The sequence below is a fragment of the Bufo bufo genome, chromosome 1 (genome assembly GCF_905171765.1).
Source record: "Bufo bufo chromosome 1, aBufBuf1.1, whole genome shotgun sequence".
NCBI classification, from domain to species: domain Eukaryota; kingdom Metazoa; phylum Chordata; class Amphibia; order Anura; family Bufonidae; genus Bufo; species Bufo bufo.
Window position 1 is genome coordinate 493,506,331 of NC_053389.1, and position 288,358 is coordinate 493,794,688.

A 288,358-nucleotide genomic window follows, 5' to 3' on the forward strand; every position below is an offset into this window, starting at 1 on the left:
CCCTCTGTATGTTTGGAAAGACCAGGCTAGAGCCTGACTTGCTAACTAGATTTGCTAGGGTATGCAAGTCAGGGAAACGGACACCAGTATCAGTGTGAGCGGATACAGAGTGTGTGTATACCCATAAATTGGTGGACTGTATCTAAGGGCAATTTCGGGTAAATACCCACTAGTCTAATTCTCAATACACTAAGTCTCACTACCTCTAACTAAATAGAGGTGTAGTTGGATTTGAGACCACTAAATATAGAGTTTAGGTATATATATGGCCTATGGTCAGGACCTAACGTCGCAACTCTATGCCCACAGCCAATCCTGGCATACAGTCACTCAGAGCTAGTATGTTTTAGCTCCATACACACAACAGCCAGTATATTTTGGCTCATCCATACATCACATACATACTCTCAGGCTGACTAAAAAGTTTGCATCTAGTGCAGTCCTGCCTAGAGAGCTGTGTCCTAGTTCATTTACAGCAGCTCTACGCGTTTCCACGTGATCTACACTTTGTCACGCTTCTTCAGGAGCTTATTTTAAATGTATATGGCAAGACAGTTGGAGCCGCACTGTAGTGTGCTATGGCTCATGGCGCTGTAATGGCCGCATGCGGCCGACAGAACGCCGAGTTCATATGGACGAGGCCCCGCCCATCAGAGAAGGTGTGCAGGTAGCACCTCCAATCAGAAGTATGGGCGGGCACAATGGCTCCGCCCTCCGACCGGCCGATGCCGAAAGTGAAACTGGCACCTTCTAGCGCATATAGCGCTTATTACAGTAACAGGGGCAATGAAGATCGCGGCCCGCACAATGCCATTAGATCCAGAGCAGATCAGCTGGACGGGGTACCATAAGGATACATAAACCGAACCATCAGGTACCGCTCACCATCCATGTCATGTGACATCCAAAGGGAGGGATTATATCAGTCAAAACACTGCTTACTACACATCACAGCACAGATGCAGTATACAGATTCTATCCACATCATGCATAGATCTAGATAAGCATATATGCTGGATGCAGCAAATAGAAAAATGGAAAAAGGAACAATTGCATTTCCATGTTTGTAATAAAAGGCGGTATGAAAAATAGAAATCTATGCACCACTATAATACCAGACTTGCTGTTCTAATATGAAATAACACTTGCCCTTCCGTATATATAACAGGCCGTGTTTAAATAAAGCTGGCAAAGGATATGGACTCATTAAGCCCAAGTGGTTGAACTGTCTGCAGCTTGTATGTCCACATTGCTTCTTTTCGTAGTAGGGGTATATCAATATCCCCTCCACGAATTGACATTTTCACTTGGTCAATCCCCTGTACCTTTAACACATCAGGGTTTCCGTCATGCATGTCGCATACATGACGTGCCACTGATGTGTCACGCTTATTGCGGATGTCAGATAAATGTTCCCCAAATCTGCGTCTCAATTCACGTCTTGTTTTTCCGACGTATTTAGACCCACAACGGCAGCTGATTTGCCCTTAGATACAGTCCACCAATTTATGGGTATACACACACTCTGTATCCGCTCACACTGATACTGGTGTCCGTTTCCCTGACTTGCATACCCTAGCAAATCTAGTTAGCAAGTCAGGCTCTAGCCTGGTCTTTCCAAACATACAGAGGGGCTATTTATTCTCCCCCCTTTGTGTGTTATGTGAAGACTAGTTGCCTGATGGTCACAGACTGTGACATATGGGTTTCCCTACCCCATTTTTAAACAGATTCTAATAAAGGTTTTGTTTTTTATTTTTAAACGTTCATCAGGCTGTTATCTTTCGATAATTATAGGAACGTCTACCGATTTAATTCTCCCAAGTGTGTTATTCATTGAAGTAATATTCCAAGTCTGGGGAATGGCAGGCTTTTTGTCCCATGATCTGAGCTCTGAATGCTGGTTAGGGGATCCTAAGGTGGTGTTCTCCGAAAAAGAATTACCTACTCAGTCAATCCAGACTAGTATCACTGCCTCGTTCAAAAATCTGAATAGGGTTTACAAAAATCATGTCAAATGTTGGTGGGAAGTACAGACACTTGACACTTATTTGAAAAATAATATAGTGCCAAGAGGTCTGAGGAACACCATTCTCCCGGTCACAAGATTGCGCTCCCCTGATTTTCTCAAGAGGTGGGAGCAGGAGTCTATTGCGGGCTCCCTTCGCTTGATGAAACTGTTGGCTGAGGAAGAGCGCAAGCAGCTATCCAGTAGTGAAGTTGAATTGAAGGAGGCTGTTGCACAGGCTCAGAAATTCAAGGATCACACTGACTTCATTAAGAAGGAGTCTCTATTACAGCAGAATATTGAACGGTTTACCTGTCAAGTAAAAGAGAAGAAACATAATCTGTTTAATAGAGACATTAGTGACTTTAGGGAGGGCCGTATTTTTGAATTTGGACCTAGACGTCCGGTTGCGGCTGAGGTGGACACAGAAGTGTCATCCTCAGAATGTGACACGGACGCCGAACAGGGTAGTGGATCCACTAGAGGACGAGGTGGCTACAGACGAGGGAATCGTAGAGCGCGTGGCTCCCAACAGGGAGGTAGATCTGGGAGAGGACCCCGGGGGGGTTTTTTAGATTTTCCTCCGGTATCCGACTACCTACTACGCCAAAAGAAGGCACCCTAGGTCCCCAAGTGGATGAACTACAGGTTGTCAACATGTCCAAACGTGTACTTTCCACCACAGAGATGAGTCTGTTGAAGAAGGGACTCTCTTTTGTACCCCTACAGAAATTTAACCTATTTAATTGGGTTAAAGACTTGCAACTTTTTGCACGTAGATTAAAATGGAAAAAGTTTTTTAAAATGCACGACAGGAGAAGATGTCATGAACTTGGTATAGAGGCGGAGGAGTTGCAGGACGTTCTGCTACTAGCAGGTCTATCGGAAGAGGGTGACAGAATGATAGGGGATGGTCCATTTACGGAGTTAAGGAATCCCTCAAAAATATTTCCCCCGGTTAGTGATACCACTCCGATTGATACTTTCCTGTATGTTGTTACACAGGACCTCCAAAGATTAGAGGGCATACCTCTGGGAAGGGACAACCTTACATCGGCCGAAAGACGGTCTTTGGAAGCATTAGAGACGGATACATCTATTGTCATTAAGCCCTCCGACAAAGGAGGCAATATTGTCGTGATGGAGCAGGAGGATTATCGCTTAATGTGTCTCCGTTTGCTGGAGGATCCTGAAACATACAGACGTCTCTCAACAAATCCTACCCCTGTATTCAGGCAAGAACTCGCGTATTTGCTGAATAATGCTTTCGAAAATAAGCTGATCAGCAAAAGCGAATTGGATTTCTTGCTTCCCAAATCCCCGGTTGTGGCAACATTTTATAGTCTGCCTAAACTGCATAAAGCAGGACCAGTACTGAAAGGCAGGCCCATTGTCTCGGGCATAGGTGGCCTTACTGCCAATGTAAGCACGTATTTGGACATCATTTTACGTCCATTTGTGGCATCTTTGCCATCCTATGCCCGAGATACGATGGATGTGCTACAACGTCTTGATGGGATTCAGTGTGAGGAAGGCGTCCTCCTCACTAGTTTGGATGTTGAGGCCTTGTACAGTTCTATACCCCATAAATCTGGGTGTAGAGCTGTCGAGGCCTTCATCCAACAGAGAGGTGAACAATGTCGCCGGCATAACATCTTCCTGTTGCAGTTACTGGATTTTGTCCTCACCCACAACGTCTTCCTGTTTGACCAACACTTCTACCACCAGCTCAGGGGCGTCGCGATGGGCAGTCCCTGTGCCCCGACGTTTGCCAAATTGTACCTGGGCTGGTGGGAGAAGGAGGTTGTATTCAGTGATGAGATGGAACAGCACACGTCGAATGTACAATTATGGATTAGGTACATCGACGACGTGCTGATATTGTGGAAGGGGACGAAAGAACAATTTACGTCATTTGTGGCGGCATTGAATGTAAATCAGATGGGGCTATTTTTTACCTCTGAAGTACAAGAGCAACAGATAGCGTTTTTGGATTTGATGATCACCATAGGTACTGACAGAAAAATCACCACTAACCTGTTTAGGAAAAAGACCTCGACTAACAATTTGCTGCATTGGCAAAGTGGTCATCCCCTGGCCCTGAAAAGAGGTATCCCAAAGGGACAGTACCTCAGGGCCAGGAGGAATTGTTCAGGCCTAGGTGATTTCAGAGCTGCGGCATCTGACCTTAGAGACCGATTTTTTAATCGGGGATATCCAGAATATACTTTGAAACAAGCGTTCCATCACTCTATGAGTACAGATCGCACGCAGCTCTTGATTCCGAAACCCAGAAGCACTGCGGATTCTACGCCCAGAATTGTCGCAACCTTTGATAAGGCTCATAAAAATGTTCGCAACATTTTACTTAATCACTGGTCCATTTTGAAATCTGACCCAGATATTGGGGAGCTTTTTCCGGATATTCCCTCAATCACGTACCGCCGCAGTCTGAATTTACGTGACCACCTGGTGCATAGTCTATATACGCAACCCAAATCCGAGACCTGGTTGAGAAATACCCTTAAAGGTACCTTTCCCTGTGGCTCATGCATCATCTGCAGAAACATCCTGAGAGGGGAATTTTTTATTAGCCATACAACGGGCAAGAGGTATATGATACGTTCTTTTATCAGATGTACTTCTGTGGGTATTGTATATTTAATCAGCTGCCGTTGTGGGTCTCAATACGTCGGAAAAACAAGACGTGAATTGAGACGCAGATTTGGGGAACATTTATCTGACATCCGCAATAAGCGTGACACATCAGTGGCACGTCATGTATGCGACATGCATGACGGAAACCCTGATGTGTTAAAGGTACAGGGGATTGACCAAGTGAAAATGTCAATTCGTGGAGGGGATATTGATATACCCCTACTACGAAAAGAAGCGATGTGGACATACAAGCTGCAGACAGTTCAACCACTTGGGCTTAATGAGTCCATATCCTTTGCCAGCTTTATTTAAACACGGCCTGTTATATATACGGAAGGGCAAGTGTTATTTCATATTAGAACAGCAAGTCTGGTATTATAGTGGTGCATAGATTTCTATTTTTCATACCGCCTTTTATTACAAACATGGAAATGCAATTGTTCCTTTTTCCATTTTTCTATTTGCTGCATCCAGCATATATGCTTATCTAGATCTATGCATGATGTGGATAGAATCTGTATACTGCATCTGTGCTGTGATGTGTAGTAAGCAGTGTTTTGACTGATATAATCCCTCCCTTTGGATGTCACATGACATGGATGGTGAGCGGTACCTGATGGTTCGGTTTATGTATCCTTATGGTACCCCGTCCAGCTGATCTGCTCTGGATCTAATGGCATTGTGCGGGCCGCGATCTTCATTGCCCCTGTTACTGTAATAAGCGCTATATGCGCTAGAAGGTGCCAGTTTCACTTTCGGCATCGGCCGGTCGGAGGGCGGAGCCATTGTGCCCGCCCATACTTCTGATTGGAGGTGCTACCTGCACACCTTCTCTGATGGGCGGGGCCTCGTCCATATGAACTCGGCGTTCTGTCGGCCGCATGCGGCCATTACAGCGCCATGAGCCATAGCACACTACAGTGCGGCTCCAACTGTCTTGCCATATACATTTAAAATAAGCTCCTGAAGAAGCGTGACAAAGTGTAGATCACGTGGAAACGCGTAGAGCTGCTGTAAATGAACTAGGACACAGCTCTCTAGGCAGGACTGCACTAGATGCAAACTTTTTAGTCAGCCTGAGAGTATGTATGTGATGTATGGATGAGCCAAAATATACTGGCTGTTGTGTGTATGGAGCTAAAACATACTAGCTCTGAGTGACTGTATGCCAGGATTGGCTGTGGGCATAGAGTTGCGACGTTAGGTCCTGACCATAGGCCATATATATACCTAAACTCTATATTTAGTGGTCTCAAATCCAACTACACCTCTATTTAGTTAGAGGTAGTGAGACTTAGTGTATTGAGAATTAGACTAGTGGGTATTTACCTGAAATTGCCCTTAGATACAGTCCACCAATTTATGGGTATACACACACTCTGTATCCGCTCACACTGATACTGGTGTCCGTTTCCCTGACTTGCATACCCTAGCAAATCTAGTTAGCAAGTCAGGCTCTAGCCTGGTCTTTCCAAACATACAGAGGGGCTATTTATTCTCCCCCCTTTGTGTGTTATGTGAAGACTAGTTGCCTGATGGTCATAGACTGTGACATATGGGTTTCCCTACCCCATTTTTAAACAGATTCTAATAAAGGTTTTGTTTTTTATTTTTAAACGTTCATCAGGCTGTTATCTTTCGAATATTATAGGAACGTCTACCGATTTAATTCTCCCAAGTGTGTTAAACATTTACTAAGACCAGCGTTTCAGACGCCGGTCTTAATAAAGCCCTAAGCTGGCAGTGGTTCTGCCGAAGTTATGAAGAGGTGCAGACTTCTGCACAGGGGTGGATTGGCCATAGACCCTACAGGGAAATTTCCTGGTGGGCCGATGCCTCAGGGGGCCACCCAAGTCCTTCTCTCTGTCACTGATCAGGTAGATAATGAGCTCTCAACAGTAATTAACGCTGTGAGAACCAGGTACTCATGTACCCAGCCAGTAACCGCACATGCCCTCCTGAATTCAACAGCTGCTCCATAGACAACTGGAGGATGAGGACAGAAGATGGTAGATATTGATGGCCACCATAGAGGGACAGCTTTTGGGGCAGTATATTGTGCTACACTGTGTTATTCTGTTCTGCTGGTATGGTATTTTGCACTATGGTATTGTTGACCTTCTTGTGTTGCCCCGCCTTCTGTTAATTTGGACCTGCCTACAAAATGGGGCCACTTTTAGTTTTTTTTCAAGGGCCACTTTAAGTTCCCAGTCCGCCCCTGCCTCTTTGTAACTTTAGTGGATCCTCCACCAGTTCTAATTATAAGACAGCTTCCTAGCTGTCTTAAATTTAGACCTTTTTGTATGCCTAAAACAGGAATAGAAATTAGTAAATGAGACGGGCCTATTCTCGCCTATGCCTCCCACAATTTTAGACCTGGTGAGAGCGGGTAGAAGTTGCAGATTGCAGCGAAAACCATTGCGTTGCAATCTGTGCCTGAAATACACCTAATTTAAGTGTATTTTAGATTTATAAATTACCCCCATAGTGTCTTGCACCCACTGTCAAATTTGGTATAGGATCGGTTATAATGTGGGGGTATTTCAGCAAGGCTGGAATTGGGCAAATTTGTGTTTGTGAAGGACATATGAATCAATCCACATACAAAGTTATCCCTGAAGAATAATTGCTTATTTCTGCTCTGACAATGTTCACCTGGTCAATTAAGGTGTGAATGAAGGACCACCATATCAACATCCTATCAACGCCAGCCTAATCTCTAAACCTGAACCCAATTGAAAACCTCGAGAATGTGACCAAGAGGACTGCTTGAATTTCTGCTCCAGGAGCAGGGCCGTCTTTGCCACAGGGCAAAAGGGGCAGCTGCCCCGGGCCCGGTTGCTCCTGGGGGCCCAAGGGAGCTCTGTTTCCCGACTCCCATTCATTAGTGACTGCGTCGCTAGGTTAAAACATTCAGGGCCTGGGCCCCTGATGTTTTGTCCCAGGCCCCAAATGTCCTGCCTGCCTGCTAGACTCTAATACACTGGGTGTAGAGGTGAAGGACCTGTGGTGACATCACAGGTCATGTGATCAGCAAAGCAGGCTGTGATAGGATGACCTGGATGATGTCACCATCATGTGACCAGTGCAGGGTTGGACCGGAGTGAAGAGGAGGAGGAGCCTAATGCTGATGTCTGATGGGGACTGGAGAGGTAAGTGAAGGGACAGGGAGAGGCAGAGCAATGCTGGGAGTTGTAGTTATTTAACTGGGATGTATGTTAGGGCTGAAGGGAGGGATGTTATTGACATGGAACTGTGTGCTTGAGGTGGCTGGGGGAGGGAGTGATGTTATTTACATGGGACTGTATGTTGAAAGTGGATGGTGGGGGGAATGATGTTTATGTACATGGGACTTAATGTTTAGGCTACGTTCACACTTGCGTTTGGGGATCCGCTTGTGAGATCCGTTTCAAGGCTCTCACAAGCAGCCCCAAATGCATCAGTTTAACCCCAATGCATTCTGAATGGATGCGGATCCATTCAGAATGCATTCGTTCGGCTCCGTACAGCCCCCTGTTCCGTTTTGGAGGCGGACCCCAAAATGCTGCAAGCAGCGTTTTTGTGTCCGCATGGCCTTGCGGAGCCAAACGGATCCGTCCTGACAATGTAAGTAAATGGGGACGGATCCCTTTGCATTGACTCAAAATGGTGCAATTGTAAACGGATGCGTCCCCTATTGACTTTCAATGTAAGTCAGGACGGATCCGTATTGGGACTTAGAAATTCAAATCTAATACAAACGAATCGGTCCAGAACGGATGCATTCGTTTGTATTATCGGTGCGGATCCGTCCTGTACAAGTACAGGACAGATCCGCACGAACGCAAGTGTGAAAGTAGCCTTAGGGGGTGATGCTTACATGGGACTGTGCGTTGGAGGCGGCTGGGGAGGAGGTGATGTTATTTACATGGGACTGTATGGTGGAGGGAGGATTATAACTGCAGGGGCACTGCAGATCCAGGGGACATTATAGGCGGTCTTATTACTACTGGGGGCTCTATAGGAGGGTCTTATAGATCCGCCTTATTTCTACTAAGCGCACTATGGGGGCCTTATTACTACTGAGGGGTCTGTAGGGAGCTTTATTACCACTGGGGGAACAATAGGGGGCCTTATTTCTACTGGGGACTCTGTGAGGGTATTATTAATATGGGAGGGCTCTTCTAATAATGGGGGCATTGTTGAGGAGCATTATCACGGTTGGGGCAGTGTTACTAATGAGGGCATTCTAGAAGGGAATTACTATTGGTGGGACTATGAGGAGCACTATTACTATGGGGGGCAGTAATTTTTCTTCAGGATAGTATTGGGGGGGGGGGGGGGGGGAAGGGGCAGGGGCGTAACTAAAGGCTCATGGGCTCCGGTGCAAGAGTTCAGATTGGGCCCCCCTTCCCTCAGTGCTTTGTGTGTCTTCTTATGCGGCACAAGTGTCTTTGGGCCCCTTCATGCTCCTGGGCCCGGTAGCGACTGCTACCTCTGCACCCCCTATAGCTACACCCCTGGGGGGGCACAGCAAGCAGCAGGATAACACTGTGGGGACTCCAGTTGGGGGATAATGATAGAATGTGAGGAAGCTAAGATGTCTGTGTGTCACACTCTGCAGAGACGAGGCGGCTGAGAGAAGTTGTCCAGACCGAGTGGAGAAGATGATGAGAGAGAAGATCTACAGAGAAGATGATGACAGAGAGGAGATGTCACCTGGAGGCCCTGGACGTGACAGGTGTGTCCTGCTGTATAGCAAGTACAGCAAAGTGCGGGGGGGGGGGGCGGGATCCAGGAGGCTCAAGTAAATTCTTGCCCAGGGTCCAATCAATATTAAAGACGGCCCTGTCCAGGAGTAGCAGAAAGTTACCCAACAGCAATGTGAAAGATTGGTAGAAAGCATGCCAAGACATACACTACTCACAAAAAGTTAGGGAAATTTGGCTTTCAGGGGAAATTTATGGAAAATGCAAAAAGTTCACGCTACAGAGATATTATATCATGAAAGTAGGGCATTTAGGTAGATGCACGCAATGGTGATTTCCTCATCTCAAAAATTTATTGAAACAAACGCCAACAACAGTGGTGGGTATACCCCCACAAAAAATGTCAATGTCTCAGAAAATTGTCATGTGGCCTTAAGCATCAATTACAGCTTGACAACGACATCTTATGCTGTTCACAAGTCCACTTATTGTCTGCTGAGGCATGGCATCCCACTCTTCTTGAAGGGCGGCCCTCAGGTCATTAAGGTTCTGCGGTACAGAGTTGAGCACTAGTGTTGATCGAACACCAAAGTGCTCGGGTGTTCGGGTCGAACACCTCGGGATGCTCGGGTGCTCTACCGAGCACCCAAGCACAATGGAAGTCATTGGGAGATCCCGAGTATTAAACCAGGCACCCCCTGCTCTGAAGAGGGGAGGGTGTCTGGTTCATAAGAAAAGGTCAGAAATTGATGGAAACACCACCAAAATGGTTTGGGAACAGCATGGGGAGGATGTCTGGATGCATCTTGAACTCCCAAGTCGCTGCTGGGAACGATGTTGTCCGAGTAGTACAGACTGACAATAATACGCACCAAATCGAAGATAAAATCGATTTTAGAGAAAAAATTGTTAGGAAACATTCCTTCCTGTATATTCACTTGTACATAAATCACATAATGGAGGGCCTTATTCACACTGTGGTACAATTGTTCAGGTAGTGGTACTCCTACACTCATAAAGCCTATGCACTAAGTGAAAGGGCTTCCAAAAATTACAATTAACCGGAACTCCAATACACCCTTTATTACACATAAAGGAGGGCATCATACACCCTTGAAAAATTATGATTGATGGCTTGCTGGTGACCCTCAAAAACATTAGGAGCAAGGGCCTGCTGGTGACCCTCTAAAGCATTACAAGCGAGGGCCTGCTGCCGAGCTGACCATCTAAAACATTAGGGATGAGGGTTTGCTGCAGAGCTGACTCTCTAAAACATTAGGGGCGAGTGCCTGCTACTGAGCTGACCACTGAAAAAATTATGGGCGAGTTCCTGCTGCTTAGCTAACCATTGAAAAAATTATGGGTGAGGGCCTGCTGGAAAGCTGACCCTGTAAAACATTATAGGCGAGGACCTGCAGGTGAGCTGACTTTCTAAAAGATTGTAGGTGAGGGCCTGCTGGTGAGCTGGCCCTCTAAAGATTGTAGGTGAGGGCCTGCTTGTGAGCTGACCCTCTAAAACATTATATGTGAGGGCCTACAGGTGAGCTGACCCTCTAAAACATTATATGCGAGGGCCTACTGGTGAGCTGACCCTCTAAAACATTATATGCGAGGGCCTACTGGTGAGCTGACCCTCTAAAAGATTGTAGGTGAGGGCCTGCTGGTGAGCTGACCCTCTAAAACATTATATGCAAGGGCCTGCAGGGGAACTGACCCTCTAAAAGATTGTAGGTAAGGGCCTGCTGGTGAGCTGACCCTCTAAAACATTACATGCGAGGGCCTATAGGTGAGCTGACCCTCTAAAAGATTGTAGGTGAGGGCCTGCTGGTGAGCTGACCCTCTAAAAAATTATATGCAAGGGCCTGCTGGTGAGCTGACCCTCTAAAACATTACATGTGAGGGCCTGCAGGTGAGCTGGCCCTCTAAAACATTATGGTTGAGGGCCTGCTGGTGAGCTGACCCTCTAACACATTACATGCGAGGGCCTGCAGGTGAGTTGGCCCTCTAAAAGATTGTAGGTGAGAGCCTGCTGGTGAGCTGACCCTCTAAAACATTATATGTGAGGGCCTGCAGGTGATCTGACCCTCTAAAAGATTGTAGGTGAGGGCCTGCTGGTGAGCTTATCCTGTAAAACATTATAGTTGACGTCCTGCTGGTAAGCTGACCCTCTATAACATTACAAGCGAGGGCCTGCAGGTGAGCTGACCCTCTAAAAGATTGTAGGTGAGGGCCTGCTGGTGAGCTGACCCTCTAAAAACATTATATGCGAGGGCCTACAGGTGAGCTGACCCTCTAAAAGATTGTAGGTGAGGGCCTGCTGGTGAGCTGACCCTCTAAAACATTATTTGCAAGGGCCTGCAGGTGAGCTGACCCTCTCAAAGATTGTAGGTGAGGGCCTGCTGGTGAGCTGACCCTATAAAACATTACATGCGAGGACCTGCTGGTGAGCTGACCCATTAAAACATTATATGCAAGGGCCTGCAGGTGAGCTGACCCTCTACAACATTAGGAGCGAGGGCAGACTAATAAGCATGTTGATATGATGGAAGAGGAGGAGGACGAGAAAAGGAAAATTTAACCATATACCCTTTATTGTGGTGGAAGGGGTGCATGGGAATACAGAATATTCAGTACATTATAAAAAACACATTTAAAGTGCCTTTATGTTCAGCCGCTTCCTCTGGTGGAGTAGAGAAGTCAGGGGCAATCCATCATTTTTATTAGAGTCAACCTGTCAGCATTTTCAGTTGACAGTCAGATGCACTTATCAGTTATTATGCCCCCAGCAGCACTAAATACACGCTCTGACAAAACGCTGGTGGTAAGGCAGGCCAGCACCTCCAAGGCGTACAGCGCCAGTTCGTGCCACGTGTCCAGCTTTGACACCCAGTAGTTGTAAGGCACAGAGGGATCATTGAAGACGCTGACAAGGTCTGCTACGTACTCCTTCACCATCTTCCAAAATTTTTCCCTCCTTGTGACACTAGGCCGCGCATCAGGGTGAGGGTGCTGGCGGGGTGTCATGAAACTGTCCCAGGCTTTGGAGAGCGTTGCCCTACCTCTGTTGGAACTGCTATGTGTTCCCCTCGTCTCCCCTCCTCAGTTGCCCAAGGAACTACGTACTCTGCCGCCAGCGTTGTCAGCGGGAAATTTTTGGAGCAATTTTTCCTCAAGGACTTTCTGGCATTGCACCACTTTGCTCATCCTCTCCACCACAGGAATGAGAGATGAGAAGTTCTGTTTGTAGCGGGGGTCGAGAAGGGTGAACAACCAGTAATCGGTGTTGTCCAAAATGCGTTAAACGCGTAGGTCACGGGAAAGGCAGCCTAACATAAAGTCAGCCATGTGTGCCAGAGTCCCAACAGGCAAGACTTCGCTGTCGTCATCAGGAGGATGACTCTCAATCTCCTCATCCTCTTATGCCCATCCATGCTGAACATATGGAATTAAACTTCCATGGGTACTAGCCTCTGTAGCGGAGGCAACCATCTCCTGCTCCTCCTCCTCCTCATCATCCAATTTGCGCTGAGAAGATGAACTGAGGGTGGTCTGGCTATCACCCTGTGTAATGTCTTCCCCCATTTTCACCTCTTCCACATGCAAAGCTTCGGCCTTAAAGGGCTTCTGTCACCCCCAAAACTCATTTTTCATTTTTGGGCATATTAAAATCCTTATTGGACGACTATTCCCTATATAGGGCTCTTACCTTGTTCTGTGGCTTCGTTTCCTTAAAAATCGAGCTTTTAAAATATGCAAATGACTTCACTACCAGCAAGTAGGTACTACTTGCTGGTAGCCGCCGCATCCTCCTTTTAAAAAAACGCCCCCTCCTCCTGTTGATTGACAGGGCCAGCGAGCGCTCTCCACCTCCGGCTGGCCCTGTCAGCTTTTATCTTTCAATATATCTTTATTGAGAGTTTTTTCATAAATCCAAAGAATACAGTGATCAAAGGAATTGTACATATCACCCGTACAACGGGTTATATTACATTAATATGCGTTGTTCGCATGTACCATGTGGTATCATGTACTCCAGAGATTGCATCTGTACATCAGGTTGGTATAACATCAGTACAATCCAATAACCATGTCTTACAAAATAAACATGGAAAAATGAACAGAGAAACGAGAAAAGAAATAAAGAAAAGGTAAGGCAAGGAGGCAGACTTTGTGTAAAAGACCAAGGCTTCCGAGTGTACATCATAAGCATTAGTTAATACAAGCAAATTATTGACTATGTAAACACCATTTGTATATAAAGGTTATTAGTGACAATCTATTGATCATTGGAATTATCACTCCACTGAGCCCACTCACTCTCTTTCAAATTTGCATACCGCAAAGTTTTTGTGTGCTAACATTTTTTCAAAAGACCTAGTAGTGTCTACTGAATTGATGATTTCCTGTATGGTCGGAATTGTTGAACTTTTCCAGTTCCTAGTTATAGCCAACTTTGTGGCTAGGAATAGATGCATAGCAATGGTCCTAAAATTATATGGGATCTCCGTAATATTAACAAAGAGTAAGGCCAAAGCCGGGTCACTGTTTAGCTCACGGCCCGTTAGCTTTGCAACAAGTTGAAAAATACTAGACCATAAATCTTTTAGCAGAGGGCAGCTCCATAGTATGTGTATAAGGGACCCTCTACCCCCACATCCCCTCCAGCACAGTGGCTCCAAGCCAGGATAAATGCAGCTCAGTTTCAAGAGGGGTAAAATACCATCTGAGTAAAGTTTTCGAGTATGCTTCAAGGTGAGATACACATTTCAGTCGTTTAGTTGCATATGTGATAGCTATAGACCACTGCGCTGGGGGGATATCGCGGCCCAGATCTTGCTCCCAGGAGATAATGGGGGTTGTTTTTACAAAGGAGTTTTTGTTGCCTAAGAATGTATATAGAGGACGGATTCCCTTCCACTTGGATTGAGTCAAGTTCCATTGGCTCAGGAGTTCCGCATGTGAATGAACCATTAGCATAGGGTTAGAAGCTATAAGGTGGCGAACTCTCAAATATTTATAAAAGTCGTTTTTATGTAATTTGAACCGTTTTTGCAAATTCTCAAAGGAATTAAGATCCTTCATGTTGAGCAAATCAGCAACCGTTTCCACTCCTTCCTTTTTCCATCCCTCTAGAGAGAGATCAGGAATAAGGTATTGCAACGCCTCTATTGGAGTGATTTTTGCTATGGAAACGGTCGTTCCACGATCGCCTCCATGATATCTTTTCCAGGCTTTCAAAGAGGTGGAAAGTAAGTACGGGAGGGATTGTGATGATATTTCCTTGAAGAGAGAGGCTAACAGTATAGCCTTTAAGTTATGGGTTGGGGCAAGTGTCTGTTCAATGTGGACCCAGTGTTTGGGGTTATCAGCGGACCACCATTCCTTGAGTTGGTGCACTCTAGTGGCGAGATAATAATCATAAATATTTGGAAGATTTAGGCCTCCCACCCTCCTAAACTTGGACTTTATTGATTTAGCGATGCGAGGTGGACCCTTCTTCCAAATAAACTTGTTCAGTAATTTGTTAACAGTATTAAAGAAGGAGCTAGGAAGGTCCAATGGGAGAATTCTGACTAAATAAAGAAGCTTAGGGAGCACATGCTGCTGGAAGGCTGCCACTCTACCCAACCATGAAAGCTCCGTTTCCATTATGTTATCCAGTTCTTTCTGGAGATCTAGGAGGAAACTAGGAAAATTTGCTTTATACAATTTTGGGATAGTGGGGGTAAGTTGAACCCCAAGGTATTGAACTCCTGATGTCTGCCAATCCCAAGAGTAGGACTGTTTTAACTGGTTCAGGGTATAATCGGATATAAAAAGGGGGAGGGCTTGAGATTTGCTCTCATTCAACTTATAAAATGACAGAGAGCCATATGTGTGTATGACTTTTTTTAACTCATAAAGGGACACGGCCGGGTTGGTTAGGGAAAGAATTATGTCATCCGCATATAATGAAAGGGTGTGATGCCTATCACCTATCCGGATTCCTGAGATATTCGCATTTTGTCTGATGGCCTGCGCTAACGGCTCTAAGGATAAGATAAAGATGAGGGGGGGACAGGGGGCACCCCTGCCTTGTTCCATTTGAAAGGTTAAAGGGGTCTGACAGTTCCCCATTGGTTAAAACTCGGGCAGCAGGGCCCCTATATAATGCTCCTATAGCTTTGATGACAGCAGCAGGGAATCCCATCTTATGGAGCACCGAGAAGGCAAACGACCAATTAACTCGGTCGAATGCCTTCTCGGCATCCAGCGTAAGGAACACCGTGGGTATTCGCAATTTGTTGACTCTATCAAGTAAGTTTAATACTCTTCTAGAGTTGTCAGTGATTTGTCTACCCACAACAAAACCCACTTGGTCAGGGGCAATCAGGGCCGGGATAATCTCCGCTAACCTGTTCGCTAGTAATTTGGCATAGATTTTCAGGTCAGTATTGAGGAGGGAAATAGGCCGAAAATTTTCGGGGGACAGTTGGCTCCTTGCCAGGCTTTGGCAGAGTGACAATAGTGGCCTCTAGCATCTCTCTAGGCATAAGACCCTCCGACATAGTTCTCACTAGGGATGAGTGTAGGTGTGGACCTAGGATCTCCGAGAAGAGTTTATAATAGGAGTTAGACAGGCCATCCGGGCCAGGACTCTTATTATGGGGTAATTGCTTGATAATACGCAGTATTTCCTCTAGTGTGATGGGTAGACAAATTTTAGTTTTTTGTTCTTCAGATATGCAAGGCAATGAGAGGGAGTCAAGGAATTTATCTATGTCCTGATCAGAAGGTTGAACCACCTCCTTGTTGTCAGCGAAGTTATATAATTGTGAGTAAAAGGACATGAAACTGTTTGCAATTCCTTTCGGGTCATATATTTTATGGGTTTTTGAGGGGTTCCAGAGAAAGGCGATCCGGGAATTTTGGGACTTACATTTGATTCTATTGGCTAGTAATTTCCCAGCCTTATTTGCTTGTGAATAATACATAGCTTTCACTTTTTTCAGAGACATTTCATATTTATGCAGCATGTGCTCCCCAAGCTGAGCCCTAAGAGAGCAAAGCTCCTCCGAGTGTCTAAGGTTGGGTGATGCTTTATTCAGAATCTCAAGTGCTCGAATTTTGTTCAGTAGATAAGTAGTGAGGTGCTCTCTTTTCTTTTTAGCTCTGTGCCCGAGCTTAATAAAAATGCCCCTAATATAGGCCTTGTGTGCTATCCAGGTGATAGATGGATTGTCTACTGAATTAACATTATTCTGGAAATATTCAGACAGTGCGGTTTTTACCTCTAGCTGGCAATCTAGGTCAGCCAGTAAATATTCATTTATTCTCCAAGTCGGGTTCGGTGGGCGGTTATATTGTTCTAAGATTTTCACTGAAACGGGTGCATGGTCTGACCATGATATAGTTCCTATCTCGGAACTTGTGATAGACAGGAGTGAAGCTCTGTCTACCAGCACAAGATCTATGCGGGAATACGACAAATGTGAGGGAGAGAAATAGGTATAATCACGTTCCAGAGCGTGATGTAGGCGCCAAATATCGTATAAGGCCATTTTAGAGAGTATGCCCATTAGTGTATTAGAGTTCCTTCTTGTGAGGGAGGATGAGTCTACAGATATATCTGGGACTACATTAAAATCTCCGCAAATAAGGACCCTTCCTTGTTGAATGGATTGGACCTTATTCAGGAGCTTTTGAAGGCAGCGTTGAGGGTGCGTGTTGGGTGCATAGAGACTTACCAAGGTGTATAAGACGTTATTCAGATAACATATGTGGATAATATACCGCCCACCAGAGTCGACAATAGAGGATACCGCAGAATACGCCACCGTGTTTTTGATTGCTAGCAGCACTCCTCTTTTCTTCTTGGTGCAGTGAGCCTGGAGAATAACTGGGAAACATCTATGTTTAATGCGGTCAGCATCAGCAGCTAATATATGTGTCTCCTGGGCACAGAAAATGTCACACTGCAGGGAGAGGGCCTCCCTCCACATCAGGTTGCGCTTGTAAGGGCTATTTAGCCCCCTAACGTTTAAAGTGCTAAGTTTTAGTACCATTTATAATCAACAAAGCTTTTGGCGCAAAAAATATATCCCGATGCGGAGGGAGGCACAACCCCAGCAGCCAAGGATGCACACCAGTAAGTATAACATAACATAGGATTCTGCCTAGAACATAAAAAAGGGTGAAAAACAAAAAGTAAGACAAGAACAGTGACTGGGAGGTCACAACATACAATAAGGCACTGATTTGCGCCTTAGCACTTGTTGGGGAAAAAGTCCTGCCAAAAGCCAGAACAGAGGCTAATAGGACTGCTGCTCCATAACATTAGAAGCAGAAAGGATGTCCCCTTTAATGCGTTTTCTTGCGTCGTCTATTCTCCACCACTTGCCAATCCCCATAACTATGGTGATGCCTAGGAACATCAGGATTATGTGTAGGTTCCACTGTAATGTTCCATGAAGCGAGAGTTGCTTTTCCCTCAGCTACTGAACGGATCACTACCATTGAGCCCTCTTTATGAATTAGAAGCTTAACTGGAAAGCCCCATCTATAAGCGATGGAGTGTGCTCTCAGGGCAGAAGTGATAGGGGCCAGGTTTCTCCTGAGCTGTAGCGTTGCTGCTGAGAGGTCCATGAATAGTTTCACCCCCTCATATGGGGCCGGGAGAGTCCCAATTTTTCTTGCGGCCATAAGGAGTTGCTCCTTAATATGGAAAAAGTGCACCCTTGCTAGCACATCTCTTGGAACATCATCCGGCAGGTGCTTAGGCTTGACAATCCTGTGCGCCCTGTCGATTATCAAATCACTTTCAGAGCTATTAGGCAGGAGCAAGCGGATTAGCTTCTGAATATATTCTGCTAATTCAGACACGGTTATATCTTCTGGAACCCCCGCATTTTGAGGTTGTTCCGGCGGGAACGGTCCTCTAAGTCCGCAATCTTGGCTTTAAGTTGAGTGACTTCATCAGAGAGGAGCTCATGAGAATCAATTAAAGTGTTATGGGAAGAGGCAAATTCGCCCATCTTCGTCTCCACATGTACCATCTTATCCCCCAGCTCTGTTACTGTAGCCTGGATCGGGACTAATGATTTAGCTATTTGTGCAGTGATAGAATGGTGAAATGCTAAAAGCATGTCCTTTAGTAAAGTCCCAGAGGCTGGTTGGTCTGATGTCTGCAGACTCTGTAGTGCCTCATGTATAGATGGAGAACCCGTCGGACCCCCAGATGGAGAGGTACACTCACCGGAGTTGCTGGGGCCTCGATATCGTGGCCGCTGTTTGTCAGGGCTGGCCGTCGGTGAGGTCTGAGTGATGGCGTTCTCAGGATGCGCGGGAAGGTCTTCCCCCATCATTCTTTGCCCTCCGTGTGAGGCTACTGCTGAAGGGGATTCCACAGGAGAGGTGTTGGAGGGAATGTGCTGTTGCTGGAGACCGGACGGAGAGCGCGATTCTGATGAAGAGGAAGGGCTGGAGCCCGGTGTGCTGCGCGCTTCTTCTCCTCCGGCGCCATCTTTGATCTTCTCCTGGGTAAAGAAAAAGTTTAATTTGCCCTGTTGTTTCAGGCTCTTCTTGCCTCTGGTCATCATGGAGGCATACAGGAGCTTGGAGAGAGAAACGGGCGGCACTTTGGTGGATGTGGCTAGGGTTTAGCAGGTCTGTAACGCTGTAATGGAGCAGGAGCTCAAGTTCATGCGTCCATCTCCTTCGGCTGCTTGGCCACGCCCCCGCCCTGTCAGCTTTTAAATCCCGCACCTGCGCCTTATGTGTCTTCATTCGGCGCAGGCGCACTGAGAAAAGGACGCCCGCTTCCTCAGCACTCCCTCAGTGCGCCTGCGCCGAAGATGTCTTCTCTTTCGGGTTTAGAGGTGACGTCATCGGCGCACTGAGGGAGTGCTGAGGAAGCGAGCGTCCTTCTCTCAGAGCGCCTGCGCTGAATGAAGACACGTAAGGCGCAGGCGCGGGATTTTAAAGCTGACAGGGCCAGCCGGAGGAGGAGAGCGCTCGCTGGCCCTGTCAATCAACAGGAGGAGGGGCGTTTTTTTAAAAGGAGGATGCGGCAGCTACCAGCAAGTATAACGCCCTACTTGCTGGTAGTGAAGTCATTTGCATATTTTAAAAGCTCGATTTTTAAGGAAACGAAGCCACAGAACAAGGTAAGAGCCCTATATAGGGAATAGTCGTCCAATAAGGATTTTAATTTGCCCGAAAATGAAAAATGAGTTTTAGGGGTGACAGAAGCCCTTTAATTGTGAGCAGCGAGCGTTTGAGTAGACACAGACGTGGGATGGTGACGCTGATAATAGCGTTATCGCTGCTCACCATCTGTGTTGATTCCTCAAAGTTTCTTAAAACCTCACAGAGGTCAGACATCCATGCCCACTCCTCGTTTGTGAAGAGCGGAAGCTGATTGGAAAGGCAACGACCATGTTGCAGCTGGTATTCTACTACTGCCCTCTGCTGCCCACAAAGCCTGGCCAACGTGTGGAATGTGTTCTAGTGCGTGCTCACGTCGTACAACAGTCGGTGAGCTGGCAATTGTAAATGCTGCTGCAGTGTTGACAGACCGACTGAAGCTGTCGATGACTTACGGAAATGGGCACACACGCGGCACACCTTCACCAGTAGCTGAGGCAAATTGGGGTAGGTTTTGAGAAACCGCTGAACCACTAAGTTAAAGACGTGGGCTAGGCATGGGATGTGTGTGAGCTTGCCGAGCTCCAAAGCCGTCACTAAGTTACGGCCATTATCAGACACAACCATGCCTGGTTCTAGGTTGAGTGGCGAGAGCCACAGCTCAGTCTGGTCTCCTATCCCCTGCCACAGCTCTGCGGCGGTGTGCTATTTGTCACCTAAGCAGATCAGCATAGGCTCAGCCTGTTGACACTTCCCCACTGCAGTGCTACACTGCTTCCAGCTACCGACTGATGGCTGACTGGTGCTGCAAGAGGATAATTCTGAGGTGTAAGTGGAGGAGGAGGCGGAAGAGGAGAAGTGGGGGTTGGAGCCACTAACATAGGTGGTGGCGTAAACCCTGATGGAAGTAGGGCCCACAATCCTTAGCGTGGGTAGCACCTGTACTATCCCAGGGTACGACTCGCTTCCGGCCTCCACAGCGTTCGCCCAGTGTGCCGTTAGGGAAATGTAGCGTCCCTGGCCGAAAGCACTTGTCCATGTGTCAGTGGTTAAGTGGACCTTCCCAGTAAATGCGTTGGTCAGGGCACAGGTGATGTTACAGGACACATGCTGGTGTAAGGCGAGCACAGCACACCGTGAAAAATAGTGGCGGATGGGGACTGAGTAACAAGGGACGGCCGCCGCCATCAGGCTGCGGAAAGCATCAGTGTCCACAAGCCTAAATGGCAACATTTCCAGTGCCAGTAATTTGGAAAGTTGAGCATTTAGTGCTATGGCCTGTGGGTGGGTGGCTGAGTATTTGCGCTTGCGTTTAAATGCCTGGGGTAAGGACATTTGTATGCTGCACTCGGACACAGAAGTGGATGTGGTTGCTGACGGTGCTTGCGAAGGTCCAGGTTCAGGGTGGGAGGCATCCGGGCTGCGCCTTCGACAGGGGTGTGACCCGCAGACACAGATTGTGATCATTCGGCCCACCTATTACGGTGCTTTGATGCCATGTGGTGTATCATGCTGGTGGTTGTGAAGTTGCTAGTGTTCAAAACCCCTGCTCATTTTTGTATGGCACAGGTTGCAAATTACAATTCTTTTGTCGTCCGCACTTTCCTCAAAAAAGCGCCAGACTGCGGAACACCTACCCCTTGGCAAGGGAGATTTCCGCAAGGGTGTGCCCTAGAGAACAGTTGCGGGCCTGTTTGGTGTGGCCTGCCCTCTCCCCTTTGCCACCCCACTGCCTCTTCCAGCCTGTTGCGGTGCAGCGGATCCCTCCCCCCTCTGTCCTGCTGTCCTCGCTTGGTTTGCCACCTTCCCAGGTTAGGTCAGTGATTCATTGTCCACCAATCCTCTTTCACTTCCTCACTTTTCTCATCCTCCTGACTTGTTGACCTAACAACAACCTCAGTTATTGACAACTGTGTCTCATCCTCATCATCAACCTCTTGAGACACTAATTGCCGTTGACTTATTGGCAACTGTGTCTTATCATTATCATCATCCACCTCATGAAACACTAATTGCCGTTCCCAACCGTCATCTTCTTGTGACTGTGGATGCTCAACAGTTTGGAAATCAGGGCACAAGATCTCATAAACCTCTTCAAGCGGGCTTGTCGAGAGACCCAAATGAAGGATTGGTGCTGAAAAAAGCTCCTCAGAATATCTGAATGTTGGATCACTTGTTTGGCAAGACTCTCCATGGTGGGAGGATCAGGGTGAGGATTGTGTTGACCAGACTCTTGGCTACTGAGACTGGACTTGGTGGACAACAGGGTGGTGCTTAACCGACTGGAAGCATTATCTGCTGCAATCCAACTGATCACCTGGTCGCACTGGTCTGACATCAAGAGCATTGTCCTGCGCCGCCCTGCAAACTGGGACATGAAGCTAGGTATCGTGGATGATTGTTTTTCTTGTGCTCTGGCAGCAGGCACAGTTTAAGCGCGCCCAGGGCCATGGCCTCTGCGTGCACCATCAGCATCACGGCCACTTCCCTGTCCCTTACTTCTCGCCTTCTTCATATTAAATGTTATATATGCTTGAAAGTATGTCACACGTACAGTAGTGTAGGATTAAATAAATTAAAAAAGTTATTTGGGATGTGGAACTGTCACACAGGAGATATACCGCAGATAATTTCGCTGATAGCAGTGGCTAATATAAAATTACAGGGAATGTCACAGGTATTTTGGATGTGGAAACATTACACATGAGATGTACCCCAGTTAATGTCACTGTCCGCAGCGGACACCGTCTATGGAAAAAGTACACTGGATGTCACATATCTTTGGGATGCGCACACGTTACTCAGGAGATGTAGCGCAGATAATGTCGCTGTCTGCAGTGGCTAACTATTGCTGATGTCTGCAGCGGCGAATATAAAATTACAGGGAATTTCACAGGTATTTTGGATGTGGAAACATTACACAGGAGATGTACCCCAGTTAATGTCACTGTCCGCAGCGGACACTGTCTATGGGAAAAGTACACTGGATGTCACAGATATTTTTGGGATGCGCACATGTTACACAGGAGAAATACTGCAGATAATGTCACTGATGTCAGCAGCGGCTAATATAAAATTACAGGGAATGTCACAGGTATTTTGGATGTGCACACGTTACACGGGAGATGTAGCGCAGCGAATGTCACTGTCCGCAGCGGACACCGTCTACGGAAAAAGTACACTGGATGTTACAGATATTTTTGGGATGCGCACACGTTACATAGTAGATGTAGCGCAGATAATGTCGCTGTCTACAGCGGCCTATTGCACGCTATATAGAGCAGGATGCGCTAAAAATACATATTGCTGCCACACACAACAGTCCTTAAAAGGACTTTTGGGTCTGTAAAGTTTTAGCAATTTAGCGCAGGTTGTGCTAAAAATATATATTGCTGCTGCCATACACAACAATAGTCCTTAAAAGTACTTTTGGGTCTCTGACAAGTTTTTCTAATGAAAAAAAGAAAATTTCACTCCCTACACTATCTTTCCCTTTTTCAGCACAGCTCTCCCTGACACTGAGCCGAACACGTGTCATCGGGTGCTATATAGCACCCAATGACGCGTTCCGGCCAGCCAATCATTGTAATGACAGTAACCAACATGGCTACAGCATTACAGTGAAGGGCAGTACTTACCTGCACGAATACCGCCATGTGCCGAGCATCAAGATGCTCGAGCCGAACTAGTGTTTGGCCGAGCATGCTTGATCAACACTATTGAGCACCTCTACACGGCGACTCAGCTGATCCCATAGATTTTCTATGGGATTCAGGTCTTGAGAAAGTGCAGGCCACTCCATTTGAGGTACCCCAGTCTCCGGCAGACATTCCCTAATGATGTGACCTCGATGAGCTGGCGCATTGTCGTTCATGAAGATAAAATTAAGCCTATGTCGTTCATGCAGAGGCACAATGACTGGATTAATGATGTTTTTCATGCAGTATAAGCTTGTCACTTTACCATTCACAAAATGTAGGACAGTTCTGTATTGACTAGACACACCTGTCCACCACCACCAAAGGCAAACAGTGGCTGATGTATAGAGCTCTCCTTGACGTCTCCAACATCATTGGCAGCCATCATTTCTGCTCAGCGTGAATCGACTTTAATCAGTGAACAGCACTGAGGCCTACTGGTCCCTCGTCCAGCATAGATGCTTCCTGGCCCATGAAAGACGATGACACCTGTGGTCAGGTACCCTTGCAGGTCGTCTAGCACGCAGACCACACTGATGTAAAAGGTTTTGAATGGTCTGACGTGACACTTGGGTGCCTCTCACCTCCGTTAAATGTGTCTGGAGTTGTGTGGCATTCATCATCTGGACTTTTAAAGTCTTTCTATATCTCTGTTGCCACCTACTAATGACACTCTGTGACACTCTAAGCTCAGTGGCCACTTCCGTCTGAGAACATCCTGCTTGAAGCCTCTCAATGGCAAGGTACTGTTGATCAATCGTTAGGTGTCGTCTTGGTCTCATGATGTCAAAATGCGAACAGCATGATGAGGAGGACTGTTTAAATACCAATTCTAATTGAACCAGGAAATTTATTGGTCGATTTATGGATCACCTGTTGTGACTTTTGCCATTAAGCTCCTTGCTAGAGAACAGCAAGTTGTGTAAAAAAAATGGGATATTTGGCTTGTGGATGAAATTTCAGGATAAACCTAAAATACATTTTGTGTATGGGGTATGTAAGCTGTGACTCCACCTAAGTTGAAATATCAGTACTGTGTTGTTTAAAAATGAATATGAACTTGTTTTCTAAGGCTCCCTTCACATATATGAATAGTGTCTGGCCAAGTATTTTAGGACAGGTGCATAGATCCAGTGTCTGTACACTGGTAGCGCCTAGCCGAAAAACTGAGCATGCAGCATTTTTCTTTCTGGTGATTTTTAACATCCAGCATCACCACTTATACGCCAGATATACAGTGGATATAAAAAGTCTACACACCCCTATTAAAATGACAGGTTTCTGTGATGTAAAAAAATGAGACAAAGATAAATCATTTCAGAACCTTTTTCCACCTTTAATTAACTTATAAACTGTACAACTCAATTGAAAAACAAACTGAAATCTTTTACGTAGAGGGAAGAAAAAATATAAAAAGAAAATAATATGGTTGCATAAGTGTGCACACCCGTAAACTAATCACCCCACAGATTTTCAAACGGATTCAGGTCTGGGCTGGCTGGGCCATTCCAAAACTTAAATCTTCTTCTGGTGAAGCCATTCCTTTGTTGATTTGGATGTATGCTTTGGGTAGTTGTCATGTTGAAAGATGAAGTTCCTCATCATGATCAGCTTTCTAGCAGAAGCCTGAAGGTTTTGTGCCAATATTGACTGGTATTTGGAACTGTTCATAATTCCCTCTAGCTTAACTAAGGCCCCAGTTCCAGCTGAAGAAAAACAGCCCCAAAGCATGATGCTGCCACCACCATGCTTTGCTGTGGGGGGTATGGTGTTCTTTTGGTGATGTGCAGTGTTGTTTTTGCGCCAAACATATCTTTTGGAATTATGGCCAAAAAGTTCAACCTTGGTTGCATCAGACCATAACACCTTTTCCTACATGCTTTTGGGAGACTTCAGAAGTGTTTTTGCAAAATGTAGCCTGGCTTGGTTGTTTTTCTTCGTAAGAAAAGGCTTTCGTCTTGCCACTCTACCCCATAGCCCAGACATATGAAGAATACAAATTGTTGTCACATGTACCACACAGCCAGTACTTGCCAGATATTCCTGCAGCTCCTTTAATGTTGCTGTAGGCCTCTTGGTAGCCTCCCAGACCAGTTTTCTTCTCGTCTTTTCATCAATTTTGGAGGGACATCCAGTTCTTGGTAATGTTACCGTTGTGCCATATTTTCTCACCTGATGATGACTGTCTTCACTGTGTTCCATGGTATATCTAATGCCTTGGAAATTCTTATGTACCCTTCTCCTGACTGATACCTTTTAACAATGAGATCCCTCTGATGCTTTGGAAGCTCTCTGTGGACCATGGCTTTTGCTGTGGGATGCAACTAAGAAAATTTCAAAAAAGACCAACTAGAGCAGCTGAACTTTATTTGAGGTTAATCAGAGGCACTTTAAATGATGGCAGGTGTATGCTGACTCCCATTTAACATGATTTTGAATGTGATTGCTTAATTCTGAACACAGCTACATCCCCAGTTATAAGAGGGTGTGCACACTTATGCAACCACATTATTTTATTTTTGTTTTAGTTTTCTTCCCTCTACCTAAAGGATTTCAGCTTGCTTTTCAATTGAGTTGTACAGTTTATAGGTCACATTAAAGGTGGAAAAAGTTCTGAAATGATTTATCTTTGTTTAACCCCTTAGGGACACAGCATTATTTCACCTTAAGGACCAGGCCATTTTTTGCAAATCTGACCATTGTCACTTTAAGTGGTGATAACTTTAAAACGCTTTGACTTATCCAGGCCATTCTGAGATTGTTATTTCGTCACATATTGAACTTCATGACACTGGTAAAATAAAGTAAAAAAATAATAATTTTTATTTATAAAAAAAATACAAAATTTACCAAAAATTTGTAAAAAATTTAAAATTTCAAAGTTTCAATTTCTCTACTTCTATAATGCATAGTAATACCTCAAAATATAGTTATTACTTTACATTCCCTATATGTCTACTTCATGTTTGGGTAATTTTGGGAATGATATTTTATTTTTTGGGGATGTTACAAGGCTTAGAAGTTTAGAAGCAAATCTTGAAATTTTCCAGAAATTTACAAAAACCCAATTTTTAGGGACCAGTTCAGGTCTGAAGTCACTTTGCGAGGCTTACATAATAGAAACCACCCAAAAATGACGCCATTCTATAAACTACACCCCTCTAGGTATTCAAAACTGATTTTACAAAATGTGTTAACCCTTTAGGTGTTCCACAAGAGTTATTGGCAAATGGAGATGAAATTTCAGAATTTCAATTTTTTGGCAAATTTTCCATTTTAATCCATTTTTCCCAGTAACAAAGCAAGGATTAACAGCCAAACCAAACTCAATATTTATGGCCATGATTCTGTAGTTTACAGAAACACCCCATATGTGGTCGTAAACTACTGTACAGGCACACGCCAGGGCGCAGAAGGAAAGGAATGCCATACGGTTTTTGGAAGGCAGATTTTGCTGGACTGTTTTTTTTGACACCATGTCCCAATTGAAGCCCCCCTGATGCACCCCTAGAGTAGAAACTCCATAAAAATGACCCCATCTAAGAAACTAAACCCCTCAAGGTATTCAAAACAGATTTTACAAACGTCGTTAACCCTTTAGGTGTTCCACAAGAATTAATGGAAAATAGAGATACAATTAAAAAATTTCACTTTTTTGGCAGATTTTCCATTTTAATATTTTTTTTTACTTTTACAAAGCAAGGGTTAAAAGCCAAACAAAACTCAATATTTATGGCCCTGATTCTGTAGTTTACAGAAACACCCCATATGTGGTCGTAAACTACTGTACGGGCACACGGCAGGGCGCAGAAGGAAAGGAATGGCATACGGTTTTTGGAAGGCAGATTTTGCTGGACAGTTTTTTTTGACACCATGTCCCATTTGAAGCCCCCCTGATGCACCCCTAGAGTAGAAACTCCATAAAAGTGACCCTATCTAAGAAACTACACCCCTCAAGGTATTCAAAACAGATTTTACAAACGTTGTTAACCCTTTAGGTGTTCCACAAGAGTTATTGGCAAATGGAGATGAAATTTCAGAATTTAAATTTTTGGGCAAATTTTCCATTTTAATCAATTTTTCCCAGTAACAAAGCAAGGATTAACAGCCAAACAAAACTCAATATTTATGGCCTTGATCCTGTAGTTTACAGAAACACCCCATATGTGGTCGTAAACAGCTGTACGGGCACACGGCAGGGCGCAGAAGGAAAGGGATGCCATACGGTTTTTGGAAGGCAGATTTTGCTGGACTGTTTTTTTTGACACCATGTCCCATTTGAAGCCCCCCTGATGCACCCCTAGAGTAGAAACTCCAAAAAAGTGGCCCCATTTTAGAAACTACAGGATAAGGTGGCAGTATTGTTGGTACTAGTTTAGGGTACATATGATTTTTGGTTGCTCATTATTACACTTTTTGTGAGGCAAGATAACAAGAAATAGCTGTTTTGGCACCGTTTTTATTTTTTATTTACAACATTCATCTGACAGGTTAGATCATGTGATATTTTTATAGACCAGGTTGTCACGGATGCGGCGATACCTAATATGTATACTTTTTATTTTTTATTTATGTAAGTTTTACACAATGATTTCTTTTTAGAAGCAAAAACAATCATGTTTTAGTGTTTCCATAGTCTGAGCCATAATTTTTTCAGTTTTTGGGCGATTACCTTGGGTAGGGTATGATTTTTTTCAGGATGAGATTACGGTTTTATTGGCACTATTTTGGGGTGCATGTGACTTTTTGATCACTTGCTATTACACTTTTTGTGGTGTAAGGTGACAAAAAATGGTTTATTTAGCACAGTTTTATTTTAATTTTTTCACGGTGTTCATCTGAGGGGTTAGGTCATGTGATATTTTTATAGAGCTGGTCGATACGAATGCGGCGATACCAAATATGTATACTTTTTTTTATTTATGTAGGTTTTACACAATAACAGCTTTTTTTAAAACAAAAAAAATTATGTTTTAGTGTCTCCATATTCTGAGCCATAGTTTTTTTTATTTTTTGGGCAATTGTCTCAGGTAGGGGCTCATTTTTTGCGGGATGAGGTGACTGTCAGATTGGTACTATTTTGGTGGGCAAACGCCTTTTTGATCGCTTGCTGTTGTATTTTTTGTGATGTAAGGTGACAAAAAAATTGTTTATTTAGCACAGTTTTTATTATTTATTTTTTATGGTGTTCATCTGAGGGGTTAGGTCATGTGATATGTTTATATAGCCAGTCGATACGGACGCGGCGATACCTAATATGTATACTTTTTCCCCCCCCTATCTTTTACCAATTTTTTTAAACTTTATTTGGGGAAAATGAAGTTTTTGTTTATTTTTACTTGAAACTTTAAATTTTTTGGGGGAAAACTTTATTCTTTCAACTTTTTTTCACTTTATTTTTTGTCCCACTTTCGGACTTGAACTTTTGGGGGTCTAATCCTTTACAATGCATTCCAATACTTCTGTATTGGAATGCATTGGCTGTATGAGTAATACAGTGAGTATTACTCATACAGCTTCCGGCCTGTGAGATCCAGGGGGCTGGATCTCATAGGCTCGTCACCGGAAGGCATCGCGATCATTTCCATGCCATCGGGTCCCCCCTACAGCCGCATGGGGACCCGATGGCACCGCCACACGCCGCCGCAAACCGCAGGTAAAGCCGCAAACCGCAGGCCTGAATTGACATCGCCGACACGGGTCCGGGCGGCGGTGATCGGAAATACACATGACGTACCGGTACGTCATGGGTCCTTAAGGGGTTAATTTTTTTTACAGCACAGAAACCTGACATTTTAACATAGGTGTGTAAGACTTTTTATATCCACTGTATGTGCATGATCCTCTAGGAAACAGTTCTGGCTCAGTTCCCCTTCTGCATTTTCTGGCTAGCCAGACGTAGGGGGCCTAAGCATTATTGGAGGTCTGATATTACTGTAAATGCTTTGCAGTTTTGATCCACTGCTTTTGTGTCCTGGGGAACCCATGAACAGGGTCTGAAGAATGCCAGGGTTCCAAGAAACCCTGGTTGGGAAGCACAGTGACTGCACATTTTCTTGATAACCTTACACAACTGAAAGACGCACAAAATAAAGAAGGAGATTGCACCACAGCTTTTGCCTCCAAACAGACTCATGAATGTTATCCATCCAGTTCTACTGCCTTTGTAGTTTTCACATTTCCAAATTAATCACCGGTTTCCTTGTTTTGCTGCAAGCATAATTCCATTTTTATGTATACTTTACATACTGTACATATACAGAAACTGTCTTGACCTGTTGAAGTAGCACTTGAACCCTTGGTGCCACGTGCCATACATTTCTGGCGCTGGCACTATGTAGTTAGCGTAGAGCACAATAATTGTATGGGGATGTGTCGGCACAGGAGCTGTACTCACATCATCCACAGCTGACACTGAAGTAGTCAAGAACTAATCAATATGTCCTATGCTCCAAAATGGTACCAATGTAAGGCTACTTTCATACCTGCGTTTAGGTCGGATCCGTCTGGTATGTGCCCAGACGGATCCGCACCTATAATGCAAACACTTAGATCCGTTCAGAACGGATCCGTTTTCATTACCATGAACAAAAAAAAATAAAAATAAAAAAAAAATTTTTTTTTTTTGTTCATGATAATGCAAACGGATCCGTTTTGACTTTACATTGAAAGTCAATGGGAGACGGATCCGTTTGAAAATTGAGCCATACTGTGTCAACTTCAAACGGATCTGTCCCCATTGACTTAGGGCTCTTTCACACTTGCGTTATTGTCTTCCGGCATAGAGTTCCGTCGTCGGGGCTCTATGCCGGAAGAATACTGATCAGGATTATCCTAATGCATTCTGAATGGAGAGTAATCCGTTCAGGATGCATCAGGATGTCTTCAGTTCCGGTACGGAACGTTTTTTGGCCGGAGAAAATACCGCAGCATGCTGCGCTTTTTGCTCCGGCCAAAAATCCTGAAGACTTGCCGCAAGGCCGGATCCGGGATCAATGCCCATTGAAAGGCATTGATCCGGATCCGGCCTTAAGCTAAACGTCGTTTCGGCGCATTGCCGGACCCGACGTTTAGCTTTTTCTGAATAGTTACCATGGCTGCCGGGACGCTAAAGTCCTGACAGCCATGGTAAAGTGTAGCGGGGAGCGGGGGAGCAGTATACTTACCGTCCGTGCGGCTCCCGGGGCGCTCCAGAGTGACGTCAGGGCGCCCCAAGCGCATGGATCACGTGATCACATGGATCACGTCATCCATGCGCATGGGGCGCTCTGACGTCATTCTGGAGCGCCCGGGGAGCCGCACGGACTGTAAGTATACTGCTCCCCCGCTCCCCGCTCCTACTATGGCAACCAGGACTTTAATAGCGTCCTGGGTGCCATAGTAACACTGAAAGCATTTGGAAGACGGTTCCGTCTTCAAATGCTTTCAGTACACTTGCGTTGTTACGGATCCGGCAGGCACCTCCGGCAACGGAAGTGCATGCCGGATCCCAACAACGCAAGTGTGAAAGAGGCCTAACATTGTAAGTCTGGACGGATCCGTTTGCCTCCGCACGGCCAGGCGGACACCTGAACGCTGCAAGCTGCGTTCAGGTGTCCGCCTGCTGAGTGGAGCGGAGGACAAACGGAGCCAGACTGATGCATTCTGAGCGGATCCGCATCCATTCGGAATGCATCAGGGCTGGACGGATCCGTTCGGGGCCACTTGTGAGAGCCTTCAAACGGAACTCACAAGCGGAGCCCCGAACGCTAGTGTGAAAGTAGCCTAAGGATACTTTCACACTTGCGTTTTCGCCTGATCTGACACGGATAATACAACCATCTGCATCTGTTATGATCAGATCCGGGTGTATTTTCTTTAACATAGCAATGATGGATCTGTCATGAACACCATTGAAAGTCAATGGGGGATGGATCAGTTTTCTCAGACACATTTGACTTGCATTGTGGGTCATGCCAGATCCGTTTTGCTCCGCATACCATGACGGAAAGAAAACCGCAACTTGCTGCAGTTTGCTCTCCGGTATGGGAACACAACCAAACGGAACGGAATTCATTTTGGAGCGTTCTGTTCTGTTCAGTTACGTTTTGTCCCCTGTGACAATGAATGAGGACAAAACGGATCTCAATACCGGAAAATGTAAACGCAAATGTGTGAAAGTATCTCTAAACTACAACTTACCTTTCAAAAAAAAAAAAAAAGCAACAACAAATAACATTTTTGTTTACAGTATTTAAAAACATCAGACAGCAGTCCAGAAGAGAAGTAAGAAAAAAAAAACACAGGGAAACAGTTTTTTCTTACTTCTGTACAGCTGCCTGATGTGTTTAAAGGGAATCTGTCACCTGCTTTAACCATTTTTAAGCTGGCACCATCGCTATGTGGACTAAAGTACCTTTTTCCCAGCAGTCTTCTTTTTACTTGATTTCGTTTTGTAGTTTTGATATAAAAGCGCTTTTTCTGTTATGCTAATTAGGGTCCAAGGAGCCCAGAGGGGCGTTTTTTTCCCTCTCCGGAGCCCAGTGACGCCCCCCTGCAGTGCCCAGTGACGCCTCCTGATCATCAAAACACCTCCCACAGCCCGGCAAATGGTTCCGCCCCCTCCCCACGTCATAGTCTACCTTATAGAAATGCCTCGTCCTTCTTCCTGTCTGCGGCCAGAAAACTCGCGCAGGCGCAGTACCGCCTGCGGCCTGCGCCTGTGCGATCATCAACCCCCTGAGGGCAACAGCCTCAAAAGTCTCACTGGGCATGCGCCGAGCCCAGTGATGTGACCTGAGCGCTGTTGCCCTCAGGACGTTGATGATCGCGCAGGCCGCAGGCGGTACTAGTGATTGGGGCTTCAGTGTAAAACGCATCGCATCCGGAAGCAAGTGCAGATGCAATGCGTTTTTCACTGATGGTTGCTAAGAGATGTTGTTTGTAAACCTTCAGTTTTTTATCACACATGTAAGAAACGCATCAAAACGCATTGCACCTGCGCGGAAAAAACTGAACGACTGAACACAATTGCAGACAAAACTAACTGAACTTGCTTGCAAAATGGTGAGAGTTTCTCTGACCGCACCCGGATCTAATCAGTCACGCTCGTGTGAAAGATGCCTTAGGGTACCTGCACACAAGTGCAGATTTCAAAACAGAAAATCCACTCTCTTTTGTGTGGATTTCTTAGCTTTTCTGCCCCAGATCCGCACCAAAAAACAGATGTGTACTGTTATTTGTGGGTTTTGCAGCTGATTATTGCATTAAAAAGGGTGAAATCTGCACAAAAAAAAATCGCACAAACAATTAATATGCTGCAGATTTTTAAATTCGCACAGCAGGTCAATTTCTGCACAGACAAAAAAGCAAAGGGCCAGATTTATCATTAGGCTACTTTCACACCTGCGTTCGGGTGTCCGCTCGTGAGCTCCGTTTGAAGGGGCTCACAAGCGGCCCCGAAAGCAACCGTCCAGCCCTAATGCATTCTGAGTGGACGCGGATCCGCTGAGAATGCATCCGCCTGCCAGCGCTCAGCCTCCGCTCCGCTCAGTGAGCGGACACCTGAACGCTGCTTGCAGCGTTCGGGTGTCCGCCTGGCAGTGCAGAGGCAAGCGGATCCGTCCAGACTTACAATGTAAGTCAATGGGGATGGATCCGTTTGAAGATGACAGATTATGGCTCAATCTTCAAGCGGATCCGCCCCCATTGACTTTCAATGTAAAGTCTGGACGGATCCGTTCAGGCTACTTTCACACTTAGAAATTTTTCTAAGTTATAATGCAGACGGATCCGTTCTGAACGGATGCAAACGTCTGCATTATAGGAGCGGATCCGTCTGATGAAACATCAGACGGATCCGCTCCGAACGCTAGTGTGAAAGTAGCCTTAGCTCAAGTCAGAATAATGGAGTGAAAAAGTCGCAAATTTTTGCGCAATCGCTTAAACTGTGCAAAAATTTGCGACTTTTATTGGCTCAGCTCTATGCTCGCCAGTTTTCTGAAAGTGGGCGTGTTTTCTTATGTAAATAATTCTCTAGACAGATTTACTATTGCGACTATTTAAAAAGTCGCAAAAAAGTCGCAAAAAAATTCTCAATTTCACTCCAGTGAGGACCATGCTTATCTTATGCGACTTTTTAATAGAACATGCGACTTTTTCGTAAAGACGTGCGACTTTTGTAAAACTGCTTACTGACAGATAAACTGCTACCGTCAAACCACATTTATTACAGTCTTAAAGGGCCGATCATAAATCTGACTTGGCTAAAACTGACTTTAGCCATATGTGAAAGTGGAGTGAGCTGTCAGAAGAATGATAAATCTGGCCCAAAGTGTACATGAGATTTGTCTAATCTCATACACTTTGCTGGTTCTGTATTAGGATGCGATTATATGCACGTAAATCTGCGCGTAATCCGCATTGTGTGCGGGTACGCTTATAAAGTATAAAAAACTATATACATTAGGTATTGACATAATTGTAATAAGCCACAGAATAAAGTTAACGTCATTTATATTGCATGAAAACCCCAAAAAGCAATGGCAGAATTGCTGTTGTTTTTCAAATCCCCAACCAAGAAATATTAAAAATGTTGATGGCAAAATTAAAAAGTTATGATTCTCAGAAGGTGGTAAAAACATTGCTGTGTCTTTAAAGGGATTGTGCCAAGTATGTAAGCTATCTCCTATCCACAGGATAGAGGATAACTAACTGGTCAATGAGGGTCCGACCACTGGAATCCTCATCAATCACGAGAATGGGGGTCCCATGTTCCCATCCTGATAAATTTCATATTTGGCACAACCCTTTAAGGACACAACCTAATTTTATTTTTTCATTATCATTTTTCTTTCCCCGCCTTCCAAGAGCCATAATTTTTTATATATATAGCCGTATAAGGGTTTGAGTTTTGCTGGACAAGTTGTGTTTTTTTTAATGGCATTGTTTATTTTACCATAGCTTGTATTGGAAGATGGGAAAACATTCTTTGTGCAGTGAAATAAAAAAAAACTGGCAGTTCCGCCAAGAGTTTTTCAGAGTTTTGTTTTAATGCTGTTTACTGTATGCTAAATATGACATAACGACCTTGTTCTGCGGGTCAGTACGAATATGGCAATTAGGGATGAGCATCATCCGAAGTCGATTCGCATAAAACTTCGTTCTAATACTGTACGGAGCAGGAGCTCAGTGCAGTATTAGAATGTATTGGCTCCGATGAGCCGAAGTTATTGCTTCGCGAAGTCTTGCGAGACTTCGCGCAATAACTTCATAAATTAATTTGTACTGTAAAAAACCATTTCCCGGAACTCGAGTTCAGTTCCAATAGCTTCGGCTCATCGGAGCCAATACATTCTAATACTGTATGGAGCTCCTGCTCCGTACAGTATTAGAACAAAGTTTTATGTGAATCGACTTCGGATGTTTCATCTGAAGTAGATTCGCTCATCCCTAATCGCAATACCAATTTACAGGGCAGTTGTTTTTAATAGTACCATTTGTACATGGTGCAATGGTACATATGACTTTTTGATAACTATTTATTCAATTTTTTGGAGGTGACCAAAAAATGGTGATTTGTGCATTTTTATTTTTCCCCGTTACAGCATACACCATGCGGTGTGCAGTAAAATATTTTATTTATATTTTAATAGTTTTGACATTTCGCATTTTTAGACGCAGTCATAACTTTTCTGCTTAATTTTTTATGGTTTATCTACTTTGTATGTAAAACTGGGAAAAGGGCGATTTGGATTTTTAATTATTTTTGTATTGTTCACATGACCAGAAAATTTGATCTTCTGAAGACTTATCCCATAGACTGCAATAGACAGGGGGTGCACCTAGTGCTGCCTTAGGCAAAAATTCAAATGGCGACACCCCACCCCCACGGCAAATGCCAAATTTTCAATCCAGCCCCTACCCCCACTATGAAACATAACGGATTACATACAGTGATATCTCCACTGATGTAGATGTTGTCTTTCCTCATCTTCTCCATTCAGAGAGTAGACTGCCTTGATTACTTCTTTCAGCTGTGTCTCTCCAGAGTTTGTCACATAGACATCTTAGTTTCCTCACTTTTCCATCATTCTCCTCTTCCTGGTGCCCCCAAAATTGTCATCCTGCTGCCTCCCCAATACTGTGTCTGCTGTGCTCTCAGACTGCCCTCAATAGTAATAGTACCCCCAATAGCAAGAATGTTCCCCAAGAGTCCCCACATTATTAGTATTGCTCTTCATATTGTGTCTGACAATAATAATGCCCCCACAGTACCTGCAGTATTATTAATGACCCCATAGGTCCCCTAGTAGAAGTAAGGTCCCCTGTAGTGCTGTCAGCAGTAACAAGGCCCCTCTATAAGGCACGCTTTAGAGCTTCTCCTCCCCATGGTGCCTAGTGCCTCCAGTAGTGCCAATATAAATGGTGGCCTGAGTTGCTACGTTCTAACACAGGTGGACGTAATGACATCACCACGAGTCCCGACCTCCTGTGCTGGGTCTCAGACTGCACGATGACGTGGTCATGAATGCCTGTGGCATTACGCTGGTGTTCATGACTGTCATCACACCACCTGAGACCCAGCACAGGCAGTTATTGTGATGTCATCGTGACCACCTCTGCATTCTACTGCCATACAGGCTTCATGTCTAGTGGCCTACTGCCTGTAAGGCTGAATGGCATGGATAAGAGCCATAGGCTCCCATTCCCCACCATGAACTTTTACCCCCTCAGAGACAGGCTGGCTGTTGCCTGAGGTAAGATGCTCATCTCGCCTCATGGCAGATGCAGCACTGGCAACAGAACACTATTTCAGTCAATGGGATTCTGTTAGGCTGCCTGAGAAGTTGTGCATGGTTTCACAGGTAGTTAGCCATGACACCCCTGGCATCTTTCTCAAGACCCCAGACTGTCATGTCAACTGGCTGGAGCTCTACGATTTTGCCACGGGACTCTTGATTGGAAGACAAAGGGAGCACCCTCCCTTGGCCTAACCCCACAGATGCCATAATCACTACTGACTGAATCTGAGGGGTTAAATGAATGGGATTGGTGTCGTCTGTGATCCCAGTCATTGCGGCTGAGTGCCTTCTGTATTACACAGCCGGCACCTGCTCTGTATGGAATGGACTTAGTGTGTGAGCCCACTCTATACTCTTTACACTGCACCATGATGTAACTTTGTTGTGGTGCGTGTAAGGGTTAGCGTATAAATTCCACAGTAGAAAAAGGCAAAACATGACACTCGCCATAAAATCAGCAAACAGCAGGATGGCAGAATAATGCAGGAGAGCAGTCAGCCTACGACCGCTTTGCGTCAATGGACGCTTTCTCAAGGCCTTCTGGGAGCTGACGCATGCTCCCTTTTATCGGCCGCTTACCTGCAAGCATCGCCACATAAGCATATAATTACAAAAACAAATAAATACATAGAATTAACTCATTCTAACAATGGAGAAAGGTCATTGCGATCATTGAGACCTTGGGGGCATAAGGCATCTACTTTTATAATCCAATTTGCCGCACACCTTAAAATAACTTAATGTCTATCTTTGCCATTAAAGGGTGAGAAAATCCATTGCAATCCTGCAAAAGTCAAACAATTCATATCACTATTATGGTTAATCAGACAAATACATCCCTTTCCCGTTTTACTGAATATTTATGTTCCCTAATTCTATTAAATAGGGGTCGAATGATTTTGCCTATGTAGAAAAATCTACACTGGTAAAACATGACAGACCACGAAATAAGACCTGCATGTGATTAATTGGCGCACAGAATGTGAAATGGTGCCTGATTGCAACACTTTGACATGTCATGTTTTGCCCGTGTAGATTTTTCTACATAGGCAAAACCATTGTGTGAAGCAATTCAAAACCACTGGCTGTTTATGTCATGGGAAAAGTCTGGGCCACCCAAAGACTTTGGAAGAAACAGTGAACAGGATTTGTGCCATGTACGAACAAGACCTGATACAGGCCGGCTGCTAAAAATGCAGGGGAGGCATAACCGAAAAAAAAAAGTAAGTTGGTCATTAAGGTGTTAAAGGGACTGGTGATACAGTTGAATTCAGGGGGCACCTGTGGCGTTTAACATTAATGAGCTTATTATCTCACTGTTTACTATGTACATGGCCAGCGGTGTGAAGAAGGCTCGGACGGCCCCCTTGGCACCAGCCCACTATATATATATATATATATATATATACACACACACTCACCTAAAGAATTATTAGGAACACCTGTTCTATTTCTCATTAATGCAATTATCTAGTCAACCAATCACATGGCAGTTGCTTCAATGCATTTAGGGGGGTGGTCCTGGTCAAGACAATCTCCTGAACTCCAAACTGAATGTCAGAATGGGAAAGAAAGGTGATTTAAGCAATTTTGAGCGTGGCATGGTTGTTGGTGCCAGACGGGCCGGTCTGAGTATTTCACAATCTCCTCAGTTACTGGGATTTTCACGCACAACCATTTCTAGGGTTTACAAAGAATGGTGTGAAAAGGGAAAAACATCCAGTATGCGGCAGTCCTGTGGGCAAAAATGCCTTGTGGATGCTAGAGGTCAGAGGAGAATGGGCCGACTGATTCAAGCTGATAGAAGAGCAACGTTGACTGAAATAACCACTCGTTACATCCGAGGTATGCAGCAAAGCATTTGTGAAGCCACAACACGCACAACCTTGAGGCGGATGGGCTACAACAGCAGAAGACCCCACCGGGTACCACTCATCTCCACTACAAATAGAAAAGAGGCTACAATTTGCACAAACTCACCAAAATTGGACTGTTGAAGACTAGAAAAATGTTGCCTGGTCTGATGAGTCTCGATTTCTGTTGAGACATTCAAATGGTAGAGTCCGAATTTGGCGTAAACAGAATGAGAACATGTATCCATCCTCTGAAGGCTACTTCCAGCAGGATAATGCACCATGTCACAAAGCTCGAATCATTTCAAATTGGTTTCTTGAACATGACAATGAGTTCACTGTACTAAAATGGCCCCCACAGTCACCAGATCTCAACCCAATAGAGCATCTTTGGGATGTGGTGGAACGGGAGCTTCGTGCCCTGGATGTGCATCCCTCAAATCTCCATCAACTGCAAGATGCTATCCTATCAATATGGGCCAACATTTCTAAAGAATGCTATCAGCACCTTGTTGAATCAATGCCACGTAGAATTAAGGCAGTTCTGAAGGCAAAAGGGGGTCCAACACCGTATTAGTATGGTGTTCCTAATAATTCTTTAGGTGAGTGTGTATATACAGTGGCGGAAATAATTATTTGACCCCTCACTGATTTTGTAAGTTTGTCCAATGACAAAGAAATGAAAAGTCTCAGAACAGTATCATTTCAATGGTAGGTTTATTGTAACAGTGGCAGATAGCACATCAAAAGGAAAATCGAAAAAATAACTTTAAATAAAAGATAGCAACTGATTTGCATTTCATTGAGTGAAATAAGTATTTGAACCCTCTAACAAAAAAAGACTTAATACTTGGTGGAAAAACCCTTGTTTGCAAGCACAGAGGTCAAACGTTTCTTGTAATTGATGACCAAGTTTGCGCACATTTTAGGAGGAATGTTGGTCCACTCCTCTTTGCAGATCATCTCTAAATCCCTAAGGTTTCGAGGCTGTCTCTGTGCAACTCTGAGCTTGAGCTCCCTCCATAGGTTTTCGATTGGATTAAGGTCCGGAGACTGACTAGGCCACTCCATGACCTTAATGTGCTTCTTCTTGAGCCACTCCTTTGTTGCCTTTGCTGTATGTTTTGGGTCATTGTCGTGCTGGAACACCCATCCACGACCCATTTTCAGTTTCCTGGCAGAGGGAAGGAGGTTGTCGCTCAGGATTTCACGATACATGGCTCCGTCCATTTTCCCGTTTATGCGAATAAGTTGTCCTGTGCCCTTAGCAGAAAAACACCCCCAAAGCAAAATGTTTCCACCCCCATGCTTGACGGTGGGGACGGTGTTTTGGGGGTCATAGGCAGCATTTTTCTTCCTCCAAACACAGCGAGTTGAGTTAATGCCAAAGAGCTCTATTTTGGTCTCATCAGACCACAGCACCTTCTCCCAGTCACTCTCTGAATCATTCAGGTGTTCATTGGCAAACTTCAGACGGGCCTGCACATGTGCCTTCCTGAGCAGGGGGACCTTGCGAGCCCTGCAGGATTTTAATCCATTGCGGTGTAATGTGTTTCCAATGGTTTTCTTGGTGACTGTGGTCCCTGCTAATTTGAGGTCATTAACTAACTCCTCCCATGTAGTTCTAGGATGCTTTTTCACCTTTCTCAGAACCATTGACACCCCACGAGGTGAGATCTTGCGTGGAGCCCCAGAGCGAGGTCGATTGATGGTCATTTTGTGCTCCTTCCATTTTCGAACAATCGCACCAACAGTTGTCACCTTCTCTCCCAGCTTCTTGCTAATGGTTTTGTAGCCCATTCCAGCCTTGTGCAGGTCTACAATTTTGTCTCTGACATCCTTGGACAGCTCTTTGGTCTTTCCCATGTTGGAGAGTTTGGAGTCTGCTTGATTGATTGATTCTGTGGACAGGTGTCTTTTATACAGGTGACTAGTTAAGACAGGTGTCCTTAATGAGGGTGACTAATTGAGTAGAAGTGTCTAACCACTCTGTGGGAGCCAGAACTCTTAATGGTTGGTAGGGGTTCAAATACTTATTTCACTCAATGAAATGCAAATCAGTTGCTATCTTTTATTTAAAGTTATTTTTTCGATTTTCCTTTTGATGTGCTATCTGCCACTGTTACAATAAACCTACCATTGAAATGATACTGTTCTGAGACTTTTCATTTCTTTGTCATTGGACAAACTTACAAAATCAGTGAGGGGTCAAATAATTATTTCCGCCACTGTATATATATATATATATATATATATATATATATAGATATAAGTTGCAGAATTAAGTTTCAGAAAAAGTTTTAGGTGTTTACAGATTGCAGCTTCAATGTATTTCCTACATTTGTCTGAGTGAACACTGTCAATTCCATGCAAAGTTAAATTAGCATGCTGTGGTTTATATAATGATAAAAAGGATTAAGACAGATTCAGGAAACTAAAGCGTGAGTCATAGTCTTGGCAATGCAAGGGGAAAAAAAAATCCTCTTTAATCCTATAGCCAGTGGCACATTTTCTAGACAGCTGCATTTTACTGCTAAAAGCACCCTGCTGGGGGTACAGAAGGAATCTTCTTCCCCTATCATTTGGAAACAGACAGAAGTATTACTTTTCTTTCTCCTGTTTTGTTGCTTCTAAATATGTTTTTTTTAGCTGTAAAGTCAATGTCTGGAAACAAGGAAAAAAAAAAAAAAAAAGCCTCTGGAACCATGACGAACCCAGGTCTTAATTGGTTGTTCTTTTTTTGACAGGTTCATTCTGCTCATGTGGGTTTGACTGTAGATTCCATGGCTTTAAAGGGTTTTCCAGGATTTTGCTACTGATGACCTATCCACTGGATAGGTCATTAGTATCTGATCGGTGGGGATTTTGAAAACTACATTCACACACTGCAGAAATATCTGCATGTGCTTTTCTGCTGCGGAAAAAAGTGTACAGATTCCACCTTTAGGGCTCATGCACAATTTGCAGTCCCGAATGCATGGCCAATATCTGTGCGGCAGCCAGGACGGATCAAGACCCATTCAACTTGAATGGGTCCGTGATCTGTCCGCACCGTAACGTTTTATTTTTTTTGGGGTGTGGAGGCACGGACAGAAACACCACGGAAGCACGCCGTAGTGCTTCCCTTACGCACCGCATCTCCCGAATTGCAGACCCATTCCGGTTAAATGGATTCGCCGGTGCCCGCGTATTGTGGACCCGCTGTATGCGGGCCGCAATACGGTCACGGCCGGGCAATGGCCGTGTGCATGAGCCCTTATGCCTCCTTCCCACATCAGTGTTTTGGTCAGTGATTTCCATCAGTAATTGTGTGCCAAAACCAGGTTTGGAGCCTCCACAGAGATAAGATATAAGGGAAAGATCTGCACCTCTTCTGTGTTTAGAGCCGTGCCTGGTTTTGGTTCACAATCACCGATGGAAATCACTGACGTGTGAATGAGGCTTTAAAGGTGTTTTCCAGGATTTTGCTACTGATGACCTATCCTCTGGACAGGTCAGTGTCGGGTCCTTTCTCTGGCACCCCACCCCCCCCCCATACTTAAAAATAAAATTGTACCCCCTCACAGTAGTATTGCCCTCATTGTACAACCTTCACAGTAGTTTTGTACAGATGTGTGCCCACTCTCAGTAGTTATGTCCACATTGTGCCCTCTAACAGTAGTTATGCCCTCTCTGTGCCCCATTCACAGTTGTAATGCTCTTTTTTTGCCCCCTTCACAGTAATAATCCCTATTGTGCCCCCTCCATAGTAGAAATGCCCATTGTGCCCCCTTTACATTAGTAATGCCCTCTGTGTCCCCTCCATAGTAATAAAGTCCTCTGTGCCCCCTCTGTATTAAAAAAAAACAAAACACCACATTAACTACTCACCTTGTCCCGTTCCTGAGGCTCACATACCTCTCTTCACTGCAGACACAGATCGCTTGGCAGCACTGTGTGGGCAGAGCTTATGCAGATTTCCAGGCTGCAGGTTCCACTCACATAGGCTGGCAGCACGATTTGTGTCTGCAGGCTGAATGGTGAAGCGGGTAGAAGTCTTCCTGCTTCACCATTCAGAGCTCCATCTGCCTGAAGGAGGGGAGGATCGCAGGGAGCAGAGCGGTGAGTGACAGGACCACAGCTCCCAGCACTCCAGCAATGAGCGCTTCCATCTGTATTGATGCAACCTACTTAATCATCCAAAGGATGAACTTAATGTGTGCCAAAATGTTAGAACACAACCAATTAGACAGAAGACACACATGTACAATTATAACAAATTTTATTAGGTAATAAATATTACAACAAACCATAGACAATTATAAAATGAGTAGCAGCAGTGCAGGCAAGCGCTGCGATAAGCTGCTCATCCGCCAGACCCTGGGTATGATAAATCCAAATTAAAGGGGAAAATAAGAGGATAGCATGTGCCGCAGATAGCAGGCAACATAAACCCTACTCCCAATAGATGTAAAGACCTCCCCCCCCACAACTGGACATACGGTAACTACACAATTAAAGGCCAACAGAGCGGCCAGATGTACGGCACCTACACACCTTTCCCTTGAGAAAGCGGAGGAGCGAAACGTGCGTCGGGGTGCGATCTCTGCCAGACCTGGGTCTGATCCATTTGTGCTTCCATTCAACTCTAGGTAATATATTCCAGCAATTTCTGTGATTTGATGCATATTACTACTATTGTTGTTCCTTCATATTGTCTATGGGCTTTGTGTAGGTGCCGTACATCTGACCCCTCTGTTGGCCTTTAATTGTGCAGTTACCGTATGTCCAGTTGTGGGCGTGGGGGTGTATGGGGGGATGGAGGGTCTTTACATCTATTGGGAGTAGGGTTTATGTTGCCTGCTATCTGCGGCACATGCTATCTGTATTGATGGAAGCGCTCATTGCTTTTAGCACCCCCGAGAGCCAGCACCTGGGGCGGACCACCCCCCATGCCCCTCCCTTAGTACGCCACTGGGACAGGTCATCAGTATCTGATCAGTGGTGGTCTGACACCCGGGACCCCTGCCAATCAGCTGTTTGAGAAGGCACTGGCGCCCTGTGAACACTGCTGCCTTCTCCGTGCCTAAGCACAGCACATTGGATAGTGTCTGTGCTTGGGATCTTGCTCAGCCCCAATGTATGGTGCTGTGCTTAGTAAGCATGGAGAAGGTGGCGGTGCTCACAGGAGCTGATCGGTGGGTATCCCAGGTGTCAGACTCCCACCAGATACTGATGACCTATCCAGTGGACATGTTCTTGGAGCTTCGATGCAAATGAGAATAGCGAGATGAAGGTGATTGTTGGATAAAGATAATGGGTTCAGGAAAGGCTTCTTCAGTATGGGTGTGATGGTGGCATGTTTAAAAGATGAAAGGAAGACACCAGTGGTTAGTGATAGGTTGAAGAGATAGATTAAGGCTGGGATAATCATAGTGGTAAGGGTACTTTCACACTTTCATTAAACTTTTCCGGTATTGAGTTCCATCCTAGGGGCTCAATACCGGAAAAAAAAAAAACATAATTACTAGTCATTTTGAATGTACTAATTTTCATCTCCAGACTAGAGCTAAATTCAGAATTCTGCCAGGTCTCCAGCAATGGACAGCATTGCAGGAGTTAAGACGACAACTAAATGGAACTGAGCTGTTAGGTCAGATTACTCACCACAAATTGTAGATAAACCACTATGTTTCCATGGACAACCAGAAGAATTTGAGAAGCATCTATGTATGCAGCTGCTTTGGTTTAGTTTAGTCATGTGATAAAGTGGTGCACTTTTGAACAAAGCAGAAAAGCTTTGCACCGCGCTATATAGGGTAAGCTGCATAAATTTGATTTAACTAATAGGATTACAATTCATTTTTGGTGTGTAAGAAAACTAAAGCTTCATTACATTAGTAGTGTTGAAATTGCTCAGTGTCAGATTACAGTTGTTCTCTACTGGTATCAAAACTTCAATAATGAAAAAAATTCTGTAGCACCATCTACTGGATATCCATTTGTCATTGTGGAAATAGATCTATTTGTATTAAATGAGGAAATAATAGACTAGCAAAATTGCATCATCTATGAAAGGGTCAAATGTGACTAAGGCTACTTTCACACTAGCGTTCGGGGCTCCGCTTGAAGGGTCTCACAGGCGGCCCCGAACTGATCTGTCCAGCCCTAATGCATTCTGAGTGGATGCGGATCCGCTCAGAATGCATCAGTCTGGCTCCGTTTGTCCTCCGCTCCGCTCAGCAGGCAGACACCTGAACGCAGCTTGCAGCGTTCGGGTGTCTGCCTGGCCGTGCGGAGGCAAATGGATCCGTCCAGACTTACAATGTAAGGCTACTCTCACACTAGCGTTTGGGGCTCCGCTTGTGAGTTCCGTTTGAAGGGGCTCACAAGCAGCCCCGAACGGATCCGTCCAGACTTACAATGTAAGGCTACTCTCACACTAGCGTTTGGGGCTCCGCTTGTGAGTTCCGTTTGAAGGCTCTCACAAGCGGCCCCGAACAGATCCGTACTGCCCTAATGCATTCTGAGTGGAGGCGGATCCGCTCAGAATGCATCAGTTTGGCCGTTTGTCCTCCGCTCCGCTCAGCAGGCGGACATCTGGTGTCCGCCTGGCCGTGCGGAGGCAAACTGATCCGTCCAACTAGCGTTCGGGTGTCCGCTTGTGAGCTCCGTTTGAAGGCTCTCACAAGCGGCCCCGAACGGATCCGTCCAGTCCTAATGCATTCTGAGTGGAGGCGGATCCGCTCAGAATGCATCAGTTTGGCAGCGTTTGTCCTCCGCTCAGCAGACGGACACCTGAACGCTGCTTGCAGCGTTCGGGTGTCCGCCTGGCCGTGCGGAGGCAAACGGATCCCTCCAGACTTACAATGTAAGTCAATGGGGACGGATCCGTTTGAAGTTGACACAGTATGGCTCAATTTTCAAACGGATCCTTCCCCCATTGACTTTCAATGTAAAGTCAAAACGGATCCGTTTGCATTATCATGAACAAAAAAAAAAAAAAAAAAAAAAATTTTTTTTTTTTTTTTTGTTCATGGTAATGCAAACGGATCCGTTCTAAACGGATCTAAGCGTTTGCATTAGGCAAGCGTTTGCATTAGGTGATCCGTGACCGTTTTTTCGTCCGTGGGTCTTCCTTGATTTTTAGAGTTTCCACGGACATGAAAAAAAAGTCGTTTTGGTGTCCGCCTGGCCGTGCGGAGCCAAACGGATCCGTCCTGAATTACAATGCAAGTCAATGGGGACGGATCCGTTTGACGTTGACACAATATGGTGCCATTTCAAACGGATCCGTCCCCATTGACTTTCAATGTAAAGTCTGGAGTCCCTTTTATACCATCGGATCGGAGTTTTCTCCAATCCGATGGTATATTTTAACTTGAAGCGTCCCCATCACCATGGGAACGCCTCTATGTTAGAATATACTGTCGGATATGAGTTAGATCGTGAAACCTCATTTCCGACAGTATATTCTAACACAGAGGCGTTCCCATGGTGATGGGGACGCTTCTAGTTAGAATATACTACAAACTGTGTACATGACTGCCCCCTGCTGCCTAGCAGCATCCGATCTCTTACAGGGGGCCGTGATCAGCACAATTAACCCCTCAAGTGCCGCACCTGAAGGGGTTAATTGTACTATCATATCCCCCTGTAAGAGATCAGGGCTGCCAGGCAGCAGGGGGCAGACCCCCCCCCCTCCCCAGTTTGAATATCATTGAAGGCCAGTGCGCCCCCCCCCCCTTCCTCTATTGTAATAATTCGTTGGTGGCACAGTGTGCGCCCAAACGCCCCCCACCTTCCTCCCTCTATTGTAATAAATCGTTGGTGGCACAGTGTGCGCCCCCCATCGGCCCCCCCCTCCCTCTATAGCATTAACAACATTGGTGGCCAGTGTGCGGCCTCCCATCTACCCCCCCCCCCCCCCCGATCATTGGTGGCAGCGGGTTACTAGCAATAGTACAATAGTAAAAGATTCATACTTACCTGGGAGCTGCGATGTTCGTGTCCGGCCGGGAGCTCCTCCTACTGGTAAGTGACAGTTCATTTAGCAATGCGCCGCACAGACCTGAGGCTGTCACTTACCAGTAGGTGGAGCTCCCCGCCGGACACGAACATCGCAGCAGCAGGTAAGTATGAATCTTCTACTATTGTACTATTGCTAAGTAACCATGGCAACCAGGACTGTAGTAGCGTCCTGGTTGCCATAGTTACCGATCGGAGCCCCAGCGATTAAACTGGGACTCCGATCTGAACTCCGCTGCCACCAATGATGGATGGGGGGGGGGGGGGGAGATGGGAGGCCGCACACTGGCCACCAATGTTGTTAATGCTATAGAGGGAGGGGGGGCCGATGGGGGGCGCACACTGTGCCACCAACGAATTATTACAATAGAGGCAGGGAGGGGGGGGGGGGGCGCACACTGTGCCACCAACGAATTATTACAATAGAGGGGGGGGGGGGGGCGCACTGGCCATCAATGATATTCAAACTGGGGGGGGGGGGGGGGGGGTCTGCCCCCTGCTGCCTGGCAGCCCTCATCTCTTACAGGGGGATATGATAGTACAATTAACCCTTTCAGGTGCCGCACCTGAAGGGGTTAATTGTGCTGATCACGGCCCCCTGTAAGAGATCGGGTGCTGCCAGGCAGCAGGGGGCAGTCTTGTACACAGTTTGTAGTGTATTCTAACTAGAAGCGTCCCCATCACCATGGGAACGCTTCTGTGCTAGAATATACTGTCGGTTCTGAGTTTTCACGAAGTGAAAACTCAGCTTTGAAAAAGCTTTATGCAGACGGATCTTCGGATCAGTCTGTATAAAAACTAACCTACGGCCACGGATCACGGACACGGATGCCAATCTTGTGTGCATCCGTGTTCTTTCACGGACCCATTGACTTGAAGGGTCCGTGAACCGTTGGCCGTGAAAAAAATAGGACAGGTCATATTTTTTTCACGGCCAGGAAACACGGATCACGGATGCGGCTGCAAAACTGTGCATTTTCCGATTTTTCCACGGACCCATTGAAAGTCAATGGGTCCGCGAAAAAAAACAGGAAAACGGTCGTGTGCATTAGGCCTTATAGGTGCGGATCCGTCTGGGCACATACCAGACGGATCCGACCTAAACGCAGGTGTGAAAGTAGCCTAAGTAAAGGAGGATGCCTTTAGTTTCTAATTACTACAGGTCTACGACTAGGGATTTATGTGAACTCAGTTTTCAAATATTGTAGGTAGCTTTTCTAAGAATATCTACATTTTGTGTAAAAATGTCTTCAATATTTTATTATTTCTAATAGCAATGAAAACATCAAGGTTTGAATTATGTAGGTGATTGCTTATTGCCAATATCCTGGTGAGGTCACAACCTCGCAACCATATCCTTTTTGAGGCAGGAGTAGATGCAAAAAAAGGAGACATCTTGGTAAAGGTTGTTCTTATATTGAATCTGTCACAAGGTTTAAGCTCGTTTCAAACGGTCGCATTTACTGGTCTGACTGCAGTTCATCTGACTTGAACTCACAGCATCAGAAGCTTACAGGACAGTAGACGTGGCAGGAACGCACATCATATACCACTATGATGCTGTGATCTTGGGTCATAGGAGCTGCCGTCAGGCTGGGAAATTTAGCAGTCACAGGGGAATATTTAGCTAACTGGTGTTAGAATTGGTTTAGTTGTCCATAGCAACCAATCAGGTTCCACTTTAGATTTTTCACAGTTCCTTTGGAAAATGAAAGGTGGAATCTGATTGGTTGCTATGGGCAACTAAGCCAGCCAGTTCTACTTTACACCAGTTTTATAAATCTACCCTTTAGCTTTTCTTGGACTGCAATCAGCCAGAAGCCACTCTGCATGAATAAGGGAAGCCTATGGTGGTCTAACATGGTGAATCTAGGTTGTTACATCCAGCCCAATTCACTTTCAAGAAGTCCAAATCTCCAGATTGTCCCCAATGAACATTACAGCCCAGCCATGAAACCCCTCCTTGAACTTTTGCAATCAAGACAACAAATCAGTGGGGCTTCCCATTTCAATTGTACACTCACAAAGATGGGAAATCCTCATTATTCCACCAGCTGGGTGACCGGCCCAGATTCCCAAGTGCTTTTGAACTACCTATGGTGGATTTACCCGACAGGTGTTTCCCTCCAGGAATTCTGGACTCTTCTTATCAAGAACCTTAGTGTAAAGTTATACATAAAATAAGCATAGGTGCACCGTATCTCAGGCTTTAGAGGTTCTCTTGCTAAGACATTCCTATTTTTCTTTGGGAAGGGGGGTGACTATCCTAAGGGTACTTTCACACTAGCGTTTTTCTTTTCCGCCGCTAAGTTCTGTCCTAGGGGCTCTATACCGGAAAAGAACTGATCAGTTTCATCCCCATGAATTCCGAATGGAGAGCAATCCGTTCAGGATGCATCCAGTTGTCTTTTTTTACTGATCAGGCTTTTCAGAAAACCGTAGCATGTTGTATTTCTACCTCCGGACAAAAAACCGGAACACTTTGACTGAACGCCGGATCCGGCATTTTTCCCATAGACTTGCATTAATGCCGGATCCGGCACCATGTGTTCCGTCAAACCGAATCCGGCTTTTGCATGTTAAACCCGATTTTTTTTTAAAAAGAAGTTAGTCCATAAATGGCAGATCCTTTTTTTCCAATGCATTTTTTCATTTTGATCAGAATCCTGCGACGGAATTGCCCGCCGGATTCAAACAACACTAGTGTGAAAGTACCCTTAGTAGGTTTTTATTTCTTGTTAGAGGAATCTACACAAAGAGAGATTTATCTCAGACATTGATCAGATGATGGGAGCCTTGGATGTGTATAAAGGCACTGTTTTTGCCTTTATTCGGTATTTATCCATAATACTGTAGAGTGGGGGACCTTATTCAACCAAATTTTACCTTCTTAAAGGCAATAGATAGATATATATCTATCTATATCTAGCTGCTACAGGGAAGAGTACCTCGGAACCAAAGCCAAAAAATTAACTACCGAAGTCATTCAACAAAGTCACACGCGACTTTGCGAATAACTTACTTTGGCTTATCAGAGCCCATACATTCTAATACTGTACGGAGACAGATCTCCATACAGTACGATTCCGAAGTTTTGAACAAAGCGACTTCGCTCAACACTAGTTAGGACCATAGGGGTTCTCAGCTCTAAGGTCAGACTACCTCTAAGTCTAAGCAATTCTGATCAGCTTTTCCCTTTGCTGATGCCCATATCAAGTATTTGCTGGTGGGTCATGCCTTTCATCAGAATTGCAGATTTTTGGTTAACTTAGTACTTTTAAAATTAACACACCCACATCAGAAATGCTCAACAAATTCTAGTCTCCCGACTTCGTTCATTACTCTGATTTCGATAGCAATCAGATTCTCACATTTGGGTATTAAGGCCCTTCCAGATCCTTCCCTTATGTTTTCCACAAATTTCTCTGTCCTAGTTTGTTTCATCGAAACTGACCTCACTAATTGTACGTGTTGTGTGAGGGGCTCGGGCATATGGGGGAGCATTTCAGGGGCTGGATAACCCTTTTAAGGACAGGCCACCAATATTAGATCAGCAGAGGTTTGCAACCCCACCAATTAACTGTTTCGGAGTAGCTCAGGTGCATGAACTACACAGCTCAGTCCATTGTGAGGTGGATAAAGCTTAGATGGAGAAGTGTACTTCAGGCGCCAGAGCTACTCAAACAGAATATTGGCTGAGGTGTGTGGTGTCAGACCCCTGCCGATCTGATATACCCCTTTAAAAGGCTCTTTACCTGATTGGTGGAGTTATAATGTCCACATCTGTCTTTTTGTCTTCTTGGCAAACAGGTGGTAGTTGGTGTCGGGCTTCCTGACTTCTTGGTCTATAATAGAGCTGCCAAGAGAACTTGTATTCTTAGGGGAGATTTATCATCCCCCTGTGCCTTTTTTTGTGTAACAAGTCACAAACCTAGCGTGTAAAGAGTTGCAAATTTTGTTGCAAGTGGCGCTTCTACACCACCCTCTCCACTTTCGGAAAACGATATGTAATGAGGGCAAGGTCCACCACAGATTTCATTCTGCCGCCAGGACAGCAAGAGAATTTCCTTAATTTATGAGGAGGCCTGCACTGTCAGAAATTAGTCGCATCCTCCTTCACCACAGGAGGTTTCAAAGATAAATCTTCCCCCTTTCAATAATCTTTCCTGGAGCTCTTCCCACAGGATTTCTTTGAGATCAGGTGCTTATTTGGCAATAAAACTTTGATTTAAATCTAAAACCCATAGTAAAGTGCAGTCTAAAGAAATCTAACATGTTGATGCACACGGTGAAAATACTTTAATTCATTTTTATTTGTATATGTCAAAATACACTTTTCTCCAAAAGATTAGGTTTTGTTACAAGTTTCATGCAGATACAGAGCCTGCTCAATACTACCAATAAAATCAATGTAGCATAGTAGCCAATCTGTTTCAGATAAAGAATAAATAACCTAAATATAAAATACTAAATTAGAAATATATCATCATTCTTCACAGACACCCAAGCTTTACCAAGTACAGTCCATAATAATTAAACTTGCATCTCCAGGAAGCCACATCAGCTGCCCGGTTTTTTTCTTATTTTCTTTTCTGCATCCTCAAGATGCAAAATCCCTAACACCCCCACACACATATTAAATGAATATAACAAAATCCCACAACTATCTTTGTACCTTTTAAAAGTCAAGAATCCTGAGCTTGGCAGTAAAAGACAGGCTATGTATCTTCATAAAATGTAGAAACCAACAGGAGGACATCAAGTTTGGATACCCAAAAAGAAAACAAAACCCACAAAATATAGGCAGTAGATCACAATGACCTTTTTTGTTTTTGCAAATTATAGGGGTACAAATTCACATTTAATATAGTATACATTATAGTCAACAATACAATAGCTGCTGCAAGCTTTACAATTTACAGTTTTGTTTTAATTACCAAGCTTTTTCAGTGGATTAGATTCATGTGCCAGTATTACACTGTTCATGGGTCAGTGAAATATATAAAAAGCTAACAAAAGTAAAAATAACGAGAAAGCATCAACTCACTTAGCCGCATACACATACATATTTATAATATTGGTTACTTTCTGCAAAAAGGCCACTGAAATGTAGAAAACGGATAGATATGACGGTGGTATTAATTGACATGCCTTCTGACATGGCAACAGTGCATTTACACAACAGAGTGCATGTTAGGAGTATACACATAGTGACTTCACTCTGGCTAGCACAAAGGATATCGACAGTACTCAAAAGAAACATGAAATGTAGTGAAATAATATACGTTTAATAGTTGTGACTTAAAGAAAAGAATCAGATTTTTTTACAGCTATAAATTGAAGTCACGCCTCCGGAAAACAGACAAGATACAATAAAATGACCAAGTTTTATTAAGATCACTATTTAGGAACAATCTTTAACCTGGAGTAACAGACGTTGCCGAGAGGCCAAGTTGAGCATGCCACACAGTGGTATGGAAACGCAATAAGGATTCTCCATGTGTGTATATGTATGTATGTGAATATAAACACACACACACATATACACACACACATATATACATATACATACACACACAAGCACACAAATATATACACACACGCACACAGTACCTGCTAAAATTAGTGAAAGCTACAGTACTGAGAAGCTCGTTGAAGCCTTCTTAGAAGAAAAAAAAAAGAAAAAAAAAAAAAAGAGGGGGAAATAGATTTCCGCTGAGGAAATGGATATTCGACAAACGAGAAATGCAACTGCCCCGACTAATAAGAGTAGTCAAATATAAGCAATACAAAAACAGGTGCCTTGGTGCTGCCGTTATAGGTGCTGTAAACCAATACGTCAATTTTTGGACTGTCATCTGCTGAAATACATGTTCCAGCCAAGCTTCGCCAGTTCAGGCTCCAGAAAGCCACAGCGGTTTCTGCAAATAGCGGCCTATAAACAGTGCATGAAGAAAACTGCTGGCACACTCAGAGTTAAAATCTCAACAGAGTTACACAAGTTAAAAATAAAAAAAATGATTCTTTTTAAATATATATATGGATCTCATGTGTGGCACAACATCAAGTATGTAGTAACTGTCTTTTGTAATCGCAGAAAGCTTTTGGATTGCAGGAGGCTTATGTACAACTAAGGCTTACTGGTTAAATACAGGAGGCGTCAGGCCTTGAACACTTTCCTTGCACGATGTAACTGTAAACAAGAATTCATAGTCATTCATAGTCAGCAGCCACATTTTAATACAAAACAAACATTTTTTGTACAAAAGAAAAAGGGAGTTTGGCAGGATATTTGAAATTTGCAGTCGCCAAGTAGTTTACCCCAACCCCCTCATATCCAGTGACTGCCATGTTATGGTCCACTGGAGTAACTGGTGTGCAATGCCGTTTAATTGCTGCTGCCGCCGTATAAACCATTTATTTGGAAAGCTTGCTTATAACTCTGATTAAGGCTCCATTTTCATCCTTTAGCCGCTGGTTGTCTGCCTTCAGGTCGGGTAACATCTGAAAGAAACAACACAGATTGTAAAATGCGCACTTTTGTAGACTTATACAAAATCTTCCATGCAAGCCTGTGTTGTTCTCCGATTTTATGGTAGTTCAGCATTCCTTGTGAAAGCACTCGCTGGTACTGCTCTACTGTCTATTTTAGGGTATGTTAATATCTGCATTACAAAATCTGGCAGACTGTTGCGGCAGAACGGCATTACCAAATATTGCTGGATCAACATTGATTATAATGGGATCTGGCTATTCTACGGCATAAATGCCAGGTTTCGGCAAAACAAATACCACTGCATGCATCATTTGGCCGACAGCCGCCATTCATCCCGGGACAGGCAACTGGAACAGCCTGCCAGATATCCAAACACTACTGTGAACGTAGCCTTCGTAAATACCTGTATTCCCTATAAAAAACAACTATTAAGCATCTTGTCTTATGACACTGCATTCAGCCATTCCTCTTTTAATCCTCCAGGGAGGTTATGAGTAAGTTGACAGCTGGGTGATACCACTTGGGGTGGTGTCCCTACACAGTCTGACACTATGGGGAACATTTAATAAGACCGCTATTTAGACGCCAGTCTTAATAAAGGGCCATAGCTCAGCGCATCCAGCATCAGTTCTAAATGTAAGATGGTTTCCGAGCTAACATTTAGACCTTTTTCTACACCTAAAACAGGCAGCACTCAGCTCCCACGTCCACAATTTTAGACCTGGGGTGAACAGGGAGAAGTCGCAGATTGCAAAGCAACTAAATCCTAATATAGGCGTATTTCGGTATAATAAATGACCCACTTATGTGTTTACTGAGTAGGGTCACGCCCCATTGACGAGGGGGAATGGTAACACGATGGAGTCAACTTATTCACTAACATCTAATAACAAATGGCTGTGCTATTCCCAAGACAACATGCTCAAGAAAGGTTATAATATGGGGAGTACTAGTACTGACTGGACCAATCATGTAGGACAGGACCTGTAACCTCACCCGACATGTCTCTTTAGTAACTACTTGCAGTCCACATGTAACAATTCTGCAGCATCTACACTGAACAAAAATATAAACGCAACACTTTCGGTTTTGTTCCCATTTTGCATGAGCTGAACTCAAAGATCTGAAACATTTTCTACATACACAAAAGACCCATTACTCTCAAATATTGTTCACAAATCTGTGTAAGTGAGCACTTCTCCTTTTCTGAGATAATCCATCCCTCCTCACAGGTGTGGCATATCAAGGTTCTGATTAGACAGCATGAATACTGCACAGGTGTGCCTTAGACTGCCCACAATAAAATGCCACTCTGAAATGTGCACAGTTTTGCCTAACTGGGGGGGGGGGGGGGGTTACAGAAAAACAGTCAGTATCTGGTGTGGCCACTATTTGCTTTACGCAGTGCAACACATCTCCGTCGCATAGAGTTAATCAGGTTGTTGATCGTGGCCTGTTGGTCCACTCCTCTTCAATAGCTGTGCGAGGTTGCTGAATATTGTCAGGAACTGGAACACGCTGTCGTATACGCCGATCCAGAGCATCCCAAACATGCTCAGAGGGTGACATGTCCGGTGAGTATGCTGGCCATGCAAGAACTGGGATGTTTTCAGCTTCCAGGAATTGTGTACAGATCCTTGCAATATGGGGCCGTGCATTATCATGCTGCAACATGAGGTGATGGTCGTGGATGAATGGCACAACAGTGGGCCTCAGGATCTCTTCATGGTATCTCTCTGTACATTCAAAATGCCATCAATAAAATGCACCTGTGTTCGTTGTCCATAACCCCACCGCCACCATGGGCCTCAGGATCTCATCACGGTATCTCTGTGCATTCAAAATGGCATCAATAAAATGTACCAGTGTTCGTTGTCCATAACATATGTCTGCCCATACCATAACCCCACCACCACCATGGGTCACTCGAACCACAACGTTGACGTCAGCAAACCACTCACCCACACGACGCCACACACGCTGTCTGCCATCTGCCCTGAACAGTGAAAAGTGGGACTCATCCAATAATAGAACGCCTCTCAAACGTGCCAGGCACCATAGAATGTGAGCATTTTCCCACTCAAGTCGGTTACGACGACGAACTGCAGTCAGGTCCAGACCCCGATGAGGACGACGAGCATGCAGATGAGCTTCCCTGAGATGATTTCTGACAGTTTGTGCAGAAATTCTTTGGTTATGAAAATAGATTGTTGCTGCAGCTGTCCGGGTGGCTGGTCTCAGACGATCATGGAGGTGAACATGCTGTATGTGGAGGTCCTGGGCTGGTGTGGTTACACGTGGTCTGCAGATGTGAGGCCGGTTGGAGGATCAGCCAAATTCTCATAAACGTCTTTGGAGACGGCTTATGGTAGAGAAATGGACATTCATTGCGCGGGCAACAGCTCTGGTAGACATTCCTGCAGTCAGCATGCGAATTGCACGATCCCTCAAAGGTTGTGACATCTTGTGGCATTGTGCTGTGTGATCAAACTGCACATTTGGAAAAGTGCTCACTAACACAGATTTAGACAGATTTGTGAACAATATTTGAGAGTAATGGGTCTTTTGTGTATGTAGAAAATGTTTCAGATCTTTTGAGTTCAGCTCATGCAAAATGGGAGCAAAACCGAAAGTGTTGCGTTTATATTTTTGTTCAGTGTACTTTTAAGACTATTTTCTGCCATTCTTTTATTACTACTGCTATAAGCTATGAATGACTTGCCATAATTTTGCAATGAAGGTCCAGATGGGTGTTACCAGTTTGGATTGTGCACAATGTCAGACAGTGTAGGCACACACTCCCAAATGATAACACCCATTTGGACCTTCATTGCAAATTAATAATTTCTAGCAGGAATAAAAATAAATAAATAAATGGTACAGTGTCATAAGGATAGATGGTCCACAATTGTTATTACATGGGGAATTCAAGTACGGTAGTTGCTAAAACAGACATGTCAGTAGAGGTGACAGGTCTTCTAAGTTGGCCACAGACAAGGTTTCTGTTGACTTATCCCACCTTTTGCAATGGGATGTATGGCAGAAGCGGTAAAGGAAGTATCAAGCAGTGCTTCCTGTTAGGCTACTTTTATACTGGCGTTTTGAGATCTCTCTGCATTACTGGAAGCAACCGCATCCGGCTCCATTCATTATAATGGGGGCCAGGGAAGATCCGGCCACAACCCAGCAAATATGCAGCGAATCTGCCAGACAAATGCTGCTGCTGCTGCTGCATGCAGCCGTTTTCATCCAGCCGCTTCTCGGGATGTTTGCAGAGTTGTGTCTGGTAGCATCCGGCAGCCTTCCAGAAATGTCTAAAGCTAGTGTGAAACTAGCCTAAGCCGTCTGTTATCCAGGGACAGAAGTTCTGCCATAAGTTATCATATGTCTATGGCCATATGTCTAACAGAGGAAGCCACATGAATGCCATAATATCATGGATAACAGCAAAAATTTGGACAAGGTCTACTGAACATACAATACCAGTTCATCAGGCCTCCTGTATTGTACCTACATATGCACAGCCAACTTGTGTTAATTCAGAGAAAAATCCAAAGCAGTTATGAAAATGGAGCTTGTATGAAGCCACAAAGGACATGCTTGCCTTCACACGTTGCAGAGTTTTCTGTGACTCAAAATCAGTTCCATTTACCTGAATGGAACTTGCAGAAATCCATGTGTTTCCACTAAAAACCCCATTCAGATGAATGGAACCGATTTCAAAAAAGAAATTTCTGCAACAAAGTCTGCCGTGTGTGAAGGCACCCCTACATGTAATTTCTTCTGAATGATCTAGTGACTTGCTAGGTGCTTCTATGGCTCCTTATGTGCTTGCTTTACCAGTCAGTACAGGAGTCTCTGAAAAGCGGATTTAACTGACATTTCAAGGGACAGCTAGCAACATGCTGTTAGAAACCCGAGAATAGGGGAGATTTATCAAAACTGATGCAAAAAGGTATATGTACAGGAACTGCCTAGAGCACCCAAATTCTAGTTCTCATTTAATACAAAAGAAAATCAAAGCTGAAATCCAATAGCTCCCTCAAAATGTGTCCTGCAAAAGTAACAATCCAAAGACAAAAAGAACTAGTTCCTGGGTGAAAATTTAAAGGCAACCAAAGACGACAACTTTCTTACTGCCCAGGGAAAAGTAAATCCTAACAAAAAAAAAAGTAATCTCTTAGGAGAAAAGAAAATCTTCAAGTGGACCTGTGACCTCTCCTGACATGTCTGTTTCAGTAACTGCTTGTATTCCCTATGTAATAACAATTCCGGAGCATCTAGTCCTATGACTGTGTTGCACCATTTCTCTATTATTCCTTCTATGAGATGCCAACAGACTGGTATAAACGTCCAAATGGATGTTACCAGTTGAGAGTGTGTCCCTGCACAGTATACCACTGGCAGCACTGATTGGATAGTGTCAGACTGTGCAGGAACGCCTCCATACTGGTAACACCCAACTGGACTTTATTTTTTCGCAAATTGCTGGCAGTTCATTCATAAACGGCACAACACAATCCCAAACTGGCATTATATGGGGAATGTCAGCAGTTACTAAGACAAGTCAGGAGAGGTGACATCTTTTTCAAAATGAGCTCTTGAGCAAAGTTTTTTTTAAAAATCCTTAAAGGGGTTGTGTCACTTCAGCAAATGGCTTTGATCATGTAGAGAAAAGTTAATACAAGGCACTTACTAATGTATTGTGATTGTCCATATTGTCCATTTTCCCATCACATTATACACTGCTCGTTTCCATGGTTACGACCACCCTGCAGTCCAGCAGTAGTTGCCGTGCTTGCACACTATAGGAAAAAGTGTCGGCCTCTCTGGTCGTCAGGACCATGGGTGTCCGCATAGGCTGGAGCTTTTTCCTAGTGTGCAAGGAGGACCACCGCTGCTGGGTGGCAGTGTGGTCGTAATCCCTGGAGAGATCAATCCAGCCAGTAAAGGAGGCAATATGGACAACCGCAATACATTAGTAAGTACCTTGTATTAACTTTATCTACATGATAAATGCCATTTGTTGAAGTGACACAACCCCTTCATTTCATAGACCAAACTATATACAGATATACTAGACCTCAGAAAGAGACCAAATTAGGTAAAAATCCAACTGCATTTTTTTAGATGGGGATCTAGGGGGTTCTTTTCATAGATAATGAGCTGTAAAGCTGGATAATAAAAAGTTCATTTTGTGTTAAACAGGTGTCATAATGGATGCAATGGTGTGAGACAGTCTCAAGATCCTAGGCCAAGATATTGGAATAGGTGATCAGGAATAACTACAAGCACTCTACCGCTATACATAATGTGTGATGGAGAAATCAAGGCCAAGTCATAAACAACCATTATCAGTATTCTTACACACTTGAGGTTGAGAACTCTAGAAACAACTAAAAACTTGCCTAGTATTATATAAAACACACACATAATGGAATATGTTGATTCAGTAGCCATGTAACAGGTGAAAAAAGTGGAGCTTATGGAGCCAAAGTCGATCTTGTTTACTAGAATGACTGATTAGAAGCCCGGAAAAATGTCCCCCAAAATCTCTCACACAATCTTCAGGTCTGACACCCTCCAGAAGCACATACAAGCTGTTGTGTGCTATGGTAAATTGAAATCACATTAGACAATTGTTGCTGTACTGGAAAGGATACCAGCAATGGCTACAGCAACATCTTCCATTTTACCGCATCCACACCTTCTGGTTAAACGCCCCCAAAGTGGCAAAAAGAATTCCACATGCCTACCATAAAAAACGACAATGGCGTATCTCCTTTATAATGGAGGCCACAACACTGTGCCTGATCCATCAAATGGCAGACACCAGCTGCACCCAAAAACCATACGGACTTATTATGGGGTCACTCAGGTTCTGGCCAGGAACATTAGTGCTGCATACTGCACTATTTCTCTTATAAAGAGAAAATGTTGGAATCTGCGAAGGAGCCTCATAGAGGAAGACCCAACACAGATGGAAGAAGAGCCTAAATTTTACTGAAGTAAGGTGAGCGGACACCAGATTTTAGGGAAGGGTTTGTGCTGGGGATAAGTATTTCAAACAAAAAGCACTGCATGCTGAAAGCCACACTGTAATTAACAAGCGAATTCCCAGGCACACTTATGCACTAGCAAGAACCCATATTGAAAGGCAATTGGTCATCACAGGGCACCTGCCTGGCTGGCCAAGGGTGAGGAGACTACAAGTCCACAGACTGTAGGTGTCTACAGGACTCTGAGAGCTTGCCAACAACTCTGGTCAAAGCTCTATTCTCAGCCACCAGTCGCTCATTTAACTGTCTCAAAGACCGTATCTGTTTTACTTGATGGAGGTTCTGCAAGGATCAGAACAGACATGACAGAGGTGAGATTGATTGCTGCAAAATATATAAAGATGAAAGGAAAAATAATGCAGGACACAAACTTTTCAAGATGTCAAGTAGATCTAAAATGATATCTGTGAATGTCTACGGTGTAGCTAGGATGCCCCTTTAACCTATACTATAGTTCTATATGCTATAGCTGAGAACAGCGACATTGCTAAATAGTGTGGACATCTTAAAGTGGTTGGCTAGTTCCCAATGGAGATGGTCAAAATGCCACACACAGTCAAGTATGATCCATACAAGCATACATGACTGTCCTAATGGAGGCCTCTGGCTGCATCCAGGGCATACGCAGATACTGGCAGCAGGCATTTACTGTTCAGTGCCAGCACAGAATAGAAGGTACCCAGAGGAAGTGGTCGCCACCACCTTGCAGCCCATGATAACAGGCGAGTATGTTTACGTCACTGATACTACTGGTAAAGCTGGGAGATACATAACTGTATGGCGCATACATAACTGCATATGGCATTTTGACCAAAACAACTGCCAGCTGGAAAGTGGCTAAACACCTTTAACCACCTCAGCCCCCAGTGCTTAAACACCCTGAAAGACCAGGCCACTTTTTACACTTCTGACCTACACTACTTTCACCGTTTATTGCTCGGTCATGCAACTTACCACCCAAATGAATTTTACCTCCTTTTCTTCTCACTAATAGAGCTTTCATTTGGTGGTATTTCATTGCTGCTGACATTTTTACTTTTTTTGTTATTAATCGAAATTTAACGATTTTTTTTGCAAAAAAATGACATTTTTCACTTTCAGTTGTAAAATTTTGCAAAAAAAACGACATCCATATAGAAATTTTGCTCTAAATTTATAGTTCTACATGTCTTTGATAAAAAAAAAATGTTTGGGTAAAAAAAAAATGGTTTGGGTAAAAGTTATAGCGTTTACAAACTATGGTACAAAAATGTGAATTTCCGCTTTTTGAAGCAGCTCTGACTTTCTGAGCACCTGTCATGTTTCCTGAGGTTCTACAATGCCCAGACAGTACAAACACCCCACAAATGACCCCATTTCTGAAAGTACACACCCTAAGGTATTCGCTGATGGGCATAGTGAGTTCATAGAACTTTTTATTTTTTGTCACAAGTTAGCAGAAAATTATGATTTTTTATTTTTTTATTTTTTTCTTACAAAGTCTCATATTCCACTAACTTGTGACAAAAAATAAAAAGTTCTATGAACTCACTATGCCCATCAGCGAATACCTTGGGGTCTCTTCTTTCCAAAATGGGGTCACTTGTGGGGTAGTTATACTGCCCTGGCATTCTAGGGGCCCAAATGTGTGGTAAGGAGTTTGAAATCAAATTCTGTAAAAAATGACCTGTGAAATCCGAAAGGTGCTCTTTGGAATATGGGCCCCTTTGCCCACCTAGGCTGCAAAAAAGTGTCACACATCTGGTATCTTCGTACTCAGGAGAAGGTGGGGAATGTGTTTTGGGGTGTCATTTTATATATACCCATGCTGGGTGAGAGAAATATCTTGGCAAAAGACAACTTTTCCCATTTTTTTATACAAAGTTGTCATTTGACCAAGATATTTATCTCACCCAGCATGGGTATATGTAAAAAGACACCCCAAAACACATTCCTCAACTTCTCCTGAGTACGGGGATACCAGATGTGTGACACTTTTTTGCAGCCTAGGTGGGCAAAGGGGCCCATATTCCAAAGAGCACCTTTCGGATTTCACTCCTCATTTTTTCCTGAATTTGATTTCAAACTCCTTACCACACATTTGGGCCCCTAGAATACCAGGGCAGTATAACTACCCCACAAGTGACCCCATTTTGGAAAGAAGACACCCCAAGGTATTCCGTGAGGGGCATGGCGAGTTCCTAGAATTTTTTATTTTTTGTCACAAGTTAGTGGAAAATGATGATTTTTTTTTTTATTTTTTTTTTCATACAAAGTCTCATATTCCACAAACTTGTGACAAAAAATAAAAACTTCCATGAACTCACTATGCCCATCAGCGAATACCTTGGGGTCTCTTCTTTCCAAAATGGGGTCACTTGTGGGGTAGTTATACTGCCCTGGCATTCTAGGGGCCCAAATGTGTGGTAAGTAGGTAAATGACCTGTGAAATCCGAAAGGTGCTCTTTGGAATGTGGGCCCCTTTGCCCACCTAGGCTGCAAAAAAGTGTCACACATCTGGTATCTCTGTATTCAGGAGAAGTTGAGGAATGTGTTTTGGGGTGTCTTTTTACATATACCCATGCTGGGTGAGATAAATATCTTGGTCAAATGCCAACTTTGTATAAAAAAATGGGAAAAGTTGTCTTTTGCCAAGATATTTCTCTCACCCAGCATGGGTATATGTAAAATGACACCCCAAAACACATTCCCCAACTTCTCCCGATTACGGAGATACCAGATGTGTGACACTTTTTTGCAGCCTAGGTGGGCAAAGGGGCCCATATTCAAAAGAGCACCTTTCGGATTTCACAGGTCATTTTTTACAGAATTTGATTTCAAACTCCTTACCACACATTTGGGCCCCTAGAATGCCAGGGCAGTATAACTACCCCACAAGTGACCCCATTTTGGAAAGAAGAGACCCCAAGGTATTCGCTGATGGGCATAGTGAGTTCATGGAACTTTTTATTTTTTGTCACAAGTTAGTGGAATATGAGACTTTGTATGAAAAAAAAAATAAAAAAAAAAATAAGCATTTTCCACTAACTTGTGACAAAAAATAAAAAATTCTAGGAACTCGCCATGCCCCTCACGGAATACCTTGGGGTGTCTTCTTTCCAAAATGGGGTCACTTGTGGGGTAGTTATACTGCCCTGGCATTTTCCAGGGGCCCTAATGTGTGGTAAGTAGGTAAATGACCTGTGAAATCCTAAAGGTGCTCTTTGGAATATGGGCCCCTTTGCCCACCTAGGCTGCAAAAAAGTGTCACACATGTGGTATCGCCGTATTCAGGAGAAGTTGGGGAATGTGTTTTGGGGTGTCATTTTACATATACCCATGCTGGGTGAGAGAAATATCTTGGCAAAAGACAACTTTTCCCATTTTTTTATACAAAGTTGGCATTTGACCAAGATATTTCTCTCACCCAGCATGGGTATATGTAAAATGACACCCCAAAACACATTCCCCAACTTCTCCTGAGTACGGCGATACCAGATGTGTGACACTTTTTTGCAGCCTAGATGCGCAAAGGTGCCCAAATTCCTTTTAGGAGGGCATTTTTAGACATTTGGATACCAGACTTCTTCTCACGCTTTGGGGCCCCTAGAATGCCAGAGCAGTATAAATACCCCACATGTGACCCCATTTTGGAAAGAAGACACCCCAAGGTATTCAATGAGGGGCATGGCGAGTTCATAGAAATTTATTTTTTTTGGCACAAGTTAGCGGAAATTGATATTTTTAATTTTTTTCTCACAAAGTCTCCCGTTCCGCTAACTTGGGACAAAAAATTCAATCTTTCATGGACTCAATATGCCCCTCACGGAATACCTGGGGGTGTCTTCTTTCCGAAATGGGGTCACATGTGGGGTATTTATACTGCCCTGGCATTCTAGGGGCCCTAAAGCGTGAGAAGAAGTCTGGAATATAAATGTCTAAAAAATTTTACGCATTTGGATTCCGTGAGGGGTATGGTGAGTTCATGTGAGATTTTATTTTTTGACACAAGTTAGTGGAATATGAGACTTTGTAAGAAAAAAAAAAAAAATTCTGCTAACTTGGGCCAAAAAAATATCTGAATGGAGCCTTACAGAGGGGGGGGGGGGGGGGGGGGGGGGATCAATGACAGGGGGGTGATCAATGACAGGGGGGTGATCAATGACAGGGGGGGTGATCAATGACAGGGGGGGTGATCAATGACAGGGGGGTTGATCAATGACAGGGGGGTTGATCAATGACAGGGGGGTTGATCAATGACAGGGGGGTGATCAGGGAGTCTATATGGGGTGATAACCACAGTCATTGATCATGCCCCTGTAAGGCTTCATTCAGACGTCCGGATGCGTTTTGCGGATCCGATCCATCTATCAGTGCATCCGTAAAAATCATGCGGACATCTGAATGGAGCTTTACAGGGGGGTAATCAATGACAGGGGGGTGATCAGGGAGTCTATATGGGGTGATCACCACAGTCATTGATCATGCCCCTGTAAGGCTTCATTCAGACGTCCGGATGCGTTTTGCGGATCGGATCCATCTATCAGTGCATCCGTAAAAATCATGCGGACATCTGAATGGAGCTTTACAGGGGGGTGATCAGGGAGTCTATATGGGGTGATCACCACAGTCATTGATCATGCCCCTGTAAGGCTTCATTCAGACGTCCGGATGCGTTTTGCGGATCGGATCCATCTATCAGTGCATCCGTAAAAATCATGAGGACATCTGAATGGAGCTTTACAGGGGGGTGATCAGGGAGTCTATATGGGGTGATCACCACAGTCATTGATCATGCCCCTGTAAGGCTTCATTCAGACGTCCGGATGCGTTTTGAGGATCGGATCCATCTATCAGTGCATCCGTAAAAATCATGAGGACATCTGAATGGAGCTTTACAGGGGGGTGATCAGGGAGTCTATATGGGGTGATCACCACAGTCATTGATCATGCCCCTGTAAGGCTTCATTCAGACGTCCGGATGCGTTTTGAGGATCGGATCCATCTATCAGTGCATCCGTAAAAATCATGCGGACGTCTGAATGGAGCTTTACAGGGGGTTGATCAATGACAGGGGTGTAATCAATGACAGGGGGGGTGATCAGGGAGTCTATATGGGGTGATAACCACAGTCATTGATCACGCCCCTGTAAGGCTTCATTCAGACGTCCGGATGCGTTTTGCGGATCTGATCCATCTATCAGTGGATCCGTAAAAATCATGCGGACATCTGAATGGAGCTTTACAGGGGGGTAATCAATGACAGGGGGGTGATCAATGACAGGGGGGTGATCAGGGAGTCTATATGGGGTGATCAGGGGTGATCAGGGGCTAATAAGGGGTTAATAAGTGACGGGGGGGGGGGGGGGTGTAGTGTAGTGGTGCTTGGTGGGACTTTACTGAGCTACCTGTGTCCTCTGGTGGTCGATCCAAACAAATGGGACCACCAGAGGACCAGGTAGCAGGTATATTAGACGCTGTTATCAAAACAGCGTCTAATATACCTGTTAGGGGTTAAAAAAAACACATCTCCAGCCTGCCAGCGAACGATCGCCGCTGGCAGGCTGGAGATCAACTCTCTTACCTTCCGTTCCTGTGAGCGCGCGCGCCTGTGTGCGCGCGTTCACAGGAAATCTCGCCCATCGCGAGATGACGCATATATGCGTGACTCTGCGCAGGGCTGCCACCTCCGGAACGCGATCCTGCGTTAGGCGGTCCGGAGGTGGTTAAAGGGGTTCACCTCCAATTTGTGTTCACAGGATGCAGCAGTGAAGTTGCAGTATACAGCATGTGACCACTGCAGCCATTCACTGGCCTCAACAACACATGGCACAAGACTGAGGCTAGTAATTGGCTTCAGCAGTCATGTGCTGTATATGCCTATATTACAGCTCCAGGCACAGACCGGAACAGCAGTGCTGGAAATGGTGGGGGATTAGACAGTTAGGCATCTGATCTTTTATCATTTTAACACATTAAGGAGCACTCAGGAGATGTTCAAGTCAGATAACCCCTATGGGGTTGCACACACCACATTTATTTATTTTTAAATAGAAAAAACACCACTGCCATTTTTTTTTAAGCCAGAGCCAGACGTGTATCCTGCAGGAAGTAGTAAGTATATTCACTTTATATTTTAATTACTCTTCAATCCACTTCTTGCTTTGGCTCAAAACATTTTTCTGAAAATGCTGTGTTTGAAACCACGAAGCTATTCATCCTTACCAATCCCTCCTCTGTACACATGTATGCTCTGCATGTGGGCGCAACAAGACAACCCCATGCACATTAAAAGGTCAGTCCTGCTGAAATTTGTGGGTGCAGTCAGTGTTCCTCTAATGTGTATGGAGACCTTCAGGGTACTTCATGTAATTTAAGTAAATTACAGATTAAGTAGTCGTTTGGGCAGGGTGCATTAGTTACAAGGATGATGCACACAGGCACATACATGTTTTGGCACACAGATGTGCAGTTCAGGAGTGATCAGTCTGGTTTCAGACACGGCTGCTGAAAAATCCGCATGTAAACTGTGCAAACTCCTACATGCAAATAGAGTCTTAAAAACTCCTTTTGCATATATTGTAACGTAAACTTGGATAAATGTGGATTCTCGTAGTGGAATGCGCACAGAAAATCTGCACCAAATCCAGCATGTTTTAAAGTGATATTTAAATTGGGAGTGTGTCACCTGCAGAAGGGCCAGAGCTGTGGAGTCAAAGCTATTTTTGGGCGGAGTCGGTAGAAATATACAGATAAGGCTACTTTCACACTAGCGTTCGGGGCTCCGCTTGTGAGTTCCGTTTGAAGGCTCTCACAAGCGGCCCCGAACGGATCCGTCCAGTCCTAATGCATTCTGAGTGGATGCGGATCCGCTCAGAATGCATCAGTCTGGCACCGTTTGTCCTCCGCTCCGCTCAGCAGGCGGACACCTGAACGCTGCTTGCAGCGTTCGGGTGTCCGCCTGGCCGTGCGGAGGCAAACGGATCCGTCCAGACTTACAATGTAAGTCAATGGGGACGGATCCGTTTGAAGTTGACACAATATGGCTCAATCTTCAAACGGATCCGTCCCCCATTGACTTTCAATGTAAAGTCAAAACGGATCCGTTTGCATTATCATGAACAAAAAAAAAAAAAATAATAAATATATATATATTTTTTTTTTGTTTATTTTTTCATGGTAATGCAAACGGATCCGTTCTGAACGGATCTAAGCGTTTGCATTATAGGAGCGGATCCGTCTGTGCAGGTACCAGACGGACCCGCTGTGAACGCAAGTGTGAAAGTAGCCTAAGCAGGGTGTTCTAGTGGTGATAAATAATCAGTTCTCACCTCTCCTGTCCTTATACTATAAAAGGGATAAGCAGGGTGTTCTAGTTGTGATAGAAAATCAGTTCTCATCTCTCATATGTTCTCCTCTGTCCTTACACTATAAACAGTGATAAGCAGGGTGTTCTAGTGATTATATAAAATCAGTTCTCACCTCTCCTGTCCCTTATACGATAAACAGTGATAAGCAGGGTGTTCTAGTGGTGATAGATAATCAGTTCTCATCTCTCCTGTGTTCTCTCCTGTCCTTATACTATAAACCAGGATAAGCAGAGTGTCCAAGTGGTGATAGAAAATCAGTTCTTATCTCTCGTATGTTCTCTCCTGTCCTTATACTACAAACAATAATAAGCAGGGTGTTCTAGTAATGATATAAAATCTGTTCTCCCCTCTCCTGTGTTCTCACCTGTCCCTTATAGAATAAAAAGTGATAAGCAGTGTGTTCTAGTGCTGATAGGTAAACAGTTCTCACCTCTGCTGTCCCCTACACTATAAAACAGGGATAAGCAGGGTTTTAGTGTTGACAGAAAATCTGTTCTCTCCTGTCTCTCATACTAATTATCTTCATGCTGCTCCAAGGCTCTTCGTTACAGCGCCTGAAACTGTGCTGCACATGCTCAGTAGTAAGTTCATCCTCTAAAGTCCAGAGGAGAAAGATCACGAATAGGCATACCTGCAGTCATCTCGGCACTTCTAGACAGAACAGGAAGTCAGCCTTAAAAGGTGTTGTCCAGAATAAATAATTTTTTACAGGTGCCTGCAGCCCACCTCTGCTATGAAAAGGATCATATCTACTCCCCGCTGCTCTGGTCCTGTGTGTTGGCTCTTGTGTGTCCATCTTCCGGTCCGCAGTTTGCTTAATTCATCCCCTGCATGGGCATGATCATCTGCTCAACTGTAGCCAATAACTGGCTTCAGCAGTGATATGTCTCTTATGAAGACGTCACCGCTGAATCCAGTAATTGGTTGCATTGGGGCAAATGATCATGCCCATGGTGGAGAAGAAGCAATAACCCTCAGACTGGAAGACAAGACACACGGAAGCCTGTTTGCATGACCGGAAGTGCAGATATCAGTAAGTATGAATCTTTCCATAGCAGTAGATCCTGTGAAAAGTTATTCCTTCCCAGAGAACCCTTTCATGGCAAGCACTGAATATAGCAGCTACACTTTTCTTTTATTCCTATTTTGACTTGCACATGATTCTCTGCATTTCCAGGACATACATATACTGCTTTTAACTGCCTTACAATTATTAAGTGTATAACCGTGTTTTCCAATTATATGCATAGTGTAATGCATATTTACTTACAGGAATTTAGAAAATGTCAGGAATTTCAGCAACTGTATTCCAATAAATATGATTAAAGTTCTAACTAAGTAGCCTGCTTACCATTTGACTACAGGAAATGTATTACTAAATTATTGGCCATTTATAAAGAAGCCGGAGTGTGATAAAATGCAAGAGTCAGTCAGAACTTTAGCTTACCAACTCCACAGCCCTCAGCAGGGCAGAACAAAAGGGAACCACTACTAGAACAATCTCCCAACGCCTGTCGTTTTAGACCGAGCACGTGCTGGGGTTCAATAGTGCAACTCTGTAAAAACACTTATGCCCCCAAACTCTACATACCACCTTAAAAAGAGCAGCATGAACAAAGTGACAGGTTCTGTTTAAATATACTAACTCGAATTGCACTTTATGTATTTAAAAGGTGTATCAGAGAAATTGGTTTTGTTGACTACAGCAAACCAGTTTAGTTTTAACCCTTTCAGATGCTGGCAGCATAAAATGTATTACAGTTTATACCCAGCAACAACAGCTGGGATCCAATTCAACTCTAATCCCAGCAGTTAAATCCCTCAGATGCTGCAGTCGATACTGACCGCAGCACCTAGATGGTTTTATAGAGAGGGCTCCGTCTGTAGGCTCATCGGTGCCCCTGTGGTGCAACTGCAGAGTGCCGATGGTTTGCCAAGGCAGCTGGGGGCCTAACAAAGGCCCTCCAGGTCTGCCATGAACATGAGCCATTTAGGCCCTACTTAAAAAAGGTATTTCCATTTGGGACAGTTATAGCATATCCACAAGATACCTCTCCATTCACGGTGGGCATGAGTCAAGGCTCTGTTCTTGAGATAGGAGCAGGTCCCAGGGATGAAACTTACACGTACTGGACATTGGACATTCGAGACAGAACATGTGGTTATGCCATGACCCAGATGGGAATACCCCTTTATTATCATCTCACTATGTAAAAAAGAGAAATGATTGTGTTGTGTGTTTTTTGCTCCCAAAGCTTAAAGGGGTTGGCCAGTGTACATTAATAGCTGCAAAAATGTTGGTATAGCACATGCATTATTAAACTATAGTCACTGATGTCCGATAGTTTAATTAATATTTCCATGTTTACCTGACGGTCCCCTGCGCTGGAAACATGGCTGCTGATGGATGGAACTCTCCATCACTTCTATTCACTTATACTGGGGACAGACAGGGGAACTAGAGCAGGCGAAATCCATCCCGCGTATTAATGAATGGAGGCTACTGACTGACAGAACTCTCCATCAGCAGCCATGTTTCCAGCGCAGAACCCGCACACAGGCCAGGGGACCTGTATGTAAACATTATTTACATTAAACTATTAGACATCAGTGACGATAGTTTAATAATGCTTATTACTAGCTGCGTGCATGTGCAGTTACCAGGAGAGGTCATCAATATCAGATCAGCTGCATGAGGAGACGGAACACATAGTGTGCACGTACCATCTCCCTTCCAGCTCTGCTGCTGCTTTGCCATAGACATAGCAGCAGAGCTATGAGGAGAGATGGGAGACTGCGCATGCACACTGCGCGTTTCATCTCCTCATGCAGCTGATCGGCAGGTGTGCCGGGTGTCGGACCCCCGCCGATCTGATGTTGATGACCTATCCTGAGGAGACAACCCCAGATAACCCCTTTAACTGACTTTTGAAAAACCATCACATCCTACAAAATAAAGGTGTTTATTGAGGACATTCTGCCTTTCAAACACAGTACTTACTTTAAGTTCCTCTTCCATTTCAGATATTCGTCTCTCCAGAGCTCTTCTTTCCTAAAGTAAAAAATAAGGATATTAAATGGTCTGATGTTCACAATTACATGTTCCGTCACAGACAAATAAAAAGAAAACAATGAAATGCCATGCATCTGTAATACATACATCTTTGCACCGTGCAGGAACTTCCTGTGAACTAACATCAAAGAGCATATATTACATAAAACAAAGATTCCCTGTCTGCCACAATGGAAAATGCAAACTCGGACATTCATGGTGAACTAGGTCAGTACATTCTGACTTCAGCTATCGTAAGCATGACTGAATCCGTACCCTGTTTAGTAATGCAGTTTTTGACCAGGATATGGGAAGTTTTTTCTTTTTTTAAACTGGGTTAAGAAACTGCATGACCATTTTACACTGAATAATTTTTTCATAGGTTGTTTAATATTGTGATTTTTCTCTGTTTAGATCAATAGGAGAAAATTACAACTACCCCTTAAGAGGGCATGTTATACAATTATCGTAAAGCAATCAAGAGGACAACGCACATAACGTGCGGATCGTGAATGTGTCCGAAAACATTTTTCCAGCAAGAGTACTCTGTGTGTTATCAAGCAGAGGGGATAGAAACAGACTGTAGAAATAAGAGTTCTAACCTACCATGATGAAATTATTCTTCGAGGCAAGTAATAAATACTGTGGCTCCTTTGTCAGTAGCCCTTTAATTAGATGCTCCTGCAACACTGAGCTACCATTCAGAAGTATGCATTTGCAACGCAGTCAGTAGAAATTGATGAATACTGCGCTCATATTGAATGATGTTGCACTAAAAGCATGCACAGGGGATTCCCTGTACAGAGGGGGCTCAGATGCATGAACAGTAATATATTCGCCAGTTATCATTATTAGATTACTGTTATCAGTGATGTGTATATATATATATATATATATATATAGAGACTGCAGTGAATGCAGAGATCATGTGTTGCCTAATAACCAGTGCACTGCCCCTCCAAAGAAAAAAAAAAAATTAAAAAAGAAATAAAAAGAAATCAGAAAATTGCAACTGAAAAAAAATAAAAAAAAGTTATTCACCTCACGGGACATTTTCTACAGATCCCCCAGTGTGAACAGACCCACGGTGGTAATTATACTTACCTCATCTCTGTTCCATTGGCTATGCAGGTCCCTGTGTTTCAACATCTGTTTTGACGTGGATCACGACTGCTGCAACCAGAGTCAAAAAAGATGTTGACACACAGGGACCAGGGACCTGCATAGCCGCGAAGCAGTGAAGGGGGGGGGAAATCAGATAATTATAATTAAAGGGAACCTGTCATCAACTTTATGCTGTCCATACTAAAAGCAGAATAAAGTAGAGACAGGCGAGTTGATTTCAGAGATCTGTCATTTCTAAGTTAAAAGTAAGTGGTTGCCGAGAACCAACATCACAATCATTGCAGACTGGGCCTGGAAAAGAGTCCTGGCCACCTGAGAAGAGTCCTGGTTATTCATGAATTCCTGCTCTCCTGCCCACCTGCTGATGACTGACAGTCTTCTACCTAGTTTTCTCCCTTTCTCTCTGGGAGAGAACTGCCAATCATCAGCAGATGGGTGAGAGCAGGAGATGAGGAATAACCAGGACTCTTCTCCGGTAGATCTGACTCTTTTCCAGGCCTGGGCTGCAATGATTATGATGCCGGTTCTCAGCAACCACTTACTATTAGCTGATGAGTGACACATCGCTGACATCAGCGCGTCTGTCACTACTTTATGCTGCCGTCAGGGAGGTCATCATAAAGTTGATGACAGGTTCCCTTTAACACCACAAGTGTGGTCATGAGGGGGTTGGGGCTGTCTGTAGAAAATGTCCTGGGGGTGAATAACCCACTTAAGCCTTCGTGTACGTTCAGGAGTTTCTCCTGGCATATATATCTTCCTGACCAGAAGTTTTTTTTTTTTAGTACATGCATCTTTTAAAGCCAATTAATTCCCTGAGTCCAATCTGAGTGAAATCTACTTTTTTCCAGGGGTCTCAGGAGGGGGACCAGGAATCACCAATCACTCTGGCATTTCCTCTGCAGCGGTAGTATGTGTGTACGGGGAGAGAAATGAATATATTTTCTGCTAACATTAGCTTCTTATTGAACAATCACTTATGTTACAAAAGACTTGAAAGCCAAGACTTTGATGCAGAACTAAAAGCAGTAAAGCTTTAGCATGTGTAATGCAACATCCCTTTACATACTAGTAGCATTATTTTAGATGTAAATCGACAGTTAAGGCTGGAAGTAATAAGCCGCCTTTAAAAAAGCACTTGTGTGTAAAATACAGTGACCATACACAAATAGACACCGCACCGTGTCGCTCATACCAGCAGGTTCACCACACTGGTTCTCGCAGGTTACCTTTCAAACAAACCATTTCGTAGAAATTACTATTGACAAACCTATATAGATATTTCAATTTCTGCATAACATTACACAAAAAAGGGAAAAGGAAACTACCCCAAAAACATTACCCATTGCACCTGGATGCAGGAAGAGCTGACCAGAGTGCCTAGAAGTGTCCATCTAGTCTAATGGACCTGGCTGGTAAACTGCAAAGCACAAAATGAAGAACTGCTCTTTAACCTCTTGGATACTTGAGGTTTATTTAATTTTGCTTCCCTGTCTTCACAGAGCCATAACTTTTTTATTTTTCTATTCACACAGCCGTATGAGGGCTTGTTTTTTGCGGGAGGAGGTATACTATACTATTATAATATGGCATACAATGGAGTGGGAAGCAGAATATTTTTTTTTCAAATGGTGTGGAATTGAAAAAAAAAAAGAAAACAAACAAAAGAAAAAAACTATTCCGCCAACAGTTTCACGGGTTAGGTCCCTATGCAGCAAAACTGAACCATTTTGGAGTGTGTGTGACTTTTTAATTACATTTTATTCAACTTTTTTGGGTAAGTGAAGCAATGAAAAAAATGGAGAATCAGCCATTTTTACTTTTTTCCCTTGTTATGCCATTCGCCGTATGGGATAAATATTTTCATAGTACAGGCGTTTTTGGATACAGTGATGCCCATGATTTTTTGCATTGTTTAAGTATCTTGTGACCATCCCGGGGAGAAAGAAAACAAACTCTGGAACAGAAGATGGAGAAGTGGGAGCAGGTAAGTATGCTCCTTTCAGAAACAGGCAGGCTGCCAGCACCTGTTAGAAAAGGAGATTTTTGTATAACTTACCAGTAAAATCTCTTTCTCGCTCTTCATTGGGGGACACAGGAACCGTGGGTATAGCCATGTCCTCTAGGAGGCGTTGATACTAGTAAAAGCTGTTAGCTCCTCCCCTGGCAGCTATACCCCCTCCAGCCTGGAGAGAGAGCTTCAGTTTGTGAGAAGCAGTAGGAGAAGTAAACCAACGAAAAAACGTGGAACAGCAACCATGCCAAGAACCGAACCAGGTTCTAACCAGCAACAGCCACAACTGTGGACGAACAACAATACTGGGTGGGTGCTGTGTCCCCCAATTAAGAGCGAGAGAGATTTTACTTGTAAGTTATACAAAAATCTCCTTTTCTCGCCCATATTCATTGGGGGACACAGGAACCGTGGGACGTTCAAGAGCAGTCCACGGGGAGGGAAAAACCACAGACCCATGGAAGCAAGCGTCCCTGCTGGTAGCTAAGAAACTGCCGCCTACAGACCTGCGGGCTAAGCAGTGGCCGCAGATGCACAAGAATGCACCTGGAAAAAACTTTGTGAATTTGTATAAGGAGGACCGGTAGCCGCGTTACACAACTGCGCAGCCGAGGCGCGATGCCTCAGAGTCCAAGAAGCGTCCATTGCTCAGGGGAGCGAGCCGTGACACTGAAGGGCGGAACGGTAAGACATTTGCAGACCGAATCCATTGTGCAATTTGCCCCTCGGAGGCCGCCAATCCTTTCCGTGGAACCTCCGGATGACAAAAAAGGGGGGTTCCGTACGCCGGAAGGGACTGGAGGCTGCCAATAATAACGTAGCCAATAATGACGTGATCCCTGCCTTAGGGAGTGAAGGAGAGGGACAGTGAAGGAAGGGCAATTCCTACATTGAAGTGGAAGACAGAGACCACCTTCGGGAGAAAAAAGGAATGGCCCAGAGAACCGCTTTATCCTTGTGAAGACCCATGAAGGGTTCTCTGCAAGAGAGCACCCCCAACTCGAAAACACCCGTCTGATGGATGAGAGCCACAAGAAAAAAACTACATTCTAGGACAGGAGCCGGAGAGAGATGTCTCCCCAAGGGCACAAAGGGATAAGACTGGAACTCTGAGAGAACTATATTTAGATCAGATTGGGAATCCAGAGGTTCTCCACTGTATGGCGCAGGTGGAAAACTATCAACCAAACAGCCCCGGAGGACGGAATGGGAATCCTGCAGAGATCCTTCGCTGAATTTCGCAGGTGGAGAATTAGCAACCAAACGACCCGGAAGGTGGGTTTGGAATGCTTCAGCTGTCCTCCACGTGATGTACGAAGGTGGAGAATTATCAACCAAACAACCCTGGAGGGTGGATTTGGAATTCCAGAGGTTCTCCGCTATATTGAGCAGGTGGAGAATTATCAACCAAACGGCCCCGGAGGACGAATTGGGATCTTGCAGTGGTCCTTCACTGGATTGCGCAGGTGGAGAAATATCAACCAAACGACCTGGAGGGTGGATTGGGAATGAGAGGTCCTCCCTATCCGAGATAGGACATGGCCCAGTGTAGTACCACACAGACAGGTTGGTCCCGCGGCAGTGAGGGCTGAGGAGGGGGACCCGTATGGCACACATTTATTTTTATTTTAAATACAATGCCGCCCTCAAACGCACAAGAGGCAGGAAAGGGTTAAAATCCTCTGCATTACCAGCGTGCACCAGGGGTGGATGCCCAGATATGCCGGCCTAAAGAGGTGGCTGGGCATGAAAGGGTTAAGGCAATTTTTTAGGACCGGGGCGGGCTCAGCATGCTTCTGGGGGAGGGGGGAGCAGGGCGGGAAGAATTTGCGCCAGAGTGCCCCCCCCCCCCTCAGGGGACGAAGTTTGCGGCGAACAGAGCCCCTGCGCACAGCCGATTAGGGCATTGCTAGCCCCTGCATCGGCTGGCCACAGAGACCAGAGCAGCACGAAAAATGCGCCCGGCAACGGACTGGGAGTGCACCCGCGGGTCGGGGGGACACCAGTGCGGGCTGGACAAAACATCGCGGCCGGAGCACCAAATGCATGGTCCGCTCCCGAAAGGGGTGGTAATGTGTTAGGTGCCGCTCAGGAAGATTCCTGGGGAGGTGGAAGCGGCGTCTCCATCCCGCGGGCTGGCGGACACAGCGGGAATCGGTGCCGGCCGAATCGCATGGCGGTTAACCCCCTCCAGAGCGGCGCGCCCAGCGTCCGCCCCCAAAAGGGGTGGCAATGTGTTAGGTGCCGCTCATTTATGTGGAGGTGGAAGCGGTGTCTCCATCCCGCGAGCTGGCGGACACAGCGCGGGCAGGCAAGTCACATCGTGGCCAGCACCGAAGCGGTGCCGGCCAATTCGCATGGCGGTTAACCCCCCCCAGAGCGGCGCGCCCCGTGTCCGCTCCGAAAAAGGTGCAGAATGGCAGAAGAGGACAGCCCGTGGAAGAGATCGGGAGCCTTCTGAGCTCCCTTCTCAGCATATTCCTTGGAGAGCCGAAGCACGATGCCGGTATTAACCCCTTATGTGCAGTTGTCCCGCCTGGAGGACAACAATGAGCACTGTGCTAGGGGTTATACCAGAGGGGGAGTGAGGTGCTGGGTTTGCTAAAAAACGCTGTGCCTGTAGAATCTATTGCCGCCAAGAGGGAGGGAGGGAGAAGACCAGACGACGCAGTTGGGTTAATCCATGTCAGAATGGACATACAGTACAGACCAAAAGTTTGGACACACCTTCTCATTCAAAGAGTTTTCTTTATTTTCATGACTATGAAGGCATCAAAACTATGAATTAACACATGTGGAATTCTATAGCACCTTTTGCTTTGATTACTGCTTTGCACACTCTTGGCATTCTCTTGATGAGCTTCAAGAGGTAGTCCCCTGAAATGGTCTTCCAACAGTCTTGAAGGAGTTCGCAGAGATGCTTAGCACTTGTTGACCCTTTTGCCTTCACTCTGCGGTCCAGCTCACCCCAAACCATCTCGATTGGGTTCAGGTCCGGTGACTGTGGAGGCCAGGTCATCTGGCGCAGCACCCCATTACTCTCCTTCATGGTCAAATAGCCCTTACTTTCAAAGTTTTCACAATTTTTCGGCTGACTGACCGACCTTCATTTCTTAAAGTAATGGTATCCACTCGTTTTTCTTTACTTAGCTGCTTTTTTCTTGCCATAATACAAATTCTAACAATCTATTCAGTAGGACTATCAGCTGTGTATCCACCTGACTTCTCCTCAACGCCACTGATGGTCCCAACCCCATTTATAAGGCAAGAAATCCCACTTATTAAACCTGACGGGGCACACCTGTGAAGTGAAAACCATTTCAGGGGACTACCTCTTGAAGCTCATCAAGAGAATGCCAAGAGTGTGCAAAGCAGTAATCAAAGCAAAAGGTGGCTACTTTGAAGAACCTAGAATAGGACATATTTTCAGTTGTTTCACACTTGTTTGTTATGTATATAATTCCACATGTGTTAATTCATGGTTTTGATGCCTTCATAGTCATGAAAATAAAGAAAACTCTTTAAATGAGAAGGTGTGTCCAAACTTTTGGTCTGTACTGTACTTACCTAGTCCCGTGTACTCACCTCATCTTCTGACTTGCCGCCATCTTCACCCCTCCTCTAGTCCAGCAGGGTCACCCCTTCAGCTACTGGCACCGTAGTGGCAGGACGCTGGAAAAGGGGGCTTGGATGGGTGACCCCCTTGGCTGGCGGGATGCAGGGGAGCGAGGCTGCCCTGGTCCACCTTGTCTTCTGTGGGGAAGGCAGCAGTGCGGGTGACCGACACTGGCGCAACTCGACCCCGGCAGAACAGAAGGAAAAAAAAAAAAAAGGAAAAAAAATAAATCTTCAGGAGATCCCTGCAGAGCAGGGAGGTCTTGCCTCCTATTGACACTAGAAAAACTGAAGCTCTCTCTCCAGGCTGGATGGGGTATAGCTGCCAGGGGAGGAGCCAACAGCTTTTACTAGTGTCAACGCCTCCTAGAGGACATAGCTATACCCACGGTTCCTGTGTCCCCCAATGAATATGGGCGAGAAATTATATATTCCTGAAGAGCCCCTTTAAGACATTTACAAGATCCTATTCTACTTTCCTAGTCATCCATCGTTTTAGGTTAGTCCGACTGGTTTCAGAGCAGGCAGAAGTTGAGCAAATGAAAAAAAAAAAGGGAACACTTACCCTTTTTTCAATTTCTAAAAGTGATCTGTCCGCATATCTTTCTTGCCTCTGTAACACAGAAAACTTGGGTTACATTACAAATAATAGTCTGAACACATTATTTAGACTGTAGGAACCAGATGTGTCCAGGAAGGTCCCTTGAAGTCTGTCACAGTTAAATCAGCTCTACCATACTGGGTAATCCAATTTTATTATTTGACGACCACCAATAGCAATGCTTGAAGGCATGCTTTTGGTGGCAATAATAATATTCTAGGCATTCACAAAAAGAAAAAACCCAAACCAGCCATACTAAGCCAATGTATTATGAAAAACAGCAGATCAGCTCACCTCAGCAAGTCTCCAGCACAATTCTCCTAGAAATTCTTACATTAAAGTTCCTTGAAAATCATGATCCAAGCAGCAAAAATGAATATAGAGGTCAGAGCATGTATAGAAACTACTAGTCTGAATGTGCCTTCATTTCCATCCACAGGCAGCATTCTGGTGCACATGTGAGGCCCGGGCTATATCAGCCAGTCTTGGGTGGGGCTCAGAGCTCTTGTATGCATCGTCACATGCTGGAGGTTACTGGGAGATTGCTTTGAGTCGGGCCTTGCGCTCCTGTAATTTGCCCACTGGCTCCTGGTATTGCCCACACGGCCCAGGTAGGTTCAGCGTTAGGTCCCGAGCTACTTGAGAAACCTTGGCGCGGTGCTCGGGCTTAGACATGTCCTCATGTAGGACATGTTGGCTAAGCTCTCAATTTTAACACCAGTTTGAGGGCTTAGTATGACCGCAGAGTGCACCGGTCTTTCTTTGTGTTATATTATTTATACTGTTTATCACATCCACACATTTGCTATCCTGTGTAGGATGTCCATTGTGGTACTTTTAGTCCGCTGCAGACATCCTCCATTGTATGCATTTTTTCTGGGGATTGCCATTAGCAGCGGACCACAAGTGCAGGATCTGCCCCCCGCCCCCCGGTATAGATGCACCACTGCATATGGGGTTGAGCACTTCCTGCTTTTTAATACCACGCCAATTTGTAGTTTGGTCAACACATGAGAATTGTCCTCAACATCCCAACTGGGGTTTCCTCTTTGTATACATGCTGTAATCCAGGGATGCTCAACCTGCGGCCCTCCAGCTGTTGTAAAACTACAACTCCCACAATGCCCTGCTGTAGGTTGATAGCTGTAGGCTGTCCGAGAATGCTGGGAGTTGTAGTTTTGCAACAGCTGGAGGGCTGCAGGTTGAGCATGCCTGCTCTAATCAATAGATTTATTTTTCCTGCTTGGATAAACTAGGAGAATCGTGCTGAATCTTACCTACATGTGTTTATTCAATGGATTCACCAGGATCCTTTTCAACACAGATCTGGTACAGCTGTCATGGCTGTTAAGAGGTTGAAGATTTTTTTCCTTTGCTCTTGGTCTAAAAGGGATTGTGCAGTGTTATATCATCGATGAGCTATCCTCATAATAGGTCATCAATATCAGATCAGTGGGGGTCCAACTCCCAGCAACTCTGCCAATAAAGCTGTGCGAGTGCTGAGCCGTCTGTATTGTAGAGGTGGTGCAGTTTAGTTAGAACTGTTCACCCTTTCAAATGAATAGGACTAGAAGTGGTAATTACACCGCACCACTGGCACAATGGAGACGGCATGCATTGCATACATATTGTTGGTGCATTTGTGGCTCACCCACTAGCCATGTGACCACTCCAACAGACCTAGCACTGTTAGATGGAGATCTGAAGAGGGGCGAGGTGGGAAGTCACGGCAAGGCAAAGTGGGAGCAATGGTAAATAAGGGGACATCATTGTAGATAAGGAAGAATTCAAAACGTATTTTTCTATTGAGATCAAGGGAGTAAAAAAATACTCCCAGACAAACTGTTCATATTAGAGTTCCGTTATACGAGAGGAAAGATAAATTACCAGGCCTAGCATATAACGGTCAGTCGAATTTCAAGTAAAGATTCCAGCATTCTACTGCATAAGATGAAAATCCATGCAGAGCTATTCCATCCTTTATCACATTCTGAGACAGAGGATCCTGTACAGTAGATGTGAGCCTAGCCTTATTCAAGACAGCAGTGTATTGCAACTATCACCACATGACAGACGCCAACAGCACTCAATGGAAAATGGGGTCCATCTGGTTTACTGAAAAAATATAGTGCTGCATGCTGGGCTATTCTTTCCAGGTAGGGCTCACGCACATTGTTTTGCGGTCCGTTTTTCACTGATTCGTTGTTCCGTATCTGAGTTTTTTTTCCCCTCTGATTTAAGTCCTCTTCCATTCTGTTATTGCACAAAACATATCCGTATGGTTTCCGTATTTCATCAGTTTTTTGCGGATCGTATACAGAAACAGTAACTTATTAATCACCAAAACACATGTGCAATATGGGCTGGGCATAGCATTTCTATGGTATGGATCCGCTCCGTATTTTTTGCGGACCCATTGACTTGAATGGGGCCTCAGACCGTGATTTGCAGACAATAGGGCATGCACTACTTTTTTGTGGAACGGCCATACGGACAAAATGAAACGGAATGCACACGGCGTAACTTCTGTATTTTTTACAGTCGCATTGAAGTGAAAGGTTTCGCATATAGTCCGCAAAAAAAACGGAACGGAAGCAGAAAGAAAATACGTTCGTGTGCATGAGCCCTAAATGTGGTGGAATCTGACATTGAGGCTCCTAACATTTTCAAGGCAAAATCTGCAAACTTTAGCATTCTATACACTTAGGCTACTTTCACACTAGCGTTCGGGTGTCCGCTCGTGAGCTCCGTTTGAAGGGGCTCACAGGCGGCCCCGAACGCATCCGTCCAGCCCTAATGCATTCTGAGTGGACGCGGATCCGCTCAGAATGCATCAGTCTGGCAGCGTTCAGCCTCCGCTCAGCAAGCGGACACCTGAACGCTGCTTGCAGCGTTCGGGTGTCCGCCTGGCCGTGCGGAGGCAAGCGGATCCGTCCAGACTTACAATGTAAGTCAATGGGGACGGATCTGTTTGAAGATGACACCATATGGCTCAATCTTCAAACGGCTCCGTCCCCCATTGAATTTCAATGTAAAGTCTGGACGGATCCGTTCAGGCGACTTTCACACTTAGAATTTTTTTTAAAACTATAATGCAGACGGATCCGTTCTGAACGGAGCCAAACGTCTGCATTATAGGAGCGGATCCGTCTGTACAGACATCAGACGGACCCGCTCTGAACGGTAGTGTGAAAGAAGCCTAAAGCACAACTATGCTGTACACACATAATGGAAGTAGATTTATATTCAAATACTAAACCTGAATTTCAGCAGTTTGCTCTATGCAAAGATAAAAGTGTCACCCAAACCTGTGTTGCTTTTTCAAGTTGTAACTTTAGGTCTGTCAACTCCAAGTTGGTGTCGTGCAGCTGGGCCTTCAATTTCTCATTTTCTGCCATAATCTGTTCATATAACTAAAACAGATATATCAAAAAAATTTTTTTTTTTAGGAATTTGTCATTTTAAGCCTGAAATTGTGAGCCTCAAGTAATAAAGTTCTTAGTAGCACAAATAAGTAAAGGAGTGGCAGCCAAATAAAGATCACATAATCATGTTTAACACTAACGGGATCCTTTAAGAACTCCTTACCTTTTTAAAGTCTGTGGAGTCATCTTTGTCTAATCTACTATGACCAGGTCGAAATCTTTCTAAGTAACTGGTTGATCCAATATTTGATTCGTATCGGTCAGTGGATAAAGCACCTGTGCTTCCTGTTGTATACCTGAAAGCAAACGCACTAAATGTTAAGAAAAAAATAAAAAATAGAAGAAAAAAGTTTGAGAATTAATGCATGGAGAATTGATAATGCTGCTTCACAGGCAGAAGACAGTCTGCTGCAAATTGTTGCTTGTTCCCTGACAAGGAATGCGTATATAAAGCAGCGCTCTACTCTACTGATAGATTGACAGTTGCAGACAAGAATAGAACATGCTATATATTTTTTTGAGGGGCCACGGAACTACGCATGCGGACAGCACATGGTGTGCTGTCCGCATCTTTTACGGTCCCATTGAAATGAAATGGTCCACACCCGCTCTGCAATATTGCGGAACGGATGCGGACTCATTCATGCGGTCTTGTGAATGAGCCCTTAGATGTATAAATTACAAGTTTTACTGAATCTTCCCAAAAAACTAGATATCAATCTGCTCCACTGAATCTGCTCTATAACATTGCATTTTCACTGTCAGATTCCGCATGAAATTTACTCTGGGTGAACATGGTAAAAGAGGCAGCACTGTAAAATTATATGCAAACCCTAAGTGAAACCAATTGTTTTACAAGTACTACTTACCGAGATATGTAATCAGTCTATAGAAGATGGGAGGGAAAAAAAGGGAAAAAAGAATTAAAACTTGACTCATGATACAGGTTAGAGGTAAAGAAGCAGAAGCAGGGAGAAACCTAGAAAGCCCTGGGTACAGTCCATGAGTCCCTCGTCCTTTCAATATATTAGGCTTACGTAGTTTGGATGCCTGGTTACAGTTTTTCCCAGGGCACACGTAGCAGCCCTTCCTCGAAACATTTACGGAGAAGGGAAGATCAAAACACATTTAAAGGGTTGCCAAAGCCTTTAGTATTAAATCATTTCAACTGGTTTGTCAAGTTTCCATAAAACATCTTGGCAATACAGGTTTGTGTTGGGTTTCTCACTTGGATCAATGTGGCCGACTAGTGACCTTTCATCTGCTTGTTAGCATTCTTGAGCTGCTGCCAGGTTTGGTGGTATGCTTTACACACCATCAAGAATAAACTGCTGAAAGGAACCTGCGAGGTTTGTGTTAATCCTATTTACATAGGACATTGGACCAAAAAATCCCAAACATCCTGTCGTGTAAGCATTTTGCCTATGTTTATGCAAGCTTCATTACCAGCATACATATTAGGAAATGGCTCTTTGCACATGTTTAGCCAAAAATGAGAAAATTAAAAGGTTAAATAAAGCAGAGCTATGCTGTCAAAGGATTTTATGTTAGCCACACGCAGGATGGGAACTGCATAATCCCGCTATAAAACTTTAATGGGGTTGTTCTATGACAAACACTTATCCCCTTTCCACACGATAGGGAATAAATGTCTGAACGGCAGGGATCAGAGTGCTACTCACCACGAAAATGTGTTTGAATGAAGCGGCAGTCTCGCGTGCACGCACTTGGCTATCTCTGGCATTCCCAAAGAGTTCCATGGAGCAGACCGCTGCCTCTTTCAAACAAGGGAACAAAGACCCTCGCCAGACTCTTCTCCAGGGATCAACAACCTTCGGCACGCCAGCTGTTGTAAAACTACAACTCCCAGTAAGCACATTTACTCAGCTGTTCTTGTAACTCCCACTGAAGTGAAAGGAGGATTCTGAGAGTTGTAGTTTCAGAACGGCTGGAGTGCTGGAGGTTGCTGATCCCTGCCCTATCCTGTAGAGCAGGGGTAGGCAACCTCCGGCACTCCAGCTGTTGTGAAACTACAACCCAAAGCATGCATACTTACTCTTCTCTTTCAAGAAATCACATAGAAATGAATGGAGCATGCTGGGAATTGTAGTTTCACAACAGCTGGAGCCCGGAGGTTGCTGATCCCTGCTGTAGAGACTCTTGTTTTAACAATTCTTTTGACATGTTAAAGGGGTTATCCAGGAAAAGATATTTATCCTCAGGACAGGTCATTAGTATCAGATCTGTGGGGTTGTGACACCCAGGACCTGCGCTGATCAGCTGTTAGAAGAGGCCTTGATCGCCACATCCTCTTACTAAGCTAGTGACATCACTGTACATCACTGGGGCTGATCTGGAATACCTAGCACTGCCACTATACAATCTATGGCTCTATCCTTGGAAAGCTGCCAGGAGCCTGCATCGCTCACCGGAGCTTCAGTGGGTGCAGCAGCTCCATGAAACAGCTGAATGGGGGGGAAGATACAAGGACTTGGGACTCCCAATGATGTGATAATGACCTATCGAGGATAGTTTGCGGAACTGCACGGACAGCCATTAAAATAACTGCCTATTCTTGTCCGCAAAACTGACAAGAATAGGACAGGTTAAATTTTTTTTTTTGAGGAGCAACGGATGCGGACAGCACACTGAGTGCTGTCCGCATCTTTTGCGGCCCCGTTGAAGTGAATGGGTCCGCATCCAAGCCGCAAAAACTGCAGCTCGGATGCGGACCAAAACAACGTTCGTGTGCATGAGGCCATAAAGTGCAATTTTTGTAAATTATGGCATATCCAGCAATATCAATTTACGGTGGCTATCGACTATTACTAATAGAAACCATTATCACAACCATCCCCATATATCTGGGAATACTTACCCTGGTGTCCCTCCTAATTGGGCCGTCCTCTGTATCTGAATGATGATCTGGCTCATTTTCATCACTCTGTAAGTAACCATGAAAGAATATCTTTAAATTTATGCTTTGATATAAGAGATTGGACAAAAGATCAAATAAAAACCATTCCAATAATTAACAGCTGAAATTGCTGGCAGTGTTAAATTTTTAAGAGGTATTAAGATTAAAGGGGTTTTCTTGTGTTCGCAGCCTGCCCCCTGAAACAGAAGAGTTATACTTAACGTCTCCATGCCGCTCCAGTCCCTGTGCTGTTTACAGCATGGTCACATGCACCGCTTCAGTCAATGACTCAATTCAGCGGTCATGTGGCCACAAGCAAGTCATTGGCTGGAGTGGTGCATTTGACCTTGCCCATGGCCAGCTGGATGTAAACAGCACAGGGATCAGAAGATGGAGACACATGCTGCAGACACAAAAAAATTATAAAATAGATCATTACCAGAAAACCCCTTTAAGTCTGATTTCATGTGAAGGGTGCTACTGTTGCAGTGTAACCTCTCTGGCAATATGTTCATGGCCTAGATAGTGTAAGGTCATGAGCTCCATCTTGGAAGGAGAGCTCCGACCTCCTATTATAATCCTGAAATGGAACAGTATTATGGGTATAGGTATGAAAAATACATTTCTTCTTCTAGAATCCTGACCTGGTCCACATAGTGACTGTTGCAGCATTCATGAATAAGAGAAAAATAAGTGGATCACTTCCATTTAGAAAACACAAAAAGATCTATACCTTGCTGCAAATCTGGCTACCTTGTTCTTTTTTTTTTTCCCCCCCTACCAACAGGAGCAATTTAGTAAAAAACTCAAAAGGGAACAACTACAGTCAGGTCCTTTAATATTGGGACATCGACAATTCTAAAATTTTTGGCTCTATACACGACCACAATGAATTTTAAATGAAACAAGATGTGCTTTAACTGCAGACTGTCAGCTTTAATTTGAAGGTATTTACATCCAAATCAGGTGAACGGTGTAGGAATTACAACAGTTTGCATATGTGCCTCCCACTTGTTAACCACCTCAGCCCCCCTAGCTTAAACACCCTTAATGACCAGGCCACTTTTTACACTTCTGACCTACACTACTTTCATCATTTATTGCTCGGTCATGCAACTTACCACCCAAATGAATTTTACCTCCTTTTCTTCTCACTAATAGAGCTTTCATTTGGTGGTATTTCATTGCTGCTGACATTTTTACTTTTTTTGTTATTAAATCGAAATTTAACGATTTTTTTGCAAAAAAAAAATGACATTTTTCACTTTCAGTTGTAAAATTTTGCAAAAAAAAACGACATCCATATATAAATTTTTCTCTAAATTTATTGTTCTACATGTCTTTGATAAAAAAAAAAATGTTTGGGTAAAAAAAAAAAAATGCTTTGGGTAAAAGTTATAGCGTTTACAAACTATGGTACAAAAATGTGAATTTCCGCTTTTTGAACAACTCTGACTTTCTGAGCACCTGTCATGTTTCCTGAGGTTCTACAATGCCCCTCACGGAATACCTTGGGGTGTCTTCTTTCCAAAATGGGGTCACTTGTGGGGTAGTTATACTGCCCTGGCATTTTAGGGGCCCTAATGTGTGGTAAGTAGGTAAATGACCTGTGAAATCCTAAAGGTGCTCTTTGGAATGTGGGCCCCTTTGCCCACCTAGGCTGCAAAAAAGTGTCACATGTGGTATCGCCGTATTCAGGAGAAGTTGGGCAATGTGTTTTGGGGTGTCTTATTACATATACTCATGCTGGGTGAGAGAAATATCTCGGCAAAAGACAACTTTTCCCATTTTTTATACAAAGTTGGCATTTGACCAAGATATTTATCTCACCCAGGATGGGTATATGTAAAATGACCACAAAACACACTGCCCAACTTCTCCTGAGTACGGCGATACCAGATGTGTGACACTTTTTTGCAGCCTAGATGCGCAAAGGGGCCCACATTCCTTTTATGAGGGCATTTTTAGACATTTGGATCCCAGACTTCTTCTCACGCTTTAGGGCCCCTAAAATGCCAGGGCAGTATAAATACCCCACATGTGACCCCCTTTTGGAAAGAAGACACCCCAAGGTATTCAATGAGGGGCATGGCGAGTTCATAAAATTTTTTTTTTTTTGGCACAAGTTAGCGGAAATTTATATATATATTTTTTTCTCACAAAGTCTCCCTTTCCGCTAACTTGGGACAAAAATTTCAATCTTTCATGGACTCAATATGCCCCTCACGGAATACCTTGGGGTGTCTTCTTTCCGAAATGGGGTCACATGTGGAGCATTTATACTGCCCTGGCATTCTAGGGGCCCTAAAGCGTGAGAAGTCTGGTAAATGAATGTCTAAAAATCTTTACGCATTTGGATTCCGTGAGGGGTATGGCGAGTTCATGTGAGATTTTATTTTTTGACACAAGTTAGTGGAATATGAGACTTTGTAAGAAAAAAAAAATATATTTCCGCTAACTTGGGCCAAAAAAAATATGTCTGAATGGAGCCTGACAGGGGGGTGATCAATGACAGGGGGGTGATCAATGACAGGGGGGTGATCAATGACAGGGGGGTGATCAGGGAGTCTATATGGGGTGATCACCCCCCTGTCATTGATCACCCCCCTGTAAGGCTCCATTCAGATGTCCGTATGTGTTTTGCGGATCCGATCCATGTATCCGTAAAAAAACATACGGACATCTGAATGCAGCCTTACAGGGGGGTGAGCAATGACAGGGGGGTGATCAGGGGTTAATAAGTGACGGGGGCGGGGGGGGGGGGGGGGGGGTGTAGTGTAGTGCTTGGTGCTACATATTACTGAGCTACCTGTGTCCTCTGGTGGTCGATCCAAACAAAAGGGACCACCAGAGGACCAGGTAGCAGGTATATTAGACGCTGTTATCAAAACAGCGTCTAATATACCTGTTAGGGGTTAAAAAAAATTAAAAAAAAAATCGCATGAGCAGATCATATTGCCCGAAAGACTTCAGAATTCATCCTGCTGCTTTTGTCAGCAGTCACATCAGCAATAAATACAAGAGAACCAGTTCCATTGGCAGCCATACATGCCCACGCCATGACACTACCACCACCATGCTTCACTGATGAGGTGGTATGCTTAGGATCATGAGCAGTTCCTTTCCTTCTCCATACTCTTCTCTTCCCATCACTCTGGTACAAGTTGATCTTGGTCTCATCTGCCCATAGGATGTTGTTCCAGAACTGTGAAGGCTTTTTTAGATGTTGTTTGGCAAACTCTAATCTGGCCTCCCTGTTTTTGAGGCTCACCAATGGTTTACATCTTGTGGTGAACACTCTGTATTCACTCTGGTGAAGTCTTCTCTTGATTGTTGACTTTGACACACATACACCTACCTCCTGGAGAGTATTCTTTATCTGGCCAACTGTTGTGAAGGGTGTTTTCTTCACCAGGGAAAGAATTCTTCGGTCATCCACCACAGTTGTTTTCCATGGTCTTCCGGGTCTTTTGGTGTTGCTGAGCTCACCGGTGCGTTCCTTCTTTTTAAGAATGTTCCAAACAGTTGTTTTGGCCACACCTAATGTTTTTGCTATCTCTCTGATGGGTTTGTTTTGTTTTTTCAGCCTAATGATGGCTTGCTTCACTGATAGTGACAGCTCTTTGGATCTCATCTTGAGAGTTGACAGCTACAGATTCCAAATGCAAATAGCAGACTGGAAATGAACTCTGGACCTTTTATCTGCTCATTGTAATTGGGATAATGAGGGAATAACACACACCTGGGCATGGAACAGCTGAGAAGCCAATTGTCCCATTACTTTTGGTGCCTTAACAAGTGGGAGGCACATATGCAAACTGTTGAAATTCCTACACCGTTCACCTGATTTGGATGTAAATACCCTCAAATTAAAAGCTGACAGTCTGCAGTTAAAGCACATCTTGTTCCTTTCATTTTAAATCCATTATGGTGGTGTATAGAGCTAAAAATGTTAGAATTGTGTCGATGTCCCAATATTTATGGACCTGACTGTATTTAAGCAGTTCCCAAAAATTGTTTCAATGGAGAAGGCAGAATTCCAATAACACATTAATTAACATCAATACATTAAAGAGGACCTTTCATGGGTCCAGACATTATGAAATAACTAGCAGGTTATATAGGGCATAGTGCAGGGATGTAGTATCGCTTACTAGTTTGTCTGGGCGCCGCTCTGTTCGCCTGGTATGCTAATGAACAGCATCCGTACAGGGAGGAGACTGCACTGTTTCTCAATGGGCATCTCCTTCTCCCTGGTTGTAGCGCGGTCCAATCACAAAGGAGAGCGTCACAGCCAGGGAGAAAGCGAGTTTTTTTTTCTCCCTGGCTATGACGCTCTCAGAGAAGGAGATAAACAGGGCAGTCGTCTCCTCCCTGTACCGATGCTATTCATATAGCATACCAGGCAGCAAACGGAGCGGCACCCAGACAAACTAGTAAGCGATATTACATCCCTTCTCTATGCCCTACATAACCTGCTAGTTATTTCATCATGTCTGGACCCATGAAAGGTCCTCTTTAACCCCTTAGGGACACATGACGTACCGGTACGTCATGAGTTTAAAATAACATTGCGGCGCCCCGGGGGTTAATCCGAACGGGATGCCGGCTGAAATCATTCAGCCGGCATCCTGTCACAACGCCCGGGGGGGGGGGGGTTCATGTGTTTTAAAAATGAAATCATTGTGTAAAACTTAAATAAATAAAAATTGTATACATATTAGGTATCGCCACGTCCGTGACAACCTGCTCCATAAAATTACCACATGATCTAACCTGTCAGTTGTACAGGTTACAACAAAAAAAAAAAAAACGTGCCAAAAAAGCTATTTCTTGTTACCTTGCCGCACAAAAAGTGTAATAGAGAAACCAAAAATCATATGTACCCTAAACTAGTACCAAAAAAACTGCCACCCTATCCCGTAGTTTCTAAAATGGGGTCACTTTTTTGGAGTTTCTACTCTAGAGGTGCATCAGGGGGGCTTCAAATGGGACATGGTGTCAAAAAAAAAAAAAAAGGCAAAATCTGCCTTCCAAAAACCGTATGGCATTCCTTTCCTTCTGCGCCCTGCAGTGTGCCCGTACAGCAGTTTACGACCACATATGGGGTGTTTCTGTAAACTACAGAATCAGGGCCATAAATAATGAGTTTTGTTTGGCTGTTAACCCTTGCTTTGTAACTGGAAAAAAAATATTAAAATAGAAAATCTGCCAAAAAAGTGAAATTTTGAAATTGTATCTCTATTTTCCATTAAATCTTGTGCAACACCTAAAGGGTTAACAAAGTTTATAAAATCAGTTTTGAATACCTTGAGGGGTGTAGTTTCTTAGATGGGGTCACCTCTACTCTAGGGGTGCATCAGGGGGGCTTCAAATGGGACATGGTGTCAAAAAACCAGTCCAGCAAAATCTGGCTTCCAAAAACCATACGGCGCACCTTTCCCTCTACGCACCGCTGTGTGGCCGTACAGTAGTTTACGGCAACATATGGGGTGTTTCTGTAAACGGCAGAGTCAGGGCAATAAACATACAGTCTTGTTTGGCTGTTAACCCTTGCTTTGTTAGTGGAAAAAATGGGTTAAAATGGAAAATTAGGCAAAAAAATGAAATTCTCAAATTTCATCCCCATTTGCCAATAACTCTTGTGCAACACCTAAAGGGTTAACGAAGTTTGTAAAATCCGTTTTGAATACCTTGGGGGGTGTAGTTTATAGAATAAGGTCATTTTTGGGCGGTTTCTATCATGTAAGCCTCACAAAGTGACTTCAGACCTGTAGTGGTCCCTAAAAATTGGGTTTTTGTAAATTTCTGAAAAATTCAAGATTTGCTTCTAAACTTCTAAGCCTTGTAACATCCCCCAAAAATAAAATTTCATTCCCAAAATAATTCAAACATGAAGTAGACATATGGGGAATGTAAAGTCATCACAATTTTTGGGGGTAGTACTATGTATTACAGAAGTAGAGAAACTGAAACTTTGAAGTTTGCAAATCTTTCCAAATTTTTGGTAAATTTGGTATTTTTTTATGCAAAAAAATTATTTTATTTTTTTTTACTTCATTTTACCAGTGTCATGAAGTACAATATGTGACGAAAAAACTATCTCAGAATGGCCTGGATAAGTCAAAGTGTTTTAAAGTTATCAGCACTTAAAGGGACACTGGTCAGATTTGCAAAAAATGGCCAAGTTCTTAAGGTGAAATAGGGCTGAGTCCTTAAGGGGTTAAAGGCGGTGTTCACTTCAGATTTTTTCTCCCATGTTTAATGCACACAACATAGGTTAAATGGATGCCTCTGACAGATGCCATGCAGTGTCATGCTCTAGCATAGGGTTCCTTTGTAAGAAAAATAAAAAAAAGGATCCCTTGAACGCATACATTTTTTTGTTAGATTCCGCAGGATGGAAAAGCATAGTATACTATGTGTTTTTTGCATCCTTTTTCTCCCAAACATACATCTTACACAAAACGTGGGACAAAAATGTGATGTTAACACAGCCCAACAATGAAATCTGACACTATGCAGGGTAGAATTTTTTTCTGTTCTCTACTTTCCGAACTCATTCAATATTAGGTTGGCTAAGGCTGAAATAATTTCAACTAAATTTATTCTAGGAATGCAATCTACAGACCATCTGCAATGCAGTTCACAACTACTAATCCTACTTATGACACTTACATCTTGAGTCCAAAAAGAGACCCCTGTAGACCGCCTTTTCTCCCTGGGCCGTCGTCTTTCTCTGATTGACTTGGACTGAGATTTGTCCTCAGACTCTCTTTCCTCATCTAGGGAAAAACAATAACAATGTTGCATAAAAACAAATGACTGCATTACAGTTACAGCTAAATTCCTATACTCTGTCATCATTGTGACCCGCAAACTGTCAGATTATTGCCAGGAATTGAAAACTATGTAAAATCCACTTGTAAGGGTAAAGAATCCAGAAGAACAAAGAAAAACAAAAAACATAGTACAACGACTTATTTTTTTGATCAAGAATGTTTTAATTGATTCTCTCTATTGCGCTATTGTCTGCTTCTGGTCTTGTTGGCAGTTGTGTGAATGTAAGAGACTGGTTCTGGATTAAAAGGGTTTTCCGAAAACAATGGGAGAAAAATGGGCTAAAAGGATGCAAATTGTATAAAATAATTTAAAGGGAACCAGTCACCTCCAAAAACCATCCCAAGCCGCCAGCAGTACCCAACAGTAGCCAGCAGTGTGTTTCCAACGATAATTTTCTTCCTGAAGGCAGATGCGGCTAAAGCTCATAAAACGTTCTTTTATCCTCTGCCGCGCACTTCTCTAGTCATGCTTGAAGTCAAGGGGGCAGCGGCCTCCTTGCTTCAAGTCACGGTAACCACTCTCCCCTTCCCTGCCCCTTCACTCTGACTGACAGCACTTATGCAGAGAGTTCGGCAAAGCCAGCCAAACTGCCGGCTGACAGTCACAGCGAAGAGGCAGGGAAGGGCGAGTGGTTACCGCGACTTGAAGCAAGGAGGCCGCTGCCCCCTTGACTTCAAGCATGACTAGAGAAGCACACCGGCAGAGGATAAAAGAACGTTTTCTGAGCTTCAGCCGCATCGGCCTTCAGGAAGAAAAACAAGATTTTTGTATAACTTACCAGTAAAATCTCTTTCTCGCTCTTCATTGGGGGACATAGGAACCGTGGGTATAGCCATGTCCTCTAGGAGGCGTTGACACTAGTAAAAGCTGTTAGCTCCTCCCCTGGCAGCTATACCCCCTCCAGCCTGGAGAGAGCGCTTCAGTTTGTGAGAAGCAGTAGGAGAAGCAAGCAAACCAACGAAAAAACGTGGAAAACCAACCATGTCAAAGGACCCAACTGAGCCCAAACCAGCAACAGCTACAACTGTGGCCGTACAACAATACTGGGTGGGTGCTGTGTCCCCCAATGAAGAGCGAGAAAGATTTTACTGGTAAGTTATAGAAAAATCTCCTTTTCTCGCCCATATTCATTGGGGGACACAGGAACCGTGGGACATTCAAGAGCAGTCCACGGGGAGGGAAAAACCACAGACCCATGGAAGCAAGCGTCCCTGCTGGTAGCTAAGAAACTGCCGCCTGCAGACCTGCGGGCTAAGCAGCGGCCGCCGATTAATAAGAATGCACCTGGAAAAAAAAACTGTGAATTTGTGTAAAGAGGACCGGTAGCCTCGTTACACAACTGCGCAGTTGAGGCACGATGCCCCAGAGCCCAAGAAGCGTCCACCGCTCAGTGGAGCAAGCCATGACACCTAAGGGTGGAACCTTGCTCCAGGCGCGGTATACGTCAGCACTTGCAGACCGAATCCAATGTGCAATCGCCCTTTGGAGGCCGCCAACCCCTAGCGAGGACCCTCCAGAGCGAAATGGGGGGTTCGTATGCCAAGAGGGACTGGGAGGCTGCTAACAAGGAGTAGAACTCTGACAACAACCAATAATGTAACTCCCTTCGGTAGGGTGTGAAGGAAAGGGACAGGGAAGGAAGGACAATTACTTCATAGATATGGAAGTCAAGGACCACCTTCGGGAGAAGAAGGAATGGGCTGGAGAACTGCCGTATCCCTGAGAAGATCCAGGAAAGGGATCTTGCAAGAGAGCACCCCCAACTAAGACACCCGCCTGATGGATGTGATAGCCACAAGAAAAACTACCTTTCAGGACAGGAGCCGGAGTAAGAACTCCCGCAAGGGCCCAAGTGGAGAAGACTGGAAGGCTGAGAGAACTACATACAGATCCCAAGGCTGTAAGGACGGTACAGAGGAACCGTATGAGCCGCTCCAGAGTACGCTGAAAGCTGCCCCAGGACAGAAGCGCCAACACCTGACCCATCAAGGAACTAAGGGCTAAACCAAGGTCCAACCCTGAATATAGAAGGATAGGACCGTGGGGAGAGAAAAAACAGGGAGAGGGGATGTCCCGGCGTTCACAGAAGCCCAGGAAGGACCTCAAGGTCCCACAATAGACCCTGGGCGATGCAGGCTTCCTGGCCTGAATCATAGTGCGGAAGACATCCGCCGAAAACCCTCTCCACGTCAGAATGGAGGTTTCAATAGCCACGCCGACATTGAAATGCAGATGTAAGACCGGACCCCGTGAAAGAAGAGCGTCTCTGAGTGGCAGTGACGTCTCCAGGAAGGAGAACGAGGTCCGCATACCACACGCTATGGGGTCAACTCAGAGCGACTAGGATTTGTCGGAATGTCCTCCATCTGGATCCTCTGTAGAACCCTAGGAAGGAGGAGAAGAAACATGTAAGGAGTGAGAACTCCCAACAAGGAGAATCAGGGCGTCCCGTCGCACGCTTCCGGAACTCTGGAGAAAAAGGGTGGAAAGCTTTCGTGTAGATACCGTTAGCCAATACCGGACCAATGGAAGAGTCCCCGTAGAAGGAGGAATGTGGAGGGTGCCACAGCCCACCAGTCTGGACCGGATCGAGCCTGGTAAGGAAGTCCACCAAACTAATACCCTGTGCAAATGCAGATGAGGGAAGGTAGCAACGTAGGAACTACCAAGGCATGCAGGACGGCTATGAACCCTGAGCCAGAGGGGGAAAAGACAGGAGAATAGGCTAGGTTTGAGCCCATTCACCGTCTGAGACCGGCACTGTACCAAAGTAGCCAAGGACTAAGTGGCTGTGCAAAAACACTGCCTGAGGAGGAAGCCAAGCAAGGGGAGACGCACTGTATTGCTAGCCCCATACCCCAGCAGAGGAGGGGGTCCCCGTGGAGGCCACCGAATTCAGTGTTAAAAGAGTCCACCGCCTGACGAAAGAGCTGTGCAGTAAGAACCAAGCATGTAGTGGTAAGCAACACCGCTCCCACAGTAGTAGCCAGCGCTTGCCCAGTCAGCGCAAAACCGAGGGGGGGAGGCCTGAGACTAACCGTAGAAGCCACGTACCACACTGCCCTAGTGAAGTAGAGCTAACCTCAAAACTCTACCCGGAAGGGCGCTAAACAGGTGCAACTGCCAAGCTACCTCCAGGGTAGGACCCCTACCTGAGGGGGATGTCCCACTGGAGTGACCACAAACTCTAGCAGTAACGAAAATCTGCACCTGTGGAGTAGAACAAGCTGTAGGTGCTAAACCTGAGTGCCAGCATAACCACTTTCCCAGAGAAGGGGAATTGGAGGATAGAGAATACAGAGTAAGTGAAACACTCGATTCGCTGGAACATACTCACCATATATGTGCAATGGAGTACGTACTACGTATTGATGCAGACAATATCATGACCGACTGGAACAACGTAGGCCCATGGAAATGGGGTACTCTAGGACACAAGTGATGCTAGGAACCCCCTGAGAAGACAGAAGATGTTATAACCATGCACGAAACCAGCACCAAAAACAAGGAATAGCCACCGTGTCCACTGGTGTTACCCATATAGCACTAGGGTAAGAGTGCCGGGCACCTGCGAGTACCGACTGTTGCCACGCCCCCTAGGAAATAAGCGAAGGCACCTCGAGCAGTGGTGCCGCAGAATTGCAGCATCTGAAGATGTTTAGTTATTCCCCGCTAGTGGATTACTAGCGGAAGGGGGAAATGCGACAGAAATCACGGTGATGTGCAACATTCCGTCTATGGAAGGATAGTGCGACAGTCTGAACCGTATGTAATGGTAGTGCAATAAGCTACCTAAGGAAGGTGGATGCATACGGCAAGTACTAGGGAGAATACTTCACCTATGAAGGGGGGCGAATGCCCACGGCGAAAACTAGTGCACATGGAGAGTCCTGTACCCCGTGGGAGTGCAATTGTTGCACCTAAGTAAGGGGGTAATGCATACAGCACACCATGTACCAGTGATAATGTAATCGCACCATGAATGGATATGCATAGCAGGTCCCGAAACTCATGTCATTGTACCGAGTCCACCTATGGCAGGGGATAATGTATAAGGCTGGTACTTATCCCGAAGTAGTGCAATTACTCCACCTAAGGAAGGGTTAATGCATACCAAGTACTACAGGCCACCTTAGACGCAATCTTAAGAGACTGCGTCAGACTCATGTCAGGGTCTGAATCAGTGATTCTCTCTCTTTCCCCCCCCCCCCCCCCCCCCGCAGACGGACCCTCCCCAGTGAGGGAGGGCGTGTCTGAGCGTGACCCAGGGAGGAAGGGTGGGGTTGCGAGGAAAAAGATGCAGTGTTCCGCTCGCGCGGCGGGGACTTATCAACCAAACCACCCAGGGGGTGAGATGGGAACTTGAAGAGGTCTGCCTACCGGATTGCGCAGGCAGTGCAGTATCAATCAAGCAACTCCGGATGTGGAAGCATAGGTAGAGAATTATCCCCCAAACGACCCGGGAGGGTGGATTGGGAATGTCAGAGAGCCTTAACTGAATGGCGCCGGCGAAGAAACATCAACCAAACGACCCCAGAGGGTGGACTGGGAGTTCCAGCGGACCCCTACTCGATTGGTTGATAATGCCCCACCTGCGCAAACGACCCAGGAGGGTGGATGGGAATTTCAGAGATTCCTTATTGAATGCGCTGGAGGAGAATTATCAACCCAACGACCCAGGAGGGTGGATTGGGAATATCAGAGGTCCTCTATTGAATTGCGCAGGTGGAGAATATCAACCAAACGACCCGGAGGGTGGATTGGTAATCCCAGAGGTTCTCCCCTGTATTGCGGAGGTGAGAATCATCAACGGCCCCAGAGAACGGATTGGAATCCTTCAGAGGTCCATCACTAATTTTATTACAAGACACGGAGGCCTCGTATTGCTTTAACCTTTCTTTACTGAATCTACCATAGCAGCAAAGAAAAATGGTACAACAAATGGAAACCATGGTAACAAACTCCTCCCCTTATCCCAGTATATCAGTCCTTGTCTGCCTGGGATCCTCCTCTTTCTTTGCTGCTACCAGGCAGATAAGTACCTTCCAGCTCTGAACTTTGACTCAGGGTCTGGTATATAGTTTTTACTTAGTTGTGTTTATCCTTTATTCTCAGGATTATTGCCTTTTCCTTCATAGCTTCTTATTATTTGGTTTTCCTGGCGTCATTTGTATAGTTATATACGTTTTTTACCTACAGGTTTTCCCTGCAATCTTTTCTTATCTGTGTTTCCCTTCCCTTGCTGTCACTTGCGGCCCCTCTGTCCTCCGGCGTGGGGCGCGCCATCTCCAGGTTTTTCCCCTCTGGGTTTTTTGCCACTCTATTTACCTTTCGGTCGCCATTTCGCGCGCTCCGAACATTGCGGCCCGTCTTCTTCTCCGCCCGAGATCTCGCGAGACGAGATTTCGGGCGCTTGCTTCAGTTACCTCTATCTCGTCCTTTTCGCGGGCTCCGCGATCTCGCGAGACTTCGGCCTCTTCTGAGATTTGTTAGGTTTGAGCGCACCGGACATTCACCGCCTTGCCTGTTCGTTCGGCCGCATATATATTTCAATTGTAAGTGCCTTATTCCCTACTTTTACATGATCGCTTTCCGACATGATATATATCTCTACAGCTATATCTGTTTTCTTCTCTTTTAGGTCCCTTCTTCTTCTGCTCTGGCTGGGGTGACAAACTCCTGCCATCTCTCTCTTATACTACTATGTCCACTAGGAAAAACTCCATTGCCTCTGCAGCCCCCACTGATCCTCCCCCTGTAGGTCAGGGGTCCCCTGCTGAGGATAGGAGATCCGAGGTACTGCACCCGGATGATCCTAATCTGATGCTGCAGCAATCTATATCAAATGCTATTATCACTGCCATGGGTTCAATGTCATCTGCATTAACCCATTCTATATCGCAGGCCCTCATAGCTCTCCCTAATACCACTATTCAGGCCCCGATTCCATCTATAGGTTTACTCCCGTCTACCTCCAGAACGCCTCAGATTGATGGGCCTTCCCCATCCCATGACAACGCGCATCGTTCGCGTAAAAGAGCCTGTACCCGCCAGGCAGAATCCACGCGGGCATGGAAGACTGCCAGGTCACTTCCTGAGCCACTATCAGACTCTGATAGAGAGTCAGAGGAAGAGGCACCTGATAAGGAGGATGATCTGATTTATGACGTGGAGGATGATTTGGCTGATGTAGCTGTTGACCCAGCTAGTAATGTTTGCCCAGAATCCTTACTAAACAAGGGGTCATCAGTGGATCTCTTAAAGGATCCTTCCGGAGAGCCATTATTCAACCCCGATGAGCTGCACCATCCCCGCTCTGCGGAATGGATGCCCGCCACACATGTGGCGCAGTATTTAGAGGCTCGTATTCGCAATCCTCTTAGTAAGGAGGCGCGAAATAAACTACGGGCTGAATGTCCGCGCCCATTGATACCACACAAAGTGTGTGATACCCCATCAGTGGATCCAAAGATGGTCCAATTTTTAGCTAAAACGGGATTTAATCCCCGCAAAGGACTGGACGCTGCCTTAAGGGCTGTCCAAGATAAGTTACTGGACATTACAGGTCCTTTAGCTAAAATATTTGACATAGCTGAATCCGCTAAAGCGGCAGGTGGCCAAGTAGACCCTGAAGAACTAAGGGGTTGGATCCAAAGAGCCATCTGCGTGGCAGGCAATGTAAATGCCTCACTCGCCATCGAAAGACGTAAAGCGATACTTATAAAAATAGAGCCTAAATTATCCAACCTGGCTCTGACAGAAGCGGGCAAAGAGGCCCAAGGTTTGCTATTTGGCGACTCTTTTATTAAAGAGTTGGGCAAGTATGTAGGAGCATTTACAGCTCTCGATAAGGCCCAGACATCGATGCGTCGAGTCTTTCAAGGGCGTTTCTCCAACAGGGCCGGCAGTTCAAGGGGCCGACTGTCCGGCCGTTCCAATTTCCATGCCAGAGGTTCTGGCAGAGGCTCCTTTTCCTATCGGGCATCTCTCCAGGATCAGAGACACCAGCCGGCCTTTTTCCCATCACGAGGCGCCCCCTATCGTTCCCGTGGCTTCAGAGGAAATCCAAGTGCCCGACGACCTTTTGGTAAGTTCCATCCTTCATCAGTTACCTTTTTTAGACCACTGTGTCGGAGGCAGACTCCGGTTCTTTACTCATGTGTGGTCAGGCGTGACCTCCGACCACTGGGTTCTCTCTACCGTGCAGGGGTTCACGATAGATTTGATTGCCGACCCAAGTTCCATCCCGAACCCCCCGCCAATTCCGTTACCCATATCGACACAATCCCTCTTTCAGAAGGAGATGTCAGATCTTCTACGCAAAGGCGCGATAGAACGTGCACCCGAGAATCTAAGGGGAGTGGTCAGCAATATCTTCCTGGTGCAAAAGAAAGGTGGCCAGATGCGGCCCGTTATCAATTTGAAAGCCTTAAACGCTTTTGTACAGTACCGCCATTTCAAGATGGAGGGAATCCATCTTTTGAGAGATCTGCTTCTTCCAGGCGACTGGATGGCCAAAATAGACCTCAAAGACGCCTACCTCACGGTTCCAGTGTCTCCTTCCTCGAGGGACCTACTTCAGTTTCTATGGAACGGTCAAACGTGGCGTTTCACATGCCTTCCGTTTGGCCTTTCCTCCGCCCCCTGGTGCTTCACCAAGATCATGCGTCCAGTGGTGGCATGGCTCCGCAGCAGAGGAGTCCGTCTGATCGTCTACTTGGACGATATACTGATTATGGCCCAATCACATGCTCTCCTGCTGAAACATCTTCACATGTCGATATCCCTCATTTCCAATTTGGGTTTTATTATCAACCAGGAGAAATCTTGTCTGAACCCCGCCAGGTCTATGGAATTCCTAGGGTTTCAGGTAGATTCGGTGGAATTATCCCTCAGTCTCCCTCTCTCCAAGGTCAAGGCCATTCGCAAAGAACTGCGACATGCTCTTCGTTTACCCCAGATGTCCTTGCGACATTTAGCGAGAGTTATCGGTCTTCTGGCCGCCTCAATCCAGGCCATATTTCCAGCCCCCCTCCATTATCGGGCGTTGCAACGCCTCAAAATCGCCCATTTGCGGACGGGGGCCTCTTATGCCGATTCAGTCACGTTGGATGCAGAAACGAGAGACGAATTGAGGTGGTGGATTCACAACCTCTCGGCCTGGAATGGCAGGGCTATCATGGGTCCTCAACCGGACCTGATCATAGAATCAGACGCGAGTCTTCACGGTTGGGGAGCGCATTGCGGCGGAGTATCCACGGGAGGTCCATGGTCACAGGACGAATCCCGTCTGCATATCAACGCCCTGGAGCTTCTGGCAGGGTCGTTTGCCATTCGCAGTTTTGCCAACGGGGTGATCAGTACAGCTATCAGACTACGCATGGACAATATTTCGGCTGTCCGATATGTCAACTGTATGGGTGGAACCCGCTCTGTGGTTCTTTCCCACTTGGCGAAAGATTTTTGGGAGTTTTGTCTAGATCGGAACATTTCAGTGGTAGCGGAATATCTTCCGGGGCTTCACAATACCCTGGCGGACTGGAATTCGCGCTACATCTCGGACTCCAGCGACTGGAAGTTAGACGTCAGGGTATTCTCTGCTATTTCTTCTCTTTGGGGCCCCTTTTCGGTCGACTTGTTCGCCTCCCGGTTGAATACCCAGCTCCCCAGATTCTTCAGTTGGAGGCCAGATCCTTTGGCGGAAGCGGTGGACGCTCTGTTACAACACTGGGGAGGCGCGCTAATGTATGCATTCCCTCCTTTCACACTCATTCCCAGGGTTTTACTTCAAGTCCGTCAACAGCTGGCGAAATTGACTCTGATTGTGCCTTTTTGGAAAACAGTCTTGGTTCCCTCAGATCTTAGAGCTTCTGGTGGATTTTCCGATTCTTCTTCCCGATCAGTTGTCCCTGCTTCAAGGTCCGTCAGGAGAGCTTCATCCGCTCCTCCAGAACGGATCGTTACGGCTCCTGGCCTGCAAGATCTCGGGGATTCAGGAGGACACGCTGGCTTTTCAGGAACGACTAGATTCTTACTGGACAACGCGTGGGCACCCGGAACTAGACGGGCTTATGGAGCCGCCTGGGACTCTTGGTCTCGCTGATGCGTCCAGCGGACTCTGGATCCCACTACAGCAACTGTGAATTCTATTTTAGCCTTCTTATCCTCTCTGTTTGAGGCGGGGAAGGCTTACCGTACCATCAATGTTTTTAGGTCGGCTATTTCCTCCAGGCATGCCGGATTCGAAGGGCGTCCAGCGGGTCAACACCCTTTGGTATGTCGTTTGCTTAAAGGTTCACGCTTGGCTCGACCGCCTCGACCGCGTTTCACTTCAACCTGGGATGTGTCTGGGGTTTTAAACTTTTTGAGCGACTGGCCCTCTAATACCCTATTATCCTTACGCCAATTATCAGCCAAATTGGTCACCTTATTCTGTCTTATCTCTTGCAAAAGAGTGTCAGATGTGCGTGCCTTGGATTGTGACGCTAGATCTTTCACCCCTGAGGGAGTTCACTTTAATATTTCTCGTCGCACTAAGACCAATATTCGGTCAGTTTTCTACCCCCGATTTCCAGCATCGCCACAACTATGTCCTGTAGCTTGTCTACTTGAATACGAGGAGAGGACCCGTTCCGTCCGGTTGCCTTCTGTTCCCAACTTGTTCATTTCCTTTCGTAGCCCTTTTTCTCCAGTCACCAGCGTTACTTTATCTCGTTGGGTTAAATGGATCCTCTCCCTTTCCGGGATTGATACGACCATCTTCACGGCACATTCGGTTCGCAGTGCTGCGGCTACTTCTATGACAACATCGGGAGCACGTTTAGAGGACGTGTTGAGTTTGGCAGACTGGTCCAGGACTTCCACATTTCGTGAGTTCTATTTTAGACCAACAACACACGCTTTTGACTCGGTAATGGCTCAGCTTTAAACTAGCAATACGAGGCCTCCGTGTCTTGTAATAAAATTACAAGATTTTCCTAAAATATGACGGAAAGTCATGATTTTATTAAAGACACGGAGGCGAGTATTGCCCTCCCTGGACCCGCCCTAATGTATACCATGGGTGAGTATGTACCGACTGTTTACCATGGGTGAGTATCTAACGACTGTTTACTCCATGATCAAAATGTCGAGTTATTTGATTTTCCTCTAAACAGGTTGTTCTCTGCTTGATTCACTGGATCATGGTTTTAGGATGTTTGTTTTTTCTTTTCCCTCCTAGGTTGAGAGGCTAAAGATTCCATCACTCGAGTTATGCAGTTGCTGATGAGTCGGATGTCCGTTTGTTGTTCGCGGTCCAAGCCGACAAGTTTTCAAGAGATATTGTCGTTGTCCGGTTTTACAACGTCGATAGTTACGGTTTTGATCAGCGCTGGTTGGGGCGCAAAGAAAGAGGAGGATCCCAGGCAGACAAGGACTGATATACTGGGATAAGGGGAGGAGTTTGTTACCATGGTTTCCATTTGTTGTACCATTTTTCTTTGCTGCTATGGTAGATTCAGTAAAGAAAGGTTAAAGCAATACTCGCCTCCGTGTCTTTAATAAAATCATGACTTTCCGTCATATTTTAGGAAAATCTTGTAATTGCGCAGGAGGAATTATCAACCAAACGACCCGGAGGGTGGATTGGGAACATCAGCTGTCTTCCACGGGAGTTGCAGAGGAGAATTATCAACCAAAGTATGGGAACTATGAGAGGTGCTCCTTATCCGAAATAGGACACGGGCCCAGTGTGGTACTGCACAGACAGGGCGGTCTTGCGGTAATGAGGGGCAGGGAGGGGGCAGTATGGACGCACATCCCTTCTGTTCTTTATTTTTTATTTTTAAACAAGATGACAGCCTCAAGCACAAGAGGCAGGAAAGGGTTAAATTCCTCCACGAAGTGCCACGCCCCCTTAGAACTCTATCCCTCCCCAGATGCCGGCCGGCCAGGGAGGGTTAAGGTCATCTTAATGACCAGGGGCGGAGCTAGCAGGCCTCTGGGGGAGGGGGAAGAAGGGCGCAAAGTTTATGGGCGCCGGAGCCAGGGGGACGAAGTGCGGCCCAGCAGCAAGCCACAAGGGCAAGCCGATTATCTCATCGGCCGGGCCACAGAGGGACCAAGTACTGCAAAATGAGCCCGCGGACACCAGCGCGTCCTGGCAAAAAAAAAAACATGGCGGCCGGAACACCATGCGGTTGCACGGCAGAGTCGATTCTGGTGCCGTTTAACCACTTCCGGAGCGGCGCGCTCGGCGTCCGCTCCAGATCTCTGGTCATGCAGTAAGTGTCGTCTACTGAGTAGTGAGGGGCGGGGAGCGATATCCGCTATCTTGCCTCCTATTGACACTAGAAAAAACTGAAGCTCTCTCTCCACGCTGGAGGGGGTATAGCTGACAGGGGAGGAGCTAACAGCTTTTACTAGTGTCAACGCCTCCTAGAGGACATAGCTATACCCACGGTTCCTGTGTCCCCCAATGAATATGGGCGAGAAATTATCGTCGGAAACACGCTGCTGGCGGCTTGTACTTTATTAGATTCCCCAGCGTTCCAGCAGCGCTGCTCCGGCCAGGCCAGGGTTTGGCTACAGTAGTTATGTGTGTAAACATTAAAGGGGTTGTGCCACTAATCTAAGTGTATACCACCCAAACAGATATCGCTGTTATATCTTTCCCTAAATACCACCATTTATCAAAATTGCCTTATTCTGACGTTATTAGCCTCCCATTGCTCTGTAACAAATCTGTTCTGATATTCAGTTTCTGTAGGTTATGTCCTGCATTGGAGCCTTGTAATATAGGACGCACAAGCATCATTGGTAAGAACAAGGGGTGTGGTTAGTGTCACATGATCTGCTGATGTCAGGACACATCTTACTGCCCTAAGGTATATAGGACAGCAGAAACATGACAAACCAGGAAGTAGGATTAATGCACGGGGGGGGGGGGGGGGGGGGGGGGGGGGGGCAAGAGAAAACTGCAAGTGAGGCAACTTTGAAAATAGGACTTGAGTGAAAACTAGTTTATGGCACAACCCCTTTAAGTCCTACAGCACAGTAAACTAATCAGCTGGGAGCTCCTGAGTGGCATTGCAGGAAAGCTAGGGGATCCACTAAGTACGGTTTCTTTTATTATTTCATATCATTTCCCACCATTGCACCGTTTTCATTTTAACAGCATTATTTATAGGTGTCCAACAAAATCAGCAACTGAGAATTATCTGCCCATACCTGTTTGGCAAACAACTTTAAAAGGGTTTTCCGAGGTTTTTATACTGATTTGGGGTAATACCATGCACAGCGCCGTACATTGTATAGTGGCTGTGCATGGTATTACACTCAGCCCCAATAATAGTCTGTTCTGGAAAACAATGTAAATGGTCGATCCTTTGACATTACCTCTCTCTGGCTCTTTTGATGAAAACCTTGATAAGTTTGAGTAAGACGATGAGAGTCCAGTTAGGCTGCTTGGCCGGTTTAACAAACTCGAAGAATATAAAGAACTAGTGGATGACGACAGTGACGGCGTGGATGAGGATACAGCAGTAGTACTTGTTGATGATGGCTTGTATCTCTGCAAAATTAGAAACAGATTTCACTTCTACATCTAAGGAAAGATGGTTAAGATGAATAGCACTTCAGAAACTTTTTTTCTATATCAGTAATGAACTAAACAGAATAAAAACAAAATAATTTGCGCATGATGTGCAGAATTATGAAGTCTATGGTACAATTTTGTTTAAAAAAATATTCTAATCTTTCTAGTGTGTATGTACATTCAAAACAGCAGTATGTCTAACAGTGCAGCAACATATGTTTAACAGAATAACACATAAAAGGGGTTTCCAGGGGAACAAAAATAGGTGGCAGTGGTATTAAAAAAAATTAAAAAAAAAAATGCATCTCTACTTACAGTTCTCTCTGACACACAAGAAACGCCCAATCAGTCAATGGCTAGCTGAGTGGGGGGCACCATTACAGCCATTAATTGGTTGAAAGGGCCTTTCTACGTGTCAAGATAGGTTCAGGAAAGAGACCAGAAAGGGCCTGTGCAGTGCGGGAACAGCAGTAGTGGAGACTGGAGAAGGCAGGTATCTGTTCTTTATTATGTTTAAGCCATTCTGAGTCTGCGGCCACCAATTTTTGTTAGTCTAAATCCCATTTTACCCCTCCAGGACACAGCCATTTTTCAACTTATTGACCCTGCCTAATTTTGCAAATATTAAGCATCACTTTATGTGGTAATAACTTTGTAAAGCTTTTACTTATCCAAGCGATTGAGACACAACATACTTCATGTTAGTGGTAAATTTGGGTCGATATATATCAGCTTTATTTATGAAAAGAAAATCCAAAAGTTACAGAAAATTTGGAAAAATTTGCTAATTTCAAAATCTGAATTTCTATGCTTTTAAGACAGTGAAACCTCATAAAATATAGTAGTAATTAACATCCCTCATAGGTCTACTTTATGTTGGCATCATTTTGTAAATGTCATTTTATTTTTTAGGACATTAGAAGGACAAGATTTTTCATTTTAATCCATATTTTCCTGTAACAAAGCAAGGGTTAAACATTTATAACCCTGATTCTGCCGTTTCAACTGCTGTATGGATATACCACAGGGCTCAGAATGAAAGGAGTGCCATAAGGATTTTGGAGGGCAGATTTTGCTGGAATATTGTTTGGGTGCCATGTGAAATGTAAAGAGACTGAGGTACCCCTACAGTGGAAACCTCCAAAAAGGTGACCACATTTTGAACACTACATTCCTCAAGGAATTTATTGTGGGGTGTACTGAACACTGTGACCCCACAGGTGTTTCACTGAATTTAGAAATACTTGGCAATGAAAATGTAAAACTTAATTTCTTCCTATAAAATGTTGTTTTCGCTTGACATTTTTCATTTTTACAAGGGGTAAAAGGAGAAAGTGCCCCACAACTTGTTAATCATTTTCTCCTGAATATGTAAAACATCCTATATGTGGTCTTAAATTGCTGTATGGGCACACAGCAGGGCGTAGAAGGGAAGAAGCACCATATGGCTTTTGGAGGACAGATTTCCTGAAATGGTTTTGGGGCACAATGTTGCATTTGAAGAGATCCTGAGGTACCCCATTTTGGAAACTACACCCCTCAAGTTATTTAACAAGGTGTGTAGCATTTTGACACCCCAGGTGCTTTGCAAAAATGAATGAGCATGGGACTGTGCAAAATGAAAGTTTCAAGTTTCCATAGATATTGCATTTTAGTGCCCAGCTGGTTCCATTTGAGACATCACACCCCTTAAATTGTTAGGCAAGTTCTACTGGGTACTGAAATGCCATAAATGTGGATGTAAACTGCTGTTTATGTATGTTTTATATTTTTAATCAATGGAGCTGTGTGAGGACTTAGTTTTTGTGGCTTGAGCTGCCATTATCATCGGTTGTATTTAGGGGTAGATACAACAACTTTTTGACCGCTTTTTACTTCACTTTTAGGGGCAGCAAATTTGCCATTGCTTTGTTGCTTTTGTTATTGTGGTGTACACCGTACGGAAAAATGACATCTTCACCTTATTCTGCTGGATTTTTTTTTACGTTCTATCGCTTTGACACTTTTTTTTTTTTTTTAAATCATGCCTTTTTCTGAGATACACTTAAAATTGAGGGGAAAAGGGTGCTTTTATCACTAGACGTTATTTTTTATTTTTTCATAAAACACTAACTTTTTATCGTACTAGGGGACTTCGTTTTCCCTTCTACAACGCATCACAATACATGGTTTATTGTAATGCATTGTGACTGTCAGAACTACACTGACTGTTGCCTACAGGACCCAGCCTGTGGGCTGGGCCTCATAGGCTTCCGTAGCTGGCAGGCCCCAAGGGGAGCTGATTGGTAGAGAGGGGGAGCTCCCGCCCTCTGTAACCCCCTTACATGTGGTGGTAAGCATTGACCACAGCATCTAAGGGGTTAATCCAGTAACATCCTTTTTTCACACTTCATGCATCAGCCTTTGTGTAAAGGCATTATAAGTAAACTTTACTTTTTATCCAGGGAAACTCCTGAACATTACATATAATGAAAAGCAGCCTCACAAGTAAGACGTTCAGTCCTCCAGCTTCATCTGCATGCTAACATACCGAATTATATAAAACCACTACCTCTTCCATGCTGCGAGAAAATCTATAGCGGTAATCATCATTTTTAATCTCTGCTTCCTTCTTTTCCTCTTGTTTTTCTTTGTCTTGTTTTTCTTTTTCTTCGCTTTCCTGATCTTTTGTTTGAAGAGGGCGACTTCTGCCAATTGTTTTCTCGGCTTCCTGGAGGTCTGTTAACGTCACACCCTGAGAGACACAAGATATAAAGTTAATTGATGCACAAAGTTTCATGTGGTTTTAAAAGTCATTTTAATCTGATTAGCTTAATTAGTAATATATACAAAGATGAACAAGCCGATTTAGACTGGGGAGACGTGTCGCACAACAGCAAGTCAAACATTTTTGCAACTAGTCTGCAAGTTGTTGTGTGACTATTTTAGAGCTGTGGTTTGGCTGTAAAAAACACAGCCAAAGCACAGAAAAGTCACATGCTACTTGCATTGTAGTCTTGCGACCAAAACGCCTACATGATCTACATGTCACACAATAAATGTCCTCGTGTAACCACAGCCTTGGAATGGAATATTCCATCCCATTTGGAGAGATCGAAAACGCCAAACCTTGAAAAGACGGATTCATGAGCCAAGTTTTCACACTGCATTATGTTTCTATATTTAAAGTACAGCTATATAGCTTTAATTGTGTAAACATTTAATTATTTAGTATAGAAGCAACAGACATGTACAAAAACTGATTGATTACAGGGTACTGATAATCAATAGCATGTACACAAGGATTATACATAGGTCCCGATTACAGAAGGATTCAGACATACTTGTGTGGATCTTCTGGACTGTCTGGCTTGTCTTGATCTAGCTTTTCTTTGGGACTCTGACTCTTCATCCCGAACTGGAGTGAGATATGACCTGACAATATAATATATAAGGTGGTATAATTTAATACAAAAACGTTCCCCAAAGCTACCATTAAAGGTGTATTCCCACCTGGGACATTAATGGCATATCAATAGGATATGCAACAAATGACTTAGGAGCAGGTCCTATTGGTGGGATCCCCACCTATCAAGAATAGTGAATGGAGAGCAAGTTGCGCCAGCACAGCCACCCCTCCGTTCACCGCTATGGGACATATGAAAGTAGTCGAGTACTGGCTCTGCTACTTTCGGAAGTCCCACAGCAGGGAATGGATGAATGCTGCACTTTGTTGTGCTCTCCGTTCACAGCAGGGCCTTGATCTTGAGAAAGGGGCGCTTTCCAAATGTGGAACCCACATCTATTGAACATTTCTGGCAGGTATCGGCAACCTCAGCACTCCAGCTGTTCTGAAACTACAAACTCCCAGGATCAGTGGTTCAACTAAATGGAAGTTACAAAAGCCATGCAAGTGTGCATGTTGGGAGCTGTGGTTTGACAGCCCTGAAGCTCAAAAAGGTTGCTGACCCCACTGATGTGCCATAAACATCACAGAGGTGTTTTTCCCATCTGGACACCCGGTGGATCCTATAGTTGCAGGCTCCAACTATCGGACATCTCCCGCCACTGGAAATTGAGAGCCACGCATGCACGTCTCTCTATATTCAATACTATGGAACTTCCGAAAATAGCAGTGTGTGTATAGCATGTGTAGTCACATATCCATTCGTGGCGCAGACGGGATTCTGTTCCAAATATCTACGGGACATGCTATAAAAGTCCAGATGGGATGACCCTTGTAGGTTAAAGCGCGATTCTGAAAATAACATCAAAGTGAAAAGAGGTGGTCTCTTCGAAACTACTGTAAGCCTTGTCACTTTGCAGTTTACAGAACTCTAATTGACATTTCATGCATGCCCTCAGCAGCCAGTATTGGGTTAAGTCTCAACTGTGTGGGTCAATACCCTTTTGAAGCTTGGCAGGTGGTGAAGTTCGTTGGACTAAGGTTATCATAAATTTAAGCTTATTTTATGAGGAAAAGCTTACCATACTCAATATGCAACACCACTACAACAAGCTTTCAGCAGACATCACAGGGACAATATCATTGACTACTAGACAATCACTATACAACATTTAATGCAATGCACAAACAAAACAGCAAGGCAAGAGAAAGGACTCATGCGAAAAGTACACACCTGCGTCTTTCCCTGACCTCCGCTGTGGAAGGAACAGTGCCAGTGGAAGTTGTAGTCATAGATGTGTAAGTAGTAGTGGGATTTACAACAGTTGGTGCAACTGGAATGGTGACTGCCGTAGGGACAGTATCCTTGTCTTTTTCAGAGCTATCGTCTGCCCATAAACGGTTTGAGGTACTAAAACATGGCAAGTAGCAACACAAAGAAGAGAGAGAACACACACACAATGAAAGCACATACTATAAAGCACAATAACATTTGAATGCAATTAAACAAAATAGAGTGTTACACAGAGGTACAGTAAAATCGCAAAAGGGCTACGAGCATCCTGAGCAAAGAGGATTTTTATAAAGGATTTCCACCAAAAACATTACAGAAATCAGTACTTAAAGGGATTATCCATTGATGGCCTTTCCTTTGGACATTAATATCACATCTGTAGGAGTCTGACTCGCTCAGCTGTTATGAGGCACTGTGGTGCTGAGCTACCTCCATCAGTCCCACAGACTATGGGACGAGTATCGAAGGGAATAGTCAAAGCAGATTATTGAGATAGGAGACGTGGTTGTAATGCAAGTGTGAAACGGGAACATGAGCGTAGAACCCGGGACCCAAAACTAGCCGACTAGTCTGTATTTGTTGGCAAAAGCATGTCTATAGAGATGTATCTACATGGAATACAAGGTATATCTCCCCGATAACACATCCTGGCTAAAGCTGCACAACCCTGGAGCTGTGTGGGGGCGATCAGTGTAAAAAAAAGGAGGCACCCAGCAGCAATGGCTCTCACTCAGCTCGAGTGGGTTCCATCTTTATAGACCCGACACCTGCCATACATTTACAGCGGGTGGTCGGGAAGGAATAAGGCATTGAACATTAAATGTTATTTGAATACAATTAGACATGAAAAAAATGAAATTCTTTTGTCATTTACTTTGCTACAATTTTTTTTCAAGTTGTGAGATATTGCCTTAACTTCATTATACTAGTGCCCCCTGGTGTTCAATCTGTATAGTAATGTGCATGCCCTTCTACTGAGCTGAATAAGCAGGTCACACATGTTCAGTTCAATCCTTCAACTGCCACCAGCTGGATCTTCTGGTGAGGAGAGAACTGCCAGACTAAAGAAAATTTAGAAGAGCAATTGGAGTAATGAGGTACAGGATGTTCTAATTGTTAGGAAGAGACTCGTGTACTAAATTATGTCCGATTTACATATTAATCATGGGATAATCCCTTTTAAGCATCAAGTGATATTAAATGGACTACTTCAAGGAACAGGTTGTGTTGGATACAAAGAAGGATCATTTTGTCAACAGTTAGCAGTTAAAGTGTATGGAAAGAAAATATAACTTCAATATTAAAGGTGTTATATTATTTGTAATGTAACATTGCACAATACATTTATGCTACAAGTACCAGCAAGCAAGTCAGAATTATTAGTCACTTCTTGTAGCATGGTATCTTACAGAATTGGACAACACGACATTCATTTATATTGTACTTTGCTCTAATGAGATCAATTAACTTTAACAGAAGCCTGCAAAACAGTCTGATGACAAATACCTGCTTGATAAGCCTGAAGAACCTATAGTACTCCTTGAAGTAGTAAAAGTGTTAGACAGACTCCGTGTTAGCCCAGAAGAGGTAATAGTAGGTGTAGATCCAGATGTGGTACTTGGAGCACTAGAGCTTATGAGATCATCTTGTCTTCTACCAAAGGAGCCACTGATTGAGAAAGAAGGTCAAGAGTGAACCATTACAAACAGAAATGCCATCAAGACTCAAAGGCTATGTACACCTTTGGGGGCAATTTATTTTTATTATTATTGCATTATACTTATTTTGAGCAAAATATTGGAATCCTTTTTTCAGTACAGAATTTTAGAAGCGCTTTTCTCAAGCTGACAATGTGAGGCTGAATGGAAATTATGAAATGTTTTTATTTTACATTATTAATTGCTATTTTCCCTATGAATGTACCTTCTATCCAAGGAAATAGCAATTCTAAGTCCATGGTTCAGACTCATGAGGTCTCTGAGCACGCAAATTACTATAATACATGCTGGGCACAGACAACTGTTTAGGACCGAATGAATAGCTTCCATCCATGGTAAAGATGAGCTCAGCTCTCGTGGCAAAGGTGTGTTATTGGAATGGGGTGCCTTGGACCCACCAGTAAAATTTGCTGCAAGAGGATTGATTATGGGGTTCCCTGCAGCAGCTCCAAGAAGGCAGGTCCCTGATAAAGGAGGATACTGGCTGGTAGCCTGTGGACCTACAAGTCATCTCAGCCACCTGATGGATCTATAATAAAGTGGGTAGTAGTGGGTTTGTTATATGAACATAGGCTGGTTGAGGTGCTGTTCAAATACCTGTATGTAGTGCAGTGTCATATGCCACTTGTGCAGGGGGCAGATGACTGCGGGCCCACTGGGGGATTAAATCATAGATTAATTCTTTTGGAGACAGGACCCACAGATTCTACAGTAGTTTCGCAGGACAAACAGTAGTGGACTTATGTCGAGATCTGTGACCACAATTAAAAAATATAATGTGTGAGGGTACAACCGCTTAATGTACATATATGGCTCGATGATTGGCGATTTCTTACAGGAGGCATGGAATGTTTCTACGCTATGTAACGTAAAGTGGGGAGGTTATGGCCGATAACAAATGTATATTCCAGTTATAAGATCACAGCTTTTCTTTCAATATTTTGTGGGATTGTTGTAGGGATGGGGCTTTTGCCTGTGTAATTATCATGCGGTTGTGATGGTGTAACCGAATGTTGAAGCTATGGAAGATGGAGGGCATCACAATGATGGTTTATGGGGGGAGGGTATGTGGGGGTTGGGGCCTTATGTTTGTATTATTAAAATGCTAATAAAAAATTACTTAAAAAAAAAAATATATATATATATATATATATATATATATATATATATATATATAATTAACGGTTAATAAATGATTAATTTTGCTATACTGAAACCTGCACATGACAGTATACAAATGTATACATTCATTACTTAGTGAGGAGGAGTGACTATAGCGAGAGTGGTCACTAGAAAACGGCTTTGTTATGTAGACTGAAATATCTCCAGTTATGCAGACCTTCTTTGATAGCTGCTATTTAAAATTTCATTAACAGAACTGTTCTTCTTCAGATCGTCATCCCACCTTCTTCTTGTATAGGACCCACCAAGACGTGACAGCCCAATAGAGGACTCTCTGTGAAAAAAACAAACAAAGAAAAAACACAATTTGATTTAGTGAATGGTGCGGGAATTTAGCTGCACTCGAGCACAAGCCCTAGAGGTTTTTACTGCTCATTTCCTTATGTGGATCTGAAAAGGTCAGTCAAGGCGTTTGTAAGATAATGGATTCTGCGACTAAGCCTCCGATGTGAGTATAGCCTTATACTGACTACTGGTCATCTTTCCAGGTATGCAATCATTTTGGAAGTTATGTAACCCTCATGTTTTATTAAAACCCATTGTTAATCACCTTACCCCTACTTATGAAAAACAGATGACGTTAAAAGTTCTCCATGCTTTCATTCAGTCTACAAAACTAGGCACTTATCCATTGGATGTATTCAGCCAAAGTGTCTCTGTATTTCTCCCTTTCCTTCCCCCAATCGTTTTTGCTTGGATGTCAGGGGTTAATGCCACAGCTGTGCTAAATCTTCAATGGCTGAGCTTGCACAGTGAATGGGGTATCTTTTCCTTCTTTGGTGGCCAGGATCGTGGAAGCACAGACTCTAATATGTGCATCAGCATGGCCCAGCCACAGCTCTGCCCATTTATCGCTTTCATTGTCAGAGCTCCAGGGTAAGCTCAGTAACCCCAGATCTCCTCAACAGAAATGAACGGGAGTGCGCATGATCACACAAGCTGTGCAATGATGTCAGAAAAGTGCCTGCCTCTAACGTCCATCTAAGTGAAGAGTCCCGCCTGCCTGTAATGTCCATCTAAGTGAAATGATGACCTATGCTTTCTGTAAAAAATGTGAGAAGGGGAAAATGCCAATTTGCACCAAAATAGCATTTTAGACACTTTTGTGCCTTGCTAGACAAGCGGGAGCAGCTAAGTGTGAAACGGGTGGTTTAGCTGGAAAGGTCTGTGGCTTACGGTGAGCCAAAACTGTGCCAATGTGCAGAAAATTTTGCCAATATATAGGCGGTATATACTTAGACAAAAGTGTCTAGAGAAGCACTAAACTGATCATCCACCCGAGCAACTGTCATTAATGCGGCTCATCTTTAGACTGTCTACATTATTAGAAAATCTACCCCATTTGTCTTAGAAGAAATAATTTGGAGGATGTGTACCCGAAGTAATGAAATGTTGATTTATAATAGCTTGCTGGTAATTTAGTAGTTGCATCTCTCCACACCCCATGTCAGATCAGGCATTATGCCCGGACAAACCCTGTCAGTTTGAAGTTATCTACTGGTGACCTGATACATATGCCCAAGTATTTGGTAACGAGAGAGACCATTAAAAGTTTGGTATATAGAGGCACATCACTATCTGGGATAATTACAGATTTAGGTAATTTGTTTTAATAGCAGAATGCCTTTCAAACACTTCAGCTGCATGGAATGCAGAGTTTGTATCTTTTACCAACAGAAGAATATGGTCGGCATATACTATAACATTTCTTACTTTAAAGTGGTTCTCCAGGAATTAAAAAAATAATTAAATACTTAAATAATATATTCACAAATACCTTTCATTACTTAGAATGGCTTGTTTTGTCTGGGGAGCAATCATTAGGAGAAATAAAATGGCCGCCGTCCTAGCAGTACACACAAAACCTGTCCTAAATCACACAGGAGGACAAGTTACTCACCACAATGAGCCATAGTGCTGCCTCATCCTCCTCTCTGCTCTGTCAGGAATCATGATCCTGAATACAGGTGAATCTCTGTGGGAATGAAGATGTCGAGGAGACACGAAAGGAGGGTGAGGTGTGGCTAATGAGCAGCAGCTCTTGTATGCAGTCTCCATTACCACAGCCTGTCCTCTCCGTATTTCATGCCTCCCCATGAACTAAATTTCCCAGAGATTCAGCTAAAGTTCTTATCATCTGTATTCAGGATCATAATTCCTGACAAGTAGAGATGAGGATGTGTGATCAGGCCAGTTTTGTGTGAACTAATGGAACAGCGGCCATTTTGTTTCCCCTGATGATTGCTCCCTAGACAAAACGAGCCATTATAAATAATGAAAGGTATTTCAGAATATATTTATAATAAAGTTATATTTAAGTATTTTCATTTTCTTAATTCCCAGAGAACCCCTTTAAAGCATTTGATATCTTGACTATTGTGTATATAAAAATGGCCTTTTCCTTTTATCAGCCATTGTCAGCAATCTTTAACTTAAAAGGGTTGTCCACCTTTTATTAAATGATAGTCCAGGGATCAGCAACCTCCGTCACTCCAGCTGTTCAGAAACTACAACTCCCAGAGTGCTTCATTCACTTCTATAGGAGTTAAAATAATAGGAGAGTATGTTTGCATGGTGGGAGTTGTAGTTTCACAGCAGCTGATCCCGGTGATAGTCTATCCGCAGGGATCGCCACAATTAGTTGATGAGCGGGAGTCTGATGCCCCTCTGAACAGCCGTTCAGCAATAGCTCCACTATTGGAAACAGACAGCGGTGCCTACTTTGTAGTGGACTGTATTTCAATGTATTGACTTCATTGGGAGCAACAAAGCTGTCTGCTTATGGAGCCACTGTCAAACAACTGATCAGCAAGGGTGCAGGGAGTCGTACCCCTGCCAATCAACTAGCGATCGCCCATCCTGAGGATAAGTCATCACTTAATAAAAGGTGGACAACTGCATTAAAGCGTCTCTGAAGACTATACTATAGGTTGGGACCCGACCCATTAGGCATTTATAACAACATTTCTGTAGATTACAGTACTGCTGAAAATGAAATGGAAAATAGAAGAAATACATTACCTATTCTCTTTTTCCTCTATGTCAGATGTACTAGCAAGACGCCTTGGTATTGTTGGTGCAACATAAGCTAGCCTGGTCGCTCTGGGATCTTTATCCTAAAAAACAGAGCATTACATACAACACTCACTATCATACAACTCCAACAGCACACAACAGAAAAGTTGAACACAGCAGAAAATATAGGTTCAAATGAATCTCTTTTTCAAATGCTCTATTACATGTGACAGAGAATGTGCAATCTCCTTACATTATTCTTCAAAACCTCAAAAAGACAGCGACTTCTCATACACTCAACATTAAGGCCTCTTTCACACGGGCGTTGCAGGAAAAGGTGCGGGTGCGTTGCGGGAACATGCACGATTTTTTTCGCGCGAGTGCAAAACATTGTAATGCGTTTTGCACTCGCGTGAGAAAAATCGTGCATGTTTGGTACCCAAACCCGAACTTCTTCTCAGAAGTTCGGGGTTGGGATTGGTGTTCTGTAGATTGTATAATTTTCCCTTATAACATGGTTAGAAGGGAAAGTAATAGCATTCTGAATACAGAATGCATAGTAAAATAGCGCTGGAGGGGTTAAAAAAAATTATAATTAAACTGACCTTAGTCCACTAGATCACGCAGCCGGCATCTCTTCTGTCTCCTCCTTTGCTGATTGCAGGAAAAGGACCTGTGGTGACGTTACTGCGCTCATCACATGATCCATCACCATGGTGATGGATCATGTGATGGACCATGTGATGACCGGAGTGACGTCACCACAGGTCCTTTTCCTGCAATAAGCAAAGGTGGTGACAGAAGAGAAGCCGGGCTGCGCGATCAAGTGGACTAAGGGGAGTTTAATTTTTTTTATTTTTTTTTAACCCCTCCAGCCCTATTTTACTATGCATTCTGTATTCAGAATGCTATTATTTTCCCTTATAACCATGTTATAAGGGGAAATAATAAACATCGGGTCCCCATCCCGATCATCTCCTAGCAATCGTGCGTGAAAATCGCACTGCATCCGCACTTGCTTGCGATTTTCACGCAACCCCATTCATTTCTATGGGGCCTGCGTTACGTGAAAAACGCACAAAGAGGCGCATGCTGCGATTTTCACGCAACGCACAAGTGATGCGTGAAAATCAGCGCTCGTGTGCACAGCCCCATAGAAATGAATGGGTCATGATTCAGTGCGGGTGCAATGCGTTCAACTCACGCATCGCATCCGCGCGGAATACTCGCCCGTGTGAAAGGGGACTAACAGTAAGAGCTATTTCACACCAGCGGATCCCGTGCATGGAATCCACTGCATGAAAGAGAGCCAAGCCCCGTTCTGGACAGCAGAGACACGGAGCATTAACATGATTAATAATGCTCCGTGCCTCTCGGTGACCTTTTTACTACAAAATCACGGTGACAACTTTATAGTAAAAAGATCACAGAGAAGCACGGAGCATTATTAATCATGTTAATGCTCCGTGTCTCTGCTGTCCAGTGCGGGGCTTGGCTCTTTCACGCAGCAGATTACCCGTACGGCATCCGCTCGTGTGAAAGAGCCCTAAAGGTTTGATATTCTGACACCTATTGAGCCTGATGGTTCAGACCGCTACAATCAAATGAGAAGATCCAGGACCCCTGGTTCTCATGATCTGAAAGGGTCCAGGTGGTTGGACCCCCACAAATCAGACACTTATCCTGTTGATAGGGATGCTCAAGGGAAAAATCCCTTTCAAGAATAAGGCCTGATTCAGTTAAGTTCACATTAACACGGTGTGTAGGAGCCAAACATTTAGCGCAAAACAGGATGGGAAAGGTTTTTCCTTGATTCCTGGAACATCCAATTGTACTTATGGTCCTAAAATACAAGAGTTAGGCTCTGTTCACAAATGCATTGTAGTTTCAGTTACTAACAGAAACCACGGCAGGGCCGCTCCCGCAGAACAACAGTCCCCAACGGGTATTAACGGGGTCTATCAGGTTATGACGAGCTATTGATTGCTGTGACAGGAAAAATAGGGCTTTGACAGAAGCAGACAAGTGAATACAGTGTTAAAACATGCAAGATATAAAACATGTGAGTAAGGCCTCATGCATACAACACCCTGCTTAACATGTGGAATGTTTGACTATAATTTGACATCAAAACTCAAAAAACAAACATTGGAAGTAGGAGCTTTCAATAGATATGAAATCCATGAGTGACGATTGTTAAGACGTGTATATTTAAAGGGGTTGGCCACTTTCTGGCTACTTTTGACCAAGGTGTATGTAAGGTGACTATATGACTAATATAGCCTTTGGTTTTCTGTGCCATCTGCAATATTTCATAAGTCATGTCCCCATATTGGGCAAATCTTCTGTGCCGTCCACACACAAGACTTGCCTACAAGATGGCGGCTGATAGAGGGTCATGTGACCAGACATCACTCAGCTGTCTCCACTCAAATACACCACATCTGCCATCAGCACTTGCAATGTTGAGAATTTAGTGCAGGTGTAGTGTATAGACTGAATGATTTGCCTGGTCACATGACCCTCCATCAGCAGCCATTTTATGGACAGGACATGTGTGTGGACAGCACAAAAGAATTGGCCTACAAGGGACAATAACTTAAAGAAATATAGAAACTGGTGCAGAATATCAACACACTACATTAGCAAGTGCTAAATAGTCAGCAAACACACTGATCAACAGTAACTAGAAAGTGGCCAACCCCTTTGAGGAATAGAAAAATCAAAAGGAACTTTCCAGGTTTCCAGTCTTAATCGCGATCAGCCCCATAGTAAAGAATAGGGCTGAGCACGATAACAAACAGAGTCGCTATACAATGTATGGTGCTGTGCTTGGTAAGCTGCGAAAAGGACGCTGGGCTTACAGGAGCACCACTGCCTTCTCAAACCGCTGATCGGCGGGGGTCCCAGGTGTCAAAAGGATAGGTCATAATTATCAAAATCTCGGAAAAACCCTTTAATGTCTGATTTTAAAGAAAAACTAAGGCTAAAACCAGAGTTCTTCATGCAAATTCTGACCTTTTACCTCATGTCTGATGCAGATGCAGTTTCTTGTAGGTTTTTGAATAACATATCAGGCAGAGTGACGACTACAAACCTGCACAACCTTGTATATTCAGATTTATGAATTCTCCCCCAAGACATTTGCTGTAGAGGATAAAAGGCTATTTCCAACCAATCATCTCTGCCCCTTGCTGCAGTAAGCAGGAGTTTACACACAGTCTATGAGATGCATGCTGATGCACATGCAAAATCTGCAGTACCTCCTGTGCCTTAGGCCTACATCTACAGTTCTTATCCAGCATCTGACCACAATGTTAAATTCCAAAGCCTCAGTGATGTGCAAGATCAGATGTAGAACCCATTCGTCATTCAAGAGTCCAGATTACTAGGGCATTAGAGGGGTCATTTAGTAAGATCGGCGTTTTAGAGGATGGTCTTAATAACCTCTATAGCTGGCGGTGGATCCGCTGAAGTTATGTAGACGCAACGGCCTCTAAGTAACTTCGGTGTATCCAGCACCAGTCTAAATGTAAGCCAGCTTCCTTGTGGCCTGTCCTCTTCCCCATCTGCGCCAGAAACACGCTTAATAGAGGCGTGTTTCTGGATAGTAAATAACCCCCTAGGTCTGTACTTTTGCATCCTGGTTAACATTACCTTTTCTTTATTGTCTAGGGTAGAGGAAAGCCTAGGACTTGAAGCTGAACGCATGACTCCTGTGAAGTCCCTCTCTTTTTGACCTTCTTTGGATGCAGTAATCTCAGACAATGCCCCATAACTTCCTGTCTTGCGCAGTCCTAGACGCCAGGAGGCTGGAGATTCATCCTTCCTTTCTTCTTCCTTAGGAGAGATTTTGGTTGCAGGAGTAGGGAACTGCAATTATAAACATTGAAGCCATGATTTACTTTTACGTATATGTGATGTTTCTCAAAAATCCCAACACCACAGCAATCATCCATTAAATTTCCAAAGGCATTTGATCAAGTTATGAAGGTGGAGCCTTAACGACAGAAGAATTTTACATCATGGCCATGAGGAGGTGAGGGCTTTTGATTAAATAACCCAAGTGTAAATCTCAATGGGGTTAAAATATCGCTAAAAACAAAAAAGCACACAGGAAAACTTGTTAATAGTAATAAAAACGATGGAAAATGCCCATTGTTGAAACCAAACAAATAGATTCACTTTGAAAGTTAGACAAGTCATTGAACACAGCATGTCACGCGGCTACAGGATCAACATTTGTAAGTTCAAGACCATGCACAGTGATGTAAATCTGATTAAAGTACAGCCTGTGCCCACAGCGAAATGTGCACACCATTTCCTCACCATCGATTTGTCACCTTTACTTGGCACAAGGACAATGCCAGTTCTGCGCAAGCACTGCCTCCATGAATTAGGTTGTGCGGAATCCACCACTGGCATGAAAGGTGCAATGAAATCATACTGAACCCAAGATGAGCAAGACAGAATGAGAAGGAAAGCATAGCATGAGAAAACGAAAAAACGTAACTATCTTAACTTTCTGATTTATATACACAGCTACTGAAGTCGAAGGCCCTCTAGTTTTAGCGTACAGGTGGAAACAGGAGCCAGCCATAACTTTTCTTAAATCAAAAGTCACCAACAGAAGTCAAACATTTAGATCCAGCACAAGGTTTAGGTTCGGCAGCCTGCTGTCTGAAAGCCTAGAGATCTAACTAGTGAGAGTAATGACAACTACAAGACACCAGAACATACATTACAAAAGAACCAATTCGCTCACGAAACTTTAGCTTTGCTGCTTAATGAACAGCCAGCCATAAGAATAGATGGGGGGGGGAGAGGAGAGAGAGAAGAAAAAAAAAAAAAAGAAAAGCAACTAACTACAGGCTGTAAAGCAAAATAAAAAAAATTGTCCCACTTCAGAAGAAAAATAAAATAAAATCGTGACTAAAGATTAATTACACAAAACAAAAAGTTTTTATAGCATCAGTAGTAAATTAAAGACATTCATCTTTCTATACTGGCACTTAAAACTATTCCAAAGGTCCAAATATTGAACGGTAATTAGCAGTATGGGAGTCTCCGAGGGGGTACAAGCAACAACTGTGTGCGATGGCTACGTCAGTTGTTACTGTGACTTTCCACTGCTCACCACCTTACAGAAAAGTGGGCATGGCAGCAGCCGTCTGACAGATTTGGGATCATTTATGACAAAAATTGGATTTGATTTACGGACTCACTGGGGGGAGATTGATCAAAACGGGTGTAAAGGAAAACTGACTTGGATGCCCATAGAAACCATATCCCACCCTTTCAATTTTTTTAGCGCTCCTTTGGAAATAGAAAGGTGGACTCGGATTGGTTGCTATCGGCAAGTAAGCCAGTTTTCCTTCACACCAGTTTTGCTAAATTTCCTCCCCCGACTGCCAAAAAATATTTAACACAACTCACTCCAGTGTATGGAACAGCTGATCTGCCTTACTTCCATCAAAAGAAAGTAGCAGCAGCAAAGAGCAAAAATACTCAAAGCAAACATTGATGAAAACGATGGTATATGTGAAGGATGAAACATAACCAAAGAAAATGAGAGATAGAATGCAGTAATAGTGAGACGACGGATACAGGGGTGGAAGTCACCGACATTAATGCAATAGTGGATTCCGTTGGTTTATGCTATTTTAATACAAGGACATGCAACTCAACTACAGCCATGAACAAGTCTGACACAGCTTCAAGTCACCCAGGCAAACCAAAGCTCATACCGTCACATGCAGTCACGACATGCAAAAACTGCAAGCCCTCTGCCACGTAGCCCTGACCGAGGATAATGACTACCTACACCTCTGTGCAAGTCAGTGCAGGACTTTCTCACCTGGGATAATACTTTCTGTAAAAAGTCTCTGCATCTTTCAGTTGCTAGTTTACGAAAGGCTAACCACAGACTTCACTGTGCTAAAGGGCAGGTCAAAGCATGCCTTGTATGATGGGTTATAGACTTACATCAGTGACGAGAGGTCTCGACTATTGTATGATTGAACCTCTAGAGATGAGATAAAATTCAGGCAAACCCACCGACGATCTAACGTGTAAGGGGGTGTCCCAACTCTATTCCAACATTCGAATGAAAGAAGGATTGGGCACGTTGATTTCAACATGCCCAATACTTTGCTCTCAAGGAAGAGAAGCTGGCACAAGGGGTGTCTAGCAGCAGCATATTTCAGTCTCCCTATTAAGGAGACATGCCCAGTTGGTTGAGGTAAGGGTGCCCGTGTATGGGGACACTGGGAGCAATAGCTCGGGGACAAACAAGTGTTCATCCGACACCCATATCTGGCGTGAGGCATGTATAAAGTTAATGCCCTCTATCAACAGACTTTAAAAGAAAGTTGCCCCCGAAACAGATTTACTGGAATGTTATCCAATTCAATTACAGGTTTGCCTTTGTGTCAAGTTATAAAAGTTGCAACAGTTTTCTTCATCAAGTAGAAGAGTCTTAAGGGCAATTTATTTTATGTAGTAGAGGTGCATCATTCCCAGAGATGACAAAGGACTGGAAAGAGGTCTACTTTCTACCAAGCCCACAAAATACATACTAGAAAGCAACATCGACTTGTTAACAAGATACTTTACCTTCTTTACTGGTGATGTAGGGGTGACTTGCCCGGATGGTAAAGCCGAGGCAGGGGCAGTTACATTGGTCATCTGAGATCTGTTGTTCAGATTATTTGCAGATGGTTTGGTTTTATCTACAGGTGTCAAAGAAGCAGAAGAGTCAACACCTACAACCCAACAGTTACTATACTGGGTTATATATACAGGTGAAACTCCAAAAATTAGAATATCGAGCAAAAGTCCATTTATTTCAGTAATGCAAATTAAAAGGAATTGCATTAATGCAGCTTAAAATTAGAATTTTGTGAAAAGGAATATTCTAGGCTCAAAGTGTCACACTCTAGTCAGCTAATTATTCCATACCCCCTGAGCAAAGGGTACCTCAAAATTGTGACTTTGGGATAATCATCCAAATTATAACAAATAAAGGCTGGAAATATCTCGCTTTGCATGTAATGAGTCTATCTCATGTGTTAGTTTCACCTTTCAAGTTGCATTACTGAAATAAATGAACTTTGCACAATATTCAAATTTTTCGAGTTTCACCTGTCAGTAGTAATCTCTCACAATTGCACCCACTAAAAAGGGGTAAAATGTCCAACAGAAGAAGCTACACTTTGAAGGAAATCAAACACAAACACATTCTGAATACTGAATGAATAAATAATGTCCAATCCTATGGATTTGGCCTGTCAGGGGAAAGAAGCATCGGGATGGAGGATTTCAACATGCCCTACCCTTTGCCCCTGCTGCCACACACGTCCAGCAGTGCTTACCCACCTTCCAAATCAAAAAAGGAAATGGCCAGTGGATTATATGAAGAAACAGGCTGTAGAGTACTTGTCAGCACAACAGCCACATCTGAAAGGGGTATTCCCATCTCAAAGGGCACACATGTCAACAAGTCTTAAGTTTTACAAATTTCAGGGCACGGTGGCTTTTTTTAAAGGCACCTTGGACAACACCCAGTATAAATAAAAACCACCATCATTTCCTTTAACACAAATTGCTTAGCGACTCCAAACTTTTGTATGTCAATGCAAGTATTTTTTTAAAACTCATACAATATCACCAATTACGCAAAGATGGTGAGAGATTTACAGTGTGTTCACATTTACTTACCAGTTTCTGCTTCAGATTCCGAGTCTTCCTCCTCTTCTTCCTCACTGGAACAACTGGATTCATCTTTCTTTCCTTCATCTTCCTCATCTGCCTTTTCTTGCTCAAGTGACTCAATGCTTGAAATGGTCTTTTCATGCTCAATAATTAAGGTCTCTTTGCTTGAAGCAAAAACAGAATTTCACTTTAGGAAACGATTATCATTTCCCCTTGTGTGCCTAATGAAAGTGCTATGCACCAGCAGATTATGGTCATTTAAAGAGGTTTTCCAAGACTTTAATATCCTCAGGATAGGTCATCAGTATAGACTGGTGGAGGTCCGACACCTGGGTCCCCCATCATTCAGCTTTTGAGAAAGCAGAAGCGCTGTGGCCTTCTGTCAGCTTTTTCTAGGCCAGTGATGACACGTTCACCGGTCTTAGGAACAGCTCAGCTCCATTCAAGTAAATGGGGCTGAGCTGTGATACCAAGCACAGCCGCTATGCAAGGAGATGGCTGGGGAACTCACAAACAGCTGATCGGCGGGGGTCCTCAGATACCGATGACCTATCCTGAGTTTTGAGAAATGATGTCCCAAAAATTTTACTTTTGGGGGACCGATTTTTTTAAAAATAAAAATTAATATGTCCGAATAACAAACATTTAAAAAATTGCTTAAATTTTAACTGTCGTTTCAGTTTATTTATTTAACAGTGTAGAGACAGGGATGTTAAAAAACTTTTTTTTTTTTTTAAATATACTTCAAGTCTTCTTGCCTATCACCCTGCCTATATGACTTGTTACACACAAGGGTAGATCTACTAAGTGATGCACTTTGCACTAAGGATACGAATCACAGTCTTAATATTAGACAGTTTTACTATTGCATGGACCTTTATAAATTTGGACTATGACACCAAGTTTGTCTGAGTGTCATAAAAACAAACAAAAAACTGCCTAGTCACGACCCATAAAATGGTGCAGTTTTACTCCATTTAGGTCACTTTCCCCTTTCCCTGAGAACATAGCACCTTACCAGGCGATGTGGGAACAGCTTAGAAAAAAAGTGTGTAAAAATAAATAAATAAAAAGTAGTTGGTAAATGTGATGAAAAGCATGCATGTCAGTTTTTTGGTGTAGAATGCGCAGTGGTAAATGTGCCCCGGTCTTCAGCGCTCAGTAGATCTGAAGATAGGCTCTCAACACTCGGAGCAGAATCTTTACACCTTTTCTAGCAGAAAGATATTCATCTTAGGCTACATGCACACGACCGTATGTGTTTTGCGGTCCACAAATTGTGAATCCGCAAAAAAAAAAAACGGACGACATCCGTATACCATCAGTTTTTTTTTTTTTTTTGCGGATCCGTTGTAAATGCCTGAAACAGAAAGGAATAGGACATGTTATATTTTTTTGGGCGGAGCTACGGAACGGAGATACTGATGCAGACAGCACACTGCATTTTTGCAGACCCATTGAAATGAATAGGTCTGCATCCTATCCTCAATAAAAAATAAAAAAAACACACGGAACGGACACGGAAACGAAATACGTTTGTGTGCATGAGGCCGTACTCTAATAAAATATATTACAAAAATGTTTAACATCCCTGTCCTTGCACTAGATTAAACTAAAATGACAGTTGCACCTAACCCGGAAAGCTCAAGAATCACAGTCTGTGGCGCTGTTCCAAACTGAAATGCTTCTGGGTAAACGATACACATCTCAAGCAGGTTTTTAAGATGAAGGTCCCAACAGAACCAAGTTCTTATACAAGGGGGATAATTCTACATCCCAAACAAAAGGGCTGTCCTAGCCTGTATGAAATGAGCCAGATAATCGCCAAAAACTGTTCATTTTGACACAGTTTGCCAACACTTCATTTTAGGACAGTAACCACTGGAAATACTTACTTCTTCAGTGATTTCAGAGACTGATTGTTTTCTGTAGTTGAGGACTCAATTAAAGGAGACTTCTCCTGTTTTTCACTCAGAAGCTGTAAGATAATAATAATTATATAAAATATGCTTTCTGAACAATCCTTCATAACCACTTTAACAAGAAGAAAACGCGTGGTCTTCAGCTTCCACAAGAAATGACTTTCCCTTTACTGAACCCCCACAAATCCTAGAGAATTGTGTATACCCAAAGCCCTCTCTACAATTTGCTATGGTGTGAATGGCCATCTGTATTCTATTGCAGTAGAGGAAAGGGACTGATGTGATGTCCACTTACCTTTCAGGAATGATCCGAGTGAAGTCATAGGACATTTGATTTCCTCCATGGCTATAATCCCTAAATATCAAATTGCTTTTGCTTGTAAAATGTAATAAAGCCTTTATATCCTAGTGAAACAAACCATGCTTTGTGCAGTACATGTCGTAATTTTATTCTGGCTGCCTACCGGCATGTTTGCCATGCGGCCAACGGAACTCGAGCCCGCCCCCATTATAGTCAATGGGGCCACGCGTGAACTAGCGGCAGCACGGATCAGACAGGCTGTTCACCCGCCGATACAGCCTGCCGGAGATCCTTGCCGCTAGTGTGAAAAGTAGCCTAAGCCGCAGAAAAAGGGCTCACATACACACGACTGCGTGTGTGTTTTGCAATGCAGAAATTGTGGATCTGCAAAACACGGATGCCGCCCGTGTTCGTTCTGCAATTTGCAGAACAAAACTGCTTGCCCATAATAAAAATGCCTACTCTTGTCTGCAAACTGGACAAAAATAGGACATGTTCTATTTTTTTTTACGGCTCCAAGGAATGGAGCAACGGATGCGGACAGCACACACAGTGCTGTCCGCACCTTCCGCAGCCCCATTGAAGTGAATGGGTCCGAATCCAAGCCACAAAAAAATACGGCTCGGATCCAGAACCAAACAAAGTTTGTGTGCAGGTGCCCTAAAATTTATATTTTTCATATACAAATGAATAAATAAATAAAACCACTACCTTTACAAAAGGAAAGACTATGGTAAGCTCTGCTCACATCATGTTTAGTGCCTACATCTGGCATGCACTCCAGAAAAAGCAGCCTTCTGTTAGGGGCAAATGCCAGAGAATCTTCAGCCAACATAGGCTCCAAACATGATGAAAGCAGAGCCTAATGGAGCAGGACAGTGGTGGAGAAATCAGGGGGGAAAAAACGATAATTTACACCAACCAAATTTTGTTTCTTCTGAAGTTCTTCTAAGTATCCTAAAATATCTTCATCTGCAACATCACATGCAGTTTGACCCTGAAAAAAAATAATTACAAATTACTTTGGACTTAAAAGCAGCGTATAACAACTGAAAGACTGCTAATATTTAGTTTGGTATATTTTTCTTTTAGAGTCTGTTATCATTGATCGCAACCGGCATTAAAAAGCATTAAAGGGAACCTGTCATCTGGATTTTGTGTATGGAGCTGAGGACATGGGTTGCTAGATGACCACTAGCACATCCGCAATACCCAGTCCCCATAGCTCTGTGTGCTTTTATTGTGTATAAAAACCGATTTCATACATATGCAAATTAACCCGAGATGAGTCAGAGCTTGAAAATATGAGTCTTCTCTGGTCACACAAGTAAGATATGACTTATGTTAATTTGCATATGTATCAAATCTGTTTTTTTACACAATAAAAGCACACAGAGCTATGGGGACTGGGTATTGCGGATGTGCTAGCGGCCATCTAGCAACCCATGTCCTCAGCTCTATACCCAAAATCCAGATGACAGGTTCCCTTTAACACTACAATAAGTTGCAGTCTTACTGAAATTACCCTGCTATTCTAGATCTACAGCTGCTATGCAAATCTGTGCGTCTCCATGGTTAGACTACAAACCTGATCCTGTAGCCACACTGAAGTGAATGTTGGTGAAAGACGCAGAACGAACATTTCTGTCTCACCTCGGGTGGCACGGCTATGCCAAGTACATTTGGGCAGTTGTCTATGGGTAAGCCATTTCCATATACCCATTCCAAGCAGGAATATTAAGATCTTTCTCTGACTACAGTAAACATTCTGCTATCTAAAGTGGGAGCACTGACCAGATAACTGGGTTCCTGACGACATGAACCACCTACCACTTTGTTGACAGCATCCATATCACACAGATTTTCTACAAGGATCCTACAAGCTTCTTCTTTACCCCAGTGAGCTGCTGCATGGAGTGGCGTCCACCCATCATAATCTTTAACATTAATATCATAACCTGCTTGAATTAAAAGCCTGCAAAGAGATGAGAAGCAGTTGTTTGCACAGCCCACATAATGGGTGACAAATAGACAAGAAAACACTAAAAAAAAGTTAAGATTAAAAAACAGCATTGGCGTTTATGCTAGTTTATCATCAAATAGGATGTTCAGCCACACTTCACTCGTGATTCCCAACCTCATCACAGGGGAATCTCCCCAAAATATGTTTTCAATCCAAGCAAAACCCCATAACGGTATTTGCACCTCCAAAAACCTTGGTGTAGGGGCGGATAAAGCATTCTGTAACTCTATTCCACTACTAGAATTTGGCTGTGACAGGTTTACTGATTTGTGAGCTGAAATCAGATCATGGGAGGCCGAAAAATTTATTTTTACTTATTATTATTAATTATTTAGAAACCATGACGTAACTGTATGTCACAGATTGACTTTTATTAGGATCCCCCAACATACAGCTACTTCATGGAGATCATGCTGGCCATTTCCTCTTATAAAGAGTTAACAGTTATATGCACCCCAAAATAGTGCCATTTCAAAATGTCCACCAACCCGTAGGAAAACAAGCCTTCATATGGTCTAAGAAAGCGGTGAAGCAAGAACGAAAAAAATTCCTGTGGCTTTGAGGGTAAATTAGGCTGGGTAGTTGAAGGGGTTTTCAGAGTTAAATAAAAAAATTGGTTTTACCCCTGCCGTTTTCTCCCCTGATGCTTCCAGCGATGTGGTCCTTCACCACTGACATCATCCTGGCTGCAGTACACAGGTCACCTGGTAGCCAATCACTGGCCTCAGCAGTACACGGGACTGTTGAGGCTAGTGACCGGCTACAACAGTGAGCAGTGCACACGGAATGTTACCAAAGGGGTAAGTATATCTTGTCATTTTAAACAGTTTACAGGGGCTGCCCAAGTCTACATTCAACATTAAAGGGTTTCTGTCACCCCATTAAACCATTTTTTTTTTTTTCTTTAATAATAATCCCTATAGTGCGATCTCATGATACATAATCAATATGCTAATTACCTTGCTACCAGCAAGTAGGGCGGCGTCTTCTCTTCCGGGTGTATGCGATGACGTCATCGACGCAGGCGCATTGAGGATGGAGCGGTCGAGCAGAGCGGCCGCCTCTCAGTGCGCCTGCGCCGATTGAAGCCAGGTACGGCGCAGGCGCGAGATTTCAAATTCTAACAGCGCCAGCAGAGAAGGATTACCTTCCCTGGCCCTGTCAATCAGCATGCCGAGGGGGCGTCATTACCATCGGAGGATGCGGCTGCTACCAGCAAGTAGCCGCCCTACTTGCTGGTAGCAAGGTAATTAGCATATTTTAAAAATCGTTTTTTAGCAAAATCTACTGAACCAAAATTATTAATTTGATTATGTATCATGAGATCGCACTATAGGGATTATTATTAAAGAAAAAAAAAAAAAACGGTTTAATGGGGTGACAGAAACCCTTTAAGTAAATGTAATCCTCTTATCAGCGACTGTATTTATGAGTTATCCCCTTCCTTCTAATTTTTAGCTGTGTCATGTGACCAGCTCTCTGACACAGGACAGGAAGTCCGTTACTTCTCTATTCATTCCTATAAGACTGCTCCCATAGGAATACATAGAGAAACTGACTTCCTGTCCACACAAGATGCTGTGTTATCTGGAAAGTCTGAGTGCTAGTCACATGACACCGCTGAGGATCAGAAGGGAGGGGATAACTCACAAAAAGACACTGTTAAGAAAATGACATTTCACTACAGATTACATCATGTACCTTTCTAGCAGGTAAGAGAATACACGTTTTTTCTTTAACCTAATATACATATACTGTATTGCAAAATGTGTCCCTTATTAATAAAAAAAAAGTTAGTCAAACTTCAACAAGAAAAAGAAGATTAAAAGGGTTTCATGCCATACTTTGGCTGTGAATACTTACTTTAAAACTTCAGTGTAACCTTTTGCAGCTGCTACATGCAGAGCGGTGCCCCCAGATTTCGTGTGTCGCACATCATTTATCTGCCCACTGTTCAGCCATTGCCTTGCATCTCGAAGCATAATCCTCTCTTCCTCTTTCCTAGCAGCTTCAACATCAATACCTGTTCATGACACAAAAAGCACATTACACTTTGTACAGTGCAAATAACCATGGTCTAGAACAGGGACCAGCAACCTCTGGCACTCCAGCTGTCCTGAAACCACAAGAATTCTTGATCTCAGGCTCTGTTCCCAAGTTATGATACTTTATCTTATTATGCAACTTTGGTGCAATGAACGCCTCGCCATTGATCTTGTAGCCCCCAAGGTTCACTTATTTCTGTGGCCAATCCTTCCCTGGCTGCCTTACCACTGCCTGGCCAATCAAAGCAGTCAGGGAAGGCCTGACCACTGAAGGGAGTGGAATTTGGGTACAATATGAGCAACAGTCATACCTTTATTGCACCAAAGGTCTAATTTTCATATTAAGAAAAAGTATAACTCAGGAACGGTGTCTCGGACCAACAAAACAAACACATCTTATAAATCAGCTGAACCACGGCCATATGTCTATACAAGCAGCTGGATAAGGAGGTCACTGGCGACAGAGTCCCTTTAGGAAAAAAATTCTTATACTACCATTGATCCTGGAATAAGTGGGCATACAACGCCACCTGCTGCTTCTACTGAACAGCTCTGCTGTGTCCATCTTGGCAATCATAGTAACTGTGTACCACTCAAAGGAAGAGGAGCCTTCAGAAGCAGGTGTGTCTCAACTCAATAGGTATCCCTCCACATTCCTGAAGGAGCAAGACTGAGCATGCACGTCCACCACGGTGCATTTACTGAGGTGGACACAGGCTGTTCAACAGAAACAAGTGGCGTTGTACTAACCTTATTCCTGGAATATCAGGGGATAAGCATTTTTTATTAAGGGTAAATAATAAAAATGTACATTACAATACGCTGGATTTAACTAAACTTTTTTTGTGAGGTAAACCCTTTAAGTGCCTTTACACTTGGTTTACGCTTTGACTTAGACTTTATGATGGCATCAAACAGTGTCAAAAAGAGTGTTCATCCATTCTGGTTGTCTCTTATGACCACGAATGATAGAATTCCTGATCAGCTTCAGATATTTCTGGAAGTGCAGGATGAGATTTGTTACTCTGGGAGACATTGAAAGCCTACTTGAGGGGATGCCTCAAATCTTCTATATCCTATATCAAGAGAGATTCGGCACGCAAAGAACTGGAACTACATGCTAATTGCAAGGAGGCAGAGAACTGGTTCAGGTCTAATCCCTCTGAGGTGAATAGGCAGGACTGGATGCTTAAGGGAAGGCTTTATATGATGCATCTCAGGGAAAAGAGTGAGCGTAAATTATTATTTTTAAAGCGCAATCCTTTGAGTCGGGTAATCAGGCGGGTAAATTACTTGCTCACATTGTGCGTAGTAATAGTATGTCCCCTCCGGTCATCAGAATAAAGAACTCGGAGGGCGCGGTGGTAGAATCAGTCGGCGATATACTGGGATGCTTTAAGGGGTTCTACCAAGATCTCTACAAGTCCGCGGCTCAATACACCACTCAGGAGTTAGGGCTTTATTTAGCGCAGGTAGCACACGCCCAGCTTAACGATGAGGACAGGAACTTACTAGAGGCCGATATTTCACTAGACGAAATTCAAATGGCAATAAAGCGCCTGGCCCGGACGGAATTCCGGTAGAAGTGTACACTAAATATGCTGATGTATTGGGGCCCGAACTTCTTAAACCATATTTAGCTTCTCAGCAAAGACATCGGCTACCAGAATCTATGTATAATGCTACTATAGTGGTGATCCTGAGGCCAGATAAAGACCCTTTGGAGTGTGGGTCTTATAAACAGATCTCGCTCCTGAACCTAGATTATAAAATACTCACAAGACTACTGGCTACTAGATTAAACAAGGTAATCACCACTATAGTGCATAAAGATCAGTCAGGATTTATACCGGGTAGGTCGACATCTGATAACATTAGGAGAGCGCAGGCCATAGCGCAGATAGGTGTGGCAAGGGATAAGCACTGGGCTCTGGCTTCGCTGGACACAGCCAAAGCTTTTGATTCAGTGGAGTGGGTGTACTTAATAGAAGTGCTGCAAAATTTTGGATTTGGCCCTAAGTTCGTCAAGTGGGTGGAGATACTATACCAAATTCCCAAAGCTAATATACTGGTGAACGGGTCGCTCTCAGAGTCCTTCAAACTTCATAGAGGCACTAGGCAAGGATGCCCCCTGTCGCTGCTCTTGTACGCCATAGCGATAGAACATCTTGCAGTAAGAATCAGGCAGGACCAGGTCTTTAAAGGGGTGAGCATGGGAGATGGAACATGATCCTCTTACCCAAAGGGCTTTACCTCCTAGCGCATGCATGCACACCAGTATCACAGGGATTCTTTGGTCGCATCCATTCACTGGTAGCTAATTTCATTTGGGGGGAGTCTAGACGGAAACTTTCCCTTAATGTTCTGCAGAGATCCAAGCTAGAGGGTGGTGCCGCCCTGCCTGATTTCTTCCTATACGGTTTAGCTGGTCAGCTGAAATTCTTAACCCCCTGGATTCTAACGTCAGAATTGCCAAATGCGGAATATTATCTCAGGGAATATTTAAGAATGTCCTCCCTGTGGCCAGTGCTGGAAGGATCACGTTCTGTTCCTATGCGCTTGCTCCCTATACACAAATTGGCTCACCAGGTATGGAGTGCTGCCAAGATGCAATCATTTAAGGATCTCCCGGATGATATACCGATATGGGATAACCCTATGTTTGCCCATCTGAAAGAATTGGAGGGAGTGAATCTGTGGAAGGCCCACGGGGTTCTTACCCTGAGAGACCTATATGTTGGGGGCACTCTATGCTCCTTTTTGCAGATGCAGGAGAAATTTGAACTACCTCGCAACTTTTTCTTTAGGTATCTGCAACTGAGGCACGCGTTAACAGTTCAATTCGGGGCAGGAGGTGGGAAAATTTCAAAATACCCCCTAATAGGTGTTCTAAGATCACAGGGTGCGAGAGGTATTATCTCTGTGCTTTATACGCATCTGCTCAACAACCGAATGCTGATGAACCCTCTTGCTGTTGAGGGAAGGTGGAGGAACTCAATACCTTCTCTAACGGCTGATGACTGGAATGAAGCCCTGATGGCTCCAGTAAGGGTCTCTCCATCAATTAATAACAGGCTGATTCAGCTGTTTATTCTGCACAGAAGTTACCTAACGCCCACTAGACTACACAACATGGGCAGGAAATCACACAATAGATGCCATAGGTGCTCGCAGGATGGTGCTGACTTCTGGCACCTCATGTGGGACTGCACGTACTTAAAGGGAGTCTCATCAGCATTTCACGTTTGTAACCCTTCCCATAGCTTTCAAGCATGCTTACAGTTAATAAAAACTTTACCATCAATCCTGGACTTCTAAAACCATCAAAAAACATCTTTGTAGCATATGCAAATGAGGGCTCACAAGTGCCCAGGGGCGGCGTTACGCTTGTAGGTGCCCTGCTAGCTCAGCCTTTTCTTCGCTCCCCCCCGCCCCTTCCTTTCCTCTGACCACCTATCTACTAACTTGTTGTTTCGCCGAGATCACGCACCTGCGCACTCAGTCCGTCGGCCGGCGCATGCGCACTGCGATGCCCATTCCTTGTACGGCATCACAGTAATTTATGCGCATGCGCTGATGGACCGCCTCCTTTGTTGTGTTTTCGTGTCGTTAGCCGGCGCATGCGCAATAGTTACTGTGATGCCGTACAAGGAATGGGCATCGCAGTGCGCATGCGCCGGCCGACGGACTGAGTTCGCAGGTGCGGGATCTCGACGAAACAACAAGTTAGTAGATAGGTGGTCAGAGGGAAGGAAGGGGAGCGAAGAAAAGGCTGAGCTAGCAGGGCACCTACAAGCGTAACGCCGCCCCTGGGCACTTGTGAGCCCTCATTTGCATATGCTACAAAGATGTTTGACGGTTTTATAAGTCCAGGATTGATGCTAAAGGTAAAGTTTTTATTAACTGTAAGCATGCTTGAAAGCTATGGGAAGGGTTACAAACGTGAAATGCTGATGACAGACTCCCTTTAAAAGGCTTCTGGAATGCAGTAATAGAGGTGCTGACAACTATGGTTTCCAATGCAATGCCGTTATGACCCAAAATTTGTGTTCTGGGGATATTAGATGAAGAGGTTTGGGGGCATCAGCACAGGGTATTCTTGAGTGAGACTTTATTCTTTGCTAGAAAAGCCATTGCTCTGAGGTGGATGGCTGATAGAGCACCCACACTAGGTCAATAGAAATCATTGGTCAATCACGCTGTGAGTATGGCAAAAAATTGTATTTATTCACAGAAAATGTCCACAAAAGTTTCACAAGGTATGGGGAGAGTGGTGCTCATCTCCTTTGACATTGCACAATGCATGTATGTATTCGGTGGCCGATATCGTCCATATGCCTGCTGTATGATAATGTGTGGATTTCGGGCTCTAGATTAATGCCTCAATACTCCCGCTGTTTCCTTATGTCCGATAGAGAAAACCTCTTTAGACCTGATGCAAAATTTTTGAGTTATATTATGAGGTCAATGTATCCCCTGCGTGGGATTTACCCCTGCTTTGTCCTGATGTAACATGCCTTACTTGTTAAACTTCAATAAAAAGAGTTTAAAAAAAAAAAAAAAAAAAAAAAAGCGGTTCAGTGGTGCGCATAAGGCTCTGTGTGTCACACCATTTAAAATCTCAGCTGCATTCCTTATTAAAGGGGTAATCCCACAATTGCATACGATCATGTTTGTTGCCCACATCCGATCCGCATTTTGTGCGGGTTGGAGGTGGACCCATTCACTTCAAAGGGGCCACAAAAGATGCAGACAGCACTCTGTGTACTGTCCGCATCCATATGTCCATTCAATGGCTGCGCAAAAAAATGGAACATCTCCTATCCTTGTCCATTTTACAGACAAGGATAGGACAGTTCTATAGAGGGCAGGGCGGAATGCACACAGACAGTATCTATGTTTTGCGGATCCACAATTTGTGGACCACAAAAACATCAGCGGTCGTGTGCATGAGCCCTGTCACAGCTTCTAACAGAAGACAGAGCTGGTGGCAGTTGAAGGATGGAACTGAGCATGTGTGTCCAACTCCGTAAGGTGGACAGAGAAATAAGGAAAAGAACAAGACAGGTTTTATAAAGAACTCAGCTGCTACAGTTGCAAGAAAAAGTATGTGAACCCTTTGGAATGATATGGATTTCTGCACAAATTGGTCATAAAATGTGATCTGATCTTCATCTAAGTCACAACAATCGACAATCACAGTCTGCTTAAACTAATAACACACAAAGAATTAAATGTTACCATGTTTTTATTGAACACACCATGTAAACATTCACAGTGCAGGTGGAAAAAGTATGTGAACCCTTGGATTTAATAACTGGTTGAACCTCCTTTGGCAGCAATACCTTCAACCAAACGTTTCCTGTAGTTGCAGATCAGACGTGCACAACGGTCAGGAGTAATTCTTGACCATTCCTCTTTACAGAACTGTTTCAGTTCAGCAATATTCTTGGGATGCAGTGCTCCAGACTAAAAAAAAATACCTAGTAGCCATTAGCTCCTGAACTGAAAAATTTAGGAGCCAAATAAAATTTTTAGTTGCCAAATCGAAACAGAATCAAAATTTGGGTATCGTGACAACGCTACGCCGATCAGATCGGCGTAGGGTTGTTTCAATACCAAAATTTTGATTCGTTTTCGTCACCATAAAAAAAGTATTGCGATACTCAATACCACGCAAAAAAAAAAAAAAAAAGTAGCGTGCATTTCGCATTTTATGAAACGTTCGGCCCATAATAGAACAGTCCTATCCTATTTTTTGGGGTGACAAGATGACGAAAAAATGGCAATTCGCATGGTTTTTATTTATTTATGTCTGTTACGGTGCTCACCGCATAGGAGATATTTTTAAATAATTTAAAAGTTTGGACTTTTCGGACGCAGCGATATTTAATATGTTTATTTATTTATCGTTTATATATTTTATATGTAAAATTGGGAAAGGGGGGGGATTTAAATTTTAAACGTAATATTTTAGGGTACTTTCACACTATCGTTTTTCATTTCCGGCATAGAGTTCCGTCCTAGGGGCTCTATACCGGAAAATAACTGATCAGGTATATCCCCATGCATTCTGAATGGAGAGTAATCCGTTCAAGATGCATCAGGACGTCTTTAGTTCGGTCATTATGACTGATCAGGCAAAAGATAAAACCGTAGCATGCTACGGTTTTATCTCCAGCAAAAAAAAACTGAAGACTTGTCTGAATGCCGGATCCAGCATTTTTCCCCATAGGAATGTATTAGTGCCGGATCCGGCATTCAAAATACCGGAATGTCGGATCCGTCTTTTTAAAAATGACAAGCGGAGAGACGGATCCGTCCTTGCAATGCATTTGTGAGATAGATCCGCATCCGGATGAGTCTCACAAATGCTTTCAATCACATCCAGATCGGCGGATCCGGCAGGCAGTTCCGACGACTGAACTGCCCGCCGGATCACACTGCCGCAAGTGTTAAAGTAGCCTTAGTGGTTTTTTTTTTTACTTACTATTAGCCCCCTTAGGGGCTGGAACCCTTGTCCTATTCACCCTTAGGCCCCTTTCACATGGGCGAGATTTCTGCGCGGGTGCAATGCGCGAGGTGAACGCATTGCACCCGCACTGAATCCAGACCCATTCACTTCTATGGGGCTGTGCACATGGGCGGTGATTTGTACGCCTCACTTGTGCGTTGCAAGAAAATCGCAGCATGCTCTATGTTGTGCGTTTTTTTTACGCAACGCAGGCCCCATAGAAGTTATGGGGGCTGCGTGAAAATCGCAAGCATCCCCAAGCAAGTGCGGATGTGGTGCGATTTTCACGCATGGTTGCTAGGATGAAAGTCTATTCACTGTGTTATTTTCCCTTATAACGTGGTTATAAGGGAAAATAATAGCATTCTTTAATACAGAATGCATAGTAGAAGGTCAATTGAGGGTTAAAAAAACAAACAAACAAACAAAAAAAACAAAAAAAAAAAACACACTCACCTCCAATTGGTCGCGTAGCTGCCGGTCTCCTGTTCTTTCTTCAGAACCTGTCAAAGGACCTGTGGTGACATGACTGTGTTAATCACATGGTACATCACATGATCCATCACCATGGTAATGGACCATGTGATGAGCTCAGTGACGTCACCACAGGTCCTGAAGAAAGAACAGGAGACCGGCAGCTGCGCGAACAACTGGAGGAGGTGAGTTAATTTCTTTTCTTTTTTTTTTAAACCCTCATTGGCACTGCGCCACCAATGTTTATTATACTGGGGTGTTGGGGGGGGGGGGGAAGGGGGCGCACTGCGCCACCAATGAAGATAACAGACCTGTTAATACAAATACAGGAGGCGGGTGCCGGAATCAAATAGCTGGCACCCGACCTCTGACAGGGAGTTGCGATCCGCTGCAGTTAACCCCTCAGGTACCACATCTGATAGGTTAACTGCGGCTGATTGCAGCACCCTGTCAGAGGTCGGGTGCCGGAATCCCCGCCTCCTGTATTTGTATTAACAGGTCAGTTATCTTCATTGGTGGCACAGTGGCCACAGCCCCTCCCCTCTTCCTCCGGTCTCTCTTCTTAATGGCAGCAGTGGTAGCAGCACAGAGGGGAGGGAGAGACTCCTCCACTGCGCTGCTGAGAAGAACATCGGCGGCGGGGCAGAGAACCATCATGTCCGGTGCCCCGCCACTGTATTCAGAACTGCGGCGTCGGGTCTAGTCGCAAATGGCGACAAGACTAAAAAGTCTTGTCGCCATCTGTAAATTCTAAGTCGCATTGGCGACCATTTTGGTCACCATCTGGAGCCCTGGGATGTCTGGTGTGGATCGCTTTCTTGAGGTCATGTCACAGCATCCCAATTGGGTTGAGGTCAGGACGCTGACTGGGCCACTCCAGAAGGTGCATTTTCTTCCGTTTAAGCCATTCTGTTGTTGATTTACTTCTATGCTTTGAGTCGTTGTCCTGTTGCAACACCCATCTTCTGTTGAGCTTCAGCTGGTAGACAGATGGCCTTAAGTCCTCCTGCAAAAGGTCTTTATAAACTTGGGTACTCATTTTTCCTTCGATGATAGCAATCCGTCCAGGCCCCCACCACCATACTTCACAGTTGGGATGAGGTTTTGATGTTGGTGTGCCTCGCCTCTTTTTCTCCACACATAGTGTTGTGTGTTTCTTCCAAACAACTCAACTTTGGTTTCATCTGTCCACAGAATATTTTGCCAGTGCTGCTGTGGAACATCCAGGTGCTCTTGTGCAAACTGGAAACGTGCAGCAATGTTTTGTTTGGACAGCAGTGGCTTCCTCTGTGGTATCCTCCCATGAAATCCATTCTTGTTTAGTGTTTTACGTATCGTAGATTCGCTAACAGGGATGTTAGCATATGCCAGAGACTTTTGTAAGTCTTTAGCTGACACTCTAAGATAGTTCTTCACCTCATTGAGCAGTCTGCACTGTGCTCTTGCAGTCATCTTTACAGGACGACCACTCCTAGGGAGAGTAGCAGCAGTGCTGAACTTTCTCCATTTATAGACAATTTGTCTTACCATGGACTGATGAACAGCAAGGCTTTTGGAGATACTTTTCTAACCTTTTCCAGCTTTATGCAAGTCAACAATTCTTAATTGTAGGTCTTCTGAGAGCTCTTTTGTGCGAGGCATCATTCACATCAGGCAATACTTCTTGTGAAAATCAAACCCAGAACGGGTGTGTGTCCTTTATAGGGCAGGGCAGCCTTTATAGGGCAGGGCAGCCGTAACAAACACCTCCAATCTCATCTCATTGATTGGACTCCAGTTGGCTGACACCTCACTCCAATTAGCTATTGGAGAGGTCATTAGTCTAGGGGTTCACATACTTTTTCCACCTGCACTGTGAATGTTTACATGGTGTGTTCAAAAAAAACATGGTAACATTTAATTCTTTGTGTTTTATTAGTTTAAGCAGACTGTGATTGTCTATTGTTGTGACTTTGATGAAAATCAGATCACATTTTATGACCAATTTGTGCAGAAATCCATATCATTCCAAAGGGTTCACATACTTTTTCTTGCAACTGTATATAAACATTTTAATTACATTCAATTGCCAAAGTACTCACATCCAGGTGCTGGTTTTATAGGACAACCCCCTTTAATTTTACATTTAGGCATAAAAAAAAAAACAGGCAAAAGGCTCATGCACAAAAAAAAGTATTGAATTTAAAATCTGCTGTGGAAAAATAAAAGGCCATATCTGATTGTCTGCTGTAGGGAAAAAGTCATGTTTTCTGAACACATTTGAGACCCTTCACAAATAATTTTGGTTACTTTTTTTTTTTTTTTAGAAACCAAGCACAATGGGGCAGATTCATGTAAACTGTCAAAGATAAATTAACTGTGCTGCCAAAAAAACAACCAAAGCGCTGTAAGAAATGAAAGCTGTGCCTTGATTGGCTGCTGTGGGCGTTCATCTTTGAGAGTTTCACAAATCTCCCCCTAGGTCTAAAAAGAAGCAGATACTTAAGGAAATGGGTCACCAAAATGTTCTGCCAGTTAAAACCAGATAGTAAAATTTTTTTTTTCTAATCTGTTATTTTCTGATTTTAGATTTACTTATTACGTTTTCTGAACATGATTATGGAGGCGACCATCTTGCCTGAGCTGTTCTTAACAGCATTTACAAAGCATTAAAAAAATAAAAATTGCTTTACGGCAGCCTTATGGGCCATGGACACATGGTCAGGAGGGGCCCCTATTGACTTACATGGGAGAGTCTTCCAGGTATGTTCTGTATCCTGTACAGAGGTCATTGTATAAGGAAAGAATAGATCTGACAATCACCTATAGCTCTGACAATCACCTATTGTGAATGGTGGATCCTGTCTTATCTATCCTCAGAGGTGATATCATTACAGGCAGGATCAGGATGACAGATAAGCAGGTAACTGCAATAAAGTGATCTGTACAGACGAAGAAGGGGCACCTTTTAGGCTTAGTGGCCAGTGAGAAAACTGCAGGATTTTATATTTTTTGTTTAATATACATTAACACGGAAAAATTGAAAAAACAAGTTCTTTATAAATATGTTAAACCTAAAAATGTAATTTAAACAAAAGGTCATTTTCTGATGACACATTCCCTTTAAGAAAGTCCTGACGCTATAACACAAACACAAGAGAAGCAAAGCAGTCAGTAGGACAATACATATGGAAAATCACAGTAAACAACTTGCTGGTACCTTGACGATTCACTTCATTCTGAAGCAGTTCTTCCATCGGCTCTTCCTCGGCAATGTCTAATGGGGTGTCGCCTTCACTATTCACTGCCCCCACATTTGCTCCTTGACTAATTAAATATCTGTAAGACAGAAGCATTGTGATGAGCAGGTTGGGCAAACCAAGTACAATATTACCAACTAATTTCATACCCAAATACTGTGCGTCTAAATTTCTGTTAAACCTATAATATCCCCTTGCACTATATGTGTGTACATATATATTATATATACATACATACAAATCTACAATGATAACCTATTACCCAGAAAAATGAATTTTATAATTGTATACATCTGTCATCAGATCTGTGCCTATGACACTGGCTGACCTGTTACATGTGCACTTGGCAGCTGAAGGCATCTACGGTATGTTGGTCAATTGTTCATATGTGTCCACATTGCTGAGAAAATTTAGGTTTAAATATTTGCAAATGAGCCTCTAGGAGCAACGGGGGCGTTGGCATTTCTCCTAGAGGCTCTGCTCGTGCCCTCTGCAGTTGGACAGGACCAGGCAGTATAAATGTGATCACGCCTGGTCGTGGTATATCACAAACTGTATGAACACACAAGTGCCACAACCATTCCTCCACCTCACTGTTCAGCACCCCAAGACTTTGACGAAGCTGATGAAAAACGTACAAGCAAGTGGGTCAGTCATCCTGGCAAATTCTCTTAAAGGGAATGTCATGTTTTCAAGTTTCATGAAGTAGAATTAAATGCGGCAATCTAAGACGGGCTCTTCCTTCCTGAATTGTGTGTATAGATAGTACAGCAGGATGTGTGTGCTTACAGAAGCCGAAACAAATGGCAGCGGTGGGAGAGAAGGGGGAGGGGGGCGAGGATAGGCGCCTGAACCTGCAAACTTGATCTTTTTGTGGACTCTTGGCAACAGCTTCAGGACTGAGCTAACGCGTCCACAGCCCTCGGCTGTTCCTTCGGTGATAAAGAACCCCCACCTTTCTGTTTGACCTGGTGGCAAAGAGGTCTATCTCTGGGACACCCCATAAGGCAGAAATCTTGTTGAAAACCCCCTGATCTAGGGACCATTCGCCTTGGCATAGATGATGACAGCTGAGGAAGTCTGCTTTCACGTTGTCTACCCCTTTAAGATGTACAGCAGAAAGAGATGAGAGAATCCTCCGCTAGATTGAAAATCTGGCGGCTTAGGGCCATCAGACTCGCAGCTCTGGTACCACCCTGCTTGTTGATATGGGCTACTGCTGTCATATTGTCTGAATAGAGCCTGAAATTTCTGCCCCTAATGATAGGAAAACGGAGTCAACGCTAATCTGATAGCATTCAGTTCTCAGAAATTTTGAGACTGGGTTCGGGAACCGAAGTCCCAGGTCCCTTGCAGCAGAAGAGACTCTACATGGGCTCCCCAACCAAAAGGGGCTGGCATCCGTGGTCAAAGAGAGGACTGCATTTCTGTGCTAAGGAACACCCCTCTGTAAATTTTGTAGATTCACCCACCACTCCAGAGAAATCAACGTCTGGGTTGAGAGCTGAAACCTCACATCCAGAGAGAAAATACACCTGTCCCAAACCTCCAGAATCTGAAGCTGTAGTGGCCTTGAGTGGTAATGGGCCCATTCTACCCCCAGAATGGCTGCAGTCATGAGCCTCAGTACAGACATGGCTTCCCTCAGAGAAACTACATGCCGAGAAAGAAGGCTCTGAATTTTTGATGTGATCAGCAGAGCTTTGTGTAAGGGCAACAGACACCTCTGGGATTTTGAATCTAGGATCATCCCTAAAATACTGCACTTTTGACTTGGACACAAACTGGACTTTTCTATGTTTATATCCCATCCTAGCTTGTTCAGAACCTCCCTCAACCAGGTAATCTGTTCTTCCAAGATGTGACCTGACTGGGCAAGTAGAAGAAAATAGTCTAGATAGGAAACTATCACTAAATCCTTCTCTCTCACATGAGCCATCGTCTGCGCAATGATCTTCGTGAAAACCCTTGGGGCCTGAGACAACCCAAAGGGAAGGGCCGGAAATTGAGCATGCAGGATCCTGTTCTCTAGGTGAACTGCTACTCTCAAAAACTTTTTGGTGGTGGGGATGGATAGGGACATGATAGTACGCATCCCTGAGATCCACTGTGGCCATGTAACAGTCTGGGAAGAGATAGTTCACTGCTGACCTGATGGATTCCACACTTTTTTTACACAGATAACTGTTCAGACACCAAGTTTATTATTGTACGAAAAGAACCAGTAGGCTTTTTTACGAGAAAAAGTAGAGTAAAAACCTAATCTCCTCCTGCTTTGGAACTTCAACCAATACTCTTTGCTAACAGGGAAAAAAAAAAAAAACTCCGAAATGATGGCTGCCTGTTTTGGGGGGTCTGAACGATAATCTGTCATCACAAATTTTTCTGCGGACAGCTTCTGAAATTTTAATTTTAAGACCTCCCTTATAACCGAATTTATCCATGGGCTGAGGGAGATTTTTTTGCCACCGACTTGAAAAGTGAGACAGGCGACCGCCCAATGGAGGCCCGATGTCATTGGGGCTGTTTTCTTTGAGGCCTCTGCCCCGGAAAAAAAGAAACCCCTTTGACTTTTTTGCTGCTCCCGCATACTGTCTAGATCCCTCTCTTCCACTGAAACCCTCTCTATTAAACCTGGGGCGGAAGGATTTTTTAGGGGCCCTTTCAAGTATATGGTCGAGGACCGGGCCAATTAAAATCTCCTCCTGACACGGAATTGCACAAAGCTTAGCTTTGGAGTTAGCATCCCCGTTCCAGCTTTTTAACCAGATAGCTCAACGGGCAGAATTGGATAAAGCAGAAGCTCCAGCCGATAATCTTAGAAAGTTCGCCAAAGCATACGCCATAAAATCTAGGGCATTATAAAAAAGCAGGAAACTAGGATAACAACTGCTCCCTAGGGGTACTTTAATGTGATCCTCCAACTCCTTCATCCATGCCTTAAGGGATCTAGCTACTGAAGTAGCAGCAATAGCTGGTTTAAAGGCCCCTGCCGAGGCTTCCCAATTTTTCTTTAAATAAATCTCAGCCATTCTATCCATAGGGTCTTTTAGAGAACCCATATCCTCAAAGAGAAACGCAGCTTTTTTTTTTTTACTTTTTGGGCAATCAGGGCATCTAACGTTGAGCCTCTATCCCAAGAGGCAGTCACTTCCTCATCAAAGGGCTATTTACGCTTAACAGAGGATGGTATAAAAACTTCCTATCAGGCTTTTTCCATTCTTTAGCAATAACAGCCTGAATATTCTTATGCACATCAAAGACCTTTCTTCTCCTAGGGCCCAGACCTTCAAACCGAGTCTTGAACAGACTGTGGGGATTTTGGTCATCTAAACCCATAGTAACCCTTACTACTTTTACTAGGGAATTAATGTTCTCTGCATGAAAAAGCGGCTTAGTCAACGGAGGAGTCAATCGATGATAGCCATTCTCCCTCCTCCTCCAATCCAGAAAGTACATCACTGTCGTCAGAGGGGGGGGATTTGATGCAGAGGTACTAGGGCGGCTCTTTAGTAGACCGCTAACCGACTCCTTAACCTCCTCCTGGATCATCTGCTTGATGCTGCCCAGAGACGGAGCTTCCTCCTCCATTAACTTGCTCACACATGCTTGGCAAACGGGCTTTTCCCAAGCAGAGGGTAGCTTCTTTTTACATACAGCACAACCCTTGTCTTTAGATTTGGAGACCTTTCTAGACTCAGACACCTAAACACAGAAGATGACCCCCATGAGTAATCAGCAACATGCACATAGGGGGAATCACCCCTCTTAACCCACCGTGGTATCGGCGTATAATTGGTGGTTTCAGTGGCTTCTGCGCGCTGAGACTACTCCATGTTCAGACACTCCAATGGAGGAACTGCCCGCTTCTTCACCCAGCAAGGCAGCGAGCTGGCTGGGCTTTTCTCTACTGGGCGCGCAATCCGGCTGCCCCCACTTCCGGCTTACAGCGCATGCTTTCCTCTACTGCCGCCTAGGAAGTACGTCACTGCTCAGGCCCCTGCGTCCAGGCGCACGCTTCTCCCCCCTGGCTTCGGACGAGGGGCCGACAGCCAGACATGCGACACGTCCGTAGACGTCCAGGAAGGAAGAAACCCTCCTAGAAGGAGCGGAGTGGGGAAGAGAGAGAAAGACGCCCAGACTCAGCAGTGGCTCCTAAGGGAGACTTACGCCGCAAGTGTAAAGCCCTCCATATAATCTTTAAAACAGACGGGGCGTCCACAGCGCTCTATGCTATCCTTTCCAAATTCCTTCCTGTCCCCTTAGGACAGGAAACAGAACTGGAGGTAGAGGTGGTGGTCCCTCTTTTAAAGCAGTTTCTGGTTCCTGTCCTTAGGAGGTGGTCTCTCCATGGGTGCTGTCATAAGCGAAGGGGGAAAGTATCATAACTCCGGAACTGAGCCTCAGATCAAGAAAGGAAAACAGCATTTGAATCAGGTGAACCACAGCTGTGTGTCTATACAAACAGTTTAAAGGGCTTCTGTCACCCCACAAAACTCCTTTTTTTTTTTTTTGGATAGTTACATTCCTTATAGCGCAATATAGGAGAATATAATCTTATCACTTACTTTCATGCGGCCGTTTCTTTAGAAAACGAAGTTTTATAATATGTAAATCCGGTCTCTAAAGAGAAAGAGAAGACGTCATCGGCGCAGGCGCACTGAGGGAGTTCTGAGGAGACGAGCCTCCTCATCTCAGAGCGCCTGTGCCGAATGAACAGAGGCGCGCGATTTTTGAAATACTGACAGGGCCGGCCGGAGGAGGAGATCACGGCTGGCCCTGTCAATCAACACGGCGAGGGGGCGGATTTCTGCTGCGGCTACCAGCAAGTAGACGCCCTACTTGCTGGTAGAGACCGGATTTACATATTATAAAACTTCGTTTTCTAAAGAAACGGCCGCATGAAAGTAAGTGATAAGATTATATTCTCCTATATCGCGCTATAAGGAATGTAACTATCCAAAAAAAAAAAAAAGGAGTTTTGTGGGGTGACAGAAGCCCTTTAATAAGGAGGTCACTGGTGACAGATTCAATATAAAGGGTTTATCCCATGACTAATGCAAACAATGAAAATCAGACGACATAGTATGTCACAACCTCTCTCTAACAAAGCTAGAACCAGCCCTGTACCTCCCATGGATCCAGAGATCTCCACATTCATTGCTCTGCTAGATTTATATCAAGCTGACAGCTCAAGGGGAGGGTCTTTTCTGCTGCAGCTTGGGGGCGTGTCCATGCTCTCCCCATCACAGCTCAGGAGGCAGATGAAGGATGAAACTGAGCATGTGTGACCATCTCAGTCAGCAGGACAAAGAAATCAGAAAAACAGGAGGTGGCGCTATACAGACATTTTATAGAATAACTCAGTGGCTATGCTAAATTTTTAATAACATGCAATTGCGAAAGTATTCAGAACCAGATGCTGGTTTGAAAATTGTATTAAAACTGTATGAATATTTTCAAGGAACAACCCCTTCAAACTCTTTGCTAGAAAGCCATACACCTTTATGTACAAAGCTAGTACACTGGATTTCATGTCCATGTTTTAGGAGTTTCCCCTTCTGGCTTTCATTTCATTGTCACATGCCCCACTCAACACCAATATGGGCAACATTTAAGGCACTGAAATAGTGACATATGATGTTGAGATTTGCTTTCCTAACATTAGTCCCATATACACATTTTAATAGCTTAATTCCAAGAATCACTTAACATAAAATCAGCATCTTAGTAATACGGTTTAGTTCACATTCTGATCCATGCGACCTTTGATGTTTAACCATGGTAGTTTAAGTAACTAACTTACTCTGCTATGTCAAGGTATCCACAGGAAGAAGCAGCGTGCAATGGTATCCAGCCTTCATTGTCTGGTTGATTAATACTAGCGCCATTCTCCACAAGGAACTTGACCATCTCAAGGTTATCATCAATGCAAGCCTGTAGCAAGAAAGACGACATTCATGAACTTAAGTCATCCATAGCCATTTGTGTGCAATATGAAAAAAAAAAAAAAAAAAGCGAAGCCCCAGTTTTTGCAGCACTAAGGGTTAAAACGTCCTCACCACAGACACAAAGCAAACATTACTGATTACCTAGAAGGCTCCACTAAGTAACCTGCTGCACCGTAAAGCTGTAGGACCCCTCTTATAAAGGATCATTTCACACAGTGGGTTATCTGACAACAGCTTTTAATGGCGGAGACTAGCAACTGAAATCTAAGAACCTTCTATGAACTTAGGCTCCATTCACACGTCCGCCATTCGGCAAAATTGCAGAACGGATGCCCCATTTCATTCTCTATGGGGACGGAATGGATACGGACAGCCCACAGTGTGCTGTCCGCATTTGCGGAGCGTGGCCCCGATCTTCGGGTCCGCAGCTCCGCAAAAGATAGAACATGTCCTATTCTTGTCCGCAGCTTGCGGACAAGAATAGGCATTTCTATAGGGGTGCCGGGCGGGTGTGTTGCGGATCCGCAACACACCACGGACGTGTGAATAGAGCCTTAGGGAGAGATTTATCAACCTGGTGTAAAGTAGGACTGGCTTAGTTGCCCATAGCAACACCAAAGGAGCTGTGAACAATGAAAGGTGGAATCTGACTGGTTGCTATGGACAACTAAGCCAGTTCTACTTTACACCAGTTTGATAAATCTCCCTCTTGCGCCAATCTGAACACGCAAAGCTGCAGTATAAAGCATTGGGAGAACGTCAGCTTGAACTTCCGAGACTGAAAGTGGATTTTAAACATCCTTGTATAACTAGCAGAAAATGCAATGCTGTTGTCAATGGCCAGAGGTACCACTTGTTTGATTTAAAAAGCATTATCAAAAGGAGCTCCCCACCCCCTTGATAGGGTCACCATATATCAGCCAAAAAATAAAAATAAATTGTGCCATTTGCTAATATCAGCACTGAAAGAATACAGCAGACTTTAGAGGCCAGTATATTCATGAGCAGAGGGCTCAGCCCCACTTCTGTGGACACCTTCTACACTAATCTGACCAATTTCTGTCCACATTGGTGTGTATATGGTCAATTGATTTGACTGATTGATATAGATTTGTCTGCCATTCCCAAAGAACTCAGACCAGTGACATCAGCCTGACTAGTCAGAAATCTGAGTGTACGGCCAGATTACAGGGGACGTCACCTCTCCTGACAGGTCACCTAAGCCCCATTGAAGTGAACAGGGCAGAGCCGCGCTCAGGCCAGTGGTACTAGGCGTGATGTCACAGGGCCTGCGGGAAACAACGAGAAGGCCACGTCGCTACTGCCTTCTCAAACAGCTGATTGGCCGATCAGATGCCGATCTATCCAGATGGGTCATCAGTAAGAAAAAGCTGCGGTTCAGCGGTTATCCAACCCCTGAAACGCTGCACCATACACCCGGGCCCCTCACACACACACACACACACAATATACTTACCTTGCTCCCCGTTGCTCCTGGTCACGCATGCGCGGATGAAAACATCCAGTGTCGGGAAGGGGGTGGGGGTGGCAGCATGCGACGGGGGCGAGCCTCCCTAGCATCGCGGGTGACGCTAGGGAGGCTCATCCCAGTCAGCACCTGCCATTGGCTGACCCCCCCCCCCCCCCAAACACAGGATGTGCGAGGACCAGGAGCAACGTGGGTGTCGGGGAGCAAGGCAAGTATATTGTGTGTGAGGGGCCTGAGCGTGTGGTGCAGCATTTCAGGGGTTGGATAACCCCTTTAAGGCTGGTGATTGACAGGCTGCTGCATATACTGCAGAGATGGGTGAGGGGAACGCTCTCGGCAAGAATACAGTGGCTTTGGCTACTTGGCGTAGGCACCTGTAGCTGTATCATGCTGCCCGCACTTATTTCCACATATGCAGCCTACAGAGCAGCTTTAACCTTTAAAGCTCCAGCTCAAAGCCATACAGAACAGAGCAATGTACCTGCTGGCCAGTTGACTGTTACACTGGAGTTCTGCTCAATGGTGGATTGCTGCAAAACTCGACAAGCAGTTCTGTATCAGGCAGATACGTAAATGATTAAAGGAGTGGTCTGATTAGACCAGTGATGGCTAACCTCCGGCACTCCAGCTGCGTTGAAACTACGACTCCTAGCATGCTCTATTTATTTCTATGGAGTTCTGAGAACAGCCAAGCAAAGAGGGCATGTTGGGAGTCGTAGTTTTGCCACAGCTGGAGTGCCGAGGTTAGCCATCACTGGATTAGACTCTGGGTTCTGCCACAAGAGGGCGTACAAGTGTTTCCTGCTGCCCTATAAAAAGTCTCTCAGAGGCTACTTTTGTGTAGTGTACCTCTAAATAATAGATTGCTAAATGCTAGACATGCATCTACGACGAGACTTTGAGAAGGGTTGCATCCTTGCACTGAGAAGCAGGATGGACATTTGGACAGACTGCCTGCCACCTAGGCCGTTCTGACCCAGCTATTAGGTGGGTAAAGATGGCACAGACAGACCACCAGTAGTGGGGATCATGTGATCCACCAAGTAGTACAAGCAGCTCCTACATTGTCCACCATCCAGATACAAGAAGCGCTTTCATTACACATCCCTGTCTGTCCGGACCATTTCCAGGCACTTAGGAGAAGGAAATTTAGTGTAACCACACTCATTATGTGTACTGCCATTGACAGCCGACCACCGTCGCCTTCATTTGCAGTGGTGTAGTGAATGAAAACCTGGACTGCTACAGTCAGGGACCATATTGTCTTTAGCGATGAATCAAGGTTCTGTTTGGGATCTGACAAAAGTTGGGTTGGTGTATGGAGGCCTTGTGGAGAGCACTTCAATGGATGAGTGGGCCCACACAATGCCATGAAAACATTCCCCGGGCTAGAACGCTTCCACCAGCAGCTTATGTAGTTCCAGCAATACCTGCAGGGTGGCCTATCCTCAGGATAGGTCATCCATATCAAAATACCAAACAACCTTCTGTAGAAGGGACCCAGCTAGAGAGCAAACAGCATGAACTGGAAGAGGTTCTTGCTACAGAGTAGACCACCACTAACATTATGGAGGGTAATATCTGAAGCCGGCTTTGCTAGAGTCCGCATTTACGTACTTTGCACCAATTTTACCAAATGTTGCACTTTTGCCTAGAAATGCAGCTTTTTTTTTTACGGTATTCCCACTACTGCAGCAACTTTGGGGCTTTTTTGTGCAAGTCAGCGATGACTAATATAGCTAACCACACCCACTGTCCAAATCTGGAGTGAGAGATGTAAAAACGGAAAAAGTCACAAAATGTTTGCGCAAATAATCCCAAAAAGTCACACGGATCTATTTTTCGACTCTGAAGTGATAATCCAACCCATTGTCCCTTACAGGATGTCAGCTCTCTAGAATACTTATGATGAAACTGCATTCTTTTCATGAAAAGTAGCTAGAATCTGACTGGTTGCCACTTTACGCATGATGGCCTGCACATTTAGACATCTTCCACATCGCACAAATGCATGCGTGTCACTCGTCTTTTACGGCATCAGGCAATCTGACTGCAGGACATACTCCACATAGCACGGACTTGTTTGAACCATATACATAGAATCTGGCCTGACGGCATTCCAGGAATCTGTGAACTTACTCAATGAAAACCAAATGAGGTCAAAGAAAAAATTGACAAGGCCTGTTTCAGATGGTGTATGAAGCACTGTCCGTGTGACAGACACATTTCACCTACATCATGTGAATATGGGACAGCAGACCTGGGAACTCACAGTATCATAAGGAATTATGGTGCAGTGAGATCGGGTTAGGCAAACTGCAGTCAGTCTGAGAAATGAAGCATCACACAAACTGTGTTGCATTGACCAAAGATGCCGGATGAAAAACCCCCGGGAAAGGGAGGTGATTTAAACGTAATATTTAAAAAAAAATATATTTTATATTGTTTTCAAACTTTTTTTCACTTTTAATTTAATAACTATTAACCCCTGTAGGGGGCTAAAAGATGGGATTTTTTGATCCCTTGTCCTATTCACCCTAATAAAGATCTATTCGGGTGAATGGGATATCGACACACTCCCTGCTGAGCTGTGCCTCGTGCATAGTTCAGCAGGGAGCTTACCATGGAAGCCCGGGAAGCTTCAGAAGCGTCCAGACTGTCATAGTAACCGATCAGAGGCTCACGATTAACTGCAAGGGCTCCAATTGGAAGGCAGAGGGAGCCGCATCCCTCTGCCTAACCTCACAGATGCCACAATGTGTTGGATGCGGCATCTGAGGGGTTAAATGACAGGATTCGGCACACTCGCTGTCCTCAGTCATTGTGGCCAGGAGCCTGCTGTAGGATACAGCCAGCACCCGCCGCATAAGGAGCGGGCTCACTGCAGCAGCCTGCTACATACAATGGCCCATGTACTGCATTATGCGTTAAGGGGTTAACTGCATGCCGTCTACATCACTTGAATGGTGGAGGAAGGTGTAATTACACTGCACTGCTGCTACAACACAGACTGTGTGCTAGTGGACACTGAAGAGCATGCAGCACTGGCATGAGCCTCTTCAAGTAGCTGGGTGTTCGTGCCCCACCAGTCTGATATTGATGATCTATGACTGATGGGCTGCTGTAGATAAATTTGTTGTTTTTGATGAAATTACCTGACACCACATTCCCCCTTCTGCTTCAGTGAATGCACGTCATAAGACAGATATGCAAAGGCATTGCCCCTTTATGAAACATGCGAGAGAAAAAATTAAGCAAATCATCATGGGAAACACTGGGGCAGATTTACTAAAGCTATAGATTGCAGAAATAATTAGACAGGCTGTCTAGACCTGCAGCAGATTTATCACTGCGGCTGATGCTGGATGATACAGTCGGCAAAGTATTATTGGTTGGCTTGATTTAATACAGAATTTTACACCAGAACTGTGGCGCTAAAAGTTGCATCTTGGGCCACGCCCTTTCCCCGAAAGCCCCCAGTCTCTTGTTAAGGCCTCTTTCACACTTGCGTTGTCCGGATCCGGCGTGTACTCCACTTGCCGGAATTACACGCCGGATCCGGAAAAACGCAAGTGAACTGAAAGCATTTGAAGACGGAACCGTCTTCCAAATGCGTTCAGTGTTACTATGGCACCCAGGACGCTATTAAAGTCCTGGTTGCCATAGTAGGAGCGGGGAGCGGGGGAGCAGTATACTTACAGTCCGTGCGGCTCCCGGGGCGCTCCAGAGTGACGTCAGAGCGCCCCATGCGCATGGATGACGTGATCCATGTGATCACATGATCCATGCGCTTGGGGCGCCCTGACGTCACTCTGGAGCGCCCGGGGAGCCGCACGGACGGTAAGTATACTGCTCCCCCGCTCCCCACTACACTTTACCATGGCTGCCAGGACTTTAGCGTCCCGGCAGCCATGGTAACCACTCTGAAAAAGCTAAATGTCGGCTCCGGCAATGCGCCGAAACGACGTTTAGCTTAAGGCCGGATCCGGATCAATGCCTTTCAATGGGCATTAATTCCGGATCCGGCCTTGCGGCAAGTGTTCCGGATTTTTGGCCGGAGCAAAAAGCGCAGCATGCTGCGGTATTTTCTCCGGCCAAAAAACGTTCCGTTCCGGAACTGAAGACATCCTGATGCATCCTGAACGGATTTCTCTCCATTCAGAATGCATTAGGATAATCCTGATCAGGATTCTTCCGGCATAGAGCCCCGACGACGGAACTCTATGCCGGAAGAAAAGAACGCATGTGTGAAAGAGCCCTAAGCCACACCCAAACACTAACGCTAGAAGAAGTGTCAATGCGAGGCACTTTTTGGCACAATTTAAAATCTAGGTGCACTCATGTGAGTAAATGTAGGAAATACGTTTTTGTCAAAAACAGCACAGAACCCTAATGCAGTGTCTCATGGGAAGTAGCTAGACTGCATTCGTGTGCGTATCTCCATCATTATCAGTGGGTAATCACTGGTCTGGAATAGATCATGTGCACATTATCTTCAAGAACACCTATGGAGTGTGGCATGGGTTAAATGGGCCTAAAAGGGACTGCAAAAACTGTACAAACTTTTAACCCGAGATATATTAGTGGCAGCATAGAAAAGCATAGTTTACCACCCTTTTACATCAAGAGTCCAAAAAAAAAAAAAAAAAAAGTAAAATAAAAGTGCATGTGTGTAGACCAGCACCTCAACAGTCATCTATTACCATCTTTGGGAGGATTACAATGAAAGGAAATGACTACATTAAAAAAGGGCTCATGAAGACAACCTTATTTTTGGTCCAACATCCAATCCGTATTTTTTTTTTCTTTTCTCCAGATCGGATGTGGACCTATTCATTTAAATGTGGCAGGAAAAGATGCGGCTAGCTCACAGTATGTTGTCCTCATCCGCAGCCCTGCAAAAAAAGAGCATATCCTATTCTTGTCGTTTTGCGGACAAGGATAGGACATTTCTATTAAAGTGACAGAAGACTGCAGCACGCACACAGCAGGCATCCATGTTTTGCGGACCACAAAACACTTCTGGCCGTGTGCATGAACACGGAGCAGGATCAACCACTGACAATAAGGCTCCATTTACACGTCCGTGGTGTGTTGCGGATCCGCAACACACCCGCCCGGCACCCTATAGAAATGCCTATTCTTGTCCGCAAGCTGCGGACAAGAATAGGACATGTTCTATCTGTTGCGGAGCTGCGGACCTGAAGATCGGAGCCGTGCTCCGCAAATGCGGATGCTGACAGCACACTGTGCGCTGTCCGCATCCATTCCGTCCCCATAGAAAATGAATGGGTCCGCACCCATTCCGCTCAGAACTACAGGTCGATGCTGTGGTAACTTAGGAGGAAACACAGCGAGTAGCAGAGGAAGAAAATACTTTTATAACCACTGAACGATAAATATGTGAAATTTACATTAGGTAATTATTGATAATGAATTAGTCTAAAACACAAGTTCTATTTATGGTAACCGGAATACCCCTTTAAGGCATAGGAAGCACCTAGGTGGTCAGATAATTGCAATAATCCACGTCAAACAGTAAATAGGAGTTTTATCAGTCACTTTGGTGGAGAAAGTTACTCCTCAAGTGTAATCACCAGGGGCCCAGAAATCCGCTGCTACTATACTTATTGTGCACAAAAGCAGAGCTTTAGGCTAAATGCACACAATCAGGATTGAGTGCAGATTTTCCGCGCGGATTTGCGTGTGGAAAATCCACACTGTAGGTCATGTACATTTTATTCTACGAGAATTTGAAATTCTCAGTGCACACAATGCAGATTTTTTTTCGCGGGGATTTGGACCTGCGGTGCGGATTTTAAAATCCGCAGCATGTCGATTTATTTTATTTTTCCTAACCGGATTTTCTTCTTTCACTTACTAAAATCCGCATGCGGAAAATCCGCACCGAAACTGCACCAAATCCAAACGCAAATCCGCATGCAATCTGCACCAATTGATGTGGATTGACCGCACAGATTTGCCTGCGAACACCTGCGGATTTCAGTGCGGATGCTCCGCACATGAATCCTGAACGTGTGCATGTACCCTTAGGCCTCTTGCACATGAACGTTTGTTTTTTCCGTTTCCGTTCTTTACAGTCCGTATACAGAACCAATCAGTTCAATGGGTCTGCAAAAAAAATAAAAAATAAACAAAATTGAATGTACTCCGTATGCATTCCGTTTTTCCATTTTCGTTCAAAGATAGAACATGTCCTATTATTGTCCGCATAATGGACAAGGATAGTACTGTTCTATTAGGGGCCAGCTGTTCCGTTCCACAAAAAATGGAAAGCACACGGACTTCATCCGTATTTTTTGCGGATCCGTTTTTTGCATACCGCAAAATACTGAAAAAGCCTTACGGTCGTGTGCAAGAGGTCTTAGCCCAACAGAATGATTGAAGCTCCTGCATATCTACATCACTGGCAGAAATCAGACAAATCTCAATATACCCTATTATATGGAAACATCCTTAAAGGGCATCTGTCAGCAGATCTGTACCTATGACACTGGCGGCTGACCTGTTCCATGTGCACTTGGCAGCTGAAGGCATCTGTCGTGGTCCCATGTTCATATGTGTCCTCATTACTGAGAAAAGATTTAATACATGCAAATGAGCCTCTAGGAGCAACGGGGGCGTTGCCGTTACACCTAGAGGCTCTACCCTCTGCACTTTGAAAGAAGGCTCATGCACATGACCATAGCCTGTTTCACATCCGCAAAACAGTCCTATCCTTCTCAGTACTGCGGACAATAATAGGACAATTTTTTTGCAGGGCCAGAGGCTAGGTCATCAGTGTAAAACTCCCAGATAACCCTACAGGAGCAGAAAACTATGGGAACAATTCTGATAATTTTTTGCCAGTTACTACCAGCTTGTGACATTGTTTTCCAATTAGATTTTATTTTCTGTCTATTTTTTATCCTATTATCTATACATGGATTATGGGACAATTTGAGATCTCATTTACAGCTGTCACATGAACTCACTGACGTCCATGAGTTTTCTAGGCTTGCTCTGGGACCTCTGAGGAGGTGACCATTTAATGTGAACGGCGGACCCTGTGTTATTTATACACAGGTGATACTTGTCATTGTAATCCTGCCTATGATAATGAGATGCGATCTAGCAGGCTGGGTAAAACTGTAAAAAAACAGATGTGCGCACCATAGGGTAATTCTGAGAGTATAAAATTGTAAACGGAAATAACTTGCAAGGCTCACCTTACGTGGTTGTGCAAATGTAGGCACGACACTAATGAGGGTTTGTGTGGTAAGCCTGGACGCCTGGATATAATGGTCTGCAGCCACGGGATCACAGAGAATCTTCTGAGTGGAGATGCCTGGAGTCCCCAAGAAGATGATTGGCACAAGAAAAACGAATACGTCCCACGGCGCGAATTACCATAAACCAGTCACCAGGATCAAGACAGGAGACTTTTATTGCAGAGATACAACGCGTTTCGGGGAATCACTACCCTTCATCGGGTACAAAGAAGCTGCACAAATTTAACAGCACAAAGCTAGATATTTATACAAAGTACCGCCTGTAGAGGGGTCACAAGGTCAAAAGGGGTGTTGCCTAGATGGATATATGGCAGATATAATGTGTATATCAGCACAATCCTCAGAACGGACTGCTGATGTACACAACCTAAATGTGCTCACACATTGTGGAACAGGAAATCATAATGCTACATGCTTAATAAAAGCTACACAGTCACATGACATAGCGGCACCCACTAAAAGGGCCGGCCCTGAGATGGAAATTGATCAAAGGCACAGAGTGCGCATCCAATGCGCCCAAAATCGCGCTTACTAATGATGTAATGTTGTGATAATACTAAGTGTTCCGAACCCGCATCACATGAGCGGGGCCAGGTCACGTGGAGGCCGTTGCCGAAGTTACAGAGACGCTCCGATGGCAGGGGAGCAGTCTGCTGTATGGGGGCGTGTTGTATGTTCCGGATCACGTGGGAGCCGTTACTAAGCAACAGGGACGCTCTGGTGGTATGAGAGCGATCCACTGTTTGCGGAGGCAATCTGGCTTATACTAAGAGAGCGGGATTTAATTTACATTTAGTTTACATATACTAATGCACTGAAAATAAAGGAATAAGACTCCTAAATAAAATATGTATATACACACACATGCAAATACATATACAATATGCAATAGATACATATAAGGGTGGCATGTTGGGGTGATATGACCTTAAAAAGATAAAGAGGAGGGGGGATGATATATAAAGGCAATGATAATAAATAAATACCTAAATTAATTGAATAAAAAACAATTATATTCTCACACTTCAGGGTGCCTAAAAATGAATTAAATATTAATTAAATATGATTTAAATGGAATAAAATGCCACGTAAAAAATTATTATATGAAAAATTATTATATAAAAAATTATCCAGAAAGTTGTATGTTAATATATCAGACAATCCAAGTGTATGGTTAGTAATACTATTTAATGATAATCGTCATCATCGTGACATCTATTGCAATGGGGGTGGGTCCATGGACACGTGCACGTACAAACAGATGCACGCATACATCCGCACATCCACCAAAGGCAATCGTGATAATAATGCAGCCTATTAATACGCCCAATTGTTTGTAGGAGAGCAATTATGAACCCAAAAAAATCCAGCGGGTAATATATACCCGAACCTGGTGTAATTGAAGAAATTCCTATTCCTCTTGCTATTATATATATTATTATTATTGATTAATTGCAATGGATCTATGGGTTATAAATTAATTTCAAATGCCTCATTTAAACCCTGGGGATTCAAGCTGTTCAGTTTATAGATCCAGAACATTTCACATCTTTTGATTGTTTTCATGATGTTCCGGCTATCAGCATGAATCTGCTCTATGGGTAGAACAGAAATACTTGAGAAGAGACCCTGATGTTTATCCGTAATGTGTCTTGATACACTATGCTGCCTAAATTTCTTCTTAGTGTTTGAACGGTGCTTGTTCAACCTGTTGCGCAATGTGTGGTGCGTCCCACATACTGTAATCCACACTGGCATTCGAGTACATAGATCACATTATTTGATCCGCAATTCATTGGTTGTTTAATGTTAAAAATGTCGCCAGTGGTGCTATTACGAAAAGAAGTAGGAGAGGCAATATGTACGTACGTATGGAGAGGCAACACAAACATTTGGGTTGTCTGCATTTGGAGCTACCCATTGATCTAAATGGCGAAAAGGGACTGACAGTTGGCACTACTGCTTTGTTATGATGTAGTTCGCGCAATTTGCTCGGTGCCAGCAAATTTTTTGGGGGTTTTACTCTCCTAAAAGGACAGGGGTGAGCGGGTTGGTAAAGATTTGCCTATAAATGGATCTTTTTTGATAATGTGCCAATGTTTGGAGAGGATGTTCCTCACATCCTTATGGTTGCTACTGTAAGTGGTGATGAAATTGGCACTCCATTTGCCGTTTTGCTGATGTTCATCATCTGTCTGATCTTTTCGGCTGACTGATACAGTTCTCCTGTGTGAGGGCCTTGGCTCTATTGTAGGCCGCCTCAATGACTCCATGAGGATAGCCTTTCTTCTGGAATCTCCTACGAATTGTCTCACTTTGTAGGATAAAATCCCTAGTCAAGGAACAATTCCTTCTTAACCTTTTAAATTGGCCAAAAGGGATATTTGTCTTCCACTTTTTAAAGTGAAGACTAGAATACTCAAGATAGCTGTTAGTCAACCTTTTTAAAAAAACGTACGGGTTTCAATTTCATCACCATTTGCATTCATTTCCAGATCCAAAAATTCTATTTTTGAACGATCATATGTCCCAGACAAAGTTATACCCCAATTGGAAGAATTCAAGCATTTGATAAAATTCTCAATAGAATCAGAATCCCCATCCCATATGAAAAACAGGTCATCTATATAATGTCGATATAAAACAATATTATCTGACCACTGAGTGGACACATGGATATATTTATCTTCAAATGCTCCCATGAAAAGGTTCGCAAAACTGGGTGCGAAACACGTACCCATTGCGGTACCTTTGCATTGGAGATATAGTTGTCAACCAAAAGAAAATGTATTGTGTGTCAAGATAAATTTGATGGATTCTAATATAAATGACTTCTGATCATCTGGTACTGAAGGATCTTTATCAAGAAAATAATCGACACATTTGATACCCAATTCATGATTGGGTAAATAAGCATGTAGCATTATGATTTTCTGTTCCACAATGTGTGAGCACATTTAGGTTGTGTACATCAGCAGTCCGTTCTGAGGATTGTGCTGATATACACATTATATCTGCCATATATCCATCTAGGCAACACCCCTTTTGACCTTGTGACCCCTCTACAGGCGGTACTTTGTGTGTATAAATATGTGTAGCTTTGTGCTGTTAAATTTGTGCAGCTTCTTTGTACCCGATGAAGGGGAGTGATTCCCCGAAACGCGTTGTATCGCTGCAATAAAAGACTCCTGTCTTGATCCTAGTGACTGGTTGATGGTAATTTGCGCCGTGGGACGTATTCGTTTTTCTTATGATAATGAGATGACTGCTGAAAAGGGATTGTACAGAACAGGAAGTAGCAGTTTATTGTAGGCTTAATGGTCAGTGTGAAAACTGCAGAATTTTAGTGTTTTTGGGGAAAATTGATAATACAAAAAAACTATGAAAAATGCCTTTTTAAAGTTTCCAGTAAGTCATGTTTCCTCATCATACAAGGCACAGACAACTTCTATAGACCTAGAAGTGGCAAATTGTGCCACATGTGTTTAGTATAAGGTGTTTTTTGGGGTCAGTGGTCCAGTTAGGTTTTCCCCAGTGATCATTGCACGGGTGCTCCAATGAGACAGTACATTTCTGACTCTATGGCCACCCAGGGAAACATCAGCTGGTTGTCAGGCAGCTTGGAGAAAGGACGGTCCAGTTAGCATGGATTAGTACTGAGAATATGGAAAACATAGTAAGTTGGAGTCATAATTGCATTACTTCCATTGTTCTGCTCCCTCATAAAACTACTAAATAACGGCAGTGCCAGATGAGTGCCCGATGGATGCCAAGGACTAAGTCACGGCGTCTGGCATTTTTTACATAATCAGAAAGACTGCAGACAAAGCTTTAAAGGGGTTGTCCAACCTCAATTTTTATTTATTTCTTCTTTCTTTTTTTTTTTTTTTTTTTTTTAAGTGAACCTGTCAACATACCATGCAGTGTTGGAGCTGGAAGAGATGAGCAGATTGATATCTAGTTTTATAAGATTTAGCATAACGTGTCATTTTTAACATTAAAAGTCGCTCTTGATTTTGAATAACTGTTTGATTTTTAAAGTGGAAAGTGGTGCCTCGGAACCGAACCAGAGTTTGGTTTCAAGTTTTAAAGTAGTTTTCCACTTAAAAAATTAACTAGTGAAGTTATTCAACGACCTCAGGCGCGACTCATCGGAGCCCATACATTCTAATACTGTACAGAGACGGATCTCTGAATTATTCCAAAGCTTGGAACGAAGCGACTGCAGATGAAGCATCCGAAGCTCACTTAGATCAACACTACTGAAGCCTTTCCTGTATAAGGCTACATGCACACGAACATTAGGGCTCCGTGCCCGTGCTGCGGACTGTAAATTGTGGTCCGCAATGCATGGGCACAAACCGTGGGGCAGCCGCATGAGGATCACGGACCCATTCACTTGAATGGGGACCGCGATCCGCATCAGATGGTCCACACCGCAAAAAACTATGACCTCATATTTCATTGCGGTGCGGAACAACGGAAAGAAACACCACGGAAGCACTCCGTAGTGCTTACGGTGTTCCGTTCTGTGACTCCGTTCCACATCTCCGGAATTGCGGACCTTTTCAAGTGAATGGGCCCGCATCAGTGATGCGTTGTGCACGTTGCCGGCGGCTGTGGATTGCCGACCCACCGTTTGCCGGCCACCCAACGGCCGTGTGCATGAGGCCTAAATGTGTATACATAGATAGCGGTCAGTGACTGATGATCGGACTAGCCACTAGCCATAAATACCAATCTGCTCACATCCTCCTGATCTATAACATGGTGTCTGCTAATTGCACTGGATGATTTTAATGGAAACGAGTTGCCTTTAACAGACCCCTGCACATTGTTTACCTGTTGAAAAACGCATACTCCCCTGCTGCCTACCACTCCGTTCCAGCTGCCTAATGTGGTCTTCCAGTTCTCATCCTGTAAACTATTGACGGATAGGATCACATATGCCGCTGCAGAAAAAGACTAGCCTCAGCGGTGACATGTTTCCAAACAGCACATGAACCAGCAGTGACATGCTGCTTAGAGGGGTTCTGCAGTTTGTTTAAAATGATGATCTATCCTCTGGATAGATCATCAGCATCTGATCGGCGGGGGTCCGACACCTGGGACCCCCACCGATCAGCTGTTTGAGAAGGCCTGGACACGGCTAAGCTCTGTTCACTTGAATGGAGCTTAGCTGCGCCCAGGCCAGTTGATACTAGTCGTGACGTCACTTGGCCAGCGGTAAACAGTGAGAAGTCCGCGGCACTACTGCCAGCGTCGCTGCCTTCTCAAACAGCTGATCGGCGGGGGTCCCAGGTGTCGGACCCCCGCCGATCAGATGCTGATGATCTATCCAGAGGATAGATCATCAGTTTAAACAAACTGCGGAACCCCTTTAAGGAAACATCCCAGCTGAGGCCAGTCATTGGCTGCAGCAACACAGAAAACCCAGTCCATCCATAAATTTACAGAACGGGGCTGGAAGACTGCTGAACAAAGCAGCAAGGAACAGGCGAGCACGTCTTTAAACAGGTACAACATGGTGAAGGGGTAAGATGTAAAAGTTTACCATTACTTTTTTTTTTTTTTAACCAGACTCTGCAGGATACAGGATCATGGTGTGCTGCATTTTTGTATCATTTTTTCAAATGTACACATCAAACGGAGACATAGAACGTGATTTGAACCCACCTATAGTGACAAATGTGTTGATCGGTTGGGGTTCAAATGTTGAGAGCCCCCTGCAATCACTAAAGAGAAAGAAGGGCTCACAGAGCACCAGAAGATGGGCTCAGAAAGTCTAGGAGCCAGCACAAGAAACCATAAAATACATTGTAAACCATTTAATAAAGCAACACCCATTCACAAGCTAAATATTTAGAGTCAAGACAAATATGTAGAAGCCTATAGAAACATTCTCCCCTCTTGTGATGGAAAGGCACTCCCATTAGAAAGGAGCCCAAACTGCTGAAAACGAGCAAAGTCCAGAAACATGGCCACAAAAGGAATTCCAGTAACTGGCAGAGTACCAGCTGCCACAAGACAAGAGTCAAACATGACATCACTGTATGGAGGCTTCCCCAAGGGCAGAAGAAAAGGACTTCTCAGTAAACCAGGGATACCCAACCTGCAGCCAAACTACAACTCCCTATAGCCATCAGGGCATGCTGGAGAGCAGCAGGTTGGGCATCCCTGCATTAAACTATTCTACACATTCATGAGGGGGAAATGCTATGTTCTAAGCAACTATTGGGAATGGCTGGTTTGTTCTTGATAATGGCCTGACACATCAGTCCGTGTAAAAGACCCTTAAAAGGGATTCTGTCACCAGGATTAACGATATGTAGATATTTATATGTGACCATTAGTCTTCATGCAGTGTTTACAATGATCCCTCTGTTTATGCTCTGTGTGCCTTATATTCTTATAAAAAGCGATCTTATTCATATGTAAATCACCTCTGTCAGGAGCCCAAGGGGTTGTCCCACGATCTCGACGTCATGTGATCTCTGCTCCGTAGTCTCGCGCAGGCGCAGTGGACACTGTAGTCTGCGCCCGTGCGGACTACTGGCACCGGCTTCAACTTGCGCATGCGCCGACTCTCTGCGCACCCCGATCGGACCGGAAAAGACTCTCTCTGCGCAAGTTGGTCCTAGGCGGAGGAATCTTCTCGCTCTTTTGACAATTTTGACCGACTTGCACAGAGAAAGAAAATATTTTCCGGTCCGATCGGGGTGCGCAGGGAGCCGGCGCATGCGCAGTGAACAAGTTAAAGCCGGTGCCAGTAGTCCGCACGGGCGCAGACTACAGTGTCCACTGCGCCTGCGCGAGACTACGGAGCAGAGATCACATGACGTCAGGATAGTGCAGTGAATAAATTAAGTAGTAGGTGGTGCTGCCCCCAGATCGATGGGCGCGGCTGGGCTCCAGGAGATCGTGGGACAACCCCTTGGGCTCCTGACAGAGGTGATTTACATATGAATAAGATCGCTTTTTATAAGAATATAAGGCACACAGAGCATAAACAGAGGGATCATTGTAAACACTGCATGAAGACTAATGGGCACATATAAATATCTACATATTGTTAATCCTGGTGACAGAATCCCTTTAAAGGGTTGTCCGGCCATATCGTCAGAATAGGTCCAACACCCCCGCCGATCAGCTGTTTGAAGAGGTGAGCGCTGCTACCTGTCCATTACCCTGGGGGAGGCAGGTGTCGGACCCCACCATTCTGATATTTATGACCTGTCCTGATGATAGGTCATCAATATATGTGGCCGGACGAGCCCTTTAAGGTACATCCTACAGAATTGCAAAGACATTTACAAAAAACAGCACAAAGCAGACCTGATGCACAACTAGACCAGAGCTCCTTCTGAATTCACAGCTCGTTGTGAAGTTCTGCTTTTTTCCTGCCTTAGACAGTAGTTTGTGGTTCATTAGATAAGAGATAACGATCAATAAACGATGGTTAATGGTTGGCATGATGACAGCGGGCATGGCTTATGTTGCGGGGCATCACGGATTGTAATAAGGGTAATGCTCATCAGATCTTCACAATGAGCTCACAGAAGTAAGGTCTGAAAACGCGCAGGTCGCCTGGGAAGTTCTGCATCAGGCCATTACATAACTTCACAGTGATGAAACCTATGCGCTAGCAGTGAGTGAACGGAAGTGTGGAAATCCTTTTATCTGAGTTGTCACACAAATCATCAGTTAGAGGTAAGCTGATCCATAACTGTGGGCACGCACCTCACTAGCAATATACAGCTGATATTTGGGGGGAATTATCTGCCTTCAGGGGACGCAGCACAAATACCTATTTCTTGGCTTTCTCCATCTTTAGTGTTTAGGGGATGGAAAAAAGGGCATATTCCTATCTGGATATTTATGGCATATCCAGAAGACCCTCACCTATCTTGAGAATGGAGCCCTGTCTCGTTGCCACTGCGAATAGTTCTGAAAATAGCCGAGTAAGCCATAATGTCCTATGCAGGCCTAAAAATCATATCTGTCAGCAGCACATTGCATAAAGATGGGATGTGCTGCCAACAATCTGCAGCTGTATGGGGACCAAACAACCTTGTCAGACCCCCACACAGTTTGCATCACATGGCGCGAAAACCCTTTTAAATGAAATGATATCATCAGTTGGCATTTCTTATGGCCAGACATTGGTCCATGTAAAAATGACTATTACACGGAGAGATTTGTCGTGGATAACAGCAATTTTTAGGCTGCCAAAATATGTGATCAGCCGAAAAAGGTTTGTTTGTTTGTCTGGCTGCAACATGTTTACATGGGTCAATAATCGGGAACACGCTTTCTTATGCAAGTTCTTCCACTGGATAGCCAGTCTGTGTAAAAGCCCTTGCAGCGGCTGATCTTCCAAGGAACACAGGATTTGGCATGGCCTATCCTTCCATCCCTGACGTCAGGCTAGCCATGAAGGCACCAGCAGAAAATAAATAAACTCAGTCAAATCCAGCGACACTCCAGTAGTTGCCACCAGCAATGATGTACTGTGACTGCTGCCGTCAACCTGGCTTCAATGGTCACATACTACTACCTCCAAGACCAGTGGAGGTGGTACGGTGGCACCATAAGTCTACCTCTTGCTCCACAGAGATGCCATGTATCACGTTCAGCTAGATACAGGACGTAGAAGATATTCTGCCCTGAAATCAATGCTTTTAGAGAACCACACCGTAATACAACATGCAATGAGATGTGGCAGACTGAACCAACCAGCACTTTGGGAATCTAGTATTATTTGACAGACCAACTTTGGTGAGATTTATTTACCCCGAAAGTCCACTCGATAAGGAGGTTACCGGTCAGCCATGTATTGTTCTCACAGATACAAAGTTACTGGGCTGACATTTCTTCGCTACCTGGATAAAGGTGGAGAAACAGGAGAGACCGGTTTCAGACGTTCAATCCCATCAGATCACTTGATGCTAATGTTCTACCAAACAGCACAATTGTGCGCTAAGTAGAGCTGGAGGAACTTCTAGAAACTAAGAGCACCGACAGGAAGAGAAGGAATTTGGCACATCATCCCAAAATGTACAGCACCATGTATGATCAGCGTTTATCTGACAACCATTTGCTAGGATTCTGTAAATCAGGTTGGCTCACATTAGAGGGGGTTCATCAATAAAATGCACCATTTTATGTGCTGGCAAGAATTGCCACAAACTCCAAAGGGAGTCTGCCACCTCCAAAAGTGGTTTCAAAGTAAGCATACCATCATGTAGACCAGGCATGCTCCACCTGCGGCCTTTACAGCTGCTGTAAAACTACAACTTCCACAATGCCCTGCTGTAGGCTGTTCGGGCATGCTGGGAGTTGTAGTTTTGCAACAGCTGGAGGGCCGCAGGTTGAGCATGCCTGAAGTAGGGGGACCAGACCTACTCTTCTTTTGAAAATCTGATCCTCTAATCCAGAGAAATGCCTATTTTTATGCAGATTTTTTCAGTGCACTCCGTCCAGTGCCTCCCCCTTGTTTGATTGACAACCCCTGAGATTTTAGAGCTGGCAGCAATGACACAGAGGACGCCAGGTGCATAACCTCAGCAGCCCTAACCACGGTCCAAGGAAAACCTCATTTCCAGAATTTTTTTAAAAAAAGAATTATTCTAGAGAATTATATTTTCATAAGAAAGGGACAATATGCTTACACTGAAACAGATTTTTGGAGATGACAGGCTACCTTCAACAAAATGGAGCATGTGGCATGATACATTTGGAGGAAATGGCAAGGTTTCCTTACACCACTTTATGGCTGGTAAAGTTTGCACCTGTAGATGGTGCACACCCTTAATAAATGTTGTATTTTACAAATCTTCCCCGATAAATCCATTCTTGATACTTTATTAAACTGTCTGGTGCATGCCATGGGCAACTTTCCCAAATATTCTGTAGCATTTTAGATCTCACTCCCTCATTCCTTGTCCTTTACCTTTCCACTGGATATCACATTGATTTAGACAATGCTCCAACCTCGTTCAGCTCAGTTATATTCCTGGATAACTGACTGTGTGCTAAGGCTGAATTCACATTTCATTTTTGTTCATCATATGCGCTGTGAATATTCTTAATACCCCCATACACGGCACATTAGGGTATTGTCAGCCAAAGCTGAATGGTTAGGGTGACTTAATCAAGTGTATGGATACTTTGAACTACTAACCCCCTTTGTTTTACTTATACCATACAGTAATCAGTGTAAAAAAAAAGTCCCAAAAAACTATGTTCAGCTGTTTTTTATCCCACCTCAAAAACTTATAAAAGCTGTTTAACCCCTTCCCTTTTAAGTACATATCTCAAACGTCCTTGCAGATATCAGGCTGTGTAAGAGCTAGATATTCAAGCCAGTTCTCGCTTTAAAGATGACAGTCTCAGCTTTAAAACAATACCCCTTAGGGTCTATTCACACGTCCGTAGTGTATTGCGGATCCCATAGAACTGCCTACTCTTTTCTGCAATTGCAGACAAACATGTTATATTTATTTTTTTCAGGAGCCGCGGACCGGAAGATCGGGGCCGCGCTCCGAAAATGCGGACAGCACACTGTGCTGTCCGCATCTCATCCGGCCCCATAGAGAATGAATGGGTCCGGATCTGTTCCGCAACGTTGCCCATTCTACGGACGTGTGAATGGACCCTTAAGAAAGGGGTCTCAGACATACCTGCAGGTTTCATTCCTGGCTGATTTCTAAGTGCGGTAACTAGCAACTTATTAGGTTACAGCTAGTGTTGAGGGAATTTGTGTTTTAAGTTCTGCGTTCAAAGTTCGGGTTCAGGTTATCGAAGAATCCATATATGGATTCCACTACCACGGACCATAACGGAATCTGGAATCCATAACGGAATTCTTTGATAACCTGAACTTTGGACGCAGAACTTAAAACACAAGTTCGCTCAACACTAGTTACAGCCTCAATCTTAGGCCTCTTGCACACGACCGTGTGCTGACCGGGCCCGTGGGGCAGACGCATGCGGATCGCGGACCCCTTCACTTGAATGGAGTCTGCGATCCGTCCGTTGCACAAAAAGATAGAACAAGCACTGAAAGGAACCCCACGGAAGCACTCAAGTGAATGGGTCCGCATCCGTGATGCGGAATGCCAGGGCTCCAGATGGCGACCAAAATGGTCGCCAATGCGACTTAGTATTTACAAATGGCGACAAGACTTTTTAGTTGAATACAACGGCGGGCACAGGAGATGATAGTTCTCTGCCCTGCCGCGGATGTTCTTCTCAGCAGCGCAGTGGAGGAGGAGTCTCTCCCTCCCCCCTGTGCAGCTGCCAATAAGAGAGACGGGAGGAGCTGTGCCCACTGCGCCACCAATGGAGATAACTGACCTGTTAATACAAATACAGGAGGCGGGTGCCGGAATCACATAGCCGTCACCCGACCTCTATGACAGGGAGCTGCGATCAGCGGCAGTTAACCCTTCAGGTGCGGTACCTAAGGGGTTAACTGCCGCTGATCGCAGCTCCCTGTCATAGAGGTCGGGTGACGGCTATTTGATTCCGGCACCTGCCTCCTGTATAATAAACATTGGTCTCCCCCCCCCCCCAACACCCCAGTATAATAAGTATTGGTGGCGCTGTGCGCCCACCCCCCCTCCCAGTATAATAAACATTGGTGGCGGAGTGCCAGTGAGGGTTAAAAAATAAATTGACTCACCTCCTCCAATTGATCGTGTAGCTGCCGGTCTCCTGTTCTTTCTTCAGGACCTGTCAAAGGACCTGTGGTGACATCACTGAGCTCATCACATGGTCCATTACCATGGTGATGGATCATGTGATGTACCATGTGATTAACACAGTCATGTCACCACAGGTCCTTTGACAGGTCCTGAAGAAAGAACAGGAGACCGGCAGCTACGCGATCAATTGGAGGAGGCGAGTTAATTATTTTTAATTTTTTAACCCTCAATTGACCTTCTACTAAGCATTCTGTATTAAAGAATGCTATTATTTTCCCTTATAACCATGTTATAAGGGAAAATAACAGTGAATAGACTCATCCTAGCAACCATGAGTGAAAATCGCACCGCATCCGCACTTGCTTGCGGATGCTTGCGATTTTCACGCAGCCCCATTAACTTATATAGGGCCTGCGTTGCGTGAAAAACGCTCAACATAGAGCATGCTGCGATTTTCACACAACGCACAAGTGATGCGTGAAAATCACCGCTCATGTGCACAGCATCATAGAAGTGAATGGTTCCGAATTCCGTGAGGTGCAATGCATTCACCACACGCATTGCACCCGCGCAGAAATCTCGCCCATGTGAAAGGGGCCTAAGGGTGAATAGGACAATGGTTCCAGCCCCTAAGGGGGCTAATAGTAAAAAAAAAAAACCACAAAGGCTACTTTCACACTTGCGGCAGTGTGATCCGGCGGGCAGTTCCGTCGTCTGAACTGCCTGCCGGATCCGCCAATCTGGATGCGACAAAGCATTTGTGAGACGCATCTGGATGCAGATCCATCTCACAAATGCATTGAAAGAACGAATCCATCTCTCCGCTTGTCATGCGGACAGACGGATCCGTCTTGTATCTTTTTACCGGCCTGCGCATGCGCAGACCGGAAAGGACGGATCCGGCATTCCGGTATTTTGAATGCCGTATCCGGCACTAATACATTCCTATGGGGAAAAATGCCGGATCCGGCATTCAGGCAAGTCTTCAGTTTTTTTTTGCCGGAGATAAAACCGTAACATGCTGCGGTTTTATCTTTTGCCTGATCAGTCATAATGACTGAACTGAAGACATCCTGATGCATCCTGAACGGATTACTCTCCATTCAGAATCCATGGGGATATGCCTGATCAGTTCTTTTCCGGTATAGAGCCCCTGTGACGGAACTCTATGCCGGAAATGAAAAACGCAAGTGTGAAAGTACCCTAAAATATTAAGTTTAAATCCCCCCTTTCCCAATTTTACATATAAAATATATGGTATGCAGCCTGTCAGCACTGATTCCACCCCCCCCCCCCCCCCCCCCCCACTTTTCGGATGGCTGACAATCTCAGCTTTAAAGACCTAAGGCCTGTTGTACACGGTCGTTGCCCCGCCGTGGCCGTATTGCGGCCCGTATATGGCAGGTCCGCAATACACTGGGCACCAGCCGTGTGCATTCAGTGCTCCAGACTAAAAAAAAAATACCTAGTAGCCATTGGCTCCTGAACTGAAAAATTTAGGAGCCAAATTAAATTTCTACTCGCCAAATCGAAACCGAATCAAAATTTTGGTATCGAAGCAACCCTACGGCACTTACCGCATAGGACTTTTTAAAATATTTTAATAGTTTGGACTTTTCAGACGTGGCGATATGCAATATGTTGTATTTATTGTTTATATATTTTAGATGTAAAATTGGGAAAGGGGGATGATTTTTTTCACACTCTTCCTGCTGCCCTGTGCATAGTGCACACAGCAGCAGGGAGATTACCATGGAAGGCTTCAGTAGCGTCCTGGCTGCCATGGTAACCGATCGGAGACCCAGAATTACACAGCTGGGGATCCGATCAGAAGCTGCCACTGCACCACCAATGAAGAGGGGACCCTGTGGCCACTGCCACCAATGATTTTAATACTGGGGGGATTAAGGGGAGGGGGTGATAATTAACATTTAATACAGGAGGCGAATGTGGCACCTGAGGGGGTTAACTGCCGCTGATCGCAGCTCCCCGCCAGCACCCACCTTCTGGATTTGTATTAAACGATTACTTTTATTGGTGGTGCAGTGCGCCCGCCCCTCTCCTTATTGGTGGCAGGGGCACATAGGGGAGGGAGAGAGTGCCTAGTTCTCTGATACTAGACTGCACAATAGCAAAGCCTAGTATCGAAAAAAGGTAAATCCCGATATCGAGGTCGATATCAGACAAAAGTATCAATTGAGTATCGAACAACCCTAATTCAAACTTCCCTAGTTCCTTGCCGACCAGTTTGCCAGGCTACAGCGATATGGCATGTTGACACATGACTTCTGCAGTCAATCACTGGCTGTAGCAGTGACACATCAATACCAGTCAAGGCTACAGTGACCAGATGTTGTGTCAATATAGCTGGAGACTGGGGAATTGCAGGGAAGCATCAGCACAGGAAAATAAAGCTCTGAGCCTACACCGTGCAATCAGTGCAAGCTAGTGTGTTTAGCGAACTTGTGTTTTAAGTTGGGCGTCCAAAGTTGGGGTTATCGAAGAATCCAGTTAAGCTTTTCGAATTCAGTTATGGTCCGTGGTGGCGGAATCCATAATGAGCATCTTTGATAACCCGAATCTTGGACGCCGAACTTAAAACACAAGTTCGCTCAACACTAGTGTAAGCTCTACTTCACAGAACCCCATTGTTACCGCCTTTTGTCAAGTTTAAATGCCATGGCAGTAGTAAAAATACCTATTAAGATCAAGTCAAATGTAAAAAGGTGAATGCAGAAAGTTTAAAACTGCACATTTTTTACAAACGGAGTACTTTTCTCACAAAGACACGTGCTCCATTTTTATCTTTTTATACAACATGCATGAACACATTTGGAATCATGCTGGATGCACAAGTGGGGCGTAAGACCATGCAATGGCTCTGCCAAATATATTCTGGCCCATCACCATTTACTTGTGTACTGTATTTGATGGTTAGCAGCAGAATGGGTTTTCTGTATTTGAAATTTATGGTCCTGTTATAGAGAAATATTAACTTTTCTGCATATGCAGATGAGGTGTTCGGCGCACCAATGGGTGTGCCTAGCTCCTTGGAGCACCACCATCATTCTTCCCCCTTAGCTCCTCCACCTGAGGGACATTGTCTTCCTGTCTGGCCCGGTAATCCCACATATTCACAGGTGAATAAAGAATCAGTGAATGTAGAGCTTGAATCTCGGCAGGCTGTACCCATTGCTGAGATTCAGACTTCGCATGTGCCAATTCAATATTCACAGGCACATGGCAGGATTTTAGGGCCAGGCAGGGAGACAGTGAAGCTAAGTGGCCCTGTCACTTAAAGGGAGGGGAAGTGGCTAAACGGAATGGAGATGGTAAAGTAGCGCGCCTCCAAGGGGATAGGTTAGTCCCTGGGTGCTCCAAACACATCATAAGCATATGCAATAAAGGGTGTACTTCTCTACAACGGGGCCACCGATTTCAAGTACAGAGGGATCGTTTAACTCTGCAAGATCAACCCTAACAGGCAGTGTGCCTGGTTTAATAGGGTTGATTATGCTGACAGATGCTCTTTAAAGTGGCTGTCCTGCAGATAAAAAAAAAAAAATCTAAATTGCTTTAAAATAAGTAATGCTCACCTCACTTGCACCTACACTGATAACGGAGCGGGGAAGGTGGTGGCATGAGGACCTCGGGTTTTTCAGGGTCTTGCCACCGTAAAGCGCTCTTCCCATAGCAATGAATAGGAGCGTACCACGCTTGCATTTATTTCTGTTAGGCCGACGGAAATAGCTGAGCCAGCGTTTATTCATTTCTGTGGAGCCACTGAAAATGGCCAGAGGGTGGCTGCGCATGCTCGATGTAGGTGCGGGTCCCAGAGGTTGGACCAGCACCTGTCAGACAATGAGGGGAACACCCTAGCGATATGCCCCCATTGTCCGAGGTGGAAAAAGCCCTTTAATTTACTGAGCAGGCTTATCCCGAGTGTGAAGAGACACCAGGAAGGGGGAACAGCAGCAGTGGAGGAATCAAGGAGCATATTTTTTAACCATTCTGCCTCTTTTCTTAATGTTTTCTCTTCAGATAACCCCAGTAAACGTTAGTGGTCACCCTTAGCACAAACACCACAGCAGAGTGCAGAAGACAATTTCAAGAAGTACTTAACCACAAACTTGTGAAGGTTATCCTTTTCCTCTTTTTCAGTTTGTCCATTTTTGGTTTATTTTTCTGTTCTGTTACAGATCAGAAGAATGAAAAACTAAGTGGTAATGTGAACTCTGCCTTATACGGTCTTCCTGTTCTGTCTGGCAGTTCTGAGGGGACCGCATGTATGCCAGTGGTGACCTTCCTGCTCTGGTCTTCACTACTGAGCATGCGCAGCACAATATCAGGTATAGTAACTAAGGGCCTTAAAGCAGCATGAAGTAACCTAGTATAACAGGTGGCATCATGGGCCCCCCACCGATCAGCTGTTCTGCAGTAGCTCCGGAACTACAGCTCCATCCACATTGACTCAGCTGTGTACTTCCAGCACCTATTTCTGAGATCGAGGTACTTAGGAACACCATATAAAAAAAAGTTACAGAAAACCCCTTTAACTTGGGCAACCTCCTTACCCTGATCAATCTTCTGTTTTGCTGGAGCGCCGCTGCCTTCTCAAACAGATGATCGGCAGGGGTCCCGGGTGTCGGACCCCCGCCGATCAGAAGCTGATGATCTATCCAGAAGATAGATCAGTTAAATGAAAGTGCAGAACCCCTTTAAGAGGGTTAGCATCTACCTACGTCCTCAGTAAGGTTTCTGACAGTAAGGCCTCTTTCACACGAGCGTGACAGATTAGGTCAGGATAGTGAAACTCGCACCATTTTGCAAGCAAGTTCAGTCAGTTTTGTCTGCAATTGCGTTCAGTTTTTTTCCACATGGGTGCAATGCGTTTTAATGCGTTTTTCACACGCGTGATAAAAAAAAGGAAGGTTTACAAACATCTCTTAGCAACCACCAGTGAAAAACGCATCGCATCCGCACTTGCTTCCGGATGCGATGCGTTTTACACTGAAGCCCCATTTACTTCTATGGGACCAGGGCTGAGTGAAAAACGCAGAATATAGAACATGCTGCATTTTTTTTACGCAACGCTGAACTGATCCGTGAAAAAAAAAAAAAAACGCTCATGTACACAGACCCATTGAAATGAATGGGTCAGGACTCCGTGCCGGCGCAATGCGTTCACGTCACGCATTGCACCCGCGCAGAAAACTCACTCGTGTGAAAGGGCCCAAAAATAGTATCACATGCTGTTTCTTCCAATAAAAAGGGGGGGAAAGCAAAACAGCTCCATAAAATGGATTAGGCCGGAGGCTAACAAACACGCCATGGATCTGTAAGGGTGGGTTCACACGTGGCAGATGCGGCGTTGTACAGTACTAGAAAAGTGGATGAAATTATCAATAAAAGGTGATGTGTTTTGTGCTGCTGATCCATGCCAAGATACACAGCGGACTTTCCTGTTGGATTTCAAGTCCAGTGTCTCTGTACCATAAGGCCCGTTCACACAGCATTTATTTTCCGGCAGAAATTCCATTGGAAAAAACGCTGTGTAAACGGTCCCTTAAAATAATAAAAGCAAGTACTGCCCGTGCTCCCGATTTATTTTGGACCATAAGTGTCTCCTTCTGCACAGCCCTCCAGCGCAGTTATAAGCCACTGCTGACCTTTAATTGGAGCATGTAGCTGTCACCGACAGCTGAGCCCCTCTCCACCGGCCCTGGAAAGGTGGACTGCCAAGAAGGGGTTAACCCCTCTAGAATGGTGGACAGCGCTGGCATGCACATAGGTGCACAATCATACAGGAGATGCAGGGCAAGGAGCCAAAATTCTTGACATTTTTCAAATACTAAAGCTGAAAGCAGCTGTCCTAGCGTAGCCTTATATTACATAGTAACAGTTTATGAGGCCGAAAAGAGACATCTGTCCATCCAGTTCTGCCTGTTATCCTGCAAGTTGATCCAAAGGCAAAAAAAATAAAAAACTGAGGTAGAAGCAAATTTTGATAATCTTTCAGCGTACTGTAGTTGCCCCATTCCAGTTATTATATTAGTTGCCCTCCTCTGGACCCTCTCCAGCTCTGCTATGTCTGCCTTGTTTACAGGAGCCCAGAACTGTACACAGTACTCCATGTGTGGTCTGACCAGTGATTAGTAAAGTGGCAGGACTATGTTCTTATCACGGGCATCTATGCCCCTTTTGATGCAACCCATTATCTTATTGGCCTTGGCAGCAGCTGTCTGACACTGGTTTTTGCAGCTTAGTTTCCTGTTCACTAAAATTCCTAGGTCCTTTTCCATGTCAGTGTTACCGAGTGTTTTACCATTTAGTATGTACAGGTGACTTGCATTATTTCTTCCTCAATCGTATACTTATTATTGCACTGTACAGACCTCGGCTATAGCAGGTTTAATACATCTACAATGCCATTTTCTCCCTACAGTCTGTTCAGTGCTGGATCCCTCTGACAGCTCGGTCCTCAGCCCCTCTCTGGATTAACCCACAAGACATTTATCACTTAACCATGGGATAAGACTGTCCTCTGAATGGAGCAGTAGTGTAGGTCAACCGCTCTACTCACTTCTACGGGACTGATACATGCATGCTTGGCTGAACCGAGCATGCATGTTTATATAGGAGCCAGGAGAATAGGTGGCGGACAGACAACGGCTACCTCAGGATGTTCATCTCACAGAAAAATGTATTTTTCGTGTAAAGTAGAAAACTCTTGAGCTGTCTTCTAAAAATAAAGGACTGAGAGACGTTTAAAGCAAACTGCTTCAGGCCACTCTCCCACGGGTGAGGTTACCAATGGACGGCACACGGACTGAACACTGACAGATTAAAGTCAGTAGTTTTAGGGCTGATGCAAACAAACAAAAAAAATCTGTGTCCGTTCCGGTTTTTTTTTGGCGCACATTTAAATGGGGCAGCAAAAGAACAGAAATGACTGAGTGTGCATTCTGTGTCCGTATGTCTGCATGGCCGTTCTGCAAAAAAAAAAATAATAAAATAGTCCTATTATTGCCCATAGGCCTGTGCAAATCGAGCTTCGGATCATAGATCCAAATTCGATTCGTTCAAAAACTTTGTTTAATGCAGTTTCCATACAACATTAAAATGTATTGGCTCCATGTAGGTAAAATTCGTATCGCCCGACGTTGCGTGAGACTTTTGTGAATGACTTCGGAGTTCCTATCTGCATATTTAAAAACATTTAAAGGGGTTGTCCGAGTTCAGAGCTGAACCCGGACATACCTCCATTTTCACCCAGGCAGCCCCTCTGACTTGAGCATCATGCTCCGATGTTATCCTTTGCCCTGCGCGATTGGGCGGGGTTTAGCACTGCCCTAGCCAGAAAAATGGCTAGGGCAGCGCTAAAGTCCGCTCATCAGAGCAGTTGATGCCACCGAACACCCTGCCGGGAGGAAGCCTCCAACGGGCAGTGTGTTATAGTAAATAAAAGAGCCCTTTCCCTGCGCAATCCAGCCAGGACAAGGGAGCGCATCAGAGCATGAACTGCTCCGATGCTAACATCAGGGGGGCTGACTGGGTGAAAATATGGATATGTCCGGGTTCAGCTCTGAACCCTGACAACCCCTTTAATATAGCAATCCGAAGTGGGCTTTGTTACGGACTGGTACCTCGGTACCACAGCAGACTTCGGATTCCTATTAGGAACACCGAAGTCATTCACAGAAGTCGCACCCAACTTCAGGTGATGAGAAGTTTTCCTACACTGAGCCAATACATTTTATTGCTGTTCTTGAACGAATCGACTTCGGGTCTATGATTAATTCGCTGAAGCCTAACTGCCCACATTCCGGACATGGATCATAGGACAGTCCTATTAGGGGCCAGCCGCTCAGTTCAAATGAATGCAGAATGCACGCAGCCCGGGATCCGTGATTTGCGATAGTGTGCATAAGCCCTTATTCACGTCAGTTTTTTCCACTGACCAGATTTGCAGTAAACCCTGAAGCAAAACTGAGGGAAAAATGACTTTTTCTGAAAAGTTCTGTATTGCTCATATGAAAGAGGCCTACAGCCCACCTGACAGGAACCTGGCATGCCATGGGATGAGTTGTACCATCAGTGCCCCTCTGATTCTCTGGGCCAACAGATGGGGGGGCAGGCATGTCCAATAGGTTCTCAGTCTCTTGATATAAACTAAAATCTTTAAATTCACTGACAGTAAACCGCTCTTGAAGAATTTTTACAGAAAACATTGCAGAATTAAAACTGTTTTCCAGGATTTTTATACTGATGACCTATCCTCATCCCTCAGGATAGGTCATCAGTATCTGAACCGTGGGGATCTGACACCCGGGACCCCCGCCGATCAACTCCTTTGAAAAGGCACTGGAGCTCCTGCCTTCTCGCAGCTTACCAAGCACAGCGCCGTACATAGCATAGTGGCTGTGCTTGGTATTGCACATCATACTACATCAGTCCGGGAATTGTGGCTGTCACACGGACTGCGTTTCATGGACCGGGCACTCTAAACTGTCCTCGGCCTGAGATTAGATACCCTGCACATCTCTCCAACCAGAGCCCCCTGTGACAGATGCAGTAGTATCCTCCACGTTTGGAATTAGATGACTAGTGAGCAAATCATTCCTGCCCACAGCAAACCTACAGCAAGGATGCGACGTGCAACAGAATTTCACCAACTACTTCATCAGTTTTTCGAGGACTGTTGTGCGGAGTTGGGCTGGATAAATCCTCAGCTCCAGGTTGCCATGGCAACCAAATGACACCAGCGGAAGCCAAGCCTGTCATCTCAGAATGCTGTTAACCCCTCTATCTTCATGCCAAGTAGAAGCATGGTGTGCTCGGCCGGGAAGAGAGGAGTCATGGCAGCAGCACCTTCCCTCTACATACATCGGCACAGAGATCCCTTTAAGAAGTACTTTAACGTCTAAAGTAGCAGCGGAAAAAAATGGCAATAAGTCAATAAGGGGCTGGTCACATCACGGTTTTGTAACACGTTTAAAGGGAACCTGTCACCGGGATTTTGTGCATAGAGCTGAGGACATGAGTTGCTAGATGGCCGCTAGCACATCCGCAATACCCAGTCCCCATAGCTCTGTGTGCTTTTATTGTGTATAAAACCGATTTGATACATATGCAAATTACCTGAGATGAGTCCTGTCCATGACTCATCTCACGTACAGGACTCATCTCAGGATAATTTGCATATGTATCAAATCGTTTTTTTACACAATAAAAGCACACAGAGCTATGGGGACGGGGTATTGCGGATGTGCTAGCGGCCATCTAGCATCCCATGTCCTCAGCTCTATACACAAAATCCCGGTGACAGGTTCCCTTTAACACATACATTGGGGAAAAATGGATGGAGAAGTTTAGTACACTGTGCTTTCCCAGCAAAGAAAGATACATTAATGGGGACTTTGTTTTAGAATGGAATCCTATGAGGATGATGTCTGAGGCTCTATAATCAGGATCAACCCTACCAGGCATATAGCGCTGACAATACCTCTCTTCCTGCTGTCGGTGGTCCGGAGGTGGAGAAAAATGAACCTTTTAAAAAATGCAAATGAAGTATTCAAGCACCAGGAGGCGGGCTTGTGCGTTTGAAGCACCACTCCATCAATGCCCCTGGTGCTCCATAATAAGGCCCTCTGCTGTAGTTCACGCCCCCTGACTTTAGATTGACAGTGCTAGACCCTCTGGTGGAGCACTGAGTAGGGTTGTAGCGGGTATCGAATTATCGATACCCAATCCATACTTTTGTACCGGTATCTATTCGATACCGGGATTTGACATTTACCGATACTAGGCTGTGCTACTGCGCAGCCTAGTATCAGTGATCATTGAGCGCGTTGCTCTCAGCACGCTCCCTGTCCTCTTCAGCAGCACAGGGGAGGAGTCCCCCCCCTCCTGTGCCCCCACTGCTGCCAAGAAGAGAGAGGGGCTGTGGTCACTGCGCCACCAATGTTTTTAGTACTGGGGGAGGGGGGCGCCCTGCACCACCAATGATGTTAACTCACCCATTAATACAAATACAGGAGGCGGGTGCCAGCGGAAGAATCACATAGCCGGCACCCGACCTCTATGACATGGCGCTGTGATCCGCGGCAGTTAACTCCTAGATCGCAGCGTCCTGTTATAGAGGTCGGGTGCCAGCTATGTGATTCTGCCTCCAGCACCCGCCTCCTGTATTTGAATTAATGGGCGAGTTAACATCATTGGTGGTGCAGTGCGCCCCCCCTCTCCAAGTATTTAAGTCATTGGTCGCAGTGGCCACAGGGTCCTCTCCCCTCCTCCTCATTGGCAGTTCCCATCAGAGTCCCAGCAGTGTAGTCCTGGGGCTCCGATCGGTTACCATGGCAGCCAGGACTCTACTGAAGCCCTGGCTACCATGGTGAGCTCTCTGCTGCTATGTGCACAGAGCAGCAGGGACAGTGTGAAGTCCTAGTCACCCCACTAGAGCTCTATCAGGGTAAATAGGACAAGGGATGAAAAGATCCAGGTTATAGCCCCTAAGGGGGGTAATAGTTATTAAATAAAAAGTAAAAAAAAAACATTAAGTATAAAACACCCCCTTTCCCAATTTTACATATAAAATAAACATATTACATATCGCCACGTCCAAAAAAGTGCGAACTATTAAAATATTTAAAAAAATCTATGCGGTGAACGCCGTAACAGGAAAAAAAAAAAAAACTTTGCGATTCGACTTTTTTTGTCAGCTTGTCCCCCCCCAAAAAAATAGGATCGGACTGTTTGATTATAAGCCGGACGTTACATAAGGGCGGAATGCACAGGGCTTTTTTGGCGTTTTATTGTATTCGCGTGGTATCGAGTATCGCAATACTTTTTTATGGTATCGAAATAGTCAAAATTTTGGTGTCAAAACAACCCTAGCACCGAGATCCCGTGCCTGCGCACACATCTTCAGCTTCATCCCTGACTTGTGAAGATGTATAGTGTGTCACATCACTGAACCAAGAAGTGAAAGCGCATGCGCACTGTACAGCTTCACAAGCCAGGAACAAAGTTGAAGTTGTGTGCGCGCACCATTCTGGACACGGCACGGGATCTCAGCGATAGACCAGAGGGGCATCATTATGGAGCACCGGGGGCGTCACTGCAGCGGTGCTCCAAACACATAAGCTCACCTCCTGGTGCTCGAATACGTCATTTGCATAGGTTTAAAAGTTTATTTTTCTCCACCACCAACAGCATAAAGAAAGGTATTGTTTTTGTCAGCGTCATCAACCCTACCAAGCTATATGCCTGGTGGGATAGGGTTGATTAAAGTACACATTTTGTGTATATGTTAAACGTAGGACAAGAACGTGATGTGAAGAACGCAGCCTATCAATGTCCGTTTTCTCTGCCAACTTTGCCACTGTTCCTGCTGCCATTTTTGTAGTCACCAGTGAGGCTACTTTCACATTAGTGTTTCTTGCGTCTCCGTCATGGATCTGCAAAAACGCTTCCGTTACCATAATACAACCGCATGCATCCATCATGAACGTATCCGGTTGTATTATGTCTTCTATAGCCATGACGGATCAGACTTGAAAGTCAATGGGGGACGGATCAGTTTTCTATTATGTCAGAGAAAACGGATCCGTCCCCATTGACTTACATTGTGTGTCAGGACAGATCAGTCTTGCTCCGCACCACATCGAGGACAAACTGCGAAGGGAGCGCAACCAAACGGAACGGAATGCATTTTGGTGCATTCCGTTTCATTCAGTTTTGTCCCCATTGACAATGAATGGGGACAAAACTGAAGCCTTTTCATCCAGTATTTAGATCCTAGAACAGGTCTCAATAGCGGAATTGAAAACGCTAGTGTGAAAGTAGCCTAAAAGGGGTGTGGATTTAAAGTCGACAACCATGTGAAATCAGACTGGTGTACAAGGCAGCAGTACCGCCAGAGTAGGGGTGCACATCAGGAGAATTTCCCAGCATACACCTTAGGGCACGTTCACACGAATGTATTTTGCGTTCTGTATACGGGCAGTTTTCGGCGTTCCGCATACGGTCCGTATTTGGAACCATTCATTTCAATGGGTCCGCAAAAGATGCAGACAGCACTCTGTGTGCAGTTTGCATCCGTTGCTCTGTTCCGTGGCCACGCAAAAATTATGAGTCCTGTCCTATTCTTGTCCGTTTTGCGTACAAGAATAGGCATCTCTATAATGGGCCTCCTGTTCCGTTCCGCAAATGGCGGAAGGCACACGGGCAGCATCCGTTTTTTTGCGGATACGCAATTTGCGGACCGCAAAAAACTGCACGGTCGAATGAACAAGCCATAATGGATGCCTGCAACCCAAGCATATGCATACATCGGCCATCGAATCCCATAAAAAAATTTTTTTTTAAAAACCAACATTCCTATACTTTTTTTTGTGGATGCTCCTGTATAGACTATGCTAGCGCGGGGGGGGGGGGGGGGGGGGGGGGTTGTATGCTGGCTTATAGCAGAGCATGGATGGGGGGGAGGGGGGGCGATCAGAAACTTCTGGCCTCCATCGACTTGCTGGACCCAATAGATGGAGAAATGTACATTAAACTTACACAGTACAACCAACGTGATCAAACGTCTTAGGCCTTGTTCACACCTGGAGCAGAACAAAAATAAACACATCAAATCAGTTGCGTGCATGACACACATGGCACCCAACAGTGTATGAAGGGTAACAGGACGAGCGTGCGCTGCATGCTGCTCTACTCTGCCCGGCATTTTCAATGGAAAGATGTGAACAAAGCCCTATGTGCCAGCAGTCAGTGCTTCAATAACTGGAGGAGCTGGGACAGGGAAGGTCAATATCGAACCCAAGTCCTCTAAATCTAGTGACTGGTGACTAAACTTCTGCTGCTCTCTATTAGGGGGGCGAAGACGGGCATGCAGCCGCCGCTCCTCATTTAGATGCACAGTAAAACACTAAATTGACCTTGACCGAAATCTCAGATTCCTTCTGTTTGTGCAAGTCCAGTCCCAGCTAAGCAGCTGTAGACAAAGCGGAGCAGTGCAACCCGAGCCTGCCCGGCGCTCAGCACCTCCTGATCAGCTCCCATTGCTAACCTGCCCTTATTTGGCCAACGCTGAGATTCCAATCTGCCGGCCACAAAGCCCTCATGCTAAGGAACCTCTGCCGGCAGCGCCTCTCTACCAACTTCTGGTGGGCAGAGGACACATCACATCGCTCCCCAAGAGATCCTCACATCACAAGCAATAGGACGCTGTCATCGACTGCAATCGTATCACAATTCATTGATTTCCACCCAAAATCCAAACCGGCGTTCCATTCCACAGTTCGACAACTCGGACGTCAGCCTCTTCCTTTTCAGGTGACAGCAGGAAGCTGCCATCACGTCAGGTCTCATAGGGGCTGTCATCAACATCAATGAATGGCAGAGCTGAATAGGTAATAATAATAATAATCTAGCGGCAGCAAGGTGATCAGAACCAGAGGATCACAACCTGGTCAATACAGCTTTTCTGGAAACAGATAGACCCAAGAAATGATTGAATGGAACCCACAGCTTGAAGGAAGAAACGCAATGGATGTGAAGGAACGTTACGTTATCGAGGTGACACACGGCTCCTGTATACTAGACAGAAGCAGAATACACATGGCCGTGGAAGGTGGTCTATACTCTGCAGACACTTCTATGACTCAATATGAAGAAAGCAAGTAAAGAATCGCCAAGACCCTCCAAAGAAACCCGCCATCTCAGCGGCCCTAGTGCTAGAACGCGCTTCCAGGGGGTCTCTACCCATTGATCTACAATGACACTGGATGGTGATGGCAGACATGAGGGTGGCACCACTTTTGACCCTTCCTGAGGCCTGTGCCCACACTGGCAGTGGCTGGGCACAGTCCCTGACCACCACATCACCTGAGGATTGTAAACACACCACGCCTCTGTGGTGACATTTGCGAGGCAGAGATGTGACACTATGAATGACATGTCACGGGGCCTACAGCCGGGTACCTGGTGCAGGGCGGTGAGCCCGTCCACATTGGCGTAGTTGATGTCAGCCCCCCGGTCCAGTAACTTCAGCACCTCCTCACTGTCACCGCTGGAGCAGGCGGCCAGGAACACGGCCCCGTCGTCGAACTTCACCTTGGTCTTCTTCCGCTTGATGACGTGCGGCTCCACGTCCGTCTCTGAGCCGATCCAGCGCTTGAGCTGCTCGTTCCTCTTCTGTTTAGCGTCCGCCATCTTCATGCCCTCCCCCCTCCCAGCCCCGGGTCCTTCCCTTCCTGACTGGCTGCCGCGGTCTCCCTCTAGCCTTCCGCGAGGTTTCCTACAGGAGGGCTCCGAGGCCGCTCTACACCGCAGCCTCCGTGTCTCGGCGGAGTCCGGGGCCCACACCCAACACCTCTCTCACTGACACACAGACGTCTGCAGGCCCCGACCGGCTGCGCACACACAACGCGCGCCCGCGACGCTCATTTGCATATTCTCGCGAGAGAAGCGGGCGGCAGAACATATAGCTGTTGCGGAGTTGCTGTCCGCCACCGCCTTCGGAGAGGGGAGGGGCTATGGGGGCAGAGCGGCGCTGTGTTTGGCTGGTGGCGTGCTGACGTCACCGCTACCTTGTTTGGATGAGGATGAGTTGTTACTTGTAGTAAGGCAGTGGTTGCGCCGTGTACCGGGCGGGCGGCCAGCTGATCCTCTGATAGGGAAAGCCCTCGCTCACCTCTTCATTATGCTGGCCACTGGGTGGTTGTCCTGGAGGATGTGAAGCTTGTATCATTATAGCTACCCTGAGGTAGTGGGCAGCAGGTTGTCATGGCGCCATGCCCAGCAGTTTGCAAGATGTTTTGTGGATAGAGTTATATTTGTAGCCAAATATATCAATATGGCTTTTTGCAAAAAGTGGCACGTCCTCTGGAACCTTAAAGGGGTTGTCTCATCTGAGACAATGGGAGCATATCACTAGGATATGTCTGATAGGTGCGGGTCCCACCGATCTTCTAAACAGAGCCCCTTCACTGCTACTGTTCCCACACTTAGGGTCCATTCACACGTCCGCAAAAGGGGTCCGTATGCCTACTCAGTCAATTAAAGGGGTTTTCCCATCTCAGATAATGGGGGCATATCGCTAGGATATAGCCCCATTGTCTGATAGGTGCGGGTCCCACCTCTGATAGCCACACCTACAGTCGTGGCCAAAAGTTTTGAGAATGACACAAATATTAGTTTTCACAAAGTTTGCTGCTAAACTGCTTTTAGATCTTTGTTTCAGTTGTTTCTGTGATGTAGTGAAATATAATTACACGCACTTCATACGTTTCAAAGGCTTTTATCGACAATTACATTACATTTATGCAAAGAGTCAGTATTTGCAGTGTTGGCCCTTCTTTTTCAGGACCTCTGCAATTCGACTGGGCATGCTCTCAATCAACTTCTGTGCCAATTCCTGACTGATAGCAACCCATTCTTTCATAATCACTTCTTGGAGTTTGTCAGAATTAGTGGGTTTTTGTTTGTCCACCCGCCTCTTGAGGATTGACCACAAGTTCTCAATGGGATTAAGATCTGGGGAGTTTCCAGGCCATGGACCCAAAATGTCAACGTTTTGGTCCCCGAGCCACTTAGTTATCACTTTTGCCTTATGGCACGGTGCTCCATCATGCTGGAAAATGCATTGTTCTTCACCAAACTGTTGTTGGATTGTTGGAAGAAGTTGCTGTTGGAGGGTGTTTTGGTACCATTCTTTATTCATGGCTGTGTTTTTGGGCAAAATTGTGAGTGAGCCCAGTCCCTTGGATGAGAAGCAACCCCACACATGAATGGTCTCAGGATGCTTTACTGTTGGCATGACACTGGACTGATGGTAGCGCTCACCTTTTCTTCTCCGGACAAGCCTTTTTCCAGATGCCCCAAACAATCGGAAAGAAGCTTCATCGGAGAATATGACTTTGCCCCAGTCCTTAGCAGTCCATTCACCAAACTTTCTGCAGAAGATCAATCTGTCCCTGATGTTTTTTTTGGAGAGAAGTGGCTTCTTTGCTGCTCTTCTTGACACCAGGCCATCTTCCAAAAGTCTTCGCCTCACTGTGCGTGCAGATGCGCTCACACCTGCCTGCTGCCATTCCTGAGCAAGCTCTGCACTGGTGGCACTCCGATCCCGCAGCTGAATCCTCTTTAGGAGACGATCCTGGCGCTTGCTGGACTTTCTTGGACGCCCTGAAGCCTTCTTAACAAGAATTTAACCTCTTTCCTTGAAGTTCTTGATGATCCTATAAATTGTTGATTGAGGTGCAATCTTAGTAGCCACAATATCCTTGCCTGTGAAGCCATTTTTATGCAACGCAATGATGGCTGCACGCGTTTCTTTGCAGGTCACCATGGTTAACAATGGAAGAACAATGATTTCAAGCATCACCCTCCTTTTAACATGTCAAGTCTGCTATTTTAACCCAATCAGCCTGACATAATGATCTCCTGCCTTGTGCTCGTCAACATTCTCACCTGAGTTAACAAGACGATTACTGAAATGATCTCAGCAGGTCCTTTAATGACAGCAATGAAATGCAGTGGAAAGTTTTTTTGGGGATTAAGTTAATTTTCATGGCAAAGAAGGACTATGCAATTCATCTGATCACTCTTCATAACATTCTGGAGTATATGCAAATTGCTATTATAAAAACTTAAGCAGCAACTTTTCCAATTTCCAATATTTATGTAATTCTCAAAACTTTTGGCCACGACTGTACATCGAGCATGCGCAGCTGCCCTTCATTCATTTCTATGGGGTTGCTGAAAATAGCCAAGCACTGGCTCGACTATTTCCGTCAGGCCCATAGAAGTGAATGGGATCGGTGGCCGGTCATGCGTGGTGCTCTCCCATTCACTTCTATAGGGAGAAAGATTGATGGTGGCCAGACAAGAGTCCTCCAGCCACCACTTTGGCCTGCTCTGTTCTCGATATATATGCCCCCATTGCAAGAAACACCCCCCCCCCCCTCTTTCCCTGGCCAGTCCTATAAAGGAAAATCTACTTACCTGCTTCCCGATGCTGGCTTCCTGCTCTTTCTCCTCGCGGCCTGCGATGCTCCGCTGGGCTCCGTCGCTGTAAACATCTTTGACAAATAGCCACATGATGCAAGGAGATCTGGTCTCTGCCATGGCCAGTGATTGGCTGCGCAATGTCAGACCGGATATTTGCATGCTGCATAGCATCGCAGGCCAGGAGAAGGAGGAGCCAGCGCCAGGAAGCAGGTAAGTAATCGTCCCTTTACAGGTCCAGCCAGTTCTTGCACAACCCCTTTAAGGGTACACTGAAAAACAGTCATGATGGCTGTTTTTTAAATGGCTGCCATATGCCCGTTTTTAGAACCATTGTAGTCTGTGGGGATATTCACATGGCAGTTTTTTTGTTTGTTTGTTTGTTGTTTTTTTTTTAACAAACTGTGAATAACCAATGTCCTAAAGTAAGACGTATCCTATTGTCAGCCATTTTGACTGCCAGGCTGAAATCAATGGGGCCATTGTTAACTGCCGTATAGGCAGAGGTGTACCAGTATAATGGTCATTAAAAACTATTACGATATATGTGGGGGGCATTATATGTCCCGGAGGCACTGCAGAGGGCCATTATTTGTACTGAGGGCACTATGGGGAGCATTATATGTACAGTGGTGGGGTGCATAATATATACTGAAGGCATTGCAGGAGTTGGGGATTACAAATAAACTACAGGAAATGGAAGCTAAATGGCCAAGAAAACAGTATATCACCTTTTAACGGCAATTTTTTTCCCTTTCATGTGAATGTAAACTTAGATTGAAAAATCCATGGGTATAATGGGTATAGTGGGGAGGGGGGCAGTTTTATTGTGACCAGTGTGTGCTGCAGCGGTTTTGATAGGGCCTGCGGTGCCGGAGGTTGTGCCTAATTTATGGTAAGGTGCAGCCACGTTGTAAATTAGGTGCATCCTACGGCAGTCCATGAGCCCTAAACTGAAATCTATGGCAGCTCAGAGCTGCTAACCCCTATAATACATATAGAAATATATACTATAATAAATATGCCCATTACTCAAAATCTCAGTAGCAATCAGCAGTCTTCTAAAATATCCAAGGAATGGTGTATAACTAGTTCTTAGTGAGTATGGAAACATACAACACTTTCTGTATAAAGCAATAAAGGCAATTCAACATAATGGAAGAAAAAATAGCGGACAGCACATAAAACATCATTTCTAAGATTTGGGTAGAAACTGGCTGTCTGAACTGAGTGCAGGCTGGCTGTTACCACATGTGAGGCCTCAGACACATGACCATACCAGTTTTGCGGTCTGCCATGTGCATGCGACACATTTTTTTTACTCCTGTAGAACTGTCCTATCCTTCTCCACAAAAAGGACAAGAATAGGTCATGTTCTCTCTTTGTTGCGGGGCCGCAGAACAGACATACTTGTGCTGTCCGCATCTTTTGTGTCCCATTGAAATGAATGGGTCCACAAGAAATGTGGATTGGATGCGGACCAAACATACGGTTGTGTGCACGAGTGGGAGCGTACCTGTGAAGAGAGTCCTGGGCAGTATGTACGCTGTAGGGTCTATGGATTACGGCAGATCGCTGAAGTAAATACATTTGCCGGGGAACATGGAATTTTCATGCCAGCTTTGAAAAAGGCCGATAGAATGGCACTTCTGTCAAAGGCGTAACAGCTCACTCAGTGGGATGGATGGCGCATGCGCAGAGCAGGGGAGTACACATGACTTTGATGTTAGTGAGCTGAAGGCAAGCTGATGGATGGTTACACTCAATGTAAGTGTGACAACATAGCGCTGAATAGCGCTGCAAAAGTGATCGCATTTGGACCAACTATTGCAGCTCATACATCCAAAGCATCTCCCTTTTCCGTAATGTCTGGAATGTATCTGGACAGGATACTTGTATTTTTTCAATTGGAGCTTTGTATAGTCACTACTATGTACTTGCAGACAATGTCTTGACACACTGTTTAGTGTAACCATTGGTGATATTCCAGCGGTGCTTGTTTATCCCCAAGGCTTAAAGTTGTGCAGCCAACGTACTGGAGCCCACAGGTAGATCCAGTAAGATATATGAAATATGTCCAGGATGTAATCTGCATGGCAATCCACTTTGCATGTGTTCTTTTCCTCCTGACGGTTGGCCCCCACATACCGAGGAATTGGCAGCAGCAGCCAGTACTGTATACAGACATATAATTAGTGATGTGCCTAATGCTTATTTCACATCTGCATTAGATGTCTGGTTCTTGCACTGCTGGACGCTACTTCATAGTCCCCCGCCGCCCCCCCCCACCCCCCGCTCTATTAACCATTAACTATAATGGGGACCAGTGGAAATCCGTCCACAACCTGGACAAAAACCGATGTGTGCTGCGGCTTTCATGGGGCCAATTCTCAACATATTCATAGTGAATGGGCTGGACGGAATTCTGGCAGCGCCCAGCAGTGATGGGTCCGGCAGTGGAATAGCCTGCTGGATCAGTCAAACACAGATGTGAAACAGGCCTAAGTTGGCACATACCACACCACTTGACATACTTTTTACCAAACATACCCTAGGAGCTCCTGATTCTTTGTCCCACCACTATTGCTTTATGTGCCATGGTACTGCCCCTTAATCTATATTTGGCCACCGGGGCTGTGTCCCATGACACATAGCTAGAAGCTAATCCACAAAAGGTGCCAGAAAGCCTACAAATCACCCAGGAGAATTGACAACTCATTTGGGAGGTAACCCCTTTTTTCAGGAGAACTGGCAAGTATGATGGGGACACTGTCGGATATACTCAACTTCTTCAATAACTCCATTTCTATAGAGGGACACAGTTCCCCCATTTTCATAATTGGTGGGGCTCCCAACTGTTGGACTCACATCGATCAGACACTTATCCCCTATCTGGTGGACAGGGACAACCCCTTTTATGGGAACCTGTCACTTTTAACATAGTGTATGAGCTGCAGACAACATGTTACCGCGCAGGATATGCTGATCTGGTATCTTTTGTCCTGTGTAGGAAAGATAGTTTGGTCAGTACTTACCCTTGTGTTCCAAAGCAGATGCTACCATCTCACTGTGTGAAGACCGGCTGTGGGCTCTTCCGCTGGAGTCCCAACCAGATGTGTTCCTGAGTCTTCCAGTTCAACTGCATATACAATATAGGAAGACTCAGGAACACATCCAAGTAACCATCTGTTCTAAGATCTGTAGTATATGGGATATCAGCAGTGTAAAAATCCACAGCAGAACTTGACCTGTGGTGCAGATTTTATATACATAGCATGTTAGTTTATGTTGCAGATTTAGACCACAAATTTCACTTGTTGCAACGCATTGGGGTGAAATCTGCCACAAAATCTGTGTGAAATCCATATGCTGATTTTGCTGTGGGATTGGAACAAAATCCCAAGTGGAAATTCCGCACCTAGTGGCTGTACCTTAAAGAGGGACACCAACAAGATTGGACATCTGAAGTTCAGAGAGGTTCGGGTGTTCAGCATGTTTAGACATTCTGTCAGGATTCGAACCAGTGACCAGCCATGTCCCAGACAGTAGCTCTAGCCACTAGACTACCAACCCTTCTGGACATTTCCTTCTACTGAACTCTTTGATCTACCTTGTTCCAGCCTTGCCTTGTTAATCTCTGTGATTCCTTGCACCTGCTACTTCCTCTTTATAAGCCCAGCCTCTTGCACCAGATCCCTGCTGGTTATTGTTCTTCTGGACTTGATCCTGCTGCATCTACTGCTGTTCCTCTGTTGCTACTGCTACCAACTTGACTGCTGCCGACCTTGGAATTGTCCCCGACTACTCTTCTGCTTGTCCCTACCAACTGAACTGCTTCCACCGTTCCCGATCCGGATTGTCTGACCACGCTCACTGCCGCCTGCCCTGACCCACCACCTGCTAACCGATTACGCCTCTGTCTGACTTCCTGCAACTACAACCTGCCTGCGGTCCTTGCCACTGGGCTCCACCTCCAGCCAGCTGTCCTCTGACTCAGGTGAGCCTGTAGGATTGCAACAGAATAACCAGCCAAAAAATGGAGTCCGCGATGGCCACCCTGCGCAAACAAGTCTCCGAACTTCAGGAGTTTGGCACCTCTGCCCAAAAGGAAATGGCTCAACTTCAAGGCGCAATCCAGAGCCAACAGAGGGAAATTATCGACTTGCAGCGTCAACTACTGGACGTACGCGGCGCGGTCACAGACACCCGCATGCCTCTCCCGTCAAAGTTTAACGGCGATCGGAGACAGTTTCGGGGGTTCCTCAACCAGTGCCGTATCTACTTTCAGATGCAGCCGGGCTCCTTTTCCTCGGACAGAAAGAAGATCCTGTTCATCATTAACCTTCTAACTGACGAGGCCCTGGCATGGGCATCCCCATATGTGGAGTCCCACAGTCCCTTATTAAATAATCTAGACAACTTCACCGCAGCCATGAGCCAAGTCTTCGACGACCCTAACCGCTGCGCGACTGCCGAGGCTAGGCTGCACAGTCTACGGCAGGGAAGACGCTCTGTAGCCGAGTACACCTCCGAGTTCCGCCGCTGGGTAACGGACACCACCTGGAACCCCACTGCTCAGAAAAGTCAATTTCGCCGCGGACTCTCTGAACTTATAAAGGATGAGCTCGCCAGGGTAGACGCCCCAGACGATCTGGATGACTTCGTCCAACTGTGCATCCGAATTGACCGGAGACTCGCGGAAAGGAGGAGAGAAAGACTCTGGTCCTTAGATAACAGGCCCGCGTACCCTTTCACTCCAATGACTCAGCCGGCTCACCAACCCTCCACCGAACCGATGCAGGTCGACACACTGCGCAAGACTCTATCGGCTGCTGAAAAGGAGAGACGACTGGCCGCAGGCCTCTGCCTTTACTGTGGCGAGCCAGGGCACTTCGCTATTAGGTGCCCCAATAAGACTTGCCGAACCATTGCTGTCACTGAATTACGGGAATTACAACAAGCTACAATTTCACCCTTGGCCTCTGAAACCATGGACACTACAGGTACAGGGTCCCACTTCATTGTTCCCATCCTTATCACCATTGGGGAACGACAGCTTCCCTGCTCCGCAATGCTTGACTCGGGGGTCGGCGGAAATTTCATGGACTTGACCTTCGCCCATGAGAACAACATACCACTGGTAACCAGGGAAGCCCCCATCGATCTGGAAACCGTCGATGGGACCCCGCTCTCTTCTGGGCCGGTTACGCACCAGACCGCTGATCTTCAACTTCTCGTCAAACCCGATCATCAGGAAACCATTCACTTCTCCCTGATCACCTCCCCTAAGTTTCCGGTGATCCTAGGCATCCCTTGGTTGGAAACCCACAACCCCTCGGTGGACTGGGATGCCCGCTGCATACGGTTCCGCTCGGACTTTTGTTCTCAGAACTGTTTACATGAATCCGTCCCTCCTCCGCCCGAAGAACCTACCATATTCGGACTATCCACCAAGGAGCTTTTACCCCCTCAATATCTGGAGTTCCAGGATGTCTGTGACAAAAGAAATGCAGACAAACTGCCCCCGCATCGGCCTTATGACTGCCCGATTGAGCTGCTACCTGGAGCCGAAATACCCTTCGGCAGTATATACTCCCTCTCCGAGCCGGAACTAAAGGCCCTGAAGGAGTACTTAGACGAAAATCTAAAAAAAGGTTTTATCCGACCTTCCACATCCCCTGCAGGGGCCCCTTTCTTCTTCGTGGAGAAAAAAGACTCTTCTCTACGCCCTTGCATAGATTATCGAAAGCTCAACAATGTTACTGTGAAGAACCGGTACCCTCTCCCCCTGATTTCTGAACTCCTTGAGAGACTTCGGGCGGCAAAAGTCTTCACTAAGCTCGATCTCCGAGGAGCCTACAACCTGGTCCGAATTCGCCCGGGGGACGAGTGGAAAACCGCCTTCCGAACCCGCTATGGTCACTTTGAGTATCTGGTCATGCCTTTCAGCCTCTGCAATGCCCCTGCTACCTTCCAACATTTTATCAACGACGTCCTCAGGGACATGCTTGACCAATTTGTGGTAGCATATCTGGACGATATTTTGATTTTCCCAGAAGACCCTGAACAACATCGTGGGCATGTCCGCAGGGTGCTACAGAAACTCAGTGAACAGTCTCTCTATATTAAACTGGAGAAGTGCGAATTTGAACAGACTTCCACCCAATTCCTCGGCTATATTATTTCACCGGAGGGCTTAAGTATGGATCCCCGGAAGATCCAGGCCGTGACTGAGTGGCCCGCCCCGAAGAACGAAAAGGAGGTCCAGAGGTTTGTAGGTTTTGCAAACTTTTATCGGAAGTTCATCAGGAACTTTTCGAAAATCATCGCCCCAATCACTCAACTAACAAAAAAGACTGTCCCCTTCGTGTGGACTCCGGAGGCACAGGAGGCCTTTGCTAAACTGAAGTCCCTCTTCACCTCTGCCCCGATCCTGGCCCACCCAAACCCTGAATTACCATTTACGGTCGAGGTGGACGCCTCCGACGCTGCGGTGGGCGCAATTCTGTCTCAACGTTCAGGGGAAAAGATGCTCCTACACCCTTGCGCTTTCTTCTCCCGCCAGATGTCCCCCGCTGAACGGAATTACGACATCGGGAATAAGGAACTGCTGGCAATCAAGGATGCTTTCACCGAGTGGAGACACTTGCTGGAGGGGGCCCATAATCCCATCTCTGTATACACTGACCACCGGAACCTAGAGTTTATCCGCAGCGCCAAGAGACTCACCGCCAGACAGGCCAGGTGGAGTCTGTTTTTCTCCAGATTCAATTTTGTTATCTCCTATCGCCCTGGGTCGAAGAACGGCAAAGCGGATGCTCTCTCAAGGATGTTCTCTGAACCCTCTCAGATCAATGAGGCTCCGGCCGGTATCCTTCCCGACAGAAGCATCATAGGAGCCACCTACTTGAGGGAACTCCTGGGTTCCCTCAAGGAAGGGTATGAGAACGATCACCTCCTCACCTACCCACCTGGAGCTGTAAACCTTACTCTCAAGGGTGGCTACTGGTTGTACCGGGATCAGCAGTTGTACGTACCAGAATCTGCACGACTTGACGTACTTAAACTCAACCACGATTCCAAACCGGCCGGCCATCTGGGTATCAGAAGGACCCAGGAGCTCCTCTCCCGTTTCTTCTGGTGGCCAACTTACAGAAAAGATACCGAGAGGTTTGTCTCCTCATGCACGACGTGCGCCCGCAACAAGACCCCCCGCTCCTCCCCCGTGGGCTTGCTATGTCCACTCCCGGTTCCCTCCCGCCCCTGGGGATCAATCTCCATGGACTTTATTGTGGAACTTCCTCCCTCCAAAGGCATGAACACCGTTCTGGTCGTCGTCGACCGTCTCACCAAAATGGCCCACTTCATCCCCTGCAAGGGCCTACCTACCGCCAAACAGACGGCCGATCTCGTACTCCGAGAGGTTTTTAGGCTACATGGGGCCCCGGACGATGTTGTTTCGGATCGGGGAGTACAGTTCACTTCCAGGTTCTGGAGAAACTTCTGTCAAGCCCTTGGGATCAAGGTGAACCTGTCTTCTGCGTTCCACCCCCAATCCAATGGGCAGACCGAGAGAACGAATCAAATCCTCGAGCAGTATTTGCGCTGTTTCGTCACCCATCTGCAGGACGACTGGCTGGACCACCTCTCTACGGCCGAGTTCGCCTATAACAATGAGGAGCACAGTTCTACCCAATACAGCCCGTTCTACGCTAACACCGGCCTACACCCAACCTTCATCCCTCACTTGCCCATTTCCACCACAGTCCCAGCTGTGGCCGAACGTCTTGCAAGTCTACAACAGGCACAGGAAAATATTCGGGACAATCTACATCGAGCCCAGAGCCGCTTCAAGCAGGCAGCGGATAAACACCGCAAACCCGCTCCGGAATTCCAGGTAGGAGACAAGGTGTGGCTCTCCACCAGAAACCTAAGCCCAAAGGTTCCCTCCCGGAAGTTGGGCCAAAAATACATGGGTCCTTTCCGGATCACGGCTCGAATCAACGAAGTCACCTTCCGACTCGACCTTCCCGACTCCATCCGAGTGCACCCGGTTTTCCACTGCTCTCTCCTGAAACCACATGTTGAGAACACTTTCCCAGGCCGCCACCCCCCTCCTCCTCCTCCGGTAAGAGTACAAGACCAGGAGGAATACACTGTGGCCAAGATCCTTGACTCCAGACTCCACCGTGGAAGGCTGCAGTATCTAGTTGGGTGGAAGGGCTATTCCCCCGAGGATAACTCCTGGGAGCCGGAGGAAAATGTCCATGCCCCCAGACTGGTAAAATCTTTCCACCAAAGACATCCCGATAAACCATCATCTGCGGTGCCCGGAGGTCACCTTGGAAGGGGGGGAGTACTGTCAGGATTCGAACCAGTGACCAGCCATGTCCCAGGCAGTAGCTCTAGCCACTAGACTACCAACCCTTCTGGACATTTCCTTCTACTGAACTCTTTGATCTACCTTGTTCCAGCCTTGCCTTGTTAATCTCTGTGATTCCTTGCACCTGCTACTTCCTCTTTATAAGCCCAGCCTCTTGCACCAGATCCCTGCTGGTTATTGTTCTTCTGGACTTGATCCTGCTGCATCTACTGCTGTTCCTCTGTTGCTACTGCTACCAACTTGACTGCTGCCGACCTTGGAATTGTCCCCGACTACTCTTCTGCTTGTCCCTACCAACTGAACTGCTTCCACCGTTCCCGATCCGGATTGTCTGACCACGCTCACTGCCGCCTGCCCTGACCCACCGCCTGCTAACCGATTACGCCTCTGTCTGACTTCCTGCAACTACAACCTGCCTGTGGTCCTTGCCACTGGGCTCCACCTCCAGCCAGCTGTCCTCTGACTCAGGTGAGCCTGTAGGATTGCAACACATTCAGACCTGCTGGGATCTCTCCGAAACACAGGACCCTGGAGTTGTCCGAAAGCTACATGTCCATCGAGATGGATCAACAAAATAAATAATACAAATTATTTAGTGATTGCTGAATGTCAGAGTATCAAAGAAATGGAAATCTATATATATATAGCATCAACATATTCCGGAGCACTGTACAGTTTACACAGTACATGTACAAACAATATCAAAGATTACAATACCCCCGGATTCAGACCAGCGCTATAATGACTGCTGCTCTGCTCCATGATCGGAGCAGAACATTGAAATAACGGAAGCGCCGTCCCATCAGACGACAGACATGAATTGTGCCCAGTCATGCTACCCAGCATTTTATCAGTTTGAACATTGACTTATAGCAGGGGTCGGAAACGGGATCATCTCATGTGGCCCCCCGCCAGAACACATAATGAAAATTTGAATGACCGCTTCCATTCATTCTCTAGATAGTTGAGTCCAGCAACTGTTAATCATGGCACAACACCTATTAAAGACTCTACGCAGAGAACCGTTGTCGACAATGGATGCTGTATTCATCACATTTTCACTGCTACTTAGGCTACTTTCACACTAGCGTTGTTTAAATCCGGCGTTCAATTCCGACAGCGGAACTGCCCGCCGGATCCACGGATTAATCTCCATTCAGAATGCATTAGGTTAAAACTGATCAGTTCTTTTCCGGATTTGAGCCCCTAGGACGGAACTCAGCGCCGGAAAAGAAAAACGCGAGTGTGAAAGTACCCTTATCTCACTTTGCAATATGCTTTGAAGGAGATATATGCAAATATAAATTGCCCTCTGGCTTTACCATTTCACATGTCCTAAATGACCTCCAAGTTGTGTTCTCAGGGGCATAGCTAAGGGTTCAGCTCAGGTGGACAAAACACATCTGAGTCCCCTACAAAGCGTGTTTACAACTACAGAGGTGGGTTTCCATACTTAGGTTTTATTTAGTTTTTTTGTTGACTTTTTTAGAGACAAAACCCAGTCTGGATCATAAAGGGGGAGGAAGTACTGCATATAGGACAGGTGCTACTACTCTTCTTTTATTCAATGCACTCCTGGTTCTGGCTTCAAAAACAGAGAAGCACCCCCACTCCCTTCTCAACATCAAATAATACTACCTGGCTGTGCTGTCCCTTCAGTTCTTCCTATAGGCTACTGTAGGCTGTAACTGTAGTTCAGGAACTCAGAGGCCTGCAATGAGTAACTGTGTTATACACTCACCTAAAGAATTATTAGGAACACCTGTTCTATTTCTCATTAATTATCTAGTCAACCAATCACATGGCAGTTGCTTCAATGCATTTAGGGGTGTGCTCCTGGTCAAGACAATCTCCTGAACTCCAAACTGAATGTCAGAATGGGAAAGAAAGGTGATTTAACCAATTTTGAGCGTGGCATGGTTGTTGGTGCCAGACGGGCCGGTCTGAGTATTTCACAATCTGCTCAGTTACTGGGATTTTCACGCACAACCATTTCTAGGGTTTACAAAGAATGGTGTGAAAAGGGAAAAACATCCAGTATGCGGCAGTCCTGTGGGCGAAAATGCCTTGTGGATGCTAGAGGTCAGAGGAGAATGGGCCGACTGATTCAAGCTGATAGAAGAGCAACGTTGACTGAAATAACCACTCGTTACAACCGAGGTATGCAGCAAAGCAGTTGTGAAGCAACAACATGCACAACCATGAGGCGGATGGGCTACAACAGCAGAAGACCCCACCGGGTACCACTCATCTCCACTACAAATAGGAAAAAGAGGCTACAATTTGCACGAGCTCACCAAAATTGGACTGTTGAAGACTGGAAACATGTTGCCTGGTCTGATGAGTCTCGATTTCTGTTGAGACATTCAAATGGTAGAGTCCGAATTTGGCGTAAACAGAATGAGAACATGTATCCATCCTCTGATGGCTACTTCCAGCAGGATAATGTACCATGTCACAAAGCTCAAATCATTTCAAATTGGTTTCTTGAACATGACAATGAGTTCACTGTACTAAAATGGCCCCCACAGTCACCAGATCTCAACCCAATAGAGCATCTTTGGGATGTGGTGGAACGGGAGCTTCGTGCCCTGGATGTGAATCCCTCAAATCTCCATCAACTGCAAGATGCTATCCTATCAATATGGGCCAACATTTCTAAAGAATGCTATCAGCACCTTGTTGAATCAATGCCACGTAGAATTAAGGCAGTTCTGAAGGCAAAAGGGGGTCCAACACCATATTAGTATGGTGTTCCTAATAATTCTTTAGGTGAGTGTATACAGATATAAATTGACTGTGTGCTCTAACTTCTGCCGCTGCTGATCTTCATTTTGTAGAATACCATGCATCAAACAAAATGAAAATCAGCAGATCACTCCACCATCCATTTACATTTGTATATAACACGGCCTGTGTCTCATCACTCATCCGCTGCAACTTGCCATAATACAGTCCTGATCAAAAGTTTAAGACCACTTGAAAAATGGCAAAAAATCTTATTTTGCATTGTTGGATCTTAACAAGGTTCCAAGTAGAGCTTCAACATGCAACAAGAAGAAATGAGAGTGAGACAAAACATTTTTTGAGCATTCAATTAATTGAAAATAACGATTAAACTGAAACAGGCTGTTTTTCAGCTGATCCAAATTTTAGGACCACATGCCTTTAAAAGGCCAAATCTGTGCAAAGATGTGGATTCATTGTCATTTTCTGTCAGGTAGTCACACGTTGTGATGGCAAAGGCAAAAAAACTCTCCCTTTTTGACTGTGGTCGGGTTGTTGAACTGCATAAGCCGGGTCTCTCACAGCGCGCCATCGCTGCTGAGGTGGAACGCAGTAAGATAGTCATTTGGAATTTCTTAAAGGATCCTGAGGGTTATGGAACAAAAAAGTCAAGTGGAAAACCCCAAAAAATTTCATCAGCACTGAGCCGGAGGATCCAATTGGCTGTCCGTCAAGACACTGGACGATCCTCGACCCAAATTAAGGCCCTTACTGGTGCTGACTGCAGCCCCATAACCATCAGACGGCATCTGAGACTGAAGGGCTTCAAAAACAAAAAACGTCTTCAAAGACCTCGTCTCCTTGAACGCCACAGAACTGCTCGTTTGGACTTTGCAAGAGAGCACCAAACATGGGACATTCAAAGGTGGAAGAAAGTTTTATTCTCTGATGAGAAAAAATTTAATCTTGATGGTCCTGATGGTTTCCAACGTTACTGGCATGACAAGCAGATCCCACCTGAGATGTTTTCTACGCACCACAGTGGAGGGGGCGCCATAATGGTCTGGGGTGCTTCTTCCTTCAGTGGAACAATGGAGCTTCAGGAAGTGCAGGGGCGTCAAACGGCTGCTGGCTATGTCCAGATGTTGCAGAGAGCATTCCTCATGACTGAGGGCCCTCGTCTGTGTGGTAACGACTGGATTTTTCAACAGGACAACGCTACAGTACACAATGCCCGCAGGACAAGGGACTTCTTCCAGGAGAATAACATCACTCTTTTGGCCCATCCTGCGTGTTCCCCTGATCTAAATCCAATTGAGTACCTTTTGGGGATGGATGGCAAGGGAAGTTTACAAAAATGGACAACAGTTCCAGACAGTAGATGGCTTTCGTGCGGCCGTCTTCACCACTTGGAGAAATGTTCCCACTCACCTCATGGAAACGCTTGCATCAAGCATACCGAAACGAAATTTGGAAGTGATAAACAATAACGGTGGAGCTACTCAATACTGAGTTCATGTTTGGAAGTTGGATTTCTGTTTTGGATTGGTTTAGGTTTTGGAGGTGTGGTCCTAAACTTTTGATCAGCTGAAAAACAGCCTGTTTCAGTTTTTTTGTTGTTTTCATTAAATTGAATGCTCAAAAAATGTTTTGTCTCACTCCCATTTCTTCTTGTTGCATGTTGAAGATCCAGCCATGCTAAATATGATTTTTTGCCATTTTTCAAGTGGTCTTAAACTTTTGATCAGGACTGTAAATGCAGAACAGATGTAAATGGATGTTGTGGTCTGACTTCTGCTTACCTTAGTTTTGGATTCATGGGGTATTCTACAGCCTGCAGCAACCAGTCCACCATGCATCAAACCACAGATCAGACCCCAGATCAGCCTGAAATTCATACAGACCCAAGATCAACTCCCAAATTCATACAGACCCCAGATCAGCCCCCAAATTCATACGAACCACAGATCAGCCTCAAATTCATACAAACCATAGACCAGCCTCAAATGCATACTGACCCCAGATCAGCCCTCAAATTGATACAGACCAGATCAGCTTTCAATTTCATACTAACCCCCCAAATTCATGCAGACCCCTGGCTTCCCATAACCCCCACCCAGCCCCTCCTTCCACCAAATGCAGAGTTGCAGAACAGGCAAAAAATGCTCCCCTCACCTCTCCTTCACTGTGACCACCACTCTGGCTCTTCCTGCAGCGCTGCACTGTCTCCCATGTTATTTTCCTCTCAGGCAGGCATAATTGAACTTGTTACTTAAAGTGACTGTATAGTTAGGAACTCAAAAATAATACATATGTCTGTGCTTACAGGGGATGATTACCTGCTGTTTATTTTCCTCATATCTCGGATCCATAAGCACATAGCTGTAATCTCTGACTACAGTTTACTTATAGGGATTTTAAAGGGGTTGACCACTTTCTGGTTACTGCTGACCAATGGGTATGTAAGATGACTATATGGCACTTACTAATATAGCATTTGTTAAAATTCTGCACCATTTTCATAAGGTATTCTCTCTTGTTTACAAAGTCTTTTTTGCAGTCCACACAGAGGTCCTGTCCATAAAATGGCCGCTGATGGATGGTCATGTGACCAGGTAAATCACCTTTATGTGATGTCTCCTCCATTCAAACACACTGTGCCTGCAGTAAATTCCCAACAGGACAAGTGCAGACGGTAGGTGCATTGTGTTTGAATGGAGGAGGCATCACATGAAGGTGATTTGCCTGGTCATGTGACCCTCCATCAGCAGCCATTTTTTGGACAGGACCTTTGAGTGGTGAACACAAGGGAGAATACCTTGTGAAATAAAGAAAATGGTGCAGAATTTCAACAAAGACTATATTAGTAAGTGCCATATAATCCTCCTACAAATACCTTTGTCAACAATAACCAGATGGTAGCAAACCCTTTTAAGGTATTGAGACACACCTCCGGAGATGTAGACAGATCTCATAGGGGCACATAGTAAAACTTAGTATGTCATTCCTTCCAGTGACATTTCCGACAAAGTCACCATTATTTTTTTATTAAAGGGGTTGTCAGAGAACTAAAAATTTTGGACACAACTATTTGATGGCTCTCATATGTTATATTTCATAAATATAAAAAATAAATAAAAAAAACTGAGTAAATATAAAAATCTTGGACAAGGCTTTGCAATAGCTCCAAATAAAAAAAAATCATTTTATACTCTCCCTTTCTATCTTCTGATGACAGTGATTGGCTGCAGTGGTGAAGTTCTTTATACCTGTATGCACAGTGATGACCACTAACTGGCTGCAGCGGTCATGTGCTGTGTGACCGTAACGTTCCCCTTGCAGGAGGACCACACCAGCTCTGAGAGAAAAGGGATCTATATAATATGATTTTTATTTTAAGCCATTGCAGGACCAGAATTTTTTTAAATAAAAGAAAAGTTACTCTGCCTTACCCACTTTACCTGACTTCTATGTTGAACGAAGTGGATTAGTTGCTTCAGAAGTATGGCACTCTTTCACTGATAAATCTTCATACGGCTTCTCTTCAGTATATGGATAAACTGGCTACCTGCAGCCACCACTGGGGAGAGCTCAGTCCATAGGAATTTATACAGTTACCTTTGTACTCAATGAAAGCTGTAAAATCTCTTTGCACTGAGCACCAAAACGGTAGCTGCAGGTAAGTGTCGTGGATCTATGTCTGGAATCCATGCCTCATCCTTCTCTCCTGCTGTCTGCAGCTCTGCTCCTCAGATCGGCTGCTAGGTACAGATACAGTGTATCACAGTCTCACGCAGGGCTCATTTCCATTAGACCAAGGGCATAATCATTATAAAGTACAGATTAATAAGAAATGGATGTCAGGTGGTCATTTTTGCACATGTACTGAAGCAAATGGTCGCTTAGGGTTTCTGTCACTAGAATTTTCAGTATTAAACTGGCTGACATTAGCGATGTGCTAATGTAAGCCGCACCTAACTCTGCTATTCGAATGATTATCCGTGCCCCCGTTACTGTAGAATTCTTACTTTTATAATATGTAAATGAGCCTAAATACATCCATTTTGTGCAAAGAATCCACACTTTATTCCATATTGTGTAGGATTTTTCTGTGGCACATGTGGTCCGCTGCCGACATCCTCCATTGTATGCAATAATTGCTGGGGATTGCCGTTTTCAACAGATCACATGTGGAGGAATTGCTCCCCCGGTTATAAATACGCTACAGTATTTGGGGTTCTGAGCATTTCCTCCCATTAAGGCCACTTTATTCAGTGATTTGTCTCACTGGCTTCCATAGAAGCTGACTGCGGCATACGGAAGCGCCGGCATCGGTGTATTCACCAATGCCGGAATACACAGCAGGGGCACGGCTGTCAGGAACAGCCGGAGGCCTGCCATTAATCAGGTGGGTCAGCGCACTGTAACTGTATGGCGGCTGTTGGAAAGTCCCTTCCTGATGCGCCATACATGTACTACGGTAGATGTCAGGAAGCAGCTAATAGCTGACCAGTCTGGCTTTGAGAAACATACCACAAACAGACGAAAGTAAATTATTTTAAATAATGGCTTGCTTTTCTAGATCATGTAGAGGAAAAATATAGGATTATTTTGTAATTGTGTAACAGTACTTTCACACTAGCGTTGTTTTAATCCGGCGTTCAATTCCGACCCCGGAACTGCCCACCGGATCCGGAAAAACGTGTGAAAACGGATTACATTTGAATCCTGATCAGGATTTTGATCACAATGAAAAAATGCATTGGAAAAAACGGATCCGCCATTTATGGACTTTAACTTTTTTTTCACATTTTTCGGGTTTAACATGCAAAAGCCGAATCCGTTTTGACTGAACACACAGCGCCAGATCCGGCGTTAATGCAAGTCAATGGGAAAAAGGTCTGATCCGGCGTTCAGTCAAAGTGTTCAGGCTTTTTGGCCGGAGGTAAAAATACTGCATGCTACGTTTTTATGAAAAGCCTGATCAGTCAAAAAGACTGAACTGAAGACATCCTGATGCATCCTGAAGGACTGACTCTCCATTCAGAATGCATGGGGATAAAACTGATCAGTTCTTTTCCGGATTTGAGCCCCTAGGACGGAACTCAGCGCCGGAAAAGAAAAACGCTAGTGTGAAAGTACCCTAAGTTAGACAGCAGTTAAAACGGAGTGTTTACAGCGTGACCTTCATGAACCATTGATCAGGGTGCGCAGCCAATTAGGGCGGCGGCAAGGATGTGGGAAATGAGTGCTTCCATTGTGGTAGCGCCGATCTATCTATATTCAACTGTATCACCGTCCTTACTGCAACACAGAAAGGGGCATTGGCATACATTATGGGGGCATTTACTCTATAGAGGCACTAAGAAGAGGTATGTTTTGTTCTGGCACACACTATAAGGGGTCTTTTTTACAGGTACACATTTCAAAGGGACATTTTTGTACTGACACACATTAGGGGTAATTTTTTTTACTGTCACACTATATAAGTAGAATTATTACTACTGAGGGACATCATGGTGAACTTTATTACTACTGACAGACTATGGGGAACATGATTACTAGTATGTACACCTTGGGGGGATTATTACTGTTGGGGGCCCTTTAGACACACTATTACTACTAAATGCACTCTGGCAGAGAATTATTACTATTGGTGTGACTTTTGGGACCACTATTACTGTGGGGGCACCCTGGCACAGTATCAGCTTTGCGCAATTATTTTGGGGGGCATTGTATTTACATTATTAGTATCAGAGACACTGTTTGCTTGGCACAGTTATTTTTTAAAGTACCGTGTGGCAATAATCATTGAAGGGGGCACTATCTGTGTGGTACTAGTATTTTCAGGGGGATTATCTGTTTCTTCAGTATAGTATTGGGGAGAATAGCAGGCACAATATTGGGGGGTGGCAGGATGGGGTGTTCAGAAGGTGTGAGGATGATGGAAAAGTAGGAAATTAAGATGTTGTATTGTCAAACTCTGTAGAGACAAGAGAGGGCTGAAAAATCATCATGGTGGTCAGGTTGAATTGAAGATAAGGCCACAACAAAAGTTGTCAACTGATATAATAGAAAGGATATAACAACACCTTCAAGATGGAAGTCCCATATGAATTGTGACAAAAGATGTTGGCTTTTTTTATTCAGAAAGTATAAACCAAACGGGAAGTTTATAAATAAATAAAAAAAACTAAGGGGCATAGCATGGAAGATGTGAAAAAGTCAAGATAGAAAACTCAAAGTGTAACGAGCCCCTGAGGAGTTGGTGCAAAGGATGGAAGTGGTAGTGGCCCTGATGAGATGATGTGTCACGGTGTATTCCCTAAGTCCGTTGCTCCCTGGGGATCAGTGCAGTGAAAAGGTAGTATAAGGAATCACGGCAGAAGTGGAAGAATAAAATTCTCTCTTTAGTATGTGTAAAATAGAAGTTGCAGTACATTCAGCAGTAGTTTGTACACAAACATTACAAACAAAACTTTACAGATACCCCCAGGTTTTAGGTACTATGCCTTTTATCTGATGGATGGTGTACTAATGAGACATAGAAAGAAGGGTCGTCCCATCTCAATGTTTCCACAGCAAAATAGGACTACGGCCGGGCTTACCAAAACAGCCAAAAGGGCTGGCATTCTAGTGTTTCTGTAACACCCATTTTAGTGACTGGCAGCTAACCTGCTTCCATAACTACCTACTGTAAGTAGCTTGTTCTGTTATGCTATTTGCATAGCTCCCATTCACTACTACGAGAGTTACGGAAACAGTGGCGTGTTGGCTGTTTCCATAAGGCCAGCCACCCAAGGCTAGTGCTTAGTCCTATCTCACCGTGGAAATGTTGAGATGGGACAACTCCTTTAAAGGTCCAGGGGATGTGGGAAATAAATTAACATTTTGGACACTTATCATTCCATAATAAAAACATAAGTTTGAAGATGATGAAAATGGATTTAAAGGGGTTTTCTGGAAGTACAATGATGATTACAATCCTCCGGGTAGGTCATCAATATCTGATTGGTGAGGTTATGATTCCAGGCATCCTTGCTGATCAGCTGCTTGAAGCTGATCAGTGACATCATGTTTAATGGTCACATGGCCTATGTGCAGCTTAGTCCCATTAAAGTGAATTGGCCTGGGTTGCAATACGAAGCGCAGCCACTATACAATACAGGTACATCTCAATAAATTTGAATATCTGGCCAATCAAGCACAGTGATACCGTGTTTATTAAACCAGGTATTGGTACTTTTGGCAGTGTGGGAAGGTGCCAACTCCTGCTGGAAAATAAAATCAACATCTCCATAAAACCTGTCAGCAGACCGAAGCATGAGATGCTCTAAAAATTTACTGATAGACTACTGCACTGACTTTGTACTTGATATAACACAGTAGACAAACATAAACAGATGACATGGCTCCTCAAACCATCACTGGATGGAAACTACACACTAGACCTCAAGCAACTTTGATTGTGTACCTCTCCACTCTTTCTCCAGACTCATGTCCTGTATGTCTGTGTATGGTGGCTCATGAAGCACTGACTCAAGCTGCAGTCCACTATTTGTGAATCTTTCCCAAATTCTTGAATGGCCTTCCAGCATTAATATGCTTGGATACAGCACTCTGTGAACAGCCAGCTTCTTTAGCAATGACCCTTTGTGGCTTACCTCCCTTGTGGAGGATGTCAATGACTGTCTTGTGGACAACTGTCAAGTCAGCAGTCTTCCCCATGATTGTGTAGCCCACTGAACAAGACTGAGGGACCATTTAAAGGCTTAGGAAACCTTTGCAGATGTTTCATGTTGATTAGCTGATGACAGTGTGACACGTAAGTCTACAATATTGAACATTTTCACAATTTTCAAATTTTCTGAAATACTTACTTTTGGGTTTTCATTGGCTATAAGCTATATTCATCAACATTAAAATAATTAAACGCTTGAAATAGATCACTCTGTGTGTAATGAATCTATAGAATATATTAGATTCATTAAATTACTGAAATACATTTTTTGATGATATTCTAATTTATTGAGATTCACCTGTTCTGTGCTTGGTATGCTTTTAGTAGGTTGCAGTGCTCACCAGATAGCCTCTTCAAACAGCTGATTGGCAGAGGTGCCTGGTGTATGACCACTACCAATTAGATTTTGATGACCTGAGGATAGATCAACAATATTGTACTCCTGGAAAACTAATTTAAGGTTTTAAGGGTCTGCAGGCACCCCACTAACTTTAAATGAATGATCTTAGTAGTTTACAACCTACACTATATTTTTAGGTGGTGCAGAAATGTATGCCTCCATCATGTTTCTCATAATAAGACTGGTATACTGAAATCGAAGCACAGAAGCTATAAGTTTAAATAGAATAGCCTGTCCCATAAATGGTTCTAATAGATTTCACATGGCCAGTTTTTCATTTGCTCTGTATATACTTCTTTAGAATCATTTTTGAGATTTATGAAAACTATATAGTCCTGGCTCATTTTAAGTCATTCCTCCTCTAATTACTTGCAAATGTAATTATAATGACATGTTTTATTTTATTATTAATTTTTTTGTTCTTTTCCGAGAACCCCTTTAAAGAGGACCTTTCACTAGTTTAAAAACTAAAAACTAACTATATCAGTGGGCAGAGCGGCGCCCAGGGGTCCCCCTGCACTTACTAGTATGTCTGGGCGCCGCTCCGTTCGCCCGGTATAGGCTCCGGTGTCTGCGCTCCCTCTGTTGTACTGGGCAGAGTTTTTGTATTAGGGTTGTCCCTTGCTGCAGCGCTGGCGAATCGTAGCGCACAGCTCATAGCCTGGGACTCCCAGTACAACAGATGGAGCTGCAGACACCGGAGCCTATACCGGGCGAACGGAGCGGCGCCCAGACATACTAGTAACTGCAGGGGGACCCCTGGGCGCCGCTCTGCCCACTGATATAGTTAGTTTTTAGTTTTTAAACTAGTGAAATGTCCTCTTTAAAGGGGTTCTCGGAAAAGAACAAAAAAATTAATAATAAAATAAAACATGTCATTATAATTACATTTGCAAATAACTTTAATTAGCAGAGCATGTTCATTTTATCAATGGGGCAATCACTGTAGTAAATTAAGGAAAGGAAAGTAATTGAAATCTACCAGTCTGAAAAGGGTTAAAAAGCCATGTCTAAGCCTTTGGGATTCCAGTGAACCAGAGCCATTATCCACAAAAAGAGAAAACATGAAAGAGTGATGAACCTTCCCAGGAGAGGCTAGCCTACCAAAATTTTACCAAGAATACATCAATCACTCATCCAGGGCGTAGGGCGCAAAAGAGCATAAATTATACATTTTTATTTCATTAGAAAAGCAAGGCAACCAAAATCTGCAAGTTTGGTGTTTGTTTGTTTTTTCTTTTATGGTGGCCATTGTAAAATCAAATATTTTTGTAGATTAGACATTTTTAGAAGTAAATTTCATTTTAATTGTTACATAGGAAATGATACATAGGAAAAGTTATTTTAGTTTTAATATTTTGGTTTAAAAATTAAATGGTATCCAACTAATTTTTCCCTTTTTTTTTCTTTTTTTTTGTTCAATCACTTGTAGAATTCACAGCAATGTATTGCTGTGAATACCGACTTTACAGGCATTCTTTTAAACACATGCTAGCCTGGGGATCTTCAGAAGTTTCCTGGCTGCCGGCACCCCGCAATTTCACCATGCAGTGGAATGATCGGAGGAGAGATATCTTCCTTTCTCTAAATGCTCAGTTGAGGGAATAAGCCGTCTGGATTTGAGTTATTGCTGATCCTGGCCACAGCAGGATGCAGCATTTCCCCAAAAAATAAAAAATCTAGATGACCCCATGACTTTTGTGATAAAATTCATAAACTGATGAGTCAAAGGTGGTACTTTTTGGGAGACTTGAGTCCCATTAGATGAAGTACAAAGCTAATACTTATTTTTTTCTTTGTAGTATATATTGGAGGCGTGGCGATCTCCTTGGAGTCATTGCACACCTGACCAGTTAATCTGTCCTTGAGGCTGGTTTTAAAGTCAGTATAAAACTGAATCTGCTTGTATAGAACCTACCATTAGCCATCTGGCTCCAGGAGAAGTATATGGTGGGTTCAGCATGCATGTTGGTACTTGCATCCCTGGATCCGATGAAAGCTGTAATAGCACCGGACGGGGTTACAAGCAAAGTGTACTTGGCTTGCATGCTGACCTGCATTCCCTGGATTTTATGTGGCTGTCATGGCCCATGAACAGGTAGGAACAAGAGTTAGGGACCACTCATGAGACAGCCTTGACGCGGTGAGTGGCTTACTATGCTTTGGCCAAAATATAAACCAATGTCTCATCCAGCATGGAGGGCAGAGTGCTGGATGTAGTGTGCGATCACATTTGCATTTTCCGTTTGTATATGTATTTCGCCATAGTGATGTGCACCTGCAGGCAGGTTGTGCTGACCCAACCCCTTATTTTTTTCTTTGTAGTATATATTGGAGGCGTGGCGATCTCCTTGGAGTCATTGCACACCTGACCAGTTAATCTGTCCTTGAGGCTGGTTTTAAAGTCAGTATAAAACTGAATCTGCTTGTATAGAACCTACCATTAGCCATCTGGCTCCAGGAGAAGTATATGGTGGGTTCAGCATGCATGTTGGTACTTGCATCCCTGGATCCGATGAAAGCTATAATAGCACCGGACGGGGTTACAAGCAAAGTGTACTTGGCTTGCATGCTGACCTGCATTCCCTGGATTTTATGTGGCTGTCATGGCCCATGAACAGGTAGGAACAAGAGTTAGGGACCACTCATGAGACAACCTTGACGCGGTGAGTGGCTTACTATGCTTTGGCCAAAATATAAACCAATGTCTCATCCAACATGGAGGGCAGAGTGCTGGATGTAGTGTGCGATCACATTTGCATTTTCCGTTTGTATATGTATTTCGCCATAGTGATGTGCACCTGCAGGCAGGTTGTGCTGACCCAACCCCTTATTTTTTTCTTTTAAGTTTGGTGTTTGTTTGTTTTTTCTTTTATGGTGGCCATTGTAAAATCAAATATTTTTGTAGATTAGACATTTTTAGAAGTAAATTTCATTTTAATTGTTACATAGGAAATGATACATAGGAAAAGTTATTTTAGTTTTAATATTTTGGTTTAAAAATTAAATGGTATCCAACTAATTTTTCCCTTTTTTTTTCTTTTTTTTTGTTCAATCACTTGTAGAATTCACAGCAATGTATTGCTGTGAATACCGACTTTACAGGCATTCTTTTAAACACATGCTAGCCTGGGGATCTTCAGAAGTTTCCTGGCTGCCGGCACCCCGCAATTTCACCATGCAGTGGAATGATCGGAGGAGAGATATCTTCCTTTCTCTAAATGCTTAGTTAAGGGGAATAAGCCGTCTGGATTTGAGTTATTGCTGATCCTGGCCACAGCAGGATGCAGCATTTCCCCAAAAAATAAAAAATCTAGATGACCCCATGACTTTTGTGATAAAATTCATAAACTGATGAGTCAAAGGTGGTACTTTTTGGGAGACTTGAGTCCCATTAGATGAAGTACAAAGCTAATACTTCTTTCCATGTTAAGAACATAATACCAACTGTCAAACATGGTGGTGGTCAGGCGATGGTCTGGAACTGGCTTGCTTCTACTAGTCATAATTCATAGAACCATGATGTTTGCTTCTACTAGAAAATCTTGAAGGAGAATGTCCACTCATCAATTTGTTATCTAAAGCTTAATCGTAGTTGGATTATTAACTCCAATAAACAATAGGGCTCCCTAATATTCATGCACTTCGTATGCGAAATGCCAATAGCAACACTTATAATAAATATAACACAGTGCTACATAAGTACAAAAGTATATAATTGTTTATTAATTCAAATAATTTTAAAATGATGAATAGTAGATAGCGGTAGCAAACAGATACAGACAAATAAAATACACTGTCTATAGTTACATCATAAACTGCTGGAATGATGTTGTCATAAACAATACCCTGAGTCTAAAGTATCTCATATATTATAATAAAGTGCATAGTGCAAGGCATGACAACCATACTAGATCAGGAAAGTAACACAATGACACAGTGAGACAATCATCCAGTATCAAGTAACATAAGAGTAAATACCGACCAGTGTGAACATATACCCCGATGCGCGTTTCGCATCTCGCTTCTTCAGGGGATAGTGTGCAAGTGAACACCTCACATATTTATACCCGAATACTCAATACAATTAGAAACAGGTGAATAACTACCTTAGGAATCAAAAGCATGGCCAGATCGCGTTGAGCGGCGTGCGCTCCACCCTGGAACGCATAAAGTCACTTCCTGTTTCGTATGGGAGTGTCCTGATGCCCTTAGCTAGTCCTGCTTAAACACATTGAATAGCCCGGTGATATAGCCTAAACCCACTCTATACGGTACAATGACCAGCCATTGACCAAAAAATGCAGCATGAGTAACAATTGAGGCAGCAATCAAAAGAAAACCTACACGTCAAGAAATGGAGCAGGGTTTGCATGCGAGTGCAGCATAAGCGAAATAGAAGCAAACCTCAATAATGACTGGGTATGAAATAACCTGAATCAAATGCTGTATAGGTAAAAAGAGAAAGCGAAGACTCAAAAAAGACAGTGTGCTATGTCACCCAGGATGGCGCTACCCCAACGCGCGTTTCGGTGTGCCTTCGTCCGGGGGTAACACCATCACTGTGAATCATCTATTTACAGGCTCTCTCCACCAATCAGAAGTTGATTATACGTACTTGTCCTCAGCTGTGCATGTATACTGGCACGCGGGGCTCCAGTCAAACCGCGCCCAGTTACCTCCCGGCCGGCGTCCCGCCTACACGAAGTCACATGATCGGACGATAGCGGCGTAAGGACGCACAGGCGAGAGGTGCCGGGGGCGGCGCCAAGCACCGCGCGCACACACCACATGGGAGGAGAAGGACAATAACATACACCACATTATGTAAAATGACTATCTCCACAAAATATGTAACGTAGATTATATGAACCTCTCTTAAATGTCAAACATACAAAGCAAAATAATAAATAATACAGAAAATACAAAGAACTGTAATATTGCATGATAAATACATGGGGTGATTAAACAGAGACAAATATGTCGAACATGAATACACAGTACAAATATATATTTATATACTGTGGTGATACAAAACAGTCATAATATTACATAATGAACCCGTGTATATGTTAGTATAAAGTGCAAGTGTGCTTGAGGCGATGTGCAAAATGTGCAAATAAAGGTGCAAATGTGCATAATGCAAAAAGCTCAATAATAAATCCAAAAAATGTATATATATATAATAATGGGGGGGGGGGGGAAACTAGGGGAATGATGAAATGTACAAATGATGAATAAATATATATGGCGCAAAAAAATTAAAAAGAGATGGAAGAGTGAGGAAATGAATAAATAAATAATGAGAATTGATACAGTTCATATTATAACACCAAAGTAGTAGAATGCTACACAAAGTGAAACAAAATAAATTAGTTAAAGTGACAGTGCACAATAAATGAAAATAATACCATCATAAATCATGAAAGAAAAAGGGAGAAAGACGCTATCGTCCGATCATGTGACTTCGTCACGTGATGTGGGCGTGTAGGCGGGACGCCGGTCGGGAGGTAGCTGGGCGCGGTTTGACTGGAGCCCCGCGTGCCAGTATACATGCACAGCTGAGGACAAGTACGTATAATCAACTCCTGATTGGTGGAGAGAGCCTGTAAATAGATGATTCACAGTGATGGTGTTACCCCCAGACGAAGGCACGCCGAAACGCGCGTTGGGGTAGCGCCATCCTGGGTGACATAGCACACAGTCTTTTTTGGTGAGTCTTTGCTTTCTCTTTTTACCTATACGGGATTTTCATTCAGGTTATTTTTATACCCAGTCATTATTGAGGTTTGCTCCTATTTCGCTTATGCTGCACTCGCATGAAAACCCTGTTCCATTTTTTGCCGTGTAGGTTTTCTTTTGATTGCTGCCTCAATTGTTACTCATGCTGCATTTTTTGGTCAATGGCTGGTCATTGTACCGTATATAATTATGTTTACTTCACTTTATTATTTTCATAGGTGTCGATTTCCAACAAAAAGTGTACAAGCAATAAATGACACTATTATAGAATAGTAAGAAAGGATCACGCAGGATCCATATTGTCAATAACAATCAGTAATAACAAATGGTATCGATACTTACAAAGTATTAAACAGCAATAATAACATACTCAGATACTTTGCTATATTCTTATCATATAGCAGAATGGTGGTCTTGTTTCTCACCCCCATAGACCCTACACAAATCAAGGGAGATGTTATATTGGTACCAGTTAAGGATGAACTATCTCCCAGTACAAACCCATGCAAAAAGAAAAGAAAAGGAAAGAAACAAAAAGAAGAGAAAAAAAAAAAAAAAAAGGAGAAGAAAGGGAAACATACATGTTAGTGTGTCCAAAGGAAAAGAAAGTCTATATGCGCTGTGTAGACTATCAAGCGGTTGTACCGTATATAATTAATTCCATTGATCATTATCTTTTACATTTGACACGTGTGCTATCCCAGGGTGGCGTTCTTTTTCTGCTTCCATTCACTTTTTAATGGCATATCACTTATTGCTTTATATTTTAATCATGTTACAATAAAATTATATTTTTACATACGGTACTATGAGCTCTGTTTTCTTGTTTTTTCGTTTGAATATATAAAGGACTATAAACCCCTCCTCCAATTACAATCCACCAGTCAAACATCTAATTAGATATATCTAAAACCTGTGCACCCTGAATCCACAAATACCTTTGATATGGCTTGCATATCACATGGTACACAAGATTTTAAAAGGCATATACTACCTTAGAAAAAGTGGCTGAAGCTGGACTCCCCCCACACGGCGGCAGAAATCACTGTCATGGCGATGTTAATCGCCATCCTGGCGTACCATAGGCACCAATGCGCATATCCATCTACGTCACGGTCACGTGACGCCAGCCCGACCACATGATCAAAATCACCATGACGCGGAGCGGTCACATGATCAGAAAAACCGGTCACATGAGCACGCTCCCGCGTCCATGTGATATCTCTCTGGCAAATTTGCATGTGGAGCGTCCACCACTGCTATGGGAACCAGACACTCCACAGCAATAGAACCGGATGTGGGGAATATGCGGCTTGTTCAAAATTATTATCGCTTCATCCGCCAGCAGCATTAGTAGCCCTGAGAACTTCCAGTGTCTCTATGGTATTCTTCTCCCTCATAACACTGTAATAATACATCCGAGGGGGGAATCCAGGTGCAATCCAACTTTCTCATAAATATTGTCTATAACCCCCACGGATCTGACGCGTTGGACTGGCTGATGCATTTCTGATATCCTTAAACCAGAAGGTACTGTAGTGCTGCTCTACATTATATTGTGTCTATCCTGAGGGTAGGTCATCAATATCAGATTGGAGGAGTCTGACTCTCAGCATTTCTGCTGATCAGCTGTTTGAAGAAGATGCATGAGTGTGAGCGCTGCGTCCTCTTCAATGTTTACCTGCACCCCATCTACATTGTAGTTGTATTGCAGGATACTTACATGTTCCTCTCACATTCACTTGAATGGGACAAACAGCTGTTATTACACTGCACCACCACTACAATATAGGCGGCAATGTGAGTGCCACAGCCCCTTCAAACAGCTGATCAACGAGGGTGCCGAGATTCAGACCCCCACCAATCTCAAATTGATGAGCATAAGTCCTCAGTTTCATGAAACTGGAATGAATTCTCTTTTTCCCTTAGGGTATGATGACATGGTAAATATACATGCAATAAAAACCTGACATGTATTTGCTACGGAATAGAAATCGAAGGTTTTGTGGACTGCATCCCCATTTCCAGAATAATATTCCTTAAGGAAACACTGCCAAAAAATGTACACCGGGGGCGTGGCTTGCTCATGGCGGAGTAAGACACGCACTGCTGCAGCTCTCCCGCCACTCCAGCTCTAACAGCTATCTCCCTGCTATAAGACCGTCATTGACCCGATCAAATTGGGACAGAAAACGGCCAGAGGGCAAGCGGAGCCTGATCAGCAAGGTGACGGAGCCGGCATCCAGAAGTTTTTCGGCTCCCAGCCGATCACAGTGGGACAGCATGGAACTCCCAAGATGGCCGCCGGCACCTCCACGCCGCTTCCAGACCGTGGCACCCGCTCGTCACCCTCAGAAAAAGACTTCAGGAGTCCCTCCTCGTGTACCTCTGATAACGGCTGGGACCTCCAAGCCCAGCTACGGACTCTGTCTACAAAAGAGGACCTTGAGCATTCGGTCTCCTGACTTGAGAAAACCTACAAGACAGAGATGGAGGTACTAAAGGGGGAAATCAAACACCTGGGGCACCGGGTAGAGACCTCTGAAAAGACACAGGAGGTCGCCTTTGAACATTTAGAAGACCACCAAAAGGTGCTCTCTGCACACTCCATGCAGATATCTCATCTACTGTCCCACCTTGACGACATAGATAATCGTCACCGGAGAAACAACCTCCGGACAAGAGGGTTGGCAGAAACCATTTTGCCTACTGACCTGGAATCCACTGTCCAGACGCTATTTGGCTCATTGCTAAAAGGGTCATCTAACACCCCCATCAAACTAGATCGTGTTCATAGGGCTCTGGGGCTTAAATCAGCGGACCCTAACAGGCCGCGTGACATTGTTTGCCGCGTGCACTTCTATAAAGTTAAAGAGGACATTATGAAGGCCGCACGTCAGTCTGAGGTTTTATCTTTTGAAGGCTCTCAGATCCAGATCCTGCCGGATTTATCCAGAAGAACCCTTCAACTCCGAAGAGCGGTACGTCCTATTCTTGCCCTGCTGAAAGAAAGGGACATTACATGCCGTTGGGGTTTCCCGTTTCAACTACACGCCAGGAAGGATGGCAAAATGGCGACGTTCCGGGACCTACAAGACCTCCCTAAGTTCTTAGAGACATTCTCCTTACCCAAGGTCTCCCTTCTGGATTGGCCATTGTCAATGTCGTCTCCAGCACAGCTGCCAGACAGAGCACAGTGGACCCAAGTATCTCCGCGGTCAGCGAAAACGAGGAAGACGCCGTGATGTCCTCTGTTTCTCAATTTATGTCTGTCATATACTTGTCCACTTTCCAAGTGTTAGCTTGCATTTGAACCGCTATGACCTGGGTTTTTCTGTCCAGTTACATACCTCTAGTACATAGCTAGTTTCCTTATGTTCTATATGTACTTATGCGGGTGTTATATTCCGTTCATGGTTTTATTCACTTCGCCCTTGTTCTCTCTGATAGGACAGAGGCGGTCGTTCTATTAATAGATAGCTTATTACCAGTTCTTATCTGTTATATGAGTGGTGGGGGGGGGATGCTCGTTCAGCCTGGGCTTCCATCTCTCCTACCTGTCTTGTTTGGGTGGCCGAGACACTCCTGAGATGTTTAGTTCCACTTGATGTTGGCTTCTGTTTCCCTTGTGAGTCACTGTTTTGTCTCCCCAGTCTTGTTCTGTAGTCTCTTTTGTACTCTTCCTCCCCTTCCCTTTCCTGATCAGTTCATACTAGAGTCGATAGCCTCTACTACACATGATGGCGTCTGTTAGAGTTAGCTCCTACAATGTAAATGGCCTCAACGAGCCTGCCAAACGCAACCAAATCCTATACAACCTGCATAAACAGAAAATCTCAATAGCTCTTTTACAGGAGACCCACTTCGAAAACTGGGCATGCGCCCTCCTGCAAAAACAGATATTACACGACCTGGTCGCATTGTACACACCCAGATTCTAAATCTCGGGGGGTGTCCATTGCCTTCCACAAGTCAATCCCATGTGAAATCATAGACACAGTGTCAGACAACTTTGGCCGCTACCTTTTCCTTAAGGTCTCCTTATCTTCCAAGCTTCTAATAATTGCAAATGTCTATTTCCCTAATACAGGTCATTCCCGATTCGCATCTAAGATGTTTTCCGCCCTTGCCGACTTTGCTGATGGCCTGCCGATCATCCTTGGCGGAGATATTAACTTCCCCCTCTAAGTGTCCTTGGATACCTCTTCCGGTAGGTCCTCTATTTCTTCTGGGGTAGCCCGTAGTTTCAAGAGACATCTCCAGACCCTTAAGTTAGTGGACGTCTGGCGTATACTATTCCCCACTACCAAGGACTACACGTTCTTTTCTGCCTCACACAATACCTACCACCGTCTTGACTACATCTTCATATCTCACTCCCTTCTTGATTCACGACCCGCCGCGGGCATTGAACCCGTCTTTTTTTCAGATCACTCCCTTACTTGGGTTGTATTAGACATGGGGGACTCTACCAGATCTTCCGGTTCTTGGAAACTTAATGACAACATACTTAGAGACCCTGTCTGTGCTGCAGACATTAGATCCACCATCTCTGATTTTGCAGAGATACACGGATCTGACCCTTCTAGCCTGATTATCCAATGGGAAACTTAAAAATGTTTAGTTCGAGGCAGACTTATCCTACATGCTTCTAGACTTAAGAAAATGAGATCTGGGGAGGTAAAGGCACTGCTGCAGAAATTAGCCGTTTTGGAGCAAAAGCATAAAGGGTCACTCTCCACTGCGGTTTTCCAGGAGCTCTGTGAGACTCGTATCGCTCTTAGGAAAATAATTGATCAAAAGTACCTGGGCGCTAGGGACAAGCTGCAAAAGCTTTTTTATAGTCATGGAGATAAAAGTGGCAGAATGCTGGCGAGAAGTGAACTCCTCTTATATTCCCTCCCTGAACCGTAGGGTAGGGGGTCGGATACACGCGACAGGGGACATTCTCCAAGAATTTCGCTCCTATTGTGAAGAACTATATAGTCTGCGGGGGAAGTTCGCTGATTTATCTTTAGATGCCAAAACTATGAAGATCAGAGAATACATCTCGGGTCTGCTTGGCCCTAAGTTGTCCTCTGACCAAATGGAGGGGCTAGCGGGTGAGATAACGATATTTGAGGTCCACAAAACCATAAAGGGGCTGGTAGCCAGCAAGAGCCCTGGCCCAGATGGCTTCATGCCACGCTTCTATAAAAGTTTCCTGGATGATATCTCAACCCCCTTCACCAGGATGTGTAACTCCCTGGCAGGTGGATCGTCCTTCCCTCCTCAGGCCCTGATGGCTCACATATGTGTTGTCCCTAAGCTGGTTAAAGACCCGTTGGCCTGTAGTAACTACCGTCCAATCTCCCTGATTTATGTGGATGTAAAGATCTATGCAAAATTTTTAGCAGACAGATTGAAGCCATTTATGTCCTCTTTGATCCATGTAGACCAAGCAGGTTTTGTCCCGGGAAGGGAAACCAGAGACAACACCATACGCTCTCTGGCCATCATAAATAGGGCTAACAAAACAGCGTCTCTCGATAGACGCTGAAAAAGTGTTTGATCGCGTAGATTGGACCTTTTTGGGCGAGTCCCTGAGGGCGTTCGGTTTCGGCCCTGGCATGATCGCTAGAATCCTTGCTCTGTACCGAGACCCTAGCGCCCAGGTACGAGTCAACAGCTCATTATCGACACCCTTCCGTATCCGTAATGGCACCAGACAGGGGTGCCCACTTTCCCCTCTTTTGTACATTATGGTTATGGAATTTCTAGCCAGAGCTCTCAGAGCCAATGAGTCTATCAGGGGCCTGAGATTAGCAGAACTGGAGTCGAAAATTGCCAGTTATGCAGATGATCTCCTTATTTATTGTACAGACCCAATGGTCAGCTTTCCTAACATTCTGAAGGAATTTTCGACCTTTGGAGACCTTAGCAACTTTAAAGTTAACCTCTATAAGTCAGACGTTCTTAATATCACTCTGCCGTCAGCCCTGGTAAATACTCTGCAATCCTCATTTCCCTTCCGCTGTGCCCAGGGACATATTGTATACTTAGGCACGGTTATTCCCTCTAACTCCTCAGATCTCTTTCTGCTAAACTTCACTCCCCTTATTGAGGACATTACAAAAGATTTGCAGATATGGAAGAGTTTACTGTTATCCTGGTTTGGTAGGATACACGCATTTAAAATGAATATACTCCAACGTATCTTGTACCTTTTCCGCACTATTCCCATACCCCTGCCGAGCGGTTTCTTCAGGGCTTTTAGATCCATGTTTCTAAAATTCATCTGGGAAGGCTCTAATCCTAGGCTGGGGATGAGATTCCTGGTCCGCCACAGGTTGAGGGGAGGCGCCGGGGTCCCAGACCTACCAAAGTATCACAAAGCAGCAATCCTTTCATATATTTTGGACTGGTTTCATAATGGACATTCCAAAAGTTGGATTCAATTTGAGAAGCAGGAGGTGGGGTTCCCAGTTCAGAATCTGCTCTGGATCTCTAAGACTAAAAGACATCTGCGCCTCCCTCTATTGACCTCTGGCATTCTAAGAATATGGGATAGAAGTGCAATACCCCTAGGCCTCACCAAATTCCCTAGCCCCTTGACCCCCCTTTTTGATAACCCTGACTTCCCTATGGGCGTAGGTCATAAATCACTTTTGGGTATCGAACGTGTAGACAACTCTACTGTATCTCTAGTTACAGAGAAAGGCTCCTTGCGTCCGCTGTCTACCTTCCTGGGTGGGTCGTCTAGAGGGGCATGCCTCTGTTACGGCAGTCTGAAAACTTTTTTAACCTCTTTAGGCCCCAAGGAAAGTCTCTCTAGAGACCTCACTGCCTTCAAAGCGCTCTGACTCCAATCATCTCCCCCCACACATTTGGTGTCTCTGGTTTATGGGCTGCTCCAGAGGGAGGATGACTCAGTTTCTGCCCTGCCTTTTGTAAAGGCATGGGAGAGGGAATTGGGGAAGTCATTCTCTTCTGACCAATGGGAGAAGGCATCTGCGTTATCACATAAGTCGTCCGTAAGCTGCGGACTCCAGGAAAATAATTTTAAGATCTTGTCCAGATGGTACAGGACACCAAACCTGTTACACTCCTTTTTCCCTTCTTGCCCTAGCACATGTTGGCGCTGTGGTCAGGAGGTGGGCAATATGACACACATCTGGCGGTACTGTAGTAGATTAACACCCTTCTGGAAGTCCCTGAATGACCTCTATGTCCAGGTCAGCGGTAGTACAACCAGGTGGAAAAAGGGCCTCCTGAGATTCTTTGTGCAAGCCGCTCGCCTGGTCATACCTAGATATTGGAAATCCACTATTGCCCCTCAGTTTAAAGACTGGCTCAACACCTTTGAGAAAATCCATAGAATGGAGGAGCTTTTAGCAGAAGATTCAGGCAATACTAACAAATACTTAAAAATTTGGACCCCTTGGATTTTGTTCAAGCGTTCCAGTGAATTTCAATATTGGTTGAGCAGGGTTGATGCCAGTACTTAAGGGAATCATTTTTCACTACATTATTTTTTAGGACTCCTGGGAGTTTGTTTGAGAGCTCCAGGGAATTCTAACCACGATTGAGCAGAATTGTTGTCAGTATTTAATGGTACCGTCTTTCACTACATTGCTTGTCAGGAATCATCCTTACCCCCTCCTCCTCCTTCCTCCTTACGTGTTTCCCGTCTTGTATTTGTGTATCGTTGTTCCCTGTCGGGGTTTCATTGCACATATATATCTGATTCTGTAATCTCTCCGTTTGTCATATTACTCGACAGTGTTCATCATCTCCCATATATGTAGTCTTTATGATTGTATGTTCATTTTTGTACACAGCCTCGACCTGCAATCGAGGTCTGTTTATGTTGTATCACATCATTTTTCTGATCTTACTAATAAAAGTAATTGAACAACAAAAAATGTACACCTACCAAATGACTCCCAGAGCTTGCTGAGTTACTTAGAAACATATGCACACATACCTTTATTTTAATTGAAAGTCCCAGGTTGGTATCCACATAGTATCACACGAGTGCTGTTTGTACCTGATGCATGAATGACATGTTTTCTGCTGCAGCTAACAGCCTCACAAACGGGTAGCGCATGCGCTGGCCTTAGAGAGAATGGTACATGTGCAAGATTTCAATAAAGCCTCATTCACACGTCCGTGTCCATGCTCAAATCCGTGAGCAGGTGGCCAGTGATGCATCCGTGAAGCTGTCCGTGAAGGATCCGTGTTGGGTCCGTGGTTTTCACGGACCCATAGACTATAATGGACGCGATGGATCCGCGAACACGGACAAAATAGAGCATGCATCCGTGCTAAAAACACGGACACACAGACCGTGCTAAAACACTGATGTCTGAATACACACATTAAAATGAATGGGGACGTGTGCTGTCGGTGGAGAACACGTACAGCACACGTCTGTGAAACACTGACGTGGGAATGAGGCTTAAGGAAAGCTGACTGGTAAAGGCTGGGGCTCTCATTCAGGGCAGGAGCTGGAAAGGGTTTGCATGAGAGGCCCGGAGCACTTGCCGTGATTAGGACCGTCCTCACATGTTTCTAGGTACCCTACCAAGCACTAGAAGTCATTTTGTAATCATACATATTGGCCCATCCACCAGCTCTTCTGTCTGATCGATTAACAGCATTAGTGGGGCTTGGGTAAAAAGGCCTGGGAGCCGTCCTTAGATTGCTGACCAATTCAGATCTCCAAAAGAGAGTAAAGCCCAAATAATTTGTCTTATGCATACACTTTCATTGATAATGTGTATTCTAATAGTTCAAGGGCATCTTAAAAGTTTTTTATTTTATTCTGTAATTAACTGTCTTGTTATAAGTGCACTTTAAAGAGGACCCGTCACCACGTAATGCAGTGCAATCTGAAAGCAGCCTGTTATAGAACAGGAGAAGCTGAGCAGATTGGTATGTATTTTTGTGGGGAAAGATTCTGTAAAACCTTTAATTTATACAATTATATCTCTGCTTTCGGTACAGGAGGGAAAGGTTATCAGTGACTGACAGCATTATGTGTATAAGTGTCCATACAGAGATAGCTGTCAGTCCCTGATAACTCCTCCCTTCTGTACCGATAGCTCTTCACAGGAAGTGGGAATAGCAAAAATATAAATGTATAAATTACAGGTTTTACTGAATCTTTTTCTATAAAACTATACATCAGTCTGCTCAGCTCCTCCTGCTCTGTAACATTGCATTTTGTGATAAAAGGTCCTCTTTAATCACTAAATATGTCTCTCATGGTGCCATAATTAAAAGCCCTTGTGTCAATCTGTTACATACATCCTAAGGGGGGCATACACCACTGATGTTCATTGGCTTACACAATAGATTTTGGGAATTGTCATTAGTCAATCTGTCTTCTTTCGTGCCATGATCATGCAAACAACAAACATCCCCCTGAAATCTGTCTTGGATCTTCAGCTGGCATGTAGGATTTTTTCGGTCATTGATAGTGAAAAGACTTCCCAGAAGTCTGTGTTTTGCATGACATAGTTCTTTGAATAGCATACTGTGACATAAGGAACCCACTGCTACAGCTGCCTTTGTATCATATTCTTCATTTCTTCTTCTCACTCCTCACCTCAATACAACTTCTTTGGCTTTTGAGAATGCATGTTGCAATAAATGTGCACTGAACTAATCTGTGCTCATGAATGAATGTATGTTTTCAAAATGGAACCTCATATGAACTGTTATTTCAGAAAAAATTTACATTTCATAATGGCAAGTCAGAAGTTATGATCAGTCCAGGTACTGAGACCCCCTACCATTCCCAAGTGAATGGGACTTGAGCTGCAATATGCTAGCATGGCCACTATACAGTGGATGAAGCCTTCTGCTTCTGACTCACTATTTAGTTTCTAATGCCATTGGCTGCCCAAAACAGCTGATCGTAACCCCACCAGACCCTCTCCAATTGGATATTAATGGATGAGCTATCTGGAGGATAGGTCATCACAGTATTAAAAAGCTGGAATACCCCATTAAGCTTGTGTGGCCATCTTTGAGTCCTGTATGTTTATGTGCATTCAAGTTAGGGTTGTATAACTGTTTGTGGCCTATTTTTTTTTTTTGTATATTAACGTTTTATTAGGGTTTTTCCAGACTTTAATCAAATCAGCATTGAACAGTGTCAACGACAAGAATAATACCAGTGGTGCAGTACAGAAAGTAAGCATAAGAGATCATTTTCAAATACATAGACTGAACAAAAAGGCAAATGTATAATCATATAACTACAGGCATCCAAACGAACACAAAGAAAAAAGACAATAGACATAGGAGACAAACAAACGAGACAGCGGGAGAGGGGGAGAAAAGGAGGGGAGGGGGGCTACAGCATAGCGAGGAGGGCCTAAACCCTGGTGTCTCGAAACAAGGATGTGGAGCGAAAGTCATCCCAGGGGCCCCAGGTCTTCACGAACCCGGACGAATCTGAGGGCGTTACACTGATAAGGTCTTCCAACCTATGGTAGAGAGCAATTTCCTCAAACCATTCCTCAGGGGAGGGACGAGAGGTGGATTTCCAGTGTCTGGGGATCACCGCTTTCGCCGCCTGTATCATGTATTTCAATAGAGATTTCTTATAAGCTGGGGCATTCAGAATGCTATCAAACAGCAAAAAGGTCTCTGGGGAGTTCTGCATGGGGACCCTGGTGACCTCATTGACCGTTTTGTGGACAAAGTCCCAGAAAGGGCGCAGCACACTACACTGCCACCAGACATGGAGCATTGTGCCCTCCTCCGTAAGACATCTCCAGCAACGATCCGATACTGTCGGGAACCATCGGTGGAGCAGCACCGGCACTCTGTACCACCTAGAGACAATTTTATAACTCGTTTCTTGAGCTTTGGTAGAAATTGTGGATTTGTGAGACAACAAGAAACATTTGTTCCATTAAGCAGGGGTATACTGCCTCCCTAAGTCACGTTCCCATGCCTGGCAAAACGGGGGAGGGCACTACGTCTTGTGAACAGAAGATACAAGACGTAGGACCGCAGAGGGGGAAAGACACATCTTTTCAAAGTCCGTTAGGTTGCGGGATAAATTATGAGTCTTGGCCAAAGAGGAGTGGAAATGATGAAGCTGTAAAAACTCAAAAGAGCCACGGGCGGAGGGGGTCGGAGTATCCAGTATATGAGATAGGGGCTTGAATGCAGAACCTGAGAGGACATGACAGAACCGGAGTGGGCGGCTCCGCGTGCCGTAAGGAAGGGTCCAGTCGACCGGGCCGGGGGAAAGTTGGGATGGTCAGTTATCGGCAATAAAGGGCCTTTAGGGTCGATTAATGATGCAGTTCGGTTTATGGAAGACAGAATCAAAATGGTCTGGTGCGCCGTAAAAGACAGATGTGAATGCGAGGGGCATGGTAGTCCAGCCAACCATGGGAGGGCAGTAATTGAGCCAGGGGCAGAGTCCCGGGCAGTATGAACCCAAGCCTTAGACGTGTCCGTGCGAAACATGTCCAGTAACCGGGCATACGCTGTAGCGTGGTAGTACAATCGACAATCAGGTAGGCCCACCCCCCCATTTTCCTTAGGACGTGTCAAAAGTTCCCATTTTAACCGTTGTCTGCCGGGTGCCCAAACAAACTGCGTGAAACACTGACGCAGTTGTGACCAGAATGTGGAGGAAATACAGAGGGGAATCGTCTGCAATAAGTAAAGCAGTTTAGGCAACAGGTTCATTTTCAGAATACTGATCCTACCAAACCAGGAAAAATCATGTCTGCGCCAGCCATCTAGATCTTTTTGAAAACGCTGAAGGAGGGGTGTAAAATTAAATGAAAAGAGCCGTGAGAGGTCAGAGGTGATTCTCGTGCCGAGATAAGTTATCCCAGCAGAGGGCCAAACAAAAGGGAAGGAGCCCTTAAGGGAGGAAGCCAGGGCTTCCGGCAGAGTGACATTCAAAGCCTCAGACTTGGACATGTTAATTTAAAAATTTGTCCTAACACCAAAGTCAGAGATCTCTTTGAGCAAGGAGGGCAAAGAAACACGTTAGTAATATAAAGGAGGAGATCATCGGCATATGCCGCACATTTGTGTTCCCGTGAGCCTATCCTAATCCCTGAGATGTCTGGGTTGGCTCGGATGCAGGCAAGAAGTTGTTCCATAACTAGAACATACAGGAGGGGAAACAGAGGGCACCCCTGCCGCGTCCCGTTGTGAATCTTTTTCAATTTGGCATAATGGATAATATCAAGGGTCCTAAGGGTGTTATCCCAGGCCTCCCTCCCCGGCACAAATCCGACCTGATCCGACCTGATCCTTGCAAATTAAAGAAGGCAAATGAACATTTAATCTATTCACCAGCAATTTGGCAAAGATCTTAAGATCTACGTTTAAAAGAGAGATAGGACGATAACTGGCACATAGGTGCGGGTCCTTACCAGGTTTCGGGAGGACAGTAATATGGGCCTCTGTGGACTGCGCCGGGAAGGGAAGCCCAGGAGACACCACGTTGAAGACCGACAACAGGACCAGGGACAGATCTGTGGAAAAGGTTTTATAAAAACAGGCAGTAAACCCGTCAGGGCCTTGCCACCAGGTAGGGTCTTGAGCACTAACTGAAGTTCAGCGTCCGTAAATGAGGCCTCTAGACTGGATGAGTCAGTGTCTGACAGTTTAGGGAGCAAATCGGAGGAGTTAGAAGGGATGACCGTCTGCTGTACTGGGGTGTGGGGGAGATTAGAGAGTTGCAAATAAAAGGTGTGGAAAGTGGCAGCTATGTCCGGGGTGGTGTGTACCATGCGATCTCGAGCCGTTTTGATGGTGGGGATATGGGAAGCAGCCATCTTCCCCAGGAGAGCTCTCGCCAACATACAACCACTCTTGTTCCCAAACTCGTAGAATTTACTCCTGCAAATTTGCAGCATACGTCTATAAGATGATTCCAAAAGGCGCCTAGCCTCCATGCGTGCATTCTGGAGGTCGCGCAGGGTTTGCAGAGAGAGTGCTCGCTTGTGAGTTCCAGCGAGGAGACCTTTTGCAATGCAAGTTTAAGGGAATGGGCCTTCTCTTTTTTGAGGCGGGAACCGTGTCTGATAAGAACACCCCGAAGGACACATTTCATAGCCTCCCACTGCACAGGAAGCGGGGTGGGATCGTCTCTATGGTCCGCTAAGAAATGTTTTATGCTATCGGTGAGGTCAGCAACATAGACTGCGTCGAGAAGAAGGGACTCATTAAGGCGCCAAGTCCACACCTGTTTGGCCAAAAAGGGGGGGGGGGGCAGGGAGCAATACACCAGAGCATGGTCGGACGACAAAATGTTACCAACATGCGTGACGGTCAGTCAGGACAAGGCCGGTTGTGGGAGAACGATATAATCAATCCGACTATAAGAGTCGTGAGGAGCAGAAAAAAAAAGGTATAGTCCCTGTCTGCCGGGTGCTGAAGACGCCAGGGGTTTCTTCAGCTGCAACTGAAGCAGGGCACATTTGACTTTTTTTTATGGTGGAATAAGGGAGTGATGCGCGGCCTGCAGAATTATCAAGGGTAGGATCAAGGGTCAGATTAAGGTCCCCACACAGAACTAAAGTCCCACGGATCACTGGAGCTATTTTGTCCAGCAGATCCTCCACAAAAGAGGCCTGATTCTGATTGGGGGCATATACATTAAGAAAGGTGAATTCCCTACCCCCTATGAGCAGCATAAGAGCTAAATACCGGGCATCCGGGTCGACCATACAGTCCAGCATCTGGTGAGGTAAAGACCGATGGATCACTATGGCAACTCCCTTCGACTTATTAACCGGGTTATTCGCAAAGTGCCAAGTCGTGTAGTGTCGATGACGGATGGCCGGGGCATGACCCACCTTAAAATGTGTTTCCTGGAAACAAACAACCTGTACCTGCTGACGGTGAAAGTGGTGAAGCACCTGGGCTCTTTTCTCTGGGGTGTTAAAGCCCTTCATGTTGAAGGATGCAATCTTCAAGGATGCCATACCTGCAGGGAGAGGGAAAAAACACCAAGGAAGGGGAGGCAAACAATTGACAAAAAACGAGGAGAAAACGAAAGGGAAAGGAACAGGAAACAAAAGCAAAAAGGAAAGCAGAAATGGGAATAGAGTGACCAAAGGGTCAAAAGAGGCTATCACTTGGGACCAGGCGCCCCAAGGGAGAGTCTCCGGGTCTTCGGGAGAAGGGTCAACCAGCCAGGAGCTACTCGTTACGACCCCGGCAGGTATGAGAAAAACAGAGAAAAAAAAACAGAATACAACAGCGCCAGCCACAGAAGGTTCAAGAAACATCCAAAAAGGGGCAGGCAGAAAACAGAGAAGGGTAAACAGATTCCCCATTAGAGGAAGAGAGATACTAGAATATAGTAACAATCAACATCCCAAAGAAGGGTCACAGCAAACCCCTCAGGTAGCAGAAAGAGACGGAGAGCTGCGTTTCGGCCCATTCGCACGGGTATGTCGTCGTCCCCGCTGGGTCAAAGGAGAAGCATTGGTCATGCCCCCAACTGGTGGTGAACGGGGTCGTCCCGGCGGCCCTGGAGCATATGGAAGGATGGATGGCCAGGGACCCAGGTCCACATGAGGTAAGTTCAACTGCTGAAGAAAATGAGGAAGGTCCGACGGGTCTCGGAGGGTAGCCTGTTGTCCCTTAGGGCCCGCGAGGAGAGCAGAGGGGAAACCCCAACGTTAAGGAATGCCATGGTCCTTAAGGAGGGACAGGAGTGGACGGAGAGCTGCTCATTGCGCCAAGGTGTGGCGAGAAATATCTTGCAGCAGAATGAAAGGCGTGCCCTCGTATGACAAGGACGACAACTGCCTCGCTTTCAGTAGGATCTTTCATGGAGTAGAAGTGAACTCTGCAAATAACGTCCCTTGGCTTTGAAGGATCCGGATTAGGAGGGCGTAGCGCCCTATGAGCCCGGTCAATTTCAATGTTGGCGCTAGGTGGGCGCCCCAAGAGTCCATTGAAGATCTTCACCAGGGTGGGCATAAGGGACGCTGGCGATACAGATTCCAGGAGGCCACGGATTCGCAAGTTATTGCGACGGTTCCTGTTTTCAACATCATCCAAATGATGGTGCAGGATGTGCAATTGAGTATCATAAGATTGCATTTTCTCAGCCAGCGACTGCACAGTAGCTGATAAGGAGACATGGTCCTGTTGAAGAGAGTCCACTCGGACACCCAGTGTGGTCATCTCAGAGCGGACCTGGGCGAACTCTTTTTTACATTCTTGTAAAATATCAGCTGCAAAGCTGGAGAGATCCGCCTTAGACGGCAGGGAGCATAGCAGGTTGCGTAGATCCGCCATAGTGGGCGGCCAAGAATCCTCGTCCAACGACAGAGCGGAGGCGGGAGGCCTCCGAAAGGGCTGAGGAGATCCCTGCGGGTCCGCGATGGCAGCTGAGGCACACGGGTTAGGAGAGGCAACTCCGCCATGGCGCGAGTGGGATCCATCCCATGAGGAGTCCGTAGACCAGTGCGGTGACGCCGCCAAAGATGGTTCAGGGGAGTGAGAGGGAGGGTGGAATGGGTCCCACGGAGAATGCCACACCGGAGCCACTTCAGGGTACGCGGACAATGTGTCCCGAAGATCAGGGTGCGGCAAAGCTGGGCTGGAGGGTACACCCGCAAATAGAGAAGGTGCCCAGGAAGGGGTCTGATGGGCGGATGAGGTACAGGCCCCGGAGGGCCGCATGGAAAGTTCTGTGGCAGGGCAAAATGGGGATGCAGAAGATCTGAGAGCCCCAATATCCGGTCTGGTCACATGAGGAGGAGACCGGGACTGCCGTTGTGGAAGAGGGGTCCCTCTATTACTGACCTGGGTGAGGGCAGGCCACGGTGACAGCTGCGCCACCTGGAGAGGTTCCCGCCATGGAAGTTCTGTAGGTCCAGAGCCGGGGTCCGGGCCGGTATCTTCCGTGTCTGGAGATATTGTTGCAGGTCCTGGTATGGAGCCTAGGAGCATCTCAGAGGCCGACCGGGATCGGGTGCGGCAGTGTGGAGGATCAAGCAGGCCGGAGGCCACTGAGGAGACTGCAGCCGGGCGCTGTATGGGAGGATTGGCTCCATCTTGCAGGCGCATGTCGCGCTCTTTCAGGCTGGAACTCAGCGCGGCGGGCTGTTTAGCAAACAGCCGAGGTAAGTCACCCTGGGAGGATGGCAGGGGAGCCACAGACCTGGCTCTGCTCTTTTTGAGAGTTTTCCCCATGTGGAACGAGTGGCTGGCACTGAGGAATACTGGGGTAGCAGAGGAGCTCACTCCACACACGTCCTCACTCCTGCATGGCCGGACACGCCCCCCCGTTTGTGGCCTATTTTACTATGATAAGAAGCTTGATAATCAGCTTTGAATTATGTGAGCTAGTGATTATAGTTTTCTTTGTTTTATGTACTGAATTATATCTTTTGATTCTGGGGAGTGGCTAGGGTCTCAAAAGATCCAGGTCCCAAGCCCCAATTCATATGTGCCATATTCTCAGGCCCCACAGAATGAAGTACCGCACACCGCTGTCGCTGGTGCTCGCAAAAGACTTGTTAGTCGTAATCCGTGGTAGAAAAAATTGCTGCACACAGCTAATTCAATTTGCCATTAATCAGTGAAATGTATTATTCACAACTTATTTCATGTTGCATACATGATCCAGTGGATGCCCATATAGTCACATTGTAGAAGTACCGAACGTTTCGGCGTCACCATTGCTCTTGTTGTATCCAAGCCCTACTCATTTCTGTGGCCAGCCACTCCCTCCACCGGCAGTGGGAAAGCAGTGGGGGAGGGGCTGGTTACACAAATGAGGTTAGGTGCAATGAGAGCAATGATGACACCCTCATTGCACTAAAGGCCTTATTAAGAAAATGGCACCTTAAATCAGATGAACAATTTTAATCAGGTGAACTAGAGCTATGTGTCTAGGCCAGGGATGCCCAACCTACGGCCCTTCAGCTGTTGTAAAACTACAAATCCCACATTGCCCTGCTGTAGGGTAATAGCTATAGTCTGTCTGGGCATGATGGGAGTTGTATTTTTGCAACAGCTGGAGGGCCGCGGGTTGGGCATCCGTGGTATGGGAAAACAGTTTAATAGGGAGGTCACTCTGATAGTGGGAAAACCCAATTGACACTGGAAAGTCTCTTACCTAGTCAAGTCATTAAACATTTCTGTCCATAGGATGTTTTTTATTAAAGAGAGTCTGTCGCCACCTTTTTCCATTATAAACCGCTCCTTGTGCCTTGTATCCCACAATTACTGGATCTCAGACATATCTTTTTATTGATATATCAATCTTTGTTTACCTGAAATAAATTGTTGAAAAGAGCCTAAGTACCCTTGGGCATTGGAGCCCAGCCACTTCCATTAGAATCGAGGCCTGCATCTCCCATCTTCATCTTCTCTACACCTCCCTCCACTCCTGATGTCAGGAACCCAGCATTTGAAATCTCATGCAGGCGCATATGACCCATCTGTTTGCGCTTGCGCTATCTGCTTCCATCTGTGGTGTATGTGCACCAAAAAAGCTGATGCCACAAGAAGAAACAGACAGTGCAGGCGTAAACAGACCGGTGACATGCGCCTACGCGAGATTTCAAGCAATGGGTTTTTAAGGTCAGGAGCCGAAGGAGGTGTAGAGAAGATGAAGATGGGAGGAGCAGGCCTCGAATCTAAAGGTATTGGCTGGGCTCCAGTGCCCAAGGGTACTGCCCCTTGGGCTCTTTTCAGATCATTTGAATGTTTGAATAAAGATCTTTTCTTTTGGGAAACAAAGATCGATATATCAACCTGGGATACAGTAAATGTGATCTACATCTAGGCACCTGGTGTGGTTTATAATGGAAAAAGGTGGTGAGTGACTCCCTTTAAGTTACTCGGTGCTTAAAAAGTGCAAAGCGCTTTTCTTAACCAGAAATCTGGACATTTGTCATATGATTTCCCCCAATCCTCTTGCTCCAATGACAGGGCATGCCAATTGTATTACTCAGAAAATAGATAGAGATAAGGAAGACAAGAGAAGGGCCTCTCTGAGTAAAAAGAATTTGGCATTAGGTAAGGGACATGAATTTTGCTATTCAGGCTTACTGAATTTTTAAAGCTGTAGATTCCTCCCACATAACTGTATAAAGAGATTAACACTTTCAGAACCTTGTGTTTTTATAATAATCTTTAATGTTCGTCTTCATGCTTTGACAGAAAAACAGTTAATTCTCAGCCATGCAGAAATGGTTTTGCTATAAATCACAGCATCTCCATGGCAACTGTGATTCATTTCAGGCAAAGAACAAGCATTTGCCTTGAGTATTTTTCTCTTATTTTTCAGACAGATTAAAATAAAAGATTATTTTGATTCGAATGTCATCTCCTCATACATGAATGTAGGCCCTCTGCTGAGCTAATAACCATTTACCAGCAGGTCTTTAAGTGTAGAATGTATTGTAATTTGAACATTATCATCAAGTTTCGTCTGAGTCATACTTCTTTTGTATTTCATTGAGCAACCTTGCAAGATGTCAGAGACTGTGAATGTGGTACCATGGCATTCAGAAGTACAATAAGTTATTTTACATATTGTTGTTAATGGTTGCTCCAAAATTAAAAAAGAGTTGCACTAGCAGTGACTTTGCAATCAATAACCAATAGGTTTAAGCGAACCCATGGAAGTTCGGGTTTCCCGGGTTTTAGGTCAAAGTTCGGGTTCGGGACCTGAACTTGACCCAAACTTCACCCTGAAACCTGACCCCATTTAAGTCAATGGAGACCCGAACTTCACTTTATTATTTTCCATTATACCATGGTTATAACGGAAAATAATAGCATTCTTAAAATAGAATGCTTAATAAAATGTCTATTGAGGGGTTAAAAAAAATAAATAAAAACTCACCTCATCCACTTGATCGCGCAGCCGGTATCCTCTTTTCTTCAGGACCTGCAAAAGGACCTGTGGTGAGGTCACCGTGCTCACCACATGGTGAATGAAGATAGAAGGACCTGTGGTGACGTCACCGTGCTCACCACATGGTGAATGAAGATAGAAGGACCTGCGGTGACGCCACCGTACTCACCACATGGTGAGCGCAGTGACGTCACCGCAGGTCCTGCTGAATGAAGATAGAAGGACCTGTGGTGACGCCACCGTGCTGGTCAAACAGCTAATCTTGGGTGACAGGAGTTGTACCCCCACCAATCTGATACTGATCACCTATTCTGATATCACTCTTCCACTGCTCTGCCCAGTGGTGACACGTGGTTTGTCAAAATAGTTTTAAATAAGGAATAAACAGGTTTGAGCAATCCATTTCAAAGAGACACTTTAGCTAACCCTTTTTTTTTAATTTATTTTTTTACTAATTTTTTACAACCACAAAGAGAATGTATGTCAATGCTTGAAATTGTTTTAGATACATTGTATCAATTTAAACACAACATTTTTGCTGTACATAATTTATGAACAAACAACATAAAATAAGGTTTTGGTCCTTTTACACAGGCTGGTTTGCATGCAATTATTGGGAATGAACCATTCGTTCCGGATCATTACCTGACCTTTGAGCAGAGAGGACTTTGCATTTACATGCAACAATCATCTGCTCTGTATGTGGACATGTGATCGTTACTGCGATTGCTCGGCCTCATACCGATTCATCGTTTGTGTGCAGCAGATCACTGTCTACACAGGACCATTTGCTGTAAAAAAAACTATGATTTTGGTTGCAGGTCAAAAGATACAATCATCTAATGAGCATTTGCTCACATTTACATGGGGCAATAATCGAGAACAAACTTTCCTATGAACGCTCATAATTGGCCCCATGATCATGTAAAAGGTTCTTTAGAATAGGGAAAGGATTAATTTGCAAAAAGTCCTTACAGGCATTAATACGTGCTCCTGAGAACTAAAAACTTTGACAGTACCTAATCCATGGTCACTTGAATTGATCTGAGAATGCTTGAGAATTTCATATTCACCATAATCCACCCCATTTGTCTGACTAAATCTAAAGGTACCTGTTTTACACAATTTTCTATCAAATATGACAGTTTGTGAACACTACTAGTGATATTTCAGTTGGTTGTCATATTTTTAATTAATGTTTATAGTTTAGAATACCCATATGCACCATACTTGCAAGACTTCTTTCACAAACTGAAATGTAAAATTGAAAATACAATATGAATAGTGTTGAGCGAACCCAATCTGTAAAGTTCAGGTCCGTAGCGAACTTCGCAAGTTAGGGTACCCGGACCCGAACTTTGCCGGAAAAGTTCGGGTTCGAGTTCGGTGTTCGGGCATTTTTATATAGCTTTTGAAAGGCTGCAGGGCAGCCAATCAACAAGCTTTTAAGCTATCCTAGTAATGGCATGACTGTGATTGGCCGGTGCATTATGTGACCCAGCCTCTATACAAGCTGGATCACGTGTAGCTTCGCCCATCAGCTCTCAGTAGTGCAAGGACAGGAAGCAGATAGCTGAAGCGAGGGAGAATGTTAGGAATCTGGCTATTTGTTTTGTGGGTGACCTACAGTATAATGATTTTTGTGGGTGCAATACACCACACCAGCTTTGGACCCCTGACACTGAAATATAATAATAAATCTGGCTGTTAATTCTGTGGGTGACCTATAGTGATTTTTTTGTGGGTGCAATGCACCATTTTTGTACCCCTGACACAAAAATATAATAGTTAATCCGTCTGTTAGTTCAGTGGGTGACATATACCCATTTTTGGTGTGAGGTACACTTGCACTGCATATGTGACAGGGAAATTATTATAGTTAATCCGTAGGTTAGTTCGGTGGATGACATATTCCTATTTTGGTGTGAGGCACACCTGCACTGCATATGTGACAGGGAAATTATTATAGTTAATCCGTCTGTTAGTTCGGTGGATGACATATTCCCATTTTGGTGTGAGGCACACCTGCACTTCATATGTGACAGGGAAATTAATATAGTTAATCTTACTGTTAGTTCGGCCGCTGACATATACCTATTTTTGGTGTGAGATACACGTGCAGTTTATATGTGACAGGGAAATTAATATAGTTAATCTGACTGTTAGTTCAGCGGGTGACATATTCCCATTTTTGGTGTGAGACACACGTGCACTGCATATGTGACAGGGAAATTAATATAGTTAATCTTACTGTTAGTTCGGCCGGTGACATATACCTATGTTTGGTGTGAGAAACACGTGCACTGCATATGTGACAGGGAAATTAATATAGTTAATCCGTCTGTTAGTTCAGTGAATGACCTCAAAGAATAAGGAGAACATCAAATAAGGCACGTGCCCTGGTCATGGTGCTGCTGGTGCTGGTGGAGCTCCTGTTGCAGGGGGAGGACGTGGTAGATCTGCGCCAGCTACACGCCCAAATAAAACACCTTCCTCAGGTGCACGTAGGCGACAGTACGTCCAGCGTCATTTTGTAGGCCCGAGTACCGGTGTACAAATGGTGAGGTCAGAACAAGTAGAGGCGGTAGTAGATTGGATGGCTGACAGTGCCTCCAGTTCCTTCACATTGTCTCCCACCCAGACCCCTGCTGAAACCGCAGAGTTGGCACCTGAAACCCATGGGCATCTGTCTTTCACCTCACCCCCTTGCAAATCAGCCAAGCAGTCTGAGCCCCAAGTCATGCAGCAGTCTCTTATGCTTTTTGATGACTCTGGTGGCGGGGTTTCCGTGGGCCATTCACCTAGCCCTGCCCCAGAAGTGGAAGAGATTGAGTGCACCGATGCCCAACCACTTATGTTTCAGGATGTTGATATGGGAGGACCACCGCAGCAAGTCTCTGATGATGATGACGAAACACAGGTGCCAACTGCTGCGGATTTCTGACGTGTGCAGACTGGCAAGGAGGGCAGGGGTGAAGAGTGGGTGGAAGATGATGTGGAGGATGATAAGGTCCTAGACCCCACATGGAATCAAGGTCATGCAAGTAACGTGTGCAGTTCGAAGGAAGAGGTGGTGTGCCAGCCGCACAACAAAAGAGGGAGCAGGGTTCAAAAGCAGAGTGGCCGTCCCCTAGCCAGTATGCCTGCTACTGCGCACTGCACCCAGGGACTGAGCACACCAAAGCCAGCTCCAAGGAGTTCCCTGGCGTGCAGTTCTTCAGACAATGTGCTGACGAAAAGACGCGAGTGGGTTGTACGCTGTGCAATCAGAGCCTGAAGTGAGGCATAAATGTTCTAAACCTGAGCACCACCTGCATGACCAGGCATATAAGTGCAAAGCACGAGCTGCAGTGGAGTACACACCTGAAAAACCACAAAGATCTCAGGCTCTTCTTGCTCCCTTTCTTCTGCGGTCTCGGCCTCTTCCTCTCCATCTGGAGTGACAGTGGCACTTGCCACCTCGCAAACAGAGGATGTGGCAGCAACACCACCACCTCCAGCACCGTCACCCAGCATGTCCACACTGTCCCATGGAAGCGTTCAGCTGTCCATCCCCCAAACACTGGAGAGAAAGAGGAAGTACCCCCCTACCCACCCGTAATCCTTGTCCCTGAATGCCAGCATTTCAAAATTCCTGGCCTTTAAAATTCTGTCATTCCGTCCGGTGGAGACAGAGACTTTTAAAAACCTTATGGCGGTGGCTGTCCCACAGAACATGATTCCAAGCCGCCACTACTTTTCCAGGCGAGCCATCCCTGCCCTGCACAACCAAGTGGTGGACAAAATCAGGTGTGCACTGCGCAACTCCATCTGTGGCAAGGTCCACATAACTACCGATACGTGGACCAGTAAGCACGGACAGGGACATTATATCTCCCTAACTGCACACTGGGTAAATGCAGTGGCGGCTGGGCCTGAGGCGGATAGCAGTTTGGCACATGTCCTACCGCCACCGAGGATTGCAGGACATTTCTCGTTGCCTCCTGTTGGCTTCTCCTCCTACTCAGCATCCTCCTCTACCGTCTCCTCTTCCGGTCAGCGTAACACCTTCCCCATCAACTTCAGCACAGCCGGTGGGAAACGACAGCAGGCTGTTTTGAAACTCATCTGTTTGGGGGAAAAAACCCACACCGTGCATGAGCTATAGACGGGCATGGAACAACAGACTGATGAGTGGTTGGTGCCGCTGAACTTCAAGCCTGGCCTTGTGATGTGCGATAACGGCGAAATCTCGTAGCAGCTCTGGGGCTAGCTGGTTTGACGCACATCCTTTGCCTGGTGCATGTGCTGAATTTGGCGGTGCAGAGGTTCCTGAAAAATTACCCGATATGTCAGAGCTGCTGCAGAAAGTGCGGGCCGCCTGTGCGCGCTTTTGACAGTCTTACCCTGCTGCTGCTCGCCCTTCCCGCTCACCGCCTCATATGCGACGTACCCACAAGGTGGAACTCCACCTTGCACATGTTGGAGAGGCTGTGGAGCAGCAGCTGGTGATGGTGAAGTTTCAGCTGCAGCACACACGAGTGAGTCGCTCTGCGGAACAGCACCACTTCACCACCAACGAGTGGGCCTCCATGCGGGACGTGTGTGCCGTGTTGCACTGTTTCGAGTACTTCACCAACATGGCCAGTGCCAATGTTGCACTCCTCAGTGTTACTATCCCACTTCTATGTCTCCTTGAAAATACACTTTGGGCGATGATGGAAGAGGATGTGGCACAGGAGGAGGAGGAGGAAGAGGAAGAGGGATCATGGTTATCAGGCCAGTCATTCACAAGTGGCTCGGAGAATGGGTTCCTGCACCAACAGAGGCCAGGTACACAACTGTCTAGCCCGGGCACAGTTCTGCAGGATGAGGAGGAGGAGGATGATGATGAGGAGGAACCGTGTTCACAGCAGGGTGGCACCCAAAGCAGCTTAGGGGCATCAATGGAGCGTGGCTGGGGGGATACAGAGGACACAGACAATACACCTCCCACAGAGGACAGCTTGTCGTTGCCTCTCGGCAGCCTGGCACACATGAGTGACTACATGCTGCAGTGCCTGCGCAATGACCACCGAGTTGCCCACATTCTAACCAGTGCTGATTACTAGGTGGCCACCCTGCTGGATCACCGCTACAAGGACAACGTGCTGCCCTTAATTCCATCACTGGAGCGTGATTGGAAGATGCGCGAGTACAAGCGCACGCTGGTAGACGCACTGCAGATGGAATCCACACCTGACAGCGGGGGCTCAGTGGAATCACAAGGTGGAGGCAGAGGAGGAGGAGGAGGAAGAAGTCGCCAACGCAGCTGGGGCACCGCCAGCACCTTAGAAGGGAGAGTTAGCATGGCCGAAATGTGTAAAAGCTTTGTCAGCATGACACAGCAACAGCAACCACCAGCTGATACGGAATGTCTTAGCAGGAGGGAGCATTTCAGCAACATGATAAAATAGTACGTGTGCACACGCCTACACGTATTGACTGATGGGTCTGCCCCATTCAACTTCTGGGTCTCCCAATTGGGCACATGGCCTGAGCTTGCCCTTTACACCTTGGAGGTGCTGACATGCCCTGCAGCAAGTGTATTGTCCGAACGTGTGTTTAGCACGGCAGGGGGGTAATCACAGACAAGCGCAGCCGCCTGTCCACAGCCAACATTAAAATGAACCAGGCATGGATCCCACAGGACTTGTCCATACCTTGTGAGTAGACAAGTATACCAGCCGCACCCAGCCATTGCTGTACTCCAGCGCACTTTCTCTTTGCATTCTCTTTTCTATTTCCCCATGTTTTGGAGTCTTCCAAACTGTATAAAAAAATATATATATATATAAAGGAAAAAATAAATAAAATAAAAAAACAACAAAAACACTGTTGGCTACCTCCTCCTCCTCCACCGCCAATTCCACCTACACCACCACGTCCACCGCCTCCTCAACCTCCTACTACACTTTGACCTCCGCCTCCTAGTTCAAGATTATTATTTATTTCTATTCTATGTTATTTTAAGTCTTTTCCCTAACCACATTTGTTTGTAGGGCAACTGTCCTGCTCCTACCCCAATTTTGCTTCCTTTTGCAGCCCTCTAGCTCTTACTACGACTATTTTACAGCTTTTTTAGTGCACCAAAGTTCAGGTCCCCATTGACTTCAATGGGGTTCAGGTTCGAGTTCGGGTCAAGTTCGGCCGAACTCGCAAACCCGAACATCCACGGGTTCGCTCATCCCTAAATATGAACAACACTCCTGGGGTAAAAAGGTTGCTAAATATGGAAAAAAAAATTCTGTATGGATGGCTACTTATACTTCTCTGTAAACATTCTGGGACTACAAAACTATTTTAGGTGTCACATCAGGAAGAGAACAGTGCAGACCTGACCTCCACCTACACCACTGGCCCTACAAACTTGGACGATCCACACTAAACAGCGGCCCCCGACTAGGCGATGGTCCGTCACCTGACAAAGTGCGCACTGCCTAATTGGGGGAGATAAAAGGGGAAGTCAGACATGGCGAGTAAAAACCAGAAAATAGCGTCAGAACTATGGGTGAGCGAATCGACTTCGGATGAAACTTTCAAAGTCGATTCGCATGAAACTTTGTTTCAATACTGTATGGAGCGAGCGCTCCATACAGTATTAGAATGTATTGGCTCCGGTTTGTAGCAATCAATTTATGAATTTATTACACAAAGTCTCGAGAGACTTCGTGAAGTAATAACTTTGGCTCATCAGAGCCAATACATTCTAATACTGTACGGGGCGCTCGCTCCGTAAAGTATTGAAACAAAGTTTAATGCGAATTGACTTTGGATGTTTCATCCAAAGTCGATTCGCTCATCCATATTCAGAACCAATGGCATGACTAGAAATCACTGTGCCCCACATCAAATGTTTGAATAGGGCTCCCCCTTTCCCAGTAACTTCTTCGAAACCCCTTCCTTTCATGCAACCCCCACTACTGTGACTAGTAAAGATCGTTCTTTCAGACCAAGCCCGGTAGTTGCTCCATCCATTTCCTACACTGTATATACTGTCACTGTATATAACGTCATTGTATAATACTGTTCAGGGGGCCCTGACAATAAAATCTTTAAATCCTACCCCTGGGTGGGACCCTTCTGAGTCTGGGCCCCAAAGCAGCCGCTTTCCCTGCTTCCCCTATAACTACCCCCCTGGTCAGAACCAAGGATCAAACAAATGCACAGCAATATACATTGCAGGGTCATAACCAGGAGGTAACATCAGAACCAGAATCAGCAGCAAGAGGCGGTCACTAAGATGCAGAAGGTCAGAAGTTCAGAATCAGAAGGTCAGAACCAAGGATCAAACAAATGCACAGCAATATACATTGCAGGGTCATAACCAGGAGGTAACATCAGAACCAGAATCAGCAGCAAGAGGCGGTCACTAAGATGCAGAAGGTCAGAACTTCAGGAATTCGCATGAAACAAAAACTAAGCATGTAAGGCAAAAAGACCAAATCATAGCCAACTGTCGCTTATGCAACTGTTGCCTGTCAGGAAGCAAATGACGCCGGTGCTGATGGTTTACCCACTCCCTGATAGGCAGTCCGAACCCACTGTAAACAGGGCTGGTTGCCACAGCAATAGAGAGATGCCGGTGACACAGTAATAGTGCAGCCGGACTTGTCGCAGAAGCACAGCCAGATAAGTACATTACATTAGGTAGTTCTTCTAAGTCTGCCCATACATGTTGCGGTCCGCCAACGGGATCTGCATGCAGATCAGCACTAATTGCTGGACTGCACCTACAGGGAGTGCAGAATTAGTAGGCAAGTTGTATTTTTGAGGATTAATTTTATTATTGAACAACAACGTTCTCAATGAACCCAAAAAACTCATTAATATCAAAGCTGAATATTTTTGGAAGTAGTTTTTAGTTTGTTTTTAGTTTTAGCTATTTTAGGGGGATATCTGTGTGTGCAGGTGACTATTACTGTGCATAATTATTAGGCAACTTAACAAAAAACAAATATATACCCATTTCAATTATTTATTTTTACCAGTGAAACCAATATAACATCTCAACATTCACAAATATACATTTCTGACATTCAAAAACAAAACAAAAACAAATCAGTGACCAATATAGACACCTTTCTTTGCAAGGACACTCAAAAGCCTGCCATCCATGGATTCTGTCAGTGTTTTGATCTGTTCACCATCAACATTGCGTGCAGCAGCAACCACAGCCTCCCAGACACTGTTCAGAGAGGTGTACTGTTTTCCCTCCTTGTAAATCTCACATTTGATGATGGACCACAGGTTCTCAATGGGGTTCAGATCAGGTGAACAAGGAGGCCATGTCATTAGATTTTCTTCTTTTATACCCTTTCTTGCCAGCCACGCTGTGGAGTATTTGAACGCGTGTGATGGAGCATTGTCCTGCATGAAAATCATGTTTTTCTTGAAGGATGCAGACTTCTTCCTGTACCACTGCTTGAAGAAGGTGTCTTCCAGAAACTGGCAGTAGGACTGGGAGTTGAGCTTGACTCCATCCTCAAACCGAAAAGGCCCCACAAGCTCATCTTTGATGATACCAGCCCAAAACAGTACTCCACCTCCACCTTGCTGGCGTCTGAGTCGGACTGGAGCTCTCTGCCCTTTACCAATCCAGCCACGGGCCCATCCATCTGGCCCATCAAGACTCACTCTCATTTCATCAGTCCATAAAACCTTAGAAAAATCAGTCTTGAGATATTTCTTGGCCCAGTCTTGACGTTTCAGCTTGTGTGTCTTGTTCAGTGGTGGTCGTCTTTCAGCCTTTCTTACCTTGGCCATGTCTCTGAGTATTGCACACCTTGTGCTTTTGGGCACTCCAGTGATGTTGCAGCTCTGAAATATGGCCAAACTGGTGGCAAGTGGCATCTTGGCAGCTGCACGTTTGACTTTTCTCAGTTCATGGGCGGTTATTTTGCGCCTTGGTTTTTCCACACGCTTCTTGCGACCCTGTTGACTATTTTGAATGAAACGCTTGATTGTTCGATGATCACGCTTCAGAAGCTATCTCACTATTTTTGACTTTTCTGAGCCTGTCAAGTCCTTCTTTTGACCCATTTTGCCAAAGGAAAAGAAGTTGCCTAATAATTATGCACACCTAATATAGGGTGTTGATGTCATTAGACCACACCCCTTCTCATTACAGAGATGCACATCACCTAATATGCTTAATTGGTAGTAGGCTTTCGAGCCTATACAGCTTGGAGTAAGACAACATGCATAAAGAGGATGATGTGGTCAAAATACTCATTTGCCTAATAATTCTGCACTCCCTGTATTCTTTCCAGGCCATACCTGTACATGCTATTTTCTTCAATAATGTACAGACATGGTCCGGAAGTGCATCCCAGCAATTAGCAGTAATCTGCATGAGGATGCCACTGCTGGACTGCATCCTGCATGGGAAACCTTACAGGGGTATTTCAATAACCCTTTTTTCTAATTGCTGTCTGTTGTGAACAGCTGTATTACCCAATGGTAGTGTGAAATGTATTTAATCCTCTTTCTCATCTAGGTCTTCTTTGGGATCCTGCTCTCCCTCTCTGGAGGGTATGTGTTGTACTTTTTCATATGTTGTTATTAGTGTCCAGTGCTGCTCTCTGTGGTTTTAATGCTTCCTTTCCTGTTTTAGTGTCTTCATGTTTTTCTGTTAAACCAGGCATACTGCCTGCTAGAGTTGATCATGGTGACTATGAGCCTTTTTTTTCTGCAATTGGTATTACTAATGCAGAGAAATTCGTATCTTTATCTATATGCAAATTGCGTCCTCAAAGCACCAAGAGGATTGCCTAGCCCCTCAGAGCACCTCTGCACCTTTGCCTCTCCCTGTTGCCACTCTAACCCTATGAGATTGACAGGGCCAGGCACTCTCACAGCTCCAATGTCTGGCCATGAAATCAGGACGGGGACTGCCGCTCTGATATTTCACTTTGCTGACACATGTGCGCATTGGAGCAGTGAGGATGTCTGGCCCTGTCAATGTCACTGAGAGAGGGCCTGGCAACTGGGAGAAGCAGAAGTGAAGCAGTGCTCTGAGGAGCTAGGCCAGCCCCCTGGTGCTCTGAGCAAGTCAGTTGCATGTGGCTAAAGATAAAAATTTCTCAGCATCGCAGGTGATGCTAGGGAGGCCAGCCCCCTGGTGTTCTGAACATGTCATTTGCATGTAACTAAAGATAATCGTGGGTGATGCTAGGGAAGCCAGCCCCCTGGTGCTATAAGCATCTCATTTGCATGTAGCTAAAGAGAATCGTGGGTGATGCTTGGGAGGCTGGTCACTGTCGCGGTCTGCTATTGGCTGCTCCCCCTGTCGCCGGATGTTTTTATCCACGCAACGGGGAGATGCAGCAGCGGCGGCGCAGGGATCCAGAAGGACGCGGATACCAGGGAGCAGGTGAGTATGCTCTAGAGGAGAGGCCCAGGCATTCTGGGGGTCATTATAGGGATTGGATAACCCCTTTAAGTGTCCCTCATAGTTTTTGTGTCTTTTTTCTAGAAGTACTAAAGGTCTCATTGCAGTGATGGTGCTGTACAAGAGTAATGTTTGGGACAGGTTCTAAAAGATTTATGTGGTTTACTGCTCTCCAGGGAATGTAAGGGTCTACTTTGCTTTACACCCACTCCTGTCTCAAGCTGCCAAGTAGCTGTTCCATGACAGATATATACAGTTTGAAAACCAAGAATAAAATATATTGTGTTGATTTAAAAATGAGAGAAATGTTGCTTAGCTGCTAGGCAATGTAGAAGATGTACTGGAAAAATACAGTTTCATCACATAATAATCCCTCATATTGCTGTATTAAAGTCTACTTGAATTAAGTATATGCTAACAGTTTGGAAACATATTACCATGTGAGTCATTTTTAAAGCAGAGGTTTAAGTAGTGGTTTTCGAAAACATTTAATTATCTAGAAGAAGCATGTTCGCATACGTGTATACCTATACATTATAGAACACTGTGAGCCTTTCTCAAACATGGTACAATATGATAGACAGATACTATCTATCTATTAGTGATGAGCGAGCACCAAAATATTCAGCCCGAACACATTGCTATATTCATGTGCTCGGCCGAGCACCCGAGTATAATACAAGTCAATGGGAGACAACCAGGCACCCCCTGCTCGGAAGAGAAGAGGGTGTCTGGGTCATAAAGAAAGGTTAGAAATTGATGGAAACCCTATTAAAATGGTTTGGAAACAGCATTAAGAGGATAGCTGGATGCATCTTAGACTCCTATTATGTACGACATACAATAGACAACCACACAAAGGCTATATGCCAAAAGCCAGGTATGTGCAAGCCATCAATCCATCCATGAGACAGATAGCCAGCATACCTTACAATGGCAGCCTTGTGCACTATGAGATATTCCAAACCAGCTCTCATCTGACTGAGAACCAGTAAACCTCAAAGTTATTTTGCATCTGTTGGATGGCTTGGGTGGACCTGCACACCTAGATCAATATCATTAGGGCGACAAAAAGTTTTCTGATTGTCAAAACATAATTTTCAATAACCTTTCTATACAGTTTTGCAATGTAAAAACTCATTTGCATAAACATAGGCATATGCGAAATAACATGCAAATGAGCAGAATCAGCCTTGTTTTTCAGCTGTCATAAGACTATGAAAACCAATAGATGGCGCTATTGAGTTATGAACAGCGCCCTCTATTGGTTTTACAGTCTTATGACAAGACAAATATTCTTGTCAGAAGACTATGAAACTAATAGAGGGCGCTGTTCATAACTCAAAAGCGGCATCTATTGGTTTCATAGTCTTCTGACAAGAATATTAGACTGAGTCTTATGACAAGCTTATTAGTGTAGCCTTTTGCATGGAAAATCCACGATCTACACTAGGATGATATCTGACACTGGGAACGCTGGGTAATAACTCAGTGATAAAATCTGACACTGGGAAAGCTGGGTAATAACTCGCGATCTACACTGAGTTATTACCCAGCTTTTCCAGTGTCAGATATTATCACTGACTTACGAATATTCTAAAAAACGAATATAGAGCAAAATAGCGAATATGATCTCAGCGAATAGTCTTGTCATAACACAATGCAACTAATAGAGGGCGATGTTCATGGGTCATGATTCATGAGTCATGAACAGCTGTTATCTGTCTCATGGATAGATGGATGGCTTGTACATACCTGGCTTTTGGCATATAGCCTTTGTGTGGTTGTCTATTGTATGTCGTACATAATAGGAGTCTAAGACGCATCCAGATATCCTCTTAATGCTGTTTCCAAACCATTTTGATGGGGTTTTCATCAATTTCTAACCTTTTTTTATGAACCAGACACCCACTTCTCTTCTGATCAGGGGGTGCCTGGGGTTCTCCCATTGACTTCCATTGTATTAAATTGTATTCCAGCACCCAAATTATTTGGCCGAGCACTCAGATCTACCGAGCATAGCGATGCTTGAGCCGAACAGCAGTTCGGCCGAGCATGCTCGCTCATCACTATCTATCTATCTATCTATCTATCTATCTATCTATCTATCTATCTATCCTAAAGTATATGCACAACATTGCCTGGGTGTACATGCTTAATTTCCAGACCAGGCCTAATTTTGCAAATCTGACATGTGTCGGTTTATGTGGTAATAACTCTGGAACACTTTTACTTATCCAAACCATTCAGAGATTGCTTTCTCATGACACATTGTACTTCATGTTAATGGTAAATTTGAGTCAATATATTTTACCTTTAGTTTTAAAAAAGCTAAGTTAACGAAAATTATATATATAAATATATATATATATATACACTGCGTGCAGAATTATTAGGCAAATGAGTATTTTGACCACATCATCCTCTTTATGCATATTGTCTTACTCCAAGCTGTATAGGCTCGAAAGCCTACTACCAATTAAGCATATTAGGTGATGTGCATCTCTGTAATGAGAAGGGGTGTGGTCTAATGACATCAACACCCTATATTAGGTGTGCATAATTATTAGGCAACTTCCTTTCCTTTGGCAAAATGGGTCAAAAGAAGGACTTGACAGGCTCAGAAAAGTCAAAAATAGTGAGATATCTTGCAGAGGGATGCAGCACTCTTAAAATTGCAAAGCTTCTGAAGCGTGATCATCGAACAATCAAGCGTTTCATTCAAAATAGTCAACAGGGTCGCAAGAAGCGTGTGGAAAAACCAAGGCGCAAAAAACTGCCCATGAACTGACAAAAAGTCAAGCGTGCAGCTGCCAAGATGCCACTTGCCACCAGTTTGGCCATATTTCAGAGCTGCAACATCACTGGAGTGCCCAAAAGCACAAGGTGTGCAATACTCAGAGACATGGCCAAGGTAAGAAAGGCTGAAAGACGACCACCACTGAACAAAACACACAAGCTGAAACGTCAAGACTGGGCCAAAAAATATCTCAAGACTGATTTTTCTAAGGTTTTATGGACTGATGAAATGAGAGTGAGTCTTGATGGGCCAGATGGATGGGCCCGTGGCTGGATTGGTAAAGGGCAGAGAGCTCCAGTCCGACTCAGACGCCAGCAAGGTGGAGGTGGAGTACTGGTTTGGGCTGGTATTATCAAAGATGAGCTTGTGGGGCCTTTTCGGGTTGAGGATGGAGTCAAGCTCAACTCCCAGTCCTACTGCCAGTTTCTGGAAGACACCTTCTTCAAGCCGTGGTACAGGAAGAAGTCTGCATCCTTCAAGAAAAACATGATTTTCATGCAGGACAATGCTCCATCACACGCGTCCAAGTACTCCACAGCGTGGCTGGCAAGAAAGGGTATAAAAGAAGAAAATCTAATGACATGGCCTCCTTGTTCACCTGATCTGAACCCCATTGAGAACCTGTGGTCCATCATCAAATGTGAGATTTACAAGGAGGGAAAACAGTACACCTCTCTGAACAGTGTCTGGGAGGCTGTGGTTGCTGCTGCACGCAATGTTGATGGTGAACAGATCAAAACACTGACAGATTCCATGGATGGCAGGCTTTTGAGTGTCCTTGCAAAGAAAGGTGGCTATATTGGTCACTGATTTGTTTTTGTTTGTTTTTTGAATGTCAGAAATGTATATTTGTGAATGTTGAGATGTTATATTGGTTTCACTGGTAAAAATAAATAATTGAAATGGGTATATATTTGTTTTTTGTTAAGTTGCCTAATAATTATGCACAGTAATAGTCACCTGCACACACAGATATCCCCCTAAAATAGCTAAAACTAAAAACAAACTAAAAACTACTTCCAAAAATATTCAGCTTTGATATTAAGGAGTTTTTTGGGTTCATTGAGAACATGGTTGTTGTTCAATAATATAATTAATCCTCAAAAATACAACTTGCCTAATAATTCTGCACTCCCTGTATATATATATATATATATATATATTATATTATACCCGGCGTATAAGACGACTTTCTAACACTAGAAATTATTTTCAAAAGTTGGGGGTCATCTTATACGCCGGGAATAAGGCAGCACAGGGGAGAAGGAAGCAGTCCCTACCTCTCCCCTGTGCTGCCGCGCCCCGAATCCTGGATCCCAGCGCCGCCCCTCTCTTAATTTATTCACTGTAGGGCTGCAACGATTAATCAACGTTATCTATAATATTCGATAATGGGATTCGTTGTCGCCGAATCCCGTTATTAAACAATCGGCCGATTCGTTGCTATGGGGGTGGGAGCGGCCGGTCAGGCGCTATGCCTGCAGGTCCCGTAAGTCCCGCACGCTCCCCCACCACTGCAGTTAAGTCCCTGATACATCGCTGGCTGCGATGCTTTACAGTGCAGCAATGTATTAGCCGGTAGGGAGGAGGGGCTGGAGGCGGCAACTCTCGGCGGGGCCGATGCAGTCACTGTGCTATTACACCGGCCCCGCCGCTCACAGCAGTATAATATCTAAAGACTATTCCTTAACCGGCAGTAACTTGAACTTTAAATCAGCGCTATGATCTTTTATTACCTTACAATGAAGCTCCGGTAACAGGCAGAGTGGGCGGCGGCATATAGCCCAAACCCTATATTTTAAATGTAAAAGTTGAGGGTCGTCTTGCCTTTGACTTTTTTTGTGTTTTGTTACATTACATTTGTGGTCAGACTTAGATTGCTGTTCACAAGCACAAACCATCCAACTTGAAGGAGCTGGATGAGTTTTGCAAGGAGGAATGGGCAAAAATCCCAGTGGTAAGATGTGGCAAGCTCATAGAGACTTATCCAAAGCGACTTGGAGCTGTGATTACCGCAAAAGTTGGCTCTACAAAGTATTGACTTTATGGGGGGTGAATAGTTATGCACATTGACTTTTTCTGTTATTTTGTCCTATTGTCATGCCCCGCTCTGACTATGTGCGGAGGTCGGCCAGAATAGCAGCACGAGTTTAGTGTTTTGTTTTGGAGCCGTGCTGGATCCGCCTCCCATCAGGTGCACTGGATGGGGTCATTAGTTTAAATAGCACTCCAGCCCAGTGCTCTGAGCGGATTATAGGAATCACTTTGGTCTTGGAAGCTAGGAGGGAAGGTTGGCTGTTCCAGCTAAGAAAGATAAGTGTGGTTTCATCTCTACTGCCTCCCCGGGTGATGTTACAGGTAACGTGGGGGTAGCGGAGGAACCCATGCAATTGGGTCAGATTTCTTGCCATTCTGATAGTAGAGACTTTAGGAAATTACACAAACTATGTTACTATTGTGGAAAGAGTGGTCACTTAGTTTTTGCTTGTCCTTATGTTAAACCGCAGGTGGTAGAGAAAAAGAAGAAAAAAAAAACTTCCCTGACACTTGGTAGCATGAATGGTGTGGTGGAGCAGGCAGGTATGCAAGCTCCCTGCAGTTCCCGTTTTCTCCTTCCAGCTATGGTGGCGCTGGAGTCAGGAAATGTTTTTTTTGAGGTGTTCCTTGATTGTGGTGCTGGGGTAAACCTAATTGACTTTGTTTCCTTCAAAATCTAGGACTAAGTAGTTTACCTGGATGATATTTCAATTTATTCTCCTGATCTGAAGACCCATCAGGATCATGTGAGACAGGTTTTGACGATCCTTCGGGAGAATAAATTGTATGCTAAATTGGAGAAATGTTTGTTTGCAGTGCAAGAGCTTCCGTTCTTGGGATACTTGCTTTCTGATTCTGGTTTTCGTATGGACCCCGAGAAGGTCCGGGCGGTTCTGGAATGGGACCGACCAGAGAATCAGAAAGCCTTGATGCGGTTCTTGGGGTTTACGAATTATTATATAAAATTTATTTCGAACTACTCTACCATAGTAAAACCTCTCACTGACATGACCAAGAAGGGCGCCGAGTCTCTGTCTGGTCGGATGAGGCATTGCAGGCCTTTTCGGCTATTTAGGAGCGTTTTGCGTCTGCTCCCATTCTGGTGCAGCCGGATGTGTGTCAGCCATTTGTAGTGGAGGTTGATGCATCAGAGGTGGGGGTTGGTGCGGTGTTGTCACGGGGTGCATCCCCTGGCAAGTGGGTCCCGTGTGCCTTTTTCTCCAAGAAGCTCTCGGTCGCCGAGAGGAATTATGATGTTGGAGATAGAGAGTTGTTGGCTATCAAGTTGGCCTTTGAGGAATGGCGTCACTGGTTGGAGGGGGCGTCTCACCCCGTTACGGTATATACAGACCATAAGAATTTGGCTTACCTGCAATCTGCCAAGCGTCTGAACCCTAGGCAGGCCAGATGGTCACTGTTTTTTACCAGGTTCAATTTTGTGGTTACCTTTCACCCAGGGGTCAAGAACGTCAAGGCAGATGCCTTGTCTCGCAGCTTTCCTGGGTGAGGTGATTCAGAGGATCCTGCGCCGATTTTGGCGGATGGGGTGGTGGTCTCCGCTCTATACCCTGAATTGGAGATGGAGGTGTTGGGGGCCCAGGAGGGGGCTCCTGGTTCTTGTCCCCCAGGGAGGTTGTTTGTTCCTGAGGGCCTGCGATACAAGGTGTTCAAGGAACATCACGATACTGTCCTTGCTGGACATCCTGGTGGTAAGTCCACCTGTGATCTGGTGTCCCGGAGGTTCTGGTGGCCAGGGTTACATAAGAGCATTGAGAATTACTTGACAGCCTGTGAAACCTGCGCTCGGTCAAAGGTTGCTCATACTCGACCGGCTGGTTCACTTCTTCCATTGTCTATTCCGTCTCGTCCTTGGACGCATTTGTCTATGGACTTTATTACGGATCTGCCGAGTTCCTCCGGGAGAACAGTGATTTTGGTGGTAGTTGACCGTTTCAGTAAAATGGCTCACTTTATATCACTAACTAGTCTGCCTAACGCTAAGACTCTTGCGCAGATTTTTGTGTATAATATTGTGAAATTGCATGGTATTCCTTCGGATGTGGTCTCTGATAGGGGCACGCAGTTTGTCTCCAGGTTTTGGAGGGCGTTCTGCTCTCGGCTTGGCATTCAACTTTCATTCTCTTCGGCTTTATATCTGCAGTCGAATGGTCAGACGGAGCGTACTAATCAAAACCTGGAGACCTACTTGAGGTGCTTTGTGGCTAAAAATCAGGAGGACTGGTCCTCATTCTTGTCCTTAGCAGAATTTGCGTTGAATAACCGTAGGCAGGAGTCCACGGGTAAGTCGCCATTTTTTGGCGCATACGGTTTCCATCCTCAGTTTGGTACCTTTTCTGGGACTGGTTCCTCTGGGATGCCAGAGGAGGATAGATTCTCTTCTGCCTTATCCTCCATCTGGCGGAGGATTCAAGGGAATTTGTAGAGGATGGGTGAGAGGTATAAACGAATGGCTGACAGGAGACGTGTGAATGGTCCGGACCTGTGTGTGGGTGATCTGGTGTGGTTGTCCACTAAGAATATCAAATTAAGAGTGCCATCTTGGAAACTGGGTCCAAGATTTATTGGTCCGTATAAAATTTCTGCGGTGATCAATCCTGTAGCGTTTCGGCTGGATCTTCCGCAGACTTGGAGGATCCATGATGTGTTCCACAGGTCGTTACTAAAAAAATACGTGAAACCGGTGGAACCATCACCATTGCCTCCTCCTCCTCTTCTAGTCGAGGGAAACTTGGAGTTTAAATAGCACTCCAGCCCAGTGCTCTGAGCGGATTATAGGAATCACTTTGGTCTTGGAAGCTAGGAGGGAAGGTTGGCTGTTCCAGCTCAGAAATATAAGTGTGGTTTCTACACCACAGATAAAGATAGTCCAGACGGCCCCACTCCCCTTATAACACGCTGGTAATAATAGATAAATGTCCTCTGTGAAAGTCGGGTATCAGGCGGCAATGTGGAGGTGCCTGCTTGCAATAGCGAATATAATAGTGCACTTGAGAAAATAGAAAAAATCTGCGGCACTCACCAGTTGCAGGTTTTCAACATATCATCACTTTATTTGTGACAATAGGTACATGCTTTACAGGGCTGGGGCGGACAAGCCTTTCATAGAAATCAAAAAGCCGCCTAGGCGGTGTGTGGCAGCGACGGCCGTTTCGCACAGTATGTGCTTCTTCTACTTGAATGACGTGCACAGGTGTGCCTGCCCATTTAAGAAGGAGCGTGAGAATTAACCCTGCGTGGGGTAACTGAATCTCAATTGCAATTCAAGGCAACACCTGTGTACGTATACAACTGAAACAAAATCAAAAGCAAATCAGTACATTCAAATGAATACATTAAGGTCATTCCAATCGTTCAGACCTAGGGGTCCCATGGCATCTGTGCGGATTATCCATCTCGCTTCTTTTAGCAACAGGAGGCGATGCCTGTCGCCTCCTTGTTTCAAATGTGGAACCACCTCAATTCCAGCAAAACCCAGGCATTTTTTATTTCCCCCGTGTTTCTACCATACATGGTCTATTAAACGTGGGCAGCCCTTCTTAGTCTTGATGGAATTGAGGTGTTCACGGAACCTTTCCAGCATAGGTCTTATTGTTTTTCCTATATAAAATGACCCGCACTCGCATTTGACCACGTACACGACATATGTGGTTTTACATGTGCAAAATTGCTTCATTCTGTGTGTCACTTCCCCTATGGATAAAATTCTGTCTCGGAGTATGTGATCACAGAGGGAGCAATAACCGCACCGATGATTCCCTGAGGGTTTTTTTACATTCAGCCACTGACTAGGAGACTGTTCACACTTCATGCGGCTGTTTACTAATTGGTCCCTGAGGGTATGCGTTTTCCTGAAGGCAATGATAGGTTTCCTGGCTGTGAATTTATCTAAACATTTCTCACTTTTTAATAGATCCCAAATATCATAGATGATTTTTTTGATTGCATCGGCCATTGGGCTGTATTTGAACACAAATACAAATCTGTTGTCTTTTTCAGGTTTATCTCCCTGATGTAGTAACTCTTTTTGTGTTCTTATGCTTGCCCTACTCAAAGCCGCATCTAGCATCCTAACTGGATAATCCCTTCTCACCAAGCGATTTTTTAGTTCAGTAGCCTGTCTCATATAGCCTTCATTACAGCTGTTAATGCGTCTTAGTCGCATAAACTGCCCGTATGGTATGGCCTCCTTCACGCTACGTGGATGGAAACTTCCATGTTGCAGAAGGGAGTTCGAAGCAGTGGGTTTACGAAAACCTTCTGTTATGATCTCGCCATCACGGATAATGACACGAACGTCAAGAAATTCAAAAATATTACCACCAAAATTCAAGGTGAAAAACATGTTCATGTCATTTTCGCGATTTAAATATGCCACTAAATCTTCGCATGTTGCTTGAGCTCCCCTGCACACCATGAAGACATCATCCACGTAGCATAAGGACATCTAGATGTTAGGTAGAAAGGGGTTACCTGTGCTAAATATATATTTGTTTTCCAGGGTGTTAAGGTATATATTGGCAAAGGTGCACGACACTGGCGTCCCCATCGCCGTGCCGCACACCTGCCGATACCATTTTTCGCCAAACTTGAAAACATTGTTGCTTAGAACAAACAGTAACGCTTCCTCTATGAACTGGACATACATCTTGTCTTTATCAGTTGATTTTAACATATCTGCGACTACCCCTACTCCCGCTCACTGGGGAATGCGGGTATATAGGCTTTCTACATCCAAAGACACCAGGTTCCAATCCTCCTGCCACTGGAGGTCCTCCAGTGCCAGAAGAAAGTCTCTGGTGTCTTTAAGGTATGTGACCGATTTCTTCAGGGCTGAACCCACGTCCTCTCCCAGAAAGATAAGTGTGGTTTCTAGTTTGATTGTTTTGTGTCATCTCTCCCATCCAGGTTCTGTGCGAGTAGGCTGCTCTTATTTCCCCTCTTCACCATCTCAGGAAATTTAGGGTGTTTCAGCCCAGGCACGGGGACACATCATACCTACCACCAAGGTCTGCATGTGGGCTGAGCAGTGCAGGGAGAGAGGTCAGGGATTAGCTAGGAGGTGACCCTTCCCCTGCCTCTCGCCTAGAGCCTGGTTTGGTGTTTATCTGTTAGTCTGAGTGCACGTGTCACGAGGGTGTCAAGAGCCACGCCTGACTCCGTTATACCCGGGGTCAGGAAGTTGCAGCGGGTGGCTGCGCGCTCTATGTAGAAAGATAGTGCTGTTTCGTAATGGTAGCTTTCTGGGTTTGCCTTGCAACCCTTTTTGGTTCACTCAGGGATCCGTAGCTCCTTCTCCTCAGCTGTTTCTTGTCCAGCACTCCCAACCTCCTTATATTCCCCTCTCCCACTTCTCTGGTTGCCAGAGATAGAGCTTCCTGCCTGGACTTCTATACTGACCCACTGGAGCTGTGTAGCTGTGTTCCCTGGTTGTTGTTCCAGAACGTTACCCTCCGGATCCCTGTTGGGCCTTTGTGGTCTGCTGTTGTCGCCCACCTGGGATTATATGTTTGTCTGTATTGTCTGTCCTCTCCTTGGTGTTTTCCTCTTAGTGTCAGTGGTGCAGACTAGTGATCCCACCGCCCCGTTTACTACATAGGGCTCATCTTTGGGAAAGCCAGGGTTTAGGCACGTGATCGGCGTACGGGTGAGGAACCCGTCTAGGGACATCAGGGCAGTCAGGTGCCAGCCGCAAGGTGAGTCAGGGGTCACCACCTTTCCCTCTCCCTTGGACAGGGCCTTCCTATTTCCCTCCCTTTGCGTGACGCCGGTCATTACAGCACGTCCGCCGTGACACCTATTTGTTGTTTGCTACACAATAAAAAAAAAAAAAATCATCTTGAAAGCTGTGGTCATGTTCTGTAAATTAAATGATGCAAATCCTCAAACAATCCATGTTAATTCCAGGTTGTGAGGCACCAAAACACGAAAAAAGTCAAGGGGGGTGAATACTTTTGCAAGGCACTGTATATTGTAAGGGGTTACACTCAGTCAGGGCGGCGATGACAGATTCTCTTGCAGACCACAGGGTTAAAGTCCAAATGTTGCTTTATTTATAACACTCCGGCAATACAGGCAACCCCAGTTATAATTCACTGGGTAAGGTGAAGGTCCAGCACCACAAAACATAAACCAAACCAAAATAAACACCTGCCCGTCTGGGCTCTGGCTAATACAGTGAAGATCCTAGCTCACCTATTGAACACAGGTCACACAGAGAATTCGGCTTCTCTAGCCAGCAGCGCAGCCATTTTCCCAGACTTCCTCCAGGCATTACTCTCCCCAGACTGACAGCCTGGACTGTGCTTTATTTCCCCTTGACGATCCCAGCTGGCTTCAGCTGGGGATCCCTCAGGCTAGGGAAAAACCTGTCCCGGAATGGGGTGGACTGGGGAGGTCCCTCTACCAATCCTACCTTCTCCCAGTCCAATAAAATCCAGTTCATAAACTTAAGAAAACTGTCTCAGCTACCTACACATTGCTGAGACCATTTTAACCTTCTGGATTTTATTTACCTCACCCAGTTGAGGAAGCTGGGTGGGATATACGCCCCTTTCAGGACTCTACCATACACTTTTCTGTTCACCTTACCAATATATATATATATATATATATATATATATATATACAGTACAGACCAAAAGTTTGGACACACCTTCTCATTCAAAGAGTTTTCTTTATTTTCATGACTATGAAGGCATCAAAACTATGAATTAACACATGTGGAATTATATACATAACAAACAAGTGTGAAACAACTGAAAATATGTCATATGCTAGGTTCTTCAAAGTAGCCACCTTTTGCTTTGCTTACTGCTTTGCACACTCTTGGCATTCTCTTGATGAGCTTCAAGAGGTAGTCCCCTAAAATGGTCTTCCAACAGTCTTGAAGGAGTTCCCAGAGATGCTTAGCACTTGTTGGCCCTTTTGCCTTCACTCTGCGGTCCAGCTCACCCCAAACCATCTCGATTGGGTTCAGGTCCAGTGACTGTGGAGGCCAGGTCATCTGGCGCAGCACCCCATCACTCTCCTTCATGGTCAAATAGCCCTTACTTTCAAAGTTTTCCCAATTTTTCGGCTGACTGACTGACCTTCATTTCTTAAAGTAATGATGGCCACTCATTTTTCTTTACTTAGCTGCTTTTTTTTTGCCATAATACAAATTCTAACAGTCTATTCAGTAGGACTATCAGCTGTGTATCCACCTGACTTCTCCTCAACTCAACTGATGGTCCCAACCCCATTTATAAGGCAAGAAATCCCACTTATTAAACCTGACAGGGCACACCTGTGAAGTGAAAACCATTTCAGGGGACTACCTCTTGAAGCTCATCAAGAGAATGCCAAGAGTGTGCAAAGCAGTAATCAAAGAAAAAGGTGGCTACTTTGAAGAACCTAGAATATGACATATTTTCAGTTGATTCACACTTGCTTGTTATGTATATAATTCCACATGTGTTAATTCATAGTTTTGATGCCTTCAGTGTGAATCTACAATTTTCATAGTCATGAAAATAAAGAAAACTCTTTGAAGGAGAAGGGGTGTCCAAACTTTTGGTCTGTACTGTATATATAGAAGGGGTTGGCAATAACAGACTTCACCAGTCCAGAAACAATACAGTGACATCCACATTATGCAGTCTGCACTTTGAAAAGTCCATATTAAATAATAATAAATAACAAAAATAAAGTACTTGCCCGTCTAGGCTCTAACTACTTAGGTACTCACCTAAGTACTCGGCATATACAAGATAAGGCTTTACTTCTGCCAGCACGTCATGTACCTTCCAGGCTCTGACCCTGAATAAGACTCTCATCCCTGTGTTTATTCCCACCAGTAAAGAGGCCAGCAGCTACACCTGGATTACTTTCGGCTAGGGAAGAGTGCAAGTCCCACTGCCAACACCTACCTGCCATTTCATAAAAAAATACAGCCCATTAATAAACTTGAACAAAGTGCCTCAGCAAACTACAGTTTGCTGAAAGTACCCTGCTTGTTAAAGTACTTTACCAGCCACCATGTTACAGTACTGTACAAAAGTTGGTCAGATATAAAAAAAAATGCTTCAAAGTGAGAACACTTAAAATGCTGAGTTAATGATCAAAAATCGAAATCAAATCAACATTTGGCGTGACCTTCAAAATATTTACAGTTTTTCTGTCCAGCAGACAGTTTTTGAAGGAAATCGGCAGGGAGGTTTTTCCAAACCACAGATCTTCTGTGGACGTAAGCTCGCTCAAATCCTTCTTACTCTTCATGTAATCCCAGACAGACTGGATGATTGGTTGAGATCAGGGCTCTGTGGGGATCATATCATCACTTCCAGGACACCTTGTTCTTCTTTACATTAAAGATAGTTATTAATGACATTGGCTGTATGTTTGGGGTCATTTTCCTGCTGTAGAATAAATTTTAACTATTAACACTTCTGTTTTTGAAAGCATTTTGCAGTTACTTTGCAGAATTTTTTGAATACCTACCGAAAACGTTTGCACAGTACAGTGTATATATGTGCGTGTAATAAGAGAAAAGGGTTTATCAGAGCATTCACCTACTGCTCACTTCGGATGCACGTAAATGCCTGAGGCACACTATAAGGAACAGCTTGAAATGAAGAAAAAATCTAGCTTCCATGTCATGAGTAAGGATCCTCACATCATCATCCGAAACGCATAGACTAATGTGCCTTGTGAAAAATAAAGGTTGCTACTTTTATCGGAAGCTGGATTTTTTCTTCATTTCAATATATGTGTATGTGAGATCATGACATGCTTTTTTTTCAGAACCAACTCATTATGGGTAATTTTAACATCTTCATTAATTGGGTTGTCCGGGTGTTTAATAGTGATGACCTATCCTCAAATTCGATCATCAATAACATATCAACACCCTTGTCATTCAGCTATGTGAGGAAACCATGTCTCTCTGGAGAGCTCCTCCTCATGAACACTGGCATCCATTGGATAGCAGCTAGGCTTTGGTATTCAAATCTTGACTGACTACCAGTATGAACAGACCCCAAAAGGTAGGTGAGTTCATACTCGGTAATACCTAGAGTCCTATGAAGCCCGGTAGAACCCTGGTACTAATGGCAGGGACGAGACTACCTGTTCCTCCAAAAGGGCCTAATACAAACAATAGGGAAATGCAACACACAGAACCCAAACAAAATACAAAAGGGAAAGGAAAGACTTAACTTCAAAGGAGCAATGGAAGCAGCAGGAACTCAACCGAGATCCAACCACAATCTATCCAAAGGTCCAACCAGAAGCTATAAACCGCACAGCATTGTGGGAGAAGCAACTATAAATAGAGAAGGTTAAATGACCCTAATAGCCACACCTGGGGAAAGAAGGTAAGCACCATAAACAACACAGACATCATTTGATCCAAACAGAAAACATGTCAGATCAAACCACGTGTTGCCAGTCTCACCGATCTCCTGCCACCTGTCACCTCCTGACACAGAATGTGGAAACCCTGGCACATGCCTCAAACTTATTTTCTTTAGTGGTGCTCAGTGAGTGCCAAACTTCTATGGAGAAAATTACATATGACAGCAGATTTCTTCCATTACAAGATTATTCTCAAAATAACTATATACAGTGACATGCACAAGTTTGGGCACCCCTGGTCAAAATTACCGTTACTGTGAACAGTTAAGCAAGTTGAAGATGAAATGATCTCCAAAAGGCATACAGTTAAAGCTGACACATTCCCTTTCTATTGTAAGCAAAAATATATATTTTTTTAATTTTCATCTTTTACATTTTCAAAATAACAAAAACATAGCCAGCCAAGAGTCTTTTAATTCTTGTTTGAGGGATTTTCATCCATTGTTTCTTAGAAACGTCTTCCAGTTCTGTGAGATTCCTGGGCTGTCTGGCATGCACTGCTCTTTTGAGGCCTATCCACATATTTTCAATGATGTTCATATCAGGGGATTGTGAGTGCCATAGTAAAACCTTCAGCTTGCACTTTTTGAGGTAGTCTATTGTGGAGTTTGAGGTATGTTTAGCATCATCATCCATTTGTATAAGCCATCCTCATTCCAACTTCAGCTTTTTTACAGTTAGTGCTATGTTTGCTTCCAGAATTTGCTGGGATTTAATTGAATCCATTCTTCCCTCTACCTGTGAAATGGTCCCCGTGCCATTGGCTGCAACACAACCCCAAAGCATGATTCACCCTCCTCATGCTTAATGGTTGGAAAGGTGCTATTTTCATGAAATGTTGTGCCCTTTTTCTTCAAAATTACCATTGCTCATTGTAGCCAAAGAGTTCTACTTTAAAGGGACACTGTCAGGCCTCCTGAGCATAATTGGATCTTTATATGCCCTCCTAGGTCTTGTAATTAGTTTCCAATTCATATAAGTATTATCCCTGTGCGCATTTTAAAACGTGAAAAATAATCTTTATAATCATCTGTCAATCAACTGTCCTTTATGCCCAAGGGGCGTTCTTTGCGCGGCATTTGTGCCCAGCCGCGCCCCAACTGCCGGATCCTTAGACACGCCCATCTCATTAGAATTCACTTCACTGGGCGGTATTTTCCTGTCCCCGACATTCCGAGATCCTGCGCATGCGCCCGGAACCCTCACTCGCCGGGATCACATCGCGCCTGCGTCCCCTATTGAGGCCGATGACCGTAACTTCGTATTGGGCATGCCCGGGATCTCTGAATGTCGGGGACAGGAAAATACCATCCAGCGAAGCGAATTCTAATGAGATGGGCGTGTCTAAGGATCCGGCAGTTGGGGCGCGGCTGGGCACAAATGCGGCGCAAAGAACGCCTCTTGGGCATAAAGGACAGTTGATTGACAGGTGATTATAAAGATAATTTTATACGTTTTACAATGCGCACAGGGATAATACTTATATGAATTGGAAACTTATTACAAGACCTAGGAGGGCATATAAAGATCTAATTATGCTCAGTAGGCCTGACAGTGTCCCTTTAACTTCATCAGTCCACAAGACTTGTTTCCAAAAAGCATCAGGCTTGTTTAGATGTTCTTTTTCAAACTTCTGATGCTGGATTTTGTGGTGCGGAAGCAGGAGAGGTTTTTTCTGATGATTTATGCAGGTGTTGCTGCACAGTAGAACAATGTACCACAACTCCAGAGTCTGCTAAATCTTTCTGAAGATCTTTTGCAGTCAAGCTGCGGTTCTGATTTGCCTTTCTAACAATCCTACTAGCAGTTGTTTCAGAAATTTTGGTCTTCCAGACCTTCTCTTGACTTTCACTGTTCCTGTTGAGTGCCATTTTTTAATTACTTTTTAAACTGAGGAAATGTCAACCTGACTACGCGTTGCTGTCTCCTTGTAGCTTTCTCCTGCTTTGTGAGCCTCAACCATTGTAATTTTAGGTTAGTAGAGTCTGGGTATTTATAAAGCTTTGGAATTTGCATCACCTGGCCTCTCCTAATGATGATTGTGGACAAGGCTTAACCCTAACAGGCTATTTAAGGTCTGAGACCTCAGTCAAAGTTATTTGAGCATTTAAATTTCCTTGGGTTCCCATATTTTGCAAGGTTCTCCTTTCCTTTTTTCACTCTAAAATTTTACAAAACCAAAATAATACACTGATGTTGCTTAAAACGTTGAAAAGTGTGTTTCAGCTTTAACTTTATGTCTTTTGGAGATCCCTTCATCTTCAATTTGCTTAACTGTTCACAGTAACAATAATTTTGGCAGGGGTGCCCAAACTTTGGCATACCACTGTAACTCCTCCCTTCACCTCGCCAAACAAGCCAATTTCATCATCTAATAATCCAAAATGAATTTGTGATACTTTTCACTCCCTTCTTTGTTCTAAAGTACAGGTGCCTATCACAAATCTCAGTGTTGAAGATCTGGCCACTTATTTTAAAGCTAAAGGGGACTTGTCATGTCTTCAAAGAAGATCAATAGGCTGCACACATTTGAAGTCGCATCATTGCTGACTCTGGCTGTTAAATTTAGGGTTTGATGGAGGGTCTTCTCTGTATCTTTAATTTCTACCCAAAGGATCACTCTGTCTTGTCTTTTTGCCTGTATAATTCTATTCAGTGGGAATTTGTAGAATTGTATCTAGCTATTTATAGTCTATTTCTACTTTATGAGAGTCAATTACCTTTAATTTCAGGGCCAGTTAGGGACAGTTTTTACCTATGGTGTAGTCCATTTAAGGACTGTTCTCTTAATTAATACACCTGTTATCAGCTACTTATAGGGAGTCTGACATCTCAGCTATGCAATATTAACTGCCCCATCACCCTATTCATGCGCTTATGGAGCTCTGGAATTAGTTCTTGTTGCAGTATTCTAACTAGTAAATGCACTAAATATGAGTCTTTTTAAGTCAAGGAGGTCGGTGTTTCCCCACCCACCCCCGACTCCTGCAGCTTAATTGATGGAGCCTGTGTGGGATCTAATAACACCTGGTGATAACGTTCCCTGCCTGAGAGACCATCAATCAAGCTGCAGGAGGCAGGGGCAGGTGGGGAAACATTGACTCGAAGTAGTAAAATACCAGCCTCCGTTACTTGAACAGACTTATTTCCTTACAATGGGAAGAAGATTAAAATTTCATTTAGCAAATTTGCTAGTTAGAATACAGCGAAAAGAACTGCTTCCAGAGCCCAAAAAAAGAGCAGGGAATAAGGCACTGTGCGCAGCTAAAAGTGCATATTTGAGATGTCAGGTTTCCTTTAATGGGATTGTTTAGTTTAAAAAATGAATTTTCTCTTGGACTGAGCATAGAGCATTTACAAGGAGCGCCTCTTAAAGGGTTTCTATCACTTGGTATGACATAATTAGCTGTCAGACACTAGCGATCTGCTAGTGTCTGCTCTGGCCAACCATCCTACTATAATCACTTGTGGGGCAGCGGTTTTGCTAAAAAACTAACTTTTATAAATATGCTAATGAGCCTCTAGGTGCTATGTGGGCGTCATTAGCACCTAGAGGCTCCGTCTACCTTCATACACAGCCGCCGCCCAGCGCGTCCCTCCAGCCCACCCATGTCCTCCTCCGTGTGACGCAGCGGCCGAATTCTCGCGCATGCGCCGCTGTATTCGGCGCATTTGAGATGTCTGAGCTCGGAGCGGTCAGACATTCAATGCGCATGCGCGGATGTATTCGGCGCATGCGCATTGAATGTCTGACCGCTCCGAGCTCACATCTCAAATGCGCCGAATACAGCCGCGCACGGCGCATGCGCGAGAATTCGGCCGCTGCGTCACACGGAGGAGGACATGGGCGGGCTGGAGGGACGCGCTGGGCGGCGGCTGTGTATGAAGGTAGACGGAGCCTCTAGGTGCTAATGACGCCCACATAGCACCTAGAGGCTTATTAGCATATTTATAAAAGTTAGTTTTTTAGCAAAACCGCTGCCCCACAAGTGATTATAGTAGGATGGTTGGCCAGAGCAGACACTAGCGGATCGCTAGTGTCTGACAGCTAATTATGTCATACCAAGTGATAGAAACCCAAGTGATAGAAACCCTTTAAGGTCTTATCCAGGGTAACAGGTAACCATGGGGCTCCATAGCAAAGCCTAGAATGGGAGCCTCATCCTACCATGGCCACTTTCAGCAGCCTGCTCAGAAAAGTCTTTGATTGGTCACCATGATGCACAGGGCTACAGCATGCAGGAATAATGTAGTGAAGTCCCAGCACAGAAATAATGTAAAAATGAATGCCACAAAGAAGGGTTGTATTTTCCATTGCACCTTACATACATTTCACCTGAGGATAGGTCATCAATATTAAAAGCCTGGAGAACCCCTTTAAAGCTGATCAATGGGGGTTACCATAGGAGAACAACTTTGTGATCAGCTTTTTGTCAAGGGGCCTTTCTTACACGCACCCCTTCAAGGAAGATCAGTGCACTTTCAGTGTCTGAGCAACATGTTCTGTTAACTTTGTGACCCGGGTTCTTCCCTGTTTTTTCTCACTACCTGCTCTGACCTCTGGCATCAAACCCCTGATGAAACACCATTGAAAACTTGAGTAAATCTACCCCATAGGTGTAAAGTGTAAACACAGGGGCACATTTATCAAGCTTGCCTAAAATTAGACTGGCATATTTGAGTCAGCTGTTGATGAATAAGACTAGGCATATTGTTATTAGTCTGACCTCTGGTGGTTATTTTTAAGTTAGACAGGTTAATACTTACTTAGACTTGTCTAATTTATTTTCACATTAAAAATAGTCTCATCTGTGGGGAGAAAAGTTGCACTTCTCCAGGAAAATTTGACTTTTAATGCAAAAAAAACAAAACTGGCACTGCCACTCAAAACTGTCAAATAAAAATAAGCCAGACAATTTTTTCACCTAATTCATGCTTAAAAAAGACACACCTACAGTACAGACCAAAAGTTTGGACACACCTTCTCATTCAAAGAGTTTTCTTTATTTTCATGACTATGAAAATTGTAGATTCACACTGAAGGCATCAAAACTATGAATTAACACATGTGGAATTATATACATAGCAAACAAGTGTGAACAACTGAAAATATGTCATATTCTAGGTTCTTCAAAGTAGCCACATTTTGCTTTGATTACTGCTTTGCACACTCTTGGTATTCTCTTGATGAGCTTCAAGAGGTAGTCCCCTGAAATGGTTTTCACTTCACAGGTGTGCCCTGTCAGGTTTAATAAGTGGGATTTCTTGCCTTATAAATGGGGTTGGGACCATCAGTTGCGTTGAGCAGAAGTCAGGTGGATACACAGCTGATAGTCCTACTGAATAGACTGTTAGAATTTGTATTATGGCAAGAAAAAAGAAGCTAAGTAAAGAAAAACGAGTGGCCATCATTACTTTAAGAAATGAAGGTCAGTCAGTCAGCCGAAAAATTGGGAAAACTTTGAAAGTAAGGGCTATTTGACCATGAAGGAGAGTGATGGGGTGCTGCGCCAGATGACCTGGCCTCCACAGTCACTGGACCTGAACCCAATCGAGATGGTTTGGGGTGAGCTGGACCGCAGAGTGAAGGCAAAAGGGCCAACAAGTGCTAAGCATCTCTGGGAACTCCTTCAATATTGTTGGAAGACCATTTCAGGGGACTACCTCTTGAAGCTCATCAAGAGAATGCCAAGAGTGTGCAAAGCAGTAATCAAAGCAAAAGGTGGCTACTTTGAAGAACCTAGAATATGCCATTTTTTCAGTTGTTTCACACTTGTTTGTTATGTATATAATTCCACATGTGTTAATTCATAGTTTTGATGCCTTCATAGTCATGAAAATAAAGAAAACTCTTTGAATGAGAAGGTGTGTCCAAACTTTTGGTCTGTACTGTACATAAATAGATTGACAGAAAATTGCAAAAAGTAGACAATTCCTGAATTTGTCTAAAACTTCAAAATAGTGGAATGGGGCACAAAAGGCTCCAAAATAGGAACACTTTCAGTAGTAAATGCAACTAATAAAACTGCCCTGATATGCGCCCCCTCACAGTAGTTTTGCCATGATATGTGCCCCCTTACATTAGTTTTGCCCTGATATGTGCCCCCTCACAGGAAGTGAAAAAAACGAACTGTACATACCTGATCTGTTCTCCCCAACAGCAGGCAGGATACACATCACGCTGCTGGTCTGTGTAGGAGGGGGAGTAGCACAGCTGACTGCCGGCCTGCGCCGCCCCTCCTGCACAGACCAGCAGTATAGAGCGACAGTGGGGGGGGTTGGAATGGTGAAGCAGGGAGCTTCCTGCTTCATCATTACAGGCATCTGTCTCTGCATCCAATGGATGCAGAGACAGCTGCCTGAGAGCGGGACATACCTCACTCGTTTCGGGACTGCAGGACAGTCACTGAAATCTGGGACTGTCCCACCGGATCCTGGATGGTTGGTAGGTATGTATCATCCATTGCCGGTGGCCTCCATGATTGATGTTGGACTCCCACTGATCTGATATTGATGACCTATCCTGAGGATAGGTCATCAATAGCTAAGTCCCAGAAAACCCCTTTAAAGTGAATGGCACTGAGCTGCAATGCAACACGCAACCTGTGGGCAGGGATTGCACTGTTTTTGGAAGGAAGCAGTCATGTATTTCTGAACGCTTAAGTGTTAAAAATGTATTAAGATATTAAGAATGAGGTATGAGGCTAATAGTATATCAGACCATTCTCCTATTAGCCTGACATTTAAAACAAACTCTATGTTAAAAAGCCGAGAGTTTCGTTTAAATCCGCACTAGTTGAACTTGATACATAAGGATGAAGGTATTATTGCAGATATAGAGGAGTATTGGCAAATCAATTTAGGATCTACACAAATAGGGTATGTTTGGCATGCATTTAAAGCATATTTACGGGGTATCCTTGTGAGCAGAATCAAGGGCTTAAAAAATGAATTTGCCAAAAAGGAGAGAGAGCTGGGGGACAAAATAAAGAAAATAGAGGAGGATCTCCTGTTGAATAACTCCCCTGAAACGGTGAGTCAGTTAGAAGAGGCCAAAACCCTACTAAAAAATTATCTGGTGGATAAGGCACAACAAAAAGTGTTTTTCGAAGGGGCACGATATTTCAGGGAATCGGGGAAGCCAGGGAGACTGCTCTCCACAATTATACAGAATCAAAAGGGGGGCAGCAGAATTAAAGGGTTTCTACCACTTTGTTTTCACATAATTAGCTTTCAAACACTAGCGATCCGCTAGTGTCTGCTCTACCGAACCATCCTAATATAATTGCTTTTGGGGCAGCCGTTTCGCTAAAAAAAGAACTTATATTGATATGCTAATGAGCCTCTAAGTGCTATGGGGGCGTCATTAGCACCTAGAGGCTCTGTCTACCTTTACAAAATGCCGCCGCCCAGTGCGTCCCTCCAGCCCACCCATCTCCTCTGAAATGCGATCCTCCCTGTGAGCGTATGTATTCGGCGCATGCGCAGTGAATGTCTGACCGCTTCCCTGCTCAGACATCTCCACTGCGCCTGCGCCGATGACGTCATAGTGCTCCGAGGAACAGGCGCAGTGGAGATGTCTGTGCAGAAAGCGGTCAGACATTCACTGCGCATGCGCCGAATACATACGCTCACAGGGAGGATCGCATTCCGGAGGAGATGGGCGGGCTGGAGGGACGTGCTGGGCGGCGGCATTTTGTGAAGGTAGACCGAGCCTCTAGGTGCTAATGACGCCCCCATAGCACCTAGAGGCTCATTAGCATATCAATATAAGTTCTTTTTTTAGCGAAACGGCTGCCCCAAAAGCAATTATATTAGGATGGTTCGGTAGAGCAGACACTAGCGGATCGCTAGTGTCTGAAAGCTAATTATGTGAAAACGAAGTGGTAGAAACCCTTTAAGTGTGTTGAGAGGAGAGATGGGGGGATGACATCCAGCCAGGGAGAAATTGAGCAGGAATTTGTTAAATACTATAAAGACCTCTACTCCTCGGAGGGAGTGGGGGGGGGGGGGGCAATATGAGACTCTTTCTGGAGGGTGTTCCGCTCCCTAGACTCTCCGAGGAGGATAGGGAATTGCTGAATGGTCCTATTAAACTGGAGGAATTACGGGATACTTTGAAATCTATACAGGGCAACTCTAGTCCCAGGCTGGATGGACTTCCCTTCGAGATATATAGAAGATACGGAGAGGTTATCCTCCCAGTCTTCTTGCAGGTCCTCAAGGAATCAATGGACAGGGGTGAACTCCCTGCCTCTCTGTCGGAGGCTGTAATAACTCTGATAGGGAAAAAGGGGAAGGATGAGAGTAAGGTGGATTCGTATCGCCTCATCTCTCTTCTCAACACCGATTTTAAAATTTGCGCCAAACTATTAGCAAACCGTCTAAAAAGAGTTATAGAAAAAATAATACACCCAGATCAATCAGGGTTTGTGCCAAAACGTCAGGCTCAAACAAATATTCGACGGGCCCTGCTGATAATCCAGATGAGCGGGGAGGGTGCCCACTCCATCCTGTCTTTGGACGCGGAAAAAGCGTTTGACAGGGTGGAGTGGACATAACTCTGGAAAATAATGCATGAATTGAACTTGGGGGAAAAATTTATCAGATGGGTACAACTGCTTTACCGTCACTCGAAAGTTCGGATAAAAATCAATGGAGAGATATCAGAGTCGGTAACATTGCAAAGGGGAACCAGGCAGGGGTGCCCACTTTCCCCATTATTGTTCGCCATATTTGTCGAACCGCTGGCGTGCAAGGTGCGAGCAGATGATAAAATCAGGGGGTTTGGGGGAAGGGGTGCATCAGATAAAATATGCCTATACGCTGATGACATCCTGTTCTTTTTAGAAGGGGGGTGTCAATGGTGCCTTATCTGATGGGGATAGTAAACCAGTTCAGTCAAATCTCTGGTTTCAGGGTGAATTGGACAAAATCGGTGCTGTTCCCAGTTTGATACGAAACAACGCGAAAGGATATAAATGTCAAAATATTGAAACCCACAGAATTATTTGAATATCTCGGAATAAAAATTAGCTCGAGGATCCAGGAGTATATAGAACTTAATATTTCCCCTCTGCTCAAAAGGGTTAAAAACAAAATAAGCACCTGGCAAAAATTACTGATTCGACAGGCTGACCGAATTGCCGTTACTAAGATGGTACTGTTACCGCAGATTCTTTATGTTATCTCCTCCTGCCCCGTGTGGATAGGGGACCATTTTTTTAATGTATTGGAAGGATTGATAAATGATCTCATATGGGGGAGAAAAAGGGTTAGGTTGAAACAAAAATATTTGTGGTTAGATGAAGAAGAAGGTGGGTTGTCCGTCCCCTGCTTTCGAGGTTACTATTATGCATCCCAGCTTCAGTGGCTAATGACAGAGGACGACAGATTGCGTTGTTTTCTGGTGGGCGAGTTCGAAGGTTTCCAATATAATATTGTTAGTGTTCTAGAAACTGGGATAATAAAAATAAAGGGCAGGAATTGCCCAATTAGTAATATGATACACTTGATATGGGTTAATGTTAAAAAACTATTGGGCATCAATTATTCACTAAGGATTACCCCTATTTGGGGAAATATAAATTTAGGAGAGTTTCAGAGGTTAGATGATTATGTTTTTTGGGAAAAAAATGGTATTAAGTTTATTTCACAGATTGAGGTATAAGGAAAGCTTAAGACAATAGAGGAAATGGGGCTTAGTATAGACCTAGACCCCCTTACACGGTTTAGATACCTCTGATTAAAGCATGCATTCGATTCAACTGAGAATAAAGAATATTTAACCACTAAACACTCAGAATTTGTAGAATTCTGTTATCACAGTAATGGGACTAAAATATCAATCTCACAGATATATAAATTTTTTTAAAGGGGGTTAGGGGGTGTGACCAAATTTAAAAGTGAAAGTAAATGGGCATTAGAAGTGGAGTCTAATATTTTAGATTGGGGATGTATTTATAAAAGTATAAAAAGGAGCACCGAATCGAGCAATTTCCGGCTGATACAGTTTTTTATTCTCCACCGAACTTATATAACTCCCTGGGCGTTGAGCAGGATGTAGAAGGTAATATTTTCTCTTTATATATTTATTCTTTTTCTTGTGGGAAATGAAATAAGATAAGGATAGAATTCTGGTGTTATTAACGATAATCATGTAACATATGTTTGTGCATATTTTTGCATCTTTAATGTCTATCCCCTTTGTTTTCTTGTATTTTTATATGCTGAAAATGAAAATAAAAATATTTATAAAAAAAAAAAAAAAAGTGTTAAAAATGTAAGTACATTCTGAGACCTTACAAACAAAATAGCACTGTGGGTTAAACTGAAAAGGCGCTCAAATGTTTCCCGTATTGCATGCTACATTTTTCATACATAAATGTGATTGTGTTCCTTGCAGAAGTTAATATATAATAATAAGTTCTTTTCATTTACAAAATCTTTAAACTCTTCAAGACCAGCGCCGTACATGTACTGCACATCCTGAAGGGAGTTAAGGACCAATGCCATACATGTACGATGCAGTGATTGAGTAGCCAGCTCGATCAGTGGCAGGGGCCCAGCTGTTCGTAACAGCTGGGCCCCTTCTGTATCTGCCAGCAACACTGAAAACTCCACTGCCAGCGGATTAAACTCTTAAATGCAATGGTCAATACTGACCGATGCATGTAAGACAGTGGTTACCAACCTTTTTTGCACCAAGGACCAGTTTCATGCAAGACAATTTTCCCAGGGACCGGGTGGAGTGGGAGGTTTTGTGACGGGGCTTAGGAGGTGGGCGGGGCTTAGGGGGTGCTGGTCAGCGCTGACTGATTCACTCCCATAACAAAACACAAGGTGCATATTAAAATATAAAACACTATATATCGACTATTTAACCCCTTAAGGACATAGGACGTACCGGTACGCCCTATTTCCCGAGTCCTTAAGGACACAGGACGTACCGGTACGTCCTGACTTAAAATCTGTATTCCGGCGCCCGAGGGGTTAAACGGAACGGGATTTCGGCTGAAATCCTTCAGCCGGCATCCTGTGACAACGCCAGGGGGGGTGATGTGACCCCCCCGTGTCGGCGATCGCAGCAAACCGCAGGTCAATTCAGACCTGCGGTTTGCTGCGCTTTTTGCAGTTTCTGATCCCCGCGGTCCCTGACCGCGGCGATCAGAAACTTTAGAGTGGCTAAAATCTATATTTTTCACCCCCCCCTGCACCCCTGCATGATTTGATGCCGGCGGGTGGTGCGGGGGGGGTGTCGCATGCGGTGGGGGCGTTGCGGGAGGCGGGCGGTGCGGCAGGCGGGATCGCGATCCCCCGCCCGCCTCCCCATGAATGATCGTTGGCTTCTAGTGGGTATACCAGGGTGCCAGCACATTGCTGGCACCCTGGTATAAACGGCTGACATCTGTGCAGATGTCAGCCGTTTAACCCTTTCCATACCGCGGTCCGTACGGACCGCTGTATGGAAAAAGTTAACTGTCATCGGTCAGGGAGCTCCCTCCCTCTCCATCGGGGGGCTGCTGTGCCTTTGCAGCCCCCCGATGGAGAGGGAGAGAGCCCCCAGAGAGCCCCCCTCAGCCCTGTGCTTACCCTTCCCCGTCTGCGAAGTTCTGAGTTCTGCTCAGGCGTCCTGCTGTCCATGGTGCTGAACAGATCTATGCTGAAAGCATAGCTCTGTTCAGTGTAAGTAAAATACAGTACAGAACAATATATATTGTACTGTACTGTATTATACAGACATCAGACCCACTGGATCTTCAAGAACCAAGCGGGTCTGGATCAAAAAAATGTAAAAAAAAGTGAAAAAAGTTAAGATAAAAAAAAATAACATTTATCACTGAATAAAAATTAAAAAAATAAAATAAACTACACATATTAGGTATCGCCGCGTCCGTAACGACCTGATCTATAAAATGGTCATGTTACTTTCCCCGCACGGTGAACGCCATAAAAATAAAAAAATAAAAACTATGAGAAAATTGAAATTTTGCCCACCTTACTTCCCAAAAAAGGTAATAAAAGTGATCAAAAAAGTCGCATGTACGCCAAAATAGTACCAATCAAACCGTCATCTCATCCCGCAAAAAATGAGACCCTACTCAAGATAATCGCCCAAAAGCTGAAAAAACTATGGCTCTTAGACTATGGAAACACTAAAACATGATTTTTTTGTTTCAAAAATGAAATCATTGTGTAAAACTTACATAAATAAAAAAAAAATATACATATTAGATATCGCCGCGTCCGTATCGACCGGCTCTATAAAAATATCACATGACCTAACCCCTCAGATGACCACCGTAAAAAAATAAAAATAAAAACAGTGTAAAAAAAAGCCATTTTTTGCCATCTTATGTCACAAAAAGTGTAATAGCAAGCGATCAAAAAGTCATATGCACCCCAAAATAGTGCCAATCAAACCGTCATCTCATCCCGCAAAAAATGAGACCCTACTCAAGATAATCGCCCAAAAACTGAAAAAACTATGGCTCTTAGACTATGGAGACACTAAAACATTTTTTTGGTTTTAAAAATGAAGTTATTGTATAAAACTTACATAAATAAAAAAAATGTATACATATTAGGTACCGCCGCATCCGTGACAACCTGCTCTATAAAATTACCACATGATCTAACCTGTCAGATGAATGTTGTAAATAACAAAAAAAAAAAACGTGCCAAAAAAGCTATTTCTTGTTACCTTGCTGCACAAAAAGTGTAATATAGAGCAACCAAAAATCATATGTACCCTAAACTAGTACCAACAAAACTGCCACCCTATCCCGTAGTTTCTAAAATGGAGTCACTTTTTTGGAGTTTCCACTCTAGGGGTGCATCAGGGGGGCTTCAAATGGGACATGGTGTCAAAAAAACAGTCCAGCAAAACCTGCCTTCCAAAAACCGTATGGCATTCCTTTCCTTCTGCGCCCTGCCGTGTGCCCGTACAGCGGTTTATGAACACATATGGGGTGTTTCTGTAAACTACAGAATCAGGGCCATAAATAATGAGTTTTGTTTGGCTGTTAACCCTTGCTTTGTAACTGGAAAAAAAATATTAAAATGGAAAATCTGCCAAAAATTTGAAATTTTGAAATTGTGTCTCTATTTTCCATTAAATCTTGTGCAACACCTAAAGGGTTAACAACGTTTGTAAAATCAGTTTTGAATACCTTGAAGGGTGTAGTTTCTTAGATGGGGTCACTTTTATGGAGTTTCTACTCTAGGGGTGCATCAGGGGGGCTTCAAATGGGACATGGTGTCAAAAAAACAGTCCAGCAAAATCAGCCTTCCAAAAACCAAACGGCGCACCTTTCACTCTGCGCCCCGCTGTGTGGCCGTACAGTAGTTTACGGCCACATATGGGGTGTTTATGTAAACAGCAGAGTCAGGGCAATAAAGATACAGTCTTGTTTGGCTGTTAACCCTTGCTTTGTTAGTGGAAAAAATGGGTTAAAATTGAAAATTAGGCAAAAAAATGAAATTCTCAAATTTCATCCCCATTTGCCAATAACTCTTGTGCAACACCTAAAGGGTTAACGACGTATGTAAAATCAGTTTTGAATACCTTGAGGGGTGTAGTTTCTTAGATGGGGTCACTTTTAGGGAGTTTCTCCTCTAGGGGTGCATCAGGGGGCTTCAAATGGGACATGGTGTCAAAAAACCAGTCCATAAAAATCAGCCCTCCAAAAACAAAACGGCGCACCTTTCACTCTACGCCCTACTGTGTGCCCGTACAGTAGTTTACGGCCACATATGGGGTGTTTCTGTAAACGGCAGAGTCAGGGCAATAAAGATACAATCTTGTTTGGCTGTTAACCCTTGCTTTGTTAGTGGAAAAAATGTGTTAAAATGAAAAATTAGACAAAAAAATTAAATTCTCAAATTTCCTCCCCATTTGCCAATAACTCTTGTGCAACACCTAAAGGGTTAATAATGTATGCAAAATCAGTTTTGAATACCTTGAGGGGTGTAGTTTCTTAGATGGGGTCATTTTTGGGTGGTTTCTATTATGTAAGCCTCGCAAATCGACTTCAGACCTGAACTGGTCCCTAAAAATTGAGTTTTTGTAAATTTCTGAAAAATTTCAAGATTTGCTTCTAAACTTCTAAGCCTTATAACATCCCCAAAAAATAAAATATCATTCCCAAAACAATTCAAACATGAAGTAGACATATGGGGAATGTAAAGTCATCACAATTTTTTGGGGTATTACTATGTATTACAGAAGTAGAGAAACTGAAACTTTGAAATTTGCAAATTTTTCCAAATTTTTGGTAAATTAGGTATTTTTTTGTGCAAAAAAAAATAATTTTTTTGACTTCATTTTACCAGTGTCATGAAGTACAATATGTGACGAAAAAACAATCTCAGAACGGCCTGGATAAGTCAAAGCGTTTTAAAGTTATTAGCACTTAAAGTGACAATGGTCAGATTTCCAAAAAATGGCCTGGTCCTTAAGGTGAAAATGAGCCCGGTCCTTAAGGGGTTAAACTGACTAGGGTCTCTGCTGCACTGGTCTCTGCTGCACTGTACCGTATTTTTTGCCCTATAGGACGCACTGGCCCATAAGACACACCTAAGTTTTAGAGGAAAACAATAAGAAAAAAATATTTTCCATTACATCTCAGGTCAGACCAGCAATCAGACCCCCAATGTTAATCAGACCTTAGATCAGACTCCCAATGCCTCAGATCAACCCCCCAACCTTCAGCCATCTATCAGCCCCCATGTCAGCCATCAGCCCCCATGTCAGCCAGCCATTAGCCCCCATGTCAGCCAGCCATCATCCCCCATTTCAGCCAGCCATCAGCCCCCATGTCAGGCAGCCATCATCCCCCATGTCAGCCAGCCATCAGCCCCCATGTCAGCCAGCCATCATCCCCTATGTCAGCCAGCCATCATTCCCCATGTCAGCCAGCCATCAGCCCCCATGTCAGCCAGCCATCATTCCCCATGTCAGCCAGCCATCAGCCCCCATGTCAGCCAGCCATCAGCCCCCATGTCAGCCAGCCATCAGCCCCCATGTCAGCCAGCCATCAGCCCCCCATGTGAACCAGCCATCATCACCCATGTCAGCCAGCCATCCAAGTCAGCCGGCTATCAGACCCCATGTCAGCCAGCCATCAGCCCCACATGTAAGCCAGCCATCAGCCCCCATGTCAGCCAGCCATCAGCCCCCCATGTGAACCAGCCATCATCACCCATGTCAGCCAGCCATCCAAGTCAGCCGGCTATCAGACCCCATGTCAGCCAGCCATCAGCCCCACATGTCAGCCAGCCATCAGCCCCACATGTCAGCTAGCAATCAGCCCCCATGTCAGCCAGCCATCGCGGCTGGACACCATCGCTACTCACCATCGCGATCCTCTTCGACTTGCTGTCGGCTGTGTATCGCAGGCGCGGCTCACACTGTGAGGTCACAGTGCGCCCTCACGCTGTGCACAGCCCTGCACAGCTGACAGCCAAGCCGAGGACCAGGAAGCGGTGATTACAGATCCTTCACTGCTTCCTGGTCCTCCGGTACTAATGAAGCGCTTCCATAATGGAAGCGCCTATTAGTACAGCGTTAAAGACAGCCCTGATTGCCGCTGCCCGGCAAACAATCTTCCAGGGCCCAGTCCTAGGCCGCGGCACGGCGGTTGGGGACCGCTGATGTAAGGGGTTTACAGAGGGAGGGGGATCTCTCTCACTCTATCGGCTCCCTGTTTGAAAAAGGGATCATATCCTCAAAGTTGAAGTTCCCTAGAGGGACAAAAATAAAGATAAAATAAATGGCAAAAACGTGCTGTATAAAAAATTTGTTTCAAAATAAAAAAAATGTAAGTAAAAAAAATGCTCATCTTCAAGTCATTTACAATAAAAATAATTGAAAAAAGATTCAGCCGAGCTAAACTTGATAGCTAAAGATAACTAACTTTTCAGTGGATTTCAATTGCTTTTGTCCCAAGATAACCAAGATAACACTGTGACATGTGTTTTCAGAGTCAATTTTAGCTTGGCTACATCTGTATATTAGGTATCACCATGTCCATAACAAGCGGGTCTATAAAAATATCAAATGATCTAATTCTACCCCATCTAGTGAACACCGTAAAAAAAAAAAATAAAAGGAATAAAAACTGTCATTTTTTGGCAGGTTCGCCTCACAAAAAAGCATAATTTCGAACGATCAAAAAAAGCCCTGACACAAGACCATTGTCAGTAAAATAAAAAAATGTCTAAGAAAATGGCAACAAAGAAACATGATTTTTTCCCAAAAATGCTTCTATTATATAAAACTGAAAATAGCAACGCAAAAACATGATTTTTTTTCTCTATGTAATCGTACTGACCAGCAGAATAAAGATAACATGTCATTTTTTGCACACAGTGTACACCACAATAACAAAGCCCAAAAAGCATTGACAGAATTGCTGTATTTTCTTTATCTTGCATCAAAAAAAGAAAATTAAAAAGTGATCAAAAAGCAAATTAAAAAGTGATCGAAAAGTCATATGTTCCCCAATGATAATAGTAACTTATCCTTCAAAAATAATCCCTCACACAGTGCCATCAAGAGAAACATAAAAAAGTATGGTTGTCAGAAAATGGGTACCTAGAGGCTATTCAAAAGCAACATGGTGCTCATAAACCAATCTATCAAAATCTGAGCTGCAGGAGCTGTGAGCTCTTTCCCTTCTGAACCCTGCAGAGTACCAAAACAGCACTTTATATCCACATTTATGGTATTTCAGTGCCCAGTAGAAGCACCCACAATTTCAATGGCGTAGTGTGTCCCAGATGGTACAACATATTAGACACTAAAATATCTGTGGCAAAAGAAATATCTGTGGCAAAATATCTTTCTGCAAAACACTTGTGGTGTCAAAATACTGCACCCCTTAATAACTTGAGGGGTGTAGTTCCCAAAATGGGGTAAATTATTGGTGCTTTCCACTTTACGAGTATCTTCCAAAAGCCAAATGGCATTCCTTCCGTTCTGAGCCCTGCCGTGTGCCCACATAGCAGCTTATATCCACACTTATGGCATTTCTGTACCCAGTAGAACCCGCCTATCAATTGAAGCAGCGTAGTGTAATGCCTCATTCACAGCCAGTGATTTCCATCAATGATTTTGAGCCAAAACCAGGTGCGGCTCTAAGCAAAGAACAGATGCAGATCTTTCCCTTATAACTTAATACCTGCAGTGGCAGAGTTTCTAAAATGGGGTCACTTCACATGGGGTTCCGTTAAATCACCACAATGGGCCTCAAATGTGCATAGTGCTCTTTTACTCCTGAGCCTTCTCAGGTCATTTTGATTGTAATTCTCAGCATTTTAGAGCTCACTATTCACTATTAGTATCTGACCTATAGACATTTATTACTTATAATCTTTATAGTTCTGTCACGGTAGGTAAGATAAGGGAAGGAAACAGAACACGACAAGGCAAACAAAACAACTGACTAGGCCCCAAATGCTAGGGAACAAAGCGGTAACCTCCTAGCAATCCCTAAAACACTTTCCCTAAGCTGCTATGCCCATGTGCATATCTTGATGGTAGATATGCACATGCCCACGTATGCACAGACTATAACACACTTAACCAAACCCTCAGCTGTAGGGAAGAGGAAAAGAGACACCCAGCTCCTTCAACAACCAAAGGAGCTAGCGTCACCATAGACGCCTAGTAAAAACAGACACTGAAGGAAAAAGGGAATAGGACTTATCTAGAGGTGTGTTGGAGCAGACGATCCACCAAACTTCCAGAGCTCACACAAGGCAGAACTATAACCCGCAAAGGCTATAGGGAGAGGGAGGAATAAATAGCCTCACTAATTACCTAAAGAACAAAACAGGGAGGAGGTGGGATTGAGTTCTAACCCACAACAAAACAAACTGTCAGATCGAGTCACGTGCAGCAACTCTGACAGATCTCCTCAGAACACCCACAGGGCAGGGTGTGACAAGTTCATTAAAGTTTTCCAATTAGTCTGTAAAAAATATTGTCTGTGATTTTTGGATAGACTGCCAACATAAATAAACATTTAGGTTGGCAACCCAGGCCCTGTTGTATGTCCAGGCAAAATATTAGGGTTACATGTGTGGTGTTTCTAACTCCAGGACGCACAGCATGATAATAAAAGAGTGCTGACTTTTTCCACTGGCACACACTGGGTACAACATAATGGACACTAAAAAACGCTCTATACACCCCTTGGTAAATTCTGTGACCTATATGGTCAGTTCACAGCCTGGCAGGAAGAGCTCTGTATCTCAGGAGCCGTGGCGTCCAGAGCAGGAGAGGTGAGTCGATATTTTTTTTTAGTTAGTAAATGATTGGATCACACTCTGAGTAGGGAAATTTGTGTGGGTGTCAGGAGACTATTCCCAGGCCGAGTTGCAATGTAGAGAAAGACTCCTTAAATCCACTTATTTGCTTTAAGTGCAGTACTTTATTGCATAGGCTGTTTTCCAGTTCACATATTTTAAACGTTTTTTGGCATATAGCCTTCCTCAGATCACTGGATGAAATGCTTGTGTGCTGGTACTTTCAGTGGGGACTGCTATGGTCCGTAGTTTGGGAGCTCTGTGGCCTAGAGGGCGCTTGTTGCCCTGTTGCCCTGTGTTTGTCTGATCTGAGGTCTAATTAACATTGGGGATTGATATGTGGCAGGTGCAGCACATTGAAGTGCCTTTTGCGCTGTGGCATTAAAAGAATTTTGATATCTCTGACATTTTTGTCTAACCAGACTGTCTATTACTCTGTAATTCCTCTAGCGCCGTTCTATGGAAGCAGTAGGTTTAAAGAGCAACCCAAATGCTTGAAATAACTTCTTTATTAACTTAAACTTTTCTTCATATAACACTGCTTCCTCCGCAGCAGATAGTCCATGTACAAAACACGTGTTGAATAAAGTATCACAAAATGGCGGTATGCATAAAATGGTGGTTCAACTGTTCAATCTTGTCATTCAACATAAAATGGTGGATATATTTCTCTCTTGAGTATCTGTACTCTCACTTTAAGTACTTTATGATCTCTCTGAGAGGTATATCTGAGGTTAACCAATAGTTCCCTTGCTCTACTTGGTTTGTAGTTTGCCCTATACAATTGCTTCTGATCTGGTATGAGCAGTTCGCATTTGTATGCAATTTGTTTGGATTGTATGATTGTATGGCTCAGTAGTTCGCTTCTATGGTTGCAATTGTGAACTTTGTAGTTTGCAATTGTATAGTTCAACTGTAAGTAAACACACATATAACTGGTTCAGTACACAGTTCTAATCACTATATTAACAGTAGGAACATTCCAGAACTGTTTTAAATACCTATTTTGGCCTCTCTGCTTCCATAAAACACAGCTCTTAGTGGAGTGTGTGTCTGTTCAGCTCCTCTCTCTGGTGAATAATGATTCCAGCAGCTCCTGCTAGGGGGATTTCCCACACAGACTGTGTGTGATGCTGGCTGTGATTGGCCAAAACTCCTGCTGTGTGTGAGACTGGCTGTGATTGGTCAAGACTCCTGCCCAGCAACAACAGTTTAACTCTATGCTTTCTGTTGTTTCTGCTGTGTCATTGAGCTTACCTCACATCCATATAATGAATCTTAAAGGCATATTATCTTTTCTGCTTCTGTAAACACAATATATAACAGTTATATGACATCCAAACATGAAGTCACTGTAAATAACTCTGCTTTTGTCTTTAACACACAAACATAGGAACTGTATTAAGGTTATTGGCAGGTTTAGCTGTATAAACATATAAGCTATATTAGCAACCTAGGAAAGGTCTTAGCTGGCCAGCTACATGATATGAGGTCTGTTTTGGGGACTGATTAACAATGGGCGTCTGATCTGAGGTCTTTTTGAGGGTCTGAGCTGCAGTCTAATTAATATTGGGGGTCTGATCTGAGATCTAATTGGGGATCTGAGCTGAGGTCTAATTAACATTGGGGGTCTGATATGAAGATTGATTAATGTTGGGGGTCTCATTGGGGCTCTGAGCTCAGGTTTGAGCAACATCAGGGATTTGATTCGGGGACAGATCTGAAGTCTAATGAAACATTTTTTTTTCTTATTTTCCTCTAAGTGATTCTAATGGGCAGATGTGTCTTACAGGGCAACAAATACAGTAAATTTTCATTTTCACAGCCAAGTGTATCTAAATTCTATGAAACGCTTGTGGGATCAAAGTACTGACTACACCCCACAATAAAATCCTTGAGGGGTTTAGATTCCAAAATAGGGTCACTTTTTGGTGGTTTCCACTGTAGGGATACCTAAGGGTTTCTTCAGATGTGAAACAAAACACTGCAAGAATTTGGTGCACTACCAAGGTAAATGCAATTAACAATATATGGCTAAACTCTCACTCTGATGTATGATTTCAAGCTGGAGGTAACTAGGAGTAGATTGCTGTGTGTCGGACCATATGCTCCTGTAATAGCCCCTACGGCCCCTGTAATTGCCCATACGGCACAGGTAGGTTAGCGTTAGGCCCCGTGCCACTATGAGAGACCTTGACGAGGTGTGCGGGCTCTAGTATGTTCTTGATATAAGAATATATTGGCGAAATTCTCATTTTTAATATCAGAGTGAGGGTTTAGCCATATATTGTCAATTGCATTTAACATTGTAGTTCACCAAATTCTTGCAGTGTTTTGTTTTATATAATCAATCACATCCACACATTTAGCTATCCTGTGTAGGATGTTATTGTGGCACATGTGGTCCGTTGCAGGCATCCTCCATTGTACAAATTTTTGCTGGGGATTGCTGTTAGCAGCGGATCACATGGGCAGGATCTGATCCCCCAGTTATAAATGCGCAACAGCATTTGGGGTTTTGAGCATTTCTCTGCCTCTTGAGACCACTTTGCTTTGTCAGTTTGTTTCTTCAGATGTGACATGAAAACCATTCCAGTAAAATCTGCCCTCCAAAAGCCATATGGTGCTGCGGTGTGCTCAAACAGCAGTTTACAACCACATATGGGGTGTTTCTATATTCAGAAGAAAATGCATACCAGCTTGTGGGGTGATTTTTCTCCTGTTATTCCTTCCTAAATCTGGGGCTAACGAAACATTTTGTTGGAAGAAATGAAATTCTTCATTTTCACAGCTAAGTGTTTCTAAATTCTGCAGTTTATGACCACATATGGGGTGTTTTTGTAAACTGCAGAATCAGGGTAATCAATATTGAGATTTATTTTGCTGTTAACCCTTGCTGGGTTACAGGGAAAAAAATGGATTCAAATTGAAAATCTGCCAAAAAAACATCTAAAGGGTGAACAAAGTTTTTCAAAAATGGGGCCATGAAGTTTCTAAAATGGGGCATTTATGAGTGGTTTCTATAAAGTATGCCCCTCAAAGTCACTTCAAAACTAAATTGGTGCTTAACCACCTCAGCCCCCAGTGCTTAAACACCCTGAAAGACCAGGCCACTTTTTACACTTCTGACCTACACTACTTTCACGGTTTATTGCTCGGTCATGCAACTTACCACCCAAATGAATTTTACCTCCTTTTCTTCTCACTAATAGAGCTTTCATTTGGTGGTATTTCATTGCTGCTGACATTTTTACTTTTTTTGTTATTAATCGAAATTTAACGATTTTTTTGCAAAAAAATGACATTTTTCACTTTCAGTTGTAAAATTTTGCAAAAAAAACGACATCCATATATAAATTTTGCTCTAAATTTATTGTTCTACATGTCTTTGATAAAAAAAAAATGTTTGGGTAAAAAAAAAATGGTTTGGGTAAAAGTTATAGCGTTTACAAACTATGGTACAAAAATGTGAATTTCCGCTTTTTGAAGCAGCTCTGACTTTCTGAGCACCTGTCATGTTTCCTGAGGTTCTACAATGCCCAGACAGTACAAACACCCCACAAATGACCCCATTTCGGAAAGTACACACCCTAAGGTATTCGCTGATGGGCATAGTGAGTTCATAGAACTTTTTATTTTTTGTCACAAGTTAGCGGAAAATGATGATTTTTTCTTTTCTTACAAAGTCTCATATTCCACTAACTTGTGACAAAAAATAAAAACTTCTATGAACTCACTATGCCCATCACGAAATACCTTGGGGTCTCTTCTTTCCAAAATGGGGTCACTTGTGGGGTGGTTATACTGCCCTGGCATTCTAGGGGCCCAAATGTGTGGTAAGGAGTTTGAAATCAAATTCTGTAAAAAATGACCTGTGAAATCCGAAAGGTGCTCTTTGGAATATGGGCCCCTTTGCCCACCTAGGCTGCAAAAAAGTGTCACACATCTGGTATCTCCGTACTCAGGAGAAGGTGGGGAATGTGTTTTGGGGTGTCATTTTATATATACCCATGCTGGGTGAGAGAAATATCTTGGTCAAATGCCAACTTCTCCTGAGTACGGCGATACCAGATGTGTGACACTTTTTTGCAGCCTAGATGCGCAAAGGTGCCCAAATTCCTTTTAGGAGGGCATTTTTAGACATTTGGATACCAGACTTCTTCTCACGCTTTGGGGCCCCTAGAATGCCAGGGCAGTATAAATACCCCACATGTGACCCCATTTTGGAAAGAAGACACCCCAAGGTATTCAATGAGGGGCATGGCGAGTTCATCGAAATTTTTTTTTTTTTTTTGGCACAAGTTAGCGGAAATTGATATTTTTAATTTTTTTCTCACAAAGTCTCCCGTTCCGCTAACTTGGGACAAAAATTTCAATCTTTCATGGACTCAATATGCCCCTCACGGAATACCTGGGGGTGTCTTCTTTCCGAAATGGGGTCACATGTGGGGTATTTATACTGCCCTGGCATTCTAGGGGCCCTAAAGCGTGAGAAGAAGTCTGGAATATAAATGTCTAAAAAATTTTACGCATTTGGATTCCGTGAGGGGTATGGTGAGTTCATGTGAGATTTTATTTTTTGACACAAGTTAGTGGAATATGAGACTTTGTAAGAAAAAAAAAAAATAATTCCGCTAACTTGGGCCAAAAAAATGTCTGAATGTAGCCTTACAGAGGGGTGATCAATGACAGGGGGGGTGATCAATGACAGGGGGGGTGATCAATGACAGGGGGGGTGATCAATGACAGGGGGGTGATCAGGGAGTCTATATGGGGTGATAACCACAGTCATTGATCATGCCCCTGTAAGGCTTCATTCAGACGTCCGGATGCGTTTTGCGGATCCGATCCATCTATCAGTGCATCCGTAAAAATCATGCGGACATCTGAATGGAGCTTTACAGGGGGGTAATCAATGACAGGGGGGTGATCAGGGAGTCTATATGGGGTGATAACCACAGTCATTGATCACGCCCGTGTAAGGCTTCATTCAGACGTCCGGATGCGTTTTGCGGATCCGATCCATCTATCAGTGGATCCGTAAAAATAATGCGGACGTCTGAATGGAGCTTTACAGGGGGGTAATCAATGACAGGGGGGTAATCAATGACAGGGGGGTGATCAGGGAGTCTATATGGGGTGATCACCACAGTCATTGATCACGCCCCTGTAAGGCTTCATTCAGACGTCCGGATGCGTTTTGCGGATCCGATCCATCTATCAGTGCATCCGTAAAAATCATGCGGACATCTGAATGGAGCTCTACAGGGGGGTAATCAATGACAGGGGGGTGATCAGGGAGTCTATATGGGGTGATAACCACAGTCATTGATCACGCCCGTGTAAGGCTTCATTCAGACGTCCGGATGCGTTTTGCGGATCCGATCCATCTATCAGTGGATCCGTAAAAATAATGCGGACGTCTGAATGGAGCTTTACAGGGGGGTAATCAATGACAGGGAGGTAATCAATGACAGGGGGGTGATCAGGGAGTCTATATGGGGTGATCACCACAGTCATTGATCACGCCCCTGTAAGGCTTCATTCAGACGTCCGGATGCGTTTTGCGGATCCGATCCATCTATCAGTGCATCCGTAAAAATCATGCGGACATCTGAATGGAGCTCTACAGGGGGGTAATCAATGACAGGGGGGTGATCAGGGAGTCTATATGGGGTGATCACCACAGTCATTGATCATGCCCCTGTAAGGCTTCATTCAGACGTCCGGATGCGTTTTGCGGATCCGATCCATCTATCAGTGGATCCGTAAAAATCATGCGGACGTCTGAATGGAGCTTTACAGGGGGGTAATCAATGACAGGGGTGTAATCAATGACAGGGGGGTGATCAGGGAGTCTATATGGGGTGATAACCACAGTCATTGATCATGCCCCTGTAAGGCTTCATTCAGACGTCCGTATGCGTTTTGCGGATCCGATTCATCTATCAGTGCATCCGTAAAAATCATGCGGACATCTGAATGGAGCTTTACAGGGGGGTGATCAATGACAGGGGTGTAATCAATGACAGGGGGGTGATCAGGGAGTCTATATGGGGTGATCACCACAGTCATTGATCATGCCCCTGTAAGGCTTTATTCAGACGTCCGGATGCGTTTTGCGGATCCGATCCATCTATCAGTGGATCCGTAAAAATCATGCGGACGTCTGAATGGAGCTTTACAGGGGGGTGATCAATGACAGGGGGGTAATCAATGACAGGGGGGTGATCAGGGAGTCTATATGGGGTGATCACCACAGTCATTGATCACGACCCTGTAAGGCTTCATTCAGACGTCCGGATGCGTTTTGCGGATCCGATCCATCTATCAGTGGATCCGTAAAAATCATGCGGACGTCTGAATGGAGCTTTACAGGGGGGTGATCAATGACAGGGGGGTGATCAATGACAGGGGGGTAATCAATGACAGGGGGTGATCAGGGAGTCTATATGGGGTGATCAGGGGTGATCAGGGGCTAATAAGGGGTTAATAAGTGACGGGGGGGGTGTAGTGTAGTGTAGTGGTGCTTGGTGCTACTTTACTGAGCTACCTGTGTCCTCTGGTGGTCGATCCAAACAAAGGGGACCACCAGAGGACCAGGTAGCAGGTATATTAGACGCTGTTATCAAAACAGCGTCTAATATACCTGTTAGGGGTTAAAAAAAACACATCTCCAGCCTGCCAGCGAACGATCGCCGCTGGCAGGCTGGAGATCAACTCTCTTACCTTCCGTTCCTGTGAGCGCGCGCGCCTATGTGCGCGCGTTCACAGGAGATCTCGCGTCTCGCGAGAGGACGCGCCGGCGCGTCCAGGAGGAATGAATCAACCACCTCCAGGACGCGTCTGTGCGTACAGCGGTCCGGAGGTAGTTAAAAAAGTCAGTTTTGGAAATTTTCTTGAAAATCTGAAAAATTGCTTTTAAAATTCTAACCCTTCAAATGGTCTAAAAACATAAAATGACATACAAAATGATTCCAACATATAATAGACATATGGTTAATGTTAAATAATTATTCTATCACTGTCTTAAAAACAGAAGAATTCTAATTTAGAAAACAACAAATTTTCCAAAATTTTCTGTAAACTTTAGATTTTTTAAATAAATAAAGTTAAAACATATCGACCACTGAAGTGCGATGAGTCATGAGAAAACAATCTCACAATCGGTTGAATAAGTAAAAGCATTCCAAAATTATTACCTCATTAATTGTTATTACCACATACAATGTCAGATTTGCAAAATTAGGCTCGGTCCTTAAAGGGGTTATCCCAGGAATAATGTAAATCATATAGTACATAACAAGCTATTTCTAACAAAGCTAGAACCAGCCCTGTACCTCCCATGGATCCAGAGATCTCCACATTCATTGCTCTGCTAGATTTATATCAAGCTGACAGCTCAAGGGGAGGGTCTTTTCTGCTGTAGCTCAGGAGGCGTGTCCTCTGACAACTCAGAAGGCAGAGCATGTGCGGCCACCTCAGTGAGCAGGACAAAGGAATAAGAAGGAAAAAAAACAGCAGATGGAGCTATACAAATACATTTTATTGAATAACTCAGTGTCTATGCTAAATTTCAAATTACATGCAATTACAAAATTCTGATCCAGGTGCTGGTTTGAAAACTGTAGAATTTTTTTTCGTGGGACAACCCCTTAAAAGTAAAAACTGGCTTGGTCCTGAAGGGGTTAACAGTAATATGAGAACTATTCAAGTAGCCCCTCGATATATTCAGTGTCTCTGGCCCTGTAGAGGCACAGCATTTTAGGAAAGAACCAGGTGATGACAGACTAAAGTACAGTTTGTAGATAAATGAGGCCTAAACAAATGTGTCTCTAAGCAAACAGTGATTAGAGTCGAGGAAGTATGTGCAATATGCAATATGGGTGTCTATCAAAGGTTACAATCCTGTGCCCAGCGGCTGCACAGTCATGTGTTACAGATGTAATTTTTTGATTTTCTAAAGTAATTACAATAAGACGACCACCTAAATTTGCACTGATCACCTTTTAGAAGGTGATTCTCTTAACGATGTAATAACCATGCCTGTATGGGCCTTAGTTACCAAGTTTTTTTCTTCCATTTTCATATTCATATTTCAGGGGCCATAACTTTAAAAAATTTCCATCGAATAGCTGTATAAGGCCTTTTTTTGTTTTATTTTCAATGGCACAATTTTGAGGCACACATAATGCACTGAAAAACTTTTACTAGTTCTTTTTGTAATGTTGTTTTTACAGCATTCACCAGTTGGTATAAATGACAATGCAGATACCTTATATGCCAATATATACACTTTAAGGATATGGCTACACGCCGACATTTGTTGGGTGATTATTTGCTGAACATTTTTTGTTATTATAGTTAATGGTGTCACACTACGACATGCTGCGTCTGCGATGTGACAGTCACTCAAAAATCCATCCAAATGAATTTTTGTTTAATGGTCGCGTCGCAGTTGCAGCATGTCGCAGTGCAACACCATTGACTATAATTACATATGTCGCAGTGTAGCTGTGCCCTTATTGTCGTAGGACTAAACTGCATTACAGTTATCTCCAATTATGGCAGTTTCATGCGTAAAATCATGACAAAAATATATGTTGCAGAGTTGAAATGTACATTTTCTTCTCTGGTCAGGAACCAGTTAAAGATGACTATTATAGAAGATGGCCTAAAGTTCTGTCACACTAAATCTGGTCTAAATGAAGTTTTAAGAAGGTAGTATTTTGGTAAGGTTTTGATAAATGTCGGGTCGCAGCACAGGTATTGATTTCCATTGTTCTGCTTCATTAGAGGAGCAAAACAATGAAAATAACAGAATTGGTGGAGCACATAACTGAATGGAGCCAAACAGATGCCATTGACTGGTTTATAAAAGGGGTTTTCTGAGATTTTTTTTTACTGATGACCTATAAAATACTGATTACTTATCAGATACTGATGGAAAAAAAAAAAAAAAAAAAAAATCTTGGCAAACCATTTTAAGGGAGAAACAAGTTCGGAATACAGGACTTTTCTTTCCACTGTTTTTGATGATATATGCAACTAATGCCCTAAATGGAGCTTCTGATGCAGATGTGAACAAACTCAAACTTTGTCATTTTATATAATTAGCAATTTTGTAATATATTATTATTGGCAAAACATGCAGAATTTAGCGGCCAGGGTGGTGTGGCAGACCTTACTTTTGTGCAACACAATGCCCTCTTCACCTTCACCATCCACAGACTATATTTTACTGCGACCTATAATTTAATGATTTTCCTAATTTATGACGTAAAGTCATGATTTTATTAAAGACACGGAGGCGAGTATTGCATTCTCTTCCTTTACTAAATTCCATAGCAGCAAGAAGAGTAACCATGGTAACAAAAGAAACACCCCTAAGGGTAACCCCTCTCTCCCATCAGTCCATAAGTAGCCCTTCCTCAGAGAACACTTCCTCTTTCTTTGTCCAACTGCAACATTAACGAACGTCCACAAGCCACTGGAATCTCTCAAACCGGTTCACTCCAACGGGAGACGACCATAACTCCGAACCAAACTTGCAAAGAGCTGCACAGATATACACCATGATCAGGAGAGTCAACCTAGGAGAAAACGGAAAACAAACAGCATGGTAATCTCAGTGCAAAGAATAATGTAAAATAACAATAGCACAAAAGCCGAATTAAACTTGCCAATACAAAATTAAATAAATACATAATCAACAGGGGAAAAATCTCAGATACATAAAATAGAATATACTGTATAGAAATTATATAAAAAGGAAACCACACTTAAAGGGAGGGAAGGGAGGGCAATACTCGCCTCCGTGTCTTTAATAAAATCATGACTTTACGTCATAAACTAGGAAAATCATTAAATTTTTAACAAGACACAGAGGCTCATATTGCAAGTTCAAAGCGAAGAAATAACTGACGAAAATGCATGAGGACCAGGCCTAAAATAAAAATCCCTAAAAAGTAGAGGCCCTGGACCAGTCCGCTAGTCTCAAAATATCTTCCAAACGGGCTCCCGAGACTGCCATAGACGTAGCGGAAACCCCTCGCACCGAATGAGCTGTAAAGACAGAAGTATCGATGCCCGCCAGCGACAGAATCCACTTGACCCAGCGAGACAGGGTAACACTTGTAACTGGGGCAAAAGGCCTGCGAAAGGACACAAAAAGTTGTGGCGAGTCCCTAGGCCGCAGGAGCGAAGTCCGAGAGAGGTATTCCCTAAAACAGGAAACCGGACAAACCGCGGGGGAATCAGAAAAAGCAGGGTAGGAGACTGAAGTAATACCCGTTTTGGACATCCGAAACGCGCTTACAAGACACCAGGCAAAATAAAGTGACAAGTTTTGCCGAAAGCTGACGTAACGAAAGATCCGAATTAGAAGGCCAACGAGACAAGAATTCAATGACCAAGGACACATCCCAAAGAGAGGAGAACCGAGGTCTAGGAGGCCTAGAGAGACGAGAACCCTTGAGCAACCGGCGTACCAGAGGATGCTGGCCTGCCGGAAGACCCGAGAAACCCAGATGACGGGAAGAAATAGCTGACCTGTACAAATTAATCGTACGATACGCCTTGCCATCCTCGAAGAGGGAGAACAGAAACTGTAAAACATCCTCTACAGAAGCTGTAACGGGATACAGGTTCCGTTCCAAGCACCAACGAGACCAAGATCCCCAAGCTGTCCGGTAGGCCCGAATGGTACTGGGGGCCCAAGCACTCTCCAGGAGGAATCTAGTCGTCTCCGATATTCCAGCGATGTCCCAGCGACCCCCGAGATCCTGCACGCCAGAAGACGAAGCGTGCCGTCCAACAGAAGGGGATGGTGCTGACCCAGTGGACCCAACAGAAGATCCGGCCGTGAAGGAAGAAGATGTGGGTCCGCAATCAACAACTCCAACAGCTGTGGGAACCAAGTCTGTGGATGCCAAAATGGGACCACCAGAACCAACTCCGCCACCTGGCGACGCACCTGAGATAACACCCGGGGTATCAAGGCGAAAGGAGGAAAAGCATATGAGAGGGTGCCTGACCAATCCTGGAGCAGGGCGTCCACTGCCTCCGACCGAGGATCCGGCCTCCAACTGTAATACCTGGTCAGCTGGGCGTTCCAACGAGAAGCAAACAGGTCCAAGGAGAACGGGCCCCAAAGGGATTCGATGGAGGAGAACACCGTTGAATCCAACTTCCAGTCGCTGAAGTCCGAGATTTAGCGAGAACTCCAATCTGCGTGGACATTGAGAAGACCTGGAATATACTCCGCCACCACCGTGACTCCTTTGTCCAGACAATAGGACCAGAACTCCTTCGCCAGATGCATCAACATTGCTGACCGAGTGCCGCCCATGGAGTTCACATAACGTACGGCAGATACGTTGTCCATCCTGAGCCGTATACAAGCCCTGACCTTGCCGTTGATGAAGCTCTGAATCGCAAAGGACCCCGCCAGAAGCTCCAATGCGTTGATGTGCAGAGAGGATTCCGACGTTGACCAGGGCCCTCCGGTGGACACGCCATTGCAGCGAGCACCCCACCCCTGCAGGCTGGCGTCCGACTCTATTACCACGTCTGGCTGAGGGCCTACGATAGCCTTGCCATTCCACGCGTCGAGATTGTGAATCCACCACATCAGCTCGTCTCTGGTGTCTTGATCCAGGATCACCGACTCCCCGTAGGAGGCACCCGCCTGTAGATGGGCAATCTTTAGTCGTTGAAGCGCCCGATAATGGAGCGGAGCCGGAAAAACCGCCTGAATTGAGGCAGAAAGAAGACCCAAAACACGGGCCAAGTGACGTAGGGAAACCTGAGGCAATCGAAGAGTGTGGCGCAACTCCTTGCGGATGGCCCGAACCTTGGCCATCAGAAGACAAAGAGTGCGAGTGGAAGAGTCCACCCGGAACCCCAAGAACTCCATGGATCTGGATGGTTGAAGACAAGATTTCTCTTGATTGATAACAAACCCCAGATCGGTGAGAAGGGAGATGGACAAACGCAGATGTGCTAGGAGAGTGGGCGGATCCTGGGCAATAAGGAGCATGTCGTCCAGATAGATTATCAGATGGACACCCTGACCCCGAAGCCATGAAACCACCGGCTTCATAAGTTTGGTGAAACACCATGGGGCCGACGACAGGCCAAACGGGAGGCAAGTGAACCGCCATATCTGCTCCCCCCACAGAAAACGCAGAAGGTGCCTGGACTGCCTGGCAACCGGTACCGTGAGGTAGGCATCCTTCAAATCGAGTTTGACCATCCTCTCCCCTGGAAGGAGAAGGTCCCTGAGAAGATGTATGCCCTCCATTTTGAAGTGGCGGTATGGTACATAAACGTTCAGATTCTTCAGATTTATCACCGGCCGAAACTGTCCCCCTTTCTTTTCCACTAGGAAAATATCGCTGATCACTCCCCCATGGGGGCATGGAGATCTTTCTATGGCTCCCTTCATATAATTAGGAAAAAACAAAAACACGAATGGAAATATGGTAAAACACAGAAAATGACAATTCTCAGAACACTTATCTGCCATGGAGCAGCAAAGAAAGAGGAAGTGTTCTCTGAGGAAGGGCTACTTATGGACTGATGGGAGGGAGGGGTTACCCTTAGGGGTGTTTCTTTTGTTACCATGGTTACTCTTCTTGCTGCTATGGAATTTAGTAAAGGAAGAGAATGCAATATGAGCCTCCGTGTCTTGTTATAAAATCGTTAACTTGCCACTTACTGCAGACTCTCAAACTCAGGAAGGTTTACAGTTAGGCTAGTTTCACAAATGCGTAAAAGAAATGCAGCAGGCTGTTCTATCAGGGACTATAAGCCGGATCAGTCAGTAGGGTCTGGCGTGCACACAGCACTATTTGGCTATGCCGGATCCAGATCCATGAAAGTAGCCTTAAACAATTTTCAGCCGAGAATTTCTGTTAGCCTTCTAATACATTGTAGGTGCATATACATTCTGCAATATGTAATGCTCCTGTAGTATGACCTCTACAGTTATATTCATTCCATTGTAATGAATTCAAAACCTAAGAGGTTGCGTTACTAGTTTTCAAGATGGATGCAGAATGTCATGTGATTGGCTGGCAGATGATGACAGTATGGCTGAAACCAAAAATATTCATAAGTACCCTTGAGTTCTGCAACTTAGAACTGTAATACACTGGCTGTATTTACACAATTAATTGCCTTATATTCTTACAAATGCCTTTCATAGTATGTCATCTATTATGTGTTTGATGTCATAAAATGCCAAACTCCTATATTGTTTGATGAGACATACTTAATATTGAAAATCTGACATTTCAAAGACAATTAGTCTGACTCACTGACATTATGAAAAATACATAGGTAAGAGCTGAACCAGTCACAGTTTTAAAAATAATTATTTTTAATGTTAGGCACACCAATCCTCAGATAATATGCAAAGAATACAGTCCCTGACAAAAGTCTTGTCGCTTCTCTATTTTGTAGAAACTCCTGCTATTAACCTGACTTTTAATCAATTGGTGTTAGAAATAGCTCATATGAAAAGCTAAAGCCCTCCTAAATGAGGTTTAATGCACTGAAATAAATTAGTTTCACTGAAAAAAGATTTATCATTTAATCAAGACAGAAAGGTCAAATTTTGGCAAGACAAAAGTTTTGTCGCCTATACAGAAATTAAACAACTTTACTGCAAATCCAAAAATATGTCAGCAAATTAAGTAGTGGTGCTGTGAGATCCAAATTTAATATCTTGTATGACTTCCATGAGCTTGAAGGACAGCATCCATGCGGTTTGGCAAGGAGTCATAAAATTTATTGATAAAGTCATCAGGAATAGCAAAGAAAACAGTCTTGCATGCCTCCCAGAGTTCATCAATATTCTTTGGTTTCGTCTTCCATGCTTCCTCTTTCATCCTACACCACATATGCTCAATGATGTTCATGTCTGATGACTGGGCTGGCCAATCCTGGAGCATCTTGATCTTCTTCGCCTTAAGGAACTTTGATGTGGAGATATAAGTATGTGATGGAGCACCATCCTGCTGCAGAATTTGGCCTTTTTTATGGTTGGGAATATAAGAGGTAGCTAAGATTTCTTGGTATTTTAGACTATTGATGTTGCCTTCCACCCTGCAGATCCCTCGCACACACCTATACTGGATGTAACCCCAGACCATGATTTTGCCTCCACCAAACTTCACTGTTTTCTGGGTAAATCTCGGCTCCATGCGGGTTCCAGTAGGTCTCCTGCAATATTTGCGGCGACTGTGGTGTAATTCAACAGAAGATTCATCAGAAAAATCCACCTTCTGCCACTTTTCCAGCGTCTATCCTTTTAGCAGGCTGTGGCCCTTGGCAAATGCCACACGGTTTTTCAATTATCTTTTGTTTAGTGCTGGCTTATGGGCACTGTTTCGACCATGGAGGCCATTTCGAGACAGAATCCGACAAACTGTTCTGGTTGACACAGGGACTTCAGGTGACCAGGTCTCGTGGAGCTCTGCTGCAGTGGAAAATGGGCTAGCCTTGGATTTTCGAAAACGTCTCCAGTCTCTTAAAATCTTTTTTTTATCCTCTGAACTTGACACTGAGACACATTGAAGGTGTCTGCCACATCAGCAGTGGATCTGGTCTTCTGCCTCTTTATAATCAACACTTTAGTCTCCGGGTGAATCTTAGGCATGTTTGCAGAGGTCTAGTTGCAGTTGATGTGAAGGTCTAGTGTACTGGGGTTCTTTTTATACACACCTGAGACCTAATTGATCCATTATTAGTCACAGGTGAAGCTCATATGACAAGGCGACAACACTTATGTCTTGGCAAAAATTGACTCAATGGGCTTTACCAAGCTGTGAATATTAGAATACTTTTTGTCAGTTTTGTTTTGCACTGAAACATAATTACAAAAGCTGTATTTTAGCGGCACTTCAGGTCAATTTGTACACAAGCAACAAGACTTTTGTCAGGGACTGTACATTTACCACAGCATTGGGAAATTTCTTTATTTCTGGCCTTCCAGGTTGTGCTTTCTTCTTGTTTACTGCTCATACTCTGCTGCATTCAAGGCACGAGTGTGAGATCATTCTCTCCAGGCTCATTGACTCAACCAGAAGAAGTCACCTACAATAAGATACTGAGGGGTAAATGCTACTGAACATGTTTGTCCAACTCCTCAATCAACCTTGATCTTGGCCTAATAGTTGTCATGCCAGATCTGTAGCACATATAATCAATAGAGATGGCCTTGCGGTTCGCCCGGCGGTCGTTTCGCGGTGAACTTTGCTCGTTCGCCGATTCGCTGAACATATGGCGATGTTCGCATGCGCCATATTCTTTTGCATTGCTCCGAACTTTGACCCGTGACACATCTATCAGGTGGGACAGGACAGCCAATTGAGATGTTTCAGCACATGGACACACCCCCACCCTATAACAGAACCTGATCTGGCAGCCATTTTACATTCTGTGTTTTGCCAGTGTAGGGAGAGGTTGCTTTGTTGATCAGGGACAGACTGTTAGGGAAACCAAACTCTAGCTTATAGGTCCACAAAAGTCCTTTTAAGGACTGGTATAGGTGTGCTATCGATAGGTGTGATATACTTATAATATACTTTCTAACATAGAAAGTATATTATAGTGCATTTGTATTGTGCAGCAGTTGTGTGCGGTTCTGCTGAGATACCGCAGCTAGATAGAGGGACAAACGCTATTGGAATAACTAATTGCAACTGGTGTGATATACCTGTTGCCCCCAAAAAAACTGATTGAGGGGTGTGATATACCTATAATATACTTTCTAACATAGAAAGTATATTATAATGCATTTGTATTGTGCAGCAGTTGTGTACGGTTCTGCTGCGATACCGCAGGTATATAGAGGGACAAGCGTTATTGGAACAACTATTTGCAAGGGGTGTGATATACCTGTTGCCCCAAAAAAACTGATTGAGGGGTGCGATATACCTGCTTCCACCAAATATTGATTCAGGGGTTCTATATACCTGTTTCCATAAAATTCTGATTGAGGGGTGCGATATACCTGCTTCTAAAAAATACTTATTATAGGGTTCTATATGCCTGCTTCCACGAAATACTAATTGAGGGGTGAAATATACAGTTGCAAGAAAAAGTATGTGAACCCTTTGGAATGATATGGATTTCTGCACAAATTGGTCATAAAATGTGATCTGATCTTCATCTAAGTCACAACAATAGACAATCAGTCTGATTAAAGTAATCAGTAATTACCATGTTTTTATTGAACACACCATGTAAACATTCACAGTGCAGGTGGAAAAAGTATGTGAACCACTAGACTAATGACATCTCCAAGAGCTAATTGGAATGAGGTGTCAGCCAACTGGAGTCCAATCAATAAGATGAGATTGGAGGTGTTGGTTACAGCTGCCCTGCCCTATAAAAAACACACACCAGTTCTGGGTTTGTTTTTCACAAGAAGTATTGCCAGATGTGAATGATGCCTCGCACAAACGAGCTCTCAGAAGACCTACGATTAAGAATTGTTGTCTTGCATAAAGCTAGAAAGGGTTATTAAAGTATCTAAAAAAGCCTTGCTGTTGATCAGTCCACGGTAAGACAAATTGTCTATAAATGGAGAAAATTCAGCACTGCTGCTACTCTCCCTAGGAGTGGCCGTCCTGTAAAGATGACTGCAAGAGCACAGCGCAGACTGCTCAATGAGGTGAAGAAGAATCCTAGAGTGTCAGCTAAAGACTTACAAAAGTCTCTGGCATATGCTAACATCCCTGTTAGCGAATCTACGATACGCAAAACACTAAACAAGAATGGATTTAATAGAAGGATACCACAGAGGAAGCCACTGCTGTCCAAAAAAAACATTGCTGCACGTTTACAGTTTGCACAAGAGCACCTGGATGTTCCACAGCAGTAAAGGCAAAATATTCTGTGGACAGATGAAACCAAAGTTGAGTTGTTTGGAAGAAACACACAACACTATGTGTGGAGAAAAAGAGGCACAGCACACCAACATCAAAACCTCATCCCAACTGTGAAGTATGGTGGTGGGGGCATCATGGTTTGGGGCTGCTTTGCTGCCTCAGGGCCTGGACGGATTGCTATCAAAGGAAAAATGAATTCCCAAGTTTATTAAGACATTTTGCAGGAGAACTTAAGGCCATCTGTCCACCAGCTTAAGCTCAACAGAAGATGGGTGTTGCAACAGGACAACGACCCAAAGCATAGAGGTAAATCAACAACAGAATGGCTTAAACAGAAGAAAATACACCTTCTGGAGTCCTGAACTCGACCTGATTGAGATACTGTGGCATGACCTCAAGAAATTGATTCACACCAGACAACCCAAGAATGTTGCTGAACTGAAACAGTTCTGTAAAGAGGAATGGTCAAGAATTACTCCTGACCGTTGTGCATGTCTGATCTGCAACTTAAGGAAACGTTTGATTGAAGTTATTGCTACTAAAGGAGGTTCAACCAGTTATTAAATTCAAGGGTTCACATACTTTTTCCACCTGCACTGTGAATGTTTACATGGTGTGTTCAATAAAAACATGGTAACATTTAATTCTGTGTGTGTTATTAGTTTAAGCAGACTGTGATTGTCTATTGTTGTGACTTAGATGAAGATCAGATCACATTTTATGACCAATTTGTGCAGAAATCCATGTAATTCCAAAGGGTTCACATACCTTTTCTTGCAATTGTACCTGCTTCCACCAAATGTTGATTGAGGCCTGCGATACATCAGCTTCCACAAAATACTGATTAAGGGGTTTTGATATACCTGCTTCCAGCAAATATTGATTGAGTCCTGCGATACACCAACTTCCACAAAATACAAATTGAGGCATGCGATATATACCTGCTTCCACCAAATATTGATTGAGTCCTGCGATACACCGGCTTCCAGAAAATACTGATTAAGGAGTTTGATATACTTACTTTCACAAAATACAGATTGAGGGGTGCGATATACCTGCTTCCACCAAATATTGATTCAGGTGTTCTATATACCTGTTTCCACAAAATACTGATTAAGGGGTTCTATATACCTGCTTCCACAAAATACTGATTATGGGGTGCGATATACCTGCTTCCAAAAAATACTGATTGAGGGGTGCGATATACCAGCTTCCATCAAATACTGATTGAGGCCTGCGATATACCTGCTTCCACAAATATTGCTCTTCTCTAGGGACTTTGGCACAGGGTCATTTTAAAAATGACAGGCAGAGGAAGAGTCAGGCCGTTCCGCAGGGGTGGTAGGGGTCGGGCAGGTGCACCAGGCCGGAGCCTAAGTGGGATGTTTGAGAAGGTGCGTGTGATTACGTCAAAGGACGAACAAGAGTTGGTTGAGTGGCTCACTCAGCCTTCCGCTTCTGCACCCTCCTCATTCTCTGTATCTGCACCATCCTCACTCTCTGTTGTGTGCACCCCCAAAGACACCACCACCATCATAGCCCCTACACTCGAGTCAAAGGAATTATTTTCCCATCCGTTCCTAGACCTTACCGATGCACAGCCATTCTTGGCATCGGATGAGGAAGAGGAGGTAGCAACGGCCGCCGCCCAGCGGTCTGACGACAGTACCCAGATCAGCCCAAGGAGGGTGGTCCCCGCTGTTGCTGCCTACTCCGAGATCTCAAATGTCAGTGGTGGTGAAGGTGACGATATTGACGTGTCGATGGATGTCACGTGGGTGCCCACAAGAGAGGAAGAGGAGTTCAGAGGGAGAGACGGAGCAGCAGATAGGGAGGAGAAGGAGGAGAAGCAGGCAGAACTCGCAGTGCACAGGAGGCAAAAAGCAGCCTGCAAATGTATATAGAGCGAGCCATCCACCATGCACGGTCACATCTTATGCTCCCAGGATGCCGGCATATGGCTCCGCAGTGTGGGCTTTTTTTAATGTGTCAGCTGCTGACAATAGTGTTGCCTTCTGCAGCCTGTGCTGTCAACGCATAAGTCGCGGTAAGCCCAACACTCACCTAGCGATGACCACCTTAAGAAGGCACCTGACCTCCCATCACCGAGCCCAGTGGGAGCAACGCCGTCAGAACCCACAAAGCCACACTCCTGGCGCTCCACATCCTGCCTTTTTCCCTTCTCCTCTCTCCTCCCATTTGTCCTCCACTCCAGCTTCCACCGTGCCATCATTGCGTTCATCTGGCACAAGGCAGGCTTCCGTGACCCAAATGTTCGAGCGTAAAAAGTTTATGATGCCAGATAACCCTTTTGCCCAACGGCTGACCACTGGCTTGTCGGAACTTCTAGCCCGCCAACTACTGCCATATATACTGGAGGACTCGGAGGCCTTTAGAAATTTTGTGGACATTGGCACACTGCAATGGAAGGTCCCCTGAAGGAAATATTTCTCCCAGAAGGGCATCCCAGATCTATATGGCCATGTTTAGCGGCAATTGAATATATCTCTGGCACACAATGTCGGTGCCAAGATACATCTGACCACAGACACGTGGTCTAGCAAACACGGGCAGGGAAGGTACATAACTTTTACTGCCCACTGGGTGAACCTTCTGACGGCCGTCAAGCATGTAACCCGTGGCACCCGTGTGGATTTGGTGTTACCGCCACGGATTGCATGCAGGCCTGCCTCTTCTTCTCCTCCTCCTACTCCATCCTCTCTCTTCTCCTCGGCTTCCTCCTTTTCCACTGCTACCGCCTCTTCCGCTGCACCCCCAAACTCCCCAGAACCTATTCGACGTGCCAGGTGAGACATGCTGTGCTGCGGCTGTTGTGCCTGGAAGCCAAGAGCCACACCAGTCCTGCACTGCTTTCAGCTCTGCGGTCACAGGCCGATCAGTGGCTAACTCCACTCAATTTGACAGTTGGTAAAGTGGTGTGCGACAATGGTGCCAATATGCTGAGCGCGCTGAAACAGGGCGAAATGACACACGTGCTGAACTTTGTTGTGCAGCGATTTGTTGCCAAATACCCCGGGGTCCAGGCCGTCTTGCTGCAGGACAGGAAAATCTCTGGCCATTTTAGAAGATCTTACACGGCCATGGCTCGCCTTGCTGACGTTCAGTAGCTACACCACCTGCCCATCAGACGTCTGATTTGTGACAGCCCGACGCTCTGGAACCCCACCTTGTATATGCTTGATAGGCTGCTCCAGCAACAACGTGCTGTTAATGACTACCTGTACGAACTCTGCAGCAGGACAGGTTCTGGGGAGCTTGGTTTCTTTTTACCGCGCTAGTGGCTGCTCATGCGCGACGCATGCAGACTTCTGTGGCCATTTGATGAGATCATCAAACAGGTCAGTTGCAGTCAGGGCACCATCAGTGACATCGTACCTTATGCCTTCTTTCTGGAGCATGCATTGCATCGTGTCATTGATCAAGCTGTCGAGGAGCAGGAGCTGGAAGATGAGGAAGTGCTGAATGAATTCCCCGGGTGGGTCTACTCCATCTGAGACAAGTCAGCAGGAGTCTGTAGAGGAGTCAGAGGAGGATGGTGGCTGGGGGGAGGGGGGAGCAGCAAGAAGATGACGCTTTGAGGGTGACTTTAAACTTTTCGTGGATCCCTGTTGTTGTCCGTGGCTGGGGGAGGAGACCGAGGATGACATTCTCCTGGGCGATGAACAGGAGCCAGGGTGCTCCACCGCTTCCAATTTAGTGCAAATGGAGGCCTTCATGCTCCAGTGTTTCAGGAGGGATCCCAATATAAAAAGCATAAAGGGCAAGGACCAGTACTGGGTGGCAACGTACTTAGACCCCCGGTACAAACACAAAATGGCGGGCATGTTACCAGCATCACAGAGGGCTGGCAGAATGCAACATTTACAGGCCTTGCTGTGAGAGATGCTGCATTCTGCTGTTGCGGGAGCTGGCAGAGGAATTTCCACCCACAGTGAAACAGGTGCGGGTACCAATCCTACCGAGCCTGCAAGAATATAGAAAAAATGAATAAAAAAATTGGAGCATATATTAACAAAGCCAAAAAAATAATAATGGGAAATGCAAGGGATAGAAAGATACGGAATAGGCGCCAAGGGATACCCACTAGTGTTCTCTTAAAAATAGGGTGAGTGAATCTTTGGTTAAGGATTAAGGCTGCTCACATCAGGTGGGACCAACAGTCCACAGCGGTCTGTATCTCAGGCCGCAGCATGCAATAGATATATAAAAGAAATAAATGTAATAGGTCTGTGGAGCGCCAAAAAAACTTTAAATGACATGTGAGTTCCAGAGAGGGTTTGAATATTTAAAACCGTAGCTCAAATGAGTCTATGTTCAAATTGAGACAGGCACATATCCGCAATATTATGTCAAAAGAGTGGACCTCCACATGTGACTAGTTAGCCACTGTGGGGTCATTGTAAGGTATAGATAAAAATTGTATATAATTTATATTCT

At 44.6% G+C, this 288,358-nt stretch overlaps 1 protein-coding gene across 6 annotated transcripts; it reads right to left on the minus strand.

Annotated features, from left to right (window-relative positions):
- Positions 1-50,112: 50,112 nt before the first annotated feature.
- PPP1R12A (protein phosphatase 1 regulatory subunit 12A) lies at positions 50,113-177,686 on the minus strand. 6 transcript variants are annotated; one of them, XM_040410417.1, is made up of 27 exons: positions 177,144-177,686; positions 142,524-142,654; positions 136,678-136,796; positions 126,309-126,468; positions 124,253-124,397; positions 123,345-123,419; positions 122,095-122,177; positions 120,206-120,363; positions 119,102-119,217; positions 116,816-116,932; positions 116,144-116,359; positions 112,493-112,587; positions 109,629-109,745; positions 108,078-108,239; positions 106,512-106,688; positions 105,216-105,306; positions 104,423-104,626; positions 101,694-101,868; positions 89,151-89,257; positions 82,434-82,499; positions 80,425-80,441; positions 79,719-79,851; positions 79,439-79,543; positions 76,095-76,142; positions 68,884-68,914; positions 68,725-68,775; positions 52,263-52,323 (listed from the first exon to the last, which is right to left on the minus strand). In XM_040410417.1, coding segments are annotated over exons 1-26 (3,087 nt in total). In that variant the 5' UTR covers positions 177,381-177,686; the 3' UTR covers positions 52,263-52,323; positions 68,725-68,773. The 6 variants fall into 6 exon arrangements, with proteins under 6 accessions (XP_040266332.1, XP_040266342.1, XP_040266366.1 ...); XM_040410398.1 differs by lacking the exon at positions 68,884-68,914 and having other exon boundaries at positions 50,113-52,323; positions 177,144-177,683; XM_040410408.1 differs by lacking the exon at positions 68,884-68,914 and having other exon boundaries at positions 50,113-52,323; positions 104,444-104,626; positions 177,144-177,680.
- Between the last annotated feature and the right edge of the window lie 110,672 nt (positions 177,687-288,358).

Excerpts from the sequence above, each read along its gene's own strand:
- PPP1R12A (XM_040410398.1), bottom strand. The coding sequence starts at position 177,380 with ATGAAGATGGCGGACGCTAAACAGAAGAGGAACGAGCAGCTCAAGCGC. Across the intron at positions 122,178-123,344 it reads TTCAGAAGAAACAAAATTTG|CTTCTGAGTGAAAAACAGGA; the intron begins GTTGGTGTAAAT and ends ATTATCTTACAG. Across the intron at positions 105,307-106,511 it reads GAGGTCAGGGAAAGACGCAG|GTCATATCTCACTCCAGTTC; the intron begins GTGTGTACTTTT and ends TTATATTGTCAG.